The following is a 286,506-nucleotide window of genomic DNA, read 5'->3' on the forward strand; positions in this document are numbered from 1 at the left end:
CACAATCTAATATGCATGTTTCCGTCAGAGATCAGGCTCGAAAGCTTGTGTTAAAGCTTTATGTTAAAGGTATTAAAGGTTTAATACAAATATAAAGCTTTATATTAAAGGTATTAAAGGTTTAATACAAATACAGTCTCATTGTTTAAATGTAACTTTAAAACGTCTACTCTTTGCAGGTTTTTACTTGTGCAAGCTGTCTTGTTCATTTCGGAAAGTTATCTTCCACACACACACACAGAGTGCTTTATCTGGATGTGTCCAACAGCAGCTGAATCGTCAGCGTGGCTGTTTGCGTTTGATAAGGTGCTGTTGCTCCCTTTGTCTGTGGTGATTTAGTACAGCTCGTTCTCATCGCAGCCCAGCTGAAGGCTGCTCTCCCTCTGGGTGATCCCGGGAGCTGCGTGCGCGCACGACGAGGCTGCCCGGCTGCAGATCGAAGCATGGCGTCCTGGGTGGGGCAGCCTGCGAGAAGGCCAACTCTGCCCAGCCCAGGCTGCGGAAGAGGGCGTGCCTCTCCTGCAGGGATCCGGCGCACATTGCAAAGAGTTAGCAGGCAGGTAGAGCAAGAGGCTGGGTTCGGATTCATTTATTTATAACCTTTACAGTGAAGTGCACAGCGAAATGCGTGATTTGCGTTAACAAGGATTTGCCGGGGGCAGCCGGCAAGTGTTGCCACAGATTCTGCAGCCAGCACAACATCCTAACCAAGTTCAGCAGAATAATGCACCTCTCCCATCCACTCATGCGGACAGGTCTCCAACCACAGGACCGGCTGCCTCTGGGCCTCCGAGAGTCCCTGGCCCACAGCTGCATCTCGCAGATCCCTGACCTTGGGATGAGCTTCCAGATTTGGGCCTATGCCTCCAACACTCACCAGCTTCGGTCTTCGACCTTGAACTCCCAACCTCCAGACCTTGCCGACCTCTGGATATTGACCCCAGGTCTGGCTGATCATGGGATTTTGACCTCTGGACCTCGACCTCTGACCCCAAGACTCGCCAATCTGGGAGGAGACAGGGACACCACCCCTTGTGCCTCCTGCCCGCACGGACTACTGACCCCGGGCTCGCTGACCTGGGGGGGGGGGGAGTGGGGTTCATCCTCAGGGCCCACTGACCACAGGTCCAGTGGCCTTTATCGGAAGAGGGTTGCGGTTTACAAAATAGGGAAATGTTTACAGCTGGAGGACCGTGTACAGTTTTGTTCCCTTTATTTAAGAAAGTATTCTGTGGCCTTTGAGGTAGAAAAGATTCTCTCAACTCCTGGCACGAGCTGCTCACGCCGTCGCGAGCAGCTGAAGAGATTAGATCGATGTTCCTCCGGGTTTAGAGGAATGAGGGAGTGATATTATTGAAACGTTATGAGCACCTGATAGGGTAGATGTGGAGACGCTTCCAGAGGTGGGAGAATTTTGAACAACAGAACAGAGTTACTAAGCCGGGGGTGGGGGGGTGTTTATTTAACATGGGACCCTGTTTTAAACAAATCCATTAGCTTGGCCTCCAAGCTGTTGTGGAGGCCTGTGGTGGTGAATTCCACAAATTCACCATCCTCTGGCTAAATCTCTGTTCTAAAAGGACATCCTTCTACTCTGAGGCTGTGCCATCAGGTTCTAGACTCTCCCACTACCGGAAACATCCTCTGCACGTCCGCTCTATCCAGGCCTTTCAGTATTCGACAGGTTTCAATGCGATTTTCCCCTCTTTCCTCTAAACTCCACCAGGTACAGACCCAGAGTCCTCAAATGCTCCTCATATGTTAACCATTTCATTCCTAGGGTCAAATAAGATGGACAACCACGCCATTGTGCAAAGCCTTCAGTCTGTCCCGCCTCACAGCTGGTTGTACAGAGGCCTGCACTGAGGATCCAGCTTGTATGAGCCCTGGTCTTCCAGCACGCCCTCGGGGGCGCACACCCAGGGGTCGTCGGTCAGCCACTGCCACTTCTTCAGCTGCCCCTTCATACCCTCCAGCACCTCCTGATACCGGGGGTCGGAGGCAAGGTTGTGGGTCTCGACCGGGTCTGCCCGCAGGTCAAAGAGTTCCCACTGCTCCCGGAAGTAGTACTGGCGCAGGGATTTCTTCCAGTGGACCGGCAGGCCGGAGCGCGTGCGGTTCAACAGATCCTGGAAGGTGGGAGAGAGGTAGAAGTCCTGGTCGATGGGGAAGGGCATCTTGAAGTGCAGGTTGTGGACCAGGCGGAACTGGAGCTGCTGAAGGGCCCTCATGGGGTAATACATGGTGACCTCATGGTGACTCTGACTGGCGTAGGCTGTCTGCCAGGGCTGCTCCGAGCTCAGGGCCGGAAGAATGGACTTGCCGGTTAGATGTACCGTCTTCTTCCCAAAGATACTGTAGGCGGGATAGGGGATGGAGAACCAGTCCAGGATAGTCGGAGTTATATCTGCGGAAGCAACGATCGAGATGATTACAGGACGCTAACGGGCCCTTCTGGCCAACAAGCCAGTGCTGTTCAATTCCACCTGCGTTAACAATTAACCCGCTCACCCGTACGTCTTTGGAGAATGGGGGGGGGGACCCACGTGGTCACGGGGGGGAACGGACAAACTCCTTACAGGGAACGGTGGGATTTGAACCCGGGTCGCCTGTACTGTAAGGCGTTGTGCTAAACATTTCACTGCCGTGCCGCCCCACGGTAGCGCGATGGAACATCGTACACGTTACCAATTAATCTACCAACCCGTATGTCTTTGGAAAGTGGGGGGAACCCGGAGCACCCGGGGGGGAAAACCCACGCGGTCACAGTGAGAACGTACAAACTCCTTACAGGCAGCCACAGGAATCGAACCCCTGTCACTGGTGTTATAAAGTGTTACACTAACTGCTACACTACCAAGCTGCTAATATCTCGTTATATGTGAGAAAACGTGTGTGAATATAGTCCTCTGTAAAAATCTGGGGCACGTGTATATAGCTGGGGTGCCTAAGACTTTTGCACAGTGCTGTAGTAGTTTTATGTGTCACACTGTATTGCTGCAGCAAAAAAAACACATTTCATGACGTACACGAGTGAGGATAAACCTGATTCTGATCTGGGTCTCCACTGTCGACTGAGAGAGGGAAGGGGGCAGGGAGAGGGGAAATTATTGTTGGGAAAAGGGGAGGGAGCGGGAAGCACCAGAGAGACGTTCTGTAAGGATCAATAAACCAGTTGTTTGGACCTTGCCTGGTATCCCAGCACACCTCCTCTGCCACCTGTCCCACACCCATCCCACGGCACTCCACCTTCCCCATTCCCAACGTGCTTTGCTCCCGCCAGACTCTCAAACTCGCTCTCCGCACCATGTTGACAAATACGGTATGTGCAGAAGGCCAAGTCTAGTTACATACTGTCTATGAGCCTAAGGCTATTGCGCAGTACTGTGCATCTCTGTATGAATGGCAGGAACGAGGTGGATGCTTGGAAGGGGGCTCGGAGAGGGCACAAGCTACGAGGAGAGGTTGGAGAAACCTGGGTTGTTTTCTCTGGAGTGGCAGAAGCCGAGAGGAGGCCGGACAGAAGTTGATGGGGTTACGAGGGGCGCAGATAGATGAGCAGTCGTGTATTCTCCAGGATCAAAAATGTCTAATAGTAGAGGACATGCATTTAAGGTGAGGTGGGGTGGGGAGGGGGGAGGGGGAATAATTCAAAGAAATGTGTGGGCAGGAGTTTACTTTCTTAAAAACAGTTTTGGAATGCACTGCCAGGGGCGTAGCGGCGGCGAACGCGACGGGGGCGTAGCGGCGGCGAACGCGACGGGGGCGTAGCGGAGGCGAACGCGACGGGGGCGTAGCGGCGGCGAACGCGACGGGGGCGTAGCGGAGGCGAACGCGACGGGGGCGTAGCGGCGGCGAACGCGACGGGGGCGTAGCGGAGGTGAACGTGAAATCCAGCGGCAGAGGGGAAGAAGAACTAGTTTAATTGGTTTGGCAACAACATAAGGGACCGAATGGCCCGTCACTGTGCTGTACCGTTCTGTTTTCTATGTAATGATAAATGAACGAGGCACACCCCGCCCATGGGGAAGGGGAGGTGCGCTGACGGGGACCGAGGCTTCAGGCCCCGTTACCCCCCCCCACTGCCGTGAGCTGCCACGTACCGAGCAGGCCGACGAAGGACCGGCTGACCTGACCCCATCGCTCCGGGTGCTCCGGAGAGTGGACCAACATGGGCTCCGCAACTCCGGGCTGGTACAGGTTGGTCCTCCCGTTGGGAAAGGGGATCCCGTTGTCCGAACTGTAGATCACCAGTGTGTCGTCGGCGTGGCCCGCCCCCGAGAGCTCGTCCAGCACCAGCCCAATTCCTGCAAACAGGACGAGCGGATAGGTCAAAGTTCAGAGTAATGCAAGAGATTCTGTGGGTGCTGGAAAAACAGAGTGACAGGCAGGAAGTGCTGGAGGAACTCAGCAGGTTGGGCAGCGTCTATGGAGAGGAATAAACAATCGACACCCTTCACCAGGGCTGGAAAGGAAAGGGGAAGCAGACAGAATAAGAAGGGGTGCTGCGGGGGGAGGAGGAGGAGGAGGGGTGATAAGTGAAGCCAGGTGAGGGGAAAGGTGGGTGGGTGGGGAGGGTGATGAAGTAAGAAACTTGGGAGGTGACAGGTGGAAGAGGTAAAGGGCTGAAGAAGAAGGAATCTGATAGGGGAGGAGAGCGGACCATGGGAGAAAAGAGAAGGAAGAGGTGAAGCGAGGGCAGGTGAGGAGAAGAGGAGCAAGAAAGGAAATGGGAACTCATTTTCTTGCAGGCATTTACAAGAGAAAAGAAAAACTAGAATTTTGTGAAATGCATACATAAACAAGATCAAGATGCAAGTTTGTTTATGGTGTATGCGTTGAAACGTAGTGAAACGCATGGTGTGCGTTAACAACCATCACACCCGAGGATGTGCCGGGGGGGAGGGGGGGCAGCCGTCAAATATCGACACACTCTCTGACACCAACACAGTAAGCCCGCAGTGCTCGGCAGAACAACACAGAACACAACAAGCAAGGGAACTACAGTGGCAAAACCAGTCTTGTTGCACACACACTCACACACAAACTCACTCTCACTCACACACAGAACGTCCTCTAACCCCAGCAAAGGCCTTCTTTCTCGGCTGGAATCGGACTTGTGCAAGGACTGACTAACAACTAGCGCAGGAAGGAAGACGGACTGGGAACATGCATTGCGGAGAGTCCTGGGAAGGGAGCCCGTGGGCGGCAGAGCGCCGGTTCGGGAGCTGAGGATCACTGACCTTGGTCGAGACGGCTAATGGTGGTATACTGCGCAGCCAGGTCAGCACGGGATGTTGGCGTGTCCGGCAGGAAGGGAGGCACCTGGGGGAAAGAGGAACGGCAGGAGGGAAAGGTTAAAAAATAAAGCCTCGTTTCTGTAGTGAATTTACCTCTACTCCAGGGTCCTGCCCCGTCCGAGCAGTACACTGAGTGACCGCACCCCCATAGCGGGGCAGCCAAGTCCAAGTTCAGTAAACCAAACGTCCAGCAATTCATAACACAGAGTGGCAGACGACGAGTGACCTGACTCAGGATGGGAGGGCTGTCCTCGGACAGGGTACTGAGCACTAAACGTCAGTGGGCAGATATACAGAAGATATAGGAACAGAATTAGGCCATCGAGTCTGCTCTGCCATTTCATCACGGCCGATCCATTTCCCTCTCCATCCCAAATCCCTGCCTTCTCCCCGTATCCCTTCATGCCCTGACTAATCAAGAATCTATCTACCTCTGGCCTCAATATACTCAATGATTTGGCCTTCACAGTCATCTGTGGCAACGAATTCCAGATTCACCACTTCCTGACTAAAGAAATGCCTCCATTCTAATGGACATATCACTAATGAATCACCCAGGACACGCCCTCTTCTCATTGCTGCAACTGAGAAGGAGGTACAGGAGCCTGAAGGCACACGCTCAGCGATTCAGGAACAGCTTCTTCCCCTCTGCCATCCGATTCCTAAATGGACATTGAACCCATGGACACCACCTCACTTTTTATTTATCTGTTTTTGCACTATTTTTAATTTTACCATTTAATATACATAATTGAATTTTTCTCTATATTAATCTGATATGCTTACTGGACATAGTTCAAGACTGCATACTCTTCTGGTCTTCCTGAATCATACTGTCAAGTGTGTCAGACTGTCTGCCATTATTAGATTTTATAAAGAAATGCATTAAAATTAAAAAGGTAGCAGCCGGAATGGACTCAAAACAAAATAAAAGTTACTTTTATAAAATCTTTAGAGAAGAGAATTCTGATGGGTTAATATGAAGACATTTAAGTTTATATAAGGCTTTGGGATGTATGGTAGCAAATCTGGATACTTATTATAGACTAAGTAAAATGAGTTAGCACGGTACTGTGGGCTGAATGGCCTGTTCCTGTGCTGTTTTCTACTATGATCTATATCATGTATTGCATTGAACTGCTGCTGCTAAGTTAATAAATTTCACGACATATAAACCTGATTCAGATGCTGTCTTCTGGTCTTAGACTCCCCCACGAGATCTACTCTATCTCGGCCTTTCACCATTCGATAGGTTTCAACGAGATCCCCCCCCCCCGGTTCAGCCCCAGAGCCATCAAACACTCCTCAAATACGGATGATATCTCTCCTGCCATGGGGGTGGGGGTTAGGGAACCCCCAGAACCGGGGATCACTGTCTCAAAATTCAAGAGGGGGGCTTTCAGGACCAAATTGGGCAGAACTTCATTCACCAGAGGCTTGGAATGATCTTCCCAGGAGGGGTTTGTAGAGGCTCATTCAGGAAGGAGATTGATGGGCTTTTGGGTATTAAGGGACATGGGCTTGATGCATGGAAGTTGGAACTGGATTAGTGATCCTACACGTGCCATGATAAAGAGAAACGCTTGCCCTGCAGAGTTATTTCCTTATTGAGTGAAACAGCAGAACCAGCCAGGAGCTGCCCTGCCTATTTAACCCTACCCTAACCACGGGACAATTTACAGTGGCCAATTAACCTACTAACCAGTACATCTCTGGACTATGGACGTGCAATCTCCTTACTGACGGTACCAGAACCAAACTCCAACATCCACAACAGCCTAAGCTGCAAATGACCTGTGTTAATGGCGAGATCAAACCATCACTCCGTGCGTTGAGCTACAGCCAGGTAAATCATCAACAACGCTCCAAAGGTGGCTGAGGCTTGTTACTGAACGGCAGTCCAGGCTCGAGGGGCTGAATAGCCTCCCTGTGTTTCCACATACTGTACCGGGGCAGCACAGTACTGCGGTAGCCAGCGTAATGCTTTTGCAGCACCAGCGACCCGGGTTCAATTCCCGCCGCTGTCTGTAAGCAGCTTGCACGCTCTCCCCGTGCCTGCCTGGGTTTCCCCTGACGTTCCAAAGGATAATTGGCCACATGGGCGGCGTGGACTCATTGGGCCGGAAAGCCGTTTTCATGCTAGATCTCTAAATACATAAATAAAATCAGTAAACCCCATGTTCGTTAAAAAGATTACTTTGGATGTCCTTCACTCAGGCGTTTTCCCCTGATCTCCACCTCCTCATGTCCTCACCACTGTAATTCCTGAATGAGCAACATCTTCCAGTCCTCGTCTGGACTGGGTTAATCCTCGTTCCTCCCCACCTTTCCCTGTTTGGGAACATCCATCCTCCCATTCCACAACTCACCAAGGCTTTGACTTCCTACAGTTTCTTTGCTTCCTAATCCCTCAGGTTGTCAACCAACCATCAGGTCCTTGAAATGACCTGTACAACCCGAATTCTACCTCAGCAATTTAGAACTACAGACCACCTCGAACACTAACACGGACTTGTCTCTAATTGTGTGTGCTTCATTTGCACCGATTTCTGGTTTTAGGTTTTTTTTTTGTTCTTCATTGTCTTAAATAATTTATGTATACTCAGTAGCCACTTTATTAGGTACCTCCTGTATCTAATAAAGTGGCCACTGAGTGTGTGTTCATGGTCTTCTGCTGCTGTAGCCCATCCACTTCAAGGTTTGACATGTTGTGCGTTCAGAGACGCTCTTCTACACACCACTGTTGTAACATGTGGTTATGTGAGTTTCTGTCACCTTCCTGTCAGCTTGAACCAGTCTGGCCATTCTCCTCTGACCTCTCTCATTAACAGGGTGTTTTCACCCACAGAACTGCTGCTCACTGGATGGTTTTTGTTTCTCACTCCATTCTCTGTAAACTCTGGAGACTGTTGTGTGTGAAAATCCCAGGAGATCAGCACTTTCTGAGATACTCAAACCACCCCGTCTGGCACCAACAATCATTCCACAGTCAAAGTCACTTGGATCACATTTCTTCCCCCATTCTGATGTTTGGTCTGAACAACAACTGATCCTCTTGACCGTGTCTGCATGCTTTAGTGCACTGAGTTGCTGCAAGATGATTGGCTGGTTCTATATTTGCATTAACGAGGTGTCCAGGTGCATCCAGTAAAGTGGCCACCGAGTGTACATTTTATTTACAACTTGCGTTCTGCGTGTTGTCGGTGGAGCTGCTGTCCCTCACCGTACTTGTCCTCACGACAACGGGCCCAACCGGACTGGCCTCAGAGACCCGAGAGACTGTCCATGTTGGAATCCTGAGCCACAGCCAATCTGCCGGTGGAACTCAGTGGGCCGAGCAGGATCACGAGGGGAAAGGAACTGTCAGCATTTATATTCAGAGAGGTGCTGGCAAAAGGCCAGTGAAGGGTCTCACCCACCCTGCTCATGGACTGTTTGTCCCACTCCCGTCAGGGAGGAGGCTACGTAGCATCCACACCAGGACCACCAGACTCAAAAACAGTTACTTTCCCCAAGCAGTAAGGCTGATCAACACCTCCACCCACTGACCCACCCCTCCACACCCCCAACCACCACTACCTTATCATTTCCTGTCAGTCGCCTTATGTACAGACACTCCTGTGTCCAGAGTCACTTTACGGACACACAATCAATCTGTGTATACAAGCGATCTTGTGTATTTATAGTAATTGTGTTTTTGAATTATTATTGTGTTCTTTATCTTCTGTGGGTTTTTTTGTGCTGCATCAGATCAGGAGGAACAATTGTTTCATTCTCCTTTACACTTGTACGGGAAATTACTTTAAACAATCTTGAATCTTTCTCCCCGTAACCTTTAATTAATTAAATACCTATCAATTTCTGCTATTAATACACCCAATGGCTTGGCTTCCACAGTCGTCTGTGGCAATGAATTCCACAGATTCACCACCCTCTGGCTAAAGAAATTCCTCCTCATCTCTGTTCTAAATGGGTGTCCCTCTATTCTGAGGCTGTGTCCTCTGGTCTTAGACTCCCCCGCCATAGAAAACTCTATCGAGGCCTTTCAACATTCAATAGGTTTCAGTGAGATCTTGCCTCATTCTTTTAAACTTCAATAAGTACGGGCCCAGAGCCATGAAACACTCCTCATACATTAAGCCCTTTCATTCCAAAAGATCATTCTCGTGATCCCTCCTCTGGACCCTCTCCAATGCCAGCACATCCTTTTTCAGATATGGGGCCTAAAACTACTCACGATACTCCAATGTAGAGGCCTGCTCCACAATCAACAGGAACTCGTCCTCCCCCCTCCCCAAACACTAGAATCTCGGTGAAGACCGAACACATTCCGGGTGCCTGGTCAGACGCATCCTCCCTCACAGGCCTCACCCTACTGGCGCCTTTCGTTTTGGGGGCCTTGGGAGGCAGGAAATGCCGCTGAAACCCCGTCTCCAGGTAAAGCACCAGACACAGTGGACGCAGTGACCTGGTGGGAGTGCAGACAAGGGACCGTTGTGCTGTGCGGAGGGACGTGGAGTAGGCAGGCGTGGATCCCAGCTCCTGCAAGGCCTCACAGGAGTGAGAGCAGAGGGTCGCACCACACGCGGCCTCTCACCTACCTTCACCTGCTCCGGAGTGTAATACTGCGGCTTCCAGTCCGGGATCCAGCCCATCCCGGGCTCCCCATTCCCAAACTTCTCACAGAAGACCCCATACTGGGGGTGGGAATGTCCACACCGATGCGGATCGTGGAAGGCCACGTACAGAAAGAATGGCCTGAGGCAAAAAAAACACACAGGGAAGGGGGTATTTAAACAGAGTCCTGAGATGCAGGCCCAGGGAGGTGGACACCCCCACCCCTCACACTGAGATGCAGGCCCAGGGAGGTGGACACCCCCCCCCCCTCACACTGACGCAGGCCCAGGGGGGGAGACACCCCCCACACCGAGATGCAGGCCCAGGGAGGGAGACACCCCCCACACCGAGACGCAGGCCCAGGGAGGTGGACACCCCCCCCCCACACTGAGATGCAGGCCCAGGGAGGGAGACACCCCCGCCACACCGAGACGCAGGCCCAGGGAGGGAGACACCCCCCCACACCGAGACGCAGGCCCAGGGAGGGAGACACCCCCCACACCGAGACGCAGGCCCAGGGAGGTGGACAACACCCCCCCACACCGAGACGCAGGCCCATTGAGGTGGACGCCCATTTTCCAAAGCACACGCCTAAGAAAGAGTAAAATCTCTCACCAAGACAGTTCAAGACACACCATTGGCTAACAGTCCCTGACGTTCATGCCCCCCACCCCCCCTCAGTGAGTCAGAATACCCCCCACACCGAAACACATGTCGGGATGCAGAGGAGATTTAGCAGGATGCTGCCGGGATTGGATAGCAGGTCTTATGAGGGCAGGCTGGGCGAGGGCTTTTCTCTTCAGAGACGTGACTCGATAGAAGTGTACAAGATGTTAAGAGGCATCGGTCAAGTGGACAGAGAGAGACTTTCTCCCTGAGCGGAAATTCAGGGGGCACAGCCTTAAGGTAATTGGAGGAAACAAGGGTGGATGTCAGAGGTAGTGTTTTTTTTTAAAACACAGTGTGGTGGGTACATGGAACGAGCTGGGGAGACGGTAGAAGCAGATATATTAATTTACGAAGCACTTAGCTGGGCACATGGATGATAGACAAAGTGTAACTTACCTTGGAGTGGGTTAAAGGGCTAGCACAACATCATGGACTGAAGGGCCTGTTTTGGGCTGCACTGCTCAATGCTCTGTGTCTCCCCAGGGGTGTACTGAGTGTGCTGCCCCCACCGTCAGTCGGACAACCCCACCCTGTCTGGGGCACCACACCCACTCGCTGCCCGTGTCCCGCAGTCGGACAAGCCCACCCTGTCTGGGGCGCCACACCCACCCGCTGCCCGTGTCCCGCAGTCGGACAACCCCACCCTGTCTGGGGCGCCACACCCACCCGCTGCCCGTGTCCCGCAGTCGGACAAGCCCACCCTGTCTGGGGCGCCACACCCACCCGCTGCCCGTGTCCCGCATTCGGACAAGCCCACCCTGTCTGGGGCGCCACACCCACCTGCTGCCCGTGTCCCGCAGGAAGGTCCTGACCAGCTGTTTGATCCGGGTGATGTTGCGGCCCACCTGCAGGATGGAATGATTCTCCTCTGTTTGCGCGTAGTCGAAGGGGTAGACAGACTCCGGCCCAATGTGCTTCTTCCCGATTATCCCTGAAGGAGCAAAGGGGACGTTAGGAAGTGTGCTGACCCGGCAGAGAGGCAGCAACACCGCCGGGTGGGGTTGGAATTCAGAAGCCACCACTCCGCACGGGAGCACAAACAACAACTGAACCAACGTGGGGGGGGAACACAGTAACACGCAGAGCCTGGCGTCTGCAGCCCAACCTACAAGCCACAGTGCCTTGTATGTAGAACATGTGTTCAGTATACTGCACGTGGCTGAGCAGACAACCCAGAACGTGTTGTGTGTCAAGGATTATCCTTGAGTTATGACATTAAAGATACCATAATTATAGATTCTGGCCTCTTGCCTCTTCTCCTCCCCTGCCTATTGCAACTCCCCCCAGTGATCGTCCTCCTTCCCTTTCTCCCACGGTCCACCCTCCCTCTCCTATCAACTTCCTTCTTCTCCAGCCCTTTACCTTTCCCACCCACACGGCTTTACCTATCACCATCGAGCTGGTCCTCCTTCCCCTCCCCACACCTTTTTATTCCGGAACCTTTCTGAAGGAGGGGCTCTGTCACAGTGTCGATTGTTTATTCCTCTCCACAGATGCTGCCTGACCTGCTGAGTCCCTCCTGCGTTTTATTTTCCAGATACAACACGGAACAGGCCGTTTCAGCCCTTCGAGGTGCGCCGCCCAGCAGTTAACCTCGAGTTAACCCGAGCCTAATCACAGGAAACTTACAGTGACCAATTAACCTACCGACCAGTATGGCTTTGGATTGTGGGAGGAAACCGGAGCACCCGGAGGAAACCCTCACGGTCACAGGGAGAACGTACGTACTCCTTACAGACAGCGGTGAGGATTGAACCCAGGTCGCTGGTACCGTAAAGCGTTGCGCTAACCGCTTGGCTACTGTGCCGCCCCGACATCAGGCAGATTCTCGAGACCCGGAGCAACAGAGTGCACGTTGTTCTGAATTTCCACCCTCTGCAGAACCTCCTGAGTTTACAACTAGGGATTAACTAAAATGAGAACCAGCCTTCAGGGGTTAAAACCCATTCACAAATCCTAAATGATGCTTTGTGGTTAGAAATCAGTCTTTGAGTGCATGACATTCTACTGTTCCTGCTATTAGCAAATTGTTAATGGTGTATCCCCGCTATTTAAAGGCAAAGTGTAGGACAGACATCCAACCTTCTGATAAATTAATTTTCAATCTCTCACTGCTACGGTCAGCAGTTCCCTTTTGCTTCCAAAGGACAACATTTATAGCAGTGGCTCGAGAAGAGCATTGTGAGCTGCCTTAATGACTATCGTCCAGTATCACTCACATCTACAGTGATGAAGTGCTTTGAGAGGTTGGACGTGTTTAAAATCAACTCCTGTCTCAGCAAGGACCTGGACCCACTGCAACTTGCCTTTCATCGCAACAGGTCTATGACAGACGCGATCTCAACGGCTCTTCGCACGGCCTTAGATCACCTGGACAATACAAACACCTACGTCAGGATGCTGTTTATTGACTGTAGCTCAGAGTTTAACACCATCATTCCTATAGTCCTGATTGAAAAGCTTCAGAATCTGGGCCTCTGTACCTCCCTCTGCAACTGGATCCCCTCATTTCCTGACTGGAAGTCCACAATCTGTGCGGATTGGTGATAACATCTCCTCCTCGCTGACAATCAACACTGGTGCACCTCAGGGGTGTGTGCTTAGCCCACTGCTCTACTCTCTATGTACCCATGACTGTGTGGCTAGGCATAGCTCAAATACTATCTATAAAGTTGCTGATGATACAAACATTATTGGCAGAATCTCAGATGGACGTACAGGAGCAAGACGTACCAGCTAGTGGAGTGGTGCTGCAGCAACAACCTGGCACTCAACGTCACTAAGACCAAAGAGCTGATTGCGGACTTCAGGAAGGGTAAGAACAGGGAAGACAAACCAATCGTCATAGAGGGATCAGAAGAGGAGAGAGTGAATAATTTCAAGTTCCTGGTTGTCAAGATCTCGAAGGATCTAACCTGGTCCCAACATATCGACACAGTTATAAAGAAGACAGCGGCTATATTTCATTAGCCGTTTGGTTTGTCACATAAAACACTCAAAAACTTCTCTAGATGTACCACGGAGAGCATTCGGACAGGCTGCATCATTGACTCCTGTGTGGGGGTGGGGGCGAGGGGGCTACTCCACAGGACTGAAAGAAGCTACAGAAAGTTGTAAAATTCATCATAAAAACATCGAAAACCTACAGCACAATACAGGCCCTTCGGCCCACAATGCTGTGCCAAACATGTCCTTACCTGAGAACTACCTAGGCTTACCCATGGCCCTCTATTTTTCTAAGCTCCATGTATCCATCCAGGAGTCTCGTAAAAGACCCTATCGTTTCTGTCTCCACTACCACCGTCTGCAGCCCATTCCACGCACTCACCACTCTCTGCGTACCCCTGACATCTCCTCTGTACCTTCTTCAAAGCACCTTAAAATTATGCCCTCTCATGCTAGCAATTTCGGCCCTGGGGAAAAGCCTCTGACCATTCACATGATCAATGCCTCTCACTGTGGCCGTTCCCATCAACAATAGGTATACCGTTTTGGATACTGTTGGTGGGGATGACCTACCAGGAACAAGCTGCAGTGGTCCTGTCTCTGGCACTGAGGTTGGACCCTCGACTAGGAAGGGGAGGAGGGAAGAGAAGAGAGCGGTAGTGATAGGGAATTCTATAGTCGGGGGCGGATAGGAGATTTTGTGGGGAAGATCGGGAGTCTCGGGTGGTATGTTGCTTTCCTGGTGCTGGGGTCCGAGACATCTCAGATCGGGTGCAGGTTATTCTCGAGAGGGAGGGCAAGAATCCAGATGTTGTGGTCCATGTAGGGACCAATGACGTGGGTAGGATGAGTGAGGGGGTCCTGCGTAGGGAGTTCAGGGAGTTAGGTGCGAAGCTGAAGAGCAGGACCTCCAGGGTAACAATCTCAGGATTGCTACCTGTGCCACATGCGAGTGAGGCAAGGAACAGAAAGATTATAAAGATTAATACGTGGCTGAGAGGATGGTGCAGGAGGGAGGGCTTCTGGTTTGTAGATAATTGGGCTTTGTTCCAGGGAAGGTGGGATCTGTTCCGAAGGGACGGTTTACACCTGAACTGGAGCGGTACTAACATTCTTGCAGGGAAGTTTGCTAGTGCTTCTTGGGGGGGGTTTAAACTAAATTTGCAGGGGGTGGGGATCCAGAATGTGAGAGAGGATAGCGAGAGGAAGAATAAAGGACAGGTGGGGACTACACGGTTCCAGAATATTAAGTGTGTAGTAGAGGAAGGTGGGGCGGAACAAGTGATAAGGAGGACTCATGTACAGAGGGATGGTCTGACGGAACATGGAGTTACATGTGTTGAAAGAATAAGTAAATTTAGGAAGGACAACAAAATTCTAGGGGCGTATAGCCCGATGGGAGTTCGGGGAGCTGGGTTAAGCACAATAGGCAGTGATTCAAAGAGAGAGAGGAGAAATGGGTTAAAAATTCTATATCTGAATGCACGAAGTGTCAGAAATAAGGCGGATGAGCTTGAAGCCCAGGTGCGAATGGGTAACTATGATGTTGTTGGGATAACGGAGACATGGCTGCAGGGAGATCAGACCTGGGAAATGAATGTACAAGGGTATACATGCTATTGTAGGGACAGAAATGTGGGCAGAGGGGGTGGGGTGGCCCTGTTGGTGAGGAATGAGATTCAGTCCTTTGCAAGGGGGGACATAGGGTCAGGAGAAGTAGAGTCTGTGTGGATAGAACTGAGGAACAGTAAGGGCAAAAGGACCCAAATGGGTGTTGTCTACAGGCCACCAAACAGTAGCATGGATATTGGGTGCAAGTTGAATAGGGAGTTAACATTGGCATGTGGCAAAGGTAATGTCGCAGTAGTTATGGGGGATTTCAACATGCAGGTGAACTGGGAGAATCAGGTTGGTGCTGGATCACAGGATAGGGAGTTTGTAGAGTGCCTACGGGATGCATTCTTGGAACAGCTTGTACGAGAGCCGACCAGGGACAAGACTATTCTGGATCTAGTGTTATGTAATGAACAGGATTTGATAAGCGATCTTGCAGTAAAGGAGCCATTAGGAGGTAGTGATCATAATATGATAGGCTTTTATCTGCAATTTGAGAAGGGTAAGGGCAGATCGGAGGTGTCAGTGTTGCAGATGAACAAGGGAAACTATGGAGCCATGAGGGAGGAGTTGGCCAAAGTTGACTGGACGGATATCCTAGCAGAAAAGACAGTGGAACAGCAATGGCAGGTATTTTTGGGAATAATGCATAAGGTGCAAAATCAGTTCATCCCCCAGAGAAGGAAGGATTCAAAGGGGGGAAAGGGGCCACAGTGGTTGACAAAGGAAGTCAGAGATTGCATAGCATTTTTTTAAAAAAAAGGAAATATGACAGAGCTAAGGTGAGTGGGAGGACAGATGATTGGGAAGTTTTTAAGGAACAACAGAACTTAACAAAAAAGACAATACGGGGAGAAAAAATGAGGTACGAACGCAAGCTAGCCAGGAATACAAAGGAAGATAGCAAAAGCTTTTTTAGGTATGTGAAGAGAAAGAAGATAGTTAAGAACAATGTTGGGCCCTTGAAGAATGAATTGGGTGAAATTGTTATGGGAAACAGAGAAATGGCAGAAGAATTTAATGAGTACTTTAGATCTGTTTTCACTAAGGAAGACACAAGCAATCTCCCAGATGTATGGATGGGCCAAGGACATAGGGTAACAGAGGAAATGAAACAGATTGACATTCGGAAGGAAACGGTGATGAGAAGACTGATGGGACTGAAGGCTGACAAATCCCCAGGTCCAGATGGTCTGCACCCTAGGGTACTAAAGGAGGTGGCCCTGGAAATTGCGGATGCATTGGTAATCATTTTCCAATGTTCCTTAGATTCAGGATCAGTTCCTGAGGATTGGAGAATGGCTAATGTTATCCCACTTTTTAAGGAGGGAGGGAGAAAACAGAGAACTATCGACCTGTCAGCCTGACATCGGTGGTGGGAAAGATGCTAGAGTCCATTATTAAGGATGAAAGAGTGGCATATCTAGATAGCAGTGATAGGATTGGGCCAAACCAGCATGGATTTACCAAGGGTAAATCATGCTTGACTAATCTGTTGGAGTTTTTCGAGGATGTAACCAGGAAGTTAGACGGGGGAGATCTAGTGGATGTAGTGTACCTCGATTTTCAGAAGGCATTTGATAAGGTCCCACATAGAAGATTGGTGGGTAAAATCAAAGCTCAGGGCATCGGGGGAAAGGCATTGACATGGATAGAAAACTGGTTGGCAGATAGAAAGCAAAGGGTAGCGGTGAATGGGTGTTTCTCGGAATGACAGGTGGTGACTAGTGGGGTGCCACAGGGCTCGGTATTGGGACCACAGCTGTTTACCATTTACGTTAACGATTTGGATGAAGGCATAGAAAATAACATCAGCAAATTTGCTGATGATACTAAGCTGGGTGGCAATGTGACATGTGATGAGGATGTTAGGAGAATTCAGGGTGACTTGGATAGGCTGGGTGAGTGGGCAGATACTTGGCAGATGGTGTTTAATGTGAATAAGTGTGAGGTTATCCACTTTGGGAGTAAGAACAGGAAGGCAGATTATTATCTGAACGGTGTAGAGTTGGGTAAGGGAGAAATACAAAGAGATCTCGGAGTCCTTGTTCATCAGTCACTGAAGGTGAATGAGCAAGTGCAGCAGGCAGTGAAGAAGGCTAATGGAATGTTGGCCTTTATTACAAAGGGAATTGAGTACAAGAGCAAGGAAATCCTTTTGCATTTGTACAGGGCCCTGGTGAGACCACACCTGGAGTATTGTGTACAGTTTTGGTCTCCAGGGTTAAGGAAGGACATCCTGGCTGTAGAGGAAGTGCAGCGTAGATTCACGAGGTTAATTCCTGGGATGTCTGGACTGTCTTACGCAGAGAGGTTAGAGAGACTGGGCTTGTACACGCTGGAATTAAGGAGATTGAGAGGGGATCTGATTGAAACATATAAGATTATTAAGGGATTGGACAAGATAGAGGCAGGAAATATGTTCCAGATGCTGGGAGAGTCCAGTACCAGAGGGCATGGTTTGAGAATAAGGGGTAGGTCATTTAGGACAGAGTTAAGGAAAAACCTCTTCTCCCAGAGAGTTGTGGGGGTCTGGAATGCACTGCCTCGGAAGGTAGTGGAGGCCAATTCTCTGGATGCTTTCAAGAAGGAGCTAGATAGGTATCTTATGGATAGGGGAATCTAGGGATATGGGGACAAGGCAGGAACCGGGTATTGATAGTAATTGATCAGCCATGATCTCAAAATGGCGGTGCAGGCTCGAAGGGCTGAATGGTCTACTTCTGCACCTATTATCTATTGTCTATTATCTTGTACACCTCTATCAGGTCACCTCTCATCCTCCGTCACTCCAAGGAGAAAAGGCCGAGTTCACTCAACCTATTCTCATAAGGCATGCTCTCCAATCCAGGCAACATCCTTAAAAATCTGCCCTGTACCCTTTCTATGGTTTCCACTTTCATCCTATAGTGAGGTGACCAGAACTGAGCACAGTACTCCAAGTGGGGTCTGACCAGGGTCCTATATAGCTGTAACATTACCTCTCGGCTCCTAAACACAATCCCACAATTGATGAAGGCCATTACACCGTCTGCCTTCTTATCCACAGATTCAACCAGCGCTGCAGCTTTGAGTGTCCCATGGACTCGGGCCCTAAGATTCCTCTGATCCTCCACACTGCCAAGAGTCTTCCCATATTACCAATATTTCCAAGATGGCGGTGCGACGCAGCTTGCAGCAGCCACTCTGGAGCTGATCATCTGTTATTCGTGCCGTGCGCAATCATAATCGGATGAAAAGTGGACGTGGGAGTACGGAGGAACATCGGGAAATCTCCAGGAAGACCTTCTTCATTGCTGCTGCTGCTGTGAGGTCCGGGACTCTGCTGGGAAGAACAAGCCCCCAGTCCTTGGGGTCGCGTTGCCGATGGCCGTTGGCGGGGCCGTCTTAATACGCTCGGCAGAGGATGCTGCTCGGAGAAGCTGTGCCGGAGGGGATGGTCGTCTGCTCGGAGGTTCGACAGACTCAGAGTCCGCTGTGGTCAGGTCGCTTTCGGTGTGTGCTGCGTCTGCGAGGCTGAGTCAGGCGGCACCGTGGAAGTCCATAGCGGGGGTATTCCCTTCTGCCACCTGCGTGGGATGGTGAGTCTATCGGGACCCTGAGGGCTTGTGGAAACTGTGGTGATTTCTTTTGAACTCTCAGTCCTTTAACATCTTTGGACTATTTTTACTGTGTCCATGATCTTTTTTTTTATCAATTATGCTATTGTTTGCACTGTTGTAACTATATGTTGTAACTATGTGGTTTTGTGCAGGTCTTGTAGCTTTAGTTTTTGGTCTTGTTTTGTCTGGTGGATTTGGAGCTCCTTTCCAGGGAACACGCTAAGACGGTAGCGCGATATTAATACGCAGCAGCCTCTCCGGACTCTGGATTGGGGATTGCCAAACGTTATGTGGATTTTCTAGTGTAGTCTGTTTTGTCATATACTTTTGTGATATCATTCTGGAGGAACCTTGTCTTATTTTTTAACTGCATTGCATTTGTGGTTTCTAAATGACAATAAACTGAATCTGAATCTGAATTAATACTATATTCTGCCACCATATTTGACCTACAAATCAGCTCCATCTTGGGTACTAGCCTCCGCAGCATCCGAGACATCTTCAAGGAGATGCACGCCCACCCGAGTGTGTTGCATGTACAGTAGCTTACACACGGCATGACACACTGGGTGCTGCGGTTGGTGTGGAGCTAGTACAGCTCGGCCATTCCGGAGTTTCAATTCCACCTGTCGTTCCGTAAGGAGTCTCTGTACGTCCTCCCCGTGGAGCGCGTGGATTTTCCCGGGTCCTCCGCTTTCCTCCCACAGTCCAAAGACGTACCAGGTAGGTTAACAGGTCGGTAAATTGTCCTGGGATTAGGTTAGGGTTAATCGGGGTCAGGGGTTACTGCGGCGACATGGCTTGAAGGGCAGAATGGCTTACCCCGTGAGGTATTGGTAAATAAATAAACATTGTCACTGGGAGGGAAACACACTCCAGACTGAGTTACAGAGCTGCCTGCGGAATAGCCAAGGCACTGAATAGAGGGTATATACCAGAGGTTTGGTATCAGGGCCAGTAACACTGTGATTCCCGCCACTGTCTGTAAGGAGTTTGTACGTTCTCCCCGCAACCGCGTGGGTTTCCTCCGGGTGCTCCGGTTCCCTCCCACAGCCCAGAGATTAGTAGGTTAGTAGGTTAATTGGACACACGGGCGGCGCGGGTTCAGTGGGCACAGCACTATCTCCCTGAGTAAAAATAAATAACGTTCAAGGCCCTCACCGGTTCTGATCCCAGCCTGACTGAGCAGCAACGGTAAACTTCGGACACCATCGAAGGAGTTGAAGTGGTGAACACCTTGGTGCAGTCCGTACATTCCATTCTGATGCTACCAGAGTTCAAGGTGAGATTTATTACCAGAGTACATACAACCCGAGACTCTTTCCCTGCAGATTAACAAATCTATAGAACAGTAACAGTAAACGGGATCAACGAACAACAAACTGTGCAAATGCAGATATAAACAAATAGCAATAAATAACAAGCATGAAATAACAAGATTAAAAAAAAGTCCTTAAATGAGTGTAGCTATCCCCTTTTGCTCAAGAGCCTGATGGTTGAGGGGTAGTAACTGTTCCTGAACCTTGTGGTGAGAGTCCTGAGGCTCCTGTACCTTCTACCTGACGGCAGCAGTGAGAAGAGAGCACGGCCTGGGTGGTGAGGATCTTTGATGATGGATGCTGCTTTTCTACAGCAATGTTTCATGTCGATGTGCTCAATGGTTGGGAGGGCTTTACTGGGCCGAATCCACTATGTTTTGTAGGATTTGCCTCTCAAAGGCTTTAGTGTTCCTATACCCATCAGCACACATAGAAGTCTGCCAAGGTTTTGACAATATGCTGACTTTCAGCAGACTCCTGAGCAAGTAGAGGTGCGACTCAGCACCGAGTACAGGAAGTACCGACCGCAAAACAAACATCCAGATCCCTGCGTTAGCTCTTCGTCCCCGTCACGTGGGTCTGCGTGAACACCACCCCCCAGGCACAAGGGCCCGTGCGGTGCTCTGAATCTTGAGCCCCCGTGTGCGCGAGCGGGTTCCCTTCGCGCCGGCCAGCGTGCACGTGAGGCACTTCCCCCTCGCGGGATCTCGCGTGCGCTCGACAGACCCCGCCCCCCCTCCGTCCCGCGTGCCGACGTACCTGCGGCAGCCCGGTGAGAATGGCAGAGCGGCTGGGGGAGCAGCTGCTGACGGACGAGAAGGCGTTGCTGAAGACGACGCTGCGTTTTGCCAGGCGGTTGAGGTTCGGCGTCCTGATGGCCGTGTTGTTGTACACCTCGCTCTCGAACCCCGCGTCGTCAGCTGTGGGAATGACGGTGTTAAATGCTGAGCCATAGTCAATGAACAGCGTCCTAACGTACGTGTTTGTGTTGACCGGCGGTCTAAAGCCGTGTGGAGAGCCACTGAGGTTGCGTCTGCCGTTGACCCACTGTGACAAAAGGCAAACTGCAGTGGGTCCAGTCCTTGATGAGGCAGGAGTTCGGTCTAGTCATGACCGACCTCTCAAAGCATTTCATCACTGTCGTGATACCAGCCAAAAGTCATTAAGGGAGCCCACATTATTCTTCTTCGGCACTGGTATAACTGTTGCCTTTCTGAAGCAGGTGGGAACTTCCGCCCGTAGCAGACAGAGGTTGAGAACGCCCTTGAATACTCCCGCTAGTTGGTTGAGACAGGTTCTCAGAGCCTTACCAGGAGAAGTTCTCCTTCTCCTCGATGAACTCCAACTACAACTGACGAGCCCCATCTGCCAAAAGCGACTGGTTTTGAGGCACCAGTAACCCGCCTTTGCCCCCTTCACCGGTCAGTAGAAACAGTTCCATCAGACATAGTAGCTGAGCCACATGTGAAGGCCAGGAGCTGGACTTGGTTGTCAGAGGCCATTGGGAACATTTAATGGGTAGTGGGAGCTTGTCCCCATTAGCACCCCGGCTTTATCTGTTAACTGTGGCTGTGAAAGGCTCAGAGGTGCTAACCATCAATTCCGAGTCTAGCTAGTTGTCCTTGGTTTGCAATGGCATTGCCACCACTGACCCCACCACTGTCGACATCCTGGGGTGGAACAGCATGAGATGGGACCCCTGCGGTGAACGACTCGTCTCCTACACCCCAGACCCTTTCTGGCACCTCACCTCCCCAATCCAGGGTCCCCTCTCGCAGCGAGTGAGGGCAACTCCAACAACTCTCCCAGAAGTTTAACACCATCCGGAACAAAGCAGACCGTTAGCCACTCTAAACCTTCGTCCCCTGAGAAGGCATTGTGCACCTTTTTAATAGTACACGGGGGAGGGGGCGGCACGGGATGCGGGTAAAGGTGTTGGGGGGGTAAAGTCAATCAGAGGGGTGGGGAGATATTGAGAGAGAACGGGTGCTGAGGTCCTCACCTATGATCAGAAGCACATTCCTCTTCTTCTGTTGAGCCCAAGAGCTACTGATCCCCAAGAGGAGCCAGATCCAGAAGGTTATCATTGCGTACCGGAGTACCTGTAACTTTAATGACCAGCGTGCACTGTTCCTCAATCTGCTCGCAGCCGGACTGTGCACTAACCAGCCATGACCAATCTGCAGACTCACTGAACAAATTCAGTTAAGTGATTAAACTCCAGCAGCGGCTGTTCCCAGTCGGCCTCCCGGAAGTGAACACGATACATTCTGGGAGCGATCACATGAGGTGTGATCACGTGACAGGCACCAACTCGTCCGGGAGACCGGCTCGGCGATGCTGCGGGTGAGTGGGGAGGGTGGGGAAGAGTGGGGTGTCTGAGGTGTGAGTGTGAGGGCAGTGATTGAGTTGGGGTGGCCGCCAGGGTATCATGGACGCTTCTTCCCTCTGTGTGTCCTGCCTGTTACACCTCCCACCTCAACACCACCGGGAGAGAGGGGCTGACCCGGTACTCTGAAACCTCACCAAAATATTCCTGCCGGTTCGCCCCAGCGTTTTAATTAATTCTCTGCAACATGTCGACCTTTTGAAATGATTTGATTTGACGCAAACGGCGCACTTCCCTGTACGTTTGGGTGGATTGTGATCTGACCCCAAGTTGTTTCTAATGGAGGAACACACACACAATGCTGGCGGAACCCGGCAGGTCGGGCAGCATTTGTGGACGCGAATAAACTCGGAGTTTAGGGGCGAGACCCTCCTTCAGAACTGGGCATCACCTGCGGAATCCGTCGCGTTGTGTGATCTTTCCACTGGAGTTGCAAAGTTTGGTGGTGTAGGTATCGCTGGTTCTGGTGCCCTGGGCTCCCTTTCTGTGTGTGTTTTTCTACCTTTACATCCCTTCTCTTTCTCTCTTCGGTCTCTTCGTCCCTTGATCTTATGCTGTAACTTCCTGTCGGGGTTTGTCAACAAGCACATTTGTGGTCGGTTAGTGGTTCCTTTACTAAGACCTGTGTTAATTTGAAATCAGCCCAGCGGACACTGCAGAAATGCTGAATAGCGGATTGTTTCAGAGTAGCGAGAGGCTGCTCAAACCGTTCTGGGTCTGTTTTATTTGCTGTATGTGGGTTACTAGCAAGGTTAGCGGTACCAACAACCTCCCCTCCCCGTCCCCTTAAAATGGCGGTGAGCTTCTCACCCTTCAGCTCACGTACTCATCCTGGTGAGGGTGTTCCCGGGGTTGAAGGGTAGGGTGTTTGAACGTGCTGCCCAAGGTAGTGGCAGAGGCTGATAAACTGGGGTCTTGGAGGAGGGAAGGGCTAGGTTGATCTTGGAGCAGGTTGATGGGCTGAATGGCCTGCACTGATTCAGATCCGTGTGTTATCCCATGCTACGGATAGTTGTCCATCCGGGCCTTCAGCCGTCGGGTTTTAACTTTCCGGCTTTGATCTTTGGTATTGACCCCTGGACTATCTGAGAGAGATTGTTATTGATCTCACTCGGTCTCAAGCAGACCTCTTTGACCAGAAACTAAGATGTCTCAACTGCCTGCAGATCCTAAAGTCTCTGACCCTCCCCCCACAATGTGACCACCACAGATCAGGAGCAGGGAAGCTCTTTGCAGGGATCGCCCTTGGAAGACCCACAGCCCCCTAGCCCTCCACCTGACCCATGGGCTAACTACCCCACACTCAAAGCCAAACAGTGAAAGAGCTGCTAGAGAAAGACCCAAAATTCAGAGATAGGTTCTCCGGACTCGCCAACTCACCAGTTCTCCTGCTGTGGTCTGTTTAGGTCAGTACAACATTTGTGGGCTGAAGGGCCTGCACTGTGCTGAACTGGCTATGTTCTCGGCTCTCAGCCTCTGAGTGCGTGCCCGAGTTGGCAATAATCTAAAGAAAATTCTTGTACGCCGTGATAATTTGGACAGATTGTCATTAACTGATTATTAACAATAATTATGGATTTTTTGAAAGGGGGAAAGAAAGGAAGAGTCCAGTTGTTCATGAGGCAGATATAATAGGGTCTTTTCAGAGACTCTTGGATAGGTACGTGGAACTTTGAAAAGTAGAGGGCTATGCGTAGGGAAACTCAAGGCAGTTTCTAGAGTAGGTTACGTGGTTGGCACAACATTGTGGGCTGAAGGGCCTGTAATGTGCTGCAGCTGTAGAACATGTCCCTACCTTAGAAATTACTAGGCTTACCTATAGCCCTCTATTTTTCTAAGCTCCATGTACCTATCTAAAAGCCTCTTAAAAGACCCTATTGTATCCGCCTCCACCACCATTGCCAGCAGCCCATTCCACGCACTCACCGCTCTCTGCATTAAAAAAAACTTACCCCTGACATCTCCCCTGTTCCTACTCCCCAGCAGCTTAAACCTGTGTCCTCTTCTGGCAACCATTTCAGCCCTGGGAAAAAGCCTCTGACTATCCACACAATCAATGCCTCTCATCATCTTGTACACCTCTATCAGGTCACCTCTCAACCTCCGTCACTCCAAGGAGAAAAGGCCGAGTTCACTCAACCTGTTTTCATAAGGCATGCTCCCTAATCCAGGCAACATCCTTGTAAATCTCCTCTGCACCCTTTCTATGATTTCCACGTCCTTTCTGTAGTGAGGCGACCAGAACTGAGCACGGTACTCCAAGTGGGTATTGAGTTCAAGTGTCAGAAAGTTACGTTGCAGCTTTATAAAACTGGCCGGGCTGCATCTAGGGTATTGCGTTCAATTTTGGTTGCCCAATATGGGAAGAATGTGGAGGCTTTGGTGAGAGTGCAAAAGAGGTTTACAAGGCTGCTGGCTGATTAGAGGGCGTGTGTTATATCGAGAGGTTGGGTCAAATCTGGGTTGTTTTCTCGGGTGTGGTGGGGATTCAGGGAAGTTTATGAAATGCATGGGTAGAGTGGACAGCTAGTATCCTTTTCCTTTTCCGGGGTTGAAGTGTCTATAACACCAGAGGCCATGCACTCCAGGTGAGAGAAGGCCAGTTGAAATGCAATGTGCAGGACAAATACAGAGCAGTGGATGCCTGGAATGGGGGCAAATAGAAACATTTACGAGGCTCTTAGAGAGGGATATGAATATGCAAAGAATGGAGGATATGGAGATTGTATGGGCAAAAAGGATCAGCTTACTTGGGCATTTAATTCCAAGTTTAATTATTTTGATACGTGTTCTGGACCGAGGAGTCTACTCCTGTGCTGTCCGATCCCGGGCTGGACCGAGGAGTCTACTCCTGTGCTGTCCGATCCCGGGCTGGACCGAGGAGTCTACTCCTGTGCTGTCCGATCCCGGGCTGGACCGAGGAGTCTACTCCTGTGCTGTCCGATCCCGGGGTGTGAACCGATGGCAGGTGCAAAAATATTGTTAGCAAGCGATGTGCAGTGCCGCCTTCAGTTCTTTAAACCACACCCATGACAAAAAGGTACATAATGATTATCTTTACTGCCAAGTGAAGCAGCCAGTAAGTTTTACATTCTGAGAGCAGCAGGAGGTTATCACAGGAAGCATCTCGTGCTGGCTTACTGCCAGCTGGGTGGTTGCAAGCACACGTGACGTTGGATGATGCATTGCAAAGTCCTCGCAGACCTGATATTTGTATAGTGTTTGAATTGTAACCGGTGACAATAGCAATGCAATTTGGAAATGTTATTTTCCAATGGTCTTTTTAAAAGATTAGTACTAATTTTTGAACAGATTTTCTAAAATACTCATTTAACTCGATCTGTCTTGTTTTAATTTTATTAACAGTAAAACACAAGTACATGTAAATAAGGAGCAAGACTCATACTTCTTAAATTCCATAAATTTTGTTACTAGTTCATTAGTCATTGATCTCCGTTCAAAATTTTTATGAAGACTTTTGCCAATTTGGCCAGGCTATCAAAAAGATCCCTCACCCCATAACTCACGCTGAGACTTAGGAAGTGAGATATCGGCTTTTATTGACTGGAAGAATAAACAGCACTACATCCTGGGGAACATGAGGGAGAGCAGCAGCCCACAGTCGCCTTTACAGGGGTCTGTGGGAGGAGCCACAGGAGCAGTCAGCAGGGTCTGTGGGAGGAGCCACAGGAGCAGTCAGACAGATATATCTAGTTCACCACATTCACCCCCCCTTTGGGGAGGAAGCATTAAGAAGAGGGACGCCTCACGTCTTAATAAGCTGGTAAGGAAGGCGGGCTCTGTCGTGGGCAAAGTACTGGAGAGTTTAACATCGGTAGCTGAGCGAAGGGCGCTGAGTAGGCTACGGTCAATTATGGAAAACTCTGAACATCCTCTACATAGCACCATCCAGAGACAGAGAAGCAGTTTCAGCAACAGGTTACTATCGATGCAATGCTCCTCAGACAGGATGAAGAGGTCAATACTCCCCAATGCCATTAGGCTTTACAATTCTACCGCCAGGACTTAAGAACTTTTTAAAAGCTATTATTAATGCTTTTTGAGATAGTGATTTAGATGCATATCATATTTTTTTACTGAGTTAAGTATTGTATGTAATTAGTTTTGCTACAACAAGTGTATGGGACATTGGAAAAAAAGTTGAATTTCCCCATGGGGATGAATAAAGTATCTATCTATCTAAATGTTTACGGATGCACCTAAATCTAGACTCGGGTCAGATAAACATCCTAGTGGTACCTACCCTCTCAGAACTGACTAAAGCAGGATATCATCTATTGAACATCATTCCAAATCACAGGTTTAATATCATCAGCACATGTCATGAGATTTGTTAACTTTGTAGCAGCAGAATAACGCAATATGTGACAAACATAGGAAGAAAACTGAATTACAGTAAGTATATTTATGCCTAGTACAAAAACAAATACAAAAAAGTATTGAGGCGGTGTCCAAGGGTTCAATGTCCATTCAGAAATCGGATGGCAGAGAGGAAGAAGCTGTTATTGAATCGCTGAGTGTGGGCCTTCAGGCTCCCGTACCTCCTTCCTGATGGTAGAAAAGAGAAGGGGGTATGTTCTGGGTGGTGGGGGTCCTTAATGATAGACACCACCTTTCTGAGGCACTGCTCCTTGAAGATGTCCTGGATACTAGGGAGGCTATGTCCCGTGATGAGCTGACTAGTTTTACAACTTTCTGCAGATTACTTTGACCCTGTGCAGTAGTCCCACCCTCCCCCATACCAGGCGGTGATGCAACCTGTCAGAATGCTCTCCACGGTACATCTATAGAAGTTTTCAAGTGACAAATCAGATCTCAAACTCTTGATGAAATACAGCCGCTGGCTTGCCCTCTTTATAGCTGCACTGATGTGTTGGGTCCAGGTTAGGCCCTCCGGGAATTTGAAATTGCTCTGTTACGTACCCCGTAACTGGGTTAACAGACCAGCAGAAATGGAATGAGACGTTGGAGTCTGGTGGTACTGTAACTAAAGGTGTTTATCAGTAAACTAAGCAATATAGTATCAAAAATGCCAATATACATATAAAACAGGTTAGCAATGATAAAAACAGAAGTGTAGGAATAATCAACAGTAAAAAAACAAGCTCTATCAAAGTCTAGGGGTAATTGAATTGTCATAAGAGAATATAGAGTTCAGTTCAGTTCGTGCTGAGGTTGTTGTGTTGCAATGTTGGAGAGAGAGAGCGAGAGATGAGCAGCTGCAGCAGGTAAACCTTCCGTCGTCTTCTTGTTCCGTTGTACCGTTGGAGTCACCGATTATGACCCTTCCGTTCCAGGCTAGACCATTCTTCAGTGGTGGACTCGTCACCCAGGCCAGGGTGGACACACACACAAGTCCCCACCGGTCTGCCCTCTCCACCGTACACCGGACCGATTCTCCTGAACTGATCCTCCAGACCCCCACCTTCCTGTGGGTGCACAATACTCTTTCAGTGTCCACTGGTGTGTCTGAGGGTGTCTCCCCAGATCCGTCTTTTATCCCCACTGACGGGGTATCAGCCATCCATCAACTCAACATGTCCATGTCCATCAAACTAGGCCACACCCTGCTGACTCAGCAAGAATGTTAACAAGCAAAGAAGTGTCCTTGCAGCAAAAGATTGTTTACCTTTCCATCAGTGAAGAAGCCATAATACTAAATCATCTCTCTCTCTCTCTCTCTCACTCATCTGTAGCAGGTGCCTCTCCCTCTGTTCTTCATCTCTCTCTCTCATTAGCAGCATAGTTCCCGGGGCGGGGGGGGGGGGGTAGCTCTGGACCCCATTTCCATCTGGTTTGTTCAGCACACATAACAGCTGACTCTCTCCACATCTGATCCCTGTATGAGAATTGGTTTGTGTTCCCTCGTCTTGCCCTTTCTGAAGTCCACAGACAGCTCTTTGGTCTTACTGATGTTGAGTGCCAGGTTGTTGCTGCGGCACCACTCCACCAGCTGGTACACCTCACTCCTGTATGTCCTTTTGTCATCATCTGAAATTCTGCCAACAATGGTTGTATCATTGGCAAACTTATAGGTGGCATTTAAGCTATGCCTAGCCACACAGACAATGGATGTAGAGAGGCACAGCAGGAGAAACAGGCCCTTTGGGCCATCTAGACCATTCTGACCCATTATTCTGTCTAGTCCCATCGTCCTGGACCATAGCCCTCCCATCTGTGCACTTACCCAAACTTCGCTTAAATGAAATCAAATCGGCACCACTTCTGCTGGCAGCTCGTTCTACACTCACACCACCCTCCGAATGAAGAAGTTCCCCCCTCTGGTTCTCCTTAAGTATTTCACCTTTTACCCTTAACCTATGAACTCTAGTGTAATCTTACCTAATCAGAGTTTTACCTTGTCTATACCCTTCATAATTTTGTATACAGTACCTCTGTCAAATCTCCCCTCATTCTCTGTGCTCTATGGAATAAAGTCCTAACCTGTTGAAGCTTTCCCTATAACTCGGGTCCTCGAGACCTGGCAGAAAATTATTTTTACACCTTTGTGTCCTTCAGGGGTCCCAGGACAACGAGGGGAGGCCGGGCCGTTTCTGAAAGACTGAAGAGTGATGTCATCACACGATACCCAGGCTGCTCCGGTGCGAATCGCTTGATGAGGCCTACCCTCGAGAGGCTCTTGAGGCAAGATGGCGTCCACACTGAGGAGCGCTTGCTCCCGGCGCACCTTGCAGAGGTGTTTGCCGATCCTGGTGTGGCTGCCCCGATACTCGACTCGGTGGCTGCAGATGGACGTCCTGGCCGGAGTGACCGTGGGGCTGACCGTGGTCCCTCAGGCCCTCGCCTACGCCGAGATTGCTGGTCTTCCTGCTCAGGTAGTTCTGTGGTTGATCTTTGTCCTAGTGAACGACATCAGGTGTGTTGTCTCTGACACGAGTCTGGAAGCTTGTTGTTCTGGGCACCAGTCCAATCCCTAAAAGTTACTGTAGATTACCTTTCTAAACTTAAAGATAAATGCAAAAAGAGTGGAAAATAGTGAGCTAGTGTTCCTGAGTTCATGGACAATTCAGAAATCTGATGGCAGAGGGGGAGAAGCTGTTCCTAGATCATAGTGGCTCCTGTACCTCATCGCTAATGGTAGCAATTAAAGAGGGCGTGTCCTGGATGGTGAAGGTCCATCATAACGGGTGCTGCCTTCCTGACGCATCGCCTTTTGAAGATTTATTGGATGCTGGATAGCCTAGTTTCCGTGATTAGAACAGCAGCCAGTTTCAATTGGAACTGATGCTGGAAACACTCAGCAGGTCAGGCAGCCTCTGTGGAGAGGGAAGCAGTTTCAATTCCCCCCCCCCGCGAGAGCTTGCTGCTAACGGTAGTTTGGTGAGCAGTGCTGGGCTCTAGTGTTGCTTCAGCGACTGGTACTCCAGCGCAGAGACGTGCTGTCCGAGATGCCGTCTGTCAGCTAACGGCCTAGCACCCTCCGGACCCTGTCTGGAAAACCCAAGATATTGCAGACGTTGCAAGTCTAGAGATTTAAAACAGAGAAAGTTCTGGAGAGAGGACCAGAGCTCTCGATCACTGACCTGAAGCATTCACTCTTCCCCTCTCTCCGGACGCTGCCTAACTCGAGTTTTCTCAGTCTCTGTCGCCTCCAGTTGGAGGTGGAAATTCTCTCTGGCGGCCAGTGGGAAAAGAGTCGGATCTAGCTGTGTATGAATTATTTTGTCCTTCCACTGCCTCAGAGACCTTGCCTTTGATGGCCGGAATGTTTTGAAAAGGTGGACAATCCATTAGAGTCATGGGGTAATGCGGCCCAGAAATAAACAACGGGCACCACGGTAATGTAGCGGCCAGTGCGAAACTGTTACTACTCAGGGCGTCGGAGTTTGCAGTTCGATTCTGACACTGTTGGTGAGGAGGTTGTACGTTCTGCTCGTGACTGCACTTGTCTCCTCCAGATGCTCTGGCTTCCTCCCACAGTCCGTACCGGTTGGTGTGTTAGTTGGTCATTGTAAGTTGTCCTGTGATTAGGCTGAGGGTTAATGGGTGGGTTGGTATGTAGTGCGGCCACCTCTCAGTCTCCAGTATTCCAGGAAATAAAGTTTAGTTTGGAGATGCAGCTCTGTAACAGGCCCTCCTGGCCCACGAGTCCACACTGCCCACTGAACTATGACTCTGGAATGTACGCGGATAACCGAGCACCTGGAGGGGGCCGGTGAGGTCACGGGGAGAACGTGCTGTCTCCTTGCAGACAGCGGTGGGAACTGGTGCTGTTATAGTGTTGCGTTGACTTCTACGCTATGGTGCCACCCCCGTCCTTGGGATTATTCCTAATCCAGGTTTCAGTTTATTCCAGGCCGGACAACGTGACCTAGTTCAGTTCGTTAAATGCTATGAGAGGCCAGAGGGCGGTGACTCATTGCCATGGGCGGCTGTGGAGGTCCAGTCACTGAGTATATTTAAAGCAGAGGTTGGCAGGTTCTTGATTAATAGGGTGTCCAAGTTTAAGGGGAGAAGGCAGGAGAATGGGTTTGAGCGGGAAAATAAATCAGCCATGATGGAATGGTGGGGCAGGCTAGATGGGCTGAATGGCCTATTTCTGTTCCTACGTCCTATTGACTCATGGAAAATCTCTGCCTCAGAATACAGGGACAGAGATGAGGAGGAATTTCTTTATCCAGATGGTGGCGAACCTGTGAAATTCATTGCAACAGATAGCTGTGGAGGCCAAGTCATTGGGTATATTTAAAGCAAAGGTTAATAGAGTTTTGATTAGTGAGAACACCATAGTTAAATGGGAGAAAGCAGAAGAATGGGGTTGAGAGGGATATTAAATCAGCTATTGTGGAATGGTGGGGCAGACTATCCTAATTCTACTGTGTCTTACGGTCTTAAGTACATGCTGTGTGTTCAGGACCCTCGTCTGGTTTCCATTTCAGTACGGCCTCTACTCCTCCTTTATGGGCTGCTTTGTTTACTGTCTGCTCGGCACCTCGAAGGACATCACCCTGGGCCCAACGGCGATCATGTCTCTCCTCGTCTCCACGTACGCTCGCCATGACCCGGTGTATGCTGTGCTGCTGGCTTTCCTCTGCGGCTGCATCCAGCTCGCGATGGGAGTCCTGCGCCTCGGTAAGCTCCTGGCCTCCAACTCCACCGGGACCGTTGATGTTCTTCTCCCCGTCTGTGCGAGCACTTCTGGGCCCCTTATCTAAGAAAGGATTGGAGGGGGTGGTGAGAGTGGGCCCAGGAACGAAAGGGTTAACTTGCAAGGAGGATTTGATGGCTGTGGAGGTTAGAAGAATCAGGGTGGGGAGATCTCACTGAAACCATTTTGAATTTTGTGAGGTTTTAGATGGAGTGGGTGTGGAGAGGAGGTTTCCAATAGTGGGGAATCCAGGGCCAGATATTGCTTTGGGATAAAGGTGAGGATTTCCTTCAGCTAGAGGGTGGAGAACCTGTGGAATTCATCACCACAGCGATGGAGGCCAAGTCACTGGATATGTTTAAAGCAGAGGTTGAGAAGTTCCTAATTAGTAAGGGCATCAAAGGTTACGGGGAGAAGGCAGGAGAATAGGGTTTAGCGGGGTAATAAATCAGCCACGATGGATTGGCAGAGCGGACTTGATGGGCCGAATGGTCTAATTCTGCCAATGTATCTTGTGGTCTGGGTGGGGGATGGATATGTGGGGAGGGGACTGCAGCTAAATGTGAACTCTGTTGGTTGGGGTGTGGTAGTGCACGGACACAGTCTGAAACCACTACACTGCCTCCTGCTCCTGCAGGGTTCGGGCTGACGCACAGGGCTGGTCTCCTCTCTGTGGTCACAACCCTCCACGCTCCCTTCGCCCCAAGTAGGGTGTCCTAGCCGTCTCCTTTATGCCCCAACTAGATGACCTCAATCACCAAAGCTCTTAATGGATTCTATGACCTCTAGACTCACTTTCAAGGACTCTTCACAGCTCGTGTTCTCAGTTTTAATCGGTATTTGCACAGTTTGTCTTTTGCTCACTGGTTGTTTGTTAGTCTTTATAGTTTTTCATAAAATTCAATTTTTTTGTAAATGCAAGGAAATGAATGTCAAAGTATAACATGGTAGCATATATGTACTTCGATAATAAATTGGCTGACGGACTGTTGTACTTTGATTTGGGGGTCATTGTTGACACCAGTGATGGACGATCTCAGTCATTCAGGTGGGACATGCTGAAGATTTCAGCTGTAGCTTAGGGTGCAACGATCCTTGCTCTGGTGTCAAAAGCTGGTGGGGATCTGGGGAAGAATGTTTCCACCCAGAGGGTAGATGGAATCTGGAACGCCCTAACTGTGGAGCTGCTGGAGGCAGAGATTCTCACAACATGAGCTGTTGTTCAGACGACCACTTGGATCACGATGGTGTGGAAGATTGTGGACCATAATGTTCAGAAGTAGGATCTCTGATATCGTGATGTTTGGTGTGGACAGGAGGGGCCAAAGGCCTTTCAGTGGGTTCTCTGGCTATGGGTTTGTTCCTGTACAGAGATGTACCCATAGAGTCCCAGCTGGTGCTGTGACACCACACTGCTGTATCGTCCAAGGAATAAAGTCCTATGGAAAGTCACCAACCTGAGACAGGAACCCTGCTATTCTCTCCACAGCAGCTGCCTGACCTGCTGAGTATCCCCTTCACTTGCTGTTGCATTTTATACTTGTAGCAAATCTTTGTGTTTTTTTAAAACCTGAAGCCCAGTCTGACTTCTGGGCAAGAGGACTTGTGGCACTGACAGAGGAAGGATGAGGGAATTACCTCTGGGATCCAGGGTCCTGCCAAAGGGTTTCGGCCCAAAACGTCGACTATACTTCTTTCCACAGATGCTGCCTGGCCTGCTGAGTCCCTCCAGTGTTTTGTGAATGTTTACTCCTTGCTCAATATTATTTGGCCGCTTCCACTGTCTGTGAGGGCTGTGTATTCCCTACGTTCCAGCAGGGACCTGGTCAATACTTGGTTGTCAGTACTGTCACCAACTTGGGTGCTATGGTGCTGAAAGGCATGGGGCATGCAAGCTTCGTTGGTGGAGGAAAGGCTGGTGATGTTGTGCAGAAGATTGCCGTAGGTTACCATGGGGCATTGACGGGATGCAGAGCTGGGCTGAGAGTTGGCAGATGAAGTTCAAACCCAGAAAAGTGTGAAGAGATTCACTTCACAAGGTCAAACTCGAAGACAGAGTACAGGGTTATTGGTATGTTACGTACCCCGTAACTGGGTGTCTAACCAGCAGAGAAAGAAGAACCTTCGATGTACACACCAGAATCCGTACATTAAAGGGTTAGCACAACATTGTGGGCTGAAGGGCCTGTACTGTTCTATGGACTTAGTCTTGATGTGTTTTGGGAATCTGGCCGAGTTGTGTTATTTACAGATCGGAGGGCAAGCTTTGGTTTGTTGTTGTTTTGGCCAATGTCTAGGCTTTGCCCCTAAACAGGCTCAGTTGCTGTTTGCTGGACACTAACCAGCTTTGCTTCATTTCTAGGCTTCCTTGTTGACTTCATCTCTTTGCCGGTGATAAAGGGCTTCACCAGCTCCGCTGCTCTGACCATCGGCTTTGGCCAGGTGAAGGTACGATCTTATACTGACGTGTTGGGGTTGATGGAATTGTTTGTTTTTAAAAATGTTGTTCTGGCACAGGAGGTCTTTTGGTCCTTTTTGAGCGCATGTCAGCACTTTGTAAGAGAGTTGTGTTTCTTGGCAACACAATATTTTCCCCTCAGATACTTTTCCTAATTTCTCTGTCGCACCTGCTCCAGACAGTGAGTTCCAGATTATCACCGTTCACTGTGCATCAACAAGTTTTCCTCATAACCTTTTATCAATTGCCCCTCAGTCCCTGCTCTCTGCTTCTAGAATGTTCCAGCAACAGAGGCAGTGTTTCGTTACTCAGTTGGTCCAAGCTGTTTATGGTTTCACTGGGAGTGGGGGGGGGAAGGAAGTTTCTCATCTCTGCTGTTCTGTTGGATCTTCTAGGTAACATGGTGTGGCGCGTGGCCAAGTGGTTAAGGCGTTGGACTAGCGATCTGAAGGTTGTAAGTTCAAGCCTTGGCTGAGGCAGCATGTTGTGTCCTTGAGCAAGGCACTTAACCACACATTGCTCCAGTCCACCCACCGACAAAACGCTGGGGGTTAACCTCACGATAGACTGGCGTCCTATCCGGGGGGAGGGGGGTCTCGTACTCTCAGTCGCTTCACGCCACGGAAACTGACTTACTACCACATTTAATTTTATTTAGAGATACAACCCGACAATCCCATGCTGCCCAATCACACCTGTGTGACCAATAATCCCTACGGCTTTGGAACGTGGGAGGAAACCAGGCCGTCCCACGTGGTTGCCAGGGCAACAGACGAACTCCTTGCGGGCAGCAGTGGAATTGAACCCGAGGTTGCTGGCAGCGCGATAGAGTTCCGCTAACTGCTGTGCTACACAAACCACACTGACTAATACACTGTCAGAGGAAGGAGGTCCCACGGAAGCTGGTCTATGTAACTGGTGAATGTTGGGTTCTAATGAGGCGAAGTGGTTTTAGACTATTTGTATGTGGTCTGACCCTGCCTCTGTTTAGACCGTAAGACATGGGAGCAGAATTAGGCCATTGGGCCCATTGTGTTCGCTCCGCCATTTCATCATGGCTTGGTTGTTTCCCCTCTCAACCCCACTCTCTTGCCTTCTCCCTGTAACCTTTTGATGCCCTGACTAATCAAGAACCTAACAAACTCAGCTGTAAATATACTCAAAGACCTGGCATCCTCAACCGTCTGTGTCAATAAATTCCACAGTTTCACCACTCTGTCTAAAGAAATTCCTCCTCTCTGTTCTAAAGGGGCTTCCTTGTATTCTGAGGCTGTGTCCTCTGGTCCTAAACTCCCCCACTGTAGGAAAGATCCTCTCCATATCCACTCAATCTGTGTCCTCTAGTCCTAGACTCCCCCACTATGGGAAACATCCTCTCCATATCCACTCAATCTGTGTCCTCTAGTCCTAGACTCCCCCACTATAGGAAACATCCTCTCCACATCCACTCTATCTGTGTCCTCTGGTCCTAAACTCCCCCACTGTAGGAAAGATCCTCTCCACATCCACTCTATCGAGGCCTTTCAATACTCAATAACTTTCAAGGAGATGTCCTCTCCCAACTCATTCTTCTAAAGTCCAGAGAGAAGGGTTGCAGTGTGACCCAGCTGGGACTTGAACCCACAATCCCCATCTCCGGAGGCTGATGCCTTGTCTGTTAGGCCACTGGGTCACCATGGACAGAGCGGGTCTTGCTGTGGATAAGCTGCAGATATTTAACTCTTTAACACCGTTGTCCTTTCATGCAGAACATCCTCGGACTGCGTGACATTCCCCGCCAATTCTTCCGGGAGGTCTACTATACCTTCTATAATATCCCGCACACCAGGTCAGAGTTCGGTCTCAGGGCTTGATTCTGGGTGGATGGGGAGTTGGGTATTGGGTATCATTACTGCCCTGGTTGGGGGAAACAGGGTTATAAACTGTCTAAGAAAAATGTGTCAGTAGTGTCTTTCACCATCTTGTGATATCTTACAACAGCATTGAGATTTAGGAGCTTAACACTTACAGGGGCCCAATTCTGTTCTCCCATACAACGAAGATGAGGGTCAGCCATTTTGGCAGAGCCTCCATGTAAATATCGTCACAGGTTAACTGGATTCTGAAAGCTTCGACTCGTTCCTCAATCACACTATTTGCTTGTGCACCAGGAGAACAGCTTGGGGCCTGTCACCTCACTGTCCTAAACTGTTCCATTTTAATACAGAAATTGACGAGGTGGACAGAGATAGTTAACCAATTGGTAACCTTGCAGATGTTCAAATTAATCATTTGCATAATCAATCACCAATCATAATACTTTAATAGAGGTGTTAATAGCCAATAGAATCCACACTTAAAGGTCAATAATACTTCAGGATTTTAATTTTAAGGTGATTGGAGGAAAGCATATGGGGTATTTCACACAGAGTGAGTGTGTGGAATTTGCTGCCGATGTGGCAGAGACAGATACATTAGGGACATCTAAGACTCTTGGATAGGCACATGGATGATAGAAAAATGGAGGGCTGTGTGAACCAGAGGGTTAGATTGATCTTGGAGTAGGTTAAAATATCCAGGCTGGCATCACAGGACAAGGCCAAGATGGACCCCGTGGAGCCTGAACTGGAATGGAAAATGTCATCTCATCTTAATGGAAGCCACACAACTGGTGGGCTTTTTTTTTTTTAAAAAAGAATACAACAATCGGGTTTACTGTTGTTCTTCAGATCAAGCTCGAAGTGTGTGTACGCCACTGTATACCACACAGAGATTCATTGTCTTGTCGGCATTTTCAGTAGTTAGTATCAATGGAAAACTCTTCGGTTGTCCATCGAAATTCGATGATGACGTCCACTCCTTTAACGGTGAGATCTTTGACTACACAGTCAGATCCTGGACTCACAAACTCTATTGCAGGTGGGACACATATATGTGGTAGTGATGGCAACCATGGCTGTGTTTCTCCTGGCTCTCTCCTGCTGACTTCGGGTTGTTCTTTCCATCTCCAGAATATGAACCCCATCCCTACACAGCTTTCGCCAAGTGTTACGGTCAGCAGCAACATCCTCCAGGTCCTCAGATCTGATCTTGCACTTCCTTAAAGCATCCTTCATCTGATCCTTATAGCGCTTCTTCACCCTCCAGCTGAGAGTCGACCGTGATGTAGCCGGCCATATAACACTCTGCGGGGTAGCCGACATGGGGGCATCTTTATCACGTGCCCCAGCCACTGCAACTGATGCTGAGTGATCATGGCCTCAATACTTCTGCAGTTGGTCTTTACGAGTATTTCAGTGTGAGGCACCCGCTCACGCCAGGTAATTCCCAGGATGCGCTGAAGGCAGCTTGTGAAGGCGCTCCAAGGACTTGATGTGACGGCTGTAGGTTACCCAAGCTTCACAGCCATAAAGGAGGGTGGTGACACAGACCGCTTGGTGTACAGCGACCTTTGTGCTGGGACGAAGGCTCCTGTTCTGAAAGACTCTACACACTACAAACACACAAAGACTGACAAGCAATCGATGTGCAAAAGACAACAAACTGTGCAAATACAAAAACAAATAATAAATAAACAAATAATATTAAGGACACGAGTTGAGTCTGTGGGTTGTGGTGTGGGGCAGAAGGCTCCTCTACTTCCTACCTGATAGCAGCAGTGAGAAGACAACATGGCCTCCTGTGTCCTGATATGCTACCTTGAGATTCATTTTCTTTCAGGCATTTACAGGAAAAATAAATAAATGCAATGTAAATTATAAAAACTATCCATGAACTAAGATTGTCAAACAGCCTATGTGCAAATAAAAATGTTATAAATAATACTGAGAAAATGAGTTGTTGAGTCCCTGAAGGTTGAGAGTGAATTTGTACACACCGGTTCAGCACTCTGGTCCCTGTGACCCCTATGGGTGGTGCGGTGGAGATACATCCCTACCAAAGGAGGTGTAGGTACTCCTTCCCTTCGCTGGCCTGCAGATCACCCTTGGCAAGGTGTAGCACCTGCTTAGCCCCTTGATCAGGGTCACGTGAAGCCACGGGGGCAGGTGGTGGATGGTCGTATGAGCAGCCGGTGCAGATCACAAGTCCTGGTTATGCGACCACTGACGCCAGGCAGACAATCTCCGAAGGGTATTGATAATGGATGGGATCACCCGTCTTGTAAAGACACTGCCCGGAAGACGGCAATGGCAAATCTCTTCTGTAGCAAAATTTGCCAAGAACGATCATGGTCATGGAAAGACAGAGATCACCCACGTCGTACAACACAGCACTTAATGAATGAATGTGATCCCCAGTTTGGGGGGGGGGGGGGTGGTGTGAGAATAGAGAGGAGTTATGCGGCTGTGAGAAGTAGTTTCTCATTAATGATGTTGTATTTTTTTCTTGGAAGTTACTGCAAGAAAATGTATGTTAAGATGGTATATATGGTAAATGTATGTACTTGGATAATCAGCTTACTTTGTATTTTAAAATGGGTTAATGAGATTGCTTTGTGCTAGCATTGACCCAACGGGTCAAATGGCCATCTATCTTGTAAGGAACTATCAATGGATCATTCCATTTGCTGTCTATCCAACCAGTCTGATGCCTTTTTCACAATCAGCCACTTTGCCACTTTATGGAGTCATCTGTTTAATCACAGTCTCCATGCAAGCCCCTGCCTCTGTCCTGGGTGAATCGTGCAGATGCAATCATAAGGAAGACGTGAGAGTGTCTCTACTTTCTGAGAAAGTTAAAGAGTGTTGGCTTGTCACGGAACTAACAAACTCCCACAGATGGACTGTTGAAAGTGCCTGAACGGTTGTATCGTTGTCTACCACAGCGACCGGAACGCACAGGAACACAATACCTCCCTCCCCACCATCTACAGGAGTCGCCGCCTGCAAAGCGATCCGGGTTTTGCCATCCTCTCACACCTTCCACCGGCCAGGAGGTACAGAAGCCTGAAGTCCCGCACCAGCAGGTTCAAGAACAGCAACTTCCCCTCAACCATTTGATTCTTGAATCAACTGGTACAGCCCCAATTATTACCGGACAGTAACACTGTGAGCATTTGGGACTACAGTGGACTTTGTGGGTCTTTTTTCCCTCTCTAATTATGTTCCTTCTAGTAAAGTTAGTCTCTAATTTGTTTATTTTTCTTGTCAATGTTGTTTGTCTGACACTAGGCTGCTGCAAGTAAGATTTTTTTCAATGCACCTATTATACATGTACTTGGCAGTGAACGTGACTTTAACTTGTCAGCAGTAGAGCGGGAACACTAGCGCCAGCTGTTTGGCCACATCTGGGTCCAGCGGGTCGCTATCGGTTCCTCGACCATCACCTCGAGCTGGGGAAACGTTGAAGGGCTGTTTCTTTGACGGAGAGTCAGCAGCAATTATAATGGGCTGAATGGCCTGCCTATTTAAATGAAACATAGTTCCTGTGTGTTGCTTCACCTCTCCTTCCTCTGTCCAGGGTGGGAGACCTCGCGCTGGGCCTGGTCTGCATTCTGCTGCTCGTCCTGCTGAGGCTGATGAAGGGGAGTCTGCCGGCGAAGCCGAGGGAGCGGCCGCTGAACCGGCTGTGCCACACCATCGTCAGCTTCACCGCCACCGGTCCGTGAGTCCGCGACTCGTGGGGAATGGGGCGTTGCTGGGGGGCTGTCTGTTCGGAGTTGCCCGTCAGACCCTGGTTGAGGGGTGAGCTTTCTTCCTGGGATTGCCCCGTGCTGGGGGGCTCAACAGATGAGAGTCTGCAACTTGCTGATGTGGTGATGCCTCCATCTTTATATCCTCTTAAAGTTGTGGCGCTGGTTTTTAGGGTGGTTGAGAAGGCGTTGGCCTTTATTTGTCAGGGGGTTAAGTTCACGAGGTAATGCTGCAGCTCTTTAAAGAGAAAATGCACAACTCTGGTTAGACGACATTTGGAGTATTGTGTTCAGCTCTGGTCGCCCCATTATGTGGAAGCCTCAGAGAGGGTGCAGAGAAGATTTACCAGGATGCTGCCTGGATCAGAGAGGGTGCAGAGGAGATTCACCAGGATGCTGTCTGGATTAGAGAGGGTGCAGAGGAGATTCACCAGGATGCTGTCTGGATTAGAGAGGGTACAGAGAAGGTTTACCAGGATGCTGCCTGGATCAGAGAGGGTGCAGAGAAGATTTACCAGGAAGCTGCCTGGATCAGAGAGGGTGCAGAGAAGATTTACCAGGATGCTGCCTGGATTAGAGAGTGTGCAGAGAAGGTTTACCAGGATGCTGCCTGGATCAGAGAGGGTGCAGAGAAGGTTTACCAGGATGCTGCCTGGATTAGAGAGGGTGCAGAGAAGATTTACCAGGATGCTGCCTGGATTAGAGAGCATGTCTTGGGATAGACTGAGTGAGCCAGGGCTTTTCTCTGGAGCTAAAGGAAGATGAGATGCGACTTGTTAGAGGTGTACAAGGTGAGGTGCCTGGCTTTTCTCCAGGGTGGAAATGGGCATCTTCTTTCCCTAGAGAGTGGTGGGTGTGTGGAGCAAACTGCCGGGGTGGAGATTGAGGCAGATATACAGTGGATTCCTGATTAATTGGGACACGTCGGGACCGGTACATTTTGGCGCAGTAAGTGTCTGTCCTAATTAGCCCAAGTTTCATGGAAATGGTTAGAAAGGTACAGAAAAGACAAACAGTAATAAACTATGTATTTAAATGAAATACAGAACAAATTAGTTCCTGTGTTAGTTCCTAATACTTAAGAATGGAGGAATTCATCAAAGTTCCTAGTACTTATCAACAGAGGAGTTCATCCATGTTGTGTTCTTTTGACTGTAAATGAACAAAATCAGCGTAGACACCTGGTGCAGATAACGGACTGTCTTCATACAGTCCTATCGATGACCATATCCTCCAAATCTTCATTTTCATTGTAACATTCAAGACAATTGTCAATACCTTCAAATCCTTAGTAGGTTCTAACTTGCTGAAGCAGAGAAGTAATTTAATTTTCATTCCCGGCTGTTTCTGGCATCTCCGAGCCTGAGTGCTTGAAACTAGCGTGAGCAAAACGGTTCTGAATTGTCTCTCTGCTTATTTCTTACCAACTATCAGTGACAAAGTTCGAAGGGAATCCTGGCTATTCTCTTGATCAGTTTTTGTTCATTTAGAGTTGTCCCAAATAAGCAGCTGTCCCGATTAACCGATGGGCCAATTAACCAGAATCCACTGTATTAGGGATATTAAAAATTATATTTAAGAATCGCGTGAATATGGTAGAATGAAAAATGGAGGGCTACGTGGGAGAGAAGTGCTAGGTTGCTCCTGAAGTAGGTTGAAAGGTTGGCCGAAGGGCCAGTACAGAGCTGTAATGTTCCAAGTTTTATGTCTGCGAGGTGGAGTTTTGGCCACAGAGAGACGCGAGGCTGCAGATGCTGGAATTTGGGGCAATGCACAGCCTGCTCGTGTTGCTCTAGCTTTTCATTCATTGCTTTCTGTTCCAAGCACCCTGTCGCTGGGCAGGAGCCTGACCTGATTTGCCATTTGTGTCCCCAGGGGCAGCCCTGGGGGAACCAGTTCTGTGTCTGAGCAATTCTTGCGAGTGCAGTATCTCGGCCTGCGTTGCTAATCCCGGTCTGCGTTACACGAGCCTGGCTATCAGTGGTGTGGCCAGCGTCGCTCCCCTGCGCATCCTAGAGCCCTGGGTTCAACCCTGACTTCCGTCGTTGCCTTTGTGGAGTTTGCACGCTCCCCGTGGGTTTCCCTGGCTCCTCCCACGACCCAGGAGTGTGTGGGTGGGTAGATTAGTTGGATACTGTTAGTTGCCCCCCCAGGTGGGAGGGTGGGTGGCAGAACAGGGGCATGAAGTCACAACGGAGCAGCGGGATCGTTCTGAGTTGGCACGCAGCTCGATGGGGTACAAGCCAGCCCACCTGCTGCTCGGAACTGGCACTGTTACTCCCCGAGGTCTGGCAGCCAGAAATATTTGGAGATGCAGCGCAGTATCAGGCCCCTCCTCTTCCAACGAGACCACGTCACCCAACTGCACCCATGTGACCAATAAACCCATACACCTTCAGAACGTGGGTGGAACGAGGGCCGCTGGCACCATAATAATGTTCTGCCAACTGCTTCGCTACTGCGGCACCCCCCCTCCCCATTGCCGTGGGATTTCTGAACGGCCCTCAACCCTGACCTTACAATTCCTTAGTTAAATATTTATTATTGTAACTGGTAAATGTTTTTGTGTACTACGACAAAACGCGGAACCTCACGCCGCTACTTGTGAAAGATACCGTTGCCCCTGGCCTAACGCTCGCATCCTTCGGCAGCCCGGAATGCTGTGGTGGTGGTGGCGGCCAGCCTGGTCGCCCTCTGCTTCGAGAGTCGGTGTTGGCACGTGTTCACCCTGACGGGAGCAATGGCTCGGGGTCTCCCGCGTTTCCGATTTCCACCCTTTCCCCAGGCGGAGACGAACGGCACGGAATGCTTCGCGGAGATTGTCCGGGTGAGTGTCCCTCTCCACTCCTGGCCGGATCAGAAGCGGCAGGAAGATGGAGAGGATGCAGGGAAAGTTTACGAGGATGTCGCTGGGACTTGGGAGCCTGAGATATGGGGGAAGGTTTGTTCTCTGGAGGGTGGGAGAATGAGGGAAGAGTTGACGGAGATGTACAAAATTATGAGGGAATAGAGGGTAAATGCCAACAGGCTTTTTCTACTGAGGTTGGGTGAGGTTAGATCTAAAGGTCATGGGTTAAGTGTGAAAGGTAAAACATTTGAGGGGAATGTGAGGAGGTTATTCACTGAGTGGAGTTGCCGGCAGAAGGTAGATTGCAGCATTTAAGATGTCAGAATGTGGATAGGAGAGGTATGGAGGGCCACTGTCCAGGGACCAGGCAGAATGATGAATGAGCCAAGAGGGCTGCCTTTGCTCTATGACACTAAAACCAGCTCCATGGTGGAGCATGGGGGCCTGAGTGAAGTCTGACTGTACAGTTCGGTCTGTGTGCCTGACTGTGATTAATTTATTATTGTAGCGTGCAGTCCACGCAGATCATTTTAAAACCTTGGTACGTTAAGGTGGTAGAGGGGAAATGCAGTAACAGAACACAATTCAGTGTTGCGTTTAGAGAGCGAGAGCGCAGTGCGGGTAGGCAGTGTGGTACAGGAGCTATGAGTAGGTCAAGAGTCACCATTGCCATACGAGGGGTCCATTCAAACTCTTGTAAGAGTGGGTTCGAATCCTTTATTGAATCTGGTGGTCTGTTTTAAGTTTTTGTATCTTCTCCTGATTTTTGGGGAGTGGGGGGGGCACGAAGAGAGAATGTTGGGGCAGGAGGAGTTTTTCTGTCAGCTATTTTCCCGAGGCAGCGGGAACTGTGAGCGGAGTCACAGGAAGGGAGGCTGGTTACTTGTGATTGGCTGAGCAGTGTCTACGGTTACTTGTGATTGGCTGAGCAGTGTCCACGGTTACTAGTGGTCATGGGCAGAATGTTTGTCGTTCCAAGCCGTGATTGCCCAAGTCCACAAGAAGCTGTGGGCGCAGCCCAGCCAATCACAAGAAGCTGTGGGCGCAACCCAGCCAATCACAAGAAGCTGTGGGCGCAGCCCAGACAATCACAAGAAGCTGTGGGCGCAGCCCAGCCTATCACAAGTAACTGTGGGCACAGCCCAGCCAATCACAAGAAGCTGTGGGCGCAGCCCAGCCAATCACAAGTAACCGTGTAATCACAAGCCAATGTGTCTGTCATTCCAAGAGGGTGATGCATCTCAATAGGATACTTTCTATGGTATATCTATAAAAGTTGGTAATGGTTAAGAGATGTGCTGAATTTCTGTTATTTATTTATTGAAATACCTTTTGGCCCTATGAGTTACACTGCCCAGCAACCCCCGATCTAAACCTGGCCTAATCACGGGACAATTTACAAATACCAGTTAACCTACCAACACAGCCTTTGGACTGTGGGAGGAAACTGGAGCTCCCAGAGGAAAGCCACGCGGTCACGGGGAGAACGTACAAACTCCTTACAGGCAGCGGTGGGAATTGAACCCGGGTCACTGGTACTGTGAAGCGTTGTTCTAACCACTACAGTACCATACCACTGGCCCTTGGCCTTCTGAGGAAATACAGGTGTTGGTGAGTGTTTCTTGGCCGTAGCGTCGAGGTGGTTGAAACAGGACGGGCTACCTGTGCACAGTAGAACCAGGCTGCCCAGCACCGGATCAATAGAGCTGTGACTCTCTCTGGGTGATTAACTAGTCCATTATTCCCTACCGCATATATTTCAGAAAATTAGGTTAACACAGTGGCACAGTTGGTAGGGACATTTTCTCAAAATACCAGAGACCCGGTTCAATCCTGCCCTCGGGCGCTGTCTGTGTGGAGTTTGCACGTTCTCCCAGTGTTCTGGTTCCCTCCCCCGTCCCAAAAGCATGCCAGTTGCTGGGCCAGTTAGCCTCTAATAAAGTTCAAAGTAAATCTATTACCACAGTCCATGTATATATCACTATATACAACCCTGAGTTTTAGTTTTCTTGCGGGCATTCACAGTAAGTCCAGGACAAACAATAGAATCAATGAAAGACTCTCCCCATCAGCAACCAACGTGTGAAAGACAAACTGAAAAAACAAAGGGAAAAGGGAGGAATTGTAGTAAATATCGAGATCAGAAGATGAGGCGTCCTTGAAAGTGCCCTGGGGATCTGGGCGGATGATGAAACTACACTGGGATTGATGTTGGTCAGTGTGAAGGGTAAACCAGGGATTCTGCAGCTGCTGGAAATCCGGACCAACACACACGGTGCTGGAGGAACTCAGCAGGTCAGGCAGCGTCTACGGAGAGGAGTGAACTGTCGACGTTTTGGGCCGAGACCCTGTATCAGGTCAGTGTAAATGGTGCTTGATGGCAGGCGTGGGTCGAAAGGTTTGTTTCCGTTCTGTAAGAGTCGATGCTTAAAGAGAGAGAGAAAAAGTATGGAATTATTCTGTTTTATCTGGGTCAGAGGAAGAATTGCAAGTGTTTGAGATGGTGTTGAGTTTATTGTTTCTGTAAATGCCGGCAAGCAAGTTAACTTTTAGGTGGTATTGTGTCTGCTAACTTGTACAGACTTCGATAAAAGTTTACCTTGACGCAGCGACTGATCTAGCACTCTTGGTCTTCTCAGGACTTCGGAGCGGGGTTGGCTGTGGTGCCTCTGGTGGGATTTCTGGAGAGCATAGCGATTGCCAAAGCTTTCGGTGAGTGATCGCTGTCTGTATCCCTCTGTCCCCGGCACATCCTACCCCTAACGATTTGTGCCCCCCCCCCCCCCCCAGACCTCTGAGCTACTTCAGAGTAACTAACAGTAAAACTCTTTCTCTCTCCCCCCAGATTCTGAGGGGAATGCCCGGGGTGGGGTCTGATTACACTGGCTGCTTTACTGAGGCAGTGAAGCTCCCCTGAATTTAAGCCATCCATCCTAACCGTGCACTTAGGCCCAGAACCACTGTGAATCTCTCCCGACTGCTCCCTTCCCCTCCCAGATCTGTTTCCTGGAGAGTCTCGGGTTCCCGGTTGGACGCTGACCGTGTGGGTAAGTTTGCCACGCAGCCCTGATCTGACCCCAGCGTGGACGGAGGCTCCCTGGCCTGCACCTCCTTGCCACTGACCTGCTGACAGATCGCTTCTTGTATTTCAGCCACTCAGAACGGATACAGGATCGACCCAAATCAAGAGCTGATTGCCATCGGTAAGGGGGTGTGGGACAGCGGGGAGCTTGTTCTCCGTGCTCGCAGCTTCCCCAGACCCTGAGTGCTGTAACCAGCCGAGGTGGGGAGAAGGTTGGACGCAGCTGTTTGGGTCCTACTGCCTGTAGCCCAAGGCGAGGGACTATGTCTGTGTGTGTCTGTCTGTCTGTCCCAAAACCAGCCTCCATATCTGTGCACGTGCACAAGTTCTAGTGCATCTTGTGTACCTGTGTGTGTCTGTCCCATGGGCGACGTGTGGTGCTCTCTCTCTCTCTCCCCCCCTCCCCCTCTCTCCCTCTCCCTCCTTCTCACCCCCCACCCAAACATTGCTCCTTGATTCTGCAGTGTTTCATCTTCACCTTCTCTCTGCCCTCCCTCCCATGTTTCTCTGGAGCCCACGGACTGGTGTGGAAATGGGGGAGGATTAAGTCTCACATTAGGTAGGATTCCGGGGCCACTTCCAATCCCAGAAAATGCTCGGCACAGAAGACTATTCGCCCCACGTCCCTGGTTGTGTATGATCAGCCATGATCACCGTGAATGGCGGTGCTGGCTAGAAGGGCCGAATGACCCACTCCTGCACCTATTGTCTATTGTTGTTCAGAGTAATCCCCGTTCCCAACCGTGTCAGCCTTGGCCAAGTCTCCACTGCTCCCTTGGGCTGTGAGACAGGAGTCCCCGTCTTCTGGCAACACTGCCCAGGGGGCTTGGTGAGGTGGCTTTGGGTTTCTGTTTGGAATTTGGTCTCCATTCTGCCTATTGTTCGTGTAGTGATCGACATGTCGTCCACCCCCGTCCCAGAACAGACGTCTGACCCACGGCTTTGGCCCCCGACCCAGAACAGACGTCTGACCCACGGCTTTGGCCTCCCGACCCAGAACAGACGTCTGACCCACGGCTTTGGCCCCCGTCCCAGAACAGACGTCTGACCCACGGTTTTGGCCCCCGACCCGGAACAGACGTCTGACCCACGGCTTTGGCCCCCGTCCCGGAACAGACGTCTGACCCACGGCTTTGGCCCCCGACCCAGAACAGACGTCTGACCCACGGCTTTGGCCCCCGTCCCAGAACGGACGTCTGACCCACGGCTTTGGCCCCCGACCCAGAACAGACGTCTGACCCACGGCTTTGGCCCCCGTCCCAGAACAGACGTCTGACCCACGGCTTTGGCCCCCGACCCAGAACAGACGTCTGACCCACGGCTTTGGCCCCCGACCCAGAACAGACGTCTGACCCACGGCTTTGGCCCCCGTCCCGGAACAGACGTCTGACCCACGGCTTTGGCCCCCGACCCAGAACAGACGTCTGACCCACGGCTTTGGCCCCCGTCCCAGAACAGACGTCTGACCCACGGCTTTGGCCCCCGTCCCAGAACAGACGTCTGACCCACGGCTTTGGCCCCCGTCCCGGAACAGACGTCTGACCCACGGCTTTGGCCCCCCGACCCAGAACAGACGTCTGACCCACGGCTTTGGCCCCCGTCCCGGAACAGACGTCTGACCCACGGCTTTGGCCCCCCGACCCAGAACAGACGTCTGACCCACGGCTTTGGCCCCCGTCCCGGAACGGACGTCTGACCCACGGCTTTGGCCCCCGACCCAGAACAGACGTCTGACCCACGGCTTTGGCCCTTGCCTCACTCCTCCTCTTGTTTTCAGGCAGTACAAACATCCTGGGCTCCTTTGTCTCGTCCTTCCCCGTGACTGGAAGCTTTGGCAGGTAAGCACGCTGTTGGGATTGATGCCGACGAGTTGGTTGCAGAACGGGTTGGTTGATGGGGGCGAGGTGGTGGTGCGGTTCCTGGAATTCAGAGTCCAGAGTTCGAGCCCTGGAGTCTGAGATCCCGTCCTCACCCTGGAGTCTGGGGTCCCACCGTTGCTGAACCCTGGGGTCGATACCACAGATCAAAGCCTGAAGGACAATCAGAAGCTGAGGCCCGATGGTTAAAGCGAATCCACCGGAGAGGTCAGAGGCCTAGTGGCTGCGAGTGTGCTTCAGGCCTGTCCCTGGGTTGGGCCAGTACACAGGATCTGAAAAAGCTGCTGAGGGTGTAAACTCGGCTGGCTCCATCATGGGCACAACCCTCCCCAGCATCAAGGACACCTTCGAACGGTGATGCCTCAAAAAGCCGTCATCCATCAAGGAGGGCCCCCATCTCCCAGGATGTGCCCCCTCCTCTTTGCCAGCATCAGGGTGGAGCCTGGCTCAGCGATTCGTCCCCTCTGCTGTCAGAGATCTGAATGGTCCGTGAACCCTTGGGCACTACTTTGCTCTCTTTTTACACTATTTTTTAAAAGATTTCTCTTTGTAACTTTTAGTAATTTATTTATGTACTGCTGTCAGAGAACAGCCAGTGTCCTGACATGCCAAACGCCAGTGATAAATCTGATTCTGATTTTGACCTTGGGGGGGGGGGGGGGGGGGAAAGATGCCTCGTACTCGTATAAACTTCAGTTGGGGATCGTTTCCGTCAACTACCCCCCAACCTCTGAAACACTTTAAAAGGCTTTGCTTCCGACAAATCGGATTCCAATTCTAATGGCTGATCTTTGCCTCCTCCCAGGACTGCAGTGAACTCTCAGACGGGGGTGTGCAGCCCCGCTGGCGGGATAGTGACTGGTAGGTAATGGCCGTTTCGACCGTCAGCGTTGGAGTGGCTTCCCTCCCCGTGACCTGAAGTATAATCTGCTTCATTTCACCTTGGGGACAGAGGGCCGAATAGGCCCCTCCGTCCCTCGAGCCACGCACCGCCCAACAAACTTGATTCAACCCTAACCTAATCACAGGACAATTTACAGCATCCATTTCACCTACCCGGTACGTCTTTGGACTGTGGGAGGAAACCGGGATTGGGGGGGGAATCCCAGGATGTGTAGCGCCTCCCTACAGAACGGCGTCGGAATTGAACTCCGAACTCTGGAATGTTATTGAGCCGCGCTAACCGCTATGCTAACATGGCGTTCAAACGCACCCACCTGTGATGGCTGGGAATAGGTCCTGGATTAACAACGGGAAGCCGCTATGCTCACCCCGATGCCACCATCGTTTCTTTGACCCTTTCCAAGAGAATCCGCGGTGAGACAAAGGGACACGGGTCTGAATCAAAACTGCCATCTAAATCAGGAGGCTTCTTCCCCCCTTCCCACCCCCCTCCCCATTGGGTTGGAGTCCTTCAAAGGAACCCCCTTTTAATTTGCATTTTGCACGGTGTTTTATTAATTTTCCGGCTGGACCCGTGGTAACCGGTCTCCAATGAAAGGAAGTGAAGTGTGGATATCGGTGGGTTTCGGGGGAGTGTGGTGACAGATACCCCCGTGAGTGGGTATCAGTTATGGTTGTTGCGTGGACCAGGATGCAGTGAAAAGCTTCTCGTGCACACTGTTCATACCGATCAGATCATTACCCAGTGCACCGAGCCAGAACAGGGTAAAATAATTTATTGCGCTACAGCGTTGAATAGGCCCTTTTGGGTCTTGCCACCCAGCAACTCCTGATTTAGCCCTAGACGAATCGGGGGCAATTTACAATGACTGACCGGTACATCTTGGGAGGAAACCGGAGCACCTGGAGGGAACCCACGCGGTCACGGGGTGAGAGGGTACCAACTCCTTACAGAAGGCGGCGGGACGTTGCAGAATGAAGTGTGAAAGCTTCTGAAACAGTTCCCGGCGCGGGCAAACGAACAAACGAAAGATCAGGAGGAGGGAGATGGTGAGGCCGAGAGCCCGTCTTATTCTGTGATGTGCCGAATTGTGCCCGTGACTCTCTGCAGTTCCCCGTGAGCGCGTGTCGCTGTGCCAAGCTGGGGAGCTTCCAGACGGAATGCTTTCTGTAGTGCTTTGATAAAACTCGGTAGGGGTCGACAGGGACCTGCCCAATTTCATCTGCCTCCTGAGGAGGTAGAAGCAGTGGAGCTTTTTGGCTGTGATGTCAGTGTGGTTGGACCAGGACACACTACTGGTGATAATGTACTCCAGGCACTTGAAGCTCTCAACTTTAACAGGAGTAAATTGGTTTATTATTGTTTTGCATCCCATCCATACAGATTATTTCATCACGTTAGGTAAGGTACGAGGCATAAGATGTATAGGAGCAGAATTAGGCCATTTGGCCCATCGAGTCTTCTCCACCATTCCATCATGGCTGATCCAATTCCCCCTCAGCCCCGATTCCCTGCCTTCTCCCCGTAACCCTTCATGCCGTGACCAATCAGCAGCCTGTTAACCACGTCATTGCGTTGAGGTGGTACAAGGGAAAAGCAATAACAATGTGGGATGAAGTGTTACGGGGTTAGGGTTGTGTCGACCGACGGTAAGGAAGTAAGTTGTGAGGGTCAAGGTTCCATCTGTGGTCAGTGGTCTTCCAATAGAACGCCGTACTTTATTTGGAGTTACAGCGCGGTAACAGGCCCTCCTTGGTCCAATGAGCTCACACCACCAAATTACACTCGTGACCAGCTAACCTGTGTAACTTTTGGGATGTGGGAGTGGACGGGAGCATCTGGGGGAAACCCACGTGGTCACGGGGAGAACATAGGATCTCCTGTGTTAGAATTGAACCCGGGTCGCTGGTGCTGTAATAAGGCGCTAAAGTGCCGCCCTGTTGACGCTTTGGGAGTTACTGTGGGGCTGGCCTTGCGCTGTGACGGTGACTGTCGGCTTGTGTTCCCAGGAATCATCGTGCTGCTGTCCCTGGCCTTTCTCACTCCACTCTTCTTCTACGTCCCGAAGGCAGCCCTGGCGGCCGTCATCATCTGCGCGGTCTCCAGCGTCTTCGACCTCCGCATTCTCGTCACGCTTTGGAGAGTGAACAGTAGGTAATGGGGTCCGGCCGGGGTTGAAGTTCCCCCATCGCCACCCACTTTGCGGTGTTTTTTTTGTGTGTCGTGTCTGCTCCCAGATTCCGGGCGAGCCGTAGATCAGCTGCTCATCCCAAAGTGCTGGAGGAACTCAGCAGGTTAGGCAGAATCTACGGAGAAGAAAGAGTGGTTGACGTTTCGGGAAAAGCTCCTTCATTGTCCCGAAGCATCGACTGTTTATTCCTCTCCATAGACGCTGCCTGACCTGCTGAGTTCCTCCAGCATTTTGTGGTATGTTTTGCTCTGGATTTCCAACATTGGCTGAATCTCTTGTTCATGGTCAGCTGCTCATCCTGGTGGGGTTGTTAGTTCGAACCCTGAGCCAGACACAAAATCACACCTCAGAGTCTGGACCTTTCAGATGAGCTGTCCCCACGGCAACCCTGCGATGCTGGATCCTGGTCATAGAGCACAACAGCACAAACAGGCCCTTCAGCCCATCTAACCTGTACTGAATTATTACGCTGCCTAATCACATCGACCTGCACCCAGACCACAGACCTCCGTAACCCTCCCATCCATATACTAATCCAAACTTCTCTTAAGTGTTGAAATCGAACCTGTATCCTCCACTTCCACTGGCAGCTCGTTCCTCACCCTCACCACCCTCTGAATAAGTTCTCCCTCAGGCTCCCTGTAAATATTTCACCTTTTACCCTTAACCCATGACCTCTGGCTCTAGTCTCACCCAGCCTCAGTGGGAAAAGCCTGCTTGCATTTACCCTATTTTTACCACTCATAATTTTTTTTATACTTCTATCAGATCTCCCCTCATTCTCCTATGCTCCAGTTCTGGCTAATGGCTGTTTCAGGATCAATTTCACTGCTGAATTTTTAGTATCCATCAGCTTCAGTAATCCGTACTGGATCCTGACCTTGGGCCCTGTCTGTGTGGAGTTTGCACGCTCTCTGGCGACTGCGTGTAACTGGTGAGTTCCGCGTGCTTTGCTGCCCCCATCCTGACATCCCGAGCACGTGCTGGGTCCGTTTACAGCGGCAGCGTTAAGTGATTGCCTTGGCGTCACTGGGGGATTGGCAGGTCGTCAGAGGTCATGTGGGAGTGAGTGGGAAATGAGTGTGGGGGGGGGAGGGAGGGAGAAAGGTAGCAGGAACTCGATGGGCCGAATGCCTTCCAATTATAGTGTGAGAAATCGTTAAAGATTACATTGAAACAGAGAGGGAAATGCGTCATTTGCATCGAAATTCGAGATGCGTTGGGCGAGTCTGCAAGCGTTGCCTGGCTTCTCCTGCCAACATTAGCATGTCCTTAAACTTAACCCGCACATGGTTTTGGAATGTAGGAAGAAGCCACAGCACCCGGAGGAAACCCACGTGGTCATGGGGAAAACCTGCAAACTCCTCACAGACAGACGCGGGATTTGAACCCCCGATCTCGCAGCTGTGGCTGCGACAGCATTACATTAACTCTTACTCTACCGTGCTGTCCCAGTGTCACAAAAGCTTCCACAAATGGCAAAAATTCAGCCAGGTCTTTCCAGAACAGCAGAATTACACTTACGAAATATTCAGTGACGGTAAATATTTTGGGATGGTCCAGTGTTACACGGACTCTATATGGAAAGGCAGGTCTCGTGGCATTAACTCTCTGGTATAGACTGAGAAACAGGGGTGTGGCTGCCCTCTTGTGGCTGCATGTGGGAATGCCACCTCTTCGCACCTTGTCAAACTTTCACTGTAACCAGCTTTGTGCTGGGGCCACCAAATCACGCCCTGTCTTCTGTTCTTCCCAGAGCTGGATCTGCTGCCATTCCTAGCATCATTCCTGGGCTGTTTTTGGGAAATCCAGTATGGAATTCTGGCTGGAATTGCATTGTCTGGGATTATTCTGCTTTACAACGTTGCCAGACCAGAGATCAAGGTAATGATGGTGCTCGAGTCATGGTTATAAATGTGCCGGGCCTGCCCGTTATGAATAAGGATGTTTTGGAGCTGCCTCTTCCTTTTAGTATAGTTGGGTACGATGGCTAGCATGAAGAGAATGGCCTGAAGGGCATCTTTCAGTAGTCTGTGGCACTAGCTGTTTACTATTGTTGGAACCTAATGTCTAGCTGCAAAAACTAATACAAAATCAAAACAAAACAATTACTGCTACACCACGGGGTTGTTATACTTGAATGACGCACCCTCAGCTCCAGTGAAATGTTCACTACACCCTCGGACTGCCAGCTATAGCAGCCAAGTGTGTGAATTTAATCTGGTTTAGGACACAGTAGCACCAGCAATGTTCCATCTAATTTATTTTGTAAACAGCTGCGTGGACCAACCATTTCTCTGAGCAGGAATTTTCTTACACGGCCTGGAAACTGCGCGGCACTTTAAAGGTTTTGTTTTTGTAATGCACACATCAGACAAACACCAACCACGACTCCCAACACAAGTAAACGAGGTCAGGCAGTCGAAACAACTGCTAGGCAAGATGGCAAAAGGAAAATGTTTTGACTAGATGGCGTCAGCGTTCAGTGGGCTGGTGGTTTATTAACAAAGAGCTGCTGACTTCCATTCTGTGTTTGTTGTCGCAATTTAAAACTAACTTGAAACACTGACAATGTAAACCATGGTACTGAAAAACGTCGTCTCATTTTTACTGTGCACTGTACCAGCAGTTATGGTCGAAATGACAATAAAAGTTGACTTGACTTGACATTGAGGCTCTAAAATGTTTCAAAATAAAGCTCGTATGTTTATTACTTAGAAAAGTTATGGATTATATTCATTAATATAATTATTTCACAATTATATTAACATAGATTTGAAAATTACAATTGACGTTATATAAACCAGAATTCCAGTTGTGCGGTGGGAAAGGCTTTGTGCATGGGAACGTTTCAGTTGCTACGCAGTTGCGCACACGAGCGGCTTAGAACAGTGAGCATCACACAACACTGTACCCTGACTACAGTTTAAATTCCAGACTTTGCTGACTTTCTGGTTGGATGTTCTTCAATTAGACCACTCTTGGAATGGATGCAGGGATCTGTTCTGGGACTCCTGCTCTTGGTCATTTTTATAAATGGGTGAGGAAGCAATAGAGTGGTTTAGCAAGTTTCCAGATGACATGAAGGTTGGTGGAGTTGTGGATAAATTGTTGTAGGTTGCCAAGGGACATCGACAGAGCTGGGCTGAGAAGTGGCAGATGGAGTTCAATTCAGAAAAGTGATTCACTTTGGCGGGTCAAACTGGAAGGCGGAGTACAGGGAGCAGTGCTGGAGAAACAGAGGGATCTTGTGGTCCACGTCCATAGGTCCCTCAAAATTGCCACGCAAGTCGATAGGTGTAAGGTGTTAAGTATGGTGTGTTGGCTTTCGTTAATCCGGGGATTGAGTTGAAGAGCTGCGAGGGAAGGGGCCACTCTCGGTCCACGATAGAGACACATATCAGAATCAGGTTTATCGTCACGAAATTTGTTTTGTTTTTGTGGCAGCAGTACGGTGCAATACATAAAACTACCACAGTACCGAGCAAAAGTTGTAGGCACCCCAGCGATTAATAATGTGCCTAAGACTTTTGCACAGTACTGTAGATATTATATAAACTCTCCAGTGAGCCTGTCAAGAATTCGGAGTGTTGGGAATCAAAGGCTCCGTGAGTTACGGAGAAACATTGCAAACACCCGCTGAGCCAGTCCTGGTTTTGTTCAGTACTGTAGATATTATATGGTTTTATAAACCTCCCAGTGACCCTGTTGGGAATCAGAGGCTCTGTGAGTTACGGAGAAACATTGCAAACACCCGCTGAGCCATCCGGATACCAGAATGTCCGGGGGTGGATAATCGGAGCTTTTTTACAACCCTTCCTCTCCAGACAGGCTGCTTACTGCTGACGCCTCAGCAAGCCGTACTGAGGAGTGTCACCTCCGCAGCCACTATTTTGCAGGAGCTGCTGATCTTTCGAGATCCAGCACGGTAACGGGCTCTCCGGCCCAACGAGTCCACGTGCCCAGTTACACCCGTGTGACTAAGTAACCCTACTAACCGGACGTCTTTGTAATGCGGGAGGAAACCCGCGTGGTCACAGGGAGAGCGTACAAACGCCTTAACAACAGTGGAGGGAACGGAGCAACACACACAAGATGCTGGAGGAACTCAGCAGGCCAGGCAGCGTCTATGGCAAAGAGTACAGACGACGTTTTGGGCCGAAACCCTTCAGCAGGACACCCAATAACCCCAGGTTGCATTACTGGTGATGCGTCCCAGTGCACACCCGGTTCATTAAGCCAAGTGGAGTCGGACCAGGCCAGATTAGAGTGGCTCCACTACCCTATCTGCCACAGCTCAACATACCTCTCCACACTAAACTCCACAACCTTGCCTCTCCCAGCCCTACCCTTAAACCTAATCCTAATGTCCAAGGGGGCGGCACACCCCCACTAACCCCAGGCGCACCCTGATTAACCCTTGCCACACCACCACAAACCCGATGACTTGTGTGAGGAGGAGGAAGAGCCAGTAAGGCAAGTTGGACCTGGTTAATGAAGGCGTGGGCCAGATCAAAGTGGCGGGGCTGCGTGGCACTGAAACTCGAGTGAAGAGAGCAGGAAGCACAAGAGGGATGATTTTCCCACTGCCCGCGTATTCTCAACCAAGTTGTCCTGCTGAAGGGTCTCGGCCTGAAACACTGACTGTGCTTTTTTCCACAGTCCTGCTGAGTCCCCCCCAGCATTTTGAGTGTGATGCTCGGATTCCCAGCATCTGCAGATTTTCTCCCGGTTGTGGAGGGAGCTGAGCCCGGGTTGCCGGCACTGCTAACCGCTACGCTTTTGATCCGCTCATCTCGAGGTGGGCCACTGCTCCTCGCATCCTAACTCTCCTCCTGCTGTGTCCCAGGTGGCTGATTACGGTCCGGTGGTGCTGCAGTTGCGGAGTGGGCTGAGCTTCCCTGCTGCCGAGTACGTCCGTGACCTGCTGCATCGACAGGCGCTGGAAGGTGAGTGCGAGTCCCGTTAGCCCCGAACCGACTGGCCGGCCTCCCTCCCTAGTCGCACGTTCCCCGGTCCTGCGTTGTCACGGGTGTGAAGAAAAGGAACCCTGCCTCACGGGGAGACCTGCAGGTCGATTACAGAGCGTCGAGAAGGTAACTCAACCACGTCCCCTGGACGTCAGTGATTACACGGCAGGCCTACTGCCGTCTATGACATAAATGCCCTTTGGAGGGGGGGAAATATGGTATTGAGTTAGGGTTGGTGTAAATGGTACAGGCAGGGTGTCCGTCACAGGAGAAGCCCTCCCCACCACTGAGCATGGCCACGAGAGAGCAGTCTCCATCATCAATAACCCCCACCATCCGGCCTTGCTCTCTTCTCACTGCTGCCATCAGGAAGGAGGTTCAGGACCCTCAGGACCCACACCACCCTGCCAGGTTCAGGAACAGTTATGACCCCTCGACCATCAGGCTCCCGAGCCAGCGTGGGTAACTTCACTCACCGCAACACCGAACTCATTCCACCACCTGCAGACTCACCCTCAAGGCTCTACAACTCGTGGTCTCTATTTGTTTGTTTGTTTTTACACAGTTTGTTGTCTTTTATACATTGGTTGTTTGTCCGTCTTGTGTGTGGTTTTTCATTGTTTTTATTTATTTGTATCTACTGTGAATGCCCACAGGAAATGAATCTCAGGGTGGTATATGGTGAAATGAACTTTGAAATGGGTGGTTGATAGGGCAGAGGTGATGAGCCTGCGTGTGGTGGGATCTGCAGCTAGGACCACGAGCCATCGCAGCAGCACGAGACCATTTAACCCATCGAGATTGCTCGGCCGTTTGATCGTGGCTGATTTATATTCCATCTGAACCCCATTCTCCTGCCTTCTCTCCGTAACCTTTCACGCCCTGAATAATTGAGAACCTATCAAGCTCCACTTTAAATATGTCCAATGACTCGGCCTCGGCAGCAGTCTGTGGCAGTGAGCTCCCCAGATTCCCCCCCCCCCCCCCCCCCCCGGTAAAGAAGTTGCTTCTCATCTCTGTCCTCTTATTCTGAGGCTGTACACTTTGGTTCCAGACTCTCCCAGTATTGGAAACGTCTTCTCCATGTTCACTCTAGGTAGGTCTTTTAATATTCGGTCGGTTTCAATGAGATCCCTCGTTATTTTTCTGAACTGCAGTGAGTGCAGGCCCATTAAACCTTTGGGGCCATTCATGTGAAACCTCCCTGTCGACTCTCTCCAACGTCGGCACATCCTTCCTCAGATTTGGAGCCTAAAACTGCCCATAATACCCCAAACGCAGTCTGACCAAAGCCTTGGCATCACATCGTTGCTCTTTCTTTCCAGCCCTCTCGCTGTGGGAGTGAACTGTGGCGCTGGACCGATTCCCTGTGTAAAGGTGCAGGCAGGTTGGGAGTGGACGTCTGTTTGTCTGGAACGGGTTGGGGAGAGGAATAGCCGGGGATCGGACAGAGGTACTGATCGATCTGAGCTCTTTGTCACAGTGATGTGGGCCAGAGTGAGTGAGGGACGATGAGAGGTGACTTGATAGAGGCGTACCATGTGATACGTAGATCGAGTGGACAACCAGAGACCTTTCCCGGTGGGAAAGGGCTAATCCAGCAGGCGGTTGGGGGAGTGTAACGAGGGGAGGTCAGAGGTGGGGTTTCTATGTAGTGAGTGTGTGGAAGCTCTGGTAGAGGCAGATTCACTGAAGACATTCGGGAAACCTCAATAGGCACGTGGATGATGGAAAATAGAGGGTGATGTACGAGGGATTGATCTTTAGAGTAGCTTACGAGGTCAGCACAACATCATGGGCAGAAGCGCCTCACTTGTGCTGTTCTTTCTGAAGAATTGGACTTGGCAGGGAAGGCAGGTCTCCAGGTTACGAATTATAGTCCATTTCAGTCAAGAACACAGGTCTAGGTTAACCAAAGGGAACTTGACGCCCTTGCAGTTTAATAGTCTGTGCTGCTCCTTAAGGAAACACGTTTAAAGGCGTTTAAAGATTAGTTTTATTTGTCACAAGTACCTCGAAACATCAAAGCGTACAGTGAAATGTTTGTGTCAATGATCAACACAATCAGAGATGTGCTGGTGTCGCCACCTTAGCCTCCCCACAGTGCATCCTGACTCCCCTTTGGCGTGTGGGAGGAGACCCACACGGTCGCTGGGAGAAGGTACAAGCTCCTTACAGACGGTGGCAGGAATTGAACCCCAGACTTGGAGCAGGCGTGGTAATGGTCTGTGCTAACTGCTGCACTACCGTTCCGTGGATCCAGGGACTGGCCTCACATCTTTGAGGCCCTCTGATGGTCGGGGCCAACCGTGGGGACTGTGTCCTAGCCGTCTACGTGATCCACAAGCCAGGGCAGAACGATATGGAGAGCGAGCTGTTGCCCGCACAGCAGGCTCCCCCTCCAAGCAGCTGATAAACGTAGGACTGCCTTGGGGGCTTCAGCTCTGGAGTCTTATTCCCGAGGCCTCCCCCATGAGTGGGTAGAGCCACAAGGCACCGGAGGTTGGAGGTCGGAGGTCAGAACTTTCCTTTCCCTAGGCGAGCTGCCGACCACGGCCGACAAGCCCCATCTGCCCAAAGCATCTGGTTTTAAGGTGCCAGTAACCTGCTTTTGCCCCTTTTCTCTGGTCAGTAGAGAGGGTTCTGCTGTGCTTCTTAGCCACACACGAAGGCCAGGAGCTGGGTTTGGTTGTCGGAGACTATTTGAGGCACGCGCCCCCGGCTATGACAACCTCACGGAATCTTCATAACCGCAGGAGAAATGAGTGAGTTTTTACATGATCCGCCTGTGGTTTTTGGAGCAGTAACAGGATTGCTTTAACTTTCAGCCTCTCCTCCCCGCTCAGCCATCCTGGACTGCGTTCACGTCAGCAGTATCGACTACACGACCGTCAACAGCCTGCGAGAGCTAATCCTGACGTTCCAGCACCAGAACCTCTCCCTGCTGCTCTGTAACCTGCGGGTACGTCTTCACAATTACGGTGTTTCAACCTCCTGAATTTAATCTTGATGGGCACTCCAGGCCCTGTTCCTGAAATCTCCACCATCGACCCCTTCATTGTTATTTCACTCCTTCGATGCGCTCTATAAGACCGTCACCAGTACTTGTGTCTGTAGCTCCACACCAAATTCATCAACACGGCACCGAGCTCCCTTTTATTTTGCCCAAATATAAGCATCTTGTTTTTTTTAAATAAAGTGCTTCTCTAACTTTTGGTAATTTCTTTCCCCTTCCCCCTTCTCGCTTTTTCCATTCCCGATTTTGATTCCCTTCTCTCCTGCTCATTGCCCCCTTCCTTCCCTTTCTCCCATGGTCCACTGTCCTCTATCAGATCCCTCCTTCAACTCTTCACTTTCTCCACCTATCATCTCCCGGCTTCTTACTTCATCACCCACCACACCTACCTAACTTCCTTCTCACCTGCTCTTGCCTATCACCTGCCATCTTGTGCTCATTCCCCTTCCCCCTCCCACCTTATTCTGGCTTCTACCCCCTTCCTTCCAGCCCTGATGTGGGTCTCGGCCCAAAACATGGATTGTTTATTCCCCTCCGTAGATGTTGCCCGACTTGCTGAGTTCCTCAGCATTTGGTGTGTGTTGTTCCAGATTTCCGGCATCTGCAGAGCCTCCTGTGTTTATAACCTGTTCTGTGTCTCGCTTAGCCCAAGACCTTGTTGATTCTGGCGTCAGCAGAGATCGAAGGACTGAGATACTTTGACAGCACCGAGGCAGCGATGTGTCACCTGCAGGGTAACTCTGTCTTCATTCACGATTACCGTCTGCTGCTGTAGGGCTGGACTTCGCCTGGCCAGCTTGTGCACCTCCCCCCTTCGCCCCACCCATTTCTGGCTGCTGCCCCCTTCCTTTCCAGTCCTGATGCCCTCAGCGGAAACTTGGATTGTGTATTCCCGTGTGTGCTGGACAGGATAAACTAAACTGAAGTTAACAGAATACCAGACTTTGGGGGACAATGTCACCTGCCGTAGTTTTAGATTAGATCAGATTCAACTTTATTGTCGTTGTGCCGAGTACAGATACAAAGCCAATGAAATGCAGTTAGCATCTAACCAGAAATGCAAAGAATAGTGTTATTTACAAAATAACCATGAATAAAAAGTAGGTGCTACAGCACACAAGTATAAAAGTACTGAGACAGTACAATATGGGTGCAATACTGCTTAGCGCTGTGATGTGAGGTTCAGCAGGGTCACAGCCTCAGGGAAGAAGCTCTTCCTGTGCCTGCTGGTGTGGGAGCAGAGGCCCCTGTAGTGACTACCAGATGGGAGGAGAGTAAAAAGTCCACGGTTAGGGGGAGATGCATCCTTCATAATGCTTTTCACCCTGCCCAGGCAGCGTTTATGGTAAATGTTCTCAATGGTGGGCAATTGGGTGCCGATAATCCACTGGGCAGTTTTCACCACACCCTGGAGTGCTTTGCGGTCCGATACGGGACAATTGTCATACCACACTGAGATGCAGTTGGTGAGTATGCTCTCAATGGTACAGCAGTAAAAGTCCGTCAGTATCCGTTCTTGAAGGGGTGATGAGCCAAAGATGTGTTGAATAATTTGATTTTTCCTCTCCCCTGGCCACAGGAAGTGACTGGCAGCAAGACCTGGATGGGTGCGAGATCTCTGCTTGGTAGCCCCGATCCGCAGTGAAGAGAAAGGCAAAGGCTCCTATGTGAGGCTGGTGGGTTGTAGCAGTGTGGACGTGTCACCGGGTTCTGGCCAGAGCCCTTGAACCTTCCCTGAGGCAGGGCAGCCATTTCATTGCACGTCCAGCAATGATGTGACTAATGCATAAACACCTCCAATTGCTGTAACGGAGACAAATCCCAGTTCAATCGGCTTCCTCATCGTAGTGTGTCCTTGGGGCAGCATAGTAGCTAAGCGTTTAGTATAAGACTATGACTGTGCCAGTGGCCCGGGTTCAATTCCTGCCTCCCTCTGTAGGGAGTTTGTACGTTCTCCCCATTACTCTGAGTTTCCTCCCACATTCCAACGATGTCTGGATTAGTGAGTTAATTGGACGCACGAGGTTGTGAAGGCTCGTTGGGCCGGAGGGGCTTGTCACCGTGCTGTATCTCTAACTAAACCTCAGTCATCCTCTTCAGTCTGAGTAAGGAAGATGAAAGGATTGGCTTTATTTGCGACACAAACATTGAAACATGAAATGTGTCGTTTGTGTCGGTGACCGACACCGTCCGAGGATGTGCTGGGGGCAGCCCACAAGTGCTGCCCTGCTTGTGGCACCTACAGAGCACGCTGACAGCCTACCAATCCTCACCTGTACCCGGGGCACCCGGGGTAACGCAGGTGGTCACAGGAAGAGCGTACAAACTCACAGGCAGTGGAGGGACTTGAATTGTTAGCTGTCCCTGTAACACATAATGCTAGCTGCTACACTACGGTGCTGCCCTCTAAAGATTGTTTTCCCTTTCAGCCTATTTTCATCTGTTTCTGTGAAATTGGAAATAGTAAAAGGAGCCTTTGCCCAGCTCAGAGGCACAAGTTTGTTGCTTTGCACACTGGTGGGCTCGGGGCGAGGGTCAGTGAGGGAGGAATGGTTCAGTGGACCTGTTACTGCTTCTGGGCAACGTACTTGTGGGTTTTACCATAAGACATCGAAGCAGAATTGGGCCATTTAGCTCACTGAGTCTGCTCCGCCATTCCATTACCGTCTCTCTCAACCCCATTCTCCTGCTTTCTCCCATAACCTTTGGAACTCTGACTAATCAAGAACCTTTCAACCTCCACTTTAAATAATAACTTGGCCTCCACGGCAGTAACTTGGTCTGTGGCAATGAATTCCACTGGTTCACCACCCTCTAAAGGAAATTCCTCCTCGTCTCTGTTCTAAAGGGACTTTCCTCTATTCAGAAGCTGTGCCCTCTGATCCTAGAGTCCCCCACTATAGAAAACATCTACTCTATCCAGACCTTCCATTATTTGGCAGGTTTCACAGAGATTCCCTCTCCTCCTCCTAAAAGTTTGCATGTTTGAGAGGGTCTGCACTTTATTTAGTAACCCTCCTTCCCCCCCCCCCCAATACCAAAGAAGTGCCCATACCAAAAGTTGGCATGAGATCAACATGGTAGAGGTGAAAGTTCCAAGCCACTGTCAGATTATTACCTCAGAATATTGTGATGATTAGCCAGATTTTGTGATGCTCTCTGGCACCTTGGAACAGTTTACAATGGAGAATTGAGGGTGGGGGAGCTTAAAGAGTTCTGAAAACTTGCATGCTTAAGGAAATATTACAACTAAGGTTTTGCCAGTCAAGGGGAATTAAGTGTGCATATTTACAGTGATAGATTTTACAGTAGTTAGTAATCCAATCTATAAATCATTGACACTTTTGCCTTTTTAATCTTATATTTTTTACAGCGGAAATTGGATAGTTGATATATTGTATAGAGTAACACAAAAAGTTTTAAGTAATAACTCCATCTGTAGATGATTTTGTATATGTATGTGAGGTTGTCAATCAATAATTAAAAATAACTTTGAAAGTAAATCTGGCTTTTCTGGTGTTTGTGGTTGAGGAAAGTGGCTGTTTCTTATTTCTAGATTCTGTTTTTGTGACAGTTGCTTGCACCTGTTTTGTCAGTAAGTCTCTTGCAGCAGGAAATGTCTGAGGGGCTTTACTGGATTTGGGGAAACAAGAACGACGCACAAGATGCTGTAAGGACTCAGCGGGTCAGGCGGCATCTATGGAGGAAAGTTGAGGTTTCAGGTCAAGACCCTTCACCTGCATCGTCCATTTTCCTCCATGGATGCTGTCTGACCTGCTGAATTCCTCCAGTATTTTGTATGTGCTATCTGAATTGCATACCAGTCCTGTTTGCAGACTGCTGATGTAAAAGGTGCAGAGCAATTGCTTTCAGATGTGTATGTGCTGTTGGTGGTTCATCCTGATTTAATCCTCATTTTTCATTCTACTGTCCGCGACTCTGCAGTCTATGTAACCCGAGTTTGTTCTCTCCTCAATATACTTTATTTCTAATATATACAGTAAACATGATTGTTGTTTATTTGTAAGTTCTAGTATTGGGATATTCTGCCAAACAATATCTGTTGAAGGAACCATCATTTCAAGTGTCTGAGAGTCCGGGGCCAAGGACTGGAGTCCCCTGTGTGTGTGTGAGAGTGTGTGTCTGTGTCTGTGTGAGTGTGTGTGTGAGAGAGAGAGAGAGAGAGAGAGAGCGGGGAGGTTTGTCTTGTTGCTGTTGCTTCTGCTCTGCGGCTGAACATCACGGGCAACCTGTATTGATGCAGGGACGTGTGGCTGCCCCGAGTGCATTCTTGGTGCTTGGTTGTCAATGCAAATGACACATTTCACTGCTGTATGAGTTGCTGTACATGTGATAAATCTGAGTCTGATCCATATGTTTAAAGTCTTTATTCATAATGCATAGTAAATACGATTGTCACTTTCTCCATGTTAATTATACCATTGATTTTTCACTGGCTCAAAGGCACTCGCATTTCCGCAGACACAGCAGCTGTTCCACTGGGACCAGCCCCTCCCTATCCAGTGGCTGCAGTGACCCTCCCGCAGAGCCCTTGTAATATCTGCACTGAGCTTCAGTACTTCTGTCTGCACCTGCTCCAGTCACAGCATTTGCTTGTGAGTGTACTTGTATTGGAAGACCAAGTTCCAGGCAAACCAGCGTGCATCTTTCATAAAGTTGATAATCTTTCAGCAGCCATTTTTATTTCAAAATATATTTTATTAATAATATATACGGTAAATACAAACAGTACAGGTCATCTTCCAGCGTCTATGGAGCTCATGAATGCGAAAGAGGGAGAAAATACTGAGGTCTACAACTACACTATGAAGTCAGTGGCTACAATAACATGATTCTTATTACTGATGTAACAGGTAACATGCTCATAAACGTGTAGACTAAATAACACAATGTAAAGAAAGCTATGCCCTCATTATTTCATGTGTATATTACAAAGTACAGTGGATTCCAGTTAATCGGGCCAACAGTTAATCGGGGCAGCCACTTGTTTGGGACAACTCTTAAAGGACAAAAACAGCTGGGATTTCCTTCCTTTATTTGGGACACTATGCCACTTAATTTGGGGCAGGAGACCTTTGCCGAACAATTTCTAACTAGCATTGGTTGTGTGTGTTTCTATTCAAAAAGCAGTGATTTTTGTCACTGATATTTGGTGAGAAATAAGCAGTAAGACAATTCAGAACTGTTTTGCTCACTGTAGGTTCAAGCAGTCAAGCTTGGAGATGCCAGGAGTGAAAATGAAACTATTTTACTATTTTAGTAAGTTAGGAACTACAAAGAATTTGAAGTATTGACAATCATCTTTAATGTTACAATGAAAATGAGGATTTGGAGGATACAATCAACAGTACTGTATGAAGGCAGTCCATTACCTACATGAGTTGACTGCGCTGATTTTGTTCATTTAGTCTAATCAAAAAGAGTACACTTCTGCACCTCACCGGATGAATTCCTCTGGCGATAGCTATTGGGAACAGTTTTATAGTGCTGTGGTACTATTGGTAGTATTCTAATTTGGCCTATTTAATTTAAATGCATAATTTATCTCTTTTATACCTTTTTAACTTGTTACATACCCTGTGGGTATCTTGAGACTGTCACGTGACCATGATGTAATTGAGTATATGGTGAGCATGATGTGATGGGGTGATGTAATTTCCTGCCAGTGTGAGGTCACAGGATGTAATTTTCCCACCAGTGTGACATCATGTGATGGCCTGTTTCAACAGATATAAAAGGGGAAAGCTTTGCTGTGACGTAGGTCAGTTCATGGTTTAATTCATCAGTGACTCTGTTATGCTGCGTATTCGTCTCATGATGCAGATTTGTTTTAAAGTGGAGTTTTATTTTCTGTTTTAAGTCTCAAAGGTTATTGCCGGCAGTCTCACCAAACGCCGCCAGTATTGGTTTCTACCTTTGCAGTCCAGTCGGAGAGTGAAGATTTACCAAAGTATGGAAAACCCGAAGGATTGAGAAAAGTTGATGATGTCAGCGGTAATACAGGATCGACCTTATTTAATCTTCATTCAAAGAGATAGGAACCTGAATCCGAGATAGCTCCTGCATTGTGAAAGCATAAAGGGTTGGACGCAGCATTATTCGCCAAGGAGAAGGTCAGTTCCTTTAAGCCGTTTTTATTTCCTTCGTCGTAAATCCTTCGGGCAAGGCATATTTCGGCTGGGATGAGCAGTAATGTCACGTCGTCGAGGAATTCATTACTTCAGGAAAGTCTCTCCTAATTGACTGTATAAATCATTTGGACTTTCGCATATATCGCTTTAAGAACTGTTCAAGTTGCCATAAAGCAGTTAACTTCCGGTTAAGTTAGTCATTTGTTTACTTTTCATTTTTATTGAAGTGTTTAATAAATGTTTTGTTTGTTTATAAAAAAAAATCTTAATTTTATATTCATTGTTGCCGTATCATAACAAACTATTTCCATGAAATTACAGCTAATTGGGGCAGTTGCTTAACTGGGCCAAAATGTACTGGTCCCGATGTGTCCTAATTAATCAGAATCCACTGCATTTTGCAATGCAGAGTAAGTTTTATTTAATTTTTTAATAAGTTATTATTTATTAACTTAAAATCTATCCATAAACATGGATAATTATTACAGAGCAAGCATTAACTATAAATACAGGATTTCATTATGATATAAAGCCCAACCTGTAACTAGAATAATGCAAATCTAGTGTCATATTCTTCCATTCTGTTTCAGTTACCTGGAAATGCCTTGATATTCATGCAATTCTAAGCCCATCTTTTTGCCCCTTACAAGGCTGGATACAATTCTAAGCCCATCTTTTTGCCCCTTACAAGGCTGGATACAATTCTAAGCCCATCTTTTTGTCCCTTACAAGGCTGGATACAATTCAAAAATCACAGGCTTTTGCCATTGTGCAGTTTTCAGATACAGGACATTTTGAGGGAGCCATCATATCCACTGCCTCTGGGCTCTTCGGAGCTTTCTGAATGGCTGCTTTGGGGAAAGGTGTAGTGTTGACTGCCTTCAGGGCAAATTTTTCCCCTTGAAGTGGGAGTGAAGCCACTTCAGGACCTGGTCCAGCCCTTTGCCAGTCTGTGCACTCACCTCCAGCACACTGACTGCCTGCTTGGCACAGGCCAATATGTCATCCATCCTGAACAGGCTTTTCATTTCTATCAGGGACATGTGGCAGGGTAGATCACTGAAACGAGACAGTCGAGTTATTCCCCTGCGTTTATAAAGCAGCAGAAACAGTGGGTGATTATTTCAATTTACTTTATCCCTCACCTTCAATCCCAATTGTTTGCATACCTTTCCAGAAGCTGCAAGATAAACTGCCCTCCACTGCTTCTGTGATTAGAGAACTATAATGTATGTGCTCTAGTCTATCCTTCATCGAACCTACTTAATCCCATCTTTCCCACCACATAGGTATTGGAATTGGGTTATTATTGTCCCGTGTACCAAGCTACATGGAAAAGCTTGTCTTGTATACTGATCAGATCATTACACAGAGCACTGAGGCAGAACAGTAAAACACTGATAATGTAGAATAAAGTGTAAAAGCTGCAGAGAGAGTGCAGTGCAGGTGAACGATAAAGTGCAAGATCACAAAGGTGTAGATTGTGAAGCCAAGAGTCCATCTTATTAGACTTTTGAATGCACCTGATACAATCAGCGGGGTGGAAGCTGGCTCTGAGCCTGCTGGTACGTGATTTCAGACTTGTGGGGCTCCTGCACCATGGGAGAGGGGAGATGAGGGGAGTGGAGTCTTTCATGCTGGCTGCATTACTGAAGAGTATAGAAAGAGTCCATAGAGGGGAGGCTGCTAACTCACGGGTAAAGTGCAGATTAAGCTTCTGTTCATAAGAAACTGAAGCACAAACAGGCCAGGCATCCCTTGAGAAAATTTTACAAAATTAAAGTTCTTTCCAGTGAGAGTCATATGGTACACAGCCAGGCCCTTCAGCCCATCACATTCTTACTGCCATATTTCCCATCTGGAGCAGAGTACAATGAAGCTTGGCAGGGCTCTGAGTAAAGAAGTCTTAGCTTAGCACAAAATAGTCAATCACATAGCCACACAACATGCTTACTCCACCAAACACTGGACAGCACTACTGCCTTGGTGTGACCACCTCCCACTCTAAGCTGCAATGAGCTTGTGCTGCTTGTTATCCTGATACATGTCAGCTCTTTTTGTGAGGATGTGGTGACTTTCGCACTGATCAGCCACTCAGACTCTCGGCCTGCCTGACCGAATTAGCAGGGCAGGAACAACTGTGCACAGGACTATTCTGACACAGTAGCATGAAAATAATAAACAAAAGATTCTACAGATGCTGGAGATCTTGTAGGAACTGGTACAAAGGTGTTGGAGGACTCAGCAGGTCAGGTCTTGATGAGAGGTCTCAACCCGAAATGTCAGCTGTTTATTCCTCTCCATAGATGCTGCCTGACCTGCTGAGTTTCTCCAGCATTTTGAGTCTGGATTGAATGGAGTCTGATCTGTTGTATTTAGTGTACAGAGTTGGGGGGAGGGAGGGGGTTGAGATGGTTAGAATACGATCACAAGGCCACCCACCAGCCAATGGCCCAGGGCCAGCAGTATTTGTTTTTTAATGAAACACAGCCAGCAGGTTGGTGTATCATGCATTCTCTCAGTGCCCTGCCCAACCCAACTTGCCACATTTGAAGACAGAAGCTGCCACACTGCTTGGGTCTGTACTTACACTTTGTTGAAGAGAATTAGGACCGGAGTTTCCTGCAGTTGCTCAGCTGTCAGAACTTCGAGTAGCTGAATACACGAGGAGGAAATCTGGGTGGGATTGGCCGCATCGATGACAAACTAGGGAGGAAAACATTCAACCCTGTAAAGAGGTGGCGAGAGAATTGGTGTGTGACACGAGGACTTGCAGCTCATCTTCTGGGGAAGGACAGGCCTGTGCACACCGTCTTGCTGGGGAGCAGATCCCGTAAAGAATAAAGGAAATATAGAGGATGACTGGCAATAATATCCTAGCCTGCCCCACGTACTCAGAGCTACAGGCCAACCGTACGAAAGGAAATGAGTCCTCTGTCTTGTGTTTTTAAAGAAAGCAACACCATGGCCAATAGATTAAGAACAGGTACAGAGGGGATTTCAGGGGTAAGTTTTTCCACACACAAAGTGGTGGGTGTGTGGAATGTTCTGCCAGCAATGGTGGTGGAGGGGGATACAATAGGTTTTTTTTTAAAAAGACTCTTAATACAGGCACATGGAACTAGAGGGCTATTCTAGGCAGTTTCTAGAGTAGGTCAGCACAACTTTGTAGGCCAATGTGTTTATATATAAAAAAAAACACTACCTCTGACATCTCCCTTAAACTTTCCTCCACTCACCTTACATGGATATCCTCGGGTATTAACCATGGCTGCTCTGGGAATAAAAGTCAAATTATTATCAAAAGATATGTATGTCACCTTGTGATTCGATTCCTTGTGGGTATTCACAGTAGAACAGAGAAGCACAATAGAATCAACGAAAAACTATCGACCAACAACCAATGTGCAAAAGGCCAACTGCAATATACAAATAAATAACCAGACTGGACATCGGTCTCGGACGTTTCTCTTGCGATTGCAAGACCCTGTTGCACATTGATAATGGAAGATACCATAGGCTCGTTCCCTTTGGTGGTGAGACAGGCTGTAGCGAGGACTACGCCTCGAGACACGGGTGAGATGCTGGGGGTGGTGTGGCATGGCATCCGTGCTCAGTCGGGGGCTGGCCTCTCCTGTCGGTGCTGCCCTCCAGTGTTCAGCTAGGAACTGTACCAGCAATCTGCCGGAATTATCTATCGCTCAGGATCTTGGACTTTTTTTTTGTGAGACTACGTTTTTCTCGCTGGCCATACTGTTTCCAGAGAATCCTATAGTATTCCAGAGGAATACTGTTTCATTTGGCTGTATCGATATATAGTTGAATGATAATTAAACTTGATTTGATTTAAATAAAACTGAAAACATAAGTTGCAGAGTCATTAAAAGTGAGTTCACAGGTATCGGAATCAGTTCAGAGTTGAGGTGGTTCAAGAGCCTGATGGGATGCAAGGTGCTGGCTATCCACCTTACCTATGCCTCTTATATTCTTGTACACCTCCATCTAGTTACCACTCATTCTCCATCACTGCAAAAAGAAAACTCCTAACTTGCTCAGCCTTCCCTCAAAAAACATGCTCTCTAATCCAGTCAGCATTCTGAGGAGGTAAACCTGTTCTGCACCCTCTCTCAATCTTCCACATCCTTCCAATAAAGGTAGAAGCTAAATGTCAGAATCCCAGGTATAAACAGAACAAAATTCAAACTGCTAACAGTTGAGCAGCAGAGTAACTGTCCACAGCTTGGGTCGAGATCCTGCTGGAGGGCCGACTTCACCTTCACCTCGGTCTGCCTATCACCCACCGGCCCTGTCTGTAGGTGATGGGTAGACCAAGGCTGCGTGCTTAACCCCCTTCTCTACTCAACTTCATATTTATGACAGTGTGGCTAAGCACAGCTCCAATACCATACTTAAGTTTGTTAGTCAAATCACACTTCAGCACACGGGAGGGAGATTGGAAATCTGCCTGAATGGTGACATAACAATGTCAATAAGATCCATGACCCAGTCCTCATCAGGGGATCAGAGGTGGAGAAGGCCTTTAAATTTCTCAGTGTTAACATTTCAGAGGATCTGAACTGCATCTAAGTGCCGTTAGAAAGAAGGCACCCCTACTTTCTTAGAAGTTTGCGAAGATATGGCATGTCATCTGAAACTCTGACAAACTTCTATGAAAGAAGGCACCCCTACTTTCTTAGAAGTTTGCGAAGATATGGCATGTCATCTGAAACTCTGACAAACTTCTATACGTGTGGAGAGTATACAGGCTGTTTGCATCACAGCCTGGTTTGGAAACACCAATACCCTGGAATGGAAAATCCTACAAGTAGTGGACACGGCCCAGTCCATCACAGGTAAAGCCCTCTCCACCACTGAGCACATCTACACAGAGCACGGACACAGGAAAGCAGCGTCCATTATCAAGGACCCCCACAGTGCAAGCCATGCTCTCTTGCTGCTGCCAACAGGAGCCTCAGGACCCACATGACCAGACTCAGGAACAGTTATTACCCCTCAACCATCAGGCTCCTGAATCAGTGGGGTAACTCGGCTTCACTCACCCCAACACTGAACTGTTCCCACACCTCACTTTCAAGGATTCTTCATCTCACGTTCTCGATATTTATTGCTTATTTACTTATTGTATTGTTCTTTTTCTTTTTGTATTTACACAGTTCGTTGTCTTTTGCGCCTTGGTTGTTTGTCGGTTGTCTGCAGTTTTTCATTGATTCTGTTGTGTTTCTTTGCACTTACTGTGAACGCCCACAAGAAAATGAATCTCGGGGTTGTGTATTGTGACAGATACGTACTTTGATAATAAATTTACTTTGACCATTGAACTTGGTTAACTGGGTGAACTTGAGTCCAGATCATGACCAAACAGCTTGTTGACTCCAGGAAAGCTCAGATAAGTGATTGAAGACGGGGACCAGTAGGTGATAGGTAGACCCAGAGGGATGAATGATGAGGGGCAGATGGAATTATTTGAGAGGAGGGGGCTACTAGTGCTGGAATCTGATAAATAAGAAATGTATAACTAACGTAGTTAAGTAACCAGGGACACGAGATTTCCTTTTCCCCCTCCTGTGCCTGTTTGAAAAACAGCTGATTAAAGATATAAAAATCAGGAGCAAGAGGAAACCAGTGCCTCGTCCGCCAATCCAGGGCTGCCGCGTGGGCCGTCGGGTAGTGGGGAGAGATCCACACTGCTGATACTCACTATCACAGCTTCAGAGTCTCCGTAGTAACTTGGCCAGATCGGCCCCATGCAGCCTCCCAGTTCTCGAATAGTAATTTTCCTCTTATTAATCGTGATATCAGTTAAGTTTGTGCCCACCTGCGGGTAAAGGAGATTAAAAGTGGCATCAAATACAAACAGAACATGGTAAGATTTTGTTTTGAGATAAGACCGTAAGATATAGGAGCAGAATTGGGCCACTTGTCTCATCGAGTCCATGTGTGGTAAGACAAGCAGTAACATTTTACACCCTCAACCCTTTGTTACAAGACTGTCTAGGTTCTAGACGGGGGTTCCCAACCTTTTTTTTTTGCCGTGGACCAATACCGTTAAGAAGGGTTACACGGACTCCAAGTCTAAAAGAAAGAATATTCCATCATGGCTGACTTATTATCTCTCTCAACCCATTCTCCTGCCTTCTCCACACAACATTTGACACCCTGACTAATCAAAAACCAGTTGTCAAAGTAGATTGCATAATTGTTATAATTAACTTTCTTATGCCTGCTTGTATTTTTATTTAATTACCTATAAATTGTTTAGTATGGCCCCGAGTGGTTACAGTTTCATTATTCTGGAAACTTCTTGGGCATCACACGATTGAACAGGAGCTATCTGATTGGTTAACTCTCATCGACAAACCTTGAAAGGAATGTCTGCTGTCTAGGGTATAAAGAGAGCAGAGCACGTTGACTCTCTATCTTCATTCCCCCTTCTCCTTTCTTTGTTTGTTCTTCTTCCTCACTCCTTCCCGTTCCCAATACCCCACGTTCTCTTAGAGATTGTGAACTAATAAGTTTTATGTCTTATTCTCGACTTCTACAAGAACCTTGGATAAAAACATCGGAATTCAATACCATCAACCTCTGCTTTAAATATACCCAATGACATGGCCTCCACAGCTGTCTCTGGCAATGGATTCCCCAGATTCACCACCCTCTGGCGAAAGGAATTCCTCTTCATCTCTGTTTTAAAGGGATGTCCTTGTATTCTGAGGCTGTGCCCCCGGTCTCGGACTCCTCCACTACAGGAAACATCCTTTCTAATTCGGGTGTGGAGCTGCTCAGTCTCCTGTGTCAGTAACTCCACTGAAACACACACTTCTAAATCATTCTCAGTTTTGTAGGTTTAAAGTGCGAGGGGAGAGACCTGAGGAGCAGGTTCTTCACACAGATGGTAGCGGGTATATGGAATGAGCTGTCAGTGAAAACAGCAGAACTACAACATTTAAAAGAGATTTAAGTGATAGGATTTAAATAACTAAAATACTTAAATGTGGATAGGTAAGGTTTACAGGTCCAACATAGCAATGGGACTTGGAAAGGCACCTTGAGTGCTGTGAACTAGTTGGGCCAAAGGGCCTGTTTCCGTGACATGTATGAATCTGTAAACTTACTTGGTGAAACATTTCCCGTAAGGCTTTTACAGGTGGTAGGTAAAGATCACTTTTGCCCAAACAGTTACAGATAACTTTCTCATCTGTCAATTCATACAGGATATTTATTATTTTATTGAGATGCAGCATAGAATAGGCCCTTCTGGCCCTTTGTGACATGTCACCCAGCAACCCCCCAATTTAATCCAAGGCTAATCACAGGACAATTTGCAATGACCAATTAATCTACCAACCAACACGAGTTTGGACTGTGGGAGGAAACCGGAGCACCTGGAGGAAACTCAGTGGTCTCGGGGAGAATGTACAAACAGTGAAAGTTGAACCCGGGCCACCTGTACTGTAAAGTGTTGTGCTAACTACTAGGCTGCCATGCCAAACATTGATTTCTGGATTCAAGTTTTCACCCACATTACCTTGTAAACCTTGGCAAAAGGATATGGACTGCTTCTACTCTATCATTAGTATAAAATAAAGCTTTGCAGCAGGTTTGCTACCGAATGCATTGAACCAGTTTGAGCATACCGTGGGGAGGGTCGGTGGGAGCTCGTCAAGTTCGCCAAGAGCTTCTTTCAAACTCATCTCTGCACATTGATTAAGGATCCAAAAATGAAATAAATATTGAAAATTGCTTTAATATAACCATTAATGTATCCACCACAGACTTAAATCTTTCACTGAAGCGACTTTTGTTAAAATCAAGTGGCAATCCCTGTCATTTTGCCCCATGGTGGTCAGGGTTGACCGTGAGTGTTGCATCCCAGCTGTCCGGTCAGGGAAGTTCAGTATGGAGACGAGCTGTTTGTTGCCCGTGTAGCAGGCCCAGCCTCTGCTCGCAGCCGGTGAATCCACAGGAACCGCAGAGACCGATGCAGGTCGGTGTTGAGCTCAACAGACTTTGACTAAAAGGATATTGTGCAGCGCTTTCAGCAGCAGGGTCTTCCCCACCGCCGTCGCCCCCAGTAGCAGACCCAGGCCCATGGTACCGGCCCGGCCCGTCCCGGTCCCCCACTCCGCCGGTCCGCCCGCTCACCACCGCACCGAGGCGCCGCCAGGGGCCTCTCGGCCGGTTGCCCGGCAACGGCGGCTGGCCGTGACCTCAGACTTCTGACGTCACCGGTCAAGGTGACGACATACAGGAGCGCCTCCCGTGTGTGTAGTCTTATTGAGTTACACTGCGTTTTTATCCGCCTTTGAGTTTCCTATGACTCCAAAAGAATTTACTGTTGTTATAGATGCAATTCCCTCCGGTGTAATTATGTTGTTTAGAATTTCATCATATTCCGTAGTTGAATTACCCAGTTTGGATCCCTCTAGTACAGCTGTAGGAAGGATTTCTTTTCTTCTGTCTTTAAAAAAATAATAGAGGTATTAGAAGTTTGTTTCAAAGAGACGTTACTTCTTTTCCTACGGCTGTTAGTTTTTGGAATAGTCACTTGGGGAATCTGAGGTGGAGGAGTATTTGGGGCTTATTTAATACATTTTTATTGAGAAATAAAATTAAATTTCTTTAAAAATTATACATAGATATTTATTTGTCAAGGTTTAACTCTGATATTGAAACTAACTGTTCTTTTTGTGGTTTATATCCAGAGGATTTATTTCATCTGTTTTGGGATTGTGAATGTGTTAAAACACTTTGGGTTGATGTTTGTCAATTTGTAGATCAATATATTAATGTGGACTTGACTTTTTGTTTTGAAAATGTTTTATCTGGGTTTACTAATAATACCAATTCTCATAGGGATCACTTTTATCATAAATCTTCTGTTAATTTACGCTAAATTTTATATCCATAAATACAAATACAGCGATAAGAAATCTTCATTTATATTTTTAAGTGAGACTTCAAACTATATATTAATACTCTGAAAACTTCCCATAACCAGAAAGCTGTAAAGACTGTATAAATTTGTCAACGTTTCGGGTAAATGTTTTTGTTTCGTGACTCCTTTTAGATACAGTTCCTTCTGACCAACAGTATTTAGAGTGGATTTTCTTTTTTATTTGTATGTTTAAAGTTCATAGTGATATATTTGTTGCTGCTTATGTGTGATTCCCTGGCTTTGTTAGCATATGTTCAGTGTTTTTGTTTGTGTAAAAAAAATAATTATATTAGAATATAGTCGGCGTCAGAGGAGCGCGACGCACCCACAGGGTAGGACCCCAGCAGAGCCAAGGAAGTAGGTGTCCACGCGAGTGCCGTGATCCGGTGACGAAGTAGGCGGACGAACGGACGGAGTGACAAAGGGCGGCGGGATGGGTAAAGGCGGCGGCCCGTTCGAGCGGCTTCTCGGTAAGAGGCCTTTGTTTCCTTTGGATGTTGGGAAATCCGCGCCGTTACGTTTCGGAGGGGAAGTTAGAAGCCAAGGCCGGTGGCCGCTGGGCCTCGGGCTTGCCTCAGGGCCGCCCCTCCGTGTCAGCCCCCTCCCTCCCTTCCTGCTGGGTATACATCGGCCTCGGGGTCTGTTCCTCTCTCCCCGCTGGGCCCTCCCTCCCTGCTGGGGATCTCCAGCTGGCGGCCTGCAGACGGGCCCGGCGAGAAGCAGCTCCCGGTCTCATTACTCCAAACATCGCACCTCAAGGCTACTTGTGTGCGGGTTAAATCCCTCGTTTCTCTTGGGTGGGTTGTCAGTTGCCCCTGATCGGGAGGGAAATTTCCATCTGGGTTTGGTAAACAGCCGGGTTTAAAGGTACTTCAACTCTTGAACCTGCCGAGGACTTACTGGGCAAATGATTTGTATTGTCACAATTTCATATTTCTGTCAAGGGCTTTGTTATGGAAGAGGTAAACAAAAAAAAGTTTGTCTCTTACGTTGTGTAGTTTAGAAGCTCCAGGGGAATTGAAAACAACATGATTCAGCATGTCAGAGGACATCTTTTTAGCTCTGGCCGTGTAAATTGAATACTGTTACTTTAATGTTTTCGGTGTAAACCTTCATCAGGACACGGGCCTCGAGTCGGCACTTCAGACTGCTCTGTCATTCATCAAGAACTGCTTGTTCTTAAATCTATTGTCATGAGCGCAGGTGCAATTTAATAACGTACTTGCAATAGCATCGCAGGTACATTGCATCAGATAAACGTAATTCATAAGAAAAATTTAAACGATTCACCCAAGACATTCTGCAGATGATAGCAATCTAGAGCAACACACACAAAATGCTGAAGGAACTCAAGTCAGGGAGCATCTGTGGAAATCAAAGTACATTTATTATCAAAGTATGTTTGCTAAGTTCAACTTTGAGATTTATCACCTTATAGACAGCCCCAAAACAAAGAAACTTGACAGATCCCATTAACAAACACCTGATGTGCAGGGGGGGGAAAAAATGGTCTAAACAATAGAAGTAACCAGAACTGAAATCAACAAAAGTGAGTCACAGCCGATCCAGCCTCAGTTCAGTGTAGAGACAAGTAAACCTCATCGAGTAGTGAGCTAAACAGCAGCCCGTCCCTCGCCTCTGGACCTGACCCCCCCCCACCCCCGACCTTTTCAATCTGGCCTGGCGATGAAGTTGGCCAAATCTTGTGTTGTTCCTCACTCTCAGACCCAGGCTGAGTGAGAGTGAGGAATAAATAGTCACTGTTTTGGGCTGAGACCCTTCGTCGGGACTGGAAAGGAAGGGGGAAGAGGCCAGAATAAGAAACGGGCGACTCTGCAGCTTTTTATGTTCGTACACATCCAAATTGCAGTGGCACGTCACGATGCAACCTGTAAGAATTCTTTCAACGTTACATCCACAGAATTTTGCTCCAGTGTTAGCTGACTTGGTGAACTTCCTAAGAAAATTGCATCAGCATCTTTGCTGTCTTATGATTGCATCTTTTTACTTAGCCCAGTGTAGGTAATCCAAAATATTAAAACCAATCCACTTAAACTGCACCATTGATTCCCCAGAGTTCATGATCGCCATTCTTTCTCGTCCTGAAGTTAACAGAAAGCCATTTAATTTTGTTGATGTTGGGAGGTTTTTTTTAGTGGCGCCACTCAACCTCTCGCTCTGTCATGGCCTCCATTTCCTACATTACATCCATGTCTGTTGTTTCAGTTATCGTATGCAAATTCCGCTGATCTCCCTTATGAATGAACATGGTGCCGGAGCCTTCATAGCCACCTAGGGTAAAGAATTCTAGATTTCTCCCCAACTGAGTGAAGAAACTTCAGTTTGTTTCAGTGCTTAAATGGCCTTCTCTGTACTAGAGTCATACTGCACAGAAACAGGCCCTTTGGCCCGCTAGTCTGTGCTGGCCTGGTTTTCACCCTAGTCCCATCTACCAGCGCCTGGACCACGTCCCACCAAACCCCTCTCACCTGTGTACTGATCCAAACTTCTCTTAAATGTTATGATTGAGCCTGCATCCACCACTTCTGGCAGCTTGTTCCACCCTCGACCACCCTCAGAGTGAAGAAGCTCCCTCCGTGTTCCTCATAAATATTTCTCCATTCATCCTAAATCTATGACGTCTCTTTCACCCAACCTGAGGGAAAAGAGCCTGCCTGCAGGCTTGACCCCTCATCATTTTGTTTTAGATCTGCATCTTCTGTGTAAGATCTTCCCTCGTTCTCCTGCACTCTATGAATAAAGTCCTAACCTGTTCAACCTTTCCTTATAAGTCAGGTCCTCAAGTCCCAGCAACATCCTTGTAAACTTCCTCTGTATTCAATCTTATTGACATCTTTCCTGTCAGTATGCGATCAGAACTGCACACGATACTCCAAATGAGACCTCACCAACGTCTTGTGCAACTTCAGTGTAACGTCCCAACTCCTGTACTGATTTATGAAGCCCAATGTGTCAGCAGCTCTCTTTATAACCAGTGATGCCACTTTCAAGGAATTATGGACCTGTACTCCCAAGTTCCTTTTTCCAACCACACGAAAATTCTCTACCACTCACTGTGTAAGCCTTACCCTGGTTTGTTCTCCTAAAGTGCAACACTTCACATTTGTATCCATTAAATTCCATCTGCCATTTCTCGGCCAATTTTTCCATCTGAGTCAGATTATTTTGCAAGCTCTGATACCTTCCTCACTGTCCGTTATGCCCCCATTCTTGGCGTCATCCACAAATCTCTGAGTAAGTCGTTAATATGGATGATAAAAACAGGCCCGACGCTGATCTCTGAGGCACACCACTAGTCACAGGCCTCCATTCAGAAAGACAACCACTCCTTTGTTTCTCCTGCTGAGCCAATGTTGAAGCCAATTCACTACGTCACCCTGAGTGCCAAGCAACTGAACTTTCTGGGCCAACGTCCCAAGCAGGACTTTGTTAAAGGTCTTGCTAAAGTCCATACAGACAACATCTATGGCCTTCCCTTCATCAAACCTCTTGGTAACCTTGGAAAACTCCACTAAGTTGGTTAGTGCATTGCTTTTCCAGCTCGGGGCGTTCCAGTGTTTGCAGTTCAATTCCGGCGCTGTTCTGTCAGGAGTCTCTTCGTGGAATGAGTGGATTTTGTCTTGGTACTCCGGCTTCCTCCCACAGTCCAAAGAGAGGTTAACTGGTCATTGGAAATTGTCCAGTGGTTAGGCTAGGGTTAAACCTGTGTTCTCGGTGTTTGCCGGGGCAGCATTGCTCATAGGGCTGGAGGAACCTTCTCCGTGCAAGTTATCAGACCCCGTCTATCCAAATACTTGTAAATCTTTGCCCTTCGGACACTTGGCAATAATTCACCCACGACTGACATCAGGCTCACTGGTCTACAATTTTCCAGCTTACTCTTGGAGATTTTCCTGAACAACGGAACGACGTTAGCTACCTTCCAGTCCTCTGGCAGCTCATCCACATTGTAAGAATGTGACCCTGGCTCGGCATTCCTGAATCGGGAAACGTCCACCCAGTTCGACGTATATGAATCTACTGACCATAACGTAAAGATTTTCTTTCTGCAATGCTTAAGGTGGAAGATGGGGGTGATTAGTTTTTGTTTGGGGAGGGGAAAATTGTGAAGTACAATGTAGCTATTGTTGCTCTGGTATGCCAGGCTGAACAAACAATGTATTTACGCAGGAATTTTATGGTTTTGTCCGCAGACAATATAGTCTCCAGTCTCTATAGTGTTTTTATTTTCAATTTTCCAATCTAATAGTTCCATTTAATATCAGAGAATGTATACAAAATACAGCCTGAAATTCTTGTTCTTCACAGACATCCACATAAACAGAAGAGTGGCCCAAAGAATAAGTGGCAGTAAGAACGTTAGAATCCCAAAGCCCCCCCCACTCCCCCTCCCACACACAAGCAGCAGCAAAGCAATGACCCTCCCCTCCCCACCTACTACAGCGAAAAGCATCAGCACCCTGCACCCACCAAGCAAGTAACAGCAAAGCCCCCCAGAGAGACCATGATCTGTAGTACAACCCGTTCAACATTCCACAATATCTCTCTCTCTCCCTCCCCCCTCTCTCTCTCTCCCCCTCTCCCTCTCTCTCTACCCCCTCTCTCTCTCTCTCCCTCTCTCTAGAAGAGGTGGCACCCTTTCACAGCGATAGGGGAGACATGACAAAACAACTCGCTGATTTGCGATGATAAAGTCTGCTGAGTTGCTTTCCCCCCCCCCCCCCCAAGTTCTCCGACTGGAGAATCGACAACAGACTCTACCCCCACCAATGGGGGGGGGGGGGGGAGGCTTTGAGCCACATTGCCTCAGCAACCTCTGACAAACTCGATTAACCGTAACCTAACCACGGGACAGTTTCCAGTGGCCAGTTAACCCACCCGGTACATCTTTGGACTGTTGGAGGACACGGAGCACCCGGGAACCCCACACATTTCACAGACTCCCAACAAACGGTGCCAGAACTCCAGAATGCCCCGAGCTGTAACAGCATCGCTCTAACCGCGAAGCCCAGACTTCCCGGGTATGCATTTATAAATTGCGACCTAGACGCTAAACTGATTGAAGTTACAGGTTTTGAAAGGAGCATTTCTTTTTCTGTTGGTGGGGATCTCGGCAAATTTAAAATGGCATTACGGAATGTGGGTGACAACTTACTGGTGGTTTTCAGAGCAAGAAATTCGACTATTAATAACATTTTTAAAGTGGAAAATTGTGGTAAACAATCACTGCAAACAGTGAAGAGGCTGATCTGAGGGTCGAGGCGTGTGAGTACGAGACAGAGTCGGAGTCCCAGGAGAAGCTGGAACTTCAGATATGAAGATGGAGCAAGCGGAGTGGAGAGAAGTTGAAGCAGAGTTGTTTCGGAGCCCGTCCACGTAAACTGAGAGCGAGGTTTGATATGGGGAGGTCGAGTATGGGCCGGAGGCGGTCCAGAGCGTATCGCTGCGGTGGGCCCGTATCTCTGGGCGTAGTACACAACCCGGTGCTTGGTCAATTTAGACTCCAGGCTGGTTGGACTGAAAAGGCAAGGTATTGGGACCGGAGGCGAAGTTCAAGCCGGTCCTTCTCCACGATGTTTTGCTCCACTGACCTTGGCGCTGAGCATGTGAGACTGCCCTGGCTGCTACACACTTCGTGTCCGTGAGTTTCACGGCGATTTGCCCTGCCGTATGATGAGCTGAGACCGAGGCTGTGAGCCTTCTCCGACTGCTCTGGGCTCTGGGTCTGTGCACTCAACTTGGTTCGCAGTGCTGTTGCTTGCTTTTACTGTTTGCAGGATTTGTGTTTTTATCCCTCTTCCTCTGTGCATCGGGTGTTTGTTAGACTTTTTTTAAATTGGGTTCTTTCTGGTTTCTCACTCCTGTAAGCAGATGAATCTCAGGGTTGTATCATTTATACATTCTTTGATAATAAATATACTTTGAATAGGCAAACTTAGACACCAGAGTCTGTCCATATGGGAAATTAGAAGGCACCTTATCACGTAGCAGGGAGAATCTGTGTTGCACACCACCACAATTTGCAATGGATGCTAGTTCAATTAACGCTTATAAATCTGAGAGATGTTCCTTTAATGAGGATATGAAATAACATGGAGCCAAGTTAGGTGAATGGATTATATTAATTCTGGTTAATTGGGACATCGATTTATCAGGACAGCTGCTTACTTGGAAAACTCTTAACAAAAAACAATCAAAAATTGCCTAGATTATCATTATTTATTTGGGATGCTATGCACTTTATTGGACAGGAGACTTGCTGAACATATTCTCATTAGCGTCAGTCATCATTGTGTGGCTGATAGACACTACACTCTGCTTGGAGCAAACAGTTGTAAATAATGTCAGTTGAGTGTGTTTGTGTTCAAAAAGCAGTGATTTTTGTCACTTATAGTTAATGACAAACGAACTGTTTTGCTCACTGCAGTTTCAAGCATTCAGGCTTGGAAATGGCTGAGAGTGAAAATGAAATGACTTCACTACTTCAGGTACAAAGAATTTAAAGATATTGGCAATCACCTCGAATGTAACAATGAAAATGAAGATGTAGAGGATGCAGTCGACAAAAGCATTGTGTGAAGGCAGTCCATTATCTGCACTAGCTGTGCTGATTTTATCCACTCACAGTCAGTCAGCAAACACTGGATGAATTCCTCTGATAATGATTAGGCACTAATATAGTTTTATAGTCCTGTAGTACTAGTGAGAGTGGTTTTATTTGTTCTGCATTTCATTTAAATACATTATTTGTTTCTCAATTTAACGGTGTTTTTTTTATTTTCATGAAACTTTGGCTAATTGGGGCAGCCCCTTAATTGGGCCAAAATGCACGAGTCCCAGTGTATCCCAATTATCTGGAATCCAGTGAATATGGATCAGTTCCAAATCTGCTTTCATTGACCCTGGGCTGGAGTGGTTTCCTTTCTGAGGGACCTTAATCCTCTGTTGGTGAGGATGTTAGTGTACCAGTACCATTTCCTCTTTTCATGTACTCCTCACTCAGTACACCAGAGTACACCAAGTCATGAATTAGAGTCGTATATTTATTTCTATCATCCTCTGTCTGGATCAATAATAAAGCAACCCTGTAACAGAATGTACATTACAAACTGTCGCCGATGGGTATTCTGTAATGTGGCTCAGATGCCTGCAAATGGATTCCATAAACATTGATTAAACCTGACCCTGTTGTTTCATTAAGTAGCTTGTATATTATCTTGGCAGGCAAAAGAACCAGTTCTCTTCCATACTTGACGAAGGAATTGGTGTCAGTGTACACACATGACATCTTTTGATAATATTCTGGCCCTTCTCTGGAGATATGAAATGAAGCATACTCCATTATCTGCTGAGTTTTACTGGATTCTGAAAGCTCTGGCTTCCGAACCAGACTGTAAATTCATTCACTGAGGGCCACAAGAAAGGCAACAGAAGCCATTTGGCCCCCTGTGCCTGATTTGCCACTTGGTGGGCTGGTCTTAAGATTAGCTCTATTTTTTCACCTGTACATTGAAACATTGAAAGTGTGTCATTTCCATTAACAACCACCACTGTGTCTTTCATCCTTTTTTCTCTTAAACAGACAAAGCAACAAGCCAGTTACTTTTAGAAACCGACTGGGAGTCTATACTACAGATCTGCGACCTGATTCGGCAAGGAGATGCTCAGTAAGTGTCTGTATCTTCTGCCTTTTTCCTCCCTGAAAGAAGTTTGCAGTTTATCTCTGATTACCATGTCGTTACATGGTTAATAGTCTACCGAGATTAATACTGGTGAATTGGTTCTGCCATGTGTGTCCCAGTGAGGTCCCCCCATGTCACCTGGGGAGAATTGGAAAATCTACCAACATGAGCAGATGTTGAGATCAAATTGAGCTGTAGCTCGCACTTGGCATTTCTCTCACTGTGGGGAATTGATTCAAAGTATGTACGCAGTATACAACCCGGGGGTTTGTCTTCCCCACAGAAGAAAACCATGGAAGCTGTTCTAAGAATAAACATCAAGCCACTCCCCCACGCGCAAAAAAAGCTAATCGTGCAAATGGCAACAAAAATTATTGAGCAAGAAACACACAGATATAAAACACAAAATGGAAAGCTTTCAGGCGTGCTCGGTTTTTTATCAGCAACCGCCCCCGATCAAAATCACCCAAAGTAGCAACAGAAAAAGGAGAGACCAGAATCCAGAAATGCATCATAACGTGAACCGTGGAGACCGATTCACAAACCACGTCTAGTAATCCTTTCCCAAGACCCAGAAATAAAGCACCATCCTCCCAACAGCATCGCAAGGGGGGTGAGAGACCATCACACACAGAGACCTTCCTCTGGCAGCAGTGAGCAAGAGGTTGCTAGACTGCTGAATACCCGTTCACCTTCTGCACTCGCCTGGATGGTTTCAGTCTTCCTTGGTGCCTTAAATGGCGAGAAATGGAGTCAATCGGGCTCACGCCCCGTCTCTAGGCTCCGTGGCTTCAAGGTCACGTGCTTTGCTAAAAACGCCCTCAGAGACTGCTAGCACAGTTCCAGATCATTTAATCGGCCCAAGAAACACACCACTCAAATGCCGATCCCAAGCTCGAACAGTAGCAGAAACACATTTGAACGAAAAAGAAGTGAAAGAAGTAGTTTTGAGATCCGGCAGACAGATGTCGCCCTTGGTCGTGTTGTTCACGGGCGCCATCTTCTTCCAGATTGTATTATGATTTTTAAAAAAGATTAGAAACGATTAGCTTGATTTTCACACCTCCAGTGAAATGTGTCATTTTGCGTGGAGAATGTGCTGGAGCAGTTACCACACTTCCAGAGCCATCGTAGTACAAACCCAGCTCAGTAACCCTAACCCCTACACCTGTGGAATGTGGGAGTTGACTTGCAGTTTCTCTGAGGTCTGGCCATTCGAGTTGTTGTGCAAGGAATTGAGGTTGAGAGTTCAGCTCAAATAGACTTGCTTTACAAAAAATGCCAGTGGGTCTGTTTTTTTGTGAATTCAGAGTGAGTGTTGCTAGTTAGCTCACCAGGGATGTGAACTTCTCATTGAGTCATTGGATAGAAGCAAGGAGAGCCCACGTTTCTCCCAGAGGCTGTGAAGCAAGAACAGTCCAGGTTGCTCCCGGGCTCTTTATTAGTGAGTTGGGGGTGGGTCACTGTCTTCTCTCCCCGGAGACCTCTATGAAAATGCAAGAATTCCTCTGCTACAGTTTCCGGAGATGGGTGTGGGCATCCTGAACTTGCCCTAATTCAGCTTGTGACTTAATTTTAATGACAGGTTTTGTTATATTTACACAGGGCAAAATACGCAGTCAGCGCCATTAAGAAGAAGCTGAATGATAAAAACCCACACGTGGTCCTCTACACGCTGGAGGTGAGCTTCCCTTTCTCAGCTCTGACCAAACTGTATGACAAAGTCAAGCAGCGGGGATTGGAGTTGAGTTGTTCTGATGATGGGATTTTAGAACCTTTGGAACGCAATGGCTGGAGTATGACCTGTGATACGTTGAGCTGGTGCATTGGTTCGTGGCTGTGCTAGAACAGGCTCAGCTATGATGGGAACACACGCAAAATGCTGGCGGAACGCAGCAGGCCAGGCAGCATCGATAGGGAGAAGTGCTGTCGACGTTTCGGGCCAAGGGCCTTTGTCAGGTCTGTCCTGACGAAGGGTCTCGGCCCGAGACGTCGATAGCGCTTCTCCCTGTAGATGCTGCCTGGCCTGCTGCGTTCCACCAGCATTTTGTGTGTGTTGTTGTTTGAATTTCCAGCGTCTGCAGATTTCCTCGTGTCAGCTATGATGGGACCAGCCAACATTCAGAGCGACTGGTTTGGGTGTGGCTGAGTGAGTAAATGGGCGCAGAGTGAAAATGATGCTATCTTGGAAAGCAGCTGGATTGAAGTGAGATGGTTCGCCTACAGGTACTGAGGTGTGTTGCATGTAGCAGAATGTTGCCGCTAACTATGAAATGGTGTTAACAGTGCACGTTGAGCCATTTCTGCTCTAGGTAGGACACCTGCAGTTTCCCCAGTATATCAGCGACCCTTATCCCTGCAGCGGCCAGTAAATCTGAGTCTCCATTGTAAACGTTCCGGTTATTGAGACGTGTGGAGCTGATGATCTGTGCCGTGACTTTTTTTTGATGAAGTGGAAATCAGAAAATGCTGGAAATTGATACAGAACAGGAACAGGCCCTTTTTTTTTGTGGAGTGGACGGAGCAAGCCCCTATTCCATCTCCCTGTTCCAAAAATCAATTTAATATATGGTCCCCAGATAGGGGACGTATCAGATATTAAACTGATAAGAAGCCCTTTGGCCCACAATGCTGTCCCAAACTAATGGAATCAGTCCTGATGAAGGATCTCAACCCGAAACATTGTCTCTTTATTCCTCTGCCTGGCCTGCTGAGTTCCTCCAGCATTTTGTACGTGTTGCTCTGCGTTTCCAGCATCCACAGAGTCACTTGTGTTTATAATTAAATTAGTAATGAAAAGCCCAACTGAATTCACCCCTTCTACCTACACAGTGTCTATATTCTTCCATGTATGGTGGGGCGGAGGTGCAATACGTCTCTACCAAAGGAGGTGTAAGGTGCTCCTTCCCTCCACTACCCCGGGCGAGGTGCAGCACCTGCTTAAACCCTGCCCCCCCCCCCCCCCCCCCCCCGGCCGATCAGGGTCGCATGAAGCCATGGGATCAGGTGGTGGATGATCGTATGAGCAGCCGGTGCATATCATAAGTCCTGGTTATGTGACCACTGATGCCAGGCAGACAATCTCTGATGAGTATCAATAATGGCTGGGGTCAGCTATCTTGTAAAGACACTGCCCAGAAGAGGACAACAGCAAACCGCTTACATAGAAAAATTTACCAAGAGCAATTCTGGTCATGGATAAGCCATGATCACCACCTCATATGCCATGGCACATAACGATGATGATATCCTTCCTTTCCTGTAGATGAGCCCTACCTAGAGTTCTATAAAGCTGCAACACATCTCCCCGATTCTTGAAACTCAATTCCTCGGCTAATAGAGGCAAAGGTACGATAACAGCAGGTCAAGCAGCATCTCAAGTTAAAGTTCCTTTGTGAGAACTGGGAAGGAGAGTAAACAAGTTGGTGTCAAGCTGCAGGGAGGCAGGGTTTCAAAGGTACATTTAATGTCAGAGAAATGTATGCAGTGTACATCCTGAAATGCTTTTTCTTCACAAACATCCACAAAAAGAGAGGAGTGCCCCCAAAAAATGAATGACGGTTAAATGTTAGAACCCCAAAGTCTCACACGTAAGCGGCAGCAAGCAACAATCCCCCCTCCCCCCCCACCGGCAAAAAAAAGCATCAGCACCCACCACCGAGTGCTGAAGCGTGCAGCAGAAGCAACAGCAACGACTTGCGGCACTCCAGACTGTGCATTCACCCAGGCTCAACATACCACAGGCTCTCTCTCTCTCTCTCTCCCTCTCCCTCTCCCTCTCCCTCTCCCTCTCCCTCTCCCTCCCTCTCCCCCTCCCCCCCCCCTCCCCCCCCTCCTCCCCCTCTCCCCCTCTCCCCCTCTCCCCCTCCCTCTCCCTCTCCCTCTCCCCCTCTCCCTCTCCCCCTCCCTCCCTCCCCCTAAGGTGTCTCCACTTCACAGGGAGAGGGGAGACATAACAAACAACTCGCTGGTTTACGGTGTTAAAAGTGGATAGGGCAAAGTGAGTCTTGTTGATGAGGTGAGGTCAGGGTTGTCGTGGGGATAAACTGTAAGTTGGTGGCTGCTAAATGGTGTTGGATCCTGGTGTTTTTTGTGACTCAAAAGTCCTTTGGAAGTCAGGAATGAGACATGAAACCGGTTGCTTTTGAACATTTTATAAAATTTTACAAGAGATAAAATAACAGAGCCTCGAGAACAAAGAAAGGATGAAGGCAAAAGCAGTCGTGGTCGTCCCACGCTCAGCCTAGAGATAATAAACATCCAGTGATAACAATTTACCTACAGAATAGTGTGACTCCTGGTGCAGAAAACTAAGAAGCTTCTAGAAAAATACCGAGGCAAATATACCATAATTGCTGGAAAATTCACCAAACAATTATGTGTGTATAGTTGATTATATAAAAATACCAGCAAGCTTGGGAAACTTAAACTACCAGAAAAACTAACGGCCAATCCAGCGATGGGGTCTGTAGGAAGTGGGAATGCTCAGAACAAAGTGAGGGCGTTTAAGGAGTGAGAATGTAGACAAAGGAATGTACGGTAAGAGTTGTGAAATGCACGACTGCAGGATCTGCCCAGCAGATTACACAAAACTGAGCCCTGTCCATTTTGAAATGGGCAAAGACACGTGTCTGAAGTTGTAGAATTCAGTAGAGGATCAGGAAACCTGCAACATGTCCTGCAAGCTTGTGTTGGGCCTTGTTGGAGCAGAACAGAAGGACGCAGGCAATTCTATCCCTGCTCTGTCCAGGAGGACAAGCAATGAAAAAGGTACGGGAAGTAGATGGAGACGAGGGCTGTCCGAACTTGCTGGAAAGTCTGAAACCTCGGAGTGTAGTCGAGGATCAGGGTTGGCCTGTAGGGAAACTCATTCAGTTCAGTGGATAGAAAGCAATCAGCTGTGAGGGCAGCAGATGATCGATCATCGAGTATCAGCAAAGCTGAGGTACAGTGGTGGAACAGAGGAATGTAGATCCATAATTCCTTGAAAGTGATGTCACAGGTGGGGTTGTAACGAGAGCTTCTGGCACATTGGCCTTGGTAAATCAAGGTATTGAGAATGGGAGTTGGGATGTTATCTTGAAGTTGTATCAGATGTTGGTGACACCTAATTTGGAGTATTGTGTGCGGTTCTGGTCATCTACCGACCGGAAAGATTGAAATAGTACAGAGGACCTTTACAAGGATGTTGCTGGATCTTGAATACTTGAGTCATAGGGGGAGGTTGAACAGGTCTGGAGTTTATACCCTGGAGCGTAGGAGAATGAGGGGAGACTTGCTAGAGGTATACACAATTAAGAAGGGTATAGAGAGGGTAAATGCAAACAGGCTTTTTCCAGTAAGGTTGGATGAAACGAACTGGAGGTCACAGGTTAAGGGTGAAAAGTTTAAGGGCAACCTGAAGGGGAACCTTTTCACTCAGAGGGTGGTTTGAGTGTGGAACAAGCTGCCTGGGATGCAGGTTCAAATGCAACTTTTAATGGAAGTTTGGATAAGTACGTGGATGGGAGAGGAATGGAGGGATGATCCAGGTGCGGATTAATGGGAACAGGCAGAATATCAGTTCATCAGAGACTCGATGGACTAAGGGCCTGTTTCTGCTGTGCTGTAATGCTACTCAACTCTGATAGTTGGGGAATATGGCGGGGGGGGGGGTGATCAGTAGCAGAACAAGCTTGGAAAGACACAGTTCTTGTGTTTATGTATGTACTGTATGTGAAAACCAGAAATATGTAACTGATTAGTGGGTGGCTTTGCCTGGATTAAGCAATGCAGTAGTTTGTTTCCAGATCTCCAGAATTCCTCTGACTTGCCTCTCCTTCAGGTTCTGGAATCCGTGGTGAAGAACTGCGGCCAAACTGTCCACGATGAGGTGGCGAATAAGCAAACCATGGAGGACCTCAAAGAGCTGTTTAAGGTAATTTGTATGGCAATTCATCAGAAAGGACTTGCATTTTAAAAGATTAGCTTTGTTTGTGGGAGCAATCTTTTTCCATCGATGACCAATGCAGTCTGAGCACGTGCTGGGGGCAGCCCGCAAGTGTTCGCACATTTCCGGCACCAACATAGCACTCTCACAACTCTCTGACTCTAACCCGTACTTCTTTGGAATGTGGGATGAGACCGGAGTACTCTGGGAAACCCGATGAGGAGAACGTATAAACTCCTTACAGACAGTAATGGGAGTTGAAACTCAATCGCTAGCATTGTAATAATATTACTCGAACAGTTTCGCTTCTGTAACACCCTCACATATACACTCAGTTGCCACCTGTATCTCCATACCTAATGAAGTGGCCACTTGAGTGTGTGTTCATGGTCTTTTGCTGCTGTAGCCCGTCTGCATCAAGGTTCGACATGTGTGTTCAGAGATACTCCTCTGCACACCACTGTTGCAACTCGTTTATTTGAATTACCGTCAATTTCCTGTCGGAATGAACCAGTCTGGCTGTTCTCCGACTTCTCTCGCTAACAGGGTGTTTTCGCACACTGAACTGCCGTTTACTGGATATTTTTCACCATTCTCTGTAAACTCTAGAAACTGCTGTGCGTGAAAATCCCAGGAGATCAGCAGTTCCTGAGATACTCACACCACCCCATCTGGCACCAACAGTTGAACCTCTTGACCATGTCTGCATGCTATTATGCTTTGAGTTGCTGCTACATGATTGGTTGATTAATGAGCACAGGTACCTAATAAAGTGGCCACTTCACAGCAGTACTGTACTGTCAGGCTGCGGCAGCCAATTTGCACTCAGTACAAACTCTGAGTTCATGACTGGATCATCTGATGCTGCTTAAGACAGAAATGTTGCCCAGGAGGCTGCGGAGAAATCCCCTTCCCTTTGGGGAAAACATTACATGGATCTGAGAGACAAGTCTCTCAATCCAGAAGCAATTGCTGTTCCCATACTGCCGGGCTTTTCTCTTCGGAGCAAAGGAGGATGAGAGATGATAAGAGGCTTAGATAGAGTGGACAGCCAGAGCCTTTTTCCCAAGGTGTGATGGCTAGGGCCATAATTTTAAGGTGATTAGAGGAAAGTATAAAGGGGATGTCAAAGATGTGTTTTTCTTTTACAGAGGGTGGTGGGTGCGTGGAATACCCTGCTGGGGTGGTGGTGGAGGCAGATCCATTAGGACATGTAAGAGTCCTTAGGGACATAGATGATAGAAGAAGGGAGCACTATGTGGGAGGGAAGGGTTAAGTTGATCTTGGAGTAGGTTATGGGTTGGCACAACTTTGTGGGCCAAAGGGCCTGTATTGTATTGTACTGTAATGTTATATGTTCTGTGTACAATTTAGGATTGAATAAAATCTTTTTGATGTCCATATTCCCTTGGGTGCAGTCATGCCATCTCTCAGGTGGTGTTATCCAAACAAGAGTAGTTGCTGTCCGTCTTATTAGTGAATGAGGTTCTTCCTTTTGCGTGTTTGGATCCCAGTTGGATAAACCACAAAGTCAGGCTGTTGGAAATTCCTATATGCGTAAAAACCAGTCTCATTTAGAAATAGGTTATAGTTTGAGATTAAACAAATTCACGTTTACATACTGCTCTTCAGTAATTTAAGTCAGCTTGATACTCTGCCTTTAGCTCTTAGTGGTTTTTGTACAGATTTCATTTCCGGATGATCTAATTGTCTTGTGATGATAAAGCTCCTCCCCATTGCATTGAGATGATGTGATTGGGCCAGAATATGTTGGTGCTGATCATGTACTGTTCCTACACAGGTCACGGTAATCCAATGAATTCGGCTTCTGGAACTGCATGTGATTTTTTTTTTCTCTTTTTAAGTGCTTACATAATCCTGCTCTTTCATAAATATCTTTTGTTTACTTGTTGCCTGAAACCAAATCTGAGCGATGATGCCAAGAGTTCATGGAAAGCAGCCAAAACATTTGTTCTATCTTGACGTTGGTTAATTGTTAAATCTCTCTTTTTTTCCTCTACCTTCACACGTCCATAACCATTACCAAATCTGTTCCCCTGTGCATCCTGTCCACCTCCCCTGTAGAATGGTTTTTATTCTTGATCAGTTTTATGCTTTAACTCCTGATGTGCCTAAACTAAGAGAATACCAAAACCCCCTAAACTGCCTGCCTTTTAGTGTAATTTTGTGCTGGCTCCTGTATTAACGTCGGGACATATCCACTGGGGACCAGCTTATTGATCAGATCTTTATAGCATTAACTTCTTCGGGATGCAGTGCAGTAACAAGCCCTTCCAGCCCAACGAGGCCACACCACCCAGTGGCACCCGTGTGACCAAGTACCCTCCTAACCTGTGTTAGGGATGTGAGAGGAAATCACGGCATCCAGAGGATCATCGGGTCACAGAGAGAACGTACAAACTCCTTACACACAGCAGCAGAATTGAACCCAGGTCGCTGGTGCTGTAGTAGTGTTATACTAACCGCTACACCTCCTCACTGCCCGTGTTGTTTAACTCATTTTAACTTGATCAAAACAGTTGTCCTTCTTAATTTTAAGGATCATTTCCATAGTATGACTGAGAAATCCTTCCCGTAAAATTTATTGTCCATTCCAGTGAGTCAGAATCATCTTTAGTAAATGTATTCTGACAGACCAACTGTTAGAGTGACGTGCTCCACTTAACAATTCTCCTCCTTAACGCAGTTGTCTTAGCTTCCGTGCTTGAGTTGCCTTTAGACTAATCAGTGACGTTACTGAATGGTGCACGCAGTAGTCTTTTGCAGTCCCCGAGGTAGTCAGCAAGTTCTCGCTCCTCTCCCTTGCTGAGTCATCTGGTGGAGTTTTGTGAGCTGATGTGTTGCTGTGCTTTGCAGAAACAGACGGAGACCAATGTTCGGAACAAGATCTTGCAGCTGATCCAGGCCTGGGCACAAGCCTTTCGCAATGAGCCCAAGTATAAGGTGGTGCAGGACACCTACCAGATCATGAAGGTAGAAGGTAAGATCTTCTCAGTGGCTGTGGGTGTAACTGGTTCAATTGTCTCTCTGTTCCATTCCCCTGTATATGGCGTGCAGTTCCCTCCATGGCTCCAGCCTGCGAGTCCATCCCTCCGTCGTTCCCTCTGAGTGGTGGTAGTGTGGATCTGAGTGAAATCCAGCCTGAGGGCCCTCTGGCATGTTGTTGGCTTTGCCAATCAGAATCAGGTTTAATATCGCTGGTGCACGTTGTGATATTTGTTGTTTTGCGACGGCAGTACATTGCAAAACGTAAAGTGCACTGTGAGTTACAGTAAAAGTTTTTCACCCTGATTGTCTGCTCTTTCATCATTTCCCTTTGCATCCCCTCAAGCCCCCATTTTTGTAAAAGCACCTTGGTTAACGCCGGCCGTCAGCATCTGCTGAACCTTCGTGTATCAGCGTTCCTGATTGCTCTTTGGAAGCTGTTTCTGAGTCTTGTCCCCTCTTGTGCTGGGGGGGGTCTGATGGCAGCTGCCTCCTGAGGTGAGTATCGATTGAACACACGGCATTGTGCTCATTGCAGTCATGAGGTTCTGCAGATGCTGGAAACCCAGAGGAAGTCAGGCAGCACCTACGGAGGGGAATAGACAGTCGACGTTGGGTCCTGATGATGGATTTCGGACTGAAACACCTACTCAGATGTTGCCTGACCTGCTGAGTACCTCCAGCATTTTGTGTGTTGTTGTTGTGTTGGCTCCATGCTGTAAAGTTGGTGTGCGCGTGTGTCTGGTATAGCCCCTGCAATTATTACAACTATATACGGTATTTAGACGATTGACTGCCCCCCCCCCCCCAATGCACCAATGACTACTGATATGTCTGCTTTGCTTTGAGTAAAGTATCTAATGTACTTAATGACTCGTATTTATTTAATGCTGACTGCATAATTAATATCAATTAAAATCACCCCAGCTGTGTGGCGACTGTATGAACTTTGGCTGCTGAACTGCAGCTGATTGAATTTTTTTCCTCTCTTGTGGCGGTTACCTGAATTGAACGCCAAGCCTTGTTGTGGCTTGTGCTTCTGTATAATTTTATAAATTTGCTGACTAGGTACTCTATATCGCCTTCAGTTCTGGTTGCCTCATTATAAGAAGGATGTGAAAGCTTTAGAGAGGGTGCGTTTACTAGGATGCTGCCTGGATTAGAGAGCATGCCTTATGGGGGAAGGTTGAGCAGGCTACATTTTTTCTCTGTAGAGCAAAGGAGGATGAGAGGTGACTTTATAGAGGTGTATAAGATGAGGCATGGATTGAGTGGACAGCCACAGTGATTTTCCCAGGGTGAAAATGGCTAATACAAGGGGTGGGGTGCATAGTTTTAATGTCAGGCGGGTGTCAGAGGTACGTTTTTTTTTAACACAAGAGATTGGTGAGTGGATGGTATGCCCTGTCTGGAGTGGGGGTAGAGAGACGTACTTTACAGCTTAAGAGACTCTAGATAAGCACGTGGATGATTGAAAAATGGCAGGCTATGTCCAAGGACTGGAACAGAATTGTGGGCTGAAGGGTATGTACGGTGCTATAATATTATACGTTCACTGTCCTGTGTGTGCGCATGTGCATATCTGCCACCTGCATCTTTAATTTCTGAAACGATACGGTAATCTCAGAGCAATTGGTTTCCATCGGAGGGAAATGTCACAATGGCCAAGTGTATGTGTATGTGTGCCAGTGGCTTCATTATAACGTTTGTTTTACAAGAGGGAAATCTGCATAATTACCAACAACCCCTGTGAATGTCCAGTAACGATGCAGCAAAATTTAAATCAACATCTTGTTTGCGATCGGAAGCCTGTTTCAAAAAGTAGCTTGGTGTTGGTGTTGGAGCTGATGGGAAACCTGTTTGAATGGAAAATCCTGCAAAAAGTCGTGGATACGGCCCAGCCCATCATGGGTAAAGCCCTCCCCACTGTTGAACACATCTACACTGAGTGTTGTCACAGGAAAGCAGCTTCCATCATCGGACACTCCCAACCCGGACATGCTCTCTTCTCACTGCTGCCATCAGGAAGAGGTAGAGGAGCCTCAGAACTCACACTCGGTTCAGGGACAGTTATTACCCTTGAACCAGTGCGGATAACTTTACTCCCTCTATCACCAAACTATTCCCACAACCTATGGACTCTCTTTCAAGGACTCTTCATCTCATGTTCTTGATGTTTTTGCTTATTTATTTATTATTATATTTTTCTTTTGTGTTTGTACAATTTGTCTTTTGCACATTGGTGTTACAGGGAGGTGGCAGGAAGAACAAACCCAAGTGCAGGACTCTGACACGGAGGCAGGATCAGGATGCAGAATCTCCGTAGCGAGTGCAGAATCGAGACCAGGCTGAGTCAGGACTAGGGAGGCTTGATTCACGAAGAGATACGGGGTTGAAGACTTGGAGCAAGGTTCCTCTCTCTCTGAGAGTCGACCAACAATCTGGCAAGGGCTGACCGGAGCTGTTGGGGTCTTATCCTCCGGTGGCTAATGGAAACCAGGTGCTGGTGATTGAGAGGAATTGGGAAAGATTGGGAATCAAGTGTGGGGATTAAGGACCAATTAGGGAGGAAAGGGAAAAGGTGGGAAATGCCAGCCAGGACCATGACAATTGGTTGGTTGGTTGTTCATTGATTCTATTGTATCTCTTGGATTTACTGAGTATGCCCACAAGAAAACAAATCTCAGGTTGTATGTGGTGACGTATATCGTATGTACGTTGAGAATAAATTTACTTTGAAGTTTGAACCTAGTTGACTGGCCGAATTTATGATAACTAAATAGCTTGATGGCTCCAGGAAAGTTCATATAACAATGCATAAAAATCCTTTCAATTGTCTGAACAGGTAGAGCAGGATGGTTAACTAAATACTAAGTTTGAGAACTCAACATATTTTTAAATCTTCTGGTCAAAGCTGAATTCTGTAAGGTTCTCGAGCTTCACTTAGTAAACCAAATACAGCTGGTGAAATCAATGCCTTCAATCTCTTGACGTAGAATATTGTTATCTAACAAAGAAATGGATTATACTAAGTGGTCCCAGTCCTTAACCCATACTTTTGAGTATTAAAATCAAAAAAAGCGTTTCATCCTCTCGAGGTCTGCAGAGACGTTGTCTCTTCATTGTTGCATTTGCACCTGAGAAATCTCATAGTTTGCAGAGGGCAGTGAAGAAGGTGCAGCTCTCAGCTCTGGGCCCCACAACCCAGAACATGCCCCTTTCTCATTGCTACCATCAGGGAAGGAGGTACAGGAGCTCAAAGACGCACAGTTACCGCTTTAGAAATAGCTTCTTCTGCACCACCATCAGATTTCTGAACAGACGAGGAACCCCTGAGCACTACATCACTGTTTCTACTCTCTTTTTGCTCTTCTGATTTATTGTTTATTATTGTAATTTATAGTGTTTTTATGTGATGCTCTGTACTGCTGCTGCAAAACAAACACATTTTACAATGTATGTCAGTGATAATAAACCTGATTCTGATTCTTATTCAATTTAAAATCTGATTTTGTTTTAATCCTCATTTCAGGCAATGTCTTCCCAGAGTTAAAAGAGAGTGATGCCATGTTTTTGTCCGAAAGGGTAAGGGACGTCAATCATTCATTTATTTAATGTTAATGTAGATTATATAATTTGTAAAATAAATGTAAGGTAGATAAGGTTTTTTTGGAATGTTGGATGTATCTAATGTTTTAAATGTGTTGCTCTTGGTGAATTCCATAAATTTTCATTGAGTCTTTATTCTGCTGATGTGAGAAATTCTGTGGCGGTGTTGGAGTGTGATTTGTGGAGGATTTATTTCCCATTGAAAACATCTCCCACATTTCATTCCGGTGCAGGGCAGTAAAATTCTCAAGTGTACCGTATGTGTGACCTTGGGACTTCTCTGCTTTGCGGCCAGTAGAGGAGCTGCCCCACAGTGCCAGGGATCCAGGTTCAGTCCTGACCTTGGGTGCTGTCTGTGTGGAGTCTTCTGTCCGAGTGGTGGGTTTCCTCCCGCTCTGGCTTCCTCCCACATGCCAAAGACATGCTGGCTCGTACGCTAATTAAGCCACCATGTATGTAAGTGTGTATGGGTGAGAGGTGGGTGGGAGAAGGTGCTGGAATCTGGCAGCTCTGTAGAAAATGGGAGAGAATTGAAAACTGGCATGAATGTGGGATTGGTGTATAATGGGATATTTGTTATCAGTGTAGACTCAAAGAACCTGCTCCTGTGCTCTTTCAGAATCAGTGTCATGAAATTTGTTAATTTAGCAGCAGCAGTTCAATACAATACATAATACAGAAGAAAAAAATTAAATCAATCAAGTATATGTATATGGAATAGATTAAAAATCCTGCAAAATCAGAAATAATATTAAAAAAAAGTGAGGTAGTGTTCAAGAATTGAATGACAGAGGGGAAGAAATTGTTCCTGAATCACTGAGTGTGTGCCTTCAAGCTTCTGTACCTCCTACCTGATGATAACAGTGAGAAAAGGGCATGCCCTGGGTGCTGGAGGTCCTTAATAATGGATGCTGTCTTTCTGAGACACCGCTCCTTGAAGATGTCCTGGGTGCTTTGTAGGCTAGTGCCCAAGATGGAGCTGAGATGTGCTTTTTGCCATTACTTGCAATTGAAGTAAGAGTCATGGAAAACCATAGCACAGGAGCACTCCCTTTGGCCCTTGCCAAACTATGATTCTGCCTAGTCCCATTGACATACCCCTCCCATCCATCTACCTATCCAAGTTCCTCTTGAGTGTTGAAATCGAGCTTGCCTCCACCATTTCTGCTGGCTGCTCACCACCGGCTGAGTGCACAATACAGAAAGGGAACTCTGAAGCATGATTTTATTTCAGATTTGTTTTGTGACACCGCAGGCTCCGGACTGGGTAGATGCAGAGGAATGTCACCGGTGCAGAGTGCAGTTTGGAGTGGTCACAAGGAAGGTAAGTAGCTGCACAACGTCGCCTATGGGTCAGGCAGTTCTCGTGTTGAATCTCATTGCGAAACAGTGCCACGGTGTTAGAGAAAGTAACGTACAAGCAGAGTTCATTGGCACCCTTTGTTACCTTGGGTGTTCGAAAGTCAGTGAAGCCATTACTCATGGCCATGTTTGTTTTTAGAATATTTTTATTCTATTATTTCATTATTTTAATATTAATAAAATAATTTAAATAGTAAAATAATTTACTTTTTTTATATTTTTGAATTTGCCTTGAGTTCTGTGTTGGTCTGCCATGCATTGTGGGCATGCTGTGTTGGCGCCAGACTGTGTGGGCGACACTTGCGTGTGGCACCCTCGTGTGTGTTGGTTGTTCAGGCAAACAGCCCATTTCACTATGTTTCGATGTACATGCGATGTGATAAGTAAGTTTGAATCTTTGAATAAGCATTTGTATGAGACACCCCGGTTTCCTTGGCTGCGTAAGTCTAGGGAAGATGCACTCCAGTACTCCCACCCCAAACCCCTTTCACGTGGATGCGGTGTAATTCGCTACCCTGTTACAAATTAGTGCCACAAAATAACAGGCAGTACACCACATGCGATTTAAAGATTATCTTGATGATTCTCAATTTGACTAAAGGGTTAGTAAAGAAAAGGGCCTATTTTAATGAAATAGTCTAATGTGCACAAGTTGGAGCTCACAATTTCTCTAAGTCACCGACCCTCCATCGATCTCATCCCAGGCTTTGTCAAATCAGGGTCCCACTCCAGGTCAAATCCTGTAACCTCTTCTCTACTGCGTCTTTCCTGTTCACCGCCTCTCAAACAAAAGCCTAAAGCCCAACCTTAGTGTCCCTCACCAGAGAAACCTGCCCTAAATTTGACCATCCTAAATGGATGCCACACATTTCTCCTCAAATCTTCAACAATAACCCAAACAAGCTGCTCTTACAGAACTGCCAAAATGAAATACAGCAGAACAGTAAAACTATAATATTACATTCCTTAGTTCAACACTGTGTTATAAATTCTCCTTTCCAGCATCACTGCAGAGCATGCGGGCAGATCTTCTGTGGAAAGTGTTCTTCCAAGTCCTCCACCATCCCCAAATTTGGCATCGAGAAAGAAGTCCGTGTTTGTGAGCCATGCTTTGAGCAGCTGAACAAGTTAGTAATTTCTGGTCTTGATGCATGGGACTTAATGGCCGGTTGATTTGAAGGTCAGCTTTCAGTAACAACGTTTCGTGTTTCCCGTGTACATAATGATTTCTCAGTCCGCAGGGCTGCCTAGTGTCTGGTTGGTGTTAAAGGTAAGATGTTCCCTCCTGGGAAGTGAGGAGACAACTGCAGAAGTATTGGTTAATTATTGTCACATGTACCAAGATAGAGTGAAAAGCTTATCTTACCTACTGTTCATACAGATCAGATCTTTACACAGTGCCCAGAGCTAGAACAAGGTAAAACACTGACAATGTAGAATGAAGTGTAAGAGCTACAGAGAGAGTGCAGTGCAGGTGAGCGATAAAGTGTAACATAACGAGGCTAAGAGAACACCCATGGTGTGAGGGATCTGTTCAAGTGTCGTTAACAGCGGGATAGAAGCTGTAAGCCTGGTACTACGTGTTTCCAGGCTTTTGTAGCTTCTCCCCGATGGGAGAGGCGAGAAAAGAGAATGTCTAGGGTAGGATCCTTGATTATGAGTGTCTAGGGTAGGTAGGGGATTTGATTATGAATGTCTAGGGTAGGTAGGATCTTTGATTATGAACGTCTAGGGTAGGTAGGGGATTTGATTATGAATGTCTAGGGTAGGTGGGGGGCTTTTTTTAAAACTTTTTATTGTTTTCAAATAGTTACAGAATAAATGTGTATGGGAAAAAAAATGTGTTACCCGGCCCCCCCTCCCCTTAACCCCTCCCCCCTAACATCCCTATTAAAAAAATAAGAAAGAAAAAAAAAGGGAATGCCTGGATATTGGAAGATCCCCACATGTTCCATGGAGTTCGTAATAACTTTAGTATATATATTTATTTCTTTCCCCAAGTAACCAATTAATTCATCTTCGGAGCACCTATATATTTAATCCTGTCTTTTGTAAATAAGGGCGCCAAATTTTCAAAAATGTTCTAATCTTTCAACTTTCGTGGTATCCTGGGAAATCTTTATAAAAATCCCCATGTTGCTATGTGTGTCCAGTAGGTGGGGGCTTTGATTATGAACGTCTAGGGTGGGTAGGATCTTTGATTATGAACGTCTAGGGTGGGTAGGATCTTTGATTATGAACGTCTAGGGTGGGTAAGGGCTTTGATTATGAACATCTAGGGCGGGTGGGGGATTTGATTATGAACGTCTAGGGTGGGTAGAATCTTTGATTATGAACGTCTAGGGTGGGTAGAATCTTTGATTATGAACGTCTATGGTGGGTGGGGGCTTTGATTATGAACGTCTAGGGTGGGTGGGGGCTTTGATTATGAACGTCTAGGGTGGGTAGAATCTTTGATTATGAACGTCTAGGGTGGGTAGAATCTTTGATTATGAACGTCTGGGGTGGGTGGGGGCTTTGATTATGAACGTCTAGGGTGGGTGGGATCTTTGATTATGAACGTCTAGGGTGGGTAAGGGCTTTGACTATGAACACCTAGGGTGGGTGTGGGCTTTGACTGTGAACGTCTAGGGCATGTAGGGGCTTTGATTCTGCTGGCTACTGCAATTTAGTGTGGATTTAGCCTAACTCTTGCTGAGCGTTATGGTAAAGAGTTGGCAAGTACCCCGAAACAGCCTGGGAAGACCCAATCTTCCACCTGACACAATACTGTAGTTCTGCTTGTCCCGAGCTGTCTTAAGTTCACGATTTCCGTTTGTTGGGAACTTCTGCCATCAGGGATAGCCAGGCAACAGAAAGCGGAAGAGACAATCCAGGCGTGATCCTCTCTGTGATTGGGGCTTTTAGCCATCCCTGACTCAATGCCATTTGGTGTGGAACACATAAAGACAAATCCAGGAGACTTGTGCGGGGCAATAGTCACCATGGCAACATGCTGGTTGCCCGTGATTTGACCCATGGTTAGAAGGGGGTGAGAGTTCAGAGACAATAATAAATAAAGAATAAAAACGGTCAGGGCATAAAACCAGTAATTACCTCCACACTTTGTTGTTTTTGGTTTCCAGATAGATTAAAATTAGTTTTTTTTTAAATCGCATCTTGTTCATTCTGAAGAGGAATATTTCCATTACATTGAAGAAAACACTAAAGGTTGAGATATCAAAACTGGCTGGTACTAGTGGTAACTGTTGATGGAGAAAAAACATGACCAGAATCTCTCATGGGCAAGCAACGTGTGAACAGGGAGTGTGATGATAAAGTCAGTTTCTTTCTTCAACCACAAGCAGGTGTGGAGTTTTCAGGATCAGCACTTCTTTATTTAGCTTGGCTTGATTGGTGAACTTACAGTAACTTGCAATATATTTAAGTTGTGTATGGATCCAATGTTTATGAATTAACTCATTAATCTTATTCTTGCTATACAAATGCCGGTCCTTAATCGCCCATTTCTACACCAGTTACTTCACTTGGAGAGGATGTAATCAGTCAAATTACTTGCTAAATCTAATAAATTGAATGCTTTGGGGGAGAAATATTCCACTCTTTTGAAAACGTGACACATTTTAGGGTGTTCTGCTCCGTGAGATTGTAAATAAATGCCTCCTAAAAAGAAAACTCCAGTCCTTGCAATGACTATGTAATTCAGACTGGGGTGGTTCAGGTTGTTAAAGTTAAGAATACAGTGTGTGAATCTCTGGTGACGTATAATTTTTTTTTCACAGAAAGGAAGACCTTGACAGCAGTAACATGTACGCCAAACTTTACTCTTATATTGAAATGGTAGATTACGGTTAATCCATTATTGCCACGTAACTTCACCTTTCTGTTAATTTAAAGTTAATGAAATTTAACCTTGTGCATTAAATACTGACAGTCAGCATACAGTTTTGAATGTTAAAGAGTCTGTAAAGATTTAGACCATAAGACACGGGGGAAAGTTTAGGCCATTTGGCCCATTGAGTTTACTCCGCCATTCCATCATGGCTGTTTTGTTATCCCTCTCAATTCGTTCTCGTGCCGCCACCCTTACTAATCAAGAACCTTTCAATCTCCACTTTAAATAGAAACAATGACTTGGCCTCCACAGCCAATGAATTCAGCATTCCACAGATTCACCACCATCTGGCTAAAGAAATTCCTCCTCATCTCTGTTCTAGATGGACATCTTTCTATTCTGAGTCTGTGCTCTCTGCTCCTAGACTCCCCCACTATACGATAAACATCCTCTCCACGTCCACTTTATCTAGGCCTCGCAATATTCGAAAGATTACAATGAGGTGCCCCCCTCATTCTTCTAAACTCCAGTGAGTACAGGCCCAGAACCATCAAACACTCCTCATTTATTAGCCCTTTCATTCCTGTGATAATTCTCGTGAACCTCCTCTGGAACCTCACCAATACCAGCACATCTGTTTCTAGATAAGGGCCCAAAACAGCTCACAATGCTCTGTGTGGTCTGACAAATGCCTTATAAAGCCTCATCATTACATCTTTGCTTTTATGTTCTCAGCCTCTCAAAATGAATGCTAACATTTGCCTTCCTTACCACCGATCTTTAGGGAATCTTGCATGAGGACTCCCAAGTCCCTTTTCAACCCTGAGTTTTGAATTTTCTCCCCATTTAGAAGATAGTCTACACTTTATTCCTTCTACCAAAGTGCATGACCATGCCTCCCAAAACGATATTCCATCTGCCTCTTCTTTGCCCAATCACCCAATCTAAGTCCTCCTGCAAACTCCCTGCTTTTTATCAACACTAAATGCCCTTCCACGTATCGTCATATCATCCACAGACTTGTCCACAAAGCCATCAATTCAGTCATCTAAATCATTGACATATAACGTGGAAAGAAGTGGACTCAACACCAACCCCTGCGTAACACCACTAGTCACTGGCAGCCAACCTAAGGCGGCCCTCTTTACTCCCACTCTTTGCCTTCTGCCAGTCAGCCAGACTTCTATCTGTGCTAACCACAGTTTCACTCCATACGCTGTCTCATCTTTGCACATCCCCATTCTCTACAGCTATCTTTTGTACATTTTCACAGTCGAATGCCAATGTTCTACCCATCCTAGTATCTTTCCTGCAACCTCATGCAGCACCTTGTCAACGGCCTTCTAAAAATCAAAGTAAATGACATTTACTGACTCTCCTTGTCTATCCTGCCTGCTATTTCCTTAAAGAATCCCAACAGATTCATCAGGCAGTCAGGCAAGACGTCCCCTTAAGGAAGCCATTAATGCAGAAGAACAATTTATTGCAGTACGACTTGCCCGCTTGGATCAGAACCATGTGTTCGAATTTAATCTGTATTAGTTACAGCCATAGATCCATCAGTGCCTGGCTCAACTTATTGGAAAGATTTGGGGTTGGGCCTGGCCAAGAGGATTATCTATTCTTGCCCTATGTGTCCTTTGATGTTCTTGATTGGTATCTGGTGATTACTGTTTAAAACAATGATTATTATGTTTGTGTGTTTACTGCAATAAGACCATAAGACCCGAGAGCTGAATTAGGCCATTCGGCCCATCAAGCCTGCAATGGTCAGATTGACTGTGTTTGAGGTCAGGTTTGGATTGGATATGGTTGGTTTTATACCAGACCTGGCATTAGGACTGTGCTGATTACCAGTTTCACCCCTCTGGTAGGTGAAAGTTCAGCAGATTGTAAAATTGGAGACTGTATATTTAAATAAAATCCATTAAATTAAAATAGTTCAGCTCTATCCTGAAGTTGAGTAGGTTCCATTTTCTGTTAATAAAACACCCATTGAAATTGTCAAATACTCCACAAGCACTTTCTGGTGAGCTGTCCCAATGAGTCTGTTATAAGTGAGAGAGTTATTTTCAGTAGCCTTGTTTAAATTCTCCAGCATTTGGCTCGGTCCCCATTCAGGAATTGAATCCAAAAGGTGGGTAACAGTGACGATTCTTCCCTCCCCAGCTTTGCCTGCGACACTTTACACGGCATCTGGCTCTGGCACCCTCCACTGGAACACCGTGCCATAGTGTGATGTTCTCATGCCCTTCAGACTCAATTACTGACTCTAGATTCCTACATCAGTGAAGAGTGCAGTGGGACAAAATCCTGGACTGGTGTACTGCTGGCTTTTGGCAGCACTTCTCAAAGCTTTCACACATTCAACTTCTAGCCAGATTGCCTTGAACCGAGTGGTCCCTTTGAAACTGTGTGCCCTGTGCTACAGACAACGTTGACCCAGCGATGGCAGATAACATTGCAGCACCTGGAACCTCCGGCCATTTGTATACAGCAAGTCCCAAAACACTTACAAGCACCAGCAAAGCAGTTTGATCTACTGAGGCACAAAATAGGCATGTAAAGGTGCCAAATACAGCGACTTCTTAACCCAGCACCGCTCTTTGCTCTATGTTTCCGGTAGTTCATTATCTTAGTGAAAAGGGACCTTTGTTCAATTAAATGAACTGTGGCAAGATGCTTTGGGGTACCCCTAGGTAGCATAGTGGCTAGTGTAATGCTTCTTCAGAGCCAGTGGCCTGGATTCAATTCCACCACTGTAAGAAGTTTGTATGTTCCTCCCGTGCTCGCGTAGGTTTCCTCCAGGTGCTCCAGTTCCCTCTCACACCCCAAATCGGTCACATGGGTGTAATTGGGCCACACGGGCTTGTTGGTCCAGAAGGGTCTGTAACCGGGCTAAATAAAATATGAAGATTCTCTGTCAGGGATGGCAGCTGTTATGGCTGCCTTGTACTCGTATTGAGAGGTTAGAGCGGTCGTTTCTTGCGTGTCCTGATGCTACACAGGCTGACTCTCCTCTCTCCCCAGGAAATCCGAGACCAAGCCCACAGCCACTGCACCAGTTGATCTACCGCCAGAGTACCTGACTAGTCCATTGTCCCAGCAGTCGCAGGTAAGCAGCACCCCTCTTGGACACAATTGGGATTTGTCCTCTCCCACACTTTCATAGTTTCAATTCCTCCAATGAAAGTGATTACAAAATTTCACACCAGAGCCAGCTACTGCTACTAGTAAGATCTGTCAAGTATTGAGAAGGTAATCAATTCTATTTCTAAAGTTTAAAGGAGCTTGTTTTGTGGGTTCTATTGTGTTCCTTTGTTTTGTGGCTGCCTGTGAGAAGATGGAACTCCAGGTCGTATGTAGTGTACACACTTTGATAATAAATGCACTTTGAACTTCGGAAGCTGCATCTCTGTACTTGTGAGAGACCCGATGGTTATGTTGGAACTGGTCAGAAACATTTCCTGGTTTGGGGTCACCTATCAAACAACGGAGAACGTTTTGGCACAGGACCTGGTTAGCCAGTACCTGTTTCCCAGGGCATGAATAGCAAACACCAGAGGGCATACGTACAATGTTGAGGGAGGGAAGTTTAGGGGAGACAACAGGGGTAAGTTTATTTGCATAGAGGGTTGTGGGTGCCTGGAATGACTTGCCAGGGATGGTGGTGGAGGCTAAACCATTAGGGGTATTTAAGAGCCTATTGGACAGGCACATGGATGAAAGAAAAATAGAAGGTTATGGGGTAGTGGGGTTTAGTACTTTTTTTAAGGAATATATGGGTTGGCACAACATTGAGGGTCCGAAGGGCCTGTACTGTGCTGTAGTACTCTACTGTCTAGGACCCGTCCTTGGGTCCACAATATTGTGCTGAATTTTTAACCTACTCTGAGATCAGTTCAACTTCTCCATTTTTCTATCATCCATGTGTCTAAGAGTCTTTTCAATGTCCCACCAGCCCTGCGGCACATTCCACACTCCCCCCGCTCTCAGTATGGGTGGAAAAAAAACTACCTCTGCCATTCCTCTAATACTTTCCTCCAAACACTTTAAAATTATGCCCGCTGGTATTAGCCACAGTATCAGTTTGAGGTAACTGGATGGAGGTGTACGGCTGGAGTGGATAACCAGCACCTTCTTCCTGGGGCAGAAATGGCTGATAGGATAGGGCATATTTTTAAGGAATGTATAGGGGGATGAGAGTGGTGGGTCTGTGGAATGTACTGCCGGGGTGGTATTAGAGGCAGATACATTAGGGACATTTAGGGACCCTTAGGTGGGCACATGGATAAAAGAAAAATAGAGGGCTATGTGGGAGGGATGGGTACGATGGATTTTAGAGTAGGTTAAAGGGCTGGCATAACATAGTGGGCTGAGTGGCCTGCACTGTGCTGTTTTGTTCTATGTTCAGACCAGAATAAGGATGTGATTCCTGTTGAATCAATGGAGTGACCCTTTCTGGTTATTTTTCCTTATGTTGCTGATATCACTAGCAGCAAGAAGACTGGAAGTGATGTCTTTTTTTGGAGCAAAAAAATGCATTGTGGCGGTTACCATTTTTATATATAAAAATGGGTACAAATCAGGGAAAATGAATGACTGAAGGTGAGTTATCTTTTCCATTTACCCTTCCGGATAAGGAGGTAGCGGGTACTGTGTTGAGGTGTAGTTTACTTGTAACTGGATCTGTGTGCTGGGGTGGACGGAGGCTTCAAAACTGCCAGAGCAGTATTTACCACTTGTCCAAGCTCCCAAAGTCTGCCTTCTGATGACGCTGTCCCTCCTGCCTGTGTCGTTACTTTAGCTACCTCCCAAGCGTGACGAAGCTGCCTTGCAGGAGGAGGAGGAACTTCAGCTTGCCATTGCTCTGTCACAGTCTGAGGCGGAGGAGAAGGAGAGGATGGTGAGTGATACCACTTGAGAGCAGTTGGTTTTATTTGTCTACACAAGCAGTATTTATTATACCATTACCTGTTCCATTGCACGTGAGAGTGCTTGTATGCCAATAGTTTTTATCAGGATCGACAGTGCCTAAAAAGTGAATATCTAAATTGCAAATTAATGGCGGCTTGGTAGTGTAGTGTTACTGCTGTACCAGTGACCTGAAACACACCGCTGCTGCCTGTAAGGAGTTTGTACATTCTCCCCGTGACCGCGTGGGATTCCTCTGGGTGCTCTGGTTTCCTCCCACGTTCCAAAGACGTAGCGATTAGGTCACGTGGGTGTGAGTGGGCAGCTCGGGCTTGTTGGGCCGGAAGGACTTGTTCTCAAAATAAACATTAAATAAATATAATTCAGCCTCTAATAACCTGACAGATTAACACAGACCACATTGTCACTCATAGGGTTAAGATGTGATGCCATCTGTCTCTGGAAATAGATGGTTGTTAGGGAGTAGTTATAATTTTCATCTGTTGCCTTTGTCTCTTTCAGCCTTTGAGACAACGCCTCAATGTTCAGCTTAATACCCCAGTATTGCATTTGATGGTTTGCCAGGTGTATATGGTGGTTGTAACATTTTCCCTGATGTAAACACTCTTACTCAGAGATAGTTATCCAGCCATGTTTCGGTTCAGACCAAAGTATGAGCAGAAACTGACTCATGATCAGGGCGTTTCTGTTTATGATTTTTGCTACTTAAAATAATTCAAGCCCTTTAGGTGGCCTACCTCATCATGATTGCTGAGGTTCTAGTGAAGATCTTGACTCAATCTAAGTTAGGAACTTTTTCTTAAAACAAGAAAATATAAGATTATAAAGGATTTATGATGATAGGAGACACAGTGTGGATAAGCAGAGCCTTTTTCCAGGGTGGATTTGGTTAAATCAAGGGCGCATCATTTTAAGGTGACTGATAGAAAGTTTGGGAGGGGATGTCAGAGGTAGGTTTTTTCTAACACACACAGGATGGATGCATGTGTTGCCAGGGGGTGGGGGGGGGTGCAAATATATTAGTGACGTTTAAGAGACTCTCAGGCACGTGAATGGTAGAAAAACGAAGGGCTTTGTGTGAGGTAGGAGTTAGATTGATCTTGGAGCTAGTACATCTGTGGACTGAATTGGTTATAATGTTCTGTGTTCTAAAGTGGTGGGTTTGTGTGTGTGGAAGTAATGGCGAGTTGGTGAAGTTACCAGACTGATGTGCAACTGATCGAAAATTCTCTCCCCTTGCAGAGACAAAAGGGCACTTACCCCATGTACCCGAAGCCCGACCCAACACCAGTCACGTCGTCAGCACCACCCGTCAGCAGCCTGTACTCGTCTCCAGTGGTAAGCTTCTCACTGCAGCTTTGTTGCTGGGAGCCAATTTGAGGTCGAGTTTTACCATTGCTGTGTGCAGTCTGTGCCACTGTAGTGAAATTACTCAGAGGCCTGGCAGCACTCATCGTAATCCCACAGCAAGACCTGGGGAGTTAAATAAATATCTAGTGTTGGTTCTGGATTACCATAAAGGATCAGCTTTATTCACCGTATATTTAACAACTTGTGTTCTCGGCATCTACAACTCATTCCTAGCGTTTTTACTCACTTTATCATAATTATTGTATTTGTACATTGGTTGTTTGTCAGTCTTTTATTCACTCTGTTGTAGTTCTTCGTTCTACTGTGAATGCCTGCAAGGAAATGATTCACTAGCATATGGTGACATACGTACACACTTTGATAACAAATTTACTTTGAACTTTGATATATATTTACTGTGGTTGTTGGTCAGGGTACTATGTGCATCTTTTTTTTTAGTTCTATTTTTTGCACTAATTTAATTAACTATATAATTTACTCACTGTAACTCAGTATTCTTTCTCTATCATTATGTATTGCATTGTACTGCTTCTGCAAGTTTAACAAATTTTACAGTGCTAGTGATATTAAACCTGATTCTGATTCTGAATAGAGAATTATATTAACAATAAAGTTGGAGTTTAAAGTATGGATATGGAATAAAATGTGCATAAGTACCAGCGTGTATAGATCAAAACCTACCTGGTTCCTTAGTACAGTTATAAGTAAATGCAAATTTGTTATCAATGTATATGTTACCATAAGCTACCTCGAGATTAATTTCCTTGCAAACGTTTTTTTTTAAATTTATTGTATTTCTTGCATCCAAGGGAGTAAAAATCTTTATGTTGCTTCTCCGTCACAATAAGGAAGGGAAATGAGGGAGAATATTGCCCAGAACACTAAGATTGTACACATAATTGTTTCATACATATGTATGTACAGTCAGATTCACAATCAGGTCAATGTGTATTGATGAATCTGATGGGCTGGTGAAAGCAACTGTCCCGGAGCCTGTTGGTCCTGGCCTTAATGCTGCAGTACCATTTGCCAGCGGAACAGTTTGTGGTTGGGGTGGCTGGAGTCCCCGATGATCCTCTGGACCCTTCTACGCACCTGCTGCTGTAAATGTCCTGAATAGAGGAAAGTTCACATCCACAGATGCGCTGGGCTGTCTGCACCACTCTCTGCCGTGCCCTGCGATTGTGGGCAGTACAGTTCCCGTACCAGGCAATGACACAGCCAGTCAGGATACTAATAAAGAAACACTATAGAATTTATGAAAAACTATGCATAAACAAGGACTGCCAAACAGCCAGTGTGCAAATGAAGACAAAGTGTGAAAATAAAAGTAAATAGTATTGAGAACATGAGTTGCAGAGTCTGTAGGTTATAAAGTCAATTTAGAGTTGCAGTGAGTGAAGTTGTCCGCGGCAATTCAGGAGCCTTATGGTTGAAGAGTAAGAACTGTTCCTGAACCAGGTGGTGTGGGAACTAAAGCTCCTGCATCATCTGCCCAATGGTAGAGGAAAGAGAGGTGGTGGGAGAAATTGCTTATGGATGAAATAAGAGTATTTACGAGAGAGAGCATTAGCCAGTTTGTTGGCAATAGATATTTATAGTGAATGTCCAAAATAAGTCTTGTGCTCCTCCATTCCAGAATTCTTCTGCCCCGACAGCTGAAGAAGTTGACCCTGAGGTAATAAATGACTTGTTTATAATTTCTTGCATTGAAAAGAAGGACTTGTAATAGTTTTCAAGTGTGGAAAAAAAGTGTATTGGGATCAAACATTCTGCTCTTTTCAAAGCTGGCTCGATACCTGAATCGTACCTACTGGGAGAAGAAGCAAGAGGAAGTTAGAAAGAGCCCCACGCCATCAGCCCCTGTCTCAGTGGTGGAGTCAGTCACACAACCTGTTGAAACTCACCCGGCTCCCGTCACAATTGTGGAGGTAAATATGTTTTTTTGTCTTGTTATAGTACAGTACAGACCCTTCAGCCATCAATGTTTTGCCAGAGTTTTAATGTGCTCTTAAGTTCAAACTAACCCTTCCCTCCTACATTGCCCATCAGTTTTCTTTCACCCATCTACGGTGGCATGCAAAGGTTTGGGCACCCCTGGTCAAAATTTCTGTTACTGTGAATAGCTAAGATGATCTGATTTCCAAGAGGCATAAAGTTAAAGATGACACATTTCTTTAATATTTTAAGCAAGATTACTTTTTTATTTCCATCTTTTACAGTCTCAAAATAACAAAAAAGGAAAAGGGCCTGAAGCAAAAGTTTGGGAACCCTGCACGGTCAGTATGTAGAAACACCCCCTTTGGCAAGTATCACAGCTTGTAAACGCTTTCTGTAGCCAGCTTTGAGTCTTTCAATTCTTGTTTGGGGGATTTTCACCCATTCTTCCTTGCAAAAGGCTTCTAGTTCTGGGAGATTCTTGGGCCTTCTTGCATGCACTGCTCTTTTGGTCTATCCGCAGATTTTTGATGATGTTTAGGTCGGGGGACTGTGAGGGCCATGGCAAAACCTTCAGCTTGCGCCTCTTGAGGTAGTCCATTGTGGGTTTTGAGATGTGTTTGGGATCATTATCCTGTTGTAGAAGCCATTTTCTTTTCACTTTAGCTTTTTTACAGACAGTGTGATGTTTGCTTCCAGAATTTGCAGGTATTTAATTGAATTCATTCTTCCCTCTACCAGTGAAATGTTCCCTGTGCCGCTGGCTGCAACACAAGCCCAAAGCATGATCAACCCAACCCCGTGCTTAACAGTTGGAGGGGTGTTCTTTTCATGAAATTCTGCACCCTTTTTTCTCCAAACATACCTTTGCTCATTGCGGCCAAAAAGTTCTATTTTAACTTCATCAGTCCACAGGACTTGATTCCAAAATGCATCAGGCTTGTTTAGATGTTCCTTTGCAGACTTCTGACGCTAAATTTTGTGGTGAGGACGCAGGAAAGGTTTTCTTCTGATGACTCTTCCATGAAGGTCATATTTGTGCAAGTGTCACTGCACAGTGGAACAGTGCACCACCACTCCAGAGTCTGCTAAATCTTCTTAAAGGTCTTTTGCAGACAAATGGGGGTTTTGATTTGCCTTTCTAGCAATCCTACGAGCAGTTCTCTCGGAAAGTTTTCTTGGTCTTCCAGACCTCAACCTCCACCGTTCCTGTTAACTGCCATTTCTTAATTACATTACAAACTGAGGAAACAGCTACCTGAAAACGCTTTGCTATCTTCTTATAGCCTTCTCCTGCATTGTGGGCATCATTTATTTTAATTTTCGGAGTGCTAGGCAGCTGCTTAGAGGAGCCCATGGCTGCTGATTGTTGGGAAAAGGTTTGAGGAGTCGGTATTTATAAAGCTTAGAAATTTGCATCACCTGGCCTTTCCTAACAATGACTGTGAACAAGCCACAGCCCTAACAAGCTAATTAAGGTCTGAGACCTTGGTAAAAGTTATCTGAGAGCTCAAATCTCTTGGGGTGCCCAAACTTTTGCATGGTGCTCCTTTCCTTTTTTTCCCACTCTAAAATTGTACAAAACAAAAATAATACACTAATCTTGCTTAAACTGCTGAAAAGAATGTTTCATTTTTAACTATGACTTTTGGAGATCAGTTCATCTTCTACTCACTTTAACTATCCACCGTAACAGAAATTTTGACCAGGGGTGCCCAAACCTTTGCATGCCACTGTAAGAGTTTCTTAAATCTCCTAATGTATCTGCCTCTACACCACCCTTGTCCAGCAGGATGTTCCGCACTTCCCACTGCTCTTTGTGTAAAGAATACCTCTGATATCCCCCTTATACTTTCGTGTAATCACTGAAAATTACCTTTCCTGGTATTAGCCATTTCCACCCTGGGGGAGAAAAGGCACCGGCTGTCCTCTCTATATACATCTCTAAAAATCTTGTCATCAATCAAGTTGCTCACCACTCTGTGTGAAAGAGTGTTTTATGTAGATGTGCTCAGTGGTTGGAAGGGCTTTACCCTTGATGGGTTGGCTCAAATCCATTACCTTTTTCTATGTACTTTGATAATAAATTTACTTGGAACTTTGATTGAAACATCAGCAACTTAGCTCAATAAAAGTAGGTTTAATTCTCCATTAAATGCAGGGAGTGGAGAATGGTTATTTGAGGAGAAGCTCAGTCACTTACAGCCGGGTGGGATCACCAGGCCTGGCTGATAGGGAGTTGCCTCTACTCTGGCTCCTGTACGATAGACCTTGGAAGCTTGCGTGTGAACGCAGCACTCAACGTTTCTCTTTCCTCGTTGCCCTTCAGCAGCAGTACCAGAACGGAGAGTCCGAGGAGAACCACGAGCAGTTCCTCAAGGCGCTGCAGAACTCAGTGGCGACGTTCGTGAACAGGATGAAGAGCGATCACATGCGCGGCCGCAGCATCACTAACGACACTGCGGTGCTCTCCCTGTTCCAGTCCATCAACAGCATGCACCCTCAGCTACTGGAGCTCCTGAATCAGCTGGACGAGAAGCGCTGTGAGTATGGCTGGCTCCTTCCCGAGATTAAACCTGACTTCGAGCGTAGAACATCACAGCACAGTCCTACTCTCAGATCAGTCTAGCACTTCCCTCCCACGTGTCTCCATTTTTCTTTCATCCATGTGCCTATCTAAGAGTCTTTTGTATGTCTCTAATGTATCTGACATTACCACCAGACTTGGCAGACCTGTTCATCAAAAAAAAAATCTGCCTCTGACATCCCCCTGTACTTTCCTCCAATCACCTTAAAAGTATGCCCCCTCCTAGTAGTCTGTCCAGATTAATAGCTAATCCTCTTGTTAGACACACTTTGCGTATATGGGCTCAGTTTCGGAAATGCTATGGTTTCCATGGTTTTTCCGTTTCCAGCCCTGTTGTACATAATCACCTTTTTTTACCTACTACGTACGATTCAGCATTCCATGTTTGGTATAGGAAGGGCATTAGACATTTTGAAGATCTTTTCATTGATAATCGCTTCGCTTCTTTTCAGCAGCTCTCTGTTAAGTTCAATCTGCCCAATGCTCACTTTTTTAGATATCTCCAAATTAGACACTTTATTGCTCCTTTAATTCCTAACTTTCCTGAAATGCCTGCGAAAAATGCTATGGACTTATTTCTTTCCATTAATCCACTAGGTAAAGGTTTAATATCAATTATTCGTGATAAATTAGCATCCTTACGACGGACCCCTGTGGATAAAATTAAAATGGCCTGGGAGCAGGATTTAAATACCTCCTTATCTGATGAGAGCTGGGACTCGATTCTCAAATCGGTTAACTCAACCTCTCTTTGTGCTCGCCATTGCCTTTTACAGTTTAAGATTGTTCATAGAGCCCATATGCCTAAATCTAAACTATCTCGATTCTACCCTAACATTAGTCCGCTCTGTGATAAATGCAAGAGGGGCGAGGCCTCTCTCATTCATATGTACTGGTTCTGTCCTAGCTTGGAGAAATTTTGGAAAGATGTCTTCACTACATTATCGTATATTCTGAATCAGCACCTAGAACCAAACCCCTTAATTGCTTTGTTCGGTTTCTGGGGCGAGACAGATTTACGACTGAGTCCGACCAAATGCCGAATATTATCCTTTGCCTCTCTCCTGGCTAGACGCTTGATCCTCCTTAGATGGAGAGATGTTGCCCCGCCCACTCATGCTCAATGGCTTAACGACATTATGGCCTGCTTGGACCTCGAAAAAATTCATTATTCAGTTCTTAATTCGGATCTAAAGTTCCATAAGGTCTGGGGACCTTTTATCGAGTACTTTCATAACCTTCCTCTTGACTAGGGTTTTTTTTTCTTTTTTCTTGCTTTCAGCTCCCTTTTTTTTCTGGTAGTAGGCATTATTATCCTCTGTTGCTAAGTGTATTCACAGTCTGGGAGTTTGATTGTCCTGATTTATATTCTCTATATTGTGTTGTGGTTGGTCTGGAGTTGTTTTTTTTTGTGTTGTGGGGCTTGGGGAGGATACTAAGTTTACTTGTCTTCAATTTAGGTGCTTTTTTGTTAAATTCTCTTCCTTTGTAGCATATTGTCATTGTATGCTTAATTTTGCACTGTATTAATGTTCCTCATTGTGATTTGGGGTTTTTTAATTTGTAAAATGTATAGAAAAACTAATTTTTTTAAAAAAGTATGCCCCCTCGTATTAACCCTTTACACCTCTGGAAAAACTCTCTGGCTGTCCACTTGATCAATGGCTGTTAACATTTTATCCACCTCTGTCAAGTCACCTCCCACCCTCCTTCACTCCAAAGAGAAAACCGGAGCTCACTCACCCTGTCGTCTTAAGATTTGCTTTCTAGTCCAGGCAGCATCCTGGTAAGTCTTTTTCCCACATCCTTCGTATAATGAGGCGATCAGAACAGAACGCAATACTCTTGAGTGTGATCTATTTGCAAAAGATTGGCTTGCATCAACAACTTCACCTAGGCAGTGGGCAGACGCTGAAACAGCTGGCCTGCTTTCAGATTCCGATTCATCTGTTTATCACGCGTACATCGAAATGTGGCATTTGCAGTGACGACCAGCACACCCAAGAGTGTGTTGGGGGCAGCCTGCAAGTTCTGGGACCAACACCGCCGTGTTCAGCAGAGCAACACACAACATCAAAACAAAACAACAGCAGCAAAACAAACAGGAGGAAGTCTGCAGATGCTGGAAATCCGAGCCACACACACAAGATGCTGGAGGAACTCAGCAGGCCAGGCAGCATCCTTGGAAAAGAGTACAGTCGATGTTTCAGGCCAAGACCCTTTGGCAGGACAGCAAAAGAAGCCCCTTTCCCACTCTCCCTCACAGATAGACCTGCAACCCCAGCCCCCTGCCTCTGCCCTTGACTTTGGACTCTGTGACTTGCAGACATCAGGTGTTGAACCTCCAGTCCCTGGTCCAGATTTTCAAACGTCGGACCTCCAATCCCCAGACACGGTGCTCCACAGGCTTCGACCTCCAGGCTCTCCAATCCCTGGTCTCGCATGGACCTGTGACCCTGGGGCTGGGGTGGAAGCTATCTCTGGCCCATGGAGTTCAGTAAAGTAGTTTTTGCTTTTGTGTTTTTCAGTGTACTACGAAGGTCTGCAGGACAAACTGGCGCAGATCAGGGACGCTCGTGGGGCCCTGAACGCTCTGCGTGAGGAGCACAGCGAGAAGCTGCGGCGAGAGGCCGAGGAAGCCGAGCGCCAGCGGCAGATCCAGCTGGCCCAGAAGCTGGAGATCATGAGGCAAAAGAAGCAGGTGAGATTCTCCTCAGGAGGGTCTGCTCTGCTTCCTCCCATTGCCTCATCACCCGTGTCGATCAGTCAAGCCCACAAACAGCTTGGCAGAAAGCAGTGGGGAGGGGAATGTCACAGCTAGGTTTCTTACAGAGAGTGGTGGCTATGTGCCGGTTAGTGGTAGAGGCAATAGCACACAAGATAAATCCAAAGCAGTACACACTCACACAAAATGCTGCAGGAATTCAGGGGGTCAGGCAGCATCCAAGGCAGGGCTTCTCAACCGTTGATATGCCATGGGCCCCAACCATTGACCGAGGGGTCCGTGGAGTTCAGGCTGGGAACCTCTGGTCTGTGGAGATGAATGAACAGTGGACGTTTTGGTCCGAGACCCTTCATCAGAACTGGAAAGGAAAGGCCAGAATAAGGAGGTGGGGGGGAGAGGGGAGGCAGGAGATGCTCGAAGGTGATGGGTGAAGCCTGGGGGCGATCGAGTGGGAAGCTGGGAGGTGGGAGGAGGGAAAGGTAAAGGGATGAAGAACGATAGGAGAGGAGAGTGTTCGATGGGAGAAAGGGGTGCAGGAGGGGCACCAGGGAGAGGAAGATGAGAAGTGAGGTGGGGCAGAGTGGTGAATGGAAGAAGGGGGAGGGGTGAGTTACCGGAAGTTGGAGTAATTGATGTTCATGTCAAATGAACAGCTACCAGGGCGGTAGAGGCAGATACACTAAGGACATTGAAGAGACTTTCAGATAGGCACATGGATGATAGAAAAATGGAGGGCTGTGTAGATGGAGAGGGTTAGATTGATCTTAGGATAGATTAAAAGGTCAGCATGACATTGTGGGCCGAAAGGCCTGTACTGTGCTGTAATGGCCCTGATGGGTGTGAGGCAGGGTGGGTGGGTTCGTTCGCAACATCGCTGGCACTTCTCTCTTTATGCTCCCGGTGGTGGGTGGGCTGGTGCCGGGGATGCACCGGGCAGGTTTTGCTGTCAGCTGCGCCTCTGCCGTGAGGAATGACGCGGGTTGTGTTTTGCTCGTGCCTCAGGAATACCTGGAGATGCAGCGGCAGCTGGCCATTCAACGGCTGCAGGAGCAGGAGAAGGAGCGGCAGATGCGCCTGGAGCAGCAGAAGCAGACCATCCAGATGCGAGCGCAGATGCCCGCCTTCCCGCTGCCGTACGCACAGGTCAGTGCAGCGCACACGCAGGCCACAGCAGAGTAAGCGGACGTTCGAGGAGTCGGGGCAGAGTTCGGGCAGCCTCGTCACCAGATCAGGGTGTGGTGACTGTAATGCACCTTTACTGCTGTTGCTCAGCCGCTCGGTCCATTTGACAAGCCATTTAGATTCAGGTTTATTTATCAGACGTACATCTAAAATACAGTGAAATATAGCATTTGTGTTAACAGCCAGCACACTCAAGGATGCACTGGGGGTCACCACACATTCCATACCAACATAGCTTGCCCACAGTACTCTGCAGAACAACACACACTACAAAACACATCCTACCAAGCAACAACAGCAAACAAGCCCGGCTCCTCCCACACACGTACACTGCACTCTAACCCAGCCCCCCGTGGGTTCACAGACTCTGGGCCCTGACTCACAGTGTGCCCTGCGCTGGCTGTTGGATTTGAGCGGCGGAGGAAGTGGCTGCTACTGTCCTGGGTAGGCGGACGTGCATTATTGATTCTCGTCTGCTGAGCAATAGGTTTTGTGATTGACCATTCATCGGGAGGTCCACAGAACTGGTTTAATGTGGTTTCATAAACACAAGAGATTCTGTAGATGCTGGAAATGAGGGGGAACACACACACACACAGTGCTGGAGGAACTTGACAAGTCGGGCAGCATCTATGGGGGAGATCTCAGCCCACTGACTGTTTCCTTCCGTCCCCCCCCCATAGATGCTGCCTGACTTGCTGAGTTCCTCCAGCGTTTGTCCGTGTTACTTAAACTGGTCTCAGTTATTCACAAAATAGTTGTGTAATTACAAAAATACCGGTACAGGAGTTGGTCATGGGCTCTACAGCCTTCTGTGTCTCCAGTTAGCACCTTTCAGCCTCTGTCTCTACCTCTCTACCTCCTACCTCCCCTTCCCTTCCCCCTCCCCTCCCACCACCTGGCTCCATCTGTCCCTTTCTATCTCCTTTTCTGTCTTCACCTGTCTCCCAACTCCATCGCTCCCTCTCCATTTCCCATTAATCCCTCCTCACCTGCTTCCACCTGTCGCGAACCTCACACATCCCTCTCACTACTTTGTACTGGCCATTTTCTATCTATACTTACAGTCCGGACGCAAGGTGTCAATCTGAAGTGCCAAGCATCCCTCTGTCTCGACAGATGTTTCTAGGGCACAGAGTTCCTCCAGCAGTTCATATTTTGCATGGGAGTCAGTGTGTTTGGTGTGAATTTCAGTTTGATGGGCCCAACCTCACATTGACATACTGTAGACTTTTATCTAAGAAAGGTCGTGCTGGCATTGGAGAGGGTCCAGAGGAGGTTCACAAGGATGATCCCCGGAATGACAGAGTTAAGGTGCATTTGATGCCTTCGGCCCTGTACTCGCTGGAGTTTAGAAGAATGGAGGGGGAGGATCTCATTGAAACCTGCCGAGGCCAAGATCGAGTGAATGTGAACAGGATATTTCCTGTATTGGGGAGCTTAGAACCAGAAGGCACGGCCTCAAACTGGAGAACATCCCATTAGAACGAAGATGTGAAGGAATTTCTTTAGCCAGATGGTAGTGAATCTGTGGAATCCATTGCCACAGACGGCTGTGGAGGCCAAGTCATCGGGTATATTTAAAGTGGAGGTTGATAGTTTCTTGATTAGTAAGGGTGTCAAAGGATATGGGAAGTAGGCAGGAGAATTGGGTTGAGAGGGATAATAACTCAGCCATGATGGAATGGTGGAGCAGACTCGATGGGCTGAATGGCCTGTGAGCGTAGCCTGTTCAGTGGGTTTTTTTTTTAATCGAGCATTTGATGAACTTTAATGGTCATAAAGGCGTGCAGCAGGGGAACAGCCTCTTCAAACCAAACTCGCCAAAATGCACCAGTCCGCTTAGATTATGGTGGCTGCTTTTCAGAGGCGGTGAGAGGCGTAGACTGACTCCATGGAGGGGAGGCTGGTTTTGTGATGTGCTGAACTGTGTCTGTGTAAAGCATACTGAGTCATGGTGCATCTACAAATATTTTTGAGGGTCTCTGACAGGGGTTCCCAACCTTTTTAATGCCATGGACCCTTACCATTAACCAAGGGACCCATGGACCCCTGGTTTATGGGGACAATTTTCAGTTAGAGTGATTTGATAGAAATTCTTCTTCTTGGGCCCTTAGCTCCCAGTAAAGCATAGGCCATTTATGGCCTCCTGTCTCCATTGTCCAAAGTAAATGGTATGGTTGGAGTTCATTAATATTTCTGTAATCCATCGTATCCACTGTACAGGGGATTGGGTTATACAGCTTCACCTGTTGGCCAACCTTACCCGTTTCCACCTCTCACAACGGGGGCGTGGGTTTGGACTTTAAGAGGTAATTGATAGAAATATCAAAGAGAACATGTGCACACACAACATGCTGGAGGAAATCAGCAGGTCGGGCAGCATCTGTGGAGGGGAATGAACAGTGGATATTTCAGGCTGAAACTGCCTCAGCCTGAAACATCAACTGTCTATTCCTCTCCATAGATGCTGCCCGACCTGCTGTGATCTTCCAGCACGTTGTGTGAGAGTGAGCTTGTGTGTTGCTGTGGGTTTCCAGCATCTGCAGAATCTCCTGTGTTCGAGGAAAAAAGCGCATTTACTTAATGTGCTGTTGTTAACAGGAGGTACTGATTGACCTTTGTATTGTATATGATGTTGTGACATTTATTGCTGAATCACTGCAGCTGACCTTTCGAAAATCAGCCTCCTGCTTACTCTGAGTTCTTTGCCCTCCACAGCTGCAGTCCATGCCCCCTGCCACTGGCGTGATGTACCAGCCTTCAGGCCCAGCCAGCTTCCCTGCCACCTTCAGTCCCTCTGGCTCAGTGGAAGGATCGCCCATGCACTCTGTGTACATGAGTCAGCCTGGCGCTGGCCCGTATCCCTCCATGACCGTCTCTGGAACAGGTGAGGTACAGCTACGGGGGGTCTTGGATGTGCCGTAGTGATCCAGGGTATCTTCACAAGTCAACAATGAGGCTTCAAACTTGGATGTTTTGTTAAAGTTCCTTGCAGAGATATTGAACAGCTGAGAGTCCGGTGCAAATGTCAATGATCCCAAAACCTAGTACTCCCCAAGGAGGGGGACGGGCCATTCAGCCCCTCGAGCATGCTCTAACATTCAGCAAGATCTTGGCTCATCTTCCTCCTCAGTCACTTTCCTGTCGAATTCCCAAAACTTTTTCTTTAAGTGCCTCAGTCCCAATCATTTCAATGGACTGAGTTGTTCAGCAAAACTTTGAAGCCAAGGGCAGAGAAAGAGATTGCATCGGTGACCAAACGTTTAGTTGGGGGAAGTAAGTTTAAGAAAAGGGCTGGGAGGAGGAGCAAGAAGTGAAGGTGAAGTTGGGTGTGAAGAGGTGGCACAGTAGCATAGCGGTTAGCACAGTGCATTACACCACCAGCCATCACCGCTCAAGGTTCAATTCCCACTGCTGGCTGAAAATTAGAAAATCACATACTTCTAATTTTACTTATAAATTGAATGATATAATGAAATACAGTACACAAAGAAAATCTTGCGTGTTTCATAAACTTTTTCTAGCTGTGTGCAGTTCTGGCTACGTGGCAATGAAGACTGTGTGTGGGAGCATTTCAGTTACTGCGCTGCCTCGCACCCGCACAGCTTACAGGGTACAGTGGAGCTTGGAGACAGAGGGAGAGGAAAATGATAAACAGAGGCGGGAGGTTAAACTTGTCATGGTGGCTCCAATACTGCCAGTAAATAACTGAGCTGTTGCTGCATTATGAAGGCTAACATCAGCACTCAAAGATTTATTATCAAAGTACATATATGTCACTATATACCACCTTGAGATTCATTTTCAAGCAGGCATTTACCAGAAAATAAAGAAATATAACAGAATTTATGAAAAGCTATACATAAAGACTGACGAACACCAATCGGCAAAAGGACAACATTTGATAAAGTGCCACACATGAGGCTGCTTAACAAGATAAAATCCTATGGTGTTACAGGAAAGATACTGACAAGGAGAGAGGAATGGCTGACAGGCAGGAGGCAGTGAGTGGGAATAAAAGGAGCTAAATCTGGTTGGCTGCTGGTGACTAGTGGTGTTCCTCAGGGGGTCAATATTGAGACTGCTACTTTTCACATTGTTTGGCAATTATTTGGATAATGGAATTGATGGCCTTGTGGCAAAGTTTGTGGAAGATAGATGGAGGGGTAGGTGGTGCTGAGGAAGCAATGCGATTGCAGCAGGACTTGGACAAAATGGAAGAATGGGCTGGGAATAGTACATTTCCCAGCACTATATTTATCCCAGATGGAATATCGTGCTGGGAAATGTATGATAATACATTTTGGTAAAAGGATCAATTGTGTGGACTGTTACCTAAATGGGGAGAAGGTTCAAATATCGGAGGTGCACAGGGACCTGGGAGTCCTTGTGCAAGATTCCCAGAAGGTTAATTTACAGGGTGACTCTGTGGTAAGGAAGACAAATGCAGTATTTCCATTTATTTCAAGGGGAATAGAATATAAAAACAAAGAGATAATGCTGAGGCTTTATAAGACATCAGTCAGGCTGCACTGGAGTATTGTCAACAGTTTTGGGCCCCATATCTCAGAAAGGATGTGTTATCATTGGAAAGAGTCCACAGGAGGCTCATGAGGATGATTCCAGGAATGTAGGGGTTAACATATGAGGAGTATTTGGCAGCTTTGGGTCTGTACTCACTGGAATTTAGAATGTGGGGGGGGATCTCATTGCGATCTACCGAATGTTGAAAGGACTAGATAGGGTGGATGTGGAGAGGATGTTTCCTGTGGTGGGGGTGTTCAGAACTGGAAGGCACAGCCTCAAAATTGAGGAGCGACCCTTTAGAACAGAGGTAAGGAGGAATTGTTTTTTAGCCAGAGAGTAGTGAACCTGTGGAATGCCCTGCCACAGACTGCAGTGGAGGCCAAGTCCATGGGATAATTTAAAGCAGAAGATGATAGTTTCCTGATCGGTCAGGGCATCAAAGGATATGGCGAGAAGGCAGGTGTATGGGATTGAGTGGGATCCGGGATCAGCCAGGATGGAATGGCAGAGCACACTCGATGGGTTGAATGGGATAATTCTGCTCCTATGTCTTGTGGTCTTAAGAGAAATTGTGCAAATAAAAAATAATACTGAGAACAAGTTGTAAAGAGTCCTTGAAAATGAGTGTATAAGTTGTGGAATCAGTTCAAAGTAATTGAAGTTATTCACACTGGTTCAGAAGCCTGATGGTTGAAGGGTAATAACTGTTTCTGAACTGATGGTGTGAGACCTAGGGCTTCTACACCTCCTGCCCGAAGGTAGGAGGAGGAGAGGGCATGTCTTGAATGGTGGGGCCTTTGATGATGGAGGCTGCTTTCCTGGGGCAATGCTCCTTGTAGGTGTGCTCACTGGTGTGGAGGGCTTCACCCGTGATGGACTGGGCTGTGTCCACCACTTTTCCATTCCTGGACATCGGAATCGGACATCGGACATCGGTGTTTGCATACCAGGCTGGGATGCAACCAGTCAGCTTACTCTCCACTGTGAATCCATCGAAGTTTGTCAAAGCATGGTTCATTTACTCTTCCCTTCAGCATGCTCCCCATTCCGTGGCATTGAACATGTTTTCTGATGTGAGTACAGTTATTGTGAGGCTTATGCAATTCTTGTGCACCTTAGATCCAAACATGGTGAATCCGTATATGTACCAGGCCGCAGCCCCAACCAACCAGACCTCCCAGCAAGCCCAGGCAGTACCCACGACAAACACCGGATATTCCAACTACCAGCCTACCCCCACGCAGAACTACCAGGTGGGTTGCATCGAACATCCCTGTCGCGGATCCGGGTAACTGACTGCTGGTATAAAATGTGTTTTCTCCCCTCTGTGTTCACACTGGTCTGGCTCCTCTCTCACGCGCTCCCCTCCATTCTGTGTTCAGTGTGGGAGTGTTTGGTGATTAGTATTGTTCCCTGGTTGATGTTGTAATGAACAGCTTCAGCTCCACACTGTACAGTTGTGTGCCCCGTATGTAATCTATGCTGCATAACGTTTCATTTCATTGCCACACAGCAGGCCATTCAGTCCACTGGATCCATGCTGGCTCATGGTGCGCTTCCTAACCCACAATTTTCCCTCCAATCTATGCTCTCCCTGTTCCCATTAATTCCCACTGGATATTTCTCAGCAGGGACTCCGAGGAAAGATGAAGGTTCACTATTTATTAATTGATGGCAAGATCTCTGTTATCACTGAAGAACAGCTCAATAAGTGGAATCCACTGCAGATGCAATAGTGTAGGAATAGGGTGTGCTCGTTTTCTGTGTATATATGTGTGTGAGCTTGTTGGTGTAGCAGGTAGCACCAGCGATCACTGTCCGGGGTTCCATTCCCATTACTGTCTGTAAGGGGTTTGTATGTTCTCCCCGTGTCTCTGTGGGTTTCCTCCTGGTGCCCTGGTTTCATCCCACATTCCAAAGACATACGGGTTAGGGTTAGTAAGTTGTGGACATGCAAATGGGGCAGCACTTGTGGGCTGCCCCCAGCACGTTTGCTCAGACCCGTGTTGATCATTGGCTCAAAACGTACAGTGAAGTGCATCATGTGACAGATAAAGCTTATCTGGTGGTGGTGTTCATATTGTTTCAGCTTGCTAAAATGAGCGGCTTCTATTGCAGAATGTGGTGTCCCAGGCACAAAACATGCCGGCTCTTCCCCAGTCTCAGTCGGGCGGACTAGGTTACATGGGATCCCAATCTGTTCCAATGGGCTACCAGCCGTATAACATGCAGGTAGGAACATAACACTGTCTTCCGTATTCATCATATCTTTGTGTTTGTAATCAAAGGCCTGTGATTGCAAATTCCCTGTCCCCAAAGCCTAATACATAGAACGTAAGACCATAAGATATAGGAGCAGAATTAGGCCGTTTAGTTCATCAAGTCTGGTACACCATTTCATCGTGGTTGATCTTTTTTCTCCTTGGAATCTCCTGCCTTCTCCCCGTATCCTTCCATGCCTTGACTAGTCAAGAATCTATCAACCTTTGCCTTAAATCTACCCAGTGATTTGGTCTCCACAGCTTCCTGTGGCAACGAAATCCACAGACTCACCACTCTCTGGCTAAAGAAATTCCTCTTCATTCTAAAAGGAGACCCCTCTATTCTGAGGCTGTGTCCTCTGGTCTTAGACTTGCCCACCACAGGAAACATCTTCTCCACATCCACACTATTGATGTCTTTCAACATTCGATAGGTTTCAATGAGATCCCCCCCCCCCCCCCACATCATTCTTCTGAATTTGAGTGAGTACAGATCCAGAGCCATCAAACACTCCTCACATGAGAAGCCTTTCAGTGCCAGAATCATTCTCATGAATCTCCTTTGAACCCTCACAGTGTCAGCACATCCTTTCTTAGATAAGGGGCCCAAAACTGCTCACAATACTCCAAGTGAGGTCTCATTAGAGGCTAATAAAGCCTCAACATTACATCCTTGGTTTTCTAGTCCTCTTGAAATGAATGCTAACATTGCATTTGCTTTCCTCATCATCGACTCAACCTGCAAACGAAGCTTCAAGGAATCCTGCACGAGGACTCCCAACTCATTTTGCAGCTCGGATTTTTGAATTTCTCTCCATTTAGAAAATAGCCTACCCCTTTATTCCTTCTAGCAAAGTGCACGACCATACACTTCCCGACACTGTATTCCATCTGCTGCTGCTTTGCCCATTCTCCTAATTTCTCCAAGTCCTCTGCAGCCTCTCTACTTCCTCAACACTACCTGCCCCACCACCTATCTTCGTATCATCCACAAACTTGGCCACCAAGCTATCAATTCTGTCATCTAAATCATTGGCATATAACATAAAAAGAATTGGTCCCAACATAGTCACCTGTGGAACACCACTAGTCACCAGCAACCAACCAGAAAAAAACTCCCTTTATTCCCACTTTTTGCCTCCTGCCAATCAGCAATGTTCTATCCATGTTAATATGTTTCCTGTAATATCATGGGCTCTTAACCTCTTAAGCAGCCTCGTGTGTGGCACCTGTCAAAGGGTGCCTGAAAATCCAAGTACACAACATCCACCAATTCTCCTTTGTCTAACCTGTTTGTTATTTCTTCAAAGAATTCCAACAGGTTTGTCAGAGGAGATTTTCTCTTAAGGAAACTTTGCTGACTATTTTATCATATGCCTCCAAGTACCCCAAAACCATCAACTACAACACCATCCCTACCACTGAGGTCAGACTAACTGGCCTATAAATTCCTTTCTTCTGCCTCCATCCCCTCTTGAAGAGTGGAGTGACTTTTGCAATTTTCCAGTCTTCTGGAACCATGCCAGAACCTATTGATTCTTGAAAGACCATTATTAATGCCTCTGCAATCTCTTCAGCCACCTCTTTCAGAACTCTGGAGTGTACACTATCTGGTCCAGGTGACTTATCTACCTTCAGACCTTTCAGATTCCCAAGAACCTTCCCTCTAGTTATGGTAACTTCACACACTTAATGACCCCCAAACCTCTCGAACTTCCACCATACTTCCACAGTGAAGACTGATGCAAAATACTTCTTCAGTTCATCAGCCATATCCTTGTCCCCCTTTACTAAGTCTCCAGCATCATTTTCCAGTGATTCGATATCTATTCTTGCCTCACTTTTACACATAATATATCTGAAGAATCTTTTGGAATTCTCTTTAATATTATTGGCTAACTTGCCTTCATATTCCATCTTTTCCTTCTTTATGACTTTTTTTTAGTTGCCTTCTATTGGTTTTTATAAGCTTCTCAATCCTCTAACTTCCCATTAATTTGCCATATTATATGCCCTTTCTTTGGCTTTTATGTTGTCTTTGACTTCTCCTGTCAGCCACGGTTGCATCTTCCTGCCTTTAGGATATTTCTTATTCTTTGAGATGTATTTATCTTGCACCTTCCGAATTGCTCCCAGAAAATATAGACATTGCTGTTTTGCCATCATCCCTGCTAGTGTTCCCTTCTAATCAATTTTGGCCAGCTGCTCTCTCATACTTCTGAAATTCTCTCTGCCCCACTGTAATATTGATATATCTGACTCTAGCTTCTCCTTCTCAAACTGCAAGGTGAATTCTATCATATTATGATCACTGCCTCTTAAGGTTCCTTTACCTTAAGCTCTCTAATTAATTCCGATTCATTATACAATACCAAATCCAGACTAGTTGATCCCATAGTGGGCTCAACCTCAAGCTTCTCTAAAAAGCCATCTCATAGCCTTAGAACACTACAGCATAGTACAGGCCCTTCAGCCCATGATGTTGTACCAACCTTTTAACGTACTACTTTTAAACAACCTTTTAAACTACACACCAGGAGAAATACTGTTAATACTCTGCAAATGTTAATGCATCCCCTTCTGGAAGTATTTGCTGAAAAGAATACCTGAGGTTTGAGTAGCTCCAAATGTCAACTCAAGTTCTGTAAGGATCACTTTTTGTTTTGTCTGTTTTAAATGGGTTTGTTAGGGCTCTGGGCTCATACTCACTGTAGTTTGGAAGAATAACAGGGGGACCTATCAAATATTGCAAGGTCTAGATGAAGTAGATATGGAGGGGATATTTCCTATAGTGGGAGAGTCTGGGACCAGAGGGCACAGATGGAGTAGATGTGGAGGGGATATTTCCTATAGTGGGAGAGTCTAGGACCAGAGGGCACAGCCTCAAAATAAAAGTACATTCCTTCAGAACAGAGAGATAAGGAGGTTTTTTTTAGCCAGAGGGTGGCGAATCTGGAATTCATTGCCACAGATGACTGTGGAGGCAAATCATTGGGTATATTTAAAGCAGAGGTTGTTAGGTTCCTGATTAGTAAGGTATAAATGTTGGTGAGGTAGGGTTGAGAGAGTAATAAATCAGGCACGACGGAATGGAAGAGCCAACTGGATGGGCCGAATGGCCTGATTCTGGTGTCTTATGGTCTTACTAAAATACCTCTGGCACTGTATAGATGTTTGGAAACCCTTTCATCCTTTTATCACCCTAGCCTATGGTTGCAGTGCGTGTGTGTAGGTATTTAGTTCTGTTCATTCCCTTGTTGTTTTCCTGCAGAATATGATGTCAGCCCTCCCACCTCAAGAAGCCTCCATGAGCAACCTGCCACCACAGCAACCTTACCTCCCGGCTCAGCAACCCATGTACCAGCAGGTAGGAACGGTGTTTCTCTGTCACCCGCTGGGGCAGCCTTGACTGGGGAAAAAATGGTTTCGGGCAAGAGAAACAAGAGGAATGTGAGCAAAATTGGAGTTAGTTTATTATGGTCACATGTACAGATACATGGTGGAAATGTAAGTACACTGGGGTCGTACAAGGGATAAGCAGTGCTGGAATGGAGAATATAGTGTTACAGGTACGGAGAGAGTTCACTGCAAGGGCCGTTGAGCTAGACTGTGGGATAGAGTGTAAGGAAGTGTATGGTCTGCACTTTGACAGAAGGAGTAAAGGGGTAGACTTGATAAGAGGCACAGATTGTGGTCAGCCAGCGCTTTCTTCCCAACGCCAAAATATGCAAGGGCATAATTTTAAGGTGATTGGTGGAAAATATAGGGGGATACTATATATGTCAGTGTAAACGTCAGCCTTTAATTCAGTCAGAGAAAAACTCAGAGACCACAGTTTTTCACTCGATCAACTTTCTTTATTGTATCTTGATCCGAGGAGAGGTCAGAGAGTCATGCTACACAGCATGACCCCGCTTTCCTCTGGTTACATCCTCAAATTACATTATTCTTATAGTTCATAAAAAAGGGTGCTTATTCCGTACACGGTGTGTGCATGAGCTGATCACACCAAGTTACATGCATAGTAAGACATCGTGCTTTAATTTGCCAGCACGAGGGAATCTGCAGATGCTGGAAATTCAAGCAATACACACAAAATGCTGGTGGAACACAGCAGGCCAGGCAGCCTCTACAGGGAGAAGCGCTGTCAACCTTTCGGGCCGAGAGGGTCTCGGTGTGTTGTGCTTTAATTTCATTGGTTGATTCAAAGCCAAGGTTATTTTCAATATGTCCTCGGCTGAGCATGCATCTGCGCGCAAGAGACAAGCGGTATAGCTAGCAATCACAGTTTAACTTCTGCAGCTACAAAAGAGACACATCTAACCACAAGGCTACAAAAGTTCTTTCGAGAGCACAGCAGTTACAAGTGCCTGGCATAATAATTTCAATTCCCATTCCAAGCATAGCAATTACAAATATCTGCTTTAGTAATTTCAATTCTTGTTTCAAGCAGCGCATACCAGTGGCCATGCTCTGTGCCCTTACTCACCCCAACCCTAACCTATTAACCCTTACCCTACCATATCCTTTACTATTTCTACCTCCTCATACCTTGTACACATTCTTATCAGAGGTATACTAAAATATATATATACTATATATATTATATACCTACCACAGAGAGTTGTAGGTGCATGGATCACACTGCCAGGGGTGGTGGTAGAGGCAGATACATTAGGGACATTTAAGAGACTCTTAGATAGTCACATGGATGACAGAAAAATGGAGGCAGTGTGGCAGGGAAGGGTTAGATGGATCTTGAAGTAGGTTAAAAGGTCGGCACAACATTGTGGCCAGAGTAACTGTATAATGCTGTGCAGTTCTATAGTTTGTTTACTGAATGGAGAGTGAATTCAGAAATCAGATGTACGACAGGATTTGGGGATCCCAGGGCGGGATTCTCTAAATGTCAACTTGCAGGTTGATTCAGTAAAACGGAAGGTAAATGAAAAATAAAGTGTGTACCTTAGAAAATAAACGATCATCTGGCCTTACAAATCCCTAATTATAATCTTAGATCCATGAATACTGGCTTGCTTTGTGTTCCTAGAGCCAAGCGTATAAGTACTGGTGATGTGGCCTTTTGCCTCTCCTACTCCAGAAATCTGGAATACTCTACCAACTGAGATATGCCAGGCTTGTACATGGAACATTTGAAAACACGTCTAAAAACCTACTTATAGAATTACAGGCAGTCCCTGGGTTACGTACAAGTTCCGTTCCTGAGTCCGTCTTTAAGTGGGATTTGTACGTAAGTCGAAATCAGCCATGATCAAATGGCAGAGTAGACTCAATGGGCCGAATGGCTTCCGTGTCTAATGGTATGATTGTGAGGTCAAGAGTTCATTATGAACATTACAGAATATTAAAACTATGGGATGAAGAATATTTTTATGCAGGGAGCATTGATGGTGAGGATAATCGGATAGTCCAGTTATGAGTACTGTGTAGAAGGTCTGGGGTGTGGAGGTGATAATAGACAATAGGTGCGGGAGTAGGCCATTCGGCCCTTCAAGCCAGCACCACCATTCAATGTGATCATGGCTGATCATCCACAATCAGTACCCCGTTCCTGCCTTCTCCCCATATCCCTTGACTCCGCTATCTTTAAGAGCTCTATCTAACTCTTTCTTGAAAGCATCCAGAGAATTGGCCTCCACTGCCTTCTGAGGCAGAGCATTCCATAGATCCACAACTCTCCGGGTGAAAAAGTTTTTCCTCAAACTTGATGGTAGCCAGCAGGGATTCAGTGGGCCAAATAGTCTCCCACTGTGCCAACAGCTTTTCTGGTTGGCTGCCAGTGATGTGGTGTTCCACAGGAGTCGGTGTTGGGGCCATTTCTTTTCACGTTATAAAACTATAAGATATACAAGCAGAATTAACACACAAAATGCTGGACGAACTCTGGTGGAGGGTCTCGGCCCAAAACATTGTACTTTTTTCTATATATGCTACCTGGCCTGATGAGTTCCTCTGGCATTTTGTGAGTGTTGCTCGGATTTCCAGCATCTGCAGATTTACTCTTATTCGTGTACGAGCAGAATTAGGCCATTCGGCCCATTGAGTCTGTTCCACCGTTTCATCCATTTTCGCCCTTGGTCCCAATTTTCTGCCTTCTCCTCGTATCCCTTCGTGCCCTGACTAATAACGAACCTGTCAACCTCTGCAATAAATATATCCGATGTCTTAGCCTCCACAGCTGCCTGTGGCAATGAATTCCACAGATTCACTGCCCTGTGGCTAAAGAAATTCCTCCTCATCTCTGTTCTAAATGGACATCCCTCTATTCTGAGGCTGTATCCTCTTGTCTTAGACTCCCCCGACCATATGAAACATTCTCTCCACATCCACTCTATTGCCGTCTTTGAACATTCAATTATATGTCAATGATTTGGATGTCGGAATTGATGGCTTTGTGGCCAAGTGTGCGGATGATATGAAGATAGGTGGAGGGGCAGGTAGTGTTGAGGAAGCAAGGAGTGTGCAGAAGACTGAGAGAGTGGGCAAAGTGGCAGGTGGAATGTGTTACAGGGAATGTAGAGTGATGCATTTTGGTAGAAGGAATAAAGGGGAGCAAATTCGGAAATCAGAAGGTGAGAGGGAATTGTGGTCTTGTGGACCGTCCTGTGTTGTTCGTACCACTACGTCCTAACGCTGTCCTCTTTCCCCCGCTACAGATGGGCCCCCCTGGAGCAGCCCAGCAGCAACAATCACAGCCACCGCCGCCACAGGTTCAGCAGCATTCCGGCTCCGAGGCACAGCTCATCTCCTTCGACTGAATCTCTCGCCGGGGGATGGAGGGGGTTGGGGGAGGGAGGTTCGTTTCATACCGCAGCCCCGCGCTGCCGGTTCGCTGTGAGGGGAGCTAGAGGAGGAAGGCTGGGGTCTGCGTGTGACACCACATGTTGCTTTTACATGCTGCCCCCTCCCCCCTTAACTTCCTCAACCGTGCCGAAAACCTACCGAGGCTCGGATGCTGCCGACCCATCCCAGGCTGTACCGTGAGCCTTCTTCCTGGTGTTTGACAGCTCAGAATTGAAATGTTCACTGTGGCTTGCCAGTTATCGAGAGTCTGCCTCGGATGCAAAGTTGAGAGTGCAGATTTGATCAGACCAGGCTTCCTCCTCGAGAGTGAGAAATACCCCCTCCTTTTCGTCCTGCCTCTGCTACTGATGCCCATTGGTAACTGTCGACACCTCCGGTCATTTCATTCCACGTTATGGGAGCACGTCCCGTTTAGGTCCTTCAAACAAAAATGACAGAACAATACGAATAAAATAGTGAATGGGCAGGCCTGGACCCCCTATTCCCCACACACGCATGTTTGCCCTTTCTTCTGACCACTTTAAGCTGCTTCATAAGACAAAGGAGCAGAATTAGGCCATTCAGCCCATCGAGTCTGCTCTGCAATTACCTTGTTCACTGTGGGTGTTCAGCTCACATTTCCATCCATCCCCTCTGCCCTCATCCCTACCCTGTGAACGAGGCCTGCCAAGGTCGCTGCTTTTGCTGCCCTTGGGCTGCTTCACAGTGATTCATTCAGAGCTGCTGCCGGTCGGAGCATGAGATATATAACTGTTGTCTGCTTGTTGATGAGGAGTAACTATGCCTCGGTAAAGGAGCTTAGTGTCTTATAGAATGAGGCGGCTGAACCTTGTACAACGCTGATAGTTGGCACTAATGATCAACTCAAGGACAGCGCTCAGCTGCAGCCAAGCTCAACCTTTCATTCTATACGACACGATGCCTCCCACTGACAAGCTGCAGCGATCAGCTGAACACCAGCCGCTGCAAATCCGCTGGGGCCATGCCAGTTCCCATCGAATGTCATGTGCAGCATCCTCCCATCTACGAACTGCTGGCAGATTCCTCTGCGTCAGCTGTTCTCTGCAGTAAAATACTGGGCAACGACACCTCGAATTGGTGTTCGGTGTCCCACCCGAATATACTCTGGAGCCAAAACGCAGTGATCTGGGAGCCTGTGATGATTGTACTACCTGCGTCTCGACTGTCCCTTCTCTACACATCAAATGGGATGCCAAAAGCAAACGCTTCTATAATCCTGGTCAAGTTGTCAGCGAAAGACGGAGTGATCGTGACAATTAGCGCGAGTTAATTCAGAATGCCTTCTGGCCATCCTTACGTTTATCTGCATTTGTATGTGTGTCTGTCTCTTCAGATCCAAACAGAACGAAAGAATCAATCACCTTGAAAAGCAACACAATCCTTTGTCCTCAATAGCAGACGGACATTGTAATTGGCTATGTAGAGTAATGCTGAACCGCCACATACTGTTCTTCCTGCTGGAGCCACAGGCACTTTACAGTGGAAACGAATGATCTCTGTGAACTGTCACTACATTCTAACTGGGTCTTGTATAATTAGGCTAAATTGATAACTTGAATCCATGTAGCTAATTGTATATTGTGCTGTCACTCTGGTGTATATTCATGTTCTTTACAGCAAAGTCGCTAAAAATCTAATTTAAAGAACTCTTGCCTTCATTTAAAAAAATGGTTTGCATGTTTAAAACAGGAGAATTGTTCATTTGCAGTATGTTAGTGTGCAGGAGAACTTGAATTCTTGTGGTTTGAAGGGAAATAGCTACAGATTTATCCTGCTAGTCATTAAGACATTTCACATGAATGTTCCTTTATACTATAAATGAAAGTCTCCTGTGCATTACTACTTTGCTTGGTATATTGCTGTTTGTTGAGCTCTTGTCTTTTTTTTTCCTAACTAATTTTAAAAACATATTTAATAAATTGTTTTCTTCACTTCCATGAAATCGTTATCTGCTTCAAAAACGTTTCTGCAGAATCTCATAAACATCAGAGATCCTGCAGATACAGAGCAACACGCAAAATGCTGGAGGAACTCAGCAAGTCAGGCAGCATCTATGGAGAGGAATAAGCAGTCAACATTTAAGGAGGAGATTCTTCAGCAGGACTGGAAAGAAAGGGGACAGAAGTCAGAATAAGTAGGCAGGGTGAGGCGAAGGAACAAACTGCCTATTAGTTTCCTCGTTCTTCAGCCCTGCACCCCTTCCACTACCCCGATTCTGAATGGGAATATCTGTCATCGTAAAATTAGAATCACCGGTATACATCATAAAGTTTGTTAAACTTCGCGGCAGCAGAACAATGCAATACATAATATGGGGGGGAAAACCCATGAGTTACTGTATATCAAAGTAAAGTTAAATAAGTCGTGCAAAAATAAAGTAGTAAGGTAGTGTTTATGGGTTCAATGTCCATTCAGAAATCGAATGGCAGAGGGGAGAAGCTGTTCCTGAATTGTTGAGTGTGAGAGTTCAGGGCGTTGCTGCAAGAAAGGCAGGAGTGATAAAGTGAAAGGAAACAGCAAATGCCATCTTTTCAGACCGTGAACAAAAACAGCTTCCAACTTCGTACCAGGAACATTCTGCCATTGTACCTGAGTGGTAACCACAGACCGTGGCTACAGCTGTATCAATATTGTAAATCGGTCACAGTCTGGGATCATGATGGTGTGTGTTGAGGGGTTATGAAAGTTCCTCCTCCTGCTGCTACTAATACCACCCATCCACTTTTCAGAATCGAACAGCACAGAGGTAGGCCCTATAAGCCCACCATGTCTATGTTAACTGCGAACATAAATCACATCAATATAAATCTCATTTGCCTACATCAGGCCCATATCTACACCTTTTATGTCCCAAGTGCCATTCCAAATGTGTTTTAAATGTTGTATTTGTACTTGCCTCGACCACTTCCCCCGCAGCTCGTAACGTATACCCACCACACTTTATTGGGTGTCAGGGTCAGGGACAGCAGGCAGGAAAATGGAGTTGATCGAATGCGGTGGAGCAGCCTCGATGGGGCTTAATGGTCTAAATCTGCTCCTGTGTCTTATGGGCTCATTTCTCATCGAAAGCACTGCGCTCTCTAGTTCTAGGCTTTCCTGCCCCAGGGTTAAATTCCAACTACATAAATTGTGTAAAGCCCTCTAAGGTTGCCCCTCAGCCTCCTACACTGAGGGCCGATCCGATGTCTCCTCCTTTCTGCTTCCCTCCGTTCCCAGGTAACCTCATCCTCCCCGTAGTAACGGTGTCAGGAACAGGACTGAACTCCCGGTCTCACAAACACAACCAGAAAGTGCTGGAAATCCAAAGCAACACACACACACAAGAAGCTGGAGGAAGAGGGTAAATAGTGGACGTGTTAGGTCGAGACCCGAGCGCGGTTGATCAATACCCGGTCAAATCGATATTTTTGCCCCTTGCCCTCCCCGGCAGCCCGCTTCCGGGTTCTTGTCAATAAAGTTTAGTTGAAGAGCGGCGGCGCGCTGCCTGCCGGGTAGGTGAGGCGCTGGAGGTCACCGGCCCACGTGCCGCCGCCCGCCGCCCGCCGGGGAGATGTTCGCCGCGCTGGGGAGAGTGTCCGGACCCGTCCGGGGAGTGCTCAGGTACCGGGAGGATGTACGGGCCCGTCCGCCTGGTGCCCGGGGACCCGGGGGCGCCGGGAAGTGTATGGGGGTGGGGGTGGGGGTGGGGGTGGGCCCTGTCGCGGGGCGCTCCGGTACCGAGAGCCCGGGGGTGGGGACCGGGATAGAGGGTCAGCGGCGGGTCCAAGAGCCGGGAAAAGAGATCGAGATCCTTCACCCACAGCGGGCCGGTCCCGACCCTCTGGTACCGCCTTCTCTTTCAAATCCGTCCCCGCTGGCTTCACTGGAACACGGTGGGCTGGGGGACGGGTCTCCCTCCTCACCACCCCCACATCCCTCTCCCTCCCGGGCTCTGCGTCCCTGAGTTTACTCTTCCATCAGCAGAGGTTGCCTCCCGGAATACTGACCCTCGGCTGCGGTTATTGCAGCTCATAGAGAGGTACTGCGCTGAAACAGGCCCTTTGGCCCATCTAGACCATGCCGAAAGCATTTAAACTGCCTAATCCCATCGACCTGGACCGCAGCCCTCCATACCCCTCCCATCCATGGACCTATCCAAACTTGTCTTAAACATTGAAACCGAGCTTGCATGCACCACTTGCGCTGGCAGCTCATTCCACACTCTCACCACCCTCTGAAGAAGTTTCACCATTGACCTCTGGTTGTAGTCCCACCCAACCCCAGTGGAAAAAGCCTGTTTCATTTACCCCTCATAACTTTGTATACCTCTATCAAATTTCCTCTCAGTCTTCTACATTCTAAGAAATGATGTCCTAATCTATTCAGTCCTTCCTTATAATTCTGGTCCTCCACACCCAGCGACATCCCTGTAAATTTTCTCTGCACTCTTTCAGCCTTATTTACATCTTTCCTGTCGGTAGGTGACCAAAACTGCCCACAATACTCCAGATTAGGCCTCACCATCGCCTTGTACAATTTCAGTATCCCATTTCCTGTCCTCAGTACATTGATTTATGAAGGCCATTATGCTAAAAGCTTATCCACCTGTGATGCCACCTTCAATGAATTATGGACCAGATCCCTTTGTTCTTCCACACTCCTCAGTGCCCTACCGTTCACCGTACAAGACCTACCCTGGTTGGCCCTACGGAGGTGCAACACCTCACCATTTTTCCAGCTGATGCAGATCCCTCTGCAAGCCACGATTGTCTTCCTCGCTGTCCACTATGATGTTCTTGGAAGATTTTTTTTTTAAAACTGCAGGTGCTGGAAATCGGAAATAAAATAAGAAACCACTGGAAGTACGCAGGTCTAACAGAGTCAGATTTAATATGTGAAATTCGTTTTGTGGCTGCTGTATGTAATACAAGAAAACTCTATTTGCAGTAAGATAAATAGTATTAAAAAGAACAAAATAGGGAGGTAGTGTTCATGGGTTTGTTGTCCATTCAGAAACCTGATGCAGAGCGGAAGAAGTTCTTGCTGAAGCATTGAGTGTGCCTTCAAGTTCCTGTACTCTTCCCTGATGATGATCACAAGAAGAGGGCATGTCCTGTGTGGTGGTGATCCTTAATGGTAGATGCAGCCTGTTTGAAGGTGTCCTCGATGCTGGGGAGGCTAGTGCCCATGGCTGAGTTTGCAACTTTTGGCGGCTTTCTCGATCCTGTGCAGTGGGGGCCTTCATACCAGGTGGTGAATCTACCAGTTAGAATGCTCTCCACGGTCCATCTGTTGAAATTTGCTAATGTCTTTTGTGACATACAAAGTTCTCATGAAATATATTCACACTCTTTGTAACTGCATCGATATATTGTGCCCAGGATAGATCTTCAGAGATGTTGACACCCAGGAACTTGAAACTGCCCACCTTTCCAGTGCTGACCCCTCGATGAGGACTGGTGTGTGTTCCCTCGACTTCCTCTTCTCGAAGTTCACTTTCAATTCTTTGGTCTTACTGACGTTGGGTGCAAGGTTGTTGTGACACCACTCAATCAGCTGATGTAACTCAGTCCTGTATGCCTCCTCGTCACCATCTGAAATTCTACCAGCAAATGTTTGTAATTGGCAAATTCATAGCTGCTGTTTGAGCTGTGCCTGGCTACACAGTTGTGTGTGTAAAGAGAGTAGAGCAGTGAGCTAGGCCTGCTTTCTTGAGGTGTGCCAGTGTTGATGGTCGGCGAGAAAGAGATGTTATTTCTGATCCACGTGGACTGTAGTCGCCTGATGAGGAGTCAAGGGTCTGTTTGCAGAGGGAGGTACAGTGGCCCAGGTTTTAGAGCTTGTTGATTAGAACTGAGGGTAAGGTTGTGTTTAATGCTGAGCGGTAGTCAGTTCACAGCAGCCTGACGTAGGTACCGCTGATCCAAGGCCGAGTGAGAGCCAGTGAGGTTACATCTACTGTAGACCTATTGTGACAGGTAAATTGCAGCGGTTCCAAGTCCTTGCTGGAGTTGATTCTGGCCATGACCAATCTCTCAAAGCATTTCATCACATAGATGTTAGTGTCACTGGGAGATGGTCATTGGGGCAGCTCACCCTGCTCTTGGGCATTGGTAAAATTGACACCCCTTTGAAGCAAATGGGAACTTCGGACTGCAGCAGAGAGAGTTTGAAGATGTCCTTGAACAATCCTATCAGCTGGTGGCACAGGTTTCCGGTGTCCTGCCAGATACACCATCAGCGCCTGGCGCCTCGCGAGGCTTCACCCTCCTGAAGGATGTTCTGACATCAACCTCCAAGGCAGAGTTTACAGGGTCACTAGATGGTGCAGGGATTCACACAGGTGTGGTTTCATTCTCCCTTTCAAAGTCAGCATAAAAGGCATTGATCTCGTGGGAATGGAACATGTTAGATTTCCTTTGTAGGAAGTAATGGCCTGCAAACCCTGCTGGAGCTGATGTGCATCTGATCCCATCTCTGTCCCCAACTGGAATTGTTTTCTCACTCATAGCCTTCTGACTTCATGCCTAGAGCTAGATCTCCGGTCTGGGATGCCACATATTGAGCCCTCAGCAAACGATGAGTCTCCTGGTTCATCCATGGCTTTTGGTTTGGGTATGTACAGACGTTCTGAAAGGCCCACACTCATCCACACAGGTCTTGATGAAGTCAGTGACAACTGTGTCGTATTCATTCAGATTTGAAGATGAATCCCTGACTATTATCCATTCCTCTGGCTCAAAGCAGTCCTGTAAGCGCTCCTCTGCTTTCCTTGACCGTACCTTCGTGGTCCCCACCACTAGTCTCTGCCTGTAAGCTGGGAGTAGAAATACAGCCGGGTGATCGGACTTTCCAAAGTGTGGCCGTGGGATGTCGTGGTAAGCGTTCTTGATTGTGGCGTAGCAGTGCACGAGTGTGTTGACTCCTTTGGTTCCACAGGTGGAAGTTGTTCAGACACTTATTCAAGTTGGTTTGGTTGAAATTTCCCACAATGATAGCGAACACACTAGATTCTGCAGTTTCATCCCTGCTGACCCCGGTGTTCAGCTCCTCCAGTGCCTGCCTGAGATGGAATGGACACCGTTTCCAGGATGGTGGCAGAAAACTCCCTCGGCGGATAAAACGGGAGACATTTGACTGCTAGATATCCCAGATTGAGTAAGCAGGACTGAGACAGAGCCATCTCATATGTGCACCACAGTGAGTTAATCATGAAATGTACTCCACCTCCTCTACCATTGAAGACTGAGCTGTTCCATCTTTGCAGAGAATGCTGGTCATCGGGCTGCAACGCTGCACCTGAAATCGGGGCGGCAAGCTATTTTTCTGTAAAGTACCTGGCAGTCTCTGGTCCTGCAATCCTGACCTGAGGTCTTCAGTTGGACTGTACATTCACCATCTTTGAAAATATTTCGGGTCCAGGACCCTTTGAGGCTTCTCAGTCACAATGGCCACGATAAGTCTACAGCAGATGCGATCTCACTGGCTCTCCGTTCAACCTTGGATCGCTTGGACAATGGTAGTACCTACATCAGGCTGCTGTTTATTGACTTCAGATCAGCATTCGACACAATCGTACCCTCAGTCCTAATTAAAGTTCCAAAAACTGGGCCTCTGTACCACCCTCTAAAACTGCTTCCTTGACTTCTTCGCTGGACTACAATCAGTGTGGGTAGGAAATAAAATCTCCTCACTGACAATCAGCATTGGCGCACATCAAGGATGCATGCTTAGCCCACTGCTCCACTCCCTCTACAGCCATGACTCTGTGGTTGGGAACAGCTCAAACGCCATCTATGCATTTCCCTATGCCACATCTATTGTTGGCAGAATTTTGGATGGTGACGAGGAGGCATGCAGGAGCAAGAGAGATCAGCTGGTTGAGTGGTGTTGCAACAACGACCTTGCACTTAACCTCATTAGAACCAAGGAATTGATTGTGAACTTAAGGAAGGGTAATTTGAGGGAACACACACCAGTCCAGTGGAAAGGGTGAGCAGTTTCAAGTTCCTGGGCATCAACATATCTGAGGATCTATTATCCTGGGCTGAGAATGTTGATGCAGTTACAAAGAATCGTCCGCATCATACAACGCGCAGATAACAGACAAATGACTACTTTGTATTGCATTGAACTGCTGCCTCAAAACAAAATTCACGACATATTCCGGTGATGCTAAACCTGATTCTGATATAGTGTCTGGAACCTGAAACTTTGTCTTTCCTTACATGCTGCCTGACCTGTGTTTATCCTACATTTACTGATTCTTGTTTTCAGAATTGCTCTTCCTGTAGAAAACAGTGGCTGCAGAGACCCCTTCGATCTCCCTGACCTCCCGTATTCCCAAGTCAACAATCTGTTTCTGTCCGATCTTTTGACAGGCGAGAGCTGCAAACTTTTTGTGCCCGGCGAGCGCTGAGGACCAGTGGTTGCAAGCAGGATGATACCCTGGCAACGCCGCCCCTCGACAACGCGCCCAGGGAGTACTCACCAAAGATAAAACAGCTGGTACAGGAGATATCGGGTCTGACGCTCCTTGAGATCTCTGACCTCAACGATTTGCTAAAGGTATGTCCTGTCAGGCAGGCACCCTCTGAACCTGCTGTCCTCCGAATACGACACCAGTCAGGATGCAGCCCCAGAGACTCTGCTGCAGCACGTACCTCAGAACGTGGGGCAGCTCTGTTTCGTGGAAGTTAGCCTAGCTCTATTACAGTACAATGACCGGGTTTCAGTTCTGCCGCTGTCTGTAAGGAGTTCGTGCATTCTCCCCGTGACCGTGTGGATTTCCTCCCACAAGATGACAAGTGGCTAAGGCACCATACATCTTTAAATGAGGAGCTTAATACACAATGAGAACTCTCGCAATATTGGAGCTCTGGCGTATTGCGGGCAGTCTGATTATCACTATAGGAAGGGTGCCATCAGGCTGGAGGGGGTGATTAAAGATATAGATTCATAGTGATGTAGCCTTCTCCCCGTGTCCATGGGTTCCTCCGGGTGCTCTGGTTTCCTCCCACATTCCAAAGTACAAGGGGTGATTGATAAGTTTGTGGCCTAAGGTAGAAGGAGATGAGTTATTTCTAAATTCATAAGTTGGACTTGGGAGCCCTAGTGCAGGATACCCGTAAGGAAGGGTGAAGATTGAGCAGGCAACGTAAGCATTCATTTTGAGAGGACTAGAATATAAAAGCGAGGAAGTAATGCTGAGGGTTTATGAGGCAATGGTCAGGCTACCTTTGCTGTATTGTGAGTAGTTTTGGGGCCCCTTGTTCAAGAAAGGATGCACTGGCATTGGAGAGGGTCCAGAGGAAGTTCATGAGAATGATTGCAGGAATGAAAGAATTAATGTTGAGGGGTGTTTGATGGCTCTAGGCCCATACTTGTGGAGTTTAGAATGAGGGGGGATTCTCATTAAAACCTATCGAATATTTATTTTTAAATTAATGAGACACAGCATGGAATAGACACTTTGAGCAGCACAACCCAGCAACCCGAGCCTAATCACAGGACAAATTACATTAACAAGTTAACCTACCATCCGGCAGGTCTTTACGCTGTGAGAGGAAACCACGCAGCCATAGGAGAACGTACAAACTCCATACGGGCAGAGGCAGGAACGTACAAACTCCTTACGGGCAGAGGCAGGAACGTACAAACTCCTTACAGGCAGCGGCAGGAACGTACAGACTCCTTACGGGCAGAGGCAGGAACGTACAGACTCCTTACGGGCAGAGGCGGGAACGTACAAACTCCTTATGGACAGAGGCAGGAACATACAAACTCCTTACGGGCAGAGGCAGGAACGTACAGACTGCTTACGGACAGAGGCAGGAACGTACAAACTGCTTACAGGCAGAGGCAGGAACGTACAAACTGCTTACAGGCAGAGGCAGGAACGTACAAACTGCTTACGGGCAGAGGCAGGAACGTACAGACTGCTTACGGACAGAGGCAGGAACGTACAAACTCCTTACGGGCAGCGGCAGGAACGTACAAACTGCTTACGGGCAGAGGCAGGAACGTACAGACTCCTTACGGGCAGAGGCAGGAACGTACAGACTCCTTACGGACAGAGGCAGGAACGTACAAACTGCTTACAGGCAGCGGCAGGAACGTACAGACTCCTTACGGGCAGAGGCAGGAACGTACAGACTCCTTACGGGCAGAGGCAGGAACGTACAGACTCCTTACGGACAGCGGCAGGAAGGTACAAACTCCTTACGGACAGAGGCAGGAACGTACAGACTCCTTACGGGCAGAGGCAGGAACGTACAGACTCCTTACGGACAGAGGCAGGAACGTACAAACTCCTTACAGGCAGAGGCAGGAACGTACAAGCTCCTTACGGGCAGAGGCAGGAACGTACAAACTGCTTACGGGCAGAGGCAGGAACGTACAGACTCCTTACGGACAGCGGCAGGAAGGTACAAACTCCTTACGGACAGAGGCAGGAACGTACAGACTCCTTACGGACAGAGGCAGGAACGTACAGACTCCTTACGGGCAGAGGCAGGAACGTACAGACTCCTTACGGACAGAGGCAGGAACGTACAAACTCCTTACGGGCAGAGGCAGGAACGTACAAACTGCTTACGGGCAGAGGCAGGAACGTACAAACTGCTTACAGGCAGAGGCAGGAACGTACAGACTGCTTACGGGCAGCGGCAGGAATGTACAAACTCCTTACAGACAGAGGCAGGAACGTACAGACTGCTTACGGGCAGAGGCAGGAACGTACAAATTCCTTACGGGCAGAGGCAGGAACGTACAGACTGCTTACGGGCAGAGACAGGAACGTACAAACTCCTTACGGGCAGCGGCAGGAAGGTACAAACTCCTTACGGACAGAGGCAGGAACGTACAAACTCTGTACGGGCAGAGGCAGGAATGTACAGACTCCTTACGGACAGAGGCAGGAACGTACAAACTCTGTACGGACAGAGGCAGGAACGTACAGACTCCTTACGGACAGAGGCAGGAACGTACAAATTCCTTACGGGCAGAGGCAGGAACGTACAGACTGCTTACGGGCAGAGACAGGAACGTACAAACTCCTTACGGGCAGCGGCAGGAAGGTACAAACTCCTTACGGACAGAGGCAGGAACGTACAAACTCTGTACGGGCAGAGGCAGGAATGTACAGACTCCTTACGGACAGAGGCAGGAACGTACAAACTCTGTACGGACAGAGGCAGGAACGTACAGACTCCTTACGGACAGAGGCAGGAACGTACAAACTCCTTACGGACAGAGGCAGGAACGTACAAACTCTGTACGGGCAGAGGCAGGAACGTACAAACTCCTTTTGGACAGAGGCAGGAACGTACAAACTCTGTACGGACAGAGGCAGGAACGTACAAACTCCGTACGGACAGAGGCAGGAACGTACAGACTGCTTACGGGCAGAGGCAGGAACGTACAAACTCCTTACGGACAGAGGCAGGAACGTACAAACTCCTTACGGGCAGTGGCAGGAACGTACAGACTGCTTACGGGCAGAGGCAGGAACGTACAGACTCCTTACGGGCAGAGGCAGGAACGTACAGACCCCTTACGGACAGAGGCAGGAACGTACAGACTCCTTACGGGCAGAGGCAGGAACGTACAAACTCCATACGGACAGAGGCAGGAACGTACAAACTCCTTACGGGCAGCGGCAGGAACGTACAAACTCCGTACGGACAGAGGCAGGAACGTACAAACTCCTTACGGACAGCGGCAGGAACGTACAAACTCCTTACGGACAGCGGCAGGAACGTACAAACTCCTTACAGACAGAGGCAGGAACGTACAAACTGCTGACAGACAGCGGCAGGAACGTACAAACTCCTTACGGGCAGAGGCAGGAATTAGACCTGGGTCGCAGTTACTGTACAGCCTTGTACTGTCCGCTACTCCACCATGCAAAATGCCTTGATAGAGTGGGTATTTCTAATAGTGGGAGAGACTAGGACCAGAAGTTACAGCCTCAGAGTAAAGGGATCAGAGAGGAGGAGGAATTTCTTTAGCCATAAGATGGTGAACCTGTGAATTCATTGCCACGTCATGGGATACATTTAAAGCTAAAGGTGATTAGTAAGAGTGGCAGAGATTACAGGGAAAAGGCAGAATTGGGTTGAGAGGGATAATAAATCAGCCATGATGGAATGGTGGAGCAGACTCGATGGGCTGAATGGCCTAATTCTGCTCCTATGTCTTAGGGTCTTAGATCTGGAGGTGGGCTGGTCTGCCCTCTCCTATCCTGTTTACAGTGCAGTGGTGTACAGCCATGCACTTTGGTAATAATTGCCCTTGAGAAGGTGATGAACTGCCTACAGTCTCTGTGTGGATATACCCCACAGTGCCATTGGGGAGGCAGTTCCAGGAGTTTAACCCAGTGATGGAACAGTGATCTTTTTACAAGTCAGAAAGGTGTGTGGCTTGGACAGCGCTCCTGCCCTTGGCCTTCTGGCTGGTAGAGGTGGTGGGTTTGGACGGTCGGCCACATCCTGTAGCTGGTACACATTACCGCTGTGGGTCGGGGATGCTACCACCCATATGCTGCTGGGATTCTTGGGTGTTGTTGAGTATTGATGGTTTCTGTGGGAATTAAAAATCACCTTCTTCCTCTACAGAAAACACTGAAAATCCAGGATGTTGGGATGATGCCGATGTCTGGAATGGTGGCAGCTGCTCCATCTGCCTCTCAGGTAAATCCCCAATGGCAAGCAAGCGGCTGGTTGCTCGAATTCACCTTGTTTGACTTTGATACAGGGGCCGGGCTGAACTACACTGGACGAAGAATTATTTCCAGTGCCTGCTTTGAGCTGAATCTGCACTCGATCCAACAGGGGGCATTGCCCTTCATGGCTTTGCCTTCATTTATAAACAGTTCAAAGTAAATTTTATTACTAAAGTACATATATGTCACCATATAGAACCCTGAGATTCATTATGATGCACGTACTCAGCGAATCTGTAGAATTGTAACTATAACAGGATCAATGAAAGATCAACCAGAGTGCAGAAGGCAACGAACTGCGTGAATGTAAATAAATAGCAATAAATAAGGAGTACATGAGATAAACAGTCCTTAAAATGAGACCTTTGGTTGTGGGAAACATCTCAAGGATGGGCAAGTGAGTATAGTTATCCCTTTTAATTCAGGAGCCTGGTGGTTGAGGGGTAGAAGCTGTTCTTGAAGCTGGTGGTGAGAGTCCTGAGGCTCTTGTACCTTCGAGCTGATGGCAGCAGTGAGAAGCGAGCATGGCCTGGGTGGTGGGGATCTCTGATGATAGATGCTGCTTTCCTACACCAGCCTTTCATGTAGATGTGCTCAATGGTGGGGTTACCCGTGATGGACTGGGCCGAATCCACTACCTTTTGTAGGATTTCCCATTCAAAGGCATTAGTGTTTCTATACTAATGTAGCCAGTCATGTGGCTCCTACACAGTATAAATTGGAAGTTCAACAATTATTTCTGGTCTGAGTAGAATTGTCTCAATTTATCCAGTAGATGTCATCCCTAAGCTAAAAGCAAGATGTGGGCATTATAGTCTGTTGTTTAACTCCCTGTGTGGGAACACTCACTGGCATAATCCCGTGTTTGCAGGGGTTCCCCCACCTTTTCCTTCTCGCTCTCTCTGATTTCTCTGTTGCCCTGTTTCTCCAGGATGTCGAGGATGAAGCCGTCCCGGCCAAGAAGGAGAAAACCCAATTCACGGTGAAGCTGGTGGAATTCAAGGCGGCCGACAAAGTGAAACTGATCAAGGAAGTGAAGAACTGTATTTCGGGCCTGAACCTTGTGCAGGTGAGACGGGCTGGAGGAGGGAGCAGTGGCAGTTTCCATGGGGAGGGCTTCTCGGCATTCAGGACAGGACACAATGGGCAGCACTCTTACCTCAGGTCGAGTCCCATGCAGGCAAGTTCTGCTGCTGCTCTGTCAGAAGTGTGCCCATGAGCCCCCTCCTGCTCAGCGGGCTCCTCAGATCCCTTCAGCTCTTTCAGTCAATCTCATGTCACTGATTCAAAGAAAATGGTCGTCATTTGTGGATCATAGAACATTACAGCACAGTACAGGCCCTTCTGCCCGCAATGTTCTTCCGACCTTTTAGCCTACTCTAAGATCAGTCTAACCCTTCCCTCCCACATAGCTCTCCATTTTGCTATCATCCATGTGCCTATGTAAGAGTTTTGTAGATACCCCTAATGTATCTGCCTCTACCATCGACCTGGCAGGGCGTTCCGTTCTCTGTATAAAAGTCTTAGTTTGACATCACTCCTGTACTTTCCTCCAATCACATTAAAATTATGCCCCCTTGTATTAGTCTTTGCTGTTCACTCGATCTATGCCGCTTGTCAAATCACCTCCCATCCTCTTTCGCTCCAAAGAGAAAAACTTGCTCAACCTTTCCTCATAAGGATACACTCTTTAATCCTGGCAGCATCCTGGTAAATCTCCTCTGCCTTCTCTAAAGCTTCCACGTCTGTGGAACAGTGACTGCATTCCCGAAGAATTTAATTACGTGGACAGCTCTGAGACATCCTGACCAAAACTTTGCATTTCTCATTGCATGTCAATAGTGGCTGCGTGTGTTCCATTTGCGTGGCTGGTGTCTGAACAGATTACCTGCGTGCTGCTCAGTGTATTGGGTCCATTTGCAAGGCTAGTATCTGCACTCTGATACGAATGCACAGAGCAAGAATGACAGAAGGTAGTAGAATTAAACGTTTTTACTGAGTCACGTTAGCCACTCTCAGTGCCAGGCAACTTACAGAGTGGGAGCTACGAACTGAGCCAAAGACTTGCACATTAGAAAGTCCGTGCGAAAAGAGAGACCCTTCCACATGTAGGAGGCTCAGCCGATTCACCGCACGCTCTTTCAGCTGCTGCACACTTGCCACGTATTCACAATCAATCCAATATGTTCCAGACTGCCTCAATAATAATAATAATGATTTTATTTGTAGAGCACTTTTCAAAATAGGTTTTGTGCTGGCATTTAAAATTGTCAACTGGGTCAATAGCTTCGAGCATTGAGTTCCACAGTGCAGGAGCGTAGTTCAAAAAAGCTGACCTGCCAACTATCTTCTGAGGGAGATTTAAGAGACTGGCAGAAGACCAGCGAGCTCAAGCAGGATTATAAAATGAAAGCTACTCTGATGTATTCAGGTCCCAGACAGTTGAGAGCTTTAACAACAAGCAAGAGAACTTTAAAATTAATTCTAAAGGGTACACAAAGCTAATGCAGAGTAGCTTTATGGGAGTGAGACATTCCCTCTTGCTGGTTTTGGTTAAAAGTCTAGCAGTGGTGTTCTGAATCAGCTTTGGGCCTGTTTGCAGGGTTGGTATCTGTACACACTGCCTGTGCGATACACATTTCCGAGCCACACTGGCTGAGTGGGTGAACACACTGATATTCCATCGCCAGCCTGTGTCTGCTCTACGCCGTAAGTGTGCTTTGTTGAGCAGGGCGGTGGGGAGGTGACTCCGTTTGCCGGCACCCCAGCGTGCTGTGGAGCAGCATGGTAGCGTAGCAGTCAGCACAACGCTTTAGGGTCCAATTCCTCCTGCTGCCTGTAAGGAGTTTTACGTTCTACCCAAAACCACATGAGGTTTCCTCTGAGTGCTCCAGTTTCCTTCCAAAGTCCAAAGATGCAAGTTGTGGGCATATCCTTTGTCGGTGCCAGCGGCTTGGCGACACGTGCAGGCTGCCCCTTGCACAATCCTCGCCAACAACACATTTCACTTTATGCTTAGATGTACACGTGACAAAGCTAATTTAAAATCTAAATCTAATCTACCTGTATGCGCACGTCAGACTGGGCAGCCCCGGCCTAGGGCTTGATTGGGAGTTTTCCCCACGGCTGGGGATCTGGCCGGGAGGTGAGCAGCGATTAACGTTATGTACTCCTGTTTCTCAGGCCAAGAAGCTGGTGGAGTCGCTCCCTCAGGAGATGAAGGCCAAAGTCTCAAAGGACGAAGCTGAGAAGTTAAAAGCTGCGCTCGAGGCAGCAGGAGGAACTGTGCAAATAGAATAAATTCCTCACTCCTGCCGTGGCCTGGCCTAGAAGATACAGCGGAATCCAATGAAAAGGCCTCTGGGGTGGGGGGGCCGATTGGTGTGACAGCTGCGAGACTGCACCCTGAGACTTTGGGTAGTCAGTGGGGCTTGTAGTTTGACCAAGGTGTTATTAGTATGAATGTCTACATATCATGGTTTTGTAACGCTTCCAAAGTGGTAGAGGGTGCAGATAGGAAAGATGCCAATACTGTAAATATCTGCCGTGTACAGAGCCCATCCCGGGCACAGCCCTCCAGATCTGTGTTGTCTGTCACTTCCATTCACATTAAATGAAAGGAAAAAAGGGACCCTTTACAGTATTCAGAAGCCGTCTGCGTTTGGTGAATCAGGATCAGTTTATTATCGCTGACGTATGTCGTGAAATTTGCTGTTTTGCAGCAGCAGTACATTAAAGAAACAAACTATAAATTACAATGAGAAATGTATAAAATGGATTTTAAAAAGTAGTGTAAAAACGGGAGCAAAAAGTAGCGAGGTAGTGTTCGTTGTCCATTCAGAAACCTGATCAGGCTCGATGTGCCACCATCGAAGCGGTTTCTCTGGACCGTGGGCTGCCATTTCTGTTGTGGCTGTCACTCCACTCCGCTGGTGACGTCTGCCTCACGTGAAAGTGGACAGGGCTGGGAGAAGACTCGATGGCGGTTTATGAGACGGTGCGGGTTTCCACGGTACAGTGGTGGGGATGGGGGTCTGGACTGTGCAGTGGAAAACCTGGCACACTGTGAGATGTGAGAGCAGAATTTGGCCTATCAGGTCTGCCATTTTTATCATGGCTGGTTTACTTTCTCCCTCAATCCCATTCTCCTGCCTTCTCCCCATAAATTTTGACACCCTTGCAAATAAAAACTATTAACCTCCACCTTAAATACACCCAATGACCTGGCCTCCACAATGGCCTGTGATAATGAATTCCACAGATACACCACCCTCTGGCTAAAGACATTCCTCCAGCCCTGAAGCTCTGGTTCTTGTGCCAAGAATACAAATTAATCTTGTATCCCTTATCACAACAATATTTAAATAAAGAGGAGTAACTAGTTTAAGCTTTGGCCTGAAACACTTCGTCAGGGCCCTTTCCAATCCTGATCAAAGGTCTTGGCCCAAAACATCCATTGTTTAGTCACCTCCACAGATACTGCCTGACTTGCTAAGCTCTTCCAGCATTTTATGTGTGTTGTTCCAAGATTTACAGTATCTGAAGAATCTCTTGCATTTAATATTTAAAAGATAATACTGTATCTAATTAAAGTTTAACCAGGCACCTTCTCAGATATTCCAAATGCTAACCACACCCTATGCTATAAACATTTTCCTTGTCTTGCACTCTGCAAAGGCAAACTGGGTAAATCACAGGGATTTGAGAAGCGTTGATGTACAGAGGGACCTTGGGGTGCAAGTCTATGGCGCTCAGAAACGGGTGGCAAAGGGCAGTGAGCTGGACAGCTGGTACACGGTATGCTTGTCTTCATCGGCTGGGTTGGGAGATCATACTACATCTGCTCAAGATGTTGGTTAGTTTGCATTTGGAACATTGCGTACAGTTCTTGTTGCCACAGGAAGGGTGTCACAGCGATGGAGAATGCAAAAGGGACCCGCAGGATGTTACCTGAAATGAAGAGCGTTATTTGATAAGGGGGGGTTGCATGGACTGTACCGTTAGATCGTGGCTGATTCATCATCCCTCTCAACCTCATTCACCTGCCTCCTGTAATCTTTGATGCCATAACTAATCAAGAACCTATCAACCTCTGCTTTAAATGTCCTCCACAGCTGTCGGAGGCAATGAATTACACAGATTCGCCTCACGGAATTTCTACTTGTCTGTTTTAAAGGCACGTCCTTGTATTCTGAGACTGTGCCCTCTGGTCTCAGACCCCCCCCCCCCCCCCCACTATAGGAAACATCCCCTGCACACCCACTCTGTCTAGGCCTTTCAATATTCGATAGGTTTCAATTAGATCCCCTCATTTTTCGAAACTCCAGCAGGTACAAGCCTGGAGCCATCACAGAAATACAGTGGCATGCAAAGGTTTGGGCACCCCAGTCAAAATTTCTGTTACTGTGAATAGTTAAGTGAATAGAAGATGAACTGATCTCCAAAAGTCATAAAGTTAAAAATCAAACATTCTTTTCAACATTTTAAGCAAGATTAGTGTATTATTTTTGTTTTGTACAATTTTAGAGTGGGGAAAAAAGGAAAGGAACACAATGCAAAAGTTTGGGCACCCCAAGAGATTTGAGCTCTCAGATAACTTTTACCAAGGTCTCAGACCTTAATTAGCTTGTTAGGGCTATGGCTTGTTCACAGTCATCATTAGGAAAGGCCAGGTGATGCAAATTTCAAAGCTTTATAAATAACCTGACTCCTCAAACCTTGTCCCAACAATCAGCAGCCATGGGCTCCTCTAAGCAGCTGCCTAGCACTCTGAGAATTAAAATAAATGATGCCCACAAAGCAGAAGGCTATAAGAAGATAGCAAAGCGTTTTCAGGTAGCCGTTTCCTCAGTTTGTAACGTAATTAAGAAATGGTGGCGGTCTGGAAGACCAAGAAAACTTTCCGAGAGAACTGCTCGTAGGATTGCTAGAAAGGCAAATCAAAACCCCCGTTTGACTGCAAAGGACCTTCAGGAAGATTTAGCAGACTCTGGAGTGGTGGTGTACTGTTCCACTGTGCAGTGACACCTGCACAAATATGACCTTCATGGAAGAGTCATCAGAAGAAAACCTTTCCTGCGTCCTCACCGCAAAATCCAGTGTCAGAAATTTGCAAAGGAACATCTAAATAAGCCTGATGCATTTTAGAAACAAGTCCTGTTGACTGATGAAGTTAAAATAGAACTTTCTGGCCGCAATGAGCAAAGGTATGATTGAAGAAAAAAGGGTGCAGAATTTCATGAAAAGAACAGCTCTCCAACTGTTAAGCACGGGGGTGGATCGACCATGTTTTGGGCTTGTGTTGCAGCCAGTGGCACGGGGAACATTTCACTGGTAGAGGGAAGAATGAATTCAATTAAATACCAGCAAATTCTGGAAAGAAACATCACACTGTCTGTAAAAAAGCTGAAGATGAAAAGAGGATGGCTTCTACAACAGGATAATGATCCTAAACACACCTCAAAATCCACGATGGACTACCTCAAGAGGCACAAGCTGAAGGTTTTGCCATGGCCCTCACAGTCCCCTGACCTAAACATCGAAAATCTGGATAGACCTCAAAAGAGCAGTGCATGCAAGACGGCCCAAGAATCTCTCAGAACTAGAAGCCTTTTGCAAGGAAGAATGGGCGAAAATCCCCCAAACAAGAACTGAAAGACTCTTAGCTGGCTACAGAAAGCATTTACAAGCTGTGATACTTGCCAAAGGGGGTGTTACTAAGTACTGACCATGCAAGGTGCCCAAACTTTTGCTTCGGGCCCTTTTCCTTTTTTGTTATTTTGAAACTGTAAAAGATGGAAATTAAAAAGTAATCTTGCTTAAAATATTAAAGAAATGTGTCATCTTTAACTTTATGCCTTTTGGAAATCAGGTCATCTTTTACTCACTTAGCTATTCACAGTAACAGAAATTTTGACCGGGGTGCCCAAACTTTTGCATGCCACTGCATATAATGTATATAACCACATAATGTATACAGAAATGAGACATTTCTCTGAACCAGAATGTAAAGCACGGTAGTACATATAACATACATGGCACACAATATGAAGATAAGGAGAAAATCAACAGATGAATCACACATGAATCACAAACTAAAGTGCAATAATATTAAATATTGTACTGGAACAGATTAACCGGTGAATGCATTGCGGCAGGGAGTTCAGAAGCCTAGTGGTCTGAGGGAAGAGATTGCTTCCCATCCCGACTGCTCTTGTCTTTATCAATCGGAGACTGGATGCTGGATGGATGGGTGGGATCCTTAATGATACTGAGGGCCCTGTGTACGCAGCACTCCTGATAAATGTCCCCGATGGATTGAAGGGAGACCCTGATGATCCTCTCAGTCCTTTGTAGGGTCTTCTCTGGTCCAATGATTGGTTCTCCCGTACCAGATGGAGATGCAGCTTGTCAGGATGCTCTCAATGGTGTAAAATGCTGTTAAGATGGGAGGAGGGCGGTGGGGGAGCCTTGCCTCAATCTTCTTGGGGAGTGGTGTACTTTCTTGTTCGGGGAGGTGATATTTAGGGATCAGTTGAGGTAATCCATGATGTATACCACCAGGAACGGTGCACTTAACTCTCCCTATGGAGGAGCCATGGATTCACAGAGGGGGGGGGGTGGTTTGTCTGCACCTTCCTGAAATCCTTTTTGCCCCTCCACGTTCGGGCTCGGGTTGACCTTCTCACACCGGTTCACCAATCACTCCACTTCCTCTCTCTACTCCGTCTCATTATCGCTTCGGATGAGGATGGCCACCAATGCGGCATCCGCAGACGTGAAGAAGGTGTTTAGTACGCAAGTCAGGGCGCTGGGACAGACTCTCTTTGTGGACGCCAGTCCTAAACTCTCTTTGCTAGCTTTTACCGTTTGCCCAACTTGCCTTTCTTTTCTCTACACATTGGATGTTTGACGTTTTTTTTTTCTTTAGTAGGTTCCTTTGTTTAGCGGCTTCCGGTAGGAGAGGAATCTCAAGGTTGTTTGATAATAAGTGTACTTTGAACTTCGAAGAGTTAGTTGAACGAGGCGGCGGTGAGACTGCATTTGGCGTATTGTGTACGGTTTTGGTTGCCTTGATGAAAGACATTAAATAGGAAAGAGTCTGGAGAAATGCTGCCAAAGAGCCTGAGTGATGGTGAGAGCTGGGGCGGAGGAGGCTGAGGGGTGACCTTATTGAAGCATATAAAGTTTTAAAGGGCTTGGGCAGTGAATTTTCCCAGGGAAGGGGAACCAAAGATTAGAGGGCACAGCGTTCAGGTGAAATTTTAAAAGCAGCAAAGGGCAACACAGAGGATTTAAAGATACAGCACAGTCACAGGCCCAACAAGCTCACAACCCCCATTCACACCCATGTGGCCAATGAATCTACTAACCCATACACAGGAGTGTGGGAGGAAACCAGAGCACCAGGAGGAAACCCACGCGGTCAAGGGGAGAATGTGAACGGGAACTGCACCTCGGTCTCTTGTGTTGTAATAGTACAAACTCTGCCCCAAAGTGCCAGCCCGTACGGTAGGGGCTGCCTGAGGGAGTGACCGAGGTGGGTACAATAACAACACTTGGATTAGTACATAGAGAGGAAGGGTTCTGGGGAAGGTGGGTCAAATGGGACTAGCTTGGTGGCTCCATGGTTAGCGAGGATGTGATGGGGTGAAGAGCCCGGATTATTCTCTCTGTGTGTGTGTGTGTGGATCTGTGAGGATTTTTTTGAAGATTAGGGCAGGGGAGGACAACCATGACCTTACTGAATGTGCAGACGGAGAGTCTCAGCTGTGATTGGGCAGGTGATGTGCCAGCGAACGGGATGTGGAAGGCACCGGAGGAGGTAGACGTCTGGGTCAAAGGCTCGAGGAATCGAGTTGTGTTTATTCTCTTCAGTACAAGGACAGGGAGGAGTGGGTACAGTAAAAAAAACCCACCTGCAGTCGTATCTCAGGCAGGTAGAAATGGACAACACACAGGATATAAACTATACAAGACAGAAAAGGGGAAAGGAGGACTGTGCAAAACAAGACATAGCCAGTGGTGTAGTGGCATCTGCACCAGACTTCGAGGCGAGCGGTCCAGGGTTCGAATCCGGCCGGCTCCTTGCACGCTTTCCATCTGTGCTGGGTTGAGCGTTGAGCTAGCAACTCAGCCGCGTAAAACACCGACAAAAAACTCTAAAGAAGTGGCAAGGTTGCTGCCCGATGCACCACAAGGCTCAGATAGGAGCTACGACAAAACAAGACATCAGTGGGAAAATAAAACAGCACATAGACAAGTCTGTGATAGCGTTGGAGGTGGTCTGTTGTTTTCCATTGCTGAGGCAGAGTTAGGGATGTGAGACCTGCTTAGTCATGGGTGAGTAGCTGTTCCTGAATCTGGTGGTGTGGGACTTCCCTATCTCCTGCCTGATAGAAACAGGACCTTGATTATTCTTGGCAATGCAATTTTTTCTCCAGAAGTGGTTTGCCATTGTCTTCTTCTGGACAGTGTCTTTACAAGACGGGTGACCCCAGTCACTATCTATACTCTTCAGAGATTGTCTGCCTGGCGTCAGTGGTTGCATAACCAGGACTTGTGCTATGCACCAGCTTCTCAGATGACCGTCTACCACCTACCCCCATGGCTTCACGTGACCCTGATCGAGGGACTAAGCTGGTGCTACACCTCGCCCAGTGGTGACCTGCATGCGAGCGGAGGGAAGGAGGGCCTTACACCTCCTTTGGTAGAGACGTATCTCCACCCTCCCACCCAAGAAGATGGCATGAACATGTCTAAATGTCTTTTAAACATTGTAATTGGGACTTAGTTCTGCTATCTTCTCTGTCAACTTGTTCCATACAGCCACCACTTTCTGCGGGGAAACATTTACCCCTCATCTTCCCCTTTCCCTTAAACCCATGCCCTTTCGTTTTCCACTTCTCTACCCTTGGAGAAGGACTGTGACTATCTATCCTTTTAATGACCCTCAATGTTTTGGGGCAGTTCAGTAGTGTAGCCGTTACAGCGCCAGCGACCCGGGTTCAATTCCCACTGCCGTCTGTATGGAGTTCGTACCTTCTCCCTGTGACCGCATGGGTTTCCTCCGGGTGCTCTGCTTTCCTCCCACATTTCAAAGTGTACGGGTTGGTAGGTTAATTGGTCACATGGGAGGAATTGAATGGCATGGGTTTGTTGGCCCGGAGGGTCTGATACTGTGCTGTATCTCTAAATAAAATAAAATAATTTTATAAACTTTCTCAGCCTCCTTCACTCCAGAGAAAAAAAATCCCCAGCTTATCCACTCACTCGTTATCGTTCAGCTCTTCACTTTTTATGAAACAGCTCAGTAACAGGCCGTTCCAGCCCAACAGGCCTGCCCCACCCAAATACACCCATATCACCAATTAACCTACTAACCTAAGCCTCACCTGCTAACCTGTGTGCCTTTGGAATGTGGGAGGAAACCAACATGGACACAGGGAGAGGGCAACATCGCTATGAATCTATTCTGCACCCTCTCCTGCTTACTGGCACCCTTCCTACAGTGTGATAATCAGACTGCCTGCAATGCGTCAGAGCTTCAATATTGTGAGAGTTGTGAAGGTTTAGTTTAACTTCCTCTTTCTGTCTTAAACTCCTCATTTAAAGGTGTTGGGTGTCTTAAGCACTTCTCATCTTGTCCTGCTGGCCTCAATGAGTTATGTATATGTACACCTGTCCTCAGTTCCAGAGAACACACACAGACACAGACACACACACACACAGACACACACACACACAGACACACACATACACACACAAACACACAGACACACACATACACACAGACACACACACACACAGACACATAGACACACACAGACACACACATACACACACAAACACACATACACACACAGACACACACATACACACAGACACACACACACAGACACACACACACATACACACAAACACACAGACACAGACAAATATACACACCACACACACAGACACACACAAGAGACACAGACATGCACAGACAAGCATACACACCACACACACACACAGACACACACACATACAGACACACACACACACACACACAGACAAACATACACACCACACACACACAGACAAACACACACACACATACACACACACATGCACACGCACATACACACACAGTCACACACACACACAAACACACACACGCACACACACACAGACAAACATACACACCACACACACACAAACACAGACAAATATACACACCACACACACACAGACAAACACACACAGACACCCACACACACAGAGACACAGACACGCACAGACAAACACACACACAGAGACACAGACACGCATACACCACACACACACACACACACACACATACACAGACAAACATACACACCACACAGACACAGACAAATATACACACACACACACACACACACATACACACACACACGCACATACACACACACAGACACACACACACAAACACACAGACACAGACACACACACGCACACACACACACAGACAAACATACACACCACACACACACAAACACAGACAAATATACACACCACACACACACATACACACAGACACACACACACACACACAGACACACTCACACACACATACACACACACAAGCTCAGGCGATATGATGAGGGCACCATGGTGATGTAGTAGTTAGCGTTGTGATGCTATTACAGCTCTGGCCATTGGAGTTCGGAGCTCAGTTCTGACATCGTCTGTAAGGAGTCCATATGTCCTCCCTGTGATGGCATATGGGTTTCCTCTGGGTTCTCCGATTTCCTCCCACAGTCCAAAGACGTACCAATTAGTAGGGTAATTGGTCATTGTAAATTGTCCTGTGATTAGGCTAGGGTTAACCTGGGGGCTGGAGATCCTTCTTGGCCAGAAAATACAGAGGATCTTCCTGAGGCTCATGGTGTGGAATGACGACAACTTGGCAAGATCGTTCTCTGTCATGAGCCAGTGTTCTGACCCGTACAAGAGTGTGGACAGAACACAGCTTCATCATGGTGTGGACACTGTACTTGGTTGATCCCCATTTGTTGCTCATTGATCTGAAGACATTTCTAGCTGTGATGAGTCTGCACTGGACGTCATCCTTGCTCCCACCACCCTGCTGAAAGATGCTGCCCAGGTGGGTGAATCTGCCGGTGCTGGGTAAGTTGATGCCATTTGCCTTGACGGGATGAGGAGACTCTACATTGAGTCTTTCCAACCAAGCCCAAGTCCTTGAGTGCCTCCAACAGGACGTGGCCACAATCATCACGAGGAAACGGGCACGTCGTGAGAGGAGAGGCCATCTCCACCATCGGACAGCACTTCACTGGATCCTGTAGGGAGGGAGACCACAGACAACTTGGTGCCATACCCCAGGGCCTCACCTGGGGCACAAGGACAGACAGCGATGGATCTTCATTGTTGCCCCAAACGTCAGTGGCGTAACAGGCTGTAACTAACAAACTAACTAAATCGAGGCGGGCGGCAGGGTGAGTGGCTCAAGGGGCCTATTTGCTGTAGCTCATTAAATATATACACACAAACACAAATACAAATCACACACATGCCACGTCCACTTCGATAAAACTACTTCTACATCCCTTTTCTTCCAGAGTGAATCACCAGCATATGTTGTGAACTTAGCAGCAGCAGTACAATGCAATACATGATAATATAGAAAAAATATCAATGGATAAATCATTGCAGTAAGTATATATATGTGTATTAAATGGTTAAGTTAAAAACTGTGCAAAAACAGAAATAACTTAAAACCAAATAAAATAAGCAGTGATGTAGTGTTCAAGGGTTCAATGTCCATTTAGAAATCTGATGGCAGAGGGGAAGAAGCTGTTCCTGAATCGCTGAGCGTGTGTCTTCATGCTTCTGTACCTCCTCCCTGACGACAGCAATGAGAAGAGGGCATGTCCTGGGAGATGGGGGTCCTTAATGATGGACGCTGCCTTTCTGAGGCCCCACTCCTTATCACGTCACGCATCCGCCATAAATTACATTTGCTGTCCGTCTGTCCGCTCACAGCTGTTTAACATAAATACAAAAACAATATACTGTAACCTGCATCTATTTTTCTAAAGAAGACTAAGCTTATTTTAAAGCTGTATAAGAAAACCAGGTATGACTTGCAGAGTTCTATTTCAAGAGCCAAAAAACAATTCCAGGTGAGTTTAGAGGTGACAATGGATGCACATCAACTCTGGCACCGTTTGCAGGCCATTACTTCCAACATCATGAACGGCAACGATGTTTCGCCACCAGACGAGTTCAACGCCTTTAATACTCACTTTGAAAGGGAGAATAAGACCACAGCGATGAGGATCCCTGTGATCTCTGTCTCAGAGGCCGACATCAGGAAGGTGAACCCTCGCAAGGTGGGAGGGCCCAGTGGGGTACCTGGTTAGGCTCCGAAAACCTGGCTGGGGTATTCAAAGACAGTTTCAATCTCTCACTGTATTGGAGTATAAAAGTATAAAATTTTGCTGTGTAACCAAAACTATGTAGTCAGTTTTGAAACTTGCTATTTGCTATGCATGTACCCAATTTAGTAGGAGAATGAAATCCTAAGAATGTAGAAGACAATGGTGTGTTAATGAGAGGTAGCTAAGAGATGTAGATTAGGACATGATTAAGTCAATGGGTAGAAACAATAGTGGCAGGATGTACGTGTGATACGCAACTATAGACCGATTGCATATGCTAATGCAACTGGACCAGGAGATTGCTATAAAGAATGCTGTGTCCGGGGATCGGGGGGGGGGGGGGGGGGCAATCAGCGACTAGCTCAATGACTGTCTCAGCTTTGATTTGCAAATTAAAGTTTAATACTTCTTGAAGAATCTTCTCCGTCTCCTGGTCATTTGTGGGGCACGAAAAACCACGACAACTGCTACAGTCGGAAGTTCCCACCTGCTTCAAAAGGGCAATATTTACACAGAGCCCAAGAAGAGCAGGGTGAGCTACCCCAACGATTGTTGTCCAGTACCAATCACGTCCACGGTGATGAAATGCCTTGAGAGGTTGGCCATGGCCAGAATCAACACCTGTCCCAGGAAGGACCTGGACCCACTGCGATTTCATATCGGTACAACAAGTCTACAGCAGACACAATCCCAATGGCTCTTCATGCAGCCTTCTATCACCTGGGCAACTGTGCCAGGATGCTGTTTATTGACGATAGCTCAACATTTAACACTATCATTCCTACAGTCCTGATCGATATGCTACAGAGCCTGGGCCTCTGTACCTCGCTCTGCAATTGGATTTTCCACTTCCTACCAGAAGACCACAATCAGTGCAGATCGGAAATAACATCTCCACCTCGCTGGCGAGCAACAGTGGTGCACCTCAGGGGTGTGCGCTTAGCCCACTGCTCTACTCTCTCTGCACCATGACTGTGTGGCTAGGTACAGCTCAAATACCATTTGCTGAGGATACAGCCATTGCTGGTAGAATCTCAGTTGGAGATGAGAGGGTGTACAGGAGTGAGATATACCAGCTAGTGGAGTGGTGTCACAGCAACAAGGTCAGAAAGACTAAGGAGCTGACTGTGGACTTCAGAAAGGTAAGATGAGCTTTTTTTCGGTGTCAGCCATTTGCGTGGAGACCTTTCTCACATCTGGATAAAAGCCCTCCAACTGAACTAAATCCAACGTGCAGAACGACGCAGGAGAATTCGTTGATCTTTATGTTCCACACAAATGCTCTGCTTGCAACAGAATTATTGGTGCTAAGGACCGTGCCTCTATTCAAATCAACCTTGCTGAGGTCAGTCAAGTAACTGGGAGATTCAATGGGCATCTCAAAACCTATACCATCTGTGGAGTTATTTGTAGGATGGGTGAATCAGATGATTGTATCCTGAGGTTAGCAAGGAACGACGGGATTGTGGCCAAGGCTGTCGAACAAGCAGAAGACTTGTATTTGGGAAGGCTGATGTTTGTATAGAAATAAAAACATAAACAAAAAAAAATTAAGAAAGAAAGGTAAGACGAGGAAACTAACTGAAACCAGTCCTCATCAAGGGATCAGAAGTGGGGTGAGTGAGCAACTTCAAGTTCCTGGGTGTCAGTATCTGAGGATCTAACCTGGCCCCAACATATCAATGTGGCTATAAAGAAGGCACGACAGTGGCTATATTTAATTAGGAGTTAGAGGAGTTTTGGTTTGTCACCCAAAACACTTGAAAACTTCTACAAATGTACTGCAGAGAGCATTCTGACTGGCTCCAACACCGTCTGGTATGGTGGTGGGGGGAGGGGGAGGGGGGAAGCTACCACACAGGATTGAAATAAGTGCAGAAACTTGTAAAATTAGTCAGCTCGGTCATGTGTGCCAGCCTTCACGGTACCCAAGGCATCTTCAAGGAGCGGTGCCTTAGGCTGGCAGAGGTGAGAGCGTGGAATGGGCTGCTGGTGACAGTGGTGGAGGCAGATACAATAGGGTCTTTTAAGAGACTCCTGGACAGGTACATGGAGCTTAGAAAAATAGAGGGCTGTGGGTAACCCGAGGTAATTTCTAAGGCAAGGACATGTTCGGCACAGCTTTGTGGGCCAAAGGGCCTGTATTGTGCAGTAGATTTTCTATGATACCAAATGTTGAGTGGAGTTGGCTGGTGAAGAGCTGAGCTAGTCTGGTGGGTAGGAATGTCGAGTGGAGTTGGCTGGTGAAGAGCTGAGCTAGTCCGGTGGGTAGGAATGTTGAGTGGAGTTGGCTGGTGAAGAGCTGAGCTAGTCCGGTGGGTAGGAATGTTGAGTGGAGTTGGCTGGTGAAGAGCTGAGCTAGTCCGGTGGGTAGGAATGTTGAGTGGAGTTGGCTGGTGAAGAGCTGAGCTAGTCCGGTGGGTAGGAATGTTGAGTGGAGTTGGCTGGTGAAGAGCTGAGCTAGTCCGGTGGGTAGGAATGTTGAGTGGAGTTGGCTGGTGAAGAGCTGAGCTAGTCCGGTGGGTAGGAATGTTGAGTGGAGTTGGCTGGTGAAGAGCTGTGCTAGTCCGGTGGGTAGGAATGTTGAGTGGAGTTGGCTGGTGAAGAGCTGAGCTAGTCCGGTGGGTAGGAATGTCGAGTGGAGTTGGCTGGTGAAGAGCTGAGCTAGTCCGGTGGGTAGGAATGTCGAGTGGAGTTGGCTGGTGAAGAGCTGAGCTAGTCCGGTGGGTAGGAATGTCGAGTGGAGTTGGCTGGTGAAGAGCTGAGCTAGTCCGGTGGGTAGGAATGTTGAGTGGAGTTGGCTGGGCTGTGTGTAGGAATGCGTGTCTGTATTTCTGTGTGTAGTCAGGGATCATGCATTTGCACAGGTATCTACGTGCACAAGGTTGTGTGCACTGGTCTTGCTTTCTTTTCTCTTGTGTACCGAGACAATGATAAGCTTATCTTGTGCACTGTTCTTACTGATCAAATAATTACACAGAGCACTGAGCTAGAACAGTATGCAGAATAAAGTGTAACAGCTACTGAAAGAGTACACGGCTGGCAAACAATAAAGTGCAAGATCATAGTGAGGTAGATTGTGAGGCCCGGACGGAGTCCAGCTTACTGTGAACGAGTCTGATGAACAGTGGGATGGAAGTTGTCCCTGAGCCTGGTGGTACATGCCTTCAGGCTCTTGTATCTCAGGGGTTCCCCCCCTGGGGTCCACAGGCCCCTTATTTAATAGTGTTGGTCACTGGCATAAAAGATTAGGAAACCCTTTTCTATGTAAACACAAGAGATTCTGCAAAACCTCAGTAACAGAAATCCCGAGCAACACACAAAATGCTGGAGGAACTCAGCTGGCCAGGCAGTGCCAATCCTCAGCACTTTCTCTCCAGTCCTGCTGAAGGGTCTCGGCCCAAAACATCAACTGTTTACTCTTCCACAGATGCTGCCTGGCCTGCTGAGTCCCTCCAGCATTGTGTGTGTGTGTGTGTGTGTGTGTGTATGTTTCTGTGTGTGTGTGTGTGTATGTGTGTGTGAGTGTGTGTGTGTATGTGAGAGTGTGTGAGAGAGTGTGTGTGTGTATGTGAGTGTGTGTGTGTATGTTTCTCTGTGTGTGTGTGTTTCTCTCTGTGTGTGTGTATGTGTGTGTGTATGTGAGAGTGTGTGTGAGAGAGTGTGTGTGTGTGTATGTATGTGTGTGTGAGTGTGTGTGTATGTGTGAGTGTGTGTGTGTGTATGTTTCTGTGTGTGTGGTGTATGTTTCTGTGTGTGTGTGTGTGTGTGTGTGTGTGTGAGTGTGTGTGTGTGTGTATGTGTGTGTTTTCACATCCATACATAATGTATTTATGAGTGGGTTTCCTCTCACCTTAAATCCCGCTAGTTTCAGACACCCCAGCCCTGGGAAAAAGACTCTGACCATCCAGGTTATCTACACCCCTCATGGTTTTGACGTTCCTCAAGATCGTTATAGGCGGGAGTGTTAGTGGGGACAAACCCCCACTACCTATTAAATGCTCCTAATGGTGTGGATCTCGAAAAGTCCGACAACTAATTCCAGCTCCTGGCCTTCGCGTGTGGCTGAGCCGGACGGAACTGGTGGGCTGGAAATCGAATGGATTAGCGTAAAAACATGCTGATGCAATTACCAAGGAGGCGCGCTATCAGCTGGGCGATGAACCCGTGAACAAACACTTCCTCAGCATTTTCCCCTTTTGCACTGCTTACTATCCTGCCTGTGACTCTGTTTGTAATCACTACGCGTAGTGATGCACAAAGCACCAAGTTTCATGACATGTGCCGGTGATATTAAACCTGATTCTGAAAGATGGGCGATTGATGGCCAGCACAGACTCAGTGGGCCGAAGGGCCTGTTCCTATTCTATCTTTTTTTTTCTGTTTTAAGGAGTGTGTTCAATCAGGAGGTAGAGGTGTGGGGAGTGCGGGGTGGGCATTGGGGTCCAGACTGCTGAAATAATTAATGCAACCGGAACACTCTCCGCAGAGCCTGTTTGAGCCGTTAAGTGTTCCAGCTGGACGTGTAACGGCGATAAACAGCCTGCGGGAAGAACAGGAGATGCTGTAAAAATCTTGGGCAAGACACACAAAATGTTGCATGGTCAGGCAGTATCTATGGATCGTCGATGAAAGGTCTCGGCCCGCTTATTCCTTACTTGCCGGACCTGCTGAGTCCCTCCAGGGTTCAGTGTGAGGAAGGGAACTGTCCGATCCTGCAAGGCTTCGACCCGACGCTCTGCTAATTCCTTCGACCCCACCGACACGGAGTTCACCGGCAGATATCGTTTGTTGGTCCGGATTGCAGCATCCTTGGGCCTCCAATGACAATTCTTCAAAAATCCAGACTGCCCACAGCTGCAGTTTTTTTTGTTGGTAGGTGGCTGTACGGGGCGGGGGCAAACACTCAGTACAACCCCCTTGCCCCGCGGGAATGGGGTCGGTAACCAATTCAACTTCCTGCACACGGCACGTGTCACAAAAAAAACCTACAATGGGCTGTCACTCAGAGACGTGGCCCGCCTCCGCGCTCAGGCTGATTGGTGGGTGGCTGCAGGGTCCCGGCTGCCATTGGAGGGACCCTCTGCCCATCAGCCCGGGCTCGCCGGCTGCGTGGGACGAGACCGAGAGCCGGTCGCGCTGTGCTGGACGCTGGACGCGGACGCCCCTGTTCCCGGCCGGCTTTCATGCTCCCAACCCGGCCGGCTGCAAGGCGGCTTAACCCCGGGAAGCAGGGCTTCCTCTCGGGCGGGGGGTCATAAAGCGCTCCCTCGGCGGCAATGACGGAGAAGCGGATCTCCCGGTGGTACTTTGGAGGGCTGGCGTCCTGCGGGGCGGCGTGCTGTACCCATCCCCTGGACCTGCTCAAGGTGAGTGTCGGAGGTGGGGGCAACCCCGCCATCGGCAGCCGGCGGGACAGACCGGCTGCAGGGAAGGAGGGGTCACTTAAATTCCTGGAACCTGCAGTCTTTCAGAGGCAGATTTTCTAGTGAAGCTGCACGCTGGGCCTTCGATCAGGAGGCAAACTCGGTCATTTAATTATAGAACTTTTAAAATTTGCTCTGAGTGTCGGCTCTTTGCTGCCTGACCTGAATTCCCCCCCAGCATTTTCACGCGTGTTGTCCAGGGATTGCCGGCGCTTGCAGTGTCTCCTGAGTCTGTGCTCCGGCGAGGGGCTGACTTTTCCCTGTTGGGGAAACGGCCCCCTCCCATCTCCGCCCCACTGCCCGGCCCGTCTCCCAGGCTCCGTGGCGGCGACACTCCGGCCAGGTGACCCGAGCAGGCAGGAACAAGGATAACTGCGTGAAGGGACTCGGGGGTCTGCGCAGGGAAGTGGGCAGTCCGTGTGGCGTTCTCTGTTGTCCGGAAACGTCCACCGTCCATCCCTCCCCCCCCAGACGCTGCTCGTGTCCCCGAGGTTTGGAACAGGGGCTTCCCAACTTTATTTTGGTCCCATTGGCCGAGGGGGTCTGTGGACCGCAGGTTGGGCGCCCCTGATTTAGCGGGACGCGGACCAAACGCGAGCAAATGGCCGGCATAGATTGGCCAGCAGGGATGGCTTGGGCCGAAAGGCCGACCAGTGCAAGGGGCAAGCAGATCTGCACAATGTGTGTCTGGCGGGCGAGACCCACCCCTGAATAGCAACTGGTTTATTGGCTCATCTTGCCGAGATACGGGTCAGTACAGCCAGTGAAGTGGAAGGAGAAGTGCAGGGTGTGGCAGGGGGCGGGTGCCGTGGGGGTAGACAGAGTTCAAAGGTCACGATGAGCTCGGCTGATAACAGCGTAGTAAAAGGAGTCCGCGTGGTCTGTGCTGTCCCGATGGGGCAAGAGAGGATGTTTGGGGTGGGGGGGGGGGGCGTGTTTGATTATTCCTGCAGCTCTCCCGGGGCAGCGAGAGCTGTAGAGGGGGAAGTGGTGGAGACCCGCTCGCCAGGAGAGGTGTAGAGAGGGAGGTTTCATTGAGACGGTGGCGGAATGTTGCTGCCCACAGAAGGTGTAGATGGGGGGTACTTTCATGGAACCTGCTGCTCACGGTGAGAGGTGTAGAGGGGGGGGGGGAGCGTCCCTGGAGGTATGACGAGGCATGAGGAATTGATGGGGCAAATGCAAGCAGGCTTTTCCCAATGGGGTCGGGTGAGACTAGAATCAGAGGTCGTGGGTTGAGGGTGAAAGGTGAAAAGTTTAAGGGGAACCTGAGGGGGGAGTTCTTCACTCAGAGTGAGCATGTGGGGCGGATTTCAACATTTAAGAGGTTTGGATGGGTGGGAGGGGTATGACCCCGGAGCAGGTCGGCGGAATTGGGCAGAAGACCAGATCAGCGTGAACTAGGCGGGCCGAAACCCTGAGCTTGTCGGGCACACAGTAGCTCGGTTTGTCGGTAGTGCTCGCCTGGGGCAGTCCTGCTGTGTTGAAGAGTTCTCCTGCAGGGTAGGGTTTGTGAACCCCACACCGACCGGCGGGGTGAGACCCGGGACTTCTCTCTCTCTCTCATCGGGTGCCAGGGTCCCTGGTCTCGCGTGACTGCCGTTCCCAGGGTCTGCAAGCTAAAATCTGCAAATTACCCAGTGAATCGGGTATTTCTCACCTTCGTCTGACTTGTTTGCAGCTTAGCTGTAACTTTTTTAAAAAGCCCGACTAGCTGGTGGTCAGACTCGGTCAGTTACAGTCGGAAGTTAAGGTAACAGTGTCTTGGAGAGATGATGAGCTGAAACAGGCCCTTCGGCCCCTCCAGTCGGTGCTGAGCAGGAGCCGCCCATTTTATCCTCCCGTGCTCCCGTCATTCCCCCTTCCAGATTCTCTTACATAAACACGCCAGGCTGTTGACAGAGACCAAGCAACCCACCAACTGGTGCGTGTTTGGGATGTGGGACGACCCTGGGGAGTTCCCGTGTTCTCAGGGGAGATGTGCAAAGTTCCTGAGGTTGGGAGCGAGCCTGGGTTCTCTCGTGCTGCCTTACCCGAGCACTCGGGCCTGAGGGTAGGGGTGGGGTGCTGATGGATTTGGGTCATTGGTCAGCGGAGAAAGACGGGTTGGGACGGGCGGGGGGGCAGAGGCGAGGCACTCTGTGAATGTTTACCTGCTCCTGGTTAATTGTTGCCAGAGTGAATTGTTCTGAGCTCTGTGTGCGCTGATCAGCGGGGTCGAAGTCTCCCTGCTCCCTTCCTGCGGTTTGACAGAAATTATTCTGGGCCAGTGCCTATCGCTGCATCTCCTCTGACCCAGCACCACAGCTCGGGGAGGAACAGTTCAGCTCTTTGAGGCTACGCCGTCTCTGAGGAGTGATTTTACTAATCCCATTTCCTCAATTGTGCAGAAACTTCCCTCTCAATTAACTGACTCAGCTTCCTTTTAATCACGACAGCTTGCTCCACCAGTTACCCTGCCGGGACTCACAACTTAACATACTGCCTTCCTGAGCCATGGTCGGTTTGGAGGGACAGCACTTTAAATCCTGCCTGGGTTTCCCCTAACCTGTTGGCGTGGATATTGAATCCTCAAACTTCTGGTAATTCCCCCCCACCATTCCCCATTCCGGTTTTCCTCCCTCACCAGCCCATCACCTCCCTCTGGTGCTCCTCCCCCTTTCTTCCATGATCTTCTGCCCTCTCCTGTCAGACTCACCATTCTCCAGCCCTTTATCTCGTTCGCCAATCATCTTCCCAGCGCTTTACGTCACATCTCCCCCTCCCCAGGTTTCACCGGTCGCCTGCCACCTCGTACTTCTCCCCCCCCCCCACACCTTCTAACTCTGACTTCGCTTTCCTTCCAGTCCTGATGTAGGGTCTCGGCCCGGAACGTCGACTGTTTCTTCATTTCCACAGGTGCTGCGTGACCCGCTGAGTTCCTGCAGCGTTTTGTGTGTGTCCCTGTAAAAACTCCTCTTCACCCTGTCGTAAGACTGTGTAACAGCACAGTAGCGTAACGCTTCCCTGCGACAGCGGAAAGGTCGGTGTTCAATTGCCACCGCTGCCCGTAAGGGGTTTCTGTGTTCTCCCTGTGACCGCGTGGGTTCCCCCCCCCCATGTTACAAAGACGTTCGGGTTAGGGTTAGCGAGTTGTGGGCTTGTTATATTAGCGACACCCGCGGGCAGCCCGCAGCGTGTCTCGGATTGCGTTGGTCGTTGATGGAAGTGGTGCCGCGATGTACGTTTAACAAATAAAGAAAACTTCCTGTATTTTGAAAAGATGGACTCTTGACCTTGCAGTCTAACTCATCGTGACTTTGCGTTTTTTTTGTCTGCCCGTACGGTAATACTTTATTCTGCAATATTACTGCTTCTCCCTTGTGCTACCTCAGTGTACCGACCTGATTGAATGATGTGTGTGTGCGTGTGTGCTTGGCTTTTCGGTGTGTCTCGGATTTACCGGCACAACCACCTCCCGCCATCACAACGCACCCTCACCATCCGGGACGTAACCTCTTCTCACTCCGTCCACTGGGGAGGAGGTACAGTGAGCCCGAGACCCACTCTCAATGGATTTACCGGTACAACCACCTCCCGCCATCACAACGGACCCTCACCATCCGGGACGTAGCCTCTTCTCACTCTGTCCAATGGGGAGGAGGTACAGTGAGCCCGAGACCCACTCTCAATGGATTTACCGGTACAACCACCTCCAGCCATCACAACGCACCCTCACCATCCGGGACGTAGCCTCTTCTCACTCCGTCCACTGGGGAGGAGGTACAGTGAGCCCGAGACCCACTCTCAATGGTCCAGTAAAAGCTTCTTCCCATCCAGCACCAGCTTTCTGAACGGCCCACCTCACTATTCCTCCATTTATTTATTTTGTCCTGACGTCTTTGCTCTGCACTGCTGCCCCGATACAGCAGATTTCACATCGTTTCTGTTAGTGACAATGAATCTGATTCAAATTCCTTCACCGTCCAAGGTAAATTTATTATCAAAGTATGTATGTGACGCAATTCACAGCCCTGAGATTCATTTTCTTGTGGGCATTCTCAATAAATCCTTAAACTGTGTAAATGCAAAACAGAGAGAATAAATTTACCAATAAATATCTGAGAACGTGAGATGAAGAGACCCTGAAGGTGACTCCATGGGTTGTGGGGTCAGTTCAGTGATGGGGTGAGTGAAGTTATCCCCTTTGGTTCAAGAGCCTGATGGTTGACGGGTGGTAACTGTTCCTGATGTGGGTCCTGGGGCTCCTGTACCACCTTTCTGCTATCAGCAGTGAGAAGGGAACATGTTCTGGGAGGTGGGGGACCCGATGATGGATGCTGCTTTACTGCAACAGTGTTCCGTGTAGTGATTTCGCTCAGTGACGGGGAGGGCTTTATGATGGACTGGACCGTATCCGCTACTTTTTGTAGGATTTTCCATTGGGGGTGTTGCCGTTTCCGTTCCAGACGGTGGAGCAACCGGTCAGTGTACTTCCCTCTACACCTGTAGGGGTTTGTTCTTGGCGTCAGTGGCTCTTGCCGCGAGCGGCTGGCGTTACGTTTCACGTTGCCCGCTGTAAGATCGGGGTTCAGTTCCCGCCGCGACCCGTAAGGAGTCTGTACGATCTCCACGTGGGTTTCTGCCGGGCGCCTCGGTTTCCTCTTGCGTTCTGGAAGATGTACGGTTAGGGTTGGTGAGTTGTGAGCGACCCGTGTTGGCACCGGAGACATGGTGACGCTCGTGGGCTCTGCTCAGCCATCTTGTACGACAAGATTGACCCTTGACCCCGTGATCTGCCTTGATATGGCTTTGCTTCTGCACTTTCTCTGTAACTGTGACACTTCACTCTGCTATTCCCCTTGCACCAGGGGCTCCCACGGAACCCTATCATTCATCGAAGTTTCCTGGACCCCAAGCTGTCAACTCCTGCTTTGCACAACCTCAAATGTACCGATGCGATGGTGAACTCTCCGAACAAAGTTTTTTGCTCTACACGTGACAATAATAAATCGATTTGATTTGCCAGTAAATGCAAGCACTGCCGATAGCATCACATCCCACGAGCAACTTAACCGAAGCCCAAGGTTTGAGGGGTGTGGAACTTTCCGACTGCAGGATGTAGTGAGGCTGCGGAGAGAATCCTGGATTTGTGTCAGTGACCAGCACTGTCCAAGGGCATCCTGGGGGCAGCCCGCAGGTGAGTGTGGGGCAGAGTTCCTCCTGCCCCCACGGTGAGTGTGGATAATGTTTGTCCTGCCCCCACGGTGAGTGTGGGGCAGAGTTCCTCCTGCCCCCACGGTGAGTGTGGGGCAATGTTCGTACTGCCCCCACGGTGAGTGTGGGGCAGTGTTCGTCCTGCCCCCACGGTGAGTGTGGATAATGTTCGTCCTGCCCCCACGGTGAGTGTGGGGCAGTGTTCGTACTGCCCCCACGGTGAGTGTGGATAATGTTCGTCCTGCCCCCACGGTGAGTGTGGGGCAGTGTTCGTACTGCCCCCACGGTGAGTGTGGATAATGTTTGTCCTGCCCCCACGGTGAGTGTGGGGCAGTGTTCGTACTGACCCCACGGTGAGTGTGGATAATGTTCGTACTGCCCCCACGGTGAGTGTGGGGCAGTGTTCGTCCTGCCCCCACGGTGAGTGTGGATAATGTTCGTACTGCCCCCACGGTGAGTGTGGGGCAGTGTTCGTCCTGCCCCCACGGTGAGTGTGGATAATGTTCGTCCTGCCCCCACGGTGAGTGTGGGGCAGTGTTCGTCCTGCCCCCACGGTGAGTGTGGATAATGTTCGTCCTGCCCCCACGGTGAGTGTGGGGCAGAGTTCCTCCTGCCCCCACGGTGAGTGTGGGGCAATGTTCGTACTGCCCCCACGGTGAGTGTGGGGCAGTGTTCGTACTGCCCCCACGGTGAGTGTGGGGCAGTGTTCGTCCTGCCCCCACGGTGAGTGTGGATAATGTTCGTCCTGCCCCCACGGTGAGTGTGGATAATGTTCGTACTGCCCCCACGGTGAGTGTGGGGCAGTGTTCGTCCTGCCCCCACGGTGAGTGTGGATAATGTTCGTACTGCCCCCACGGTGAGTGTGGGGCAATGTTCGTACTGCCCCCACGGTGAGTGTGGATAATGTTCGTCCTGCCCCCACGGTGAGTGTGGGGCAGTGTTCGTCCTGCCCCCACGGTGAGTGTGGGGCAGTGTTCCTCCTGCCCCCACGGTGAGTGTGGATAATGTTCGTCCTGCCCCCACGGTGAGTGTGGGGCAGTGTTCGTCCTGCCCCCACGGTGAGTGTGGGGCAGTGTTCGTCCTGCCCCCACCCACACAGCTCGTGTGACTGCTCCTGCTGCGATGTCACATTCCTTGTCTGCTCTGGAGTAAGCCTCGGGTGATTTAGTGAGAGGGTTTGAACGAGGGTGTGGAGAAAATGTGAGATGGTCTGCTTCCCGTTGAGTGTCTAGTCACGGTGACCAGCGTTTGCCGGATTGTCGCCGGCTCCCCTCCCTGCCAACGCCAGTGGTACTGAGGTCGGCTTTGGCGAGTTTGATTCCGGGCGCTGCCTCTGAACAGGACCCGGTCGCTCCAGTGCACTCCCCTCGTGAATTCTGGTCTCCCGTCGCGTTCCGCCTGGCGGCCCACAACACACGGCCTGAAACACCCTCTCCAGCTCCCAGACCCCGAGCTGAAGTGGAACCCTTCCCGACGTTGAGACGTTCGACCTCTTTCGTCCCCAGCGGAAACCTCCTCACCTCGGCCTCCCGCTGTGGCTGGGTGTAGTCTCAGTCGGTGCCGTTGTGGCCAGCGCAGTGGAGACAGAGTGGAACTGGTTGTTGTAGTGTAGAGGCTGGCATTAACGCTTTACGGTTCAGTTCCCACTGCTGTCTGGAAAGAGCTTTGTGTCTTTCTTGTGACTGTGTGGGCTTCCTTGAGCCTTCCAAACGGGAACGGGTCAGTGAGCCGCCAGCGCTTCCTCAGACCGTCGGTCATTGACGCAACCGGTGCGTCTCGATGCCCCTGTGAGGATCGAAGCTAATCTTCAAGCCGGACAGAACCAGGAGCCGCAATTCCCCAGCCCCGGGCAAACACAGCTCGGCACTCGAATCAAAGCGGTGTTTGATTCCTCCACTTTAAGTCCTGTTGATGCTGTTCCAGACCGGCTCGGCTGGGCAGGTTTGCAGGGGCGCGGTTTCAGCTGGCGTAAACACACCACAGATCGGCAGATAGTCACGGCAGGTTAGACACTTTCCGCTTTGACTGAGGAGCTGCTGTAATCAGTAAATGCCTTTTGACAGCTCTGCTCTACGTCTTGTCAGTAACGGGGCCTTCTGCCCCAAAGAGCCAGTGGCACCCGTTCACACCCGCGTGACCATTTAATCTACTGACTCATCCCACTGTGGAACTGCTTGTCGTCACAGTCGTTCAGCTCAGTTTACAAAGACGAGTTGACACTTGAAGCCCTGAGTTATAGGGAAAGGTAGAATAAGTTAGGACTTTGTTCCCTGGAACGCAGGAGAATGGGGGGAGATTTGATAAAGACACAAAATCACGAGAGGGTCGAAATCGGGTGAATACATTAACGCTGTTCCCCTTCAGTTGAGTGAGACTAGGGCCAGAGGTCGTGGGTTGGGGTGAAAGGTGAAATATTGAAGGGGAATCTGAGGGGGAACGACTTCACTCATGGGTTGGTGAGAGCGTCTACGTGGAAGTGGTGGACGGGGGTCTGATTGCAATATTTAAGCGATAAGTACGTGGAAGGGAGGGCTGGCATGGACTTGATGGGCCGAAGGGCTTGGTTCTGTGCTGAGCTGCGGCCTTTCAGGGTGTTGCACTCTTTACCGTTTCCATTTGAAACTCTCTGGTTTCGGCACGGTAGTGTGGCGATCAGCGTAACGCGGAACGGCACCTGCGATCGGCGGGTTGGGGCTCGTTCCTCGCCGCTGGCGGTGAGCGGCTCCTACGTTCCGTGTGTGGCTGCGTGGGTTTCCTCCCGCGGTCCTGGACGGACGGGTCGGAGATTGTGAGCTGTGTTGGTGCCTGAAGCGTGGTGACACTTCACACCCTCGGACAGCGCTGGTCACTGGGGCAAATGACTCGTTTCACCGTCTAAACGGGGTTACCCTTTTGCCTTCCTATTCCAGAATTGTAATGCTGTTGTCGTCATCCAGAACAACGCGAGCCCGCGGAGCAGCCTCCCCGTTGCGGGGAAACCCCCGCTGTCCCTGTGGTTACTGCTGGCCCTGTCTCCGAGGGACGGGCAGAGCCTCGACTGCCCGCCGGCGGGACCTGTCAACGGTCAGGTTGTCCGGTCCCGGGATCGAATCGCCTGGGAGGTCCCCCCCCCACCCCCGTCTGCTGCGTGTGGGTGACGCTCTCTGTCTCTGTCGTTCGCAGGTCCATCTTCAGACCCAGCAGGAGGTGAAAATGAAAATGACGGGGATGGCTTTGCACGTAATCCGGAACGATGGCATCCTGGCCCTCTACAACGGCCTGAGTGCCTCGCTGTGCCGGCAGGTAACGGAGCCGACGCTGCCCCCTGGGGCCATCGGGGGGGGGGGGGAATCCCAGACTGCTGCCACTCCTGGGGCTTTGGGAGAGAAGCTGGGGGTGGGGTGGAGGCCCCATCACTCCATGCAGTCCAGTCAGGGTGGGGTTCTGCAGGCTGTAGACATGGAGAGAGATGGGTTGGTGGGGGGTAACAGGCTGTGGGAGGTCCCAACACGCAGTCAGGGTGGGGTCTATGGGCTGTAGACATGGAGAGAGATGGGTGGGGGGGGTAACAGGCTGTGGGAGGTCCCAACACACAGTCAGGGTGGGGTCTATGGGCTGTAGATGTGAGGGGGGGGTTGTGGATGGGAACAGTGTCAATCCTGCAGTTGGTGCTGCAGTTGCAGTGATGGTGAAGCAGGGATAAATGGGCTGAATGGTCTCCCTGCTGGTGGAGCATACAGACCGGGCGTAGAACAGGGAGCGATACAGCACGGGAGGCGGCTCTTCACCCTTTCTGAGCTGACCCCCTTTGCATCGGTCCGTCTCCCTCGACCCCCTCAACCTGTTCACAAGCCAATCTGAAAGCTTCTTCATCGCATCTGCCTCCAACCCTTTCCTTCGCACCTGCTCCAAGGCACCCACCACCTCCTGTGAGCTTCAACATCTACCCTCCAGTGTTTGCCGTCTCCTACCTGGGAGAAAATCTCCTCACTGGCTCCAGTTATCCTGAGAACTCTCATTTTAGGGTCAGTGTGACGCTGGCTGTCATGTCTCTCTCGTCTCTTCCCCCCCCACCTCTCCACGTCTGATCCAATATTTGTCCAGAGCTACCCGAGCTTCCGGGTGTTTTTTTAAGTCACGCATCCTGCTTCGCTATCTGGGCGCTCGTTGTGTCGTATCTCCACGCAAGGATTTTCCTCCAGTTTCTTCCGTTAAACGTGACTGGCATAAACTTCCCGTTTGGCTTGCTTGGAACTACAAACACAACGGCAGACAGCTGTCGAGTAATTCGATTTTCAAAGTATTCGGTATAGATCGGTTTAGGCCATTTGACCCATCGAGATTACTCCGATTGATCATGGCAAATTCTTGTTCAACCACCACTCCCCCCCCGGCTTCTCTCTGCAACCCTCAACTCCCTTACCAATTCAGAACTTACCAAATGCAAAAGGGGCGAGGCCTCTCTCATATGTACTGGCTTTGTCCTAGCTTGGAGAAATTTTGGAAAGATGTCTTCATAACGTTATCGTATATTCTGAATCACCACCTAGGACCTAACCCTTTAATTGCTTTGTTCAGTTTCTGGGGTGAGACAGATTTATGTCTGAGTTCGACTAAGTGTCGAATATTATCTTTTGCCTCTCTCCTGGCTAGACGTTTAATCCTCCTTAGATGGAGAGATGTTGCCCCGCCCACACATGCTCAATGGCTTAACGATATTATGGCCTGCTTAGACCTTGAAAAAATTCATTATTCAGTTCTTAATTCGGATTTAAAGTTCCATAAGGTGGAACCTTTTATCGAGACCTTTTATCGAACCTTTTATCGAGTACTTTCATAACCTTCCTCTTGACTAAGGTTTTTTTTTCGGTCCCTTGCTTTCAGCTCCTTTTTTTTGGTAGTAGGCATTAATATCTTCTGTTGCTAAGTGTATTCACAGTTTTGGGGGTTTGATTGTCCTGATTTATATTCTCTATATTGTGTTGAGGTTGGTCTGGAGTTTTTTTTGTTGCGGGGCTTGGGGAGGATACTAATTTTACATGTCTTCAATTTGGGTGCTTTCTCAATTATCTTTCTTTGTATCATATTATTATTGTATGTTTATTTTTGCACTTTATCAATGTTCTTCATTTTGATCTGGGGTTTTTTTATCTGTAGCTATGTAGAAAATGTATTAAAAAACTAATTTAAAAAATGAACTTACCAGCCACTTCCCCAGTGACTCGGCCTCTGTGGCAATGAATTCCACCTCCGTCTCTGTTCTGAAAGCTCATGCTTCCACTCTGAGGCTGTGTCCTCTGGTCCCAGATTCTCCCGTTGTTGGAAACATCCTCGTCACATCCACGCTTTCCAGGCCTTTCAGTAAGGTTTCAAGTGATTACCCCCTCATCCTTGCGCAGGCCCGGAGCCATCAAACGCTCTTCGCATTTTAATCCTTTCATTCCTGGGGTCCTTCTATCATGTAGGTTTTCCACGAGACCCCCATCCTCCTGATCTCCAGGAGAGCGAGTCAGCTCAGTGTGGAGTCACAGAAACAGGCCCTTCGGCCCATCTGGTCCATGCTGAGCTGCCTACTCCCATCGACCTGCACCAGGAACACAGGAACACCCCTACCATCCGAAACGTTGAAATCGAGCTCACGTTCACCGCTCGTGCTGGCATCTTGTCCACGTTCTCACCACCCTCTGAGTGAAGAAGTTTCCCCTCATGTTTCCCTAAACTTTTCACCTTTCACCCTTAACCCATGACTTCTAGTTCTAGTCCCACCCAACCTCAGTGGAAAAAGCCTGCTAGCATTGACCCTGTCTACACCCCTCATAATGTCGTATACCTCTGTCAAAACGCCTCTCAATCTTCTACATTCTAAGGAATGAAGCCCTAACCTATTCAGTCTTTCTTTATAACTCAGCTCCTCCACACCCAGCAACATCCTCGTGAACTTCCTCTGCACTCTTTCAACCTCGTTCACATCGTTCCTGTATGTAGGTGACCAAAACTGCCCACAGTACTCCAAATCAGGCCTCACCAACATCTCGTGCAATTTCAACGTGACGCCAGGGAAAGGGTTAACTGAAATCCGGCCAATGGAGGTTTCGAAAGTGGCGCTTGTAATGATTCTGCACCCAGCTGTGGGTGGGGGTCGGTGGGCTCACCAGGACACAGGGAGTGTGTACGGGGAACTGAGGACTGCCCAAACCAGAAAGCAGGGAGTTCTGGGGGCGTTTTGCTGGTTAATGAACCGTCGCCAAGGAGACAGCACCCACTGTGCTGAGTTTGAACTCGTGATTCAGGACCATTCACTGATCCGGGCTCCGAGCCATTCAAAACGCATTCTCACTTGGGACGCAGCCAGTATTCTGTCTGAACGGCTCGGAGGCAGGCAGGGGGGCCCCAGCGAGTATGAATGGAGTGAGTACGGGAGATGGGACCCAGTGAGCTGAAAGGAAAGTGGAGTGGGGCAGGAGTGAGGACTGTCAGAGAAGTTTTTAAACAGAGCGGTGGGTGTGTGGATCGCCCTGCCAATGGTGGTGGTAGAGGCAGATACATTAGGGACAGTCGAGAGTCTCTTAGATAGGCACATGGATAATCAAAAACTGGAGGGCTTCGTAGGAGGGAAGGATGCGAGGGATCTTGGAGTAGCTGAAAAGACCACAACATTGTGTACTGTGTTCTGAGTGGCAAGGCCAGGCTCTGCCGCTGGTGGAGCACGACTGCCCCCCAGTGGGTTCTCGGCTAACTGCACCCTCTCGGACTCAGCAGACCAGATTCATTCCCAGAGTCAGTCTCAAACCTTCCCCGCCAGTCACTGGCCCTAACATCTGCCCTCCTAAACCTGGGAGAGTACAGAGTGGGGCTTTTACTGTGCAATTAAATCTGCTGGGTAAATGTGGCTGTGTGGGTCTGTGAGTGTTGGAGAGAGTGAGCGTGTGTTTTGTATACAATATATGCGCACGATAGTGCTGCGTGTTTCTGTGCATGGGCGCGCACACTGTTCGTGAATCCTGCCCTCCCCCCACCCCTAGATTTTGGAGGGGAGATGTGGGGGCAGTGACTGGTGGGAAGGTTTGGGGGTGAATCTGGTCAGCTGAAAGCAAGGTCACAACTGAATTACCTCCTCAATCCCACACTGACCTCTCCCCCCTGCTCATTACGCATCTGTCTAAAATTCTAGATGTTTTCCTGGGGGATGAGCACTCCCACCTACCCTGGCGAGAAACCTCAGCATCTTAAAATGTTCCAGTCAACCCATCGCATCTGTCCTCCCTCACCAACACAGAAGCCACCGTACTCTAGAGATGGGGGGGGGGGTCTCTCTCACCTTCGCCCCCTCCCGCCGGCGTACAACTCCAGGCAAATGCAGCGATCCGCACTGATTGCATTTGGCCAGGACCGTCCAACAGCCCGTGGAGAGTCAGAGGCGAGGGGGCCGGGGGGCTTGGGGAAAGGTTTGTGCCCATGAGGTCTGGGGGTGGTGGGGTTTTGTGATGAGGTGCTGCTGCTCTGGTAACTTTACCTCTCTCACCCCCCCCCCCCACCCTCACTGAAGCTCACCTACTCACTGACCCGCTTCGCTATTTATGAGACAGTGAGGGACCGGCTGGCCAGAGGTAACACCGGCTCCCTCCCCTTCTACCAGAAAGTTCTGCTGGGAGCCTTTGGAGGTTAGTTGGAGGCTGGCATTCTCTGCGTCTCGCCATTTATTGTTTGTGTCCTTCTCCCTGTATCTGCATGCGTGTATCCGGTGTTCGTGTGTCTCCTTGGCCGAGCTCCTCCTCGCTCCCTCTCCCTACCGTCCGGCTGCGCTCGCGTGGGCTGGGTGTGAGTTCTCCGATCTCTGTGCCGACCCCTGCAACCGCTTTAACCCACTTCTGTTCCCGCAGGTTTCACCGGGGGGTTTGTCGGCACACCGGCGGATATGGTCAATGTCAGGTCAGTGGGATGCCAGCGACACCAACCTTGCTTGGCATTCCCCCCCCCTCTCCACCTCCTCCCCCTCCACCTCCTCCCTCTCCACCTCCCCCCTCTCCACCTCCCCCCTCTCCACCTCCCCCCTCTCCACCTCCCCCCCTCCACCTCCCCCCCTCCCCTCCCCCCCCTCCACCTCCCCCCCCTCCACCTCCCCCCCCTCCACCTCCCCCCCTCCACCTCCCCCCCTCCACCTCCCCCCCCTCCACCTCCTCCCCCTCCACCTCCTCCCCCTCCACCTCCTCCCCCTCCACCTACCCCCCCCTCACCTACCCCCCCCCTCCACCTACCCCCCCCTCCACCTACCCCCCCCTCCACCTACCCCCCCCCTCCACCTACCCCCCCTCCCCTACCCACCCCCGCCTCCCCCCCCTCCGCCTCCCCCCCTCCGCCTCCCCCCCCCTCCTCCCCCCCCCCCACCTCCCTCTCCACCCCCTCCCTCGCTCCGTCTCCCACTCCACCCCTCGCCCCACCCTGCTGCACCTCCCCCCCGCTAGCTCCTGGATTTCAGCACCCTCGGACAGCAGCTGGTGGTCAGCGCTGACCCAGGGGCCACAGAGAGACGAGGAGCGGGTGGAGGGCAGGGATGGTAGTTGAGGGGGCATTACGAGCCTCATGGCTGTGAACCCCCCTCCTTGCCCCACAACCCCCTGCCCTTGGTTCTGTCCAGGGACAGGGCTGGTTAATCTCCCTCAGCGCCCCCCTGCTATCCGCAACCTCGCGGGGTGACCTCAGCCTTCCTCTCCCTCCCTCCCAGTGTGCCCTGCTCCTGGGATTCGGCTGGGCTTGAACTCCCTCCTCTCTGCTGTCTGCTGCCCGAGAGTTTTCCCCGTGTGGGGTAGATGGGGGCGTTTCCCCGGTCCCCTGACTATGGTCTCGTTCCGCTTTCCCCCACCCCCAGGGTTGCGACGGGCACTCGGACCCTGTAACCGACCCTCTGCCTCTCCCTTCCCTTGCAGGATGCAGAACGACGTGAAGCTGCCGGCGAGCCTACGGGAGGAAGTGAGTGTCGGCCGGGCTCGCCTGGCCCTCCTGCCTGCCCAAGCTGTCGGGTGACAGTGCGGCATGAGTTCCCCTGAGGGGGAAGGGGGGCAGTTCAGGGTCTGGGGTTGGGCAGGTTGGACCCTACGGGGAACAGTGCACTGGGACGATGCCTGCCGTCGACTTGCCCAGGAGGAGCAAGTGGTGGTTTGGGCTGTGGAACGGAGAGGGATAAGAGTGAGAGGGGGAGGAACTCAGCTCACCCCTCCACACCTACCCACCCACCCTTCCTACCTCCCTCGAGGCAGGTGAGGAGAGAAGGGTACGGGATGGTTGGGAGGAGAGAGCAGCTGCTTATGGCGTCAATGGGTCCCCAGTAAGAGACGGGTCGGGTGGGGGGGGGGGTGCCATACAGTCACTCGGAGAGATGGAGGGGAGGTAGTGAGGGGTAGGGTGGAGGGAGAATGGGTGGGTGGCAGTGAGTGAGTGACGGGAGGTAGGGGAGGGTGAGGAGCTGGATGGAAGATGAGTGGGATGCAGCTGGTAAAGAGCCGTATCATTGGACGAGCTGCCCTTTCCGTGTGGGGGAGGATGTATACAGACCCTGGGTGTCACCCCACAATTCTCCCACCCCTGGAGACACTGAGGGGACCCGGAGTGGAAGGGTTTGCATCGGACAGTACCGTAGAACAGGTTCACTGACACCCCTGACCAGCTGTCCATTCTATGGCCGGGAGGAGTCGGTGTACCTCGCTGACGCGGAGTGTGAGAGGCTGCAGCCCTTTGAGTTTCTGAATGGGGCTTCTGCCTGCACTTTAGTCCCGCGCTCCTCGTATACGGGCACCCAGTTCGGCAGGAGGCCGGGGCGAGAGGCTGACTCCTGGGCCTGACCAAGATGGCCGCTCACGGGACTAGGCAGCGGAAAGTGGAGGGCGCTGCCCCTTTTCCAGGCATACATTCGTGCACACGGCTGCCCCTGGAGAGGGAGCGCGTGGCCACAAGGGGTACAGTGGGGGACTTTCGGGAGCAGAGGTCTATAGACAGTATGGACAGTTTTATAGATGCTAGTAACCATAATTCTGAGTATACCTACTGTCTTGTAAATACTGAATTTCTACGTTGTGTATATGTGATGTGAATAAACTTTTATAAAAGAGTTCTCACTCAGGTCGGTGGGAATTTGTTCAGAAGTCGTTTCTCCCAAATCGTCTGCTGGTGACTCGGCAGATGGAGTGGGGGTGGGTTGGGAGATGAATTGTCTGTGATTTGGGTTGAAGGACAGAGGGGAGATGGTGAGATGGGGGCAAGAGATAAGCCCATCATCTTTTCCCACTCCTGAGTCCCCCAATCATCACCAGGCCCTGCCTCGCCCTAGCCTGATAGTCTCCTGTCTCTCTCTCAGTCCCGATGCGGGGTTTCGACCCGAAACGTGGGTTCCTTCCCCACCCCAGATGCTGCCTGCCCTGCTATAACCCCTGCAGGTGGTTTCTGGCTCTAGATTCCAGCGTCTGCGGTGTCCTGTGCCTCTGTTAGTGGGATCTCACGTGACAGCAGTGAGTCCGCTGTAGGAAGCAGATCCCCGGGTGCTGTGTGACCTTGTGGCAGGGATGGGACAGACGCCGTTGAAACGCAGGCTGTGCTGCGCGCGGTTGTGTGTACAGTGGCTCACCGTTTTCCCCTCTCTCCCCGGCAGCTACAAACACGCACTGGACGGGATTTACCGAGTCTTCCAGGAAGGTGAGTGATTTCCCCCTCGTCTCCAGGTGGGTCGGCAAAAGGGAGACACACGATCCCCACCCCTCGCCACTCAGTGTTTCCGCAGCGGTGCGGGTGGGAAGGTGTTCAAAGTCAGGTTAGCCCATGCAACGTCGAGGCATCGAGATTACTTGCAGTTTCTTCAGCTATCCTTGCATGTCAGGACATGTATTACAGGGTCACCACGAATTCCTTTATGGGGTACAGGGAGTTGTGAATGAAGTCTCAGGGCTGGAGTCCTGCAATACTGTAAAGTTTTGGCACATGGACGAAAGGAAAATGGAGGATTGTCTGGGAGGGAAGGGTTTGATTAATCTTGGAGTAGGTTCAAAGATTAGCACACACATTGTACTGTGTTCAGGCAGCATCTATAGGGAGAAGCACTGTTGACGTTTTGGGCCGAGACCCTAACGTCGACTGTGCTTCTCCCTATAGACGCTGCCTGGCCTCCTGCTGCGTTCCACCAGCATTTTGTGTGTGTTGTTTGAATTCCCAGCGTCTGCAGATTTCCTCATGTTTGTACTGTATAATGTTCCATGTTCAGGCTCTGTGGAGGCTGCAGTTGGACTGGGAGCCACTGGGGGGCAGGAGTGCTCCACCATTCGCTTCACTCCCCCACCCCAAATTCTGGGATCTTGCTGATACTCGGGCAGAGTCTCAGCTGTTCAGCTGCCAGGACCCCATGCACGGGGTGGGAACAGAGATTTGGTATTAGTTTAATATTGACGCATTACCAACATACAGTGAGAGACTTGTCTTAGTATGGTTCGTACAGATCAGATCAATACACAGTGACGAGCTAGTAGAATAAAGTGTAAAATCGACTGAAAGAGTGCAGTGCGGGTGAACAATAAGATAGAAAACCATAACAAGGTGAATTGTGAGACCAAGATTCCATCTTACCGTACAAGGTCCGTTCGAGGGTCTGATGACGGTTGGGTAGAAACCGTCTGAGCTTTCTGGCTTTTGTGTTTACTGCCCGATTGTAAACAAGGTCTTTACCCGTGCTCAAAGTAAATTTATTAGTGTGTGTGTGTGTGTGTGTGTGTGTGTGTACACACTTAGGTGGGCTGTGGTAACGATGAGAAGGCATGGCCTATGTGGTGGAGATCCCTGACGGAAGCTGCTGCCTTAACCCGGCGCCTGGTCCGCGGTGGAGAGGGCGGACACTGCTCTCTGCCGTCTCTTGCGTTCCTGTGCGCTGGGATTGCTGACCCAGACCGTGGCAAAACCAGTCAGGGTGCTTCCTGATTCTCACCAGAGAGAGTGTGTTGTTTTTTATTTGGGGTGGGAGGGGTGAGTGGAGCTGAGATAGGATAGGACTGAGGGTGGGGGTGTGGGCGATACTCCCGGTGCCCTGACCGAGGGTGGGGGTGATGTGGGGGTGGGGGTGATGTGAGGGTGGGGGTGTGGGTCATTCTCCCGGTGCCCTGACCGAGGGTGGGGTGATGTGGGGGTGGGGGTGATGTGAGGGTGGGGGTGTGGGTCATTCTCCCGGTGCCCTGACTGAGGGTGGGGGTGATGTGAGGGTGCGGGCGATACTCCTGGTGCCCTGACCGAGTGTGGGGGTGATGTGGGGGTGGGGGTGATGTGAGGGTGGGGGTGCGGGCGATACTCCCGGTGCCCTGACCGAGGGTGGGGGTGATGTGAGGGTGGGGGTGCGGGCGATACTCCTGGTGCCCTGACCGAGGGTGGGGGTGATGTGGGGGTGGGGGTGATGTGAGGGTGGGGGTGCGGGCGATACTCCTGGTGCCCTGACCGAGGGTGGGGGTGATGTGAGGGTGGGGGTGCGGGCGATACTCCCGGTGCCCTGACTGAGCAGCCGTTCTCCCCTCACAGAGGGTGTGAAGAAATTGTTCTCTGGCGCCACCATGGCATCGAGTCGAGGAGCCCTCGTCACCATTGGGCAGGTAGGAAGTGATATTGAGTGTCCGGGGGGAGGGCTGTCGGTATCGAGTGTCTGGCGAGGAGGGGGTGGTGTTCAGTGACAGGAGGTGGGGAGAGGGGGTCTCTCTCTGTTAAAGATTATATTTTCTTGTCACGTGTGCGTTGTGTCGTTTGCAACGACGGCCGGCTCAGTCCGAGGATGCGCTGGGGTCAGCACCAGCACACGTCCACAGCTCACTGACCCGAACACGGACGCCTTTGGACACTGGAGCGCCCGGCGGGGACCCACGGGGAGAGCGTACCGACTCCTCACAGGCGGGAATTGAACCCGGACTGCTGGCGCTGTCACTACGCTACTGGGCCGCTCGTCAGCGAGGCAGTTGCAAAGTCGTCGTCGTTGACACAAGTTCATCGATGAGAGGTTTGAGCAGGGTCGCCGGCAGAGAAACAGAAATGTAACGTGAACAGACCGACTCCGACACACCGATCCGTAGGAACGTGAGGGGGCGGGCAGTGCAGGAAAGGTGGGGAGCTGACGTGCTGAGGGGGAAGGGTCTCTCTGCCTCCACCACACTGTCCTAGGCCGGTGGGGGGTGTGCGGGGGCATATGGGGCGAGGGAGAGACCAGCTCCCCACAGTCAGTGAAACCTGGTCATCTGGTCCTGGGCTGGGGAGGCGTTTAACTCTCTGGTTCGGGTGTCTCTGCGCAAGTTATGGCTCAGCTGTTACAGTGCATGGCTGAAATTGCAGGTGGGGCTGGGATTAGGGCCGTCTAGCCATCTGGGCTGCTGTCTAGCGGGGGTGTGCGTTTGGGATGTGACTGAATTGCTCGGACTTTCTCCCGCAGTTGGCCTGTTATGATCAGGCGAAGCAGCTTGTGCTGAGCACTGGATTCCTGTCAGACAACGTCTTCACCCACTTCCTGTCCAGCTTCATTGCTGTAAGTACCCCCCTGCACCCCATCCCGGTTACACCCCGAATCCTGTCCCGGTTACACCCCGTCTCCCGTCCCGGTTGCACCCCGTCTCCCGTCCCGGTTGCACCCCGTCTCCCGTCCCGGTTACACCCCGTCTCCCGTCCCGGTTGCACCCCGTCTGCCGTCCCGGTTGCACCCCGTCTGCCGTCCCGGTTGCACCCCGTCTGCCGTCCCGGTTGCACCCCGTCTGCCGTCCCGGTTACACCCCGTCTGCCGTCCCGGTTACACCCCGTCCCGCCCATCTCCTGTCCCAATTACACCCCGTCTCCCGTCCCGGTTGCACCCCGTCTCCTGTCCCGGTTACACCCCGTCCCGTCCGTCTCCCGTCCCGGTTACACCCCGTCCCGGTTGCACCCCGTCTCCCGTCCCGGTTGCACCCCGTCTCCCGTCTCGGTTACACCCCGTCCCGGTTACACCCCGTCCCGTCCGTCTCCCGTCCCGGTTACACCTCGTCCCGTCCCGGTTTGCACCCCGTCTCCCGTCCTGGTTACACCCCGTCCCGGTTGCACCCCGTCTCCCGTCCCGGTTACACCCCATCCCGGTTGCACCCCGTCTCCCGTCCCGGTTGCACCCCGTCTCCCGTCCCGGTTACACCCCGTCCCGGTTACACCCCGTCCCCCGTCCCGGTTACACCCCGTCCCCCGTCCCGGTTACACCCCGTCCCCCGTCCCGGTTACACCCCGTCCCCCGTCCCGGTTACACCCCGTCTCCCGCCCCGGTTACACCCCGTCCCGTCCGTCTCCTGTCCCGGTTACACCCCGTCTCCTGTCCCGGTTACACCCCGTCCCGTCCGTCTCCTGTCCCGGTTACACCCCGTCTCCTGTCCCGGTTACACCCCGTCTCCTGTCCCGGTTACACCCCGTCCCGTCCGTCTCCTGTCCCGGTTACACCCCGTCTCCTGTCCCGGTTGCACCCCGTCTCCTGCCCCGGTTGCGCCCTGCCCCGCCCGTCTCCTGCCCCGGTTGCGCCCTGCCCCGCCCGTCTCCTGCCCCGGCTGCGCCTGTCTGTAGCACTGACCCTTGTCTCTGGACATGGTGGGCTGGAACAGTATTCCTGACCCCTCTCTCACTCTGATCCTTTCTCCGGACACGGTGGTGTGGGTATGGGTCCTGACCCCTCTCCAACTCCGACCCTTTCTCCGGGACACGGTGGTGTGGGTATGGGTCCTGACCCCTCTCCAACTCCGACCCTTTCTCCGGACACGGTGGTGTGGGTATGGGTCCTGACCCCTCTCCAACTCCGACCCTTTCTCCGGACACGGTGGTGTGGGTGTGGGTCCTGACCCCTCTCTCACTCCGACCCTTTCTCCGGACACGGTGATGTGGGTGTGGGTCCTGACCCCTCTCTAACTCCGACCCTTTCTCCGGACACGGTGGTGTGGGTGTGGGTCCTGACCCCTCTCTCACTCCGACCCTTTCTCCGGACACGGTGGTGTGGGTGTGGGTCCTGACCCCTCTCCAACTCCGACCCTTTCTCCGGACACGGTGGTGTGGGTGTGGGTCCTGACCCCTCTATAACTCCGACCCTTTCTCCGGACACGGTGGTGTGGGTATGGGTCCTGACCCCTCTCTAACTCCGACCCTTTCTCCGGACACGGTGGTGTGGGTATGGGTCCTGACCCCTCTATAACTCCGACCCTTTCTCCGGACACGGTGGTGTGGGTGTGGGTCCTGACCCCTCTATAACTCCGACCCTTTCTCCGGACACGGTGGTGTGGGTATGGGTCCTGACCCCTCTCTAACTCCGACCCTTTCTCCGGACACGGTGGTGTGGGTATGGGTCCTGACCCCTCTCCAACTCCGACCCTTTCTCCGGACACGGTGATGTGGGTGTGGGTCCTGACCCCTCTCTCACTCCGACCCTTTCTCCGGACACGGTGGTGTGGGTATGGGTCCTGACCCCTCTATAACTCCGACCCTTTCTCCGGACACGGTGGTGTGGGTGTGGGTCCTGACCCCTCTCTCACTCCGACCCTTTCTCCGGACACGGTGGTGTGGGTGTGGGTCCTGACCCCTCTATAACTCCGACCCTTTCTCCGGACACGGTGGTGTGGGTGTGGGTCCTGACCCCTCTCTCACTCCGACCCTTTCTCCGGACACGGTGGTGTGGGTGTGGGTCCTGACCCCTCTCTCACTCCGACCCTTTCTCCGGACACGGTGGTGTGGGTGTGGGTCCTGACCCCTCTCCAACTCCGACCCTTTTCTCCGGACACGGTGGTGTGGGTGTGGGTCCTGACCCCTCTATAACTCCGACCCTTTCTCCGGACACGGTGGTGTGGGTATGGGTCCTGACCCCTCTATAACTCCGATCCTTTCTCCGGACACGGTGGTGTGGGTGTGGGTCCTGACCCCTCTCTAACTCCGACCCTTTCTCCGGACACGGTGGTGTGGGTGTGGGTCCTGACCCCTCTCTAACTCCGACCCTTTCTCCGGACACGGTGGTGTGGGTGTGGGTCCTGACCCCTCTCTAACTCCGACCCTTTCTCCGGACACGGTGGTGTGGGTGTGGGTCCTGACCCCTCTATAACTCCGACCCTTTCTCCGGACACGGTGATGTGGGTGCGGGTCCTGACCCCTCTCTAACTCCGACCCTTTCTCCGGACACGGTGATGTGGGTGCGGGTCCTGACCCCTCTCTAACTCCGACCCTTTCTCCGGACACGGTGATGTGGGTGTGGGTCCTGACCCCTCTATAACTCCGACCCTTTCTCCGGACACGGTGATGTGGGTGCGGGTCCTGACCCCTCTATAACTCCGACCCTTTCTCCGGACACGGTGATGTGGGTGCGGGTCCTGACCCCTCTATAACTCCGACCCTTTCTCCGGACACGGTGATGTGGGTGCGGGTCCTGACCCCTCTATAACTCCGACCCTTTCTCCGGACACGGTGATGTGGGTGCGGGTCCTGACCCCTCTATAACTCCGACCCTTTCTCCGGACACGGTGATGTGGGTGCGGGTCCTGACCCCTCTCTCACTCCGACCCTTTCTCCGGACACGGTGGTGTGGGTGTGGGTCCTGACCCCTCTATAACTCCGACCCTTTCTCCGGACACGGTGGTGTGGGTGTGGGTCCTGACCCCTCTCTAACTCCGACCCTTTCTCCGGACACGGTGGTGTGGGTGTGGGTCCTGACCCCTCTCTCACTCCGACCCTTTCTCCGGACACGGTGGTGTGGGTATGGGTCCTGACCCCTCTATAACTCCGACCCTTTCTCCGGACACGGTGGTGTGGGGTGTGGGTCCTGACCCCTCTCTCACTCCGACCCTTTCTCCGGACACGGTGATGTGGGTGTGGGTCCTGACCCCTCTCTCACTCCGACCCTTTCTCCGGACACGGTGGTGTGGGTATGGGTCCTGACCCCTCTATAACTCCGACCCTTTCTCCGGACACGGTGGTGTGGGTATGGGTCCTGACCCCTCTCTAACTCCGACCCTTCTCCGGACACGGTGGTGTGGGTATGGGTCCTGACCCCTCTCTCACTCCGACCCTTTCTCCGGACACGGTGATGTGGGTGTGGGTCCTGACCCCTCTATAACTCCGACCCTTTCTCCGGACACGGTGGTGTGGGTATGGGTCCTGACCCCTCTCTCACTCCGACCCTTTCTCCGGACACGGTGGTGTGGGGTGTGGGTCCTGACCCCTCTCCAACTCCGACCCTTTCTCCGGACACGGTGGTGTGGGTATGGGTCCTGACCCCTCTCTCACTCCGACCCTTTCTCCGGACACGGTGGTGTGGGTGTGGGTCCTGACCCCTCTCTAACTCCGACCCTTTCTCCGGACACGGTGGTGTGGGTATGGGTCCTGACCCCTCTCTCACTCCGACCCTTTCTCCGGACACGGTGGTGTGGGTGTGGGTCCTGACCCCTCTCCAACTCCGACCCTTTCTCCGGACACGGTGGTGTGGGTATGGGTCCTGACCCCTCTCCAACTCCGACCCTTTCTCCGGACACGGTGGTGTGGGTATGGGTCCTGACCCCTCTCTAACTCCGACCCTTTCTCCGGATACAGGGTGGCTGTGCCACGTTCCTCTGCCAACCCCTGGACGTCCTGAAGACTCGGCTCATGAATGCCAAGGGAGAGTATCAGGTAAGGTCCGGATCTGGATGTGTTCCAGGCTCCGTCGTGCTGTCGGGAGCCGGTGGGAGGGTCTGTATTCTGTGGTCTCGGGCTTGGCTAGTCGTCCCTGTGGACAGACGACCCTGGCATGGAACAACAGGTTACCCGGGTCAGCCCTGAAATATCCAGCTAATGTGGTGATGTTCCAGAGCCAGGGCCAGCTGAAGGGACATCATGGGCTCGATGGGCCAAATGGCCACCTCCCCTGAAGTGAGCCTCCCCAGTACATGCCATTGAGCCTCGCATTTAACCGCAGAGTCCGCAGGCCCTGGGTTGGGAACGCCTGAAAATGCTCGCTGGGGTCAGCCAGAGCCCATGGAGGGAGAAGCGGGGTAATGGTTCCAGTTTTTGACGGGGGAAGATACGTGAGCTTGTTCTGCAGAGGCAGAAGGAATCTTGAGAACGTGGGGGCACGTGTTGTGTGACCGGGGGAAGGGGGCATCTGACTGGGCAGGGAGAGGTGGTAGTCGGACGTGTCTGGAGGTCAATAAACGTACAACGTGAGCAACTCGGAGGCTGGTCCGCACTCTCAAAGTTCAGTTTACTGTCACCTACACAAGTACGTCTGTGCACAGGCGCAGTGGGAAACTTGGGGGCAACAGCACCGCTGGCTGCAGTCAGCATCGTTAAGCAGAAATGATGTAAGAAAGAACATTTGCATCAATCCAGTTTCAGCCCATCCTAGGAGGGTTTGGGAGGGGAATGGAGGGATCGAGCGGTGGGTGGGGGGGTTTGGGATCTTCTCAAGGTTGTTGCCAGGATTAGGGAGCATGCCCTGTGAGAATAGGTTGAGTGAACTCGGCCTTTTCTCCTTGGAGTGACGGAGGTTGAGAGGTGACCTGATAGATGATGAGAGGCATTGATTGTGTGGATAGTCAGAGGCTTTTTCCCAGGGCTGAAATGGCTAGCATGAGAGGACACAGGTTTAAGGAACAGAGGAGATGTCGGGGATAAGTTTTTTACTCAGTGGGGAGTGCGTGGAATGGGCTGCTGGCGACGGTGGTGGAGGCAGATATGATAGGGTCTTTTAAGAGACTCCTGGATAGGTACATGGAGCTTAGAAAAACAGAGGGCTACGGGCAAGCCTAGTAATTTCTAAGGTAGGGACGTGTTCAGCACAGCTTTGTGGGCCGAAGGGCCTGTATTGTGCTGTAGGTTTTCAATGTTTCTAAGACCTTGCTAAAATCTGTGTAGATGACATCTAACAACTGGCCCTTGTCAGTCCTCTTGGTCAATTCTTCAGTTAAAAACCTCAGTCCTGCTTGTTCCCTAAGTTTCCTTCTGGTCTTGATCCTGGGGGTAGTTGGTTCACTCGTGCTGGGGTGGAGGGGCGCCTGTCAGTCAGTCGATACCAGACTTGGAACGCTGTCTCTGTTTCCCCCAGGGGGTGGGGCACTGTCTGCTGGAGACTTCCCGTCTGGGTCCGCTGGGCTTCTACAAGGTGAGCTGGGGTTCGGGGTGGTGGGTGGGGTGCGGTCTGACCGGGGTAGGGTGTATCCCGGAGCTCGGAGGGCCTGCGTCGTGGGGCAAGGGCAGGGTGGGGCCGTAAAAGAGGACATGGAAGGTGGGGGGGAATGGGAGGGCAGTTGAAGGGTTGTGGAGGGGGTCTAATGTTGAGGAGAGGTGTAATGGATGCATGAGGTCAGAATGATAGAGGGTGGGGTGGAAGAGGTGTGATTGGAGGAATCGAGGGATGGAATCCCTCCACTGGGATTGATAGGTTCTTGATTGGACATGGCATCAGAGGTTACGGGGAGAAGGCTGGGAAATGGTGTTGAGGAGGGGAAGATAAAAAAATGGATCAGCCATTGTGAAATGGTGGAGCAGACTTGATGGGCCAAATGGCCTAGTTCTGCTCCTATATCTTGTGGGTCGAGGGATAGGTGGATGAGGAGGGATGAGAGGGGTCAAGGAGATGTGAGAAGAGCTGGGGGGGCTGTTGGGGTGTGTGGGGGGTGGTACCGCTAGAGTGAATGAGGATGTACTTGCGGAGTGGCTTGTGGTGGGGCTGGTGGACTTTGTGGAGAAGTAGGCCAGACGTTGAGATGGGCGGAGGGGTTCTGGGGGTGGGAGGGGAGGGGTCTATCTGTGGTCCCCTCAGGTGGTGTCTGACCTCAGTTTCCGGCTCTTTCTCCCCCAGGGCTTTGTCCCCGCTGCTATCCGCCTGGTGCCTCACACCGTGCTCACCTTCGTCTTCCTGGAACAGCTCAGGAGTCACTTTGGGGTCCTGGTACCGGCCTGAGACAGAGAACTCCCCCGCCCCCACCTCAATAGCCCCCCCAGCCACCCTCAAACCCCCCCCTGCCCAGGGTGGGATGGGCAGTTCCCTGCACTAAATCTGAATCGAACAGGACAAGATGGCTGCCGCCCTACCCTGGGGGAAGTGGGTGGGATCTCAGGCCTGGGTATGTGAATTTGAGCCCACGTTGGCCCCTAGTCCAATGTCCCCCTGCTCCCACGTGTCCACACCCCTTCCTTTGCCTGTCAATCCTCCCTCGACCTTCAGGACATTGGCTCCGGGCCCTAGGCTGACGGGATCTGCCTGTGCAACTGGAATTTGTGATTTGACTTGATGGGGGTGGTTCTTGGTCTGTGGACTCCCCCTCCCCACTCCACCCTCCCCCCCCCACACCCTCCCCACTCCACCCTCCCCCCCCCCACACCCTCCCCACTCCACCCTCCCCCCTCCCACACCCTCCCCACTCCACCCTACCCCTGGGGTTCCCCACTCCTTCGTCAAACAAGGATCTCCACCACCTGACCCTCGTCTCCTGGGACCTGATGTTGTGATTCAACATGCAAGCATGGTCTCTGTGTTGGTCTTTACCTCTCCTCTGCCCCCCCCCCCCCCCGTCACTGCATTAGAGAGCCTCCTCGACCCGAAGCTGGTGCTCGGGACTTCGTCAAGTATTTTGCCACAGTGACTGCAACTTCCCTTGCGCGTGTTCTGAGGTCAGTGTGGAAACTCCGGCTGTGATTTGGTTGGCTGAAGAACGTTTCAGCGTGAAAGTGCCTTCCCGTTGGGAAATGGGGCAGCCACACGGGCCCAGAGCCGTTAAATCTGAACTCTCTTTTGTCGGACTTTTGAAACTACCACTCATTGACGGACGCCGGCGTTGTTTGCCTTCCTTCCCGTTAAACCGATGGTTCTCTGTGGTTTTATTAACTTGGAGCTTCCCCATCCTATCTGCACGTCTCCTTTCCGTGTTTTTCCGGACTGGCCTGGTCCTCGGCCTCTCTCCCCACCCACTTGCCCAGAGGAGGAGGGTGGTGTGGGTGGAACAGACTCCTCCTGATAGGTACCGTACCCTCAACCTCATGGTCTAGGGCTGCACTCGGGCTCGTAATGGGAAGGGGCGGGCTGACAGTCCCGTTACACCGTGACGGCCAGTGGGAATTTCAGGGACTGGGGAACCCGTGAGCAGATGGAACCAGTCTGTCTGGAGGTGGTAGCCGTGGGGACATTTGGACGCAAACGCTTAGCAGCATCTGCGGAGAGAGAAACGAGTTAACCTTTCCTCTGGGGGGGGGGGGGAGGCCCACTGGCTGGAGTTTGAAACCTGTTCCTCCCTCGCGGATGCTGCCTGGCCTTGCTGAATGTTTCCAGCACTCCTGATTTTATTTCGGACTTTCGGCATCTGCTGTGCTTCGCTTTCCCGAGGTGAAGGAGGCACATTTCTGGGTTCACCTTGCCCCTGACCCACGTCGTTCCCAAACCGCGATGCACGATTCCCTGATGATGTCGCAGTGCCGATGATCGTTCTGTGATCAATGTCCTCCTCTCCCTCCTCCAGCCTCAGCTGTTCAATCAGGTTATCACTGTCGTATATGACCCCCACTCTGACCTCACTACCATTTTAATTTCTCCTCTGACTCCTTTAAAGCCCGTTATAATTGGAATGCTTCCCTCGATTCACCTCTGAGGAGAGTGGCCCCACCTCTCCACGCCATCTATATACCTGAACACATCGACTCTTCCTGTGGGTATTGGAGGAGAACCTGTAGACGGCCAGAGGTGCGCACGACTGTGATGGGCTGAAGGGCCTGTTACTCGGCTCTTTCGGCAAGGATAGTGTGGGACAGGAGGAGGCCATTCTGCCTTTTGAACCTGTCCTGGCTCCCAGTTAGTCCCACCCTCCTGGCCTCTTTCCCCCAACGCCCTGCAAATTCGTTCCCTTGGAAATGCCACCCTGTTTCCTCTTAATCCCCTCCTGTCACTGTGTGTGTGTGAAACAAATCGAAAACCCTGTTTCTTGTGGTTCTTTCACCAAACCTTATGTCCTGGAGCCCTCGACCAATGGGAACAATCCATGGCTCTTCCAGAAGACAGAGTCCTGGAGCGCTACAACACAGCCACCGAGGGGCCCGTGTTTGTATAATTCTATAATCATAACCCCTCAGCGCTACAGCACAGCCACCGAGGGGCCCGTGTTTGTATAATTCTATAACCACAACCCCTCAGCGCTACAGCACAGCCACCGAGGGGCCCGTGTTTGTATAATTCTATAACCACAACCCCTCAGCGCTACAGCACAGCCACCGAGGGGCCCGTGTTTGTATAATTCTATAACCACAACCCCTCAGCGCTACAACACAGCCACCGAGGGGCCCGTGTTTGTATAATTCTATAACCACAACCCCTCAGCGCTACAGCACAGCCACCGAGGGGCCCGTGTTTGTATAATTCTATAACCACAACCCCTCAGCGCTACAACACAGCCACCGAGGGGCCCGTGTTTGTATAATTCTATAACCACAACCCCTCAGCGCTACAGCACAGCCACCGAGGGGCCCGTGTTTGTATAATTCTATAACCACAACCCCTCAGCGCTACAGCACAGCCACCGAGGGGCCCGTGTTTGTATAATTCTATAACCACAACCCCTCAGCGCTACAACACAGCCACCGAGGGGCCCGTGTTTGTATAATTCTATAACCACAACCCCTCAGCGCTACAACACAGCCACCGAGGGGCCCGTGTTTGTATAATTCTATAACCACAACCCCTCAGCGCTACAACACAGCCACCGAGGGGCCCGTGTTTGTATAATTCTATAACCACAACCCCTCAGCGCTACAACACAGCCACCGAGGGGCCCGTGTTTGTATAATTCTATAACCACAACCCCTCAGCGCTACAACACAGCCACCGAGGGGCCCGTGTTTGTATAATTCTATAACCACAACCCCTCAGCGCTACAACACAGCCACCGAGGGGCCCGTGTTTGTATAATTCTATAACCACAACCCCTCAGCGCTACAACACAGCCACCGAGGGGCCCGTGTTTGTATAATTCTATAACCACAACCCCTCAGCGCTACAACACAGCCACCGAGGGGCCCGTGTTTGTATAATTCTATAACCACAACCCCTCAGCGCTACAGCACAGCCACCGAGGGGCCCGTGTTTGTATAATTCTATAACCACAACCCCTCAGCGCTACAACACAGCCACCGAGGGGCCCGTGTTTGTATAATTCTATAACCACAACCCCTCAGAACTATAGAAACTGTTCAGCAAATCTACATCTTCCCTAAAGGTCTCACAGTCGTCATCCGGTGCTGTGTCCAGAACTGGGAACTCTGTGGGATATCTCTTGACGACGTAAAACAACATGAGGCTTGGGAGCAGAATTGGGCCATTTGGCCCATCGAGCCTGGTCTGCCATTCAGTCATGGCTGATTTATTATCCCGCTCGATCCCCCATTCTCCTGCCTTCACCCCGCAACCTTTGTGTGTCATCTACTGAGTGAAGGCCTCCGATTCATGTCCGTGCCCAGTGACAGCACCTTGGGCGCTGCAGCACTCCATCAGTGCCGTGGGGGTGGAGGGTTGTTGTCAGCGGTGGCTGAGCACGGTCCTGTTCGAGTGCTGGTCGTAGGGGCCCGGGCTGTGGATGCAGATAGGGACCCGAATGAACAAATGTCTAATTACTAATTTATAATTAAGATTGACTAATTGCAATGTTAATTGCTCTGTGTAAGACTAGGGCATTCACTATCAATGTCTAATAGGAATATATTTTACAATAAAGTCTGTATTAAAATGGGAATGTCTTTGAGTTTTTCCTCGTTGGATAAACTGATGCCCACGATTGGTTGAAGTATTTCAGTCGTGAACCGTCCCGGACCAACTTTAAAAAAACTGGCCAAAGTCAACAGACCACGTCTCTGATTCCTCCTCTTGGTTAAGTAGTGAGGTAAAAAACTAGATTTTATAAAGAATAATTTAATTTAGTCTGTTTTTAAGTTTTCTTTACACTTTGAGCTGTTTGAAGATTTGAGATTAAGGAGAACAGAGTGATTGTTACACCGGATCGGATGCCGCAGGAAAACCACAATTAGCATGAAGAACACAATTTTTAAAAAATCAACGCAGTTCTTTGAAATGATGTACAAGTAGCTGAGTTCGGCCGTAGATGATTATAGATAGATTGTATGCACGTTAAGGTGACACTGGGTGTGGGAGTGTCTGTTCATAATGTGTCTAGTGGCTGGTATTCACACCCAGTGCTTGATAGCATGACCCAGTCCTGTTCCTCGGTCCCAACGATGAGATTGAAAGGGTAGGACCCTCGCTCGCGGAATCGCCTGGTCAGTGTCTGAATCCCGATCAAGTTGGGGTTAGGATTCAGTGCGTCGGTGTATCAGGTATGTAGTTATTTGGAGACAGAGCACTGTAACGGGTCCTTCTGCCCAGATGAGCCCAATCACACCCTGTATGTCTGGGATTGGGGGGATGGGGAACCAGGGCAGCTGGAGGAAACCCACGAGGTCACGGGGAGAACATGCAAACTCCTTACAGACAGCGTCGGGAACTGAACTTGGGTCACAGGTCCTGTAGTAATGTTGTGTTAGCCGCTACACTACCATGCTGTGTGTGTGTACTTCTGCAACAGAAGGTAGGGGGAGAGGTTTTCTTAATGGTTCCTTCACCTTGGTAACTATTTCCCAAGTGCTTGCATCATGGAATTCTTTATATATATATATATATTATTAAATTTTAAAGAGAATTACATAGAATAATAGAGTAATGAAAATTAATATCAGCCCTCCTCTTAACCCTTCCCCCCTTAACATCCCTGTCTTTATAAAAAAAAAAAGAAAGAAAGATTGCCTGGATATTGGAAGATCCCCACATGCTCCATGGAGTTCAAAATAACTTTAGTATATATCTTTATTTTTTCCCCAAATAACTAATAATGGAATTCTGATGGCAGGAATGGGATTGGCCTCCTGACTAACTACAGCTGCAGCTCCTTAGAGACGGCGTTAAGGAACTGGAGCTGGGGAGATGGATAGATGGGAGCTACAGGGGGGTAGTCATCCCTAAATAGCAGGAGGCAAGCGCCTGGGTGCCTGTCAGGAGAGGGGAAGGGAATGGGCAGCCAGTTCAGAGTACCTCTGGGGGAATTCCCCTCAATAATAAGTTACCACTCTGGATACTGTTGTGGGGGGGGGGGCAAACTAGCTTGGAGAATCTGCAGTGAGCTGGTCTGTAGCTCAGCAGGGAAGGGGGGAGGAGAGGAGTGTGGTGGTGATAGGAGATTCCCTAGGCAGGAGGGGCAGACAGGAATGTCTTGGATCAGGTCCACAGGATTCTAAAGGGGGGGGGGGGACTGCTGGAAGGTGCGGTGCATATTGGTACCAACGACGTAGGTAAGAAGAGGTCCTGAGGAGGGGATGTAGGCAGAAAGCTGAAAAGCAGGACCTCCGCGGTGGTAATCTCTGGATCGTTGCCTGTGCCAGCAGCTAGTGAGGGTAAGAACAGGATGAAATTGGGGCAGGGAGCAGGGTTTCGGATTTCTGCATCATTGGGATCTCTTCTGGGGAAGTATAACCTGTACGAAAGAGACTGGTTTACTCCTGAATCCAAGGGCAAATAAGATCCTTGCGGTCAGGTTTGCTATACGGCAGGAGGGTGGGAACCAGAGTGACAGGGTTGGGAGTGGGGTAGTTGGTGTACAGGCAGAGGCAGTGTGTAGTGAGACTGTCAGGAAGGACAGGCAGATGACAGAAAAAATAACAGTTGGTGGATTGAGTTGAAGTGTAACGTGGGGGTGAAATCAAATGGTGACAAATACAGGACTGAAGGTGTTATATTTGAATACACAGAGTATACGGAATAAGATGTCGTAGCACAGTTACAGAATGGTAGGTACAACATTGTGGGCATCACTGAGTCATGTCTGAAAGAAGATTAACATTAAGGAGTTTTAACATCGAAGGATACACATTGTATTGAAAGGACTGGCATGGGGTGATGTGACTTTATTGGTAAAAACTGAAATCAAATCCTCACAGAGATGACGTAGGATCAGAAGATGTAGAATTCTTGTGGGTAGTGTTAAGAAACTGCGGGGGTAAAAAGACCCTGATGGGAGTTAAATACAGTATATGCCTCCAAATAGTAGCCAGGATACAAATTACAACAGAAGGTAGAAAAGGCATGTAAAAAGAGCAATGTTATAATAGTAATGGGGGACTTCAATATGCAAGTCGATTGGGGAAAATCAGGGTGGGGCTGGATCCCAAGACAGGTAATTTGCAGAATGGCTGTGAGATGGTTTTTAGAGCATCTTGTGATTGAGTACAGTAGGGAAATGGCAATTCCCGGATTGGGTGCTGTGTAATGAACCAAATTTGATTAGGGAGCTTAAGGTAAAGGAGCCCTTAGGAAGCAGTGACCATAATATGATAGAATTCACTCTGCAGTTTGAGCGGGTGAAGAAAAAGTCAGATGTATTGGTATTACAGTGGAGTAAAGGAATTACGTGAGACAGGAGCTGGCCAAAGTTGATTGGAAGCGGAGACTAGGAGGGATGACAGCTGAAAAACATCGGCCGAAGCTTCTGGGGGCAATTTGGACATCGCAGGATAGACGCATCTCAAAGATGAAGTAGTATTATAAAGGGAGAATGAGGCAACCGTGGCTGACAATGGAAATAAAAACAGCATAAAAGCGAAAGAGAGGGCATATAGCAAAAATTAGAAGTCAGATGATTGGGAAGCTTTTTAAAACCAACTGAAGGCAACTACAAAGCCATAAGGAGAGAAAAAAATAGAAGATTAAGGGAAGCTAGCTAATAATATAAAAATGACAGAGAAGCAGTTTCAGCGACGGGTTACTATCGATGCAATGCTCCTCAGACAGGATGAAGAGGTCAATACTCCCCAATGCCATTAGGCTTTACAATTCTACCGCCAGGACTTAAGAACTTTTTAAAAGCTATTATTAATGCTTTTTGAGATAGTGATTTAGATGCATATCATATTTTTTTACTGAGTTAAGTATTGTATGTAATTAGTTTTGCTACAACAAGTGTATGGGACATTGGAAAAAAGTTGAATTTCCCCATGGGGATGAATAAAGTATCTATCTATCTAGTTTCTATTACAAAATACAAATTCTCATAATACATTTTTTTCCCAAATATATGAAGAGTAAAAGATGTGAGTGGATATTGGACTGTTGGAAAATGATGCTGCAGAGGTAGTTATGGGGTACGAAGAAATTGTGGAATTTAATAGGCATTTTGCATCAGTCTTTACCATGGAAGACACTAGCAGTGTGCAGAAATCTGAGAGTGACAACAGGGCAGAAGTGAGTGTCGTTGTGATTACTAAGGAGAAGGTGTTCGGGAAGTTGAAAAGTCTGTAGATAAACCAGCTGGACCAGATGGACTACACTCAGGGTTCTGAAAGAGGTGGCTGAAGAGATTGTGGGGGCATTAGTAATGATCTTTCAAGAATCACTGGATTCTGGAATGGTTCTGGAGGACTGGATAATTGCAAATGTCACTCCACTGTTTAAGAAGGGAGGGAGGCAGAACAAAGGAGATTATAGGCCAATTAGCCTGACTTCTATGGTTGGTTGGGAAGATGTTCCATTATTTACGACGGGGTTTCAGGGGACTTGCAAGCACAGGATAAAATAGGCCGAAGGCAGCATAATTTCCTCAAGGGGAAATCTTGCCTGGCGAATTTGTTGAGGCAAATTCTATGAGGAAATAGGCAAGATAGAAAAAGGAAAGTCAGTGGATATTGTTCACGTGGATTTTCAAAAGGCTTTTGACAAGGTGCTGTATGTGAGGCTGCTTAACTCGATAAGAACTCACTGTATTACAGAAAAAAATAATAGCGTGGACAGAAGATTGGTTGGTTTGCAGGAGGCAAAGATGGAGAATAAAGGGAGCCTTTTCTGGTTGGCTGCTGGTGACTAGTGGTGTACCGCAGGGGATAATGTTGGGACCGCTTCTCTTCTCGTTATATGTCAGTGATCTGGATGACAGAATTGATGGCTCTGAATGATATGAAGATATGCGGAGGGGCAAGTACTGTTGAGGAAACTCTACAAATCTCTGGTGAGACCGCACTTAGAGTATTGTGTTCAATTCTGGTCATCTCATTATAGGAAGGAAGGATGTGGAAGCTATGGTGAGGGTGCAGAGGAGATTTACCAGGATGTTGCCTGGTTTGGAGAACAAGTCATATGAAGCAAGGTTAGCAGAGCTGGGACTTTTCTCTTTGGAGTGTAGAAGAATGAGAGGGGACTTGATAGAGGTCTACAAGATTATGAGAGGCATAGATAGGGTAGATAGTCAGTACCTGTTTCCCAGGGCACCAATAGCAAACACCAGAGGGCATATGTACAAAATTAAGGGAGGGAAGTTTAGGGGGAGACAACAGGGGTAAGTTTTTTTACACAGAGGGTTGTGAGTGCCTGGAATGTCTTGCCAGGGATGGTGGTGGAGGCTAAAACATTAGGGGTATTTAAGAGCCTCTTGGACAGGCACATGGATGAAAGAAAAATGGGTTATGGGGTAATGTGGGTTTTTTAAAGGATTATATGGGTCGGCACAACATGGAGGGCTGAAGGGCCTGTACTGTGCTGTAGTGTTCTATGGTTCTAAGCAGAAGGACTTAGACTGAGCAGAGGAGTGGCAGATGGTATGTAATGTTGTAAAGTGTGTGGCCATGCACTTTGGTAGAAAGAATACAGGTGTAGATTAATTTCCTAAACGGGGAAAATTCAAAAATCGGAGGTACAAATGGACTTGGGAGTCCTTGTGCAAGATTCCTTAAAGGTTAACTTGCAGGTGGAGACAAGGGTAAGGGTAATGTTAGCATTCATTTCGAGAGGATTAGGATGTAAGAGTGAGGATGTTATACTGAGGTTTTATAAAGGATCGGTCAGACCTCATTTAGAGTATTGTGTGCAGTTGTGGGCCTCATATCTGAGAAAAGATACGTCGGCATTGGAGAGGGTTCAGGAGAATGATTCTGGGAATTAAAGGATTAGCACACGAGGAGCATTTAGTGGCTGGAGTTTAGAAGAATGAGGGAGGATCTCATTGAAACTTGCCGAATATTGGAAGGTCTGGTTAAAGTGGATGTGGGGAGGATGTTTCCTGTATCGGGTGAGTCTAGGACCAGAGGACACAGCCTCATACAGGATGGGGATGAAGAGGAATTTCTGTAGCCAGAGGGCGGTGAATCTGTGGACTACATCACCACGGACGGCTGTGGTAGCCAAGTCATTGGGTAGATTTAAAGCAAAGGTTGATAAGCTCGCATTAGTCAGGGTGTCAAAGAAAACAGGGAGGAGGCAGGAGAATGGGGTTGAGAGGGGTAATAAAGCAGCCATGATGGAATGGCAGAGCAGACCCAATGGGCCAGTTGGCCTAATTCTACTCCAGTGTCTTATGGCCTGATGGTAACCAGAAACACGAGATTCTGCAGATGCTGGAAATCTTGGGTAAAGCACACAAAGAGCTGGAGGTAGTCAGCCGGTCAGGCAGCATCTATGGAGGACAGTAAACCTTCCACATTTCGAGTGAGACCCCTCAAGGTGGGGAGGAGGAAGTGGTACACGCTGGCGGGTGATAGGTGAGGGGGGGGGGGAGGTGATGGACAGAAGAGGTAAAGGGCTGGAATCGGATTGGAAAGGAGAGTGGACCATGGGAGAGGGCAGGAGGGGCACCAAAGAAAGGTCACGGGTAGGTAAGAAGAAAAGGGGTGAGAGGGGAGCCGGAATGGGGAATGGAAAAAGAAGTGGCGTGGCGTGGGGTGGGGTGGGGGGGACGGGGAGAAGAAATAACCCGAAGCTGAGAGAAAAAAGATGCTCTAGCAAGCCGTCAGTTTGGAGACTCCTCGCACCCGAGAGCGGCCTCATCGTATCAGTGCGGGATGCCGTGGACCGAGATGATCGGATTCAGAACGGCAAGCCGATTTAAAATGGGAAATCCGGCGTTTGCTCGTCCTCCAGTCCACGTCGGGTCTCCTCGATGGAGGGGCGACCGCGTCGAGAGCATCGGATGCGGTAGGTGAGCCCGACCGGTTGGAAAATGGATTGTCACCCCTGCTGGGGGAGCAGGCAGGGGCAGAATTTATTCACGGAGCGCTGCCTCTGGCTGGGTTCACTCTGAAACTCCGGTCTTAGCTCACTAGTGGATCTTCTCGTGTTTTCACTGCGTCTGCCTCCAACTTCCGCCAGCTCGGTAGTCGTGGCCGAGTGGTTAAGGCGATGGACTAGAAATCCATTGGGGTCTCCCCGCGCAGGTTCGAATCCTGCCGACTACGCGTTGGTTTTTGTTGGCCGACAAAAATCAGCCGCAGAGCCCGTCCCGGACGGACTGTGTTCTGTGACTGTGTACAGCACTGAGATTGGGAAGGGCGACGTTAGTTAATCATTGGAGGTGAGGTGCGCTTGGCTGAACTCCATAATTCAAAACGGGCAGTGCCGGTGATGGGCGAGGAAAGTCCTGCTTTGCCTTCACCGGAATGTAAAGGCGTGGAGAGGATGTTTCCTATCGTGGGGGGAGTCTCGGACCAGAGGGCAGCTTCACACACGAAGACGTCCCTTTAGAGCAGAGTTAAAGGAGGAATTTCTTTAGTCAGAGAATCTGTGGAATTCGTTGCCACAGGCGGCTGTGGAGGGCACAGGGTATGTTTAAAGCAAGGATTGATAGGTTCTTGATTAGTAAGGACGTCGGGGGCAGGAGAATCGGGCTGAGAGGGAGAATAAATCAGCTGTTTACATTTAGAGACAGAGAGCGAAATAGGCCCTTTAACCCCACCCTAATCACAAGGCACTTTACAATGACCAATTAACCTAATAACCGGCGCTTCTTTGGATTGTGGGAGGAGACCGGAGCATTCGGAGGAAACTCCGCCGTTCCACGGGGAGGGAGGAGGTGTCAGAACTGAATTCCAAACTACCATTGGCTTTGCATAAACTGCTATGTTACCATGGTGCCCCAGGTTGAGTAGTCAGAGTGTCAGAGGTTACAGGGAGAAGGCGGGAGATTGGGGGGTCGGAAGGTTAATGAACCAGCCACGATCGAATGGCACAGCAGACTCAGTGGGCCGAATGGCCCAATTTGTGTCTTATGATCTTAAAAGCTGAGAGGTTGTGTTGAAACTGTGCAGACCCTGCTGGGGCCTCACTGAGCGGACCGGTTGCTGAGCTGTAGGTAGGTGTGGCTGTGCTGGAGAGCGTGCGGAGGAGACTCACCAGGATGTGGCCTGATTGGGAGGGTTTCAGTCATGGGGAGAGACTGGATTGGGCTGGTCTGATCTGACAGTGACGTACTGTGTACGATTATAAAGAAATACATAGAGTGGATGGTGCTGATTTTTTCCCGTTAGGTGTGCCTAAAGCACATTCTGGTCTCCGCATGGGCCAGTCATGGTCACAACTCAGGTCACGACTGATCGTGCGTCTCTGTGGGTGTGAGCCAGCAGTTCTACCCGCTGTGTCACTCTTACACAATCAGACACACCTCTGTGTCCGGCTGAAAGATTGTAGCTTGTTGCTGGTTTAACCCCGGGCCCAGCTGGGACTTTGGTCCGCCCGGTTATGGCATCTGAGCCGCGCTCTTTAACCAGATTGTCTCCTCATCTGGCGTTGTTCTGAGAAGGTGAACGTCCACCTTTGCCCCCGGTTCCCACGTTTCTGGAGAATGTCTCCGTCTGTTCCACATTGGATCTGAAGGGTTCACTCCAAGGATTCCAATTTGGCCAGGCAGGGTGGGTACCTGCCCTGCATCAGTCTCATTTTAACAAGACACCTGGGTGGGCACCGACCTTCATTTCTCCCGAGTTTAAACCAGAACCTTTGTTTCTCCTGACCTCTGGGCACTGACATTTGTCTCTCCTGACCCCTGGACACTGACCCCTGGGCATCGACCTTTGTTTCTGCTGAGTTTAAACTGGAACGTGGGTCTTTTCACTTCAAGTCTGACGTTGCTCCAATCAGTTGTGAACAAAATGGTTGCCACCGCTGTCCAGACCTGTGCCAATGTGCCTGTGGAACATTATTACATCCCGTTCCCTGCTCCAGCGGACTGGGGAGTGTGCGTTGGGACGTGTTGCTGGTAGTTCCCAGAATCGAGTACTTGAAGCTGTGACACACAAGTGTCGCACAATTCATCAGATTTATTTTCTGTCCTGCTCGTCCACTTTGTTCCCTTGAGATATTTCCACTATTCCATTATCCCTGATAGATAAATAAATTGTCAGAATGAAGACTTGTTGTTCTCTGCAAGTCTGCCTCATAGCTGTTAGACTGAGCTGGAGCTGACTCACACTGTCCTGTGCACAGCTTGTGCGTGTTTGTGTATACACATTTCTGTCTGTATACCTGAGTGTATGCCTATTGTCCTGTTTATTATTAACTAGTTAATTATCATACTGCCCTGCACTGTTTTGTGCACTTTATGTAGCCCTGTGCAGGTCTATAGTCTAGTGTAGTTTGTGTTGTTTCATGTAGCACCAGGGTCCTGGAGGAAAGTTGTTTTGTTTTTACTGTGTACTGTACCAGCAGTTTGTGGTCGAAATGACAATAAAAAGCGATTTGACTTGGTGTGTGTGTGTGTGTGTGTACACGTGCACACATCTGGGTGCATGTGTTTTTCTGCGTGTGTGTCTAATACCAAAGGGCATGCATTGAAAGTGAAGGAGGGAGGTTCAAAGGGGATGTGTGGGGGTAAGTTTTTTTTTACTCAGAGGGTGGAGGATGCCTGGTGTGGTGGGGGAGGCCATTACATTAGAGGCTTTTAAGAGACGTTTCAATAGGCACGTGAAAGTGAGGAAGATGGAGGGGATGTGGACAATGTGTAGGTAGGAGGTTCCTGTACTGTACTCTTCTGTGTTGTGTGTGTGTGGTGCTGCGCAGGCATACTGCGTACCTCAGTGAGCAGGTACATGAAGGGTACGCACATGTTCAGCAAGTGTCCATGCATTGCTGTGTATGCATTTGCCTGCATGTCTGTGCCCGGGTGTTCGCACATGTGCATTTGTGTGGACACCAGGAAATCTGCAGAAGCTGGAAATTCAAACAACACACACAAAATGCTGGTGGAACGCAGCAGGTCAGGCAGCATCTATGGGGAGAAGTACAGTCGACGTTCCGGGCCGAGACCCTTGGTCAGGACAGGATGCCCTGCCACCCAATCGGTGCAGTGCTGAGGGTGGCCACCAGATGGCGGTGGATCCACAGTTTACTCGCTCACTCTGGATTAAGCGGCTCCACTCTGCAGCTGATTACAAACTTCCCTTGGCTTTTGCCCAGTCTCACTTGCTTTAAAGGGGGCACCTTCCCAAAATCTGAGGGTTCATTTTGCAGAAGAATGCAGACTTTTGGGAAACGCTCAGGGAGCACTGTGGCGCAGCTCTGGTAAGACCATAAAACAGAGGAGCAGAAGTCAGCCATTCGGCCCATCGAGTCTGCTCCGCCATTTCATCATGAGCTGATCCAATCTCCCCTTTAGTCCCATTCCCCCGCCTTCTCGCCATAACCGTTGATGCCCTGACTACTCAGATACCTATCAATCTCTGCCTTAAATACTCCCAATGACTTGGCCTCCACTGTCGCCCGTGGCAACAAATTCCATAGATTCACCACCCTCTGGCTAAAAAAATTTCTTCACATCTCTGTTCTGAATGGGCGCCCTGCAATCCTCAAGTCATGTCGTCTCGTACTAGACTCCACCATCATGGGAAACAACTTTACCACATCCACTCTGTCCACGCCTTTCAACATTCGAAATGTTTCTATGAGGTCCCCCCCTCATTCTTCTAAACTCCAAAGAGTACAGTCCAAGAGCGGTCAAACGTTCCTCATATGTTAACCCTCTCATTCTAGTGAATCTTCTCTGAACCCTCTCCAATGTCAGCACATCCTTTCTTAAATAAGGAGCCCAAAACTGCACACAGTATTCCAAGTGAGGTCTTACCTGTGCCTTATAGAGCCTCAACATCACATCCCTGCTCCTCTACTCTATTCCTCCAGAAATGAATGCCAACATTGCATTCGCCTTCTTCACCACCGACTCAACCTGGAGGGTAACCTTAAGGGTATCCTGCATGAGGACTCCCAAGTCCCGTTGCATCTCAGAACTTTGAATTCTCTCCCCATTTAAATAATAGTCTGCCCGTTTATTTCTTCTACCAAAGTGCACTTTCTGACATTGTAATTCATTTGCCACTTCTTTACCCATTCCCCCAATCTATCCAAGTCTCTCTGCAGACTCTCTGTTTCCTCAGCACTACCAGCCCCTCCACCTATCTTTGTATCATCAGCAAACTTAGCCACAAAGCCATCTATTCCATAATCCAAATTGTTGATATACAATGTAAAAAGAAGCGGCCCCAACACGGACCCCTGTGGAACACCACTGGTAACCGGCAGCCAACCAGAATGGGATCCCTTTATTCCCACTCTCTGTTTCCTGCCGATCGACCAATGCTCTATCCACGTATGTAACTTTCCCGTAATTCCATGGGCTCTTATCTTGTTTAGCAGCCTCATGTGCGGCACCTTGTCAAAGGCCTTCTGAAAATCCAAATACACAACATCCACTGCATCTCCCTTGTCTAGCCTACTTGTAATTTTCTCAAAAAATTGCACTAGGTTTGTCAGGCAGGATTTTCCTTCAAGGAAATCATGCTGAGTTCTGCCTATCTTGTCATATGCCTCCAGGTACTCCGTAACCTCATCTTTGGGGGAAACCCAATTTCCCTCGGGATCAATAAAGTATGTCTGATTCTGATTGACAATCGACTCCAACTTCCCAACCACCGATGTCAAGCTAACAGGTCTATAATTTCCTTTTTGCTTCCTTGCCCGCTTCTTAAATAGCGGAGTGACATTTGCAATCTTCCAGTCCTCTGGAACCAGGCCAGAATCTATCGACTTTTGAAAGATCATTGCTAATGCCTCCGCAATCTCCACTGCTGCTTCCTTCAGAACACGAGGGTGTATTCCATCTGGTCCAGGAGATTTATCTACCCTCAGACTATTCAGCTTCCTGAGAACTTTCTCTGTGGTAATTGTGACTGCGCATATTTCTCTTCCCCGACACCCTTGAATGTCCGGTATCAGAATCAGAATCAGACTTTAATCGCCAAGTACCTATGCACATACAAGGAATTTACTTCCAGCAGATGTTGTCTCTCTGCTCATAACAATAATAATGATAAATATAAATGAAAATATAAATTGTACATACAGGTAGTGCAATCCAAGTAATAGTTAGCTGACAGTTAACCGGCAGTTAACTGTTCAGCAAAGTGACCGCAGTAGGGAAAAAACTTCTCCAGTGCCTATTAGTCTTAGTCTGGAGGGATCTGAAGCGCCTACCAGACGGAAGCAGATCAAAATACTCGTTCAGTTCTTCGCCATCTCCTTATCTCCCATTATAATTTCTCCAGCAACATTTTCTATCAGTCCTATATCTACTCTCACATGTCTTTTATTCTTTATATACTTGAAAAAGCTTTTAGTAGCCTCTTTGATATTATTTGCTAGCTTCCTTTCCTAGTTCATCTTTTCCCTCTTAATGACATTCTTAGTTTCTTTTTGTAAGCTTTTAAAAACTTCCCAATCCTTTGTCTTCCCACTAATTTTTGCTTCCTTGTATGCCCTCTGCTTTGCTTTTACTTTGGCTTTGACTTCGCTTGTCAGCCACGGTTGCATCCTTTTTCCATTCGAAAATTTCTTCTTTTTTGGAATATATCTGTCTTGCACCTTCCTCACTTCTCGCATAAACTCCAGCCACTGCTGCTCTGCCATCCTTCCCACTAGTGTCCCTTTCCAGTCAACCTTGGCCAGTTCCTCTCTCGTGCCACTGTAATTTCCTTTACTCCACTGAAATACCGACACATCGGATTTCGGCTTCTCTTTCTCAAATTTCACAGTGAACTCAATCATGTTGTGATCACTGCCTCCTAAGGGTTCCTTCACCTCAATCTCTCTAATCACCTCTGGTTCATTACACAACGCAAGTGTAACGGTGAGCGGTACGGTAGCGTAGAAGCTGCAGTAACGCTTTACAGCGCCATCGATTCCCGCTGCCGTCTGGAAGGAGCTTGTGACGGTGTGGGTTTCCTCTGCCTTTCCTCCACGCTCCAATGGCCTCTGGTAGTTAGGAGGTTGTGAACGTGCTGTAGTGGTGACACCGGCTGATTTGATTTCACACAAACGACGCATTTCATCGCAGGTCTCGACACACTTGTGAGAAATAAAACTGGGCAAGGACTGTTAGGATGGGAACAGCTCCTTCCCCAGGCCGTGAGACTACGGAACTCCCTACACCACCCAGAGCTCGTCACGTACGAAGCGCCACCCTGTAGCATTATCCTGCTTACTTTTTAACTTGCGTGGTAAATGCACCTTATGTTACACGTCAGTCTTCTTGAATATATTTCATTATTTGTTAATTTATTTGCTGTAATATTTCTTTTTGTTGCGTGTGAGTTATGTGTACTAGCTTGTGCACCTTGCTCTGGAGGAGGGTTGTTGGTATACGTGTGTACGGCTGAATGAAAATCAATTTACGCTTGAACTCATCTCTCTTTAGATTCCTGGTGGGATGGTCAGGGTAAAGGGAATTAGAGATCAGATCATATTGTGGGTGGGCAGTAACATCTTCTATAGTTGTTCTGAGATGGCTCTCACACTTCTCTCTTCCCTTCATAGGATCAGAAGGTAGGCCATTCAGCCCATCTAGCCTCCCCCGTCATTGGGTTCTGGACTTAAAAGACTAGCCGTGCATATGGAATACAATGTGGAAAAATAATTCACTTCTGGTCGCCGCATTATAGGAAGGATGTGGAAGCTTCAGGGAGAGTGCAGAGGAGATTTACCAGGATGCATTAGACAGCGTTAGGTTGAGTGAGGTAGAATTGTTCTCTTTGGAGCGAAGGAGGATGAGAGGTGATGCGACAGAGGTGTACAAGATGTATAAATAAAGTGGATAGTCAGTAACACTTTCCCCAGGATGGAAACGACTAATATGAGGGGGCATAACTTTAAGGTGATTGGATGGAAGTATAGGGGGACATCAAAGGTAAGCTTTTCATAGAGATTGGTGAGTGTGAGCTGGGGTGGTGGTAGGGGCATTTGAGACACTCAGATAGGCACGCGGATGAAAGAGAAATGGAGGGCTGTGTGGGAGGGAAGGGTTGAATGATCCTGGAGTAGGTTAACAGATCGACATAACACCGTGGGCAAAGGGTCTGTACTGTGACGACTGTTCTACGTTCTAACATTTTACCATTGAGAGACCGAGGGACGGAGTCTCAGGTACGCCTGGCCATCCTCCTGCAGCTATCAGATCAGAGAGCTGTTGAGCATCGAGGCCATTCAGCCTATCTAGTCTATGCCAGCTCCGATTACAGCAAGGCATCAGTCCCCGCTAACCAGATGTGCAAACTATAAAATGCAGCAGAAAAGACAGAAAATGCGAGAGAGAAGCAGGAACCGTTCACTCAGCCCTGGAACTCATCGTCTCTCCACCACAGAGACAATACTGGCGCTGGAGAAGGTCCAGGGGAGGTCCACAGAAATGATCCGGGGAACCCACAAGGAGAGTTTGATGGTTCTGGATCTGTAAGTGCTGGAGACTGGAAGAATGAGGGGGGAATGTCATTGAAACCTGCTGAATAATGAAAGGCCTAGACAGAGTGGACATGGAGAGGATGTTCCCTGTTGTGGGAGAGTCTAGGAGCAGAGGGCATGTCCTCAGAAAGCAAGGACATCCATTTAGAACAGAGATAAGAGGAATTTCTTCAGCCAGAGGGTGGTGAATCTGTGGAATTCATTGCCACAGACAGCTGTGGAGGCTGAGTCATGGGGTATATTTAAAGCAGAGTCTGGTAGGTTCTGGATTGGTAAGGGCATCAAAGGTTACATGGAGAATGCAGGGGAACGAAGTTGAGAGGGTAGTAAATCAGCCTTGACTGAATGGAAGAGCAGGCTCGATGGGCCGAATGGCCCAATTCTGTTCCTGTACAACACAGCAACAGACTCTTTAGCCCACAACATCTCCACCAAACACGGTGCTAAATTAAACATTATTCTCTTCTGCCTCAACATGATCCATACCTCCACCCCCCCACCCCCCCATTATCTGGGTAGTCAAAGTACGAAGTCACTTCATTATCAAAGTACACCGCTACAACCGTGAGATTTATTTTCTTGCAGGCATTCAGAGTAAATACAAGAAATGTAATAGACTCAGTGAAAGGCCACACCCAACAGGACAGACACACAATCGATGCGCAACAGACAGCAAACCGGGCAGATATAAAAACAGAAAACGATAAACAATAAATAACGAGAACGCGAGATGAAGAGTCCTTGAAAGCGAGCCCATAGGTTGTGGGAACAGTTCAGTGATGGGGTGAGTGAAGTTATCCCCTTTGGCAGATGGTCGAGGGGTCATCAGGCGCTGTGAGTCCTGAGACTCCTGTACCACCTTTATGTGTCTAACAGTCTCTTGAACACTCTCATGATAAAAATAAACCAATTTACCAGAAAGGGAAATAAAAAGAGAATGTTATTTCTATTCTCTCCTCAGTCATTGGACAATAAAAGAGTATAGTCTCTTTTAAGAGACTATTGTAAAGAGTATTGTCTCTTTATTGAGACGAAGATCCCAGAGTGATCTTACTGAATGACGTAGAGGCTGGAGGAACTAAACTGTCTTTGCCTCTGTCTTAAACGTTCTGTCTTTCCTTTAGAATCAGGACCAGGTTTCGATCATAAGACACAGGAGCAGAATTAGGCCATTCAGCCCATCATGCCTGCTCTCCATTCCATCATGGCTGATTTGGGGCAGTACGGTAGCGCAGTGATTAACACAATGCTTTACGGTATCAGCGACCCAGGTTCATTTTTCACCGCTGCTACCGGTCTGGAGTTTGTCCGTTCTCCCAGTGACCGTGTGGGTTTCCTCCCATGGTCCAAAGACGCACCGGTTGGTGGGTGAATTGGTCGTTGTTAAATGTCGCGTTATTGGAATGGGGTTTATTCAGGGATTGCTGGACAGCATGGCTCAAAGGGCCAGAAGGACCTATTTCACACTGTCCCTCTCAACCCCATTCTCCTGCCTTCTCTCCATAACCTTGGACACCTTTATAGCCTCCATATGATTTGAACGTTGTTGCTTTGCAGCAGCATAACAGTGCAAAGACATACAATTACGGTAAATCGCAAAATAACCAGTGCAATATCACAAAGGAACAGTGAGACCATTCACAAACCTGGCGGCTGACGGGAAGAAGCTGCTCCAGAATTGTTTCTGTTTCTGAAATTTGCATTTCAGGGACTGTACATTTAGCTAATAAGGGACACAAAAAGTCTGGGGTTGGTGTGCGTTAGAGCCTGGTTGGACTGTGTCCCTGCTGATGATCTGTTAGGCATTCAGGAAAGATGCTGTGACACAAGGATCTATGATTATGAATCTGAGCCTTCAAACAAAGATTGATTATCTCCATCACAAGCAGAATGTGTTTTCAGTTAAAAGAAGCTCCGGGTGATGTGCTAATTCAATACTGGCCCGTGTTTAGATGTGGAATGAATCTCTGTCACCGATGATGACGTTCTGACATCAGACCATGCACATCGATCATTGGATAACTGGAGTAAATCGATAGGCTGGCCGGTCAGATTGATCTGAGTGCATTTGGAAGGCTCCAGGTTGAGGAAGGTGTGGAGCCTGGGTCACAGGACACGTGTGCCTGATGACACCAAACCCAAGAGAAGCTGGAAGACAGGTGCATCCAGTGGGAAAGTGGTCTTGGTCTTCGTATGGGCCAGGGTGGGTGAGCTCTCCCCAATTAATGGCATTGAAAGCACCAACAGACTCTGTCCATTTTGGCCCAATCGATCCAGACTGGTCCTCTTCGTCTCAACCCAATAACGTCATGAATCTGTGGAATGCATTGCTACGGAGGGTTGAGGAGGAAGGTACGAGAAGATACAGGAGCCTCAGGACTCGTAGCACCAGCTTCAGGAACAGTTACTACCCCTCAACCATCAGGCTCATGAACCAAAGGGGACTTTGGGTCAGCTGGTGTCGGCGATGTGTGGGGCATTACTGACTACCCTGTGTAGAGCTGTTTCAGACCAACCAGTATACGGCTGGGCAGCTGATGGGTGCTGGTAGGTTCAAGTTTATTGTTGTTCCATCGTACACGTGTACACCACAGAAGAGACAACATTCCCCCAGACTGAGGTGCACAACTCAGTACGTGTAAGTCACACACAATTAATATTGCCACAAATAAATTGGCAAATAAATAAATATGTCCCAGAAGACTGACATTTAGCATCAGGTGCATTTACCAGTTAAAAAGTGAAGAGTATAATGACACTGGCGCTTCATTTGTGTCGAGAGGGAGGTGGCAGGGAGTTCACTAGACTCGTGGCGTAGTGGAAGATGCTGTTTCCCATCCTGACCGTCCACATTGCTAGTGATGCCAACATGGCCATTGGAGGGTGAAGAGTCCTGCATCGAGCAGGTCAGTCCCCCTGTTCCAACAAGCTTCACCTTCCCTCCTCCTCAACTCTTCATTACATCTTGAATCAGATTCAGAATCAGGTTTAACATCACTGGCACACGTTGTGAAATTTGTTGTCTTTGTGGCAGCAGAACAGTGCAATACATGATAATAGAAAAAGCTGTGAATTACAGTAAGCACACAGACACAGACACACACACACACTGACACACACAGACACACACACACACACACACTGACACACACAGACACACACGCACACACACACACAGACACACACACACGCACAGACACACACACACGCACAGACACACGCACACACACGCACAGACACACGCACACACACAGGCACACACACAGACACACACATGCACAGACACACACACGCACAGACACAGACACACACACACAGACACACTGACACACACACACTGACACACACAGACACATACGCACACACACACACAGACACAGACACACGCACAGACACACACACACACACACAGACACAGACACAGACACAGACACACGCACAGACACACGCACACACACACAGACACACACACGCACAGACACACACACGCACAGACACAGACACACACACACAGACACACTGACACACACACACTGACACACAGACACACACGCACACACACACACACAGACACACACACACAGACACACACACGCACAGACACACACACACAGACACACACACACGCGCGCGCACACACACACACACGCACAGACACACACACACACACACACATATATAATTTTTAAATAAGTAGTGCAAAAAAGGAAATAAAAAAGTAGTGAGGTAGTGTTCATGGGTCCAATGTCCATTCAGAAATCGGATGGCAGAGGGGAAGAAGCTGTTCCTGAATCACTGAGTGTGTGCCTTCAGGCTTCTGTACCTCCTTCCTGATGGTAGGAATGAGAAGAGGGCATGACCTGGGTGATGGGGGTCCTTAATGATGGATGCTGCCTTTTTGAGGCATCGCTTCTTGAAAATGTCCTGTTGATGGAATTTCAGGTGGTGATGGAGGACATACTAGCTGAGTGGTGTCATAGCAACAATCTTGCACTCAAGGTCAGTAAGACCAAAGAACTGATCGAGGACTTCAGAAAGGGTAAGTCATGGGAACACACACCAGTCCTCGTAGAGGGATCGGAAGTGGAAAGAGTGAGTAATTTCAGGCTCCTGGGTGCCAGTATCTCTGAGGATCTATCCTGGACCTAACAATACTATGAAGGCTGGTGCCCATGATGGAGATGACCATGTTTCCAACTCTGCAGCTTCTTTCGGTCCTGTGCAGTAGCCGCAACCCCACCCCCATACCAGACGGTGATGCAGCCTATCAGAACGCTCTCCATGCTACATCGGTAGAAATTAGCAAGTGTCTTTTGTGACAAACCAAATCTTCTTAAACTCCTAACAAGATAGAGCCACCGTTTTGCCTCCTTTATAGTTGCATCGACATGTTGGATCCAGGTTAGGTCCTCAGAGACATGGACACCCAGGAACTTGAAATTACTCTCTTCCCACTTCTGATCCCTCTGTGAGTTCCCTCATCTTACCCTTCCGGAAGTCCACAATCAGCTCTTTGGTTTTACTGACGTTGAGTGCACTGTTATTGCTGCGACACCACTCCACCAGCTGGTATATCTCGCTCCTGTACGCCCGTCTGAGATTCTGCCAACAATGTGTGTATCGTCAGCAAATTTACAGATGGCGTTTGAGCTGTGCCTAGCCACACAGTCCTGGGTGTGGAGAGAGTAGAGCAGTGAGGTGCACCGGTGATGATCGTCAGCAAGGTGGAGATGTTATTTCCAAACTGCACGGATCCTCACATCCAAAGTGGTTCTGAGGAATGGTCCACTCTCCATCATAAACTCTGGACCTGCTTATTCTCTCCGCTGAATCTAAACTATCCCGCAGTGTCATTCAGGACAAGCAAAGGGAGCTGGTCTGCTTCCTGGCTGACGGCTATCGCTCGGCAGAGCGGATTATCTGTTCGTGATCACATTGTGGGAGCTCTCTGTTGGCAAACCAGCGCATTGTTCCTCACGTTCCAGCAGTGTGTTGGAGGACTGTCCGTGAGTGAGTGAGTGAGTGAGTGAGTGTGTGTGTGTGTGAGTGAGAGAGTGTGTGTGTGAGTGTGCGTGCGCGCGCGTGAGTGAGTGTGTGTGTGCGCCAGTGAGTGTGTGTGAGTGAGTGAGTGTGTGTCTGTCTCTGTGAGTGAGTGTGTGTGTGTGTCTCTGTGTGTGAGTGAGTGTGTGCGTGCGTGCTATGTTAGTACTGGGATATGTGGAGACACTTGCGGGCTGTCCCCAGCACATCCTTGGGTTGTGTTGGTCTTTAACACAGACGGCACTTTTCACCGTCTGTTTCAATGGACGTGTGATAAATAAACCTGAACCAGAATCTGAATCTGACCACCAGGCATTTCGAGCATCCGGACAGGAGCTGCGCAAGTGGAATTTCATTTCCTTTTGCCACAGTTCCTGATGCAGCATTTTCACCTTGCAACCTGGGCACAGTCTCGTTCCCCTTGATGGAACATATTCCCACCCATTCTACAGCCTGCCAGCCTTCTCTCCAGGCATTTCAACCAGCGTGGTCAGTGCGTCTGGAACGGCTTAGTTCCGCTCTTATTGCGATCTTCTCCATGTCTCTAAGATCTCTTCAAAGCCTTTTCCCATAAAAGGCAAGTCCAACTTTCTCATATCTTAAATTCCTGACTCCACGAATCATTTGGGAGCTTGCCTTTGTAATATTTCAAAAAGGTTAAGATGCCGGAGAGATCGATCTGCGCACAAATCCTGGCAAGAGGGATCCTGGTTTGCTGAACACATTCCTTCTGGCTTTGAACGGCTCCGCGCACGGTGACGGCACATTGTGGATCTTTCCTGGCTGTTTTAAATCAGCTTGAGCAGCCGCGTGCGATCCAAACCCTTCCTGTAAGAAGCTTGCTACCTTCTGACTAGAATGTCAAAGTCAATTTGTGATCAAAGATCACACGCGTCTGCATCTGCTGCCCTGGGATTCATTGTGTTGTGCGGGTGGGCAATGGGGGAGACTGACGCGCTCACCTTGCACGACCTTGGTCTATTCTCTCTCTCGCTTTAAATCCTCTCTGCAATAATAGTTTCTCAGTCACTTGATTCTTTCGCTCTCTTTATTTCTTGTTTGACTTCTCTTCCTTGAAACTCTCTTGCTCTTTCAGTCAATTCTCTCTGCATTCAGTTCATTCTCAAATTCTCTATTTCTCTTTCCCTCTCGCACTCTGTTACTCTCTTCCTCCTCGTCCCCTCTCTCTCTCTCCCTCTCTCTCTCCCCCTCTCTCTCCCTCCCTCTCTCTCCCTCTCTCTCTCTCTCTCCCTCTCTCCCTCTTTCCCTTCGTCTCTCGCTCAGTTATTGGATGAGGCTGGGTGCCAGTCAGTAACGCACTTCCTCCCCGCCCTCCCTCAACCCTCTCCCCGCACTGTGCTCTCCTCCTCTCAATGTCAGCTGCCTGGTTTCCAGGGTCAGTGAGGGATCCCATGCAGGGGGCTCGTCTCAGCATCGGCCTGGCCAATAACTGAGCCAGCCTTTAAACATTCTTTTAGAAAAAAAAGCCAAGTTCCCTATTTATAAATTCTCCAAGATATAGTTTCATAAACTATAGCATGCTTAAAAAATGATAAAGATATGTCTTTATAAACTGCGTAAAACCTTTCATCACTCCCCCTCCTGCCTCTTTGCACATCTCTTTTCCCTCCCTTCTTCACTGTCTCCCCTCCCTGCTTCTCGCTTCCCCCTCACCATCTTGGCTCTTCTCCTTTCCCTCTGCAATCTCTTCCCTTTCTTCATCCTTTCTTCTCCCACGAAGGCCAGGAACGAAGAGATACCACCTTCACACAGAGTAGTGTGCGTCTGGAGTGAGTTGGAGTTGGTGAAGTGGCCGAGAAGGGTATAATTGCGACATTTAGGAGACATTTGGATAGGTAAATGGAGGGGAGGGGCTTAGACGGTTATGGGCCGAATGTGAGCAGGGAGGAAGCTGTGGACAACATGGATCAGTTGGGCTGACGGGACTCGTTACTCTGCTGTGTTTCTCTGATCTTTGCAAAGAATGGGCGGGAGGTGCTGCAAAACAACAAATTTCATGACACGTCTCTGATAATAAACCTGATTTTTCCAGGGGATTAGTTTAACTGTGAGTTTCTCCTGACTAAACTTTTCTTTTGTCACCCATCATGGTCACACTATCCCCAACACCCTACCCAACACTATAACCCTAACCCCAACACCTCACCGATCACCATCACCCCCTCCCCAACAACCTCACCCCTCCCCAACACCTCACCCATCAACATCACCCCCTCCCCAACACCTCATCCTCACCCCCTCCCCAACACCTCACCCTTCACAACCTCCCCAACACCTCACCCAACACTATAACCCTATCCCCAATACCTCAACCATCACCATCACCCCTCCCCAATACCTCAACGATCACCATCACCCCTCCCCAACACCTCATCCATCATCATCACCCCCTCCCCAACACTTCACCCGTCACCATCACCCCCTCCCCAACACCTCACCCGTCACCCCCTCCCCAACACCTCACCCTTCACAACCTCCCCAACACCTCACCCAACACTATAACCCTATCCCCAACACCTCAACCATCACCATCACCCCCCTCCCCAACACTTCACCCGTCACCATCACCCCCTCCCCAACACCTCAACCATCACCATCACCCCTCTCCAACACATCAACCATCACCATCACCCCTCCCCAACACCTCAACCATCACCATCACCCCCTCCCCAACACCTCACCCATCATCATCACCCCCTCCCCAACACCTCACCCATCACCATCACCCCTCCCCAACACCTCACCCATCACCATCACCCCTCCCCAACACCTCAACCATCACCATCACCCCCTCCCCAACACCTCACCCATCATCATCACCCCCTCCCCAACACCTCACCCATCACCATCACCCCTCCCCAACACCTCAACCATCACCATCACCCCTCCCCAACACCTCCCCATCATCATTGCCCCCTCTCCAACACATCAACCATCACCATCACCCCTCCCCAACACCTCAACCATCACCATCACCCCCTCCCCAACACCTCACCCATCACCATCACCCCTCCCCAACACCTCAACCATCACCATCAACCCCTCCCCAACACCTCACCCGTCACCATCACCCCCTCCCCAACACCTCACCCATCATCATCACCCCCCTCCCCAACACCTCACCCATCACCCCCTCCCCAACACCTCAACCATCACCATCACCCCCTCCCCAACACCTCCCCATCATCATTGCCCCCTCTCCAACACATCAACCATCACCATCACCCCTCCCCAACACCTCAACCATCACCATCACCCCCTCCCCAACACCTCACCCATCACCATCACCCCTCCCCAACACCTCAACCATCACCATCAACCCCTCCCCAACACCTCACCCGTCACCATCAACCCCTCCCCAACACCTCACCCATCATCATCACCCCCTCCCCAACACCTCACCCATCAACATCACCCCCTCCCCAACACCTCACCCATCACCCCCCTCCCCAACACCTCAACCATCACCATCACCCCCTCCCCAACACCTCAACTATCACCATCACCCCCTCCCCAACACCTCACCCATCATCATCACCCCCTCCCCAACACCTCAACCATCACCATCACCCCCTCCCCAACACCTCACCCATCACCCCCTCCCCAACACTTCACCCGTCACCATCACCCCCTCCCCAACACCTCACCCTTCACAACCTCCCCAACACCTCACCCAACACTATAACCCTATCCCCAACACCTCAACCATCACCATCACCCCTCCCCAACACCTCACCCATCATCATCACCCCCTCCTCAACACCTCACCCATCAACATCACCCCCTCCCCAACACCTCACCCATCACCCCTCCCCAACACTTCACCCATCACCATCACCCCCTCCCCAACACCTCACCCATCACCCCTCCCCAACACTTCACCCATCACCATCACCCCCCTCCCCAACACCTCACCCATCACCCCCTCCCCAACACCTCACCCTTCACAACCTCCCCAACACCTCACCCAACACTATAACCCTATCCCCAACACCTCAACCATCACCATCACCCCCTACACAACACCTCACCCCCTACACAACACCTCACCCATCATCATTGCCCCCTCCCCAACACCTCACCCATCACCATCACCCCTCCCCAACACCTCACCCATCATCATCACCCCCTCCTCAACACCTCACCCATCACCATCACCCCTCCCCAACACTTCACCCATCACCATCACCCCCTCCCCAACACCTCACCCATCACCCCTCCCCAACACTTCACCCATCACCATCACCCCCTCCCCAACACCTCACCCATCACCCCCTCCCCAACACTTCACCCGTCACCATCACCCCCTCCCCAATACCTCACCCTTCACAACCTCCCCAACACCTCACCCAACACTATAACCCTATCCCCAACACCTCAACCATCACCATCACCCCCTACACAACACCTCACCCCCTACACAACACCTCACCCATCATCATCACCCCCTCCCAAACACCTCACCCATCACCCCTCTCCAACACCTCACCCATCATCATCACCCCCTCCCCAACACCTCACCCATCACCCCTCTCCAACACCTCACCCATCATCATCACCCCCTCCCCAACACCTCAACCATCACCATCACCCCTCCCCAACACCTCACCCATCATCATCACCCCCTCCCCAACACCTCACCCATCACCCCCTCCCCAACACTTCACCCATCACCATCACCCCCTCCCCAACACCTCACCCATCACCCCCTCCCCAACACATCTACCATCACCATCACCCCTCCCCAACACCTCACCCATCATCATCACCCCCTCCCCAACACCTCACCCATCACCCCCCTCCCCAACACTTCACCCGTCACCATCACCCCCTCCCCAACACCTCACCCATCACCCCCTCCCCAACACCTCACCCTTCACAGCCTCTCCAACACCTCACCCAACACTATAACCCTATCCCCAACACCTCAACCATCACCCCGTCCCCAACACCTCACCCATCACCCCCCTCCCCAACCTCACCCGTCACCCCCTCCCCAGCACCTCACCCAACACTATAACCCTATCCCCAACACCTCACCCTTCACAACCTCCCCAACACCTCACCCAATACTATAACCCTATCACCAACACCTCAACCATCACCATCACCCCCTCCCCAACACCTCACCCATCACCCCCTCCCCAACACCTCATCCATCACCCCCTCCCCAGCACCTCACCCTTCACAACCTCCCCAACACCTCACCCATCATCATCACCCCCTCCCCAACACCTCACCCATCACCCCATCCCCAACACCTCACCCATCACCCCCTCCCCAACACCTCACCCTTCACAACCTCCCCAACACCTCACCCATCATCATCACCCCCTCCCCAACACCTCACCCATCACCCCGTCCCCAACACCTCACCCATCACCTCCTCCCCAACACCTCACCCATCACAACCTTCCCAACACTTCACCCAACACTATAACCCTATCCCCAACACCTCAACCATCACCATCACCCCCTCCCCAACACCTCACCCATCACCCCCTCCCCAACACCTCATCCATCACCCCCTCCCCAGCACCTCACCTTTCACAACCTCCCCAACACCTCACCCATCATCATCACCCCCTCCCCAACACCTCACCCTTCACAACCTCCCCAACACCTCACCCATCATCATCACCCCCTCCCCAACACCTCACCCATCACCCCGTCCCCAACACCTCACCCATCACCCCCTCCCCAACACCTCACCCATCACCCCGTCCCCAACACCTCACCCATCACCTCCTCCCCAACACCTCACCCATCACAACCTTCCCAACACTTCACCCAACACTATAACCCTATCCCCAACACCTCAACCATCACCAGCACCCCTCCCCAACACCTCATCCATCACCATCACCCCCTCCCCAACACCTCACCCATCACTATCACCCCCCTCCCCAACACCTCACCCTTCACAACCTCCCCAACACTTCACCCAATACTATAACCCTATCCCCAACACCTCAACCATCACCATCACCCCCTCCCCAACACCTCACCCATCAACATCACCCCCTCCCCAACACCTCATCCATCACCATCACCCCCTCCCCAACACCTCACCCATCACCATCACCCCCTCCCCAACACTTCACCCGTCACCATCACCCCCTCCCCAACACCTCACCCTTCACAACCTCCCCAACACCTCACCCAACACTATAACCCTATCCCCAATACCTCAACCATCACCATCACCCCCTCCCTAACACTTCACCCGTCACCATCACCCCCCTCCCCAACACTTCACCCGTCACCATCACCCCCTCCCCAACACCTCACCCTTCACAACCTCCCCAACACCTCACCCAACACTATAACCCTATCCCCAATACCTCAACCATCACCATCACCCCCTCCCCAACACCTCACCCATCATCATCACCCCCTCCCCAACACCTCACCCTTCACAACCTCCCCAACACTTCACCCAATACTATAACCCTATCCCCAACACCTCAACCATCACCATCACCCCCTCCCCAACACCTCCCCCATCATCATTGCCCCCTCTCCAACACATCAACCATCACCATCACCCCCTCCCCAACACCTCATCCATCATCATCACCCCCTCCCCAACACCTCACCCATCACCATCACCCCTCCCCAACACCTCAACCATCACCATCAACCCCTCCCCAACACCTCACCCGTCACCATCACCCCCTCCCCAACACCTCACCCATCATCATCACCCCCTCCCCAACACCTCACCCGTCACCCCCTCCCCAACACCTCACCCAATACTATAACCCTATCCCCAACACCTCAACCATCACCCCGTCCCCAACACCTCACCCATCACCCCCTCCCCAACCTCACCCGTCACCCCCTCCCCAGCACCTCACCCAACACTATAACCCTATCCCCAACACCTCACCCTTCACAACCTCCCCAACACCTCACCCAATACTATAACCCTATCCCCAACACCTCAACCATCACCATCACCCCCTCCCCAACACCTCACCCATCACCCCCTCCCCAACACCTCATCCATCACCCCCTCCCCAGCACCTCACCCTTCACAACCTCCCCAACACCTCACCCATCATCATCACCCCCCTCCCCAACACCTCACCCATCACCCCGTCCCCAACACCTCACCCATCACCCCCTCCCCAACACCTCACCCTTCACAACCTCCCCAACACCTCACCCATCATCATCACCCCCTCCCCAACACCTCACCCATCACCCCGTCCCCAACACCTCACCCATCACCCCCTCCCCAACACCTCACCCATCACCCCGTCCCCAACACCTCACCCATCACCTCCTCCCCAACACCTCACCCATCACAACCTTCCCAACACTTCACCCAACACTATAACCCTATCCCCAACACCTCAACCATCACCAGCACCCCTCCCCAACACCTCACCCATCATCATTGCCCCCTCCCCAACACCTCAACCATCACCCCCTCCCCAACACCTCACCCATCACTATCACCCCCTCCCCAACACCTCACCCTTCACAACCTCCCCAACACTTCACCCAATATTATAACCATATCCCCAACACCTCAACCATCACCAGCACCCCCTCCCCAACACCTCACCCATCAACATCACCCCCTCCCCAACACCTCATCCATCACCATCACCCCCTCCCCAACACCTCACCCATCACCATCACCCCCTCCCCAACACTTCACCCGTCACCATCACCCCCTCCCCAACACCTCACCCTTCACAACCTCCCCAACACCTCACCCAACACTATAACCCTATCCCCAATACCTCAACCATCACCATCACCCCCTCCCCAACACTTCACCCGTCACCATCACCCCCTCCCCAACAACTCAACCATCACCATCACCCCCTCCCCAACACCTCACCCATCAACATCACCCCCTCCCCAACACCTCATCCATCACCATCACCCCCTCCCCAACACCTCACCCATCACCATCACCCCCTCCCCAACACTTCACCCGTCACCATCACCCCCTCCCCAACACCTCACCCTTCACAACCTCCCCAACACCTCACCCAACACTATAACCCTATCCCCAACACCTCACCCATCACCATCACCCCCTCCCCAACACTTCACCCGTCACCATCACCCCCTCCCCAACACTTCACCCGTCACCATCACCCCCTCCCCAACACCTCAACCATCATCATTGCCCCCTCTCCAACACCTCAACCATCACCATCACCCCTCCCCAACACCTCACCCATCATCATCAACCCCTCCCCAACACCTCACCCTTCACCCCTTCCCCAACATTCACCCGTCACCATCACCCCTCCCCAATACCTCACCCGTCACCATCACCCCCTCCCCAACACCTCAACCATCATCATTGCCCCCTCTCCAACACATCAACCATCACCATCACCCCTCCCCAACACCTCACCCATCATCATCACCCCCTCCCCAACACCTCACCCTTCACAACCTCCCCAACAGTTCACCCAATACTATAACCCTATCCCCAACACCTCAACCATCACCAGCACCCCCTCCCCAACTCCTCACCCATCAACATCACCCCCTCCCCAACACCTCATCCATCACCATCACCCCCTCCCCAACACCTCACCCATCACCATCACCCCCTCCCCAACACCTCACCCATCATCATTGCCCCCTCCCCAACACCTCAACCATCACCATCACCCCTCCCCAACACCTCACCCATCATCATCAACCCCTCCCCAACACCTCACCCTTCACCCCTTCCCCAACACTTCACCCGTCACCATCACCCCTCCCCAATACCTCACCCGTCACCATTACCCCCTCCCCAACACCTCATCCATCACCATCACCCCCTCCCCAACACCTCACCCATCACCATCACCCCCTCCCCAACACTTCACCCTTCACAACCTCCCCAACACTTCACCCAATACTATAACCCTATCCCCAACACCTCAACCATCAACATCACCCCCTCCCCAACACCTCATCCATCACCATCACCCCCTCCCCAACACCTCACCCATCACCATCAACCCCTCCCGAACACCTCATCCATCACCATCACCCCCTCCCCAACACCTCACCCTTCACAACCTCCCCAACACCTCACCCATCATCATCACCCCCTCCCCAACACCTCATCCATCATCATCACCCCCTCCCCAACACCTCACCCATCACCATCACCCCCTCCCCAACACCTCATCCATCACCATCACCCCCTTCCCAACACTTCACCCAACACTATAACCCTATCCCCAACACCTCAACCATCACCATCACCCCTCCCCAACACCTCATCCATCATCATCACCCCCTCCCCAACATCTCACCCATGTGAGAGGGCATAACAAATGTTTTTGGAGGAAGGTTTGTTGGGGTGGGTGTTGGACTGTCAGTGGTGGAACACACTGCCAGGGGTAGTGTTTGGGGCAGATGCTTTAGGGGCTTTAAGAGACTGTTAGACTGACACACGGATGAAGGACAAGTGGAGGCTATAGGGGAATGAAAGGCTAGATTGATTTTCGGGTAGGTTGAAGGGCTGAAGGGCCTGTACTGTGCTGGCTGTTCTATGTTTTACGCTCTATTTCTCCTGCCTTGGAGTATTGGTTCTCCTTGAAAGAACTCTGGAAACCTTTCCATTATTATTATTTAATGAGGCAGCTTTTAATTTAACATCTTGTCTCGTTGTGGTATTTCTTAAGATAAATAGATTTTCACTTTGCCACAGCGTTCCACGTTTTGTATTAACAAGGATTACAAGAGAAATGGGGAGCAGTTCACATTCCGCAGTGTTTTAGAAAATGCAGCCAATTGCTTTTAGTTCTGTGCAGCAAATGTAAATCTTGGAGGGAAGCACTTCAGCTCGCAAAGTGGCAGGGTGAGAGATGCCTCGCTGGTCTTCACCCTGAGGCCGTTATCAGCATCAGAAAGTTATCCGCAATGATACCCAATAAACACTCCAATTCACAAATCAGAGAGGGAAACAACAAGCTCTTCCCAACTATACCTTCCATATTCACCACCATGCCAAGCCCCTGGCAGTCTCTCCGTGCCATGAGTTCAGGAGAGGAGGGCTTTGCTATGACTGACAATCAGTCGTCTTAAACTTTCCACAGAGCCTGGATCAGACAGTGTGACTGCAAAAATAAAGATCTAACCCATTCATCAAACTGCTCCGGAAAATTCTACATTCTTTTACAAATGATGCATTTGGCCCTAATTAAAAACACTGAAAGCAAGAGTCAAATTTCAGTGGAGCGAGTCTTGATCCGTTCACGTGTTAAATGATAAAAAATCAAAAATCAAAAAAAGCAAGGGTTTCTGCAGATGCTGGAAATCCATAAGATCATAAGACCGTAAGATATAAGAGCAGAGTTAGGCCATTTGGCCCATCATCTGCTCCACATTTCATCATGGCTGACCCAATTTTCCTCTCAGCCCCAGTCTCCTGCCTTCTCCCCCTGTCCCTTCATGCCGTGACCTGTCAAGAATCTATCAACCTTTGTCTTAAATGTCCTTTGTCATAAAGACTTGGTCTCCACAGCAGCCTGTGGTAAAGAATTCCACAGATTCACCACCTTCTGGTTAAAGAATTTTCTCTTCATCTCTGTTCTAAAAGGACATCCCTCTATTCTGAGGCCGTGTCCTCTGCTCTTAGACTCTCCCAGCATAGGAAACATCCTCTCCACATCCACCCTATCAAATCCTTTCACCATTCCATAGGTTTCAATGAAGGTCACCCCTCATTCTTCTGAATTCCAGTGAGTACAGGCCCAGAGCCATCAAACACTCTTCATCTGACAAGCCATTCAATCCTGGAATGATTTTCGTGAACCTCCCTAAAACCTTCTTCAGTTTCAGCACATACTTTCTAAAATAAGGGGCCCAAACCTGCTCACAATACTGCATGTGAGGCCCCACCAATGCTTTATAAAGTCTCAATATTATATGCTTGCTTTTATATTCTATTCCTCTTGAAAATGAATGCTAACATTGCATTTGCCTTCCTCACCACCGACTCAACCTGCAAATTAACCTTCAGGGAATCCTGCACAAGAACTCTCAAGTCCATTTGCACTTCATTGTTTTTGTATTTTCTCTCCATTTAGAAATATATTCTTCCACCAAAGTGCATGAGCAGACAACTCCCCACATTGTATTCCATCTGCCATTTCTTTGCCCATTCTCCTAATCAGTCTTAAGTCTGTCTGTAGCTTCTCTACTTTCTCAAAACTACCTGCCCCTCCACCTACCTTCCTATCATCTACAAACTTTGTGACAAAGCCATCAATTCCATCATCCAAAATCATTGACATATAAAGTAAAAAGAATTGCTCCCAACACAGACCCAAGGAACACCACTAGTCATTGGCAGTCATCCAGAAAAGGCTCCCTTTATTCCCACTCTTTGTCTCCTGCCAATCAGTCACTGCTTTATCCATGTTAGAATCTTTCCTGTAATACCATGGGCTCTGAGCTTGTTTAGCAGCCTCATGCGTGGCACCTTGTCAAAGGCCTTCTGAAAATCCAAGTACACAATATCAAACGATTTTTCATTGTTTATCCTTCTTGTTATTTCCTCAAAGAATTCCAACAGATTTGTCAGGCAAAATTTCCCCTTGAGGAAACCATACTGACTACAGCCCATTTTATCATGTGCCTCCACGTACCCTGAAACCGCATCCTTAATAATCGACTCCAATATCTTCCCAACCACTGAGGTCAGACTAACTGGCCTGTAGTTTCCTTTCTTCTGCCTCTCTCCCTTCTTGAAGAGTGGAGTGACATTTGCAGTTTTCCAATCTTCCAGAGCCATTCCAGAACCTAATGATTCTTGAAAGATCATTACTAATGCCTCCATGATCTCTTCAGCCCCCTCTTTCAGAACTCTGGGGTGTACAGCATCTGGTCCAGGTGACTTATCTACTCCAGACCTTTCAGTTTCCCAATAACCTTCTCTCTAGTAATGATAACTTCACACACTTCATGACAACCTGGAAATTCCACCATACTGCTAGTGTTTTCCACAGTGAAGACTGAAGAAAATACCTATTCAGTTCGTCCGCCATTTCATTGTCACCCACTACTACCTCTTCAGCATCTTTTCCCAGAGGTCTGATATCCACTCTCGCTTCTCTTTTATACTTTATGTATCTGAAGAAACTTTTGGTTTCCTCTTTAATATTATTGGCTAGCTCGCTTGGTATTTCATCTTACCTTAATGACTTTTTTAGTTGCCTTCTGCTGGTTTTTCAAAGCTTCCCAATCCTCTAACCTCTCTCTAATTTTGCTCTATTATATGCCCTCTCGTTGGCATTTATGTTGGCCTTGAATTCTCTTGTTAGTCTCAGCTGTGTCATCTTTCCTTTAGAATACTTCTTCCTCTTTGAGATGCATATATCCCGTGTGCTTTCCGAAGTGCTTCTAGAAATTCCAGCTATTGCTGCTCTGCCATCATCCCTGCCCATGATCTTTTCCGATCAATTCTGGTCAGCTCCTCCCTCATGGCTCTGTAATTCCCTTTACTGTAATACTGATACGTCTGACTTTAGCTTCTCCTTCTCAAATTTCAGGTGTATCTGATCATATTATGACCACTTGCCTGAAGGGTTCCTTTACCTTAAGCTCTCTAATCAATTTTGGTTCACTGCACAACCCGGAATAGCTGATCCCCTAGTGGGCTCAACCACGAGCTGCTCTCGAAATTCCCCCTCCTGGAATCCAGCACCAACCTGATTTTCCCGATCTGCCTGCAGATTGAAGTCCCCCATGACTACTGTAACATTGCCCCCTTGGCATGCATCCTGTTGTCATTTGTAGGCTACATCCTTATGACTGTGTGGGGGTCTGTTTACAACTCCCAACAGAGTCTTTTTACCCTTAGCTCTCTCCACAATGACTCAGCACCTTCTGACCCTATGTCACCTCTTTCTAATGATATGATTTCATTTTTTATGCTACCCCCCTCTGCCTTCCTGCTTGTCCTTTCAACACAATGTGTGTCCTTGGGCATTAAGCTCCCAGTTATAATCTTCTTTCAGCCATGATTCAGTGATGCCGACAACATCATACACGCCAATCTGTAAGTGTGCTGCACGTTCATCGACCTTATTCCATATACTGCGCGCACTCAAATATCCCTTCAGTCCTGTTTTCACCCTTTTCAATTTTGTCCGCCTTTTACATTGCAACTTATCCCGTTGACTGCCTCTGTTTTGTAAACCAGCTCCCTCATCTTCAGCACTATTATCCGCCTCTCGTACGATGCTTCTTGCATTGAAATGGAGGCAGCTCAGGACTCTAGTCACACCAGGCTCAACCTTCTGATTCCTGACTTTGTCTGAGGCCTTGCCAACATCCAGAGCAACACACATAAAACACTGGCGCAACTCAGCGGGTCAGGCAGCATCTACGGAGATGAATAAACAGTCGACGTTTCAGGGCAAGACCCTTCGACAGGACAAGCTAAATGTTGACTTAATAATGGTGATTATTCTGCAGGTGATCAGCACATTATGTCGGGTCTATCAAACACAAAGAGCTGAACTTGCACGTTGAACTTACTTTCAATGACTCGACAACCAATTTTTCTCAAAATTACTTATTTATTTTTTTTTGTATTTGAGCAGTTTGTCTTCTTTTGCACACTAGTTGTTTGTGTGTTTTTCATTGATTCTGTTGTATTTCTTTGTTCTACAGTGAATGCCTGCAAGAAAATGAATCTGTGGTGACATGTCCATACTTTGATAATAATTTTGCACTGAAATCTGAACTACCGAGAGGTCACTGTGCAGTGAGAGACTCATCTCTGGACCCACAGACTTCCCACCATCACCGTTCCCCCCAACTCAGGAGTTTAACAAAAGAACAAAAAAACTTTGTGACTGAGTGCAGCACCAGCAACTCTCAAGGAGGTTAACACTGTCCAGGAGACAGCCCTCTTGTCTGCAAACTCAATAAACTTTCACTCCGTCTGCCACTTGTCTACAGTGTCTGCAGTGTTCACTATTCGCCACAGTTACTCGCCGGGCCGGAGTCGTCGAGTTACAGAAAGCTGCAAAGTCGAAGTAAAGTTTATTATCAAAGTATGTGTATGTTACCATACACTATCTGGAGATTCATTTTCTTGTGGGTATTTACAGGGAAGTAAAGACTATGATAGAATTTATGAAAAAATATACGTAAACAAAGATTAACAACTAATGTACGAAAGAAGACAGAATGTACAAATAAAAAATAAATAATACTGAGAAGATGGGTTGTAAAGAACTGTTGAAAGGCTATAGTTTGTGGAATCAGTTGAGCTGAGAGAAGTTATCCATGTCCGTTTGGGAGCCTCATGGTTGTCGTGTAATAACTGCTCCTGAAACTGGGGGTGTGGGACCTACGAATTCTGTACCTCCTGCCTGATGGTAGTAGTGAGAAGAGGGCTCAGCCTGGATGGTGGTACAATTCAGAAACAGGCCCTTCGGCCCACTGCATCCGTGTTGACCCTCAGGCACCCACTCACAGTGATCCTGCCTTAACCCATTTCATTCTGAATCGGATTTATTATCACTGGCAAACAGTATGCCGTGGAATCCGTTGTTTTATGGCAGCAGTACAGTGCAAGTCGTAAAATAATTATTCTAAGTTCTAAAAAAGCACCTCTGACACATTCACTTGCCCCAATCGCTTTAAAATTTTGCCCTTAAAAAGAATTGAGTTGGCCTTTCTGGTTGAGACCCTGCTTCAGAACTGAGTGGGAAGAGAAAAGTTTGAGGGCGTGTAGTGGTGCTTTGGGGTGGTGGGGATGGGAGGTGCGATAGAGGCAGGCAGGTGATAGGTGGAACCAGATGGACAGACGGAGCATAGAAATGATGGTTTGGGTGGCCAGGAGTGGGATGGGAAGAAGAAACTGAGGTGGACAGGAGAGTGTGTGGGAAGTGGAGTACCCAAAGCCAGGAAATGCAACGTTCTCTCCATGTCGCACAAGTACCTCACCGTCCCTTCATTGCCGCTGAGTCTGTGTTCTGGAACTGGAGAGACGCAACGCCAGAAAAAACTCAGCAGGTCAGGCAGCATCTGCGAGGAACACCGAGCACGATGGGAGAAACTTCACCAGGAGGAACCAGAGCTTTCCGTGAAGGCAGGCCCCCCACCGTCTTCTCCAGGGTAATTCATAAATAGTCACGTCGCACAAGATAATAAAAAGAACAATTTCCTTGGTAGGTTTATTCTCTGTGTAATATTTATAATTTCATTATAAATTAAAAATAGCACTGACTTCCTGATGTTGACAATGAACTTTGGCACCAAAGCTCACCAGTCTTGTCCGTAATGTCTCTCTGAATGATATTGGAAAGCAGCCTGAGACTCTGATGAACTTCAGGGGGAACGTTTCTGTCAGATGATGTCAGGTTTACAGTGCCGAGAAACGCATATTCCTTCTCTGGGTAATGTCGCCCCCCGTGCTCGTGGCAGGCAGCTGGCATTCGTGGCTAGACGGAGGTACAATGCGCGTGTCCCTGAAACGGGACGGATGACAGGTGAATCCACTGACTGCATCAACGATCCAGGTCCGTTACAGTGAAATGCATTATTCGTGTCAACAACCAGCGATGCAGGTCTGAACGTGCCCATCCCCCATCTGTTGCATTTCAGTCTGGTCAGTGTGAGGAGGGGACGGAGAGTGCGGAGGCAGGGGTCCGAGGTGGCTGGTGGACCGAGGAGTGGTGAAGAATGATAGGTAGGTTGTGCTGGGTAGGGGAGGAGAGGAGAGGATGGAGGCTGGCAGATGGTGAATGATGGACGGATGGAGGGAGGAAAGGGAGAGAGAGGGGAAGAGAGAAAGAAAGGAGAGAGAGAGAGGGAAAGAAGGGGAGAGAGGGAGAGGGAAAAAGAAAAAGAGAGAAAGAAAATCGGTGTGTTTGTTACCCTGGGACATTGGGGAGATCGTGCCTTAGCTGACTTGCCTGATGGCATCACCCCTGTAGTCGAGTGAACGGATGCTTCCCAAATATTTTCCAACAGTTCCGAGACTGGTGTTAATCTGATCTTGTGTACAAGATAGTCATGAGTGGTGTGACTTATGAACGGGCAATTGGCCAGACATTGAAATTCAGCCGCTTTAAGTACAAGGTTACCCTCCAACAGTGTGACTGTCTCTCAGTACTGTCCCTCTTCTCCCGTCCCATCATCAGAAAGATCACTTTGTGCTCAGCCCTCTAGAGTGGGACATAAACCTGTAATTCAGAAGGCAGAGTGCATCATTTCCTGATACACCGTGAACGAACATAAATTTTGGGAAAGCTAACATAGGGTTTTCCTCAGGACAGAACTTGTCCTTGCAAAATGAGAATGTTGTCCGGAAATTTTCCCAGTAGATTTATTTTTTCACAGATTCCTCAGGGGAACTCTTGGAATAGAATACACAGGACCCGGATTTCCTAATTCTATAATTGTTCCATGAAGGACTGTCACTTCCCTATTTTGAGTAAAGTTGACTGTTTCCTGATGAAAACAATCAAACATTTATTCTCACTCATCATCGCTTCAGTGACCAGATCTTTTCCGCACAACTCTGGACCTTGCTGGAAATAATCAGAAGGTCGGACAGCACCAGTGGAGAGACAAAACATAACATGTTAATGCCGCAGGTGCATTATCTTCCAAACAGGTTCGGTCAGTTCTGTCACAAACAGGGACGGCTGGTTATCTGAAATTGGTGAAATTAGTATTAAGTCCCATAGGCTGCCACATGCCTAGACTGAAGATGAGGTACAGTTCCTCAAGCTTAAATTGGGCATTATCGGGCATTGTCTGGCACTGACTCAGGATGAATTTTCACTCCCTTACAGAGAACGGCCTGGGACCATTTTACCTGCCCACTCCTGTACATGACCATCAGTGGCATTTGTTGCCCATGAACTAAAGAGCTTGTACAGTCACCAGAGGGCAGTTGAGTCACACTTAGTGCATTTGATATGACTCACCCACGGATCAGACTGGGAAAAGATGGAGATTCCCTGCATTCCCTGAATTCTATCAGTGAACCATCTGGGGGTTTGCAATCATCTAGTGATCTTCAGATCACCATTAGAGAGACCGAGTTGTCTACTCTATGGGATTTAAATTTCCAGCAGCCGCAGTGGGATTTAAACTCCATTCTCCCTCACCGTTATCAGGAATCACTGGCAAAACCCGCATTTATTGCCCAACCCTGAATGACTACAAGACCATAAGACCAAAAGACATAGGAGCAGAATTAGGCTATTCAGCCCATCAAATCTTCTTTGCCACTTAATCATGGGCGATTCATTTTTCCTCTCGACTCCCACTCCCCGCCTTCTCCCTGTAACCTTTGACACTCTATCAACCTCCGCCTTGAATATACCCAATGACTTGGTCCGCATTGAATTCCACGGGCTCCCCACCCTTCCTGGCCAAAGAAATCCCTTTTTCATCCCTGCTCTAAAAAGGATGCCTTTACCTTGGCTCTAGTCTCCTGACAAAGTGGTGGTGAGTTGCCTTCTTGAACTCGCTGAAGTCCTTCTGCTGGTGGGGCAGTTCTGGGCTACAGCCCCGGTGACAATGGTGTTACGTTTCCAAGTCAGGGTGGTAAGTGACCTGGGGGGGGAACCTGTATGTGGTGGTGACCCCATACATCTGAAGCCTTTGACGTCCATGTCTCAGAGATCCGTTGAGCAATACAGCACGGAAACAGACCCCTTGGCACGAGTGGTCCCAGCCGACTACGGCATCCCCGCCACTGGTAAGGGGTGTTGGGTGTTGGAGGTGCTATCAGAGTAGCCTGGTCCACATGGGACCTCACAGCAACCCCCATGGTCCAATGGGTGACTAACAGGTTGATACGTGTTGTAATGTGAGTGAAGCGCCGGGGAGAGAGACTGAAACTGGCGGATACAGGAGGGGGTTATATTCATATTGAGACCCTTTCAGAGGAAGAGGCCAGTTTGACCCAATGTTACATGACATTTAGTATACTAAAGATCAAAGGGCAGTTCTATATTTGCAATGCAAAAACAATGCTTCCTTGAATTGCATATAATTTTCACACTCCCACACCCTAGGCACCCGAAATATACGTTAATCTGCTTTGTCTGGTTTTTCACTGTTCACTGCTCTAGGAGACTATAGTCCAGAGCTGCATCTTAAACTTAATCTACAGTCCATGCTCAGGTCTAAAGATTGGTTGCTGAAGTTAGTATTTTGCTAAACACCCCTAACCCCAGAGTATGCCCTAACAACTCCCAGCCCCTGATCGTGGTATCTGTGTGATTGATCAGTTGAGTTCTGGCTAATGGTGACGCCCCAGCTGTTGACGACAGGGGACTCATGTCAAGGGAAGGTGGTTAGGTTCATGCCTCTGGATCACGAGCCCAGAGATCTGCTCCATGAACGCAGTGGCAAAGCCAGTGTATTTCCACAAGAGAGAAGATGCACACTTCTGGACATTGGAAGTTCAGTAAAAGAGAGCAAAATAATGAGGTAGTGTTCATGGGTTCATGGACTGTTCAGAAATCTGATGATGGAGGGGAAGAAGCTCTTCCTAAATCATTGAGTGTGATTCTTCAGGCTTCTGTACCTCCTTCCTGATGGTAGTAATGTCCTCGATGGTGAGAGTCTTTAATGAATCCTCCCGCGAAGAGGGAGATGTGATCAGGACATTCACAGGTCAGGAGGGGTTTGGACAGACAGGCTCTTTGCATTGGCTGGAGTCCGGACCCAGGGAACACGGACTGCAGAAGATCCCTGGATGAATTGCCGAGGAATAAGGAACCTTCCGTTGATCGGTGAGTCGTCAAACTGTCTGAAAGGCTGGTGGTGTCGGTCTGAAGTGTGATGTCCTGGGAAATTTGAGGGGGAGAACATTGCAGGGTAGCAAAAAGAATGGACTGAATGGATAGGTCAAGGCTTGAAGGGCAGACTGGCCTTCTCCCCTCCTCACTCAGAGAAGCAAGGTAGGGTAATTCCCAGAGAAAAAGGGTTCTGATTGCTATCTTGATGCTTAATGGATCTTCTGAAAACCTATCACTCAAGAGCTAAAACAGATGGATTCTTCACTTAATTATTAATTCATTCAGAAAAGGAACAAGTTTTGGAGCAATGGCTTGTTATGTGATAATTATCCAAGAGGAGGAATAATATCGAATGATCACCCAAGGCGAAGACCTTAGTGGGGCTGTTCTGGAGTCTGCACAGTCTCCAGTGGACAGCTGACCTCGGGTTAACAGTAGGATAGATGACAGGCAATTAGACAGCCTGATTCTAGTTAAGTGTTTGTGAAAGACTGCCTCTTTCACAAGCTCAGCATGCCCCAAAGAGCTTCACAGCCAGCGGGATAGGACTGCAGTCATGTGGGAAATTACGGCAGCTGATTCCCGCGCAGTAAGTCCCTACAAAACGTCTCCAGGGTTGTTACCGCGCACGGCTGCAGGAGGAGGAGGCTTGGGCATGGGGTAAGCAACCCCATCCCGTGTAAACCCCAGTGCCACAGAAATGCCAGCAAAGCTCCAGAAGACCACACCTCTGGGAGAGGAAGGATCTTCGAAGATGGGCTACGCCTGGGGACAACTTGAAGGATCGGTGCAGGAGAGCTGCTGACGGTATGGCCAGTAGAGGTGATGGGCTGAACAAGAAGAAGCTCCGTAAGCCATTGCTAAAATCCGTTTATGGGATAGATAGATAGATAGATAGATAGATAGATACTTTATTCATCCCCATGGGGAAATTCAACTTTTTTTCCAATTGTCCCATACACTTGTTGTAGCAAAACTAATAACATACAATACTTAACTCAGTAAAAAATATGATATGCATCTAAATCACTATCTCAAAAAGCATTAATAATAGCTTTTAAAAAGTTCTTAAGTCCTGGCGGTTGAATTGTAAAGCCTAATGGCATTGGGGAGTATTGACCTCTTCATCCTGTCTGAGGAGCATTGCATCGATAGTAACCTGTCGCTGAAACTGCTTCTCTGTCTCTGGATGGTGCTATGTAGAGGATGTTCAGAGTTTTCCATAATTGACCGTAGCCTACTCAGCGCCCTTCGCTCAGCTACCGATGTTAAACTCTCCAGTACTTTGCCCACGACAGAGCCCGCCTTCCTTACCAGCTTATTAAGACGTGAGGCGTCCCTCTTCTTAATGCTTCCTCCCCAACACGCCACCACAAAGAAGAGGGCGCTCTCCACAACTGACCTATAGAACATCTTCAGCATCTCACTACAGACATTGAATGACGCCAACCTTCTAAGGAAGTACAGTCGACTCTGTGCCTTCCTGCACAAGGCATCTGTGTTGGCAGTCCAGTCTAGCTTCTCGTCTAACTGTACTCCCAGATACTTGTAGGTCTTAACCTGCTCCACACATTCTCCATTAATGATCACTGGCTCCATATGAGGCCTAGATCTCCTAAAGTCCACCACCATCTCCTTGGTCTTGGTGATATTGAGACGCAGGTAGTTTGAGTTGCACCATATCACAAAGTCCTGTATCAGTTTCCTATACTCCTCCTCCTGTCCATTCCTGACACACCCCACTATGGCCGTGTCATCAGCGAACTTCTGCACATGGCAGGACTCTGAGTTATATTGGAAGTCTGATGTGTACAGGGTGAACAGGACCAGAGAGAGTACGGTTCCCTGCGGCGCCCCTGTGCTGCTGACCACCGTGTCAGACCTACAGTCTCCCAACCGCACATACTGAGGTCTATCTGTCAAGTAGTCCACTATCCAATCCACCATGTGAGAGTCTACTCCCATCTCCGTTAGTTTGTGCCTTAAGATCTTAAGACGCTGCCAGCTAAGGGAACATTCACTGCCCAAACCTACTGCTCAAGTGACCTGTGTACTGGCTCTGACTGAGGGTAGCTATGGGCCAGGCTGTCCTGGATAGTTAATATTCAAAGTTCAAAGTGAATTTATTATCAAAGTACACAAATGTCACCATATACAACCTGAGGTTCATTTTCTTGTGGGCATACTTAATAAATCTAAAGAATAATAGCCATAACAAAATCAATGAAAGACTGTCTTACTTGGGTCTTCAACCAGGGTGCAGAAGACAACAAATTGCGCAACTACAAAAAGAAGGAAATAATAATAATAATGAATAGACAAGCAGTAAATATCGAGAATATGAGGGGAAGAGTCCTTGAGAGTGAGCCGTTTGGTTGTGGGAACATTTCAGTGATGGGCGAGTGAAGCTGAGTGAAGTTATCCCCTTTGGTTTGAGATCCTGATAGTTGAGGGGTGATAACCCTTCCTGAATCTGGTGGTGAATCTTCTCTCCACAAGGGGGTGGGGAGGGTGTCAAACTTTCATGGTCAGACTAGGAACCTACTGAGGGTGGAGGGGTTGGGGAGGGGGGTATGTGAATGGGGATTTGTTGTCCTGCTTGTATCTGTGTGCCTGTGACAATAGCAGACTGGAATACAGAGTCTTGGGACAGTGATGGAGGCAGGTACTTTCACAGCGTATAGATAGGATCTGGAGGTCAAGGCATAGAGGGCTAAGAATCAAGTGCTGGTAAAAGGGATTAGTAGAGATGGGCCCTCGGCGGACAGTGTGGGCCAAGGGCCTTTTCTGTATTCTACAATAAGATATACTGCTCATTTCCCGCAGTTTCCCACATTTATGCAAGAAGTCGTAGCGAGAGATTAAAGCAATCGACTCTCGTGCCCTGTTGGCAGATGCCTCCCACTGAAAGGGAGGTGAGAATTACGTGCAGCTCTGACTGCCAGCAATCGGATTTGTCTGACTCAGAGACGGCTGCTGAGGCTTCGGGCTGGCGCCTGTGCCATTCTCTCCTGACATCAGGGCCAGTAATTGAATTCTCCCAAACAGCTGCATAGATACCTCGGCAAATCCACGTGTGAGGAGACGTCAGGCTGAGGGGATTCTGGCCGCCACAGAGGAGGCTCATTTCCCGTGGTGGAGGGGTTACACACACACAGACACACACACACACACACACACACACACACACACACACACACACACACACTCACACACACTCACACACACTCTCACACACACACAGACACACACACACACACACACACACACACACACACACACAGAGACAGACACACATAGACACATACACACACACACACACACACACACAGACACGCACAGACAGACACACATAGACACACACACACATACACACACACACACACACACACAGAGACACGCACAGACAGACACACACAGACACACACACACACACACACATAGACACATACATACACACACACACGCACACATGCACAGACAGGCACACACAGACACACACACATAGACACATACATACACACACACACACACACACAGACACACACACACACACACACAGACACAGACACACACATAGACACATACATACACACACACACACACACACAGACACACACACACACACACAGACACAGACACACACATAGACACATACATACACACACACACACACACACACACACACACGCACAGACACACAGACACACACACACACACACACACACACACACACACACACACACACACACGCACAGACACACAGACACACACACACACATCGACACACACATACACGCACAGATAGACACACACACAGAAATGGGATGTAGCCAATTCAAAATTAAAAACACATTTATTATCGAAATATATCATATACAATTTTGAGATTCGTCTTCTTACAGGCAGCCACAAAACAAAGAAACAGAATAGAACCCATTAAACACACTCACTCACACACACAGACACACACACACACACACTCACACACTCACACACACACTCTCTCTCTCTCTCACACACACACACTCTCTCTCTCTCTCTCTCACTCACACACACACTCTCTCTTTAACTCTTTGAGTGCCTCCCCACCCCACCCCCCCCAGCCCCAGTGTCCAAGTGGCTGTAGAATGAGTGCAAGCAGACACCATTCAGCCCGCAGCTCTCTGCTCATTGACTCACTTCCCTCTCCGACCCTTGGCTCTGGCCTTGCAGGATATAGCGTTCATTGCATTTCTATAGCTTCCTTCACATCCCTCTCAGGGACCAACATGCCCTTGGGCCAATGGGTTCCTCTCCAAGTGCAGTGATGCTGACTGAGGTGGTAAGTGTTGGTTAGGGTATGAAGGCAGACACAGTGATCCTCGTAAAGAAAATGGCGGGGGCTTTCTTGGTTAATTTGATTGCAGTGTAGCACTCCCTTGGTACTGTGAGACAAAGTAAGATTAGCATAGGACAGGGCAGCATAGTGTTAGCATGATGCCTTACTGCGCCAGTGACCCATGCAGTAGCTGATCAGAGTCACTGTCAGACAGAGAGAATAAAACCCCAGTCTCTCTCTCCAAGGATGACTTGTTTTTATCACTTCTGTTATAAATAAGTGAAGATCAGAGACCTGGCTCACACAGTCTTTTCAATCTCTCTACCTGTCAGGGTGATTTATGCTGGCACCTGCTGATGGAATTTTTCCACATTTGCAACCCAGAACCAGTCGAGAGCAGTGAGGGAGCAGACACACAGGGTGGGTATGGTACGGGATTGTATATGGTCCAGTCCGCCACAGAGATCTCCCAGCGCGGACACACGGGGTGGGTATGGTACAGGATTGTATATGGTCCAGTCCGCCACAGAGATCTCCCAGCGCGGACACACGGGGTGTGTATGGTACGGGTTTGTATATGGTCCAGTCTGCCACAGAGATCTCCCAGCGTGGACACACGGGGTGTGTATGGTACGGGTTTGTATATGGTCCAGTCCGCCACAGAGATCTCCCAGCGCGGACACACGGGGTGTGTATGGTACGGGTTTGTAAATGGTCCAGTCTGCCACAGAGATCTCCCAGCGCGGACACACGGGGTGGGTATGGTACGGGTTTGTATATGGTCCAGTCCGCCACAGAGATCTCCCAGCGCGGACACACGGGGTGGGTATGGTACGGGATCGTATATGGTCCAGTCCGCCACAGAGATCTCCCAGCGCGGACACACGGGGTGGGTAAGGTACGGGATCGTATATGGTCCAGTCTGCCACAGAGATCTCCCAGCGCGGACACACGGGGTGGGTAAGGTACGGGATCGTATATGGTCCAGTCCGCCACAGAGATCTCCCAGCGCGGACACACGGGGTGTGTATGGTACGGATTTGTATATGGTCCAGTCTGCCACAGAGATCTCCCAGCGCAAACACACGGGGTGGGTATGGTACGGATTTGTATATGGTCCAGTCTGCCACAGAGATCTCCCAGCGCGGACACACGGGGTGGGTATGGTACGGGATTGTATATGGTCCAGTCTGCCACAGAGATCTCCCAGCGCAAACACACGGGGTGGGTATGGTACGGATTTGTATATGGTCCAGTCTGCCACAGAGATCTCCCAGCGCGGACACACGGGGTGGGTAAGGTACGGGATCGTATATGGTCCAGTCCGCCACAGAGATCTCCCAGCGCGGACACACGGGGTGTGTATGGTACGGATTTGTATATGGTCCAGTCTGCCACAGAGATCTCCCAGCGCAAACACACGGGGTGGGTATGGTACGGATTTGTATATGGTCCAGTCTGCCACAGAGATCTCCCAGCGCGGACACACGGGGTGGGTATGGTACGGGATTGTATATGGTCCAGTCTGCCACAGAGATCTCCCAGCGCAAACACACGGGGTGGGTATGGTACGGATTTGTATATGGTCCAGTCTGCCACAGAGATCTCCCAGCGCGGACACACGGGGTGGGTATGGAACGGGATCGTATATGGTCCAGTCTGCCACAGAGATCTCCCAGCGCGGACACACGGGGTGGGTATGGTACGGGGGGGGGGGGGGGGGGGTAGAGAGTGGTGGAAAGGGAGAGGGGAAGAGAGGGTCTGCCGGAGAGGGTGATGGAGGAGACGGGGGGGGTAGAGAGTGGTCCCAGTGCAGACACAGATCCCAGTGGTGGAAAGGGAGAGGGGAAGAGAGGGTCTGCCGGAGAGGGTGATGGAGGAGACGGGGGGGTAGAGAGTGGTCCCAGTGCAGACACAGATCCCAGTGGTGGAAAGGGAGAGGGGAAGAGAGGGTCTGCCGGAGAGGGTGATGGAGGAGACGGGGGGGGTAGAGAGTGGTCTCAGTGCAGACACAGATCCCAGTGGTGGAAAGGGAGAGGGGAAGAGAGGGTCTGCCGGAGAGGGTGATGGAGGAGACGGGGGGGGTAGAGAGTGGTCCCAGCGCGGACACACGGGGAGAGGGGAAGAGAGGGTCTGCCGGAGAGGGTGATGGAGGAGACGGGGGGGGTAGAGAGTGGTCTCAGTGCAGACACACGGGGAGAGGGGAAGAGAGGGTCTGCCGGAGAGGGTGATGGAGGAGACGGGGGGGTAGAGAGTGGTCTCAGTGCAGACACACGGGGAGAGGGGAAGAGAGGGTCTGCCGGAGAGGGTGATGGAGGAGACGGGGGGGTAGAGAGTGGTCTCAGTGCAGACACACGGGGAGAGGGGAAGAGAGGGTCTGCCGGAGAGGGTGATGGAGGAGACGGGGGGGGGGGGGGGTAGAGAGTGGTCCCAGTGCAGACACAGATCCCAGCACAGTATTGGGATTGTTTATTACTGTCACATGTACAAGGTACAGTGAAAGACTTGTATACCGATCGTACAGATCAGATCTTCACACAGAGTCCTGAGGCAGAACAGGGTAAATCACTGACAAGCAGAATAAAGTGTAAAAGCTACAGAGAGAGGGTGCAGTGCAGGTGAGCGATAAAGTGTAGCTTCATAACGAGGCGGACTGTGAGGCCAACAGTCCATCTTCTTGTACAAAAGCTCCACTCAAGAGTCTGCTAACAGTGGGGCAGAACCTGTCCTCCAGCCTGCTGGTACTGTACGTGCTTTCAGCTTTTGTGCCTTCTGCCCGATGGGAGAGAATGTCTGGGGTGGGTGAGATCTTTCATTACGTCGGCTGTTTTACTCAGGCAGTGAGAAGTGTAGGGAGAGTCCACGCCTGCTTTCTCTGATCTGCTGAGCTGTGTCCGCAATGCTTTGCAGTTTCTTGCATTCGCGGGCAGAGAGGCCGTTGGGACAAGCCGTGCTGCAGATCGGATGCTGCCTGTGGGACATGGTGAAAATCGGTAGGTTACGGTAAGGAATACATTTTCCTTTGCCTCTAGTCTCCACATCCTATCAACAATAAACTTTACTTGCTTCACTTGCAGAGAACGTCGGTGTTTAAACATTCCCAGAATAGAGTCAGATCCCAGTACAGCCTGGACATTCCCAGAGTAGAGTCAGATCCCAGTACAGCCTGGATATTCCCAGAGTAGAGTCAGATCCCAGTACAGCCTGGATATTCCCAGAATAGAGACAGATCCCAGTACAGCCTGAACATTCCCAGAATAGAGTCAGATCCCAGTACAGCCTGGATATTCCCAGAGTATAGTCAGATCCCAGTACAGACTAGATATTCCCAGAGTAGAGTCAGATCCCAGTACAGCCTGGACATTCCCAGAGTAGAGTCAGATCCCAGTACAGACTGGATATTCCCAGAGTAGAGTCAGATCCCAGTACAGACTAGATATTCCCAGAGTAGAGTCAGATCCCAGTACAGCCTGGACAATCCCAGAGTAGAGTCAGATCCCAGTACAGACTGGATATTCCCAGAGTAGAGTCAGATCCCAGTACAGACTGGACATACCCAGAGTAGAGTCAGATCCCAGTACAGACTAGATATTCCCAGAGTAGAGTCAGATCCCAGTACAGACTAGATATTCCCAGAGTAGAGTCAGATCCCAGTACAGACTGGACATTCCCAGAGTAGAGTCAGATCCCAGTACAGACGGGATATTCCCAGAGTAGAGTCAGATCCCAGTACAGACTAGATATTCCCAGAGTAGAGTCAGATCCCAGTACAGACAGGACATTCCCAGAGTAGAGTCAGATCCCAGTACAGACTAGATATTCCCAGAGTAGAGTCAGATCCCAGTACAGACTAGATATTCCCAGAGTAGAGTCAGATCCCAGTACAGACTGGACATTCCCAGAGTAGAGTCAGATCCCAGTACAGTCTGAACATTCCCAGAGTAGAGTCAGATCCCAGTACAGACTGGACATTCCCAGAGTAGAGTCAGATCCCAGTACAGACTGGATATTCCCAGAGTAGAGTCAGATCCCAGTACAGTCTGGACATTCCCAGAGTAGAGTCAGATCCCAGTACAGACTGGACATTCCCAGAGTAGAGTCAGATCCCAGTACAGTCTGGATATTCCCAGAGTAGAGTCAGATCCCAGTACAGTCTGGACATTCCCAGAGTAGAAACAGATCCCAGTACAGACTGGACATTCCCAGAGTAGAGTCAGATCCCAGTACAGACTGGACATTCCCAGAATAGAGACAGATCCCAGTACAGACTAGATATTCCCAGAGTAGAGTCAGATCCCAGTACAGACTAGATATTCCCAGAGAAGAGTCAGATCCCAGTACAGTCTGGACATTCCCAGAGTAGAGTCAGATCCCAGTACAGACTGGATATTCCCAGAGTAGAGACAGATCCCAGTACAGACTAGATATTCCCAGAGTAGAGTCAGATCCCAGTACAGACTAGATATTCCCAGAGTAGAGTCAGATCCCAGTACAGTCTGGACATTCCCAGAGTAGAGTCAGATCCCAGTACAGACTGGATATTCCCAGAGTAGAGTCAGATCCCAGTACAGTCTGGACATTCCCAGAGTAGAGTCAGATCCCAGTACAGACTGGATATTCCCAGAGTAGAGTCAGATCCCAGTACAGACTGGACATTCCCAGAGTAGAGTCAGATCCCAGTACAGCCTGGATATTCTCAGAGTAGAGTCAGATCCCAGTACAGACTGGATATTCCCAGAGTAGAGTCAGATCCCAGTACAGATGGGATATTCCCAGAGTAGAGTCAGATCCCAGTACAGACTGGACATTCCCAGAGTAGAGTCAGATCCCAGTACAGACTGGATATTCCCAGAATAGAGTCAGATCCCAGTACAGCCTAGATATTCCCAGAGTAGAGTCAGATCCCAGTACAGACTGGACATTCCCAGAATAGAGACAGATCCCAGTACAGTCTGGACATTCCCAGAGTAGAGTCAGATCCCAGTACAGCCTAGATATTCCCAGAGTAGAGTCAGATCCCAGTACAGTCTGGACATTCCCAGAATAGAGACAGATCCCAGTACAGCCTAGATATTCTCAGAGTAGAGTCAGATCCCAGTACAGTCTGGACATTCGCAGAATAGAGACAGATCCCAGTACAGACTGGATATTCCCAGAGTAGAGTCAGATCCCAGTACAGACTAGATATTCCCAGAGTAGAGTCAGATCCCAGTACAGCCTGGACATTCCCAGAGTAGAGTTAGATCCCAGTACAGACTAGATATTCCCAGAGTAGAGTCAGATCCCAGTACAGACTAGATATTCCCAGAGTAGAGTCAGATCCCAGTACAGACTAGATATTCCCAGAGTAGAGTCAGGTCCCAGTACAGACTGGATATTCCCAGAGTAGAGTCAGATCCCAGTACAGACTAGATATTCCCAGAGTAGAGTCAGATCCCAGTACAGCCTGGACATTCCCAGAGTAGAGTCAGATCCCAGTACAGCCTGGACATACCCAGAGTAGTCAGATCCCAGTACAGACTAGATATTCCCAGAGTAGAGTCAGATCCCAATACAGACTGGATATTCCCAGAGTAGAGTCAGATCCCAGTACAGACTGGACATTCCAAGAGTAGAGTCAGATCCCAGTACAGACTGGACATTCCCAGAGTAGAGTCAGATCCCAGTACAGCCTGGACATTCCCAGAGTAGAGTCAGATCCCAGTACAGCCTGGACATTCCCAGAGTAGAGTCAGATCCTAGTACAGACTAGATATTCCCAGAGAAGAGTCAGATCCCAGTACGGACTAGATATTCCCAGAGTAGAGTCAGATCCCAGTACAGACTGGATATTCCCAGAGTAGAGTCAGTTCCCAGTACAGACTGGATATTCCCAGAGTAGAGTCAGATCCCAGTAGACTGGATATTCCCAGAGAAGAGTCAGATCCCAGTACAGCCTGGACATTCCCAGAGTAGAGTCAGATCCCAGTACAGCCTGGATATTCCCAGAGTAGAGTCAGATCCCAGTACAGCCTGGATATTCCCAGAGTAGAGTCAGATCCCAGTACAACCTGGACATTCCCAGAGTAGAGTCAGATCCCAGTACAGCCTGGATATTCCCAGAGTAGAGTCAGATCCCAGTACAGCCTGGACATTCCCAGAGTAGAGTCAGATCCCAGTACAGACTAGATATTCCCAGAGAAGAGTCAGATCCCAGTACAGACTGGATATTCCCAGAGTAGAGTCAGATCCCAGTACAGACTGGATATTCCCAGAGAAGAGTAAGATCCCAGTACAGCCTGGACATTCCCAGAGTAGAGTCAGATCCCAGTACAGCCTGGATATTCCCAGAGTAGAGTCAGATCCCAGTACAGCCTGGATATTCCCAGAGTAGAGTCAGATCCCAGTACAGCCTGGACATTCCCAGAGTAGAGTCAGATCCCAGTACAGACTAGATATTCCCAGAGAAGAGTCAGATCCCAGTACGGACTAGATATTCCCAGAGTAGAGTCAGATCCCAGTACAGACTGGACATTCCCAGAGTAGAGTCAGATCCCAGTACAGACAGGATATTCCCAGAGTAGAGTCAGATCCCAGTACAGACTGGATATTCCCAGAGAAGAGTCAGATCCCAGTACAGCCTGGAAATTCCCAGAGTAGAGTCAGATCCCAGTACAGCCTGGATATTCCCAGAGTAGAGTCAGATCCCAGTACAGACTAGATATTCCCAGAGAAGAGTCAGATCCCAGTACAGTCTGGACATTCCCAGAATAGAGACAGATCCCAGTACAGCCTAGATATTCCCAGAGTAGAGACAGATCCCAGTACAGTCTGGACATTCGCAGAATAGAGACAGATCCCAGTACAGACGGGATATTCCCAGAGTAGAGTCAGATCCCAGTACAGACTAGATATTCCCAGAGTAGAGTCAGATCCCAGTACAGCCTGGACATTCCCAGTATAGAGACAGATCCCAGTACAGCCTGGACATTCCCAGAGTAGAGTTAGATCCCAGTACAGACTAGATATTCCCAGAGTAGAGTCAGATCCCTGTACAGACTAGATATTCCCAGAGTAGAGTCAGGTCCCAGTACAGTCTGGGTATTCCCAGAGAAGAGTCAGATCCCAGTACAGCCTGGACATTCCCAGAGTAGAGTCAGATCCCAGTACAGCCTGGACATTCCCAGAGTAGAGTCAGATCCCAGTACAGCCTGGACATTCCCAGAGTAGAGTCAGATCCCAGTACAGACTAGATATTCCCAGAGTAGAGTCAGATCCCAGTACAGCCTGGACATTCCCAGTATAGAGACAGATCCCAGTACAGCCTGGACATTCCCAGAGTAGAGTTAGATCCCAGTACAGACTAGATATTCCCAGAGTAGAGTCAGATCCCAGTACAGTCTGGACATTCCCAGAATAGAGACAGATCCCAGTACAGCCTAGATATTCCCAGAGTAGAGACAGATCCCAGTACAGTCTGGACATTCGCAGAATAGAGACAGATCCCAGTACAGACGGGATATTCCCAGAGTAGAGTCAGATCCCAGTACAGACTAGATATTCCCAGAGTAGAGTCAGATCCCAGTACAGCCTGGACATTCCCAGTATAGAGACAGATCCCAGTACAGCCTGGACATTCCCAGAGTAGAGTTAGATCCCAGTACAGACTAGATATTCCCAGAGTAGAGTCAGATCCCTGTACAGACTAGATATTCCCAGAGTAGAGTCAGGTCCCAGTACAGTCTGGGTATTCCCAGAGAAGAGTCAGATCCCAGTACAGCCTGGACATTCCCAGAGTAGAGTCAGATCCCAGTACAGCCTGGACATTCCCAGAGTAGAGTCAGATCCCAGTACAGCCTGGACATTCCCAGAGTAGAGTCAGATCCCAGTACAGACTAGATATTCCCAGAGTAGAGTCAGATCCCAGTACAGACGGGATATTCCCAGAGTAGAGTCAGATCCCAGTACAGACTAGATATTCCCAGAGTAGAGTCAGATCCCAGTACAGCCTGGACATTCCCAGTATAGAGACAGATCCCAGTACAGCCTGGACATTCCCAGAGTAGAGTTAGATCCCAGTACAGACTAGATATTCCCAGAGTAGAGTCAGATCCCTGTACAGACTAGATATTCCCAGAGTAGAGTCAGGTCCCAGTACAGTCTGGGTATTCCCAGAGAAGAGTCAGATCCCAGTACAGCCTGGACATTCCCAGAGTAGAGTCAGATCCCAGTACAGCCTGGACATTCCCAGAGTAGAGTCAGATCCCAGTACAGCCTGGACATTCCCAGAGTAGAGTCAGATCCCAGTACAGACTAGATATTCCCAGAGTAGAGTCAGATCCCAGTACAGCATGGATATTCCCAGAGTAGATCAGATCCCAGTACAGACTGGATATTCCCTGAGTAGAGTCAGATCCCAGTACAGACTGGACATTCCCAGAATAGAGACAGATCCCAGTACAGACTGGATATTCCCCGAGTAGAGTCAGATCCCAGTACAGACTGGATATTCCCAGAGAAGTGTCAGATCCCAGTACAGCCTGGACATTCCCAGAGTAGAGACAGATCCCAGTACAGACTGGATATTCCCAGAGTAGAGTCAGATCCCAGTACAGACTAGATATTCCCAGAGTAGAGTCAGATCCCAGTACAGACTGGACATTCCCAGAATAGAGACAGATCCCAGTACAGACTGGATATTCCTAGAGTAGAGTCAGATCCCAGTACAGCCTGGACATTCCCAGAGTAGAGTCAGATCCCAGTACAGACAAGATATTCCCAGAGTAGAGTCAGATCCCAGTACAGACTAGATATTCCCAGAGTAGAGTCAGATCCCAGTACAGACTAGATATTCCCAGAGTAGAGTCAGATCCCAGTACAGACTAGATATTCCCAGAGTAGAGTCAGATCCCAGTACAGCCTGGACATTCCCAGAGTAGAGTCAGTTCCCAGTACAGACTAGATATTCCCAGAGTAGAGTCAGATCCCAGTACAGACTAGATATTCCCAAAGTAGAGTCAGATCCCAGTACAGACTAGATATTCCCAGAGTAGAGTCAGATCCCAGTACAGACTAGATATTCCCAGAGTAGAGTCAGATCCCAGTACAGACTGGACATTCCCAGAGTAGAGACAGATCCCAGTACAGACTAGATATTCCCAGAGTAGAGTCAGATCCCAGTACAGACTGGACATTCCCAGAATAGAGACAGATCCCAGTACAGACTGGATATTCCTAGAGTAGAGTCAGATCCCAGTACAGCCTGGACATTCCCAGAGTAGAGTCAGATCCCAGTACAGACAAGATATTCCCAGAGTAGAGTCAGATCCCAGTACAGACTAGATATTCCCAGAGTAGAGTCAGATCCCAGTACAGACTAGATATTCCCAGAGTAGAGTCAGATCCCAGTACAGCCTGGACATTCCCAGAGTAGAGTCAGTTCCCAGTACAGACTAGATATTCCCAGAGTAGAGTCAGATCCCAGTACAGACTAGATATTCCCAAAGTAGAGTCAGATCCCAGTACAGACTAGATATTCCCAGAGTAGAGTCAGATCCCAGTACAGACTAGATATTCCCAGAGTAGAGTCAGATCCCAGTACAGACTGGACATTCCCAGAGTAGAGTCAGATCCCAGTACAGACTAGATATTCCCAGAGTAGAGTCAGATCCCAGTACAGCCTGGACATTCCCAGAGTAGAGTCAGATCCCAGTACAGACTAGATATTCCCAGAGTAGAGTCAGATCCCAGTACAGACTAGATATTCCCAGAGTAGAGTCAGATCCCAGTACAGACTGGACATTCCCAGAGTAGAGTCAGATCCCAGTACAGACTAGATATTCCCAGAGTAGAGTCAGATCCCAGTACAGACTAGTTATTCCCAGAGTAGAGTCAGATCCCAGTACAGACTGGGCATTCCCAGAGTAGAGTCAGATCCCAGTACAGTCTGAACATTCCCAGAGTAGAGTCAGATCCCAGTACAGACTGGACATTCCCAGAGTAGAGTCAGATCCCAGTACAGACTGGATATTCCCAGAGTAGAGTCAGATCCCAGTACAGTCTGGACATTCCCAGAGTAGAGTCAGATCCCAGTACAGACTGGACATTCCCAGAGTAGAGTCAGATCCCAATACAGTCTGGACATTCCCAGAGTAGAGTCAGATCCCAGTACAGACTGGACATTCCCAGAGTAGAGACAGATCCCAGTACAGACTGGACATTCCCAGAGTAGAGTCAGATCCCAGTACAGAATGGACATTCCTAGAATAGAGACAGATCCCAGTACAGACTAGATATTCCCAGAGTAGAGACAGATCCCAGTACAGACTAGATATTCCCAGAGTAGAGTCAGATCCCAGTACAGACTAGATATTCCCAGAGTAGAGTCAGATCCCAGTACAGTCTGGACATTCCCAGAGTAGAGTCAGATCCCAGTACAGACTGGATATTCCCAGATTAGAGACAGATCCCAGTACAGACTAGATATTCCCAGAGTAGAGTCAGATCCCAGTACAGACTAGATATTCCCAGAGTAGAGTCAGATCCCAGTACAGACTAGATATTCCCAGAGTAGAGTCAGATCCCAGTACAGACTAGATATTCCCAGAGTAGAGTCAGATCCCAGTACAGACTGGACATTCCCAGAGTAGAGTCAGATCCCAGTACAGACTAGATATTCCCAGAGTAGAGTCAGATCCCAGTACAGACTAGTTATTCCCAGAGTAGAGTCAGATCCCAGTACAGACTGGACATTCCCAGAGTAGAGTCAGATCCCAGTACAGTCTGAACATTCCCAGAGTAGAGTCAGATCCCAGTACAGACTGGACATTCCCAGAGTAGAGTCAGATCCCAGTACAGACTGGATATTCCCAGAGTAGAATCAGATCCCAGTACAGTCTGGACATTCCCAGAGTAGAGTCAGATCCCAGTACAGACTGGACATTCCCAGAGTAGAGTCAGATCCCAATACAGTCTGGACATTCCCAGAGTAGAGTCAGATCCCAGTACAGACTGGACATTCCCAGAGTAGAGACAGATCCCAGTACAGACTGGACATTCCCAGAGTAGAGTCAGGTCCCAGTACAGACTAGATATTCCCAGAGTAGAGTCAGATCCCAGTACAGACTAGATATTCCCAGAGTAGAGTCAGATCCCAGTACAGTCTGGACATTCCCAGAGTAGAGTCAGATCCCAGTACAGACTGGATATTCCCAGAGTAGAGACAGATCCCAGTACAGACTAGATATTCCCAGAGTAGAGTCAGATCCCAGTACAGACTAGATATTCCCAGAGTAGAGTCAGATCCCAGTACAGCCTGGACATTCCCAGAGTAGAGTTAGATCCCAGTACAGACTAGATATTCCCAGAGTAGAGTCAGATCCCAGTACAGTCTGGACATTCCCAGAATAGAGACAGATCCCAGTACAGCCTAGATATTCCCAGAGTAGAGACAGATCCCAGTACAGTCTGGACATTCGCAGAATAGAGACAGATCCCAGTACAGACGGGATATTCCCAGAGTAGAGTCAGATCCCAGTACAGACTAGATATTCCCAGAGTAGAGTCAGATCCCAGTACAGCCTGGACATTCCCAGTATAGAGACAGATCCCAGTACAGCCTGGACATTCCCAGAGTAGAGTTAGATCCCAGTACAGACTAGATATTCCCAGAGTAGAGTCAGATCCCTGTACAGACTAGATATTCCCAGAGTAGAGTCAGGTCCCAGTACAGTCTGGGTATTCCCAGAGAAGAGTCAGATCCCAGTACAGCCTGGACATTCCCAGAGTAGAGTCAGATCCCAGTACAGCCTGGACATTCCCAGAGTAGAGTCAGATCCCAGTACAGCCTGGACATTCCCAGAGTAGAGTCAGATCCCAGTACAGACTAGATATTCCCAGAGTAGAGTCAGATCCCAGTACAGACGGGATATTCCCAGAGTAGAGTCAGATCCCAGTACAGACTAGATATTCCCAGAGTAGAGTCAGATCCCAGTACAGCCTGGACATTCCCAGTATAGAGACAGATCCCAGTACAGCCTGGACATTCCCAGAGTAGAGTTAGATCCCAGTACAGACTAGATATTCCCAGAGTAGAGTCAGATCCCTGTACAGACTAGATATTCCCAGAGTAGAGTCAGGTCCCAGTACAGTCTGGGTATTCCCAGAGAAGAGTCAGATCCCAGTACAGCCTGGACATTCCCAGAGTAGAGTCAGATCCCAGTACAGCCTGGACATTCCCAGAGTAGAGTCAGATCCCAGTACAGCCTGGACATTCCCAGAGTAGAGTCAGATCCCAGTACAGACTAGATATTCCCAGAGTAGAGTCAGATCCCAGTACAGACTGGATATTCCCAGAGTAGATCAGATCCCAGTACAGACTGGATATTCCCTGAGTAGAGTCAGATCCCAGTACAGACTGGACATTCCCAGAATAGAGACAGATCCCAGTACAGACTGGATATTCCCCGAGTAGAGTCAGATCCCAGTACAGACTGGATATTCCCAGAGAAGTGTCAGATCCCAGTACAGCCTGGACATTCCCAGAGTAGAGACAGATCCCAGTACAGACTGGATATTCCCAGAGTAGAGTCAGATCCCAGTACAGACTAGATATTCCCAGAGTAGAGTCAGATCCCAGTACAGACTGGACATTCCCAGAATAGAGACAGATCCCAGTACAGACTGGATATTCCTAGAGTAGAGTCAGATCCCAGTACAGCCTGGACATTCCCAGAGTAGAGTCAGATCCCAGTACAGACAAGATATTCCCAGAGTAGAGTCAGATCCCAGTACAGACTAGATATTCCCAGAGTAGAGTCAGATCCCAGTACAGACTAGATATTCCCAGAGTAGAGTCAGATCCCAGTACAGACTAGATATTCCCAGAGTAGAGTCAGATCCCAGTACAGCCTGGACATTCCCAGAGTAGAGTCAGTTCCCAGTACAGACTAGATATTCCCAGAGTAGAGTCAGATCCCAGTACAGACTAGATATTCCCAAAGTAGAGTCAGATCCCAGTACAGACTAGATATTCCCAGAGTAGAGTCAGATCCCAGTACAGACTAGATATTCCCAGAGTAGAGTCAGATCCCAGTACAGACTGGACATTCCCAGAGTAGAGACAGATCCCAGTACAGACTAGATATTCCCAGAGTAGAGTCAGATCCCAGTACAGACTGGACATTCCCAGAATAGAGACAGATCCCAGTACAGACTGGATATTCCCAGAGTAGAGTCAGATCCCAGTACAGACTAGATATTCCCAGAGTAGAGTCAGATCCCAGTACAGACTGGACATTCCCAGAGTAGAGTCAGATCCCAGTACAGACTAGATATTCCCAGAGTAGAGTCAGATCCCAGTACAGACTAGATATTCCCAGAGTAGAGTCAGATCCCAGTACAGACTAGATATTCCCAGAGTAGAGTCAGATCCCAGTACAGACTAGATATTCCCAGAGTAGAGTCAGATCCCAGTACAGACTGGACATTCCCAGAGTAGAGTCAGATCCCAGTACAGACTAGATATTCCCAGAGTAGAGTCAGATCCCAGTACAGACTAGTTATTCCCAGAGTAGAGTCAGATCCCAGTACAGACTGGGCATTCCCAGAGTAGAGTCAGATCCCAGTACAGTCTGAACATTCCCAGAGTAGAGTCAGATCCCAGTACAGACTGGACATTCCCAGAGTAGAGTCAGATCCCAGTACAGACTGGATATTCCCAGAGTAGAGTCAGATCCCAGTACAGTCTGGACATTCCCAGAGTAGAGTCAGATCCCAGTACAGACTGGACATTCCCAGAGTAGAGTCAGATCCCAATACAGTCTGGACATTCCCAGAGTAGAGTCAGATCCCAGTACAGACTGGACATTCCCAGAGTAGAGACAGATCCCAGTACAGACTGGACATTCCCAGAGTAGAGTCAGATCCCAGTACAGAATGGACATTCCTAGAATAGAGACAGATCCCAGTACAGACTAGATATTCCCAGAGTAGAGACAGATCCCAGTACAGACTAGATATTCCCAGAGTAGAGTCAGATCCCAGTACAGACTAGATATTCCCAGAGTAGAGTCAGATCCCAGTACAGTCTGGACATTCCCAGAGTAGAGTCAGATCCCAGTACAGACTGGATATTCCCAGATTAGAGACAGATCCCAGTACAGACTAGATATTCCCAGAGTAGAGTCAGATCCCAGTACAGACTAGATATTCCCAGAGTAGAGTCAGATCCCAGTACAGACTAGATATTCCCAGAGTAGAGTCAGATCCCAGTACAGACTAGATATTCCCAGAGTAGAGTCAGATCCCAGTACAGACTGGACATTCCCAGAGTAGAGTCAGATCCCAGTACAGACTAGATATTCCCAGAGTAGAGTCAGATCCCAGTACAGACTAGTTATTCCCAGAGTAGAGTCAGATCCCAGTACAGACTGGACATTCCCAGAGTAGAGTCAGATCCCAGTACAGTCTGAACATTCCCAGAGTAGAGTCAGATCCCAGTACAGACTGGACATTCCCAGAGTAGAGTCAGATCCCAGTACAGACTAGATATTCCCAGAGTAGAGTCAGATCCCAGTACAGACTGGATATTCCCAGAGTAGATCAGATCCCAGTACAGACTGGATATTCCCTGAGTAGAGTCAGATCCCAGTACAGACTGGACATTCCCAGAATAGAGACAGATCCCAGTACAGACTGGATATTCCCCGAGTAGAGTCAGATCCCAGTACAGACTGGATATTCCCAGAGAAGTGTCAGATCCCAGTACAGCCTGGACATTCCCAGAGTAGAGACAGATCCCAGTACAGACTGGATATTCCCAGAGTAGAGTCAGATCCCAGTACAGACTAGATATTCCCAGAGTAGAGTCAGATCCCAGTACAGACTGGACATTCCCAGAATAGAGACAGATCCCAGTACAGACTGGATATTCCTAGAGTAGAGTCAGATCCCAGTACAGCCTGGACATTCCCAGAGTAGAGTCAGATCCCAGTACAGACAAGATATTCCCAGAGTAGAGTCAGATCCCAGTACAGACTAGATATTCCCAGAGTAGAGTCAGATCCCAGTACAGACTAGATATTCCCAGAGTAGAGTCAGATCCCAGTACAGACTAGATATTCCCAGAGTAGAGTCAGATCCCAGTACAGCCTGGACATTCCCAGAGTAGAGTCAGTTCCCAGTACAGACTAGATATTCCCAGAGTAGAGTCAGATCCCAGTACAGACTAGATATTCCCAAAGTAGAGTCAGATCCCAGTACAGACTAGATATTCCCAGAGTAGAGTCAGATCCCAGTACAGACTAGATATTCCCAGAGTAGAGTCAGATCCCAGTACAGACTGGACATTCCCAGAGTAGAGACAGATCCCAGTACAGACTAGATATTCCCAGAGTAGAGTCAGATCCCAGTACAGACTGGACATTCCCAGAATAGAGACAGATCCCAGTACAGACTGGATATTCCCAGAGTAGAGTCAGATCCCAGTACAGACTAGATATTCCCAGAGTAGAGTCAGATCCCAGTACAGACTGGACATTCCCAGAGTAGAGTCAGATCCCAGTACAGACTAGATATTCCCAGAGTAGAGTCAGATCCCAGTACAGACTAGATATTCCCAGAGTAGAGTCAGATCCCAGTACAGACTAGATATTCCCAGAGTAGAGTCAGATCCCAGTACAGACTAGATATTCCCAGAGTAGAGTCAGATCCCAGTACAGACTGGACATTCCCAGAGTAGAGTCAGATCCCAGTACAGACTAGATATTCCCAGAGTAGAGTCAGATCCCAGTACAGACTAGTTATTCCCAGAGTAGAGTCAGATCCCAGTACAGACTGGGCATTCCCAGAGTAGAGTCAGATCCCAGTACAGTCTGAACATTCCCAGAGTAGAGTCAGATCCCAGTACAGACTGGACATTCCCAGAGTAGAGTCAGATCCCAGTACAGACTGGATATTCCCAGAGTAGAGTCAGATCCCAGTACAGTCTGGACATTCCCAGAGTAGAGTCAGATCCCAGTACAGACTGGACATTCCCAGAGTAGAGTCAGATCCCAATACAGTCTGGACATTCCCAGAGTAGAGTCAGATCCCAGTACAGACTGGACATTCCCAGAGTAGAGACAGATCCCAGTACAGACTGGACATTCCCAGAGTAGAGTCAGATCCCAGTACAGAATGGACATTCCTAGAATAGAGACAGATCCCAGTACAGACTAGATATTCCCAGAGTAGAGACAGATCCCAGTACAGACTAGATATTCCCAGAGTAGAGTCAGATCCCAGTACAGACTAGATATTCCCAGAGTAGAGTCAGATCCCAGTACAGTCTGGACATTCCCAGAGTAGAGTCAGATCCCAGTACAGACTGGATATTCCCAGATTAGAGACAGATCCCAGTACAGACTAGATATTCCCAGAGTAGAGTCAGATCCCAGTACAGACTAGATATTCCCAGAGTAGAGTCAGATCCCAGTACAGACTAGATATTCCCAGAGTAGAGTCAGATCCCAGTACAGACTAGATATTCCCAGAGTAGAGTCAGATCCCAGTACAGACTGGACATTCCCAGAGTAGAGTCAGATCCCAGTACAGACTAGATATTCCCAGAGTAGAGTCAGATCCCAGTACAGACTAGTTATTCCCAGAGTAGAGTCAGATCCCAGTACAGACTGGACATTCCCAGAGTAGAGTCAGATCCCAGTACAGTCTGAACATTCCCAGAGTAGAGTCAGATCCCAGTACAGACTGGACATTCCCAGAGTAGAGTCAGATCCCAGTACAGACTGGATATTCCCAGAGTAGAATCAGATCCCAGTACAGTCTGGACATTCCCAGAGTAGAGTCAGATCCCAGTACAGACTGGACATTCCCAGAGTAGAGTCAGATCCCAATACAGTCTGGACATTCCCAGAGTAGAGTCAGATCCCAGTACAGACTGGACATTCCCAGAGTAGAGACAGATCCCAGTACAGACTGGACATTCCCAGAGTAGAGTCAGGTCCCAGTACAGACTAGATATTCCCAGAGTAGAGTCAGATCCCAGTACAGACTAGATATTCCCAGAGTAGAGTCAGATCCCAGTACAGTCTGGACATTCCCAGAGTAGAGTCAGATCCCAGTACAGACTGGATATTCCCAGAGTAGAGACAGATCCCAGTACAGACTAGATATTCCCAGAGTAGAGTCAGATCCCAGTACAGACTAGATATTCCCAGAGTAGAGTCAGATCCCAGTACAGTCTGGACATTCCCAGAGTAGAGTCAGATCCCAGTACAGTCTGGACATTCCCAGAGTAGAGTCAGATCCCAGTACAGACTGGATATTCCCAGAGTAGAGTCAGATCCCAGTACAGACTGGACATTCCCAGAGTAGAGTCAGATCCTATTATTTTAATTAATCTTCAGAACTTTAAACTAATTCAATGGAAGACACGGGAGTCTGAAATGCCAGTTTGACTGCTTTACTTTAAGCGAAGCGCGCGTGTGTCATGTGGTAGTGTGATGCCGTACATAATTCACAATTTGTAGATATAATCCGTAATGAATTACTTATATAACATGAATGCATAGTCAACCTTAATCTTGACTTCTGAAGAACCTCTGGATCATTATCTCCTGATCCGATTATATGAAAGGGGATAAGTGCAGGCAAATTGGACTAGTGCAGGCAAATGGGACTAGTTCAGGCAAATTGGACTAGTGCAGGCAAATGGGACTAGTTCAGGCAAATGGGACTAGTGCAGGCAAATTGGACTAGTTCAGGCAAATTGGACTAGTTCAGGCAAATTGGACTAGTGCAGGCAAATGGGACTAGTTCAGGCAAATTGGACTAGTTCAGGCAAATTGGACTAGTTCAGGCAAATTGGACTAGTGCAGGCAAATGGGACTAGTTCAGGCAAATGGGACTAGTTCAGGCAAATTGGACTAGTGCAGGCAAATGGGACTAGTGCAGGCAAATGGGACTAGTTCAGGCAAATTGGACTAGTGCAGGCAAATTGGACTAGTTCAGGCAAATGGGACTAGTTCAGGCAAATTGGACTAGTGCAGGCAAATGGGACTAGTTCAGGCAAATTGGACTAGTGCAGGCAAATTGGACTAGTTCAGGCAAATTGGACTAGTGCAGGCAAATTGGACTAGTTCAGGCAAATGGGACTAGTTCAGGCAAATGGGACTAGTTCAGGCAAATTGGACTAGTGCAGGCAAATTGGACTAGTGCAGGCAAATGGGACTAGTTCAGGCAAATTGGACTAGTGCAGGCAAATTGGACTAGTGCAGGCAAATGGGACTAGTTCAGGCAAATTGGACTAGTTCAGGCAAATTGGACTAGTTCAGGCAAATGGGACTAGTTCAGGCAAATTGGACTTGTGCAGGCAAATGGGACTAGTTCAGGCAAATGGGACTAGTTCAGGGAGAGATGGGTGAGTTTCCTTGCTGTTGGACTATGTGATTCTAAGTTCCCAGGGCATGGCTGATGAAGATGCTGTCTCCTTCAGCAGGCGCTGTGCACTTTTGCGAGTTCTCCCTTGGCCTTAGGTTGAGGTTGTACAGAATTCGGCTAATGATGCACCATCAATAACTCTTGGAGACGGGAGGCGAATGATAGGCTTTTATTACTGCCACAGGAGCAGTCAGCAGAGGGGCGTGTCCAGACAGGTATATGTAGTTCACCACAGCTAGTGTTAGTCAGATACACAGTGTGAATAAGACACTGATGTGGCTCACTGTCAGAGCTCTGAAATCAGCGTCAACTTAACATACAACAGTCTAAAGTAACATCGACGCCAATCTGAAATTTCAACTAAGAAGCAAAATTCAAAGGCACTCACAGAATGTCACATTAAGAACTAAGTTAACTTAAACCTTCATTGCACAATATCACATGGTGAAGCTAGTTTGGTCTATCTCGATGATGGGTGGTCTCTATAGTGGAGTTGTTATGGTCTATATTTTGTTGTATAGGCCACTGGTCTATATTATGGAGCTGGTGGCATTTATTTCAAAGTTCAAAGAAAATTTGTTATCAAGTCATGTGTACGTCACTGTATACCACCCTGGGATTCATTTTCTTGTGGGCATTCACAGTAGAAACATTGAAATTCAAAAGAGACAATGACTGAATATTTTCTAAATGCCACAGTAGTGTAGGGGGCATTATGGTAACATAGGGGACACCATGGTAACAGAGGGGGCATTAAGGTAGCATAGGGGGCACCACAGTAGTGTAGGGGCATCACAGTAGTGTAGGGGGCACCATGGTAGCGTAGGGGGGCACCGTGGTAGCGTAGGGGGCACCATGGTAGCGTAGGGGGCACCATGGTAGCATAGGGGGGCACCATGGTAGCGTAGGGGGCACCATGGTAGCGTAGGGGGCACCATGGTAGCATAGGGGGGCACCATGGTAGCGTAGGGGGCACCGTGGTAGCATAGGGGGCACCATGGTAGCATAGGGGGCACCATGGTAGCATAGGGGGCACCGTGGTAGCATAGGGGGGCACCATGGTAGCATAGGGGGGCACCATGGTAGCATAGGGGGCACCGTGGTAGCATAGGGGGGCACCATGGTAGCATAGGGGGGCACCATGGTAGCATAGGGGGCACCATGGTAGCATAGGGGGGCACCATGGTAGCATAGGGGGCACCATGGTAGCGTAGGGGGCACCATGGTAGCATAGGGGGCACCATGGTAGCATAGGGGGCACCGTGGTAGTGTAGGGGGCACCATGGTAGCGTAGGGGGCACCATGGTAGCATAGGGGGCACCATGGTAGCGTAGGGGGCACCATGGTAGCATAGGGGGCACCATGGTAGCATAGGGGGCACCATGGTAGCATAGGGGGGCACCATGGTAGCGTAGGGGGCACCATGGTAGCATAGGGGGCACCGTGGTAGCGTAGGGGGCACCATGGTAGCATAGGGGGCACCATGGTAGCATAGGGGGCACCATGGTAGCGTAGGGGGGCACCATGGTAGCGTAGGGGGCACCGTGGTAGCGTAGGGGGGCACCATGGTAGCATAGGGGGCACCATGGTAGCATAGGGGGCACCGTGGTAGCATAGGGGGCACCATGGTAGCATAGGGGGCACCCTGGTAGCGTAGGGGGGCACCATGGTAGCATAGGGGGCACCGTGGTAGTGTAGGGGGCACCGTGGTAGCATAGGGGGCACCATGGTAGCGTAGGGGGCACCATGGTAGCATAGGGGGCACCATGGTAGCATAGGGGGGCACCATGGTAGCGTAGGGGGCACCGTGGTAGCATAGGGGGCACCATGGTAGCGTAGGGGGCACCATGGTAGCATAGGGGGGCACCATGGTAGCATAGGGGGCACCATGGTAGCATAGGGGGGCACCATGGTAGCATAGGGGGCACCATGGTAGCATAGGGGGGCACCATGGTAGCGTAGGGGGCACCGTGGTAGCGTAGGGGGCACCATGGTAGCGTAGGGGGCACCATGGTAGCATAGGGGGCACCATGGTAGCGTAGGGGGCACCCTGGTAGCATAGGGGGCACCGTGGTAGCGTAGGGGGCACCGTGGTAGCATAGGGGGGCACCCTGGTAGCATAGGGGGCACCATGGTAGCATAGGGGGCACCGTGGTAGCATAGGGGGGCACCCTGGTAGCATAGGGGGCACCATGGTAGCGTAGGGGGCACCCTGGTAGCATAGGGGGCACCATGGTAGCGTAGGGGGCACCCTGGTAGCGTAGTGTAGTGGTTATTGTGATGCTATTACAGCGCAGGCCATCAGAGACTGAGGTTCATTTCCAGCACTCTCTGTAAGGGGTTTGTACGTTCTCCCTGTGACCGTGTGGGTTTCCTCTGGGTGCTCCGGTTTCCTCCCACATTCCAAAAACGTTCCAGTTAGTAGGTTAATTGGTCACTGTGAGTTGTCCTGTGATTAGGCTCGGGATAAATAGGGTGTTGCAGGGTGACGCGGCTCATTGGGCTGGAAGGGCCTGTTCCGCGGCTGGATGTCTAGGTAAAAATAATTAAATAAACTTTACATGATAACGTACTGTGCTGCGGCAATAACTAATTGTCATGCCTTTTATGCCCTGGGTATGTATGCCTAGGACAATAAACCGCACGACAAACAGAAGCAAAAATTTTTAAAAATGCATGGAAATCCCAGTGAATGATTCTAGTGAGCAGACAGATTGCCAAACTTCCAACCAAAGGATCATTTTAAGTCCGAGCTTGTCAGAAGTTCCTCCAAAGGAACCACAGCCTTGTCGTGAGGTTTGGGGGCTTTATGTGCCTCAGTGACCTGGACAACCATGCTGGCTGGAGTCAGGGCCTTGTGCTTTTGCTCCAGGTAGGGTGAGTGCGACAGTATTCCTGAGTCTCCACCTGGGGTTTGGATGGCTGACAGGAAGCTCATGGAAGCCCTGAACACCGCCAAGGATGGTGGACCTTCTTTGCGGCTCTTAACGCCAGTGGCGTAACGGGCAGTAAGTGAGTTCTCCGAAGTTATGGAGTCACAGGCAAACCGATGACACAGAGGCTCTGTTGAAACTATCGGTGACCTCCGGGTCCACTGACCGTTCGGTCACAGAGACCGCGTCAATACGTGGGCTGCTGATATAAAATGGAGCTTAAGATCGGAAATCGGAGGGGAGCTGTCTCCACAGTACTCTCTGTCTGAGTTGCAAATGCAGAAGAAAAGAAGTGGAAGGCAGCAAAAAACAGGGTGGATTCCGCAGAGAGGTCAACACTTCGATTGTCCTACATAGCAACCTTCTAGAGTCAATGTTAACTTCCTTATAACTTCAGATAAACTCCTTTCTCTTCCGGATCAGAACTGGTGCATTATTCACATGTATTACAGAGTAACACACACTAAATGCTGCAGGAACTCAACATGTCAGGCAGCACCTATGAAGGTAAACAAACAGTTGATGATTCGGGTGGAGACCCCTCATGGAGTCCTGATGATGGGTCTCGGCCAGAAATGTCAACTGTTTATTCCCCTCCATAGATGTTGCCCGACTCGCTGAGTTCCTCCAGCATTGTGTGTGTGTGTGTGTGTGTGTGTGTGTGTGTGTGTGTGTGTGTGTGTGTGTGTGTGTGTGTGTGTGTGTGTGTGTGTGTGTGTGTGTGTTGCTCAAGATTTCCAGCATCTGCAGAATATCTTGTGCTTATCACCTGAGATATGCTGAGTTTGACTCTGATCGCTAGGACACTCTGTGCTCCTGGGCATGTCTGACAGGGCTGCTGTTAATCAACAAAACACATTACCTTTTCTGCATTGCCACCCTGTCACTGCCACAACAAACCCACAACTCATCTTGCCGTTCATCGACACAGCAACCCTGGCCTCGACCTATTGGACATATTCCCTCTCTCCTATCCATTCCCCCTCCCCTCCCCCTCTCTGCAACTTAGAACTCATTTTTATCTCCCTTTCCCAGTTTTGATAAAGTGTTTAACATTAACTTTAATGTTCTGTTTAACTTGTTTCCTCTGGTAGGTAAGGCACCTCTGCTGATGTGTACCACGGTCAGTCGCACACTTACCCCAGAGCTGTGAGGTTGAGTTCCACTCCAGTGGCTTTGGTTCTGGCCCTCCCGGTGTGGTTCTGAGGGAGTACCGCAGGGTCACTGTCAACGTCCCCTCTGACTGTTTTACAGCCGCATGGGCCAACCATTGCTCTGAGCAGGAGACTCCCACAGGGCCTGGAAACTGCGCGGAACCTTATGCAAAAGCAAGTTCCACCTGCGCAGCATTGAAGACGACGTGTGCAGGACCGTTCCAGCTACTGTGCGGCAGAACAGATGCTCAGCTAAGAGAGGACAGCGGTGACACCGAGTCTGGTCTATTTCAGCTGTCCTGAATAGATACAAAATACCCCGTGTGTCCGTGTCTAAATCTGGGTCTTCTGGAGGCTGGAGGCCGAGGAGTGCAGACTGTCTTGGGATTAGAAGACTGTGCATGCGTCCGGGTGGGGGAAGGAACTGGGCTTGTTGTGCAGTGGTTTTTCACTTGTTTAACCTCTTTCTAATTTAGCTCACTTTCCTTCTGGATCTTTGTAATATGTTGTTTGGCTTTGGAACACCTCAGCTGATTGGCTAGGAATTTACCAGACTTATCCCCATGAATATAAAAGCGACTCTTGCTTTCGAGAAGTTGGCGTTCGACAGGTTGAGTGGACAGAAGGTTAAATTTAGTTTGGAGTTCAACGCGCTTCTTGTATAATTCAGGGTTCTTAGTTTGGACATATATTTGATCCAAATCTTTAATCTGGTTAATGAGGTCTGCTCGATCTGCACGGGATCTTCTATTGAGATTTGCTGTGTAAGAGATTATTTGACCCCTCAGATATGCTTTCATGGCATCCCAGACAATCTGGGATGGCACTTCAGGTGATGTATTAGTGTTAAAGTAAAAGGTTATCTGATCCTTAATAAATTTTACGAAATCATCATCCGATAACAAAGTTGAATCAAACCGCCAGTGTTTATTCCTCTGAGGGAGACCAGGAAAGTTCAGAGAGAGGGTAATTGGGGCATGGTCAGAAATCAGTATACTCTGATAGTCACAAGAGTGGGCAAATGGGATAAGTTGGTTATCGAGTAAGAAATAGTCAATTCTAGTGAAGGTATGGTGAACATGTGAGAAAAAAGAATAATCTCTCTCTGTAGGATGGAGGAAACGCCATATATCAGAGATACCAAAATTAGAGAGAAACGATTGAATAGCTAAGGCAGATTTAGTAGGTGATCTGGTAACAGAGGACGATTGGTCCAGTTTAGGATCCAACCAACAGTTGAAGTCACCACCCAGTATAAGAGAGTATGAGTTTAAGTCTGGTAGTGAGGAAAAAAAACCGTTCAAAAAAGTTAACATCATCAAAGTTGGGGGCATACAGGTTTGCTAGTGCAACTTTAGTGTTATATAGTTTACCAGAAACAATAATAAAACGGCCATTTGTATCAGATATTTTATTATGGAGTTCAAAAGGAATATTTGAGTTAATAAGAATGGAAACTCCCCTAGCTTTAGCGGCAAAGGATGAATGAAAATGCTGACCCGCCCACTTGGACAGAAGCCGGGAGTTATCAAAACAACGAATATGAGTTTCTTGGAGGAAAGCAATGTCAGCTTTGAGTTGTTTGATATGTGAGAATACCTTCCTCCTTTTAACAGGGTGGTTCAATCCCTTTACATTCCAGCTCACGAATTTAAGTGCACTAGCCATTATCAATTACTAATGCATAAAAGGCAGCAGGCATATAAAAAGTCAAGCAATACAATAGCAGTCTGGGAGCAGAGATGTAAACATAGATTCGTAAAATCAAAACATATACATGTTCTGAGCAATAAAGAGAAACAATAAATACAGTGAGTGATGTTGGAACTGGAAAATCCACCCCATCCGCACAACCCAAAACTAGACGGCTACCAAAACAAGTAGCTAGCTCTACCAAAAAAATTAACCTAAATACAACTTCCAGATCTGTGTCATTAACAACAGTTCCGTATAAATACTATAGCAAATAGTAACTAGTTTATGCACTAGAAAACATAACTACAGATTAGAACACCTTCTGCAGAAATATAAAACTTAATACAGAGAAAATCGGAAGAAAACCAAAACTAACCTACCCGCAAAAAATTATAGAAGAATAAAGTAAGAGAAAGGGAAAAAAAAGGTAAGAAAGAAAAAGAAAAAAGAAGAGGAAGGGGAAAATTATAAATTCAAGACGAGTATTTATCAACCATTTACAGAGAAGGGAGAAAAAAATTCAGAGATTAGAAAAAAAGGGTGAAGAAAAGAGAAAAAAAGATAAAATAAATAAATATTTTTTTAAAAAAGGAAAAATAAATCAGCAATTAAACTGTGAACCAACAAACAGGGAGGCCTTCACTAAAGACTTCGAACCTCCAAAACAAGTTAGAGTTAGTTGTAGAACTCTGTAGGTAAAGTTAGACAAGAGTAAAAATAGATTACACACACACCAAATCCCGGGAGAGATTGTCAACAGCCCTTAAAGTTTCAATGAATAATGTCTGAGTGATTCAAGTGACGTCCGAGTCCAGAAAAAGTAATTTTACTACGAGGAGTACTTATCCACCATTTTAGGAGGTCCGATCAGATTCTGAAGATGACTGGATAGCCGGAAGACTTGCCACAAACGCTTCAGCTTCCTTCGCTGATTTGAACCACTTGTATTTCCCGGTATTAAGCTTGATTCGTAGATTGGCAAGATTGCGAAGAGAAGGTTTGAAACCACAATCAAAAAGCACTTTCATTGCGCCTTTAAACTCAGCGCGCATCTTTAAGGTCTGGGGTGCAAAATCTTCCACAAAGCGAATGGTTGTATCCTGGAAAGGAAAAGACCCCCTGCGACGCGCCTCTACAATCAGACTGTGTTTTACCTGGTATTGATGGAAACACAAGATTACTGGTCGCGGACGGGAGCCCAGAATTCCGGGGGGATCGTAAACTCTGTGTGCCCGTTCGAGCTCGGGCGGCTTCGGAAGCAAATCTTTCCCGAATATCTCACAGAGAAACTCGGTGAAAAACTTCACGGTTGATCCCTTTTCGGTCGCCTCTGGCAATCCAAGAATTCTAAGATTGCAGCGTCTGCTGCGATTTTCGAGATCCACCATTTTGGAAAGAAGTTTGTTAGATTTTTCCTCTAAGCTGGAACAGAGAGTCTCCAAGTATCGAACACGACTTTCTAAATCTTCAGAAGTCGAATCGATGCGAGATAAGTGTTCAGCATGTTTGTCCACTTTATCGTTGATCCGATCCAGTTTGTCTTCTAACTGCTTGAAAGCGGTTTTAAATTCCTTTAAAATTTCGTCTCGGAGCTTTCCGAGCGCAACCAGCGTCTCGTCCGAAGGAGTCATAGCTTCTTTTCTCCCGGATTTAGAACTCTTGCTAGACATTGTAAGTTAGATATATTCACAGGCAAGTAAGAGATACCGAAAAAATTCCTAACTAAGGTTTAAAAAAATGGAGACATTTAGTGCAAAGATAGCGACATTAACGGAACAAAAATTCGGAGCAGCTAAACAATCGCCATCTTACCGGAAGTCTCCAGCTCACTTTCAAGGACCTCTTCGTCTCATGTTCTCGATATTTATTGCTTATTTATTTATTAATTTTTCTTTCTTTTTGTATTTGCACAGTTTGTTGTCATTTGCGCTTTGGCTCAACGCTCCAGGCGGTTCGCTCTTTCATTGACTCTACGGCGGTTGTTATTCTATTATGGATATGTTGAGTATGCCCGCAAGAAAATTAATCCCGGGGTTGTAGATGGTGACATACAAGTACTTTGCTAATGAACTTACTTTGAACTTTGTTGCCTTCTGTTTTGTTGTGTAGTGTGTAGCTCTGCCGAGCATTGGGGGCAAGCCAGGTGGCTACACTTGTGGGCTGCCTCCAGTGCACCCTTGGGTGTGTTGGTCATTGATGCAAACAACACATTTCACTGTCTATTTTGATGTATATCTGATAAATAAACTCAAAGCCTTTGAGAGAGAATTGGAAAGTGTATGTATGTTTCTTATTTATTTAGCGATATGGCACAGTAACAGGCTGTTCTGACCCAATGAGGCCACAGCACCCAACTACACCCATGCGATCAATGAGCCTACTAACCCATTACGCGGGAGGAAACCGGAAATCAACGTGGTCATGGGGAGAACGTATGCAAATTGCTTTCGGGCAGCGGTGGAATTGGACCCAGGTCACTAGCACTGTAATAGTGCTATGCTAATTAATATGCTAGGACACCGTCCTTAAATGTAAACCCACTGGAGTGAGAGAAAAAATAATTGTAAGGTTATAGAGAAAAGGTTGGTGGGTGGAACAAGATGATTACAACAGAGGAGCTAGTAAGAAATAGTGGGCCGAATGGTCTTTGCCTATACCATATTCCGTCTAAGAGTAGGATCTGTCATATCCTTTCAGCATTGACTATCCAGTCATTTCTCTCTTTGCTGCATTAAGGAAGTGTTCTGAGCTCTCTCATTACCCATGGCTAAATCTTTGACTGCAAGGACAAGAAATATAGGAACAGAATCAAAATCAGAATCAGGTTTAATATCACCAGCATACGCCATGAAAGTTGTTAACTGTCTGGCAGCAGAATAATGCAATACATGATAAATATAGAAAATAAATCAATTAAATATATATATATATATATATATATGGCATGCAAAAGTTTGGGCACCCCGGTCAAAATTTCTGTTTCTGTAAATAGTTAAGTGAGTAGAAGATGAACTAATCTCCAAAAGTCATAAAGTTAAAGATTAAACATTCTTTTCACCATTTTAAGCAAGATTAGTGTATTATTTTTGTTTTGTACAATTTTACAGTGAAAAAAAGGAAAGGAGCACCATGCAAAAGTTTGGGCACCCCAAGAGATTTGAGCTCTCAGATAACTTTTACCAAGGTCTCAGACCTCAATTAGCTTGCTAGGGCTATGGCTCTTTCACAGTCATCATTAGGAAAGGCCAGGTGATGCAAATTTCAAAGCTTTATAAATACCCTGACTCCTCAAACCTTGTCCCAACAATCAGTAGCCATGGGCTCCTCTAAGCAGCTGCCTAGCACTCCGAAAATTAAAATAAATGATGCCCACAAAGCAGGAGAAGGTTATAAGAAGATAGCAAAGTGTTTTCAGGTCGCAGTTTCCTCAGTTCATAATGTAATTAAGAAATGGCAGTTAACAGGAACGATGGAGGTCAAGTTGAGGTCTGGAAGACCAAGAAAACTTTCTGAGAGAACTGCTCATAGGATTGCTGGAAAGGCAAATCAAAACCCCCATTTGACTGCAAAAGACCTTCAGGAAGATTTAGCAAACTCTGGAGTGGTGGTGCACTGTTCTACTGTGCAGCGACACCTGCACAAATATGACCTTCATGGAAGAATCATCAGAAGAAAACCTTTCCTGCGTCCTCACCACAAAATTTAGCGTCAGAAGTCTGCAAAGGAACATCTAAACAAGCCTGATGCAATTTGGAAACAAGTCCTGTGGACTGATGAAGTTAAAATAGAACTTTTTGACCACAATGAGCAAAGGTATGTTTGGAGAAAAAAGGGTGCAGAATTTCATGAAAAGAACACCTCTCCAACTGTTAAGCACAGTTAATCATGCTTTGGGCTTGTGTTGCAGCCAGTGGCATGGGGAACATTTCACTGGTAGAGGGAAGAATTAATTCAATTAAATGCCAGCAAATTCTGGAAGCAAACATCACATCATCTGTTAAAAAAAAAAGCTGCAGATGAAAAGAGGAGGTTTCTACAACAGGATAATGATCCTAAACACACCTTAAAATCCACAATGGACTACCTCAAGAGGCACAAGCTGAAGATTTTGTCATGACCCTCACAGTCTCCTGACCTAAACATCATTGAAAATCTGTGAATAGACCTCAAAAAAGCAGTGCATGCAAGACGGCCCAAGAATCTCACAGAACTAGAAGTCTTTTGCAAGGAAGAATGGGTGAAAATCCCCCAAACAAGAATTGAAAGAGTCTTAGCTGGCTGCAGAGAGCGTTTACAAGCTGTGATACTTGCCAAAGGGGGTGTTACTAAGTACTGATCATGCAGGGTGCCCAAACTTTTGCTTTGGGCCCTTTTCCTTTTTTGTTATTTTGAAACTGCGAAAGATGGAAATAAAAAAAGTAATCTTGCTTAAAATATTAAAGAAATGTGTCATCTTTAACTTTTTGCCTTTTCAAAATCAGGTCACCTTTTACTCACTTAGCTATTCACAGTAACAGTGTTCATGGGTTCAACGTCCATTTAGAAATCATATGGCAGAGGGGATGAAGCTGTTCCTGAATCACTGAGTGTGTGCCTTCAGGCTCCTGTACCTCCTTCCTGGTGATAACAATGAGAACAGGGCATATCCTGGGTGGTGAGGGGTCCTTAATGATGGGTACCATCTTTCTGAAGCACCACTCCTTGAAGATGTCTTGGGTACTATGGAGGCTGGCACCCCTGATGGAGCAGACTAATGGTAGAACTTTCTGCAGCTTCTTTTGTTCCGGTGCAGTAGCCCCCAACCACGCCCACCCCATACCAGGCAGTGATGCAGCCTGTCAGAATGCTCTCCATGGTACATCTGTATTTGAAGTGACAAACCAAATCTCCTCAAACTCCAAATGAAGTACAACGTGTTGGGACTAAGTTAGATCCTCAGAGATGTTGACACTCAGGAACTTGAAGTTGCTCACTCTCTCCACCTCTGATCCCTCTATGGGGATTGGTTCACGTTCCCTCATCATACCCCCTTTTTGAAGTCCGCAGTCAGCTCTTTTGTCTTAATGACGTTGAATGCAAGGTTGTTGCTGCGACTCAACTCAACCAGCTCGTATATCTCACTTCTGTACGCCCTCTCGTCTGGGCGTCTGAGATTCTGCCAATGGCTGTATCATCAGCAAATTTATAGATGGCATTTGAGCTATGCCTAGCCACATGGCCATGGGTGTAGAGAGAGTTGAGCAGTTGGCTAAGCACACATCTCTGAGGTGCACCAGTGTTGATTGTCAAAGAGGAGATGTTGTTACCAACCTGCACAGATTGTGGTCTTCTGGTTAGGAAGTCGAGAATCCAGTTACAGACAGAGGTACAGAGGAACAGGTTCAGTAACCTGTGGGAATGATGGTGTTAAATGCTGAGCAGTATAGTCAATAAATGGCATTCTGGCTTAGGTATTTGTATTGACCAGGCGATTCAGTCCATTAAGTCTGCTCTGCCATTCAATCACAGATGATTTATTTTTTCTCTCAACTCCCCTTCTCCCCATTACCCTTCATGCCCTTACTAGTCAAGAACCTCCACTTTAAATATATCCCAGGGTTTGGCCTCTGCAGCTGGTTTTGCAATGAATTGCACAGAGACACCACTCTCTGGCTAAAGAAATTCCTCCTCATCTCTGTTCTAAAGGGACGTCCTTGTTTTCTGAGGCTGTGCCCTCTGGACCTAGAGTCCACCCACAGTAGGAAACATCCTCTCCATATCCACTCTATCTGGGCCTTTCAGTATTGGGCAGGTATCAATAAGATCCCTCCTCATTCTACTAAACTCCAGCAACACAGGCTCAGAGTCATCCACTGCTCCTTATACGTTGGCTCTTTCATTCCCGGGATCACTCTTGTCAGCCTCTGAAGGTGGGTGGGGTGCCCGTAAAACTGTTGGCCTTTGGCTCCAAGGTGACCTCTGTGGACGCTAAAGGTCAGGTTACCTCTAGTATCTGGAATCAGATACCAGAACGACCCAGACCTTGCCTCAACTCCGGCTCAGACGAAATTAAATTCCGTCAACTGTACTTTGTTGGGTATAGACTGTGTTGTGTTGTGGAAATACCCTCCTGGTTCTCTGATATCGCCCAGGGAAGGGAATCTGCTGTCCCCACCCAATATAACCTACCTGTCTCTGCAGCCCAAGCTCATGAATGAGTAGCGAGCGGCGTCAAATGGTCTGTTTCACGGACGCTGACTCGCTGCCCTGTCAGCTGTGAGGCGCGATGTTTGCTCTGAAATATTTAGCTTGGAGCAGGCTTTTTACACATTCACTGTGAACAGGCCACGCATGGCTCACTGGCTTGCCGAGAGTAGGCTAGTAATGCGATTAAACACCAGGCTGACAGCGAGAGACACTGGGGCGGTGTGGTTAGAGCAACAGTTTACAGTGCCAGCGGTCGTCAACCGACGTTCAGACCCCACTTCACCTGTAAGGAGTTCGTCTGTTCTTCCCGTCTGGTTTCCTCCCACATTCCGAAGATGAGTGGGTTAGGGTTAGTAAACTGAGGGAATGGTACATCAGTGCCAGAGGCATAGTGGCACTTGTGGGCTGCCCCCACCCGGCACACCCTCAACATCTTTCTAGGGGTCCAGTCTTAAAGCATCAGTTATTGCCTGCGAGCTATCCTGTCACACATCGGGAAAAGGGATGGGGCGGATTTATTTGGATACCACAGCCGGTGTGATGGGCTGAATGGCCTCTTTCAGAGAAATTCTTCCTTTCACATCTCTATCGATGGCGGGGGCAGGGATCATCTACCCTGTCAAGTCAAGCCAGAGTAATTTATTCAAATCCCAATCCAGTCAGCTATCTCACGTGACAATCAACTCCTCAAACCCCTCCCACCATCCAAGCACATTGGGTCCGTTAGAGAAACGACTTAACTCAACAGCCAGCATGTCCCTGGGATGTGGAAGGAAGCCAGGGCACCCTGGGGAAACCAGGTTCAGGCATCGGGAGAGCGTGAGAACTCCACATAGACAGCCCTGGAGATTAGGATTGATTGAAACTGGGACCCTGGAGCCTTGAGGCAATGGCTACCAACTGTGCCACTGAGCTGGCCACTTGTAGCCAAAACTCTCTACCAGTGTCTGATTCGGCCTCATGGATGACAATGGGAGATAAGAACAGAATGGCCTTATCAACAGTACGTATCGTCCTGTTTAAACTCTCCTTGCTCTAGTCTAACCCATTAGAAATCCCGGGTCCCAATTTTGGGAGAACCCTCTTCTTCCTTGCAATGGTCCCTTAATAGTTCCATCACATTGAAATCACAGAGCACTCAACTCAATGTGTCCATCCTCACCTGGCCAGTAGACCCACCCCCGAGGGTGGGGTGTTGTACGGCCAGAGGAGATAGGGTGGGCAAGGCCAGCAGGTGTTGGGTTTAGAGTATAATCCAGGCCATGTAGAGCTTTGGTAATGACAAACTCTTGGATTGACATCAACTTTGATAATGACATCACTGATTCATATATTTTAGATGTTACATCGTGATTGAGTTCATGTGAACTCGGTGAGTTTCAAGGGATTACGGTAACCGAGATCCCGGTGAGTTTCAGGGAATTACGGGAACGGAGACCCTGGTGAGTTTCAGGGAATTACGGGAACCGAGATCCCGGTGAGTTTCAGGGAATTACGGGAACCGGGGCCATGATGGGATTCAGGGAATTACGGGAACCGGGACCCTGGTGGGATTCAGGGAATTACGGGAACCGGGACCCTGGTGGGTTTCAGGTAATTACGGGAACCGGGACCCTGGTGGGATTCAGGGAATTACGGGAACCGGGACCCTGGTGGGATTCAGGGAATTACGGGAACCGGGACCCTGGTGGGTTTCAGGTAATTACGGGAACCGGGACCCTGGTGGGATTCAGAGAATTACGGGAACCGAGAGCTTGGTGATTTTCAAGAAATTACAGGAACCGGGGTCCTGGTGAATTTTGCGCAGAAGGGGAACCCGGGTCCTGGGGAGTTTCAGGGAGCGTGAACAACATCACATGTCGAACCGCCAGAATTCCCAAATAATGGATATTGTAATTTTACTGATTTAGAGTGGGAAAGCTCTAAGCCGTTTCTCGATGCTCCTGTTGCTTTCCTCGTTAAATGTGATCTGCCATTATTTTCCACCCTGGAGACAGATTTGTGTCCAAAAGGGCTGTGTAGCGGGGCCGCGGTCTGCCCCTCTCCAGAGTCCCGAAGCGCCACGAATTTAACAGCTTACAACTTCACGTTAATATTTGAAGAGGTTACTATCTGGAAAAATACAAGCAGAGATGGATTTCCACAGGCCAAGTCCTGACTTATCCCTGTAGGACAACACTGGCTCACACTATCTGCTCGCAGAGGCACCGTCCAGTCAATGAGTTTATCATTAACGTGTTTTTTTTAAATAAACCCAGGCAAGGTCACCGGAATCTCTAATCCAATGTGTCCCACAGAGCTCAAATTGAGAGAGTTCGCTCCGGATTTTCTCCCCGAGCACGGGAGGGCTTGTTTTGGACCATCGCTGGTTGGATTGTGGATGGAATTGCGCGCAGGGGCCGGGAGCCTCCACTCTCTGCCACCCCGTCGCAGCTAACGGCCGGGAGCAGTCGGCAGCCTGGCTCTCTCTACCGTTTGGTGGAACACCGCCTCCTCCAAGTCCATCGGCAAGGAAGCCGAGAGGTTTGTCATAGAACCATCTTTATCTTTGGCTGATGTTGATGTTTGGCTTAGCAGGTCTGGTAGCGTCTATGGAGGGAAATAAACAGTCAACATTTCGGGCTGTGACCCTTCATCAGGACTGGAAAGGGTGCAGAAACCACCCCACCTTCTTATTCTGGCTCCTTCCCCCTTCCTTTCCAGCCCCGTTTGCTCAAAACGTCGACTGTTCATTTCCCTCCATGGATGCTGCCTGACTTGCTGAGTTTCTCCAGCATTTTGTGTGTGTGTGGATTTGGATTTCCAGCATCTGCAGAATCTCTTGTGTTTATGAAGAATGACTGTTGTCACAAACCTTTATGTAGTTACATATTTAGTATATAGAACAGTACATCTCAGTACAGACCCTTCAGCCCACAATATTGTGCTAACCTATGTAAACCTACTCCACATTCAATCTAACCTTTCCCTCCTTTCCAGCCTTCCACTTTTCCATTTTTTCCCTACCTCCCTGATCCTATCTCTGGCAACCTTTAGCAGAGGGCTGTGGAATTCGTTGCCCCAGATGGCTGTGATGCCCAGTCACTGGGTTTATTTAAAGGAAGGGTTTAATAGGTTCTTGATTAGTAGGGGTGTCAAGGGTTACGGGGAGAAGGCAGGAGAATAGAGCTGAGAGGGATAGTGAATCAACCACGAAGGAATGATAGAGCAGACTCGATGGCCTGAATGGCCTAATTCTGCTGCTATCTCTCATGGTCTTATCTAAGAGTTTTTTCAAAGTCTGTATTGTATCAGTCACGGGTGTTGCATCTCATGGGATCAATGCAAATGTGGTGATGAGGAGTCGAATTGTTTGATAAAGGCAACAGCCTGAACTGGGACTCGAACTCTGGACCCTCTGATTAAAAGTCTGATGTTTTGTGGACTGGGTTGTCCAGGCTGTGCAGGGTAAAAGTGTTGGAACAGCAGATGACTGGGAATGAAAGGGTTAATGTCTGTGGTGCACTTGATGCCTCAGGGCTCATTCTCTATGGAATTTAGAAGAATGACGGGGGTGGGGTGGGGTGGGGGGGGGGGGGTTCTCATTGAAAGCTGTTGAAAGGTCTGGATAGAGTGCACACGGAGAGGATGTTTCCTATAGTGGAGGAGTCTAGGACCAGAGGGAACAGCCTCAGAGTATAAGGACATTCCTTTAGAATGGAGATGAGAAGGAATCTCTTTTGCCAGAGAGTGGTGAATCTGTGGAATTCATTGCTGCAGACGTCTGTAGAGGCCAGATCATTAGGTATATTTAAAGTGAAGGTTGAAGGTTCTTGATCAATAACTGGCAAAGGGTCTCGGTCCGGAACGTTGACTGTACCCTTTTCCATCGGTGCTGCTGAGTTCCTCCAGCATTTTGTGTGTGTTGCTTGGAACAAGAGTTTGTTGCCGAAGTTTCCAACTAGTGTATGTCACATGTATTTGTGTGGTCGTTAGATGCTGCATCGTGTTTAGAGAAAACGGTTTTTAAATAGCGTCAGTGGTGTGTGTTTGTGTTCAAAGAGCAGTGATATTTGTCACTGATAATTGCCGAGAAGTAAAGAGAATTCAGAGCTGATTTGTTCACTGTCATTTCAAGCATTCGGACTTGGAGATGCCAGAAACAGCCAGGACTGAAAATGAAATGATTTCACTACTTCAACAAGTTAGGAACTACAAAGACTTTAAAAGTATCAACAGTCATCTTGAAGTGTAGATTTGGAGGATGCAGTCATCAAAATTATTGTATGAAGGGACTCCATTACCTGCACTAGGTGTCTGTGCTGACTTTGTTCGAATACACTCAGTCAAAAGAACACGGCAGCGTACACCAGTACATTCTCTCTCTCGAGATCTATTATGAGCTACAGTTTGATAATTCTGCCGTAATATTGTTAGTGTTCTGATATGTTTTGTATTCCATCCAAAACCTGATTTGTTTAATTAGTTAAATTGTAGATTGTCTTTTTTAAAATACATTTTTAACTATTTCCGTGAAACTTTGGCAAATTGAGGCAGCCGCTTCATTGGGCCTAAATGTACTGGTTACTATGTGTCTCAATGAACCAGAATCCACTGCATTCCCACGTTTAGCTAAAAATCCTACCACAGTTAGTATGCGTGTGTGTAATATTCCCAAAAATGACTAAAAATCCTACCATAGTGTGTGTGTGTGTAATATTCCTAAATTCAACTAAAAATCCTTCCAGTTTGAGTGTGTGTAATGTTCCCAAATGCAACAAATTGTCTTACAATAGTTAGTGTGCATGTGTATAATATCCGACTAAATTCAACAAAAAGTCCTACCATGGTTAATGTATAGTTTCACCTAAATTCGACAGAAAGTCCTACCACAGTTAGTGTGTATGTATAATGTTCCCAAATTCAAAGGAAAACTCTACTACAGTTAATGTGGTGGGTGTGTAACACTCCCAAATTCGACAAGAAGTCCTGCCACAGTTAGTGTGTGTTTGCATATTCCCAAGAACTGAGTGTAAAGGGGATGTGGTTCATTTCACAACACAGAGCAGGGGTAGAAAAGCCCACACTCTGCACTGCACACCAAGGCCTAATTAGGTTAATTCCTGCAACATAAACCAACTTAAAATAAGATAAACAGGCACAAGTAGGCCATCTGTTACATAGAATTTACAAACCCATCACTAATTAACAGGAGGTTAGGCCTCAGGCTTTAAGAGCTGGACTCTGTTGGGTTTTCATGCGTCTCTCCTTGTCTTTCTACGTGAGGATCGGCATGTAACACATTGTGCTGAATCAGACAGACGTCTTCCTGCTGCTCTCGGATCAGAGAGGGACATACACTAGGCAGCGCCTGGGCCTTTTATGCCCCTGTTTAAGTACTTGCAAGAAGGCATGACCGCAAGAAACAGCAGAGAGTTGTGGACACAGCTCAGCACATCAGGGAAACCAGCCTCCCCTCAATGGATTCAGTCTACACTTCTCACTGCCTCAGTGAAGTAGCCAGCATGGTAGAGAACCCCTCCCACTCTAGATATTCCCTCTTCTCCCCCTCCCATTGGGCAGAGGATGCAAAAGCCTGAGGGCCCCTATCACCAGGCTCAAGGACAGCTTCTATCCCACTGTTATCAGATTATTGAATGGTTTCCTAGTATGAAAAAGGATCTGGTGTTTTTACAACGTATATGATGAATAAACTCTTCTCCGGCCTTCTAGCCAGGTATAGGTATCGATTATAAACGATGATTCAATGACAACCTCACCATCTTCATCAAGCTGGCAGAGTTTGTCATCAAAATGTTGGTTACAATCGATACCTGTACCCGGCTGGAAGCCCAAGAAGAGTTTATTCGTTTCCTAGAATGTCAAGATGGACTCTTGACCTCACAGTCCTTCTTCGCCTTATTGCCTGTCTGCACTGCACTTTCTCCGTAACAACAATCGAAGACGAGGGCACACGTCTGTGCTGCACTTTATTTTGCATTTTTCCCTTGTGCCACCTCACCGTACCGGTGTGATGGCATGATCTGTATGGGCCATAAAACAAAGGTTTTCACTTCACCTTGGTACTTGTGACAATAATGAAGCAATTTGCACATTTTTGCTGGCTGATAATTTCCTTATGGTTTGGCCTGAGTCTCTGAGGCTGGGACGGGGTTCTGGGTGGCCTTACAACACTTTGCTGGAATGGGCTGCATGTTATCTACCCACTTTTCTTCCTTTCCTCGTCCTGCCTGGTATGGAGGGTCCGCGGGGTCAAAAAGGAGCTGAAAAGGGTTGTAAACTCAGTCAGCTCCATCATGGGCACCAGCCTCCCCACCATCGAGGACATCTTCAAAAGGAGTTACCTCAAGTAGGTGTCATCCATCATTAAAGACCTCCGCCACCCAGCCCATGCCCTCAATACTACCATCAGGGAAGAGGTACAGGAGCATGAAGACGCACACTCAGTGTTTTAGAAACAGCTCCCTCCCCTCCGCCATCACATTTTTGAACAATCCATGAACACTACCTCACTGTTTTGCAAAAATAGTGTTCTGGGTGGCATGGTGGAGATACATCTCCACCAAAGGAGGAGAAGGAAGCTCCTTCCCTCTGTGGGTCATCCTTGGGCAAGTTGTAGCACCTGCTTAGACCTCCTCCCCCCCCACCGACCCTGATCAGGGACATGTGAAGCCATGGGGGGCAGGAGGTGGATGGTCGTACGAGCAGCCGGTGCAGATCACAAGTCCTGATTGTGCGACCACTGACGCCAGGCAGACAATCTCTGGAGAGTATTGATAATGGCTATGGGTCACCCGTCTTGTAAAGCCACTGCCCAGAAGAAGTCAAAGGCAAACCACTTCTGTAGAAAAAATTGTCATGAACTATCATGGTCAAAGACCACGATCGCCCACGTCTTATTCAGCAGACAGTGCGATTTTGAGAGGGGGGCAGACACAGGGACAGATACGTAGGTGGATAAGAGAGGGAAGCCCTGTCACCCTTGGGCCAGGAGATCACTTGTGATATTTCCTCGTGTCACTGAACGAGTCCATTCATCCCATCAAATTTATTTTCAATCCCATTTGCCCGGATATCCCATAACCCCTTCCGTCAGTAGCCGGCCTGTGCACACCACGGACAGTTTGCCTGACAAAGCTTTGGGATGTGGGATGGACACAGAGCAGCCTGATCCTGATTCACACTGGAGACAAACAGAATGCTGGGGGAACTCGGCAGGTCAGGCTGAGAATTTTTATAACTTGCAGAATTTGCTTGTGTCAGAATTTGTTGGCACAGAACAACAAATTTCATGAATTATGTCATGAGATATATCCCCTATCTTCACTACTCCACTTTCTCATTCAGGTTTCTTCCCCCGTCCTTTCCAGTCCCGGTGAAAGGTCTTGGCCTGAAAAATCACCTGCTTATTCCCCTCCATAGATGCTGCCCGACCTGTCGAGTTCCTCAGCATCCTCTGTCTGTTTGGCTCCAGTGTGAATCAAAATCAGTCTGCTCTGCGTTCCTTCCACATCCCAAAGCTCTGTCACGTAAACTGTCCGTTGTAAACTTCCCTTGGCGTGAACAGGCCTGGACTCGATGGACAGAATGGCCACGGGAACTCTGGGCATATGGATTCGAAGAGAATGCTCTCAGTCTGATGGGCTGAATGGACTCCTCCTTTCAGATGAGAACTCCTGGCCCAAGGATGGGGGAGCTTCCCTGTCCGCCTGGCCCTCTCCGACGCTGCCGTTGACGAGCGCTCTGTGCTGGAAACTGCGTAAACCCGGCGGCCCCGGCAGCGGAGAGAGGACGTGCTTTGCCGAGCCCACTCCTTGGCTGACCCCCGCAACAGACGGCAGACAGCTCCTGATCCCTGGGAGAAGTCAGGGATCACTGCTGTGGGAAGGAAATGCCAGAGCTCGTTAAAAGGAATTCTTGGGATAGGTCCAAACCTAGAAATTATTGGGCTGCGTCAACTTGTACACACAGATGGAAGACCCAGACTACCGTAACCCCAGTGCTGGGTGAGGGGTCACGGTGAGCCAAATAATATTGGAGGAGCAATATCTTGCATTCTGTCTGGGTAGTCACCAACCTGATGCCATGAACATGGATTTCTCTGACTCCTAGTAACCACTCCCCCACCTTTTGTTGTCTTTTCTCCCCCATTTCAGGTGACCTCTCACTCTTTCTCTATTCCTCTCCGCCGTTATGACATGCCCATCACTTCCCTCCAATTCCCGCCCTCTTTCCCTTCATTCGACTGTCCTTTCTTATTAAATTCTCGTGTTTAAGATTTGCAGAGGTTATTCAGAGGGTGGGTGGATGGGTGAGGGATTGGGAGATGACCCCAGGACACAAGCAGAAAGGTGGAGGACTCCCTCACTGGAGCTCAGAATTTGCCTGTTTGGACATCTCCAGCTCAGGGTGTAGCACTGGAGTTACACTGGAATTGGCACGGAGACCGGCACTGGTTCCAGCTCTGTGCCAGGGGCAGCACTGGAAGCACATTGGAGATGCACTGGAACCAGCTGGAATCACATTGAATCCAATCCTGGGCCTTCACTGGGGGGGGGGGGAGCACGGGATGGGGACACACTGGAACCAGGACTGGTGTTCAGACCATGAACTGCACTGGGATCACACTGGGATCATACTTACAGCCAGGCTAGGTAAACATGGTAGGTTTCTAGTTCTGAAGAACATTTGGAGATTACAGAACATTACAGAACAGCACAGGCCCTTTGGCCCATAATGCCGTGCTGACCTTTTAACCTATTCTAAAATCAATCTAGCTTTGTCACAATCACAGACTCTGATGCGGGATCTACATGCCCGCGCAGGCGAGCTGCAGAAGAGGTTTGGCAATTGTGCTTGTGAGTGTACACATTCCAGCTAATTAGTACTTAATTCCGGTGGTATTTAACTCCCTTCTTTCCATTCTAGTCTTGTCGAGACTTGACCAGAAACACAGCAACATTTACACTCCCTGCTTGTCCGGGAGAGAGGGCTACTCTTGCGACTGACGCTGTTAAGGAGCATAGTGTTCATTTCATACTAGTTATTGCTTCCAGCCGCTGTGTTGGCAATAACTTTCAGTTTGAGAGTTTTAGTTGGCCTCGTGTTTATTGTTTTTCTTTTCCTTTAAATTCTACAGCAGTTCTCATTAATCTCAGTAAACTGTTGACCCGCTTCAGTGTCTCTCTTCCTCTCTCTGCACTTGGGGCCATGACCGAACGCTTTGACAACCCTACCCTCCCACACAGCCCTCCATTTTTCTTTCATCCATGTGCCTATCTAGGAGCCTCCTAAATGTCCCTAATGTATCTGCCTCCACCACCTCCCCTGGCAGCAATTTCCATGCACCTACCACTCTGTATAAAAGAAAACCACTACCTCTGACACCTCCCCCCTACACTCTCCTCCAGTTACCTTAAACCTAGACCCTCTTGTATTAGCCATTTCCGCACTGGAATAAGAGCGCTGGCTGGCCATTTGACCTATGCCCCTTATCGTCTTGTACAGCTCTCTCAAGTCACCTCTCATCCACCTTCTCTCAGAAAATCAGTTGCAATTTTCAGGCGTTTTATGTTAATTTAAAAAAAAAATAAAGATCTTTCGCTGTTGCTTTGTGACTTCATAGTTGATGTCCGTCAACGAGCAGTGGAGGAGTTTAGATGAGGGTTTAGTACCAGTGATTCTTGTGACAACGGACAGCATGGGCTAAGTGGCCTCCTCAATGTTTCAAGCTGTACCTTTCTTTCAGATTTACTATGTACTGTGCTCTATCTGGCCGACGTTTATTCTATTCATCACTGACTATAGGAGGACCCAGCAAATCAGGCAGCATCCATGAAGAGAAACAAACAGCCGGTGTTCTCCTCCATAGATGCTGCCTGACCTGCTGAGTTCCTCCAGCATCTTCTGTATGTGTTGCTCAAGATTTCCAGTGTCTGTAGAACCTCGTGTGATTATTGAATGTAGGAGTTGGGACAGTATGCTGTGATAGAACATAGAATATTACAGCACATTACAGGCCCTTCGGCCCACAATGTTGTGCTGACCCTCAAACCCTGCCTCCCATATAACCCCCCCCCCACCTTAAATTCCTCCATATACCTGTCTAGTAGTCTCTTAAACTTCACTAGTGTATCTGCCTCCACCACTGACTCAGGCAGTGCATTCCACACACCAACCACTCTCTGAGTGAAAAACCTTCCTCTAATATCCCCCATGAACTTCCCTGCCCTTACCTTAAAGCCATTAACCTCTTGTACTGAGCAGTTGTGCCCTGGCGAAGAGATGCTGGCTGTCTACTCTGTTTACTCCTCTTAATATCTTGTACACCTCTATCATGTCTCCTCTCATCCTCCTTCTCTCCAAAGAGTAAAGCCCTAGCTCCCTTAATCTCTGATCATAATCCATACTCTCTAAACCAGGCAGCATCCTGGTAGATCTCCTCTGTACCCTTTCCAATGCTTCCACATCCAATAGCATTGGTCTTTGGTGAGGCTGCACTTGGAGTACTGTGTATGGTTTTGGGGGCCCTGTTACTCGGTAGGCAAAGCAGTAAATCTGTGAGGACTTGAGGACCTGAAGCTGACCGGGAGGGGTCTCTGTTCCCTGGGACACAGGAGACTGAGAGGTGACCTTCCAGAAGTCGTCTTATAGACTGATCAAGAACCTATAGCTTGGTTCTCGATTAGTCAGGGCAAGAAAGGTTACAGGGAGAGGGCAGGAGACTGGGACTGAGAGGGAAATGGAGCAGCCATGAAGAAATGGTGGAGCAAACTCGACGGGCCAAATGGCCTAATTCTGCTCCTATATCTTATGGTCTAAGTGTTTAAAATTATGAAAGGCAGAGAAAGGATGGATGGTAGTGGTCTTTTCCCCAGAGTAGGGAATGTAAAACAAGGGGGCATAGATTTGGGGTGAGAGGGGAGGGATCTGAGGAGCACCTATTTCACACAGTACATGGAACGAGCTGCCAGTAGAAGTTGTTGAGGCAGGAGCAAAGGTATCATTTAAGAAGCACTTGAATAGGCACACCGAGGGCCAGGGCTTAGTGAGATATAGGCCAAATGTAGACCATTGGGACTTGCTGGGTGGGCATTGTGGGTGGCATAAACTGGTGGCATACTGTTCAGCTAGATTATTCATTACACGGCGCATTGAAATGGAATAAGATAAAACAGCATGGTAGTGGTTAGCCCGTTGCCACCCAGGTTCAATTCCCATCGATGCCTGTCAGGGAATTTGTGTGTTCTACCCGTGACTGTGTGGGTTTCCTCTGCTACTCCAGTTTCCTTCCACAGTCCACCGGCTGGAAGGTTAATTGGTCGTTGTAAATTGTCCCGTGATTAGGCTCGGGTCAAATCAGCGGTTGCTGGGCTCGAAGGGTCCTATCCTGCGCTGTATCTCAATAAATAAAAAAGAATCAATAATAATGCAGAATGAAGTGTAAAATCTAGCAAAAGAGTGCAGAGCAGGAAAGAGATTGTAACGAGGTAGATTGTGAGGCCTGTGGGCTGCCCCCAGCGTGTCCCTGTGCTGGTTGTCGGCATGAAGCCCCGCATTTCGCTGTACTGCACGTGTCAGTGTACGGTACGAGATAAATAACTGCATCTGTACGGGGGATAGAAGCTGTCCTGAGCCCGGTGGGAAGTGCTGGTAGGTTCCTGGTCAGTTCCCGGCCTCCAGCACTCGCCACACTCTCGCCTACCTCCTCTAAACGGACATCCCTTTATTATGAGGCTCTGCTCCCGGTCCCAGACCCTCCTCCTCGTGGACTCTCTGTCCCTACCTCCACTCTATCCCGGCCTTTCATATTCGAGAGGGTGCAATGAGATCCTCTATGAGTCAGGAGATTAAATTCAGGAGCTGCAAGGTAGTGTTGCTGCTCATTGAAAACTTGGTTAGAAAACACTTTGGTTCCAGTCGCCTCATTATGGGAAGGATGTGAACGCTTTAGAACAGGGGAGATGTACCAGAGGGCATGATTTATGGGGACAAGTTGAGCGAGCGAGGGGTTTTCTCTTTGGAGAGGAGGATCAGAGGTGACTTGATAGAGGTGCAGTAGACGATATCCTCCAAGAAGAACCTGTCATAAAGTTTGGAGGCTTGCGTGCCTCGATGACCCAGAGAGCTCTGTTGGCTGGAGTCAGGGCTTTACGATTTGGCTCTTGGTAGAGTCATCCATGCCAAACAGGTCAAAGGGCAGAGGTTAGACCAAAAGTAGTCTACCAGTCCTCCAGGTTCGGGGGTCCACCTCAGGGCTAACCACCCTGACTGGCAGGCGATAAGAGGAGTAGAGAGAGTGGACAGTCAGTGTTACTGAAAGCCCAACCTGCCCTGCCTGCTAGATTTATTTTTACTGAGAGAGTACGAAGTGGAATCAGGTTATAACAACAATCTTGGATCAATGTTGCAGACTAATTGGTGTGGTCCCGAGCTGTCTCCAGTATCCTGACGGGAAATGCAGGGAGAGAGTCAAGCACACAGGAAAGTGGAGAGTTATCTCCCCCCTTGAACTGTTTATAAAACGAGCAAACAATTATAATTGGCCACTCAAGGAACTCTGACGCAGAAGCTCAGCTTGGAGCTGTGTTTACCATTAGATGTCACGCCGTACGTGAGTGCGAGCAAATCCTGGTCTGCACAGTAACATATTCTCTGAATTGCCCGTTTGAAGGTGGCCCCTATAACCAGTGCCTGTTGCACTTGACACCAGGGGCTTGAACAGGTGGGTTGTGTCACCCACCAGCTGTCATTTGAAGGGCTCAAGAATCGTTTGGTAACTTACTGGGGTCAACTCACAACAAACTAAGTCACAGCATTTCCTCCAATTGACCAACAGTAATTATGTCCGTTTATTGCCATCCAGAAAGCGAAGGTAAAAGGTACAGAAGATCTCGTATGTATCCAAATGTAATGGCCTCCAGTCAAGTCAGTGAAGCTTGTGCTGGGCAGCCTGCAAGAGCCGCCACACTTACAACGCCAGCGTAGCTTCACTGTAACTCACTAACCCCAATCGTCGGTCTTTGGAATGTGGGAGGAAACCAGAGCAAACGGAGGAAACCGACAAGGTCACGGAGGTCACGTACAAACTCCTTACAAGCAACGGTGGGAATTGAACCCCGATCGTCAATCGCTGGCTGGCGCAAACCACTTCGCCGCTGTGCGCTGGCCTGGCGGAACCGGTCCCCTTTGCCCGCGTTTGACCTGTATTCCTCCAAACCCTTCCTATCAGTTCACTATTCAAGTTTATTTGTCGTGTGTTTGTGGAAACACACAGTGAAATGTGTCATTTGCGTTAACATCCGAGGGTGTGCTGGGGGTGGGGGGGGGCAGCCTGCAAGTATCGCCACACATTTTGGGCACCGCGGCAGCTTAGCAGTTAGCATGACGCTATTACAGGTCTGGGCACTCCAGAGGTCAGAGTTCAATTCCAGTGCCGTGCTGTAAGGAGCCTCTGTACGTTTTCCCTGGGTGCTCCGGTGGTCCTCCCACAGTCCGAAGGCGTACCGGGTAGGTTAATTGGTCATTGTAGATTGTCCTATGATTAGGGTTAGGGTTTATCCTGTTTTTCGGGCGGGGGGGTGGTTGCTGGGGCAACGTGGCTTGGAGTGGGCCGGAAGGGCCTATTCTGCGCTGTAGCGCTAAATAAAGAGATAAATATCCTGGCGCCAACTTAGCATACCCACAATGCTCGGCAGAACAACACAGAACACAACTAGCAACAAAACTACAGCAGCAAAACCAGTCCTGTTCCTCCCTCCCATCCACACAAATACTCAGCCCCTTCACCCCAGGACAAGACTACAGCCTCCAATCACCTGTGGATTCGATTGTCATCCATACACTTGCCTCAGCCACTTCCTCTGGCTGCTCATTCCACATACAGTACATATCCGAGTGGAAAAGTTGGCCCTTGGGTTCCAAAATTAAATCTCTCCTCTCTCAGTCCAAACCTGTGCTCTCGAGCTTGATTCCAGAACCCTGGGAGGATTAGGAATGTGTCACAGTCAGCCAGTGCACAGACAGAATATTCCAAGTGTTCTTTAAATATATTGCTGGGACAGATGATCCCACCTAAGGATTCAGTGAGATGATCTCTTTGATACTGATGTTGCCAACAAGGGGATTAGAAGTAATTTCCCCCTGACAGAGAGAAGCTGACATGCCTTTTGCAAAGTTGAATTGGATAAATATTTGTGGCTGAAGTTTATAAGTGGGATGTGGGGACAGAGCTGAGAAGAGGGATTAATTTTAGATTCCTCGGCACCTCTTTCTACCAGAATGGAAAACACAAAGAGGAACGTGTCTCAGAGGAACTGTGCTCTGGATAAACTCATTCCCAATGACACTCGACAGGACGAAACGCAGCAACACAAGAGGCTTCATATCCTTAAATGTCGCACGTGGTGGAGGCAGCCAATCCATCTAGTCCTTGACCCATAATGGAGGTCCTTGTATAGTGGACCTGGTAATTTATTTATTAAGATATCATGGTCGTGCTCTGGATAGTAGTAAGTTATTTAGTTAGAGACACAACACGGTAAGAGGGGCTTTCGGCTCACCGAGCCCATGCCGTACAAATACACCCAATTGATCAATTAACCTACTAACCCATACATTTTTCAGGTGTGGGAGGAAACCAGAGCGCCCGGAGAAAATCTACACGGTCGCGAGGAGAACGTGCAAGCTCCTCACAGACAGTGTTGGGAATTCAACTCGGGTCGCTGGCACTGTAAAGCGTTACGCGAACCTCTACCTTACCGTGCGGGGGCGGGGGGTGTGGTCGGAGGGGAATCGTTGCGGAGCTGTGGAGGAGGGAAACTGGACTGTTTTCAGGTGCTGGCACAATGGGCTGAACGGCCTTTCGTGCTTTGAGACACCACAGCTCAAAGTAAGGCGTGGTTGTGATATTTCCTTAAAGTGATATCACTGGGGGAAAGGTCTCCGAGCTGGTATCTGGAATGGAGCAGAGCAGATTTAAAACACTCTGGACAAAGTGCAGGAAGATAAATGCCTGATGAGTGAGTGTACCTTTCTGCTCAGGAAGAGTAGAGTTGAGAGAGGCGAAGCAGACCAGGAATGTGATATTATCGGACTCTGTCAGTGCACAGGGCGGGCCAACGTTAAACTCCTGCAGTTACCAAGGTAACTTTCACCCTGATAGCTGCTGTTTCAGTAATACCACGACCCACTCAACAATGCAGGCGTTTTGTCAGCTCAGCGCTGACAAAGGCCGGATCTCCCACGGGAGCGCGGCTGCCTCACCGTCCCAGAGACTCGAGTGGAGTGTGCGCGCTCTCCCTGTGCAACCGGACCAAGGCAAATCTATTATCAAAGAATCTATACCCTGAGGTTCATCTTCTTGCAGACACTCGCAAGACAAAGTAACAGAACAGAATCTATGGAAAAACCACAATCTACAAACATTCAGTGTGCAAGTAAAAAATGAATTAAACAGCGAGCACATGGAACGTAAGCTGCCGGGTCCTGATACTGAGTCGACAGGTTGCAGGGTCAGTTCAGCGCCGAGGCGAGTCAAGCCCGTCCAGGAAGCTGATGGCAGCCGGGCAGCATCCACCCAGGGCTCCTGCACCCGCTGCCTGACGGGGTAAGGGGAAGGGGGAAGGATCAGACTCGGGCAGTCAGGACGGGCTCGGGTGGGCGATCTTGGCTGGAGCAGAGCGGTGGGCCGAACACCGGTTTGTCTTCCCACTCGGGTTTTCCTCCGGTGGTCGCTCGATTGCCCGCTGTAAACTGATCCCGGGGCGTGGGTAAGTGGTGGAATCTGGGGAAGCTGATGCTAATGTGGGGTTCAGTTTCCCCCCACAGTCTGTAAGGAGTTTGTACGCTCCCCCTGTGACCATGTAGGTTTCCTCCCACAGTCCACAGATATGCGGGTTAGTAGGTTAATTGGTGACGTGGATGGAATTGAGCTGTGCTGTCCTGTTACCTGTTTAATGGGTTGGAGTTTAGTTGGAATAGACCTTCCACTTGCAATATTGATTGTCATACACAACAGTTTCTGGAATTTACCTCTGGTGCAACTCCTGCATTATCTTGTTGATTTCCTTTGTGCTCTCTCAGTGCACTGATATGATGAAACGATCTGTCTGGATGAGGTACAGGATGCACTGTTCCTCTGTTTGGATGACAAGCAATAACACAATTCACCAGCGATGCCTCTAGGACAGTGGCCTTGGACTTTGGATTCAAGTTCAGCAACCGTCATCGACAGCTTAGAGTCGCCACAGGATATGTCTGTGAAGACAGGGCACCCATCCTGTTCATTGAAAAGATGAAAGAGTAGCTCTATTTATCACATGCACATCGAAAGTGAACCGCTCCGTTTCACGTCAGCGAGCAACGCAGTTCGAAAACGGTCCAGGTGCAGGTTGATGGGACTAGGCAGAATAATGGTTTGGCATGGGCTAGATGGGCCGAAGAGCCTCCTTTTGTGCTGTCTTGTTCTATGACTCTGTTTGCTGAAGGGGTCAGCAAGTGTTGCCATGCTTCCAGTGCCAACGTAGCGTGCCCAGAATTTACTAACCCGGACTCATACGTCTTTGGACTGTGGGAGGAAACCGGAGCCACTGGAGGAAACCCACGCGCTCAAGGGAGAATACACAATCTCTTCGCAGACAGCAGTGGATTAAACCTGATTTTTTGATCGCTAGCACTGTAAAACATTTTAAGTTATAGTGTTGCCAAGACCTTTCAGGCAGTGGTAGTAGAGTCTCAATGGGCTGAATGGCCTTGCACCCACCGACAACAAGAGCGGATCATTGGGGCGGGTCTGACGATGGTACTATTGAAAGAACAGTCATTGCCCACAGCACCTGCCCTTGCTGTTGGCTCTACCTCCTAATTCAGCCAAGCCTCCGTACCTCTGTCTGTCCAGCTCACTTGGTTCTGGCCCAGATCCTTGTTGTCCTAGAGTGTGATGCAACCCTACAACCTCTGATTCAGAGGCGGGAGGCAAAGACGTGGCCGCGGTGCTGAGTTCAGAAATGGACATATTGTTCCATGAACCCTTGCTTACATAACACAGAGTATCCTGGTGCAGATCAGCGGAGCACAGACTGACTCACGCCTGCCCAATTCTCTGTGACCTGTTTGCTTACTTTTATCTGTTGCCATCGATTGCCAGTGGATGTTTGAATCACCGCGCCAGCACAAACACTGACCGGCAATGCCTAGAACAGGACAATACCCAATCCTGCGGTTCACCAACCCGTGACCTTCGAAGCCATCAGCTGGTATTTCATCATAGTTTGCTTTTAAGATTAAAGTATCTGTTTGTGATCAGGCAGATGATCTTTCCGTTAACTCATCCAAAAAAACATTCCAAAACATCTAACAGGTCCCACTTACAGTGCACTGAAGACTTGCATTTTTAATAGCTCGTTTCCTCAGTTTTTGTCCTGTGGTCTTGTGTTTGCAGAGTCATTTTTTTCTCACTGTATGGTATAATTTATGTATAACCTGTATTCTATGTGTTGTCTGTGCCCACGTTCAAAGTTCAAAGTAAATTTACTATCAAACTATACCTGTGAAGCTGCTGGTCCCTGTACCTCACTCTACTTGTACACAATGTCTGACATGACTTGACATCCCTCTTCAAGACTGTGCAAGGGCTTCAGAGTTAAAAGTAAAATTTACTGTCAAAGTACAAATATGTCATGACATCCAACCTTGAGGTTTATCTTCCTGCGAGCATATTTAGCAAATCTATAGAACAGTAACTGTAAACAGGATCAATAAACAAAAATCGACAGTGCATATGCAAATTTGCCCCTCTGACCCTTGACACAGGTGCCCCTCGGGGCTGTGTCCTAAGCCCCCTCCTTTACTCTCTGCGTACCCATGACTGTCTTGCCACCCACAGCTCCAATCTGCTAATTAAATTTGCTGACGACGCTACATTGATTAGCCTAATCTCAAATAATAACAAGGCACCCTACAGAGAAGAAGTCATCACCCTGACACAGTGATGTCAAGAAAACAACTCTCCCTCAATGTGGCACAAACAAAGGAGCTGGTTGTAGACTACAGGAGGAATGGAGACGGGCTAACCCCTATTGACATCAATGGATCTGGGATTGAGAGGGTGAACAGCTTCAAGTTCCTCGGCATCCACATCACCGAAGATCTCACGTGGTCTGTACACACCAGCTGTGTGGTGAAAAGGGCACAACAGCGCCTCTTTCACCTCAGACGGTTGAGGAAGTTTGGTATGAGCCCCCAGATCCTAAGAACTTTCTACAGGGGCACAATTGAGAGCATCCTGACTGGCTGCATCACTGCCTGGTATGGGAACTGTACCTCCCTCAATCACCGGACTCTGCAGAGAGTGGTGCGGACAGCCCAGTGCATCTGTAGATGTGAACTTCCCACTATTCAGGATATTTACAAAGACAGGTGTGTAAAAAGGGCCCGAAGGATCACTGGGGACACAAGTCACCCCATCTACAAACTGTTCCGGCTATTACCATCCAGGAAATGGTCCCGCAGCATAAAAGCCAGGACCAACAGACTCCCGGACAGCTTCTTCCACCAGGCCATCAGACTGCTTAATTCATGCTGATACAATTGTATTTCTATGTTATATTGACTGTCCTGTTGTACAAACTATTTATTATAAATTACTATAAATTGCACATTGCACATTTGGACGGAGACGTAACGTTAAGATTTTTACTCCTCATGTATAGGAAGGATGTAAGAAATAAAGTCAATTCAATATAAATAAATAACAAGCATGAAATAACAAGATAAAGAGTCCTTAAAGTGAGACCATCAGTTGTGGGAACGCCAGAAATAGATGAGTGTAGCTATCCCCTTTTGCTCAGGAGCCTGATAGTTGAGGGGTAGTAACTGTTGTTGAACCTGCTGGTGCGAGTCCTGAGGCTCTCGTACCTTCTACTGGTGGATTCAAGGTTCAAAGTAAATTTAATGTACAAAGTTTGTATACATCATCTTTGAGATTTATTTTCTTACAGGCATTGACTAGAAAATAAATACAATAGAATTTATATTAAAAAATTATACATAAAAAACTGATGGACTACCAACGTGCAAAGGAAGACAAATCGTACAAATAATAATTGTAAAAGTGAATAAATAATATCAAGAGCATGAGATATACAGTCTTTGGAAGTGAGTCTGCAGGTTATGGAGTCAGATCGGAGTTGAGGTGAGTGAAGTTATCCATGCTGGTTCAGGAGCCCGATGGTTGTCGAGCAATAGCTGTCCCTGAACCTGATGGTTTGGGACCTAAGGCTTCTGTACTTTCTGCCTGGTGATAGTAGCAAGGTTTTTTTTAAGAGCAAAGAACGACGTTCAGCCTGTAATTACTGATATAATGTAAGAGGTCTGTACAGCTCTCAAGTCTGCTGGTGGCCACATTGTGCTGAAGGAACGTGATGATGAATTCCTGGCAGGGGCTGTGCCACCATTGCAGCCACACGGTAGCTGAAATGCTCCCGCGCACGTAGCCTTGTTGCCACACAGCAGGAATTTTCCTTTATATTAGGGTTTCCCAACCTGCGAACCACGGATCCCTTGGTTAACGGCAGGTGGTCCGTGGCATAAAGGAGTTTGAAAGCCCTGTTTTGTATCAGTTTTTTAAATTAAAGTGCGGTGTACTTTTCAGACTGTGTAAGGATTCCCTGCTCAGAGCAATGGTTGGTCCGGCAGCCGTAAAGGAACGTTGATTGCAGGGATTACGACTGTAGAGAGGGCAGCTAAAACACCGCGGTGCAGCCATTAAGGGGTGCTTGGTAAACTCAGTGATAGCAAAAATTCCATCCATTTCCTGCACCGCAGTTGGCAGATTAATTGGACACTGTAAATAGTATTTAGTGTGTAGGTAGGCAAGTGGTAGAATCTGAGAGAGGTGATGGAAGGGGGGGGGGGTGAGTAGGGACAGGATTGGTGTATAGATAGGTACGTGACCATCAGTGCAGGACCACCTGCTTCCTGGGCATATCTCTCTGTGTCCCTCAGGTCTGTGACCAGTAGTGAACACGAGGACCCTTTCCCCGTCTTCTCAAGTCCTTAACGTCTTAACTTCAGGTAATGGAGACTTAGTTCAGGGAGGGTTTGTTACATTGACCAGTTCCTGCTCCTGTCACTATTAAATTCCAGTTCAAGTATCTCATCTCTCATCTGAGCACTGTCAGATTTAATTATTGTGGACAAAGTATTTCTCAAATGATAGAGAAAAGGTTTTCCTGAAGTTAAAACAATAAATATGTTTTAAAATCAACTTTCGAATCCACTAATTATTTTAATAGCGCAACTTTATTTCTCACTGATGGGCATCTGGGAGCCAGAGGGAGGGGCTAACATAGGACTATGTGGGGCAGATGATGTTCTCTAGTGTACAATATTGTGCATTAATGATTAGGGTAAGCCACTCCAATACTGTACAGGGCAGTGTGCCATACCCTCTGTGACAACAACAGTGAGCTACCCCTCTGGATAGGTGTCTCTCTAAAACTGGACAGAATGTGTTAATCACAGGGGAAGGGAAATCTGTCTAAATTAGCACAGTGCAGGTTAATTACCGGGAGTGGCCTCTCTTGTACAAGGCAGCGTCTGCTAAGGACTGGAGAAAGTTTGTCTAATGTAGAACAAAGTGCATTAATTAATAGGCAGGGTGCATTTTCTAATTCAGCAGGCTGTTATTGGGCTAATTACTTTCTTCAATATTTATTGAAGGCATTGAGTACTCTTACATTGACTATGAAATCATTAGATATAGGAGCATTTGGCCCATTGAGTCTGCTCATTCGATCACTGCTGACGTTTTAACCTTCTCAACCCCATTCTCCTGTCTTCTCCCCATAACCTTTGACACCCTTGCTAATCAAGAACCTATCAACCTCTTTTTAAAAAAATACCCAGTGACTTGGTCTCCACAGCTGTCTATGGCAATGAATTCCATAGATTCACCATCCTCTGGTTAAAGAAACTCCTTCTCATCTCTGTTCTAAAGGGGCGTCTATTCTGAATCTCTGCCCTCTGGTCCTGGACTCTTGCTCAATTGGAAACATCCTCTCCACATCCACTCTATCTAGGCCCCTTCAATATTCAGTAGGTTTCAATAAGATTCCCCCCCCCCACCCCCATTCTTCTAAACTCTAGACCTCATACATTCACCCTCTTGTTCTTGTAAGCCCCCTCTGGACCCTCTCCAACGCCAGCTCATCTTTTCTTAGATACGGGGCCCAAAACTGCTCATAATTCTCCAACTGTGGCTCGACTAGCGCCTTAAAAAGCCTCAGCATTATATCCTTGCTTTTATATTCTAGTCTTCTTAAAATGAATTCTAACATTGCATTTGCCTTCTTACCACCAACTGAACGTACAAGTTAACCTCTAGGGAATCCTGCACTAGGACTCCCAAGTCCCTTTGCATCTCCAGTTTCTGAATTTGCTCCCCATTTGTAAGATAGAATTTGTCTCTATTCCTTCTACCAAAGTGTATGACCGTGCCCTTCCCTACACTGTATTCAGAGTCAGGTTTAATATCATTGGCACATGTCGTGAAATTTGTTCCATCTGCCATATGCCACCTTACATAAAGTCCCGAAGAAGGCTGTCGGACCGAAACTTCAACTGTTTACTCTTTTCCTGGGATGGTGCCTGACCTGCTGAGTTCTTCCAGCATTTTGTGTCTGTTAACTTGGATTGGCCGCATCTGCAGATTTTCTTGTGTTTGTGATTTACATAAAGTGTTTATGCCAGTATTACTTTCTCTAATAAAACAGTGGGTTAATTACTGAGTGACATATTAGAGAATATTACGTTCTCTAATATGTCACTGTGTGTGTTAATTATTGTGGAGGTTGTTTCCTTTAGTACAGCACAAGATTTGTTACTTAGTGAGGGTATCGTATTCTCTAATACAGCACAGTGTGCTAACTATTGGGGAGAGTCTAGTCTCTAATATGGCACATTGCGTGTTAATTACTGGGGCTATTCCAATCTCTAATTCAACTCAATGCGTATAGCGCAATTGCTTTTCAACGCTGGTGGTCACCGAATGGTATTCCGTTCTCGCTGCTGTCTGTAAGGAGTTTGTACGTTCTCCCTGTGACCGTGTAGGTTTCCTCCAAGTGCTCTGGTTTTCTCCCACAGTCCAAACACATGGGTTAGGGTTAGCAGTTGTGTTGCCTGAAGCACGTTGACACTTGCCGGATGTCCCCTGCATAATCCTCGTTGATCTGATTTGGCGCAAATGACACATTCCCCTGTGTGGTTCGATGTACACGTGACAAATAAAACTGACCTTCTATCTTCTGAATTACTGGGGAGGTTATATTCTGCAGTACAGCATAGTTGTGTTAATTACTGGTTAATTACAATTGTGTGGATGAAAATTTGCCAAGTTACATGAGGTACAAATGAAAGGCTGTTTTTCTTACTGGTGAGAAGTTTACACTGGTACAAGAATCAACACCGTTCTTGACGGGTATTTGGACTTGAGTATTCCTGGGGTGAGAGGCTGTCTTATCACTAGATTTAGATTTGTACGTCCAAATATGAAATGCGATGTTTGTGGAAACATCCAACACACCCCAGGGTGCAGCCAGCACATTCTGGTGCCAACACAGCATGCCCACAATGTTCAGCAGAACAACACGAGCAGCAGCAACAACAAAACAACAGAACAGAACGAGGCAACCACAGCAAAACAAGCTCCTTAACCATATCTCCCAGCACCTAAACCCCTCTCTCTCACACACACAAACACACACCTTCCCACCACCCAAACCCCTCTCTCTCACACACACAACCACACCCCCTCCCACCACCCAAACACACACACACCTCTCTCTCACACACACAAACACACACCTTCCCACCACCCAAACCCCTCTCTCTCACACACACAACCACACCCCCTCCCACCACCCAAACACACACACACCCCTCTCTCACACACACAACCACACCCCCTCCCACCACCTCAAACACACACACACACACACACCCCTACCCACCACCCAAACCCCTCTCTCTCACACACACAACCACACCCCCTCCCACCACCCAAACACACACACACCCCTCTCACACACACACAACCACACCCCCTTCCACCACCTCAAACAACTCTCTCTCACACACACACAACCACACCCCCTCCCACCACCTCAAACACACACACACACACACACACACCCCTACCCACCACCCAAACCCCTCTCTCACACACACACAACCACACCCCCTTCCACCACCTCAAACAACTCTCTCTCACACACACAACCACACACCTTCCCACCACCCAAACCCCTCTCTCACACACACACACACAACCACACCCCCTCCCACCAACCCAAACACACACACACCCCTACCCAACACCCAAACCCCTCTCTCACACACACAACCACACCCCCTCCCACCACCTCAAACACACACACACACACACACCCCTACCCACCACCCAAACCCCTCTATCTCACACACACAACCACACCCCCTCCCACCACCTCAAACAACTCTCTCTCACACACACAAACACACACCTTCCCACCACCCAAACCCCTCTCTCTCACACACACACACACACACTCACACTCACACTCACACTCACACACACACACACACACACACACACACACACACACACACACACACACACACACACACACACACACACACACACACCTCCAACCTCAGGACGTACTGCCTCTGGGTCTCCAGCCCAAGAGAGGCTGGACAGTTAGAGAGTTCAGAAGATGAGGGTTGGACTTCTCTGAACATTTTTTTTAAATCCCTAGGGAGCTTGAGGGAGTAGATGTTGGAATATTTTCATTAGTGAGAGAGTGACAAACACCAGGACAGATGCACAAGGGTTGGGTAGTTCTGTAAGTCTAAGGAAGGTAAAAATTGTTCCTCTCAGAGGAGTGTGAGAGTTTCGAATTCTCTGCCTGCAGGTTGGTGGGGGCCAGATCGTTAGATATGTTTAAGGTGAAACAGAATTGTAGAGTCAAAGAACACTGCAACAAAGTAACAGGCCATTCAGCCCATTTACTCCATGCCAAACTATTATTCTGCCTAATCCTATCGACCTGCACCCAGACCATACCCCTCCCATCCAGAAACGTATCTAAATTTATCTCAAATGTTGAAATTGAGCCCATTTCCATCACTTGCGCTGGCAGCTCGTTCCACGCCCACACCACCCGCTGAGTAAAGAAGTTCCTCCTCATGTACCCCTTAAACATTTCACCTTTCACCCTTAGCCATGACCTCTAGTTCTAATCTCACCCAACCTCAGTGGAAAAAGCCTGCTTGAATTTACCCTAATCTATATCCTTCATCATTTTGCATACTTCTGTCAAATCTCGTCTCATTCTCCCAGGCTCCAGGGAATAAAGTCCTAACCTATTCAATCTTTCCCTGTACGTCAGGTCCTCAGGTCCAAGTAGGTAGGTGAGCAAAACTGCACACAGTATCGGATGGATGAAGAGATTGAGGGTCACGGGAAAGTGGTGCAGAAGAGGGGTGAGGACCAGCTTAGGTGAATGGTGGGACAGGTTTGAGGGGGCTGGTGGCCTACACCTGCTCCTATTTTCCCAAGCCCTTGTGTGTACATAGTAGAGCTTCCAAATTTGCAAGTGAGACAATAGCTGGAAGCGTAGCAGACCGTTAATGGACCAGGAAGGCAGGCTGGTGGGTTGGGCAGCCAGCTGGCAGGTAAAGCAATGCTGGAGAAACGTGACGCATTGTATTTTGGTAGAGACAATAGAAACCAGAGAGCACAGGACATAATACAAATGGGGACAGACACCCAATGGCCACTTTATTCGGTATGCCTGTTTGTTAAAGCAAGTTATCTAATCAGCCAATCACGTTGCAGCCACTCAATGATTAAAAGCATGCTGACATGGTCAAGAGGTTCAGTTGTTGTTCAGACCAGACATCAGCATGGGGAAGTAATTTGATCTAAGTGATCACATTTTACTCGTATCGCATTGCTAAATGGAATAAATTACAAATGTGACTTTTGTTGGTTGGTGGTGCCAGACGGGGTGGTTTGAGTATTGGCAGAAACTGCTGATCTCCTGGGATTTTCACACACAACCATCTCTGGAATTTACAGAGAATGGGGTGAAAATTTTAAAAAAACACAACGCATCCAGTGAGCGGCAGATCCGTGGGTGAAAACACCTTGTTAATGAGGGAGGTCAGAGGAGAATGGCCAGACTGGTTCAGGCTGACAGGAAGGCGACAGGAACTCAAATAACCACACGTTACAACTGTGGTGTGCGGAAGAGCATCTCTGAACGCACAACACGTCGAACTACAGGGCCAGAGGGTAGTGAATCTGTGGAATTCATTGCCACAGCGGTTGTACAGAACACATCATCGGGTATATTTAGATAGGAAGCTGACAGGTTCTTGATTATTAAGAGCATGAAAGATTACGGGGTGAAGGCGGGAGAATGGGGTTGAAAAGGATGATAAGACAGCCACGATTGACTCGATATTTCTGCTCCTATGTTTTCAGGTTTTCAGAGAGGGTGCAAGAGATTTTAGAGATGGAGGAGTTCAGTTCCGCGGAAGGGCTGGAGAAGAGGGGATTGTTTTCTAGGGGATGGGCTAGTTTGTGAGATCTGAGAGAGAGGGGCTTACATGTTGCATTGGGCGTATACAGAGCAGATACGGAGAGAGACTGGTCTGGAGGAGTCAAGACTGGGGACGAGGAATGGAATTAACAAAACGGTCGGAAAGCCTTTGTACCCAGCGAATATTCAGCCCTGCCCGGGTAGAGATGGAGGGGGATTCGCCTGTGGCTGCCAAAAACTCCAGAAGCATCGAACGAACTGTGGGAGAGTGGGACTAACCGAATTGCTGTTGCAACGGGTTAGTACATGGTTACTGGGCTGACTGGCCTCCTCTCGTGCTCTGAATATTCTCGGGTGACACGTTGTATTGCACGAGCTTCGGGCGGATGAAACGACAGTGGGAAGGGAAGTCGTAGGATTTGCGGCAGCCTTGATGGGACGAATGGCCTTGGTTGGGTTCCGAGCACAAGTTTAGGTTAAAAGTTGCCACCTGCGGGTGCGAGGGACGGACGACGGGCTCTCTAAACGTCCCTACCCAATCACTCTCCTTCGCCCTCGGGTTAGTGGGCAGCGCCGGGCACTCTCGGGGCCTCGCTGCCGCCTCCTGCCCGG

The 286,506-nt window shown here is 48.7% G+C and overlaps 7 protein-coding genes, 1 non-coding gene and 2 pseudogenes across 21 annotated transcripts in view; 7 read left to right on the forward strand and 3 right to left on the reverse strand.

The window, feature by feature from the left end:
- Positions 1-574: 574 nt before the first annotated feature.
- sgsh (N-sulfoglucosamine sulfohydrolase (sulfamidase)) lies at positions 575-22,325 on the reverse strand. The gene is made up of 8 exons (XM_073026335.1): positions 22,070-22,325; positions 20,827-20,987; positions 19,910-20,015; positions 11,367-11,517; positions 9,902-10,058; positions 5,244-5,325; positions 4,104-4,307; positions 575-2,407 (listed from the first exon to the last, which is right to left on the reverse strand). Exons 1-8 carry the CDS (start codon positions 22,152-22,154, stop codon positions 1,836-1,838), a joined length of 1,518 nt encoding a protein of 505 aa, XP_072882436.1. The 5' UTR covers positions 22,155-22,325; the 3' UTR covers positions 575-1,835.
- Positions 22,291-62,046, forward strand: slc26a11 (solute carrier family 26 member 11). Of its 2 annotated transcripts, none has more exons than XM_073026332.1 (17): positions 22,291-22,413; positions 28,997-29,313; positions 31,378-31,570; positions 33,949-34,034; positions 35,793-35,872; positions 39,484-39,623; positions 42,307-42,482; positions 45,143-45,215; positions 45,656-45,706; positions 47,363-47,423; positions 48,268-48,323; positions 50,376-50,516; positions 52,314-52,441; positions 55,407-55,506; positions 58,356-58,489; positions 59,190-59,277; positions 60,123-62,046. In XM_073026332.1, the coding sequence occupies exons 2-17, from the start codon at positions 29,128-29,130 to the stop codon at positions 60,170-60,172; spliced, it is 1,743 nt and encodes a 580-aa protein (XP_072882433.1). In that variant the 5' UTR covers positions 22,291-22,413; positions 28,997-29,127; the 3' UTR covers positions 60,173-62,046. The 2 variants fall into 2 exon arrangements, with proteins under 2 accessions (XP_072882433.1, XP_072882435.1); XM_073026334.1 differs by lacking the exon at positions 22,291-22,413 and adding an exon at positions 22,599-22,903.
- A 1,195-nt stretch (positions 62,047-63,241) lies between these two features.
- On the reverse strand, positions 63,242-72,913 carry arl16 (ADP-ribosylation factor-like 16). Its single transcript, XM_073026336.1, has 5 exons — positions 72,739-72,913; positions 72,351-72,408; positions 70,415-70,531; positions 67,286-67,401; positions 63,242-65,754 (listed from the first exon to the last, which is right to left on the reverse strand). The coding sequence occupies exons 1-5, from the start codon at positions 72,804-72,806 to the stop codon at positions 65,577-65,579; spliced, it is 537 nt and encodes a 178-aa protein (XP_072882437.1). The 5' UTR covers positions 72,807-72,913; the 3' UTR covers positions 63,242-65,576.
- A 1,061-nt stretch (positions 72,914-73,974) lies between these two features.
- On the forward strand, positions 73,975-129,412 carry hgs (hepatocyte growth factor-regulated tyrosine kinase substrate). Of its 11 annotated transcripts, none has more exons than XM_073026320.1 (23): positions 73,975-74,121; positions 81,255-81,339; positions 82,960-83,035; positions 87,179-87,271; positions 90,161-90,284; positions 93,822-93,874; positions 95,133-95,222; positions 96,263-96,387; positions 99,043-99,069; positions 102,126-102,210; positions 103,903-104,001; positions 105,273-105,368; positions 107,041-107,079; positions 107,189-107,332; positions 107,624-107,680; positions 109,669-109,882; positions 112,455-112,627; positions 113,654-113,794; positions 116,555-116,723; positions 119,483-119,616; positions 120,482-120,595; positions 123,896-123,991; positions 127,302-129,412. In XM_073026320.1, exons 1-23 carry the CDS (start codon positions 74,085-74,087, stop codon positions 127,401-127,403), a joined length of 2,373 nt encoding a protein of 790 aa, XP_072882421.1. In that variant the 5' UTR covers positions 73,975-74,084; the 3' UTR covers positions 127,404-129,412. The 11 variants fall into 11 exon arrangements, with proteins under 11 accessions (XP_072882421.1, XP_072882422.1, XP_072882424.1 ...); XM_073026321.1 differs by having other exon boundaries at positions 109,672-109,882; XM_073026323.1 differs by having other exon boundaries at positions 95,154-95,222.
- Positions 83,826-83,984, reverse strand: LOC140715001 (U2 spliceosomal RNA; annotated as a pseudogene).
- Positions 129,413-130,949: 1,537 nt separating the features above from the next.
- mrpl12 (mitochondrial ribosomal protein L12) lies at positions 130,950-143,816 on the forward strand. Its single transcript, XM_073026337.1, has 5 exons — positions 130,950-131,070; positions 135,831-136,017; positions 140,067-140,141; positions 141,105-141,242; positions 143,357-143,816. The coding sequence occupies exons 1-5, from the start codon at positions 131,021-131,023 to the stop codon at positions 143,471-143,473; spliced, it is 567 nt and encodes a 188-aa protein (XP_072882438.1). The 5' UTR covers positions 130,950-131,020; the 3' UTR covers positions 143,474-143,816.
- Positions 143,817-153,360: 9,544 nt separating this feature from the next.
- On the forward strand, positions 153,361-155,127 carry LOC140714911 (small ribosomal subunit protein eS21 pseudogene; annotated as a pseudogene).
- A 3,552-nt stretch (positions 155,128-158,679) lies between these two features.
- Positions 158,680-187,933, forward strand: slc25a10a (solute carrier family 25 member 10a). Its single transcript, XM_073026338.1, has 11 exons — positions 158,680-158,969; positions 167,385-167,504; positions 171,748-171,862; positions 172,082-172,130; positions 173,126-173,165; positions 174,839-174,884; positions 176,742-176,812; positions 177,637-177,729; positions 181,773-181,850; positions 183,265-183,321; positions 184,021-187,933. The coding sequence occupies exons 1-11, from the start codon at positions 158,880-158,882 to the stop codon at positions 184,120-184,122; spliced, it is 861 nt and encodes a 286-aa protein (XP_072882439.1). The 5' UTR covers positions 158,680-158,879; the 3' UTR covers positions 184,123-187,933.
- A 6,447-nt stretch (positions 187,934-194,380) lies between these two features.
- trnas-aga (transfer RNA serine (anticodon AGA)) lies at positions 194,381-194,462 on the forward strand. Its single transcript has one exon. It is a non-coding gene; the product is annotated as a tRNA-Ser (tRNA).
- A 68,107-nt stretch (positions 194,463-262,569) lies between these two features.
- gcgra (glucagon receptor a) overlaps positions 262,570-286,506 on the forward strand; it is a 114,343-nt gene continuing 90,406 nt past the window's right edge. For 2 of the 3 annotated variants that reach the window (XM_073026348.1, XM_073026346.1), the window contains exon 1: positions 262,574-262,831. The gene's annotated coding sequence lies outside the window, so the exon portion shown is untranslated. Of the gene's footprint in view, positions 262,832-286,506 lie in introns of all 3 variants that reach the window. The other variant, XM_073026340.1, reaches the window with a different exon arrangement.

Source organism: Hemitrygon akajei, chromosome 22 (assembly GCF_048418815.1).
Source record: "Hemitrygon akajei chromosome 22, sHemAka1.3, whole genome shotgun sequence".
NCBI lineage: Eukaryota > Metazoa > Chordata > Chondrichthyes > Myliobatiformes > Dasyatidae > Hemitrygon > Hemitrygon akajei.

Bases quoted from the DNA above. Each gene is read 5' to 3' on its own strand.
- sgsh (XM_073026335.1), bottom strand. From the start codon at position 22,154: ATGATAACCTTCTGGATCTGGCTCCTCTTGGGGATCAGTAGCTCTTGG. The intron at 20,988-22,069 runs GTGAGGACCTCA...TCATTCCCACAG, and splicing joins GAATGTGCTTCTGATCATAG to CTGACGACGCGGGGTTCGAG. The intron at 10,059-11,366 runs GTGGGTGTGGCG...TTTTTGCCTCAG, and splicing joins CTGCGGGACACGGGCAGCAG to GCCATTCTTTCTGTACGTGG.
- slc26a11 (XM_073026332.1), top strand. From the start codon at position 29,128: ATGGCGTCCACACTGAGGAGCGCTTGCTCCCGGCGCACCTTGCAGAGG. The intron at 29,314-31,377 runs GTAGTTCTGTGG...TTTCCATTTCAG, and splicing joins TTGCTGGTCTTCCTGCTCAG to TACGGCCTCTACTCCTCCTT. The intron at 52,442-55,406 runs GTAATGATGGTG...GCTGTGTCCCAG, and splicing joins TTGCCAGACCAGAGATCAAG to GTGGCTGATTACGGTCCGGT.
- arl16 (XM_073026336.1), bottom strand. From the start codon at position 72,806: ATGGGCCTGGGTCTGCTACTGGGGGCGACGGCGGTGGGGAAGACCCTG. The intron at 72,409-72,738 runs TATCCTTTTAGT...TCAATGTGCAGA, and splicing joins CTGCTGAAAGCGCTGCACAA to GATGAGTTTGAAAGAAGCTC. The intron at 67,402-70,414 runs GTGAGTATCAGC...TTTCCTCCCTAG, and splicing joins GAGACTCTGAAGCTGTGATA to TTTGTCATCGATGCGGCCAA.
- hgs (XM_073026320.1), top strand. From the start codon at position 74,085: ATGGGTAAAGGCGGCGGCCCGTTCGAGCGGCTTCTCG. The intron at 74,122-81,254 runs GTAAGAGGCCTT...TCTCTTAAACAG, and splicing joins CCCGTTCGAGCGGCTTCTCG to ACAAAGCAACAAGCCAGTTA. The intron at 107,681-109,668 runs GTCAGTATGTAG...GTTGCCCTTCAG, and splicing joins AAGTTTGGGAACCCTGCACG to CAGCAGTACCAGAACGGAGA.
- mrpl12 (XM_073026337.1), top strand. From the start codon at position 131,021: ATGTTCGCCGCGCTGGGGAGAGTGTCCGGACCCGTCCGGGGAGTGCTC. The intron at 131,071-135,830 runs GTACCGGGAGGA...ATCTTTTGACAG, and splicing joins CCCGTCCGGGGAGTGCTCAG to GCGAGAGCTGCAAACTTTTT. The intron at 140,142-141,104 runs GTAAATCCCCAA...CTGTTTCTCCAG, and splicing joins CTGCTCCATCTGCCTCTCAG to GATGTCGAGGATGAAGCCGT.
- slc25a10a (XM_073026338.1), top strand. From the start codon at position 158,880: ATGACGGAGAAGCGGATCTCCCGGTGGTACTTTGGAGGGCTGGCGTCC. The intron at 172,131-173,125 runs GTCAGTGGGATG...CTTCCCTTGCAG, and splicing joins GCGGATATGGTCAATGTCAG to GATGCAGAACGACGTGAAGC. The intron at 177,730-181,772 runs GTAAGTACCCCC...CTCCGGATACAG, and splicing joins TCCTGTCCAGCTTCATTGCT to GGTGGCTGTGCCACGTTCCT.